The following is a 235212-nucleotide window of genomic DNA, read 5'->3' as shown; positions in this document are numbered from 1 at the left end:
CCATTTTAATGATATTTTACCTGCATCAAATAAGTTCACTTTTATTGATGTACACTAAAAGTCCCTGGCTGACATTGTTCCAGTCCACTGCTAACAGCTGATCAAAGCAGGTGTGGAATTGCTCGTGACAGCTGAGCACCAAGCGCTGAATTTTCATCAGTTTTCAAATCCAATTCCACACATCGTGACTCAGAATCACTGCTGTGAGAGTGGGAAATCGCTGCAAATACTCAACAGGACGGGCAACTTGTGAAAACTCTTTCAATTTTTGTTGTACAGACTTTTCTTAAAACTTCAAACTGGTCCATATGGCAATATAAAGCGTGTGTGTGTGTCTGTGGCTGTGGCTGTCATGGTTCTATCGAAACTGTGAGTCTTGATGTTATGAGGGCGATGCATTGTGAGTGTGTCAGTTGTAAATCTCCTTTTATTTTGATAATATATATCAGGTTCTAAATATATAAATATTGTGCACTTGAGTATTATGGGTGTATCAGTGTGCTCATTCTGAATAAATGTGTGTGTGTGTGTGCGTGTGTTACTTCTCAATGTATTTGTGTGTATCTGTGTTGTGTATACATTTTTCTATGTGTCAAAGCAAAGTAAGAGAGCAATAAATAAGCAGAAAGTACACATAAACTCACACAATGCCACAACACGGTTCAGAAACACGCACACAAACTCACACAGTCCGACAAAACGGTTCAGAAACCCGCAGACAAACTCACACAGTCCTAGAACACCGTTCAGAGACACATTAAACTCACAGCGTCCCACAACACGCTGCAAAGCCACACACAAACTCACACGGTCCCACAGCACGGTTCAGACACGCACACAAAATCTCACTCAGTCCCGCCGTTCATTTAAAATACCTGTCGAGCACCATAGTTCTTAAAACCAGAGACGTTCACCATCCTGACTGCACATATCCATTCCAGTGGCGAAAGGGGGAGCACTGGCTCCGGCCAGTTCTGATATAGCACGAGGCTTGTCAATCAAGTCATGCTCCACCCAGCCCAGATTGAGTCACCTACCAGGTCGCAGTTTACTGTGTGTCAGAACCTGCCCCTCAGGTGTGGAAGATTCCAAGCTTAGTCTGTCGGTTAAAAGGGCATGGGGGCAGATAGGCCTTTTGCCATGTGGCAGTATCCTCAATAAAAGCCTCTTTGCCTGGGAAACCGGGTCTAACGGTAGCTACCTGGAGACGAACCGTCAACATTGTGAGTGCAAAAGCAAACGAACGGTGGATGCTGGAAATCTGAAATGAAAAGAGAAAATGCAGGAAATGCGCAGCAACTCAGGCAGCACATCTGGAAAGACAAACAGTGTTAGACTTTCTGGTGGGTAGCCTTTCTTCACAACTGGATAAAGGTTAGAGATTGAACAGGTATAAAGCGAGTGCAGAGGCAGAGGGAAAGGCGAAGGGGCAAGGTCTGGGATAGGGTGGAACTGTGGCCTGGAGAGTTTGTCTGTCAGGGGAAAGATTTCCGCAGCAGAACAGTGTGACATTGTTAAATGAGCTCTGTTTTGTGCTTCGTACAATTGTTGAATTGCCCCAACCGTTTAGACATTGTCCCCTTGTGAAATGGTTCTCCGACTGACGGAAAAAGTGCTGGGGAGAAATTTTGATTTGTACCACCAGATGGCAGAGATAAACAGATACCATCCCGCAGCGTCGATCTGGAAAAGCTGATGACTGGCAGGATTTCCAGCTCACACGACCTGAGACTCGAATTCATTGAAACACTGGTTTGCAGTGTCTTGGGTGATTCGGCTGTGGTCGTCTCTGTGGCGCAATTGGCTAGCGCGTTCGGCTGTTAACCGAAAAGTTGGTGGTTTAAGCCCACCCAGCAACATCGGCCCTTATTGAACGTTTCACTAAGCGTCCTGGGCGTGCTTGTTCTACTCTCTGTGTTTGCATTGGTGTCTTCTTTTCCTGATTATTTAACAACGCTGCTATGATCCATTACCTGACTGTTTCCATGCATTCATGATAAGCAATTTTCAATGAAATGAGCAAAAACCATGCACAGACGTCGAACCCATGCTAAATATATTAAGGTCGGTCGGGCTTCGAAAAAAGCAATGCAAATTCATTCAATGGCTGCACAATCTGGGACTGTTCCACCGCTGGGATTAGGGAAAACAAGTTGAATGCGGTGGACCATTTTAATGATATTTTACCTGCATCAAATAAGTTCACTTTTATTGATGTACACTAAAAGTCCCTGGCTGACATTGTTCCAGTCCACTGCTAACAGCTGATCAAAGCAGGTGTGGAATTGCTCGTGACAGCTGAGCACCAAGCGCTGAATTTTCTTCAGTTTTCAAATCCAATTCCACACATCGTGACTCAGAATCACTGCTGTGAGAGTGGGAAATCGCTGCAAATACTCAACAGGACGGGCAACTTGTGAAAACTCTTTCAATTTTTGTTGTACAGACTTTTCTTAAAACTTCAAACTGGACCATTTGGCAATATAAAGCGTGTGTGTGTGTCTGTGGCTGTGGCTGTGATGGTTCTATCGAAACTGAGAGTCTTGATGTTATGAGGGCGATGCATTGTGAGTGTGTCAGTTGTAAATCTCCTTTTATTTTGATAATATATATCAGGTTCTAAATATATAAATATTGTGCACTTGAGTATTATGGGTGTATCAGTGTGCTCATTCTGAATAAATGTGTGTGTGTGCGTGTGTTACTTCTCAATGTATTTGTGTGTATCTGTGTTGTGTATACATTTTTCTATGTGTCAAAGCAAAGTAAGAGAGCAATAAATAAGCAGAAAGTACACATAAACTCACACAATGCCACACCACGGTTCAGAAACACGCACACAAACTCACACAGTCCGACAAAACGGTTCAGAAACCCGCAGACAAACTCACACAGTCCTAGAACACCGTTCAGAGACACATTAAACTCTCAGCGTCCCACAACACGCTGCAAAGCCACAAACAAACTCACACGGTCCCACAGCACGGTTCAGAGACATACACAAACTTACACAGTCCCACAACACGGTTCAGACACGCACACACAATCTCACTCAGTCCCGCCGTTCATTTAAAATACCTGTCGAGCACGATAGATCTTAAAACCAGAGACGTTCACCATCCTGACTGCACATATCCATTCCAGTAGCGAAAGGGGGAGCACTGGCTCCGGCCAGTTCTGATAGAGCACGAGGCTTGTCAATCAAGTCATGCTCCACCCAGCCCAGATTGAGTCACCTACCAGGTCGCAGTTTACTGTGTGTCAGAACCTGCCCCTCAGGTGTGGAAGATTCCAAGCTTAGTCTGTCGGTTAAAAGGGCATGGGGGCAGATTGGCCTTTTGCCATGTGGCAGTATCCTCAATAAAAGCCTCTTTGCCTGGGAAACCGGGTCTAACGGTAGCTACCTGGAGACGAACCGTCAACATTGTGAGTGCAAACGCAAACGAACGGTGGATGCTGGAAATCTGAAATGAAAAGAGAAAATGCAGGAAATGCGCAGCAACTCAGGCAGCACATCTGGAAAGACAAACAGTGTTAGACTTTCTGGTGGGTAGCCTTTCTTCACAACTGGATAAAGGTTAGAGATTGAACAGGCATAAAGCGAGTGCAGAGGCAGAGGGAAAGGCGAAGGGGCAAGGTCTGGGATCGGGTGGAACTGTGGCCTGGAGAGTTTGTCTGTCAGGGGAAAGATTTCCGCAGCAGAACAGTGTGACATTGTTAAATGAGCTCTGTTTTGTGCTTCGTACAATTGTTGAATTGCCGCAACCGTTTTGACATTGTCCCCTTGTGAAATGGTTCTCCGACTGACGGAAAAAGTGCTGGGGAGAAATTTTGATTTGTACCACCAGATGGCAGAGATAAACAGATACCATCCCGCAGCGTCGATCTGGAAAAGCTGATGACTGGCAGGATTCTCCAGCTCACACGACCTGAGACTCGAATTCATTGAAACCCTGGTTTGCAGTGTCTTGCATGATTTTGCTGTGGTCGTCTCTGTGGCGCAATTGGCTAGCGCGTTCGGCTGTTAACCGAAAGGTTGGTGGTTTAAGCCCACCCAGGGACGTCGGCCCTGATTGAGCGTTTCATTTAGCGCCCCTGGACGTGCTTGTTCTACTCTCTGTGTTTGCATTGGTGTCTTCTTTTCCTGATTATTTAACAACGCTGCTCTGATCCATTACCTGACTGTTTCCATGCATTCATGATAAGCAATTTTCAATGAAATGAGCAAAAACCATGCACAGACGTCGAACCCATGCTAAATATATTAAGGTCGGTCGGGCTTCGAAAAAAGCAATGCAAATTCATTCAATGGCTGCACAATCTGGGACTGTTCCACCGCTGGGATTAGGGAAAACAAGTTGAATGCGGTGGACCATTTTAATGATATTTTACCTGCATCAAAGAAGTTCACTTTTATTGATGTACACTAAAAGTCCCTGGCTGACATTGTTCCAGTCCACTGCTAACAGCTGATCAAAGCAGGTGTGGAATTGCTCGTGACAGCTGAGCACCAAGCGCTGAATTTTCTTCAGTTTTCAAATCCAATTCCACACATCGTGACTCAGAATCACTGCTGTGAGAGTGGGAAATCGCTGCAAATACTCAACAGGACGGGCAACTTGTGAAAACCCTTTCAATTTTTGTTGTACAGACTTTTCTTAAAACTTCAAACTGGTCCATATGGCAATATAAAGCGTGTGTGTGTGTCTGTGGCTGTGGCTGTCATGGTTCTATCGAAACTGTGAGTCTTGATGTTATGAGGGCGATGCATTGTGAGTGTGTCAGTTGTAAATCTCCTTTTATTTTGATAATATATATCAGGTTCTAAATATATAAATATTGTGCACTTGAGTATTATGGGTGTATCAGTGTGCTCATTCTGAATAAATGTGTGTGTGTGTGTGCGTGTGTTACTTCTCAATGTATTTGTGTGTATCTGTGTTGTGTATACATTTTTCTATGTGTCAAAGCAAAGTAAGAGAGCAATAAATAAGCAGAAAGTACACATAAACTCACACAATGCCACAACACGGTTCAGAAACACGCACACAAACTCACACAGTCCGACAAAACGGTTCAGAAACCCGCAGACAAACTCACACAGTCCTAGAACACCGTTCAGAGACACATTAAACTCACAGCGTCCCACAACACGCTGCAAAGCCACACACAAACTCACACGGTCCCACAGCACGGTTCAGAGACATACACAAACTTACACAGTCCCACAACACGGTTCAGACACGCACACAAAATCTCACTCAGTCCCGCCGTTCATTTAAGATACCTGTCGAGCACCATAGTTCTTAAAACCAGAGACGTTCACCATCCTGACTGCACATATCCATTTCAGTAGCGAAAGGGGAAGCACTGGCTCCGGCCAGTTCTGATATAGCACGAGGCTTGTCAATCAAGTCATGCTCCACCCAGCCCAGATTGAGTCACCTACCAGGTCGCAGTTTACTGTGTGTCAGAACCTGCCCCTCAGGTGTGGAAGATTCCAAGCTTAGTCTGTCGGTTAAAAGGGCATGGGGGCAGATTGGCCTTTTGCCATGTGGCAGTATCCTCAATAAAACCCTCTTTGCCTGGGAAACCGGGTCTAACGGTAGCTACCTGGAGACGAACCGTCAACATTGTGAGTGCAAAAGCAAACGAATGGTGGATGCTGGAAATCAGAAATGAAAAGAGAAAATGCAGGAAATGCGCAGCAACTCAGGCAGCACATCTGGAAAGACAAACAGTGTTAGACTTTCTGGTGGGTAGCCTTTCTTCACAACTGGATAAAGGTTAGAGATTGAACAGGCATAAAGCGAGTGCAGAGGCAGAGGGCAAGGCGAAGGGGCAGGGTCTGGGATAGGGTGGAACTGTGGCCTGGAAAGTTTGTCTGTCAGGGGATAGATTTCCGCAGCAGAACAGTGTGACATTGTTAAATGAGCTCTGTTTTGTGCTTCGTACAATTGTTGAATTGCCGCAACCGTTTTGACATTGTCCCCTTGTGAAATGGTTCTCCGACTGACGGAAAAAGTGCTGGGGAGAAATTTTGATTTGTACCACCAGATGGCAGAGATAAACAGATACCATCCCGCAGCGTCGATCTGGAAAAGCTGATGACTGGCAGGATTCTCCAGCTCACACGACCTGAGACTCGAATTCATTGAAACACTGGTTTGCAGTGTCTTGGGTGATTCGGCTGTGGTCGTCTCTGTGGCGCAATTGGCTAGCACGTTCGGTTGTTAACCGAAAAGTTGGTGGTTCACGCCCACCCAGCGACGTCGGCCCTCATTGAGCGTTTCAGTCAGCGTCCTGCGCGTGCTTGTTCTACTCTCTGTGTTAGCATTGGTGTCTCCTTTTCCTGATTATTTAACAACGCTGCTCTGATCCATTACCTGACTGTTTCCATGCATTCATGATAAGCAATTTTCAATGAAATGAGCAAAAACCATGCACAGACGTCGAACCCATGCTAAATATATTAAGGTCGGTCGGGCTTCGAAAAAAGCAATGCAAATTCATTCAATGGCTGCACAATCTGGGACTGTTCCACCGCTGGGATTAGGGAAAACAAGTTGAATGCGGTGGACCATTTTAATGATATTTTACCTGCATCAAATAAGTTCACTTTTATTGATGTACACTAAACGTCCCTGGCTGACATTGTTCCAGTCCACTGCTAACAGCTGATCAAAGCAGGTGTGGAATTGCTCGTGACAGCTGAGCACCAAGCGCTGAATTTTCTTCAGTTTTCAAATCCAATTCCACACATCGTGACTCAGAATCACTGCTGTGAGAGTGGGAAATCGCTGCAAATACTCAACAGGACGGGCAACTTGTGAAAACTCTTTCAATTTTTGTTGTACAGACTTTTCTTAAAACTTCAAACTGGACCATATGGCAATATAAAGCGTGTGTGTGTGTCTGTGGCTGTGGCTGTCATGGTTCTATCGAAACTGTGAGTCTTGATGTTATGAGGGCGATGCATTGTGAGTGTGTCAGTTGTAAATCTCCTTTTATTTTGATAATATATATCAGGTTCTAAATATATAAATATTGTGCACTTGAGTATTATGGGTGTATCAGTGTGCTCATTCTGAATAAATGTGTGTGCGTGTGTTACTTCTCAATGTATTTGTGTGTATCTGTGTTGTGTATACATTTTTCTATGTGTCAAAGCAAAGTAAGAGAGCAATAAATAAGCAGAAAGTACACATAAACTCACACAATGCCACAACACGGTTCAGAAACATGCACACAAACTCACACAGTCCGACAAAACGGTTCAGAAACCCGCAGACAAAATCACACAGTCCGAGAACACCGTTCAGAGACACATTAAACTCACAGCGTCCCACAACACGCTGCAAAGCCACACACAAACTCACACGGTCCCACAGCACGGTTCAGAGACATACACAAACTTACACAGTCCCACAACACGGTTCAGACACGCACACACAATCTCACTCAGTCCCGCCGTTCATTTAAAATACCTGTCGAGCACGATAGATCTTAAAACCAGAGACGTTCACCATCCTGACTGCACATATCCATTCCAGTAGCGAAAGGCGGAGCACTGGCTCCGGCCAGTTCTGATATAGCACGAGGCTTGTCAATCAAGTCATGCACCACACAGCCCAGATTGAATCACCTACCAGGTCGCAGTTTACTTTGTGTCAGAACCTGCCCCTCAGGTGTGGGAGATTCCAAGCTTAGTCTGTCGGTTAAAAGGGCATGGGGGCAGATTGGCCTTTTGCCATGTGGCAGTATCCTCAATAAAAGCCTCTTTGCCTGGGAAACCGGGTCTAACGGTAGCTACCTGGAGACGAACCGTCAACATTGTGAGTGCAAAAGCAAACGATTGGTGGATGCTGGAAATCTGAAATGAAAAGAGAAAATGCAGGAAATGCGCAGCAACTCAGGCAGCACATCTGGAAAGACAAACAGTGTTAGACTTTCTGGTGGGTAGCCTTTCTTCACAACTGGATAAAGGTTAGAGATTGAACAGGTATAAAGCGAGTGCAGAGGCAGAGGGAAAGGCGAAGGGGCAAGGTCTGGGATAGGGTGGAACTGTGGCCTGGAGAGTTTGTCTGTCAGGGGAAAGATTTCCGCAGCAGAACAGTGTGACATTGTTAAATGAGCTCTGTTTTGTGCTTCGTACAACTGTTGAATTGCCGCAACCGTTTTGACATTGTCCCCTTGTGAAATGGTTCTCCGACTGACGGAAAAAGTGCTGGGGAGAAATTTTGATTTGTACCACCAGATGGCAGAGATAAACAGATACCATCCCGCAGCGTCGATCTGGAAAAGCTGATGACTGGCAGGATTCTCCAGCTCACACGACCTGAGACTCGAATTCATTGAAACACTGGTTTGCAGTGTCTTGTGTGACTTTGCTGTGGTCGTCTCTGTGGCGCAATTGGCTAGCGTGTTCGGCTATTAACCGAAAAGTTTGTGGTTCAATCCCACCCAGGGACGTCGGCCCTTATTGAGCGTTTCATTTAGCGCCCCTGGACGTGCTTGTTCTACTCTCTGTGTTTGCATTGGTGTCTTCTTTTCCTGATTATTTAACAACGCTGCTCTGATCTATTACCTGACTGTTTCCATGCATTCATGATAAGCAATTTTCAATGAAATGAGCAAAAACCATGCACAGACGTCGAACCCATGCTAAATATATTAAGGTCGGTCGGGCTTCGAAAAAAGCAGTGCAAATTCATTCAATGGCTGCACAATCTGGGACTGTTCCACCGCTGGGATTAGGGAAAACAAGTTGAATGCGGTGGACCATTTTAATTATATTTTACCTGCATCAAATAAGTTCACTTTTATTGATGTACACTAAAAGTCCCTGGCTGACATTGTTCCAGTCCACTGCTAACAGCTGATCAAAGCAGGTGTGGTATTGCGCATGACAGCTGAGCACCAAGCGCTGAATTTTCTTCAGTTTTCAAATCCAATTCCACACATCGTGACTCAGAATCACTGCTGTGAGAGTGGGAAATCGCTGCAAATACTCAACAGGACGTGAAACTTGTGAAAACCTTTTCAATTTTTGTTGTACAGACTTTTCTTAAAACTTCAAACTGGACCATATGGCAATATAAAGCGTGTGTGTGTGTCTGTGGCTGTGGCTGTCATGGATCTATCGAAACTGTGAGTCTTGATGTTATGAGGGCGATGCATTGCGAGTGTGTCAGTTGTAAAACTCCTTTTATTTTGATAATATATATCAGGTTCTAAATATATAAATATTGAGCACTTGAGTATTATGGGTGTATCAGTGTGCTCATTCTGAATAAATGTGTGTGTGTGTGTGCGTGTGTTACTTCTCAATGTATTTGTGTGTATCTGTGTTGTGTATACATTTTTCTATGTGTCAAAGCAAAGTAAGAGAGCAATAAATAAGCAGAAAGTACACATAAACGCACACAATGCCACAACACGGTTCAGAAACACGCACACAAACTCACACAGTCCGACAAAACGGTTCAGAAACCCGCAGACAAACTCACACAGTCCTAGAACACCGTTCAGAGACACATTAAACTCACAGCGTCCCACAACACGCTGCAAAGCCACACACAAACTCACACGGTCCCACAGCACGGTTCAGAGACATACACAAACTTACACAGTCCCACAACACGGTTCAGACACGCACACACAATCTCACTCAGTCCCGCCGTTCATTTAAAATACCTGTCGAGCACGATAGATCTTAAAACCAGAGACGTTCACCATCCTGACTGCACATATCCATTCCAGTAGCGAAAGGGGGAGCACTGGCTCCGGCCAGTTCTGATATAGCACGAGGCTTGTCAATCAAGTCATGCTCCACCCAGCCAAGATTGAGTCACCTACCAGGTTGCAGTTTACTGTGTGTCAGAACCTGCCCCTCAGGTGAGGAAGATTCCAAGCTTAGTCTGTCGGTTAAAAGGGCATGGGGGCAGATTGGCCTTTTGCCATGTGGCAGTATCCTCAATAAACGCCTCTTTGCCTGGGAAACCGGGTCTAACGGTAGCTACCTGGAGACGAACAGTCAACATTGTGAGTGCAAGAGCAAACGAATGGCGGATGCTGGAAATCTGAAATGAAAAGAGAAAATGCAGGAAATGCGCAGCAACTCAGGCAGCACATCTGGAAAGACAAACAGTGTTAGACTTTCTGGTGGGTAGCCTTTCTTCACAACTGGATAAAGGTTAGAGATTGAACAGGTATAAAGCGAGTGCAGAGGCAGAGGGAAAGGCGAAGGGGCAAGGTCTGGGATAGGGTGGAACTGTGGCCTGGAGAGTTTGTCTGTCAGGGGAAAGATTTCCGCAGCAGAACAGTGTGACATTGTTAAATGAGCTCTGTTTTGTGCTTCGTACAATTGTTGAATTGCCGCAACCGTTTTGACATTGTCCCCTTGTGAAATGGTTCTCCGACTGACGGAAAAAGTGCTGGGGAGAAATTTTGATTTGTACCACCAGATGGCAGAGATAAACAGATACCATCCCGCAGCGTCGATCTGGAAAAGCTGACGACTGGCAGGATTCTCCAGCTCACACGACCTGAGACTCGAATTCATTGAAACACTGGTTTGCAGTGTCTTGCGTGAATTTGCTGTGGTCGTCTCTGTGGCGCAATTGGCAAGCGCGTTCGGCTATTAACCAAAAGATTGGTGGTTTAAGCCCACCCGGAGACGTCGGCCGTTACTGAGCGTTTCACTTAGCGCCTCTGGACGTGCTTGTTCTACTCTCTGTGTTTGCATTGATGTCTTCTTTTCCTGATTATTGAACAACGCTGCTCTGATCCATCACCTGACTGTTTCCATGCATTCATGATAAGCAATTTTCAATGAAATGAGCAAAAACCATGCACAGACGTCGAACCCATGCTAAATATATTAAGGTCGGTCGGGCTTCAAAAAAAGCAATGCAAATTCAGTCAATGGCTGCACAATCTGGGACTGTTCCACCGCTGGGATTAGGGAAAACAAGTTGAATGCGGTGGACCATTTTAATGATATTTTACCTGCATCAAATAAGTTCACTTTTATTGATGTACACTAAAAGTCCCTGGCTGACATTGTTCCAGTCCACTGCTAACAGCTGATCAAAGCAGGTGTGGAATTGCTCGTGACAGCTGAGCACCAAGCGCTGAATTTTCTTCAGTTTTCAATTCCAATTCCACACATCGTGACTCAGAATCACTGCTGTGAGAGTGGGAAATCGCTGCAAATACTCAACAGGACGGGCAACTTGTGAAAACTCTTTCAATTTTTGTTGTACAGACTTTTCTTAAACCTTCAAACTGGACCATATGGCAATATAAAGCGTGTGTGTGTGTCTGTGGCTGTGGCTGTCATGGTTCTATCGAAACTGTGAGTCTTGATGTTATGAGGGCGATGCATTGTGAGTGTGTCAGTTGTAAATCTCCTTTTATTTTGATGATATATATCAGGTTCTAAATATATAAATATTGTGCACTTGAGTATTTTGGGTGTATCAGTGTGCTCATTCTGAATAAATGTGTGTGTGTGTGTGCGTGTGTTACTTCTCAATGTATTTGTGTGTATCTGTGTTGTGTATACATTTTTCTATGTGTCAAAGCAAAGTAAGAGAGCAATAAATAAGCAGAAAGTACACATAAACTCACACAATGCCACAACACGGTTCAGAAACATGCACACAAACTCACACAGTCCGACAAAACAGTTCAGAAACCCGCAGACAAACTCACACAGTCCTAGAACACCGTTCAGAGACACATTAAACTCACAGCGTCCCACAACACGCTGCAAAGCCACACACAAACTCACACGGTCCCACAGCACGGTTCAGAGACATACACAAACTTACACAGTCCCACAACACGGTTCAGACACGTACACACAATCTCACTCAGTGCCGCCGTTCATTTAAAATACCTGTCGAGCTCGATAGATCTTAAAACCAGAGACGTTCACCATCCTGACTGCACATATCCATTCCAGTAGCGAAAGGAGGAGCACTGGCTCCGGCCAGTTCTGATATAGCACGAGGCTTGTCAATCAAGTCATGCTCCACCCAGCCCAGATTGAGTCACCTACCAGGTCGCAGTTTACTGTGTGTCAGAACCTGCCCCTCAGGTGTGGGAGATTCCAAGCTTAGTCTGTCGGTTAAAAGGGCATGGGGGCAGATTGGCCTTTTGACATGTGGCAGTATCCTCAATAAAAGCCTCTTTGCCTGGGAAACCGGGTCTAACGGTAGCTACCTGGAGACGAACCGTCAACATTGTGAGTGCAAAAGCAAACGAATGGTGGATGCTGGAAATCTGAAATGAAAAGAGAAAATGCAGGAAATGCGCAGCAACTCAGGCAGCACATCTGGAAAGACAAACAGTGTTAGACTTTCTGGTGGGTAGCCTTTCTTCACAACTGGATAAAGGTTAGAGATTGAACAGGTATAAAGCGAGTGCAGAGGCAGAGGGAAAGGCGAAGGGGCAAGGTGTGGGATAGGGTGGAACTGTGGCCTGGAGAGTTTGTCTGTCAGGGGAAAGATTTCCGCAGCAGAACAGTGTGACATTGTTAAATGAGCTCTGTTTTGTGCTTCGTACAATTGTTGAATTGCCGCAACCGTTTTGAAATTGTCCCCTTGTGAAATGGTTCTCCAACTGACGGAAAAAGTGCTGGGGAGAAATTTTGATTTGTCCCACCAGATGGCAGAGATAAACAGATACCATCCCACAGCGTCGATCTGGAAAAGCTGATGACTGGCAGGATTCTCCAGCTCACACGACCTGAGACTCGAATTCATTGAAACACTGGTTTGCAGTGTCTTGCGTGATTTTGCTGTGGTCGTCTCTGTGGCGCAATTGGCTAGCGCGTTCGGCTGTTAGCTGTCAAGTTGGTGGTTCAAGCCCACCCAAGGATGTCGGCGCTTATTGAGCGTTTCACTTAGCGCCCCTGGGCGTTTTTGTTCTACTCTCTGTTTGCATTGGTGTCTTCTTTTCCTGATTATTTAACAACGCTGCTCTGATCCATTACCTGACTGTTTCCATGCATTCATGATAAGCAATTTTCAATGAAATGAGCAAAAACCATGCACAGACGTCGAACCCATGCTAAATATATTAAGGTCGGTCGGGCTTCGAAAAAAGCAATGCAAATTCATTCAATGGCTGCACAATCTGGGACTGTTCCACCGCTGGGATTAGGGAAAACAAGTTGAATGCGGTGGACCATTTTAATGATATTTTACCTGCATCAAATAAGTTCACTTTTATTGATGTACACTAAATGTCCCTGGCTGACATTGTTCCAGTCCACTGCTAACAGCTGATCAAAGCAGGTGTGGTATTGCTCGTGACAGCTGAGCACCAAGCGCTGAATTTTCTTCAGTTTTCAAATCCAATTCCACACATCGTGGCTCAGAATCACTGCTGTGAGAGTGGGAAATCGCTGCAAATACTCAACAGGACGGGAAACTTGTGAAAACCTTTTCAATTTTTGTTGTACAGACTTTTCTTAAAACTTCAAACTGGACCATATGGCAATATAAAGCGTGTGTGTGTGTCTGTGGCTGTGGCTGTCATGGTTCTATCGAAACTGTGAGTCTGGATGTTATGAGGGCGATGCATTGTGAGTGTGTCAGTTGTAAAACTCCTTTTATTTTGGTAATATATATCAGGTTCTAAATATATAAATATTGAGCACTTGAGTATTATGGGTGTATCAGTGTGCTCATTCTGAATAAATGTGTGTGTGTGTGTGCGTGTGTTACTTCTCAATGTATTTGTGTGTATCTGTGTTGTGTATACATTTTTCTATGTGTCAAAGCAAAGTAAGAGAGCAATAAATAAGCAGAAAGTACACATAAACTCACACAATGCCACAACACGGTTCAGAAACACGCACACAAACTCACACAGTCCGACAAAACGGTTCAGAAACCCGCAGACAAACTCACACAGTCCTAGAACACTGTTCAGAGACACATTAAACTCACAGCGTCCCACAACACGCTGCAAAGCCACACACAAACTCACACGGTCCCACAGCACGGTTCAGAGACATACACAAACTTACACAGTCCCACAACACGGTTCAGACACGCACACACAATCTCACTAAGTCCCGCCGTTCATATAAAATACCTGTCGAGCACGATAGATCTTAAAACTAGAGACGTTCACCATCCTGACTGCACATATCCATTCCAGTAGCGAAAGGGGGAGCACTGGCTCCGGCCAGTTCTGATATAGCACGAGGCTTGTCAATCAAGTCATGCTCCACCCAGCCCAGATTGAGTCACCTACCAGGTCGCAGTTTACGGTGTGTCAGAACCTGCCCCTCAGGTGTGGAAGATTCCAAGCTTAGTCTGTCGGTTAAAAGGGCATGGGGGCAGATTGGCCTTTTGCCATGTGGCAGTATCCTCAATAAAAGCCTCTTTGCCTGGGAAACCGGGTCTAACGGTAGCTACCTGGAGACGAACAGTCAACATTGTGAGTGCAAAAGCAAACGAATGGCGGATGCTGGAAATCTGAAATGAAAAGAGAAAATGCAGGAAATGCGCAGCAACTCAGGCAGCATATCTGGAAAGACAAACAGTGTTAGACTTTCTGGTGGGTAGCCTTTCTTCACAACTGGATAAAGGTTAGAGATTGAACAGGTATAAAGCGAGTGCAGAGGCAGAGGGAAAGGCGAAGGGGCAAGGTCTGGGATAGGGTGGAACTGTGGCCTGGAGAGTTTGTCGGTCAGGGGAAAGATTTCCACAGCAGAACAGTGTGACATTGTTAAATGAGCTCTGTTTTGTGCTTCGTACAATTGTTGAATTGCCGCAACCGTTTTCACATTGTCCCCTTGTGAAATGGTTCTCCGACTGACGGAAAAAGTGCTGGGGAGAAATTTTGATTTGTACCACCAGATGGCAGAGATGAACAGATACCATCCCGCAGCGTCGATCTGGAAAAGCTGATGACTGGCAGGATTCCAGCTCACACGACCTGAGACTCGAATTCATTGAAACACTGGTTTGCAGTGTCTTGCGTGAATTTGCTGTGGTCGTCTCTGTTGCGCAATTGGCAAGCGCGTTCGGCTATTAACCGAAAGATTGGTGGTTTAAGCCCACCCGGAGACGTCGGCCGTTACTGAGCGTTTCACTTAGCGCCTCTGGACGTGCTTGTTCTACTCTCTGTGTTTGCATTGATGTCTTCTTTTCCTGATTATTGAACAACGCTGCTCTGATCCATCACCTGACTGTTTCCATGCATTCATGATAAGCAATTTTCAATGAAATGAGCAAAAACCATGCACAGACGTCGAACCCATGCTAAATATATTAAGGTCGGTCGGGTTTCAAAAAAAGCAATGCAAATTCAGTCAATGGCTGCACAATCTGGGACTGTTCCACCGCTGGGATTAGGGAAACAAGTTGAATGCGGTGGACCATTTTAATGATATTTTACCTGCATCAAATAAGTTCACTTTTATTGATGTACACTAAAAGTCCCTGGCTGACATTGTTCCAGTCCACTGCTAACAGCTGATCAAAGCAGGTGTGGAATTGCTCGTGACAGCTGAGCACCAAGCGCTGAATTTTCTTCAGTTTTCAAATCCAATTCCACACATCGTGAATCAGAATCACTGCTGTGAGAGTGGGAAATCGCTGCAAATACTCAACAGGACGGGCAACTTGTGAAAACTCTTTCAATTTTTGTTGTACAGACTTTTCTTAAATCTTCAAACTGGACCATATGGCAATATGAAGCGTGTGTGTGTGTCTGTGGCTGTGGCTGTCATGGTTCTATCGAAACTGTGAGTCTTGATGTTATGAGGGCGATGCATTGTGAGTGTGTCAGTTGTAAATCTCCTTTTATTTTGATAATATATATCAGGTTCTAAATATATAAATATTGTGCACTTGAGTATTATGGGTGTATCAGTGTGCTCATTCTGAATAAATGTGTGTGTGTGTGTGCGTGTGTTACTTCTCAATGTATTTGTGTGTATCTGTGTTGTGTATACATTTTTCTATGTGTCAAAGCAAAGTAAGAGAGCAATAAATAAGCAGTGAGTACACATAAACTCACACACTGCCACAACACGGTTCAGAGACACGCACACAAACTCACACAGTCCGACAAAACGGTTCAGAAACCCGCAGACCAACTCACACAGTCCCAGAACACCGTTCAGAGACACATTAAACTCACAGCGTCCCACAACACGCTGCAAAGCCACACACAAACTCACACGGTCCCACAGCACGGTTCAGAGACATACACAAACTTACACAGTCCCACAACACGGTTCAGACACGCACACACAATCTCACTCATTCCCGCCATTCATTTTAAATACCTGTCGAGCACGATAGATCTTAAAACAAGAGACGTTCACCATCCTGTCTGCACATATCCATTCCAGTAGCGAAAGGGGGAGCACTGGCTCCGGCCAGTTCTGATATCGCACGAGGCTTGTCAATCAAGTCATGCTCCACCCAGCCCAGATTGAGTCACCTACCAGGTCGCAGTTTCCTGTGTGTCAGAACCTGCCCCTCAGGTGTAGGAGATTCCAAGCTTAGTCTGTCGGTTAAAAGGGCATGGGGGCAGATTGGCCTTTTGCCATGTGGCAGTATCCTCAATAAAAGCCTCTTTGCCTGGGAAACCGGGTCTAACGGTAGCTACCTGGAGACGAACCGTCAACATTGTGAGTGCAAAAGCAAACGAATGGTGGATGCTGGAAATCTGAAATGAAAAGAGAAAATGCAGGAAATGCGCAGCAACTCAGGCAGCACATCTGGAAAGACAAACAGTGTTAGACTTTCTGGTGGGTAGCCTTTCTTCACAACTGGATAAAGGTTAGAGATTGAACAGGTATAAAGCGAGTGCAGAGGCAGAGGGAAAGGCGAAGGGGCAAGGTGTGGGATAGTGTGGAACTGTGGCCTGGAGAGTTTGTCTGTCAGGGGAAAGATTTCCGCAGCAGAACAGTGTGACATTGTTAAATGAGCTCTGTTTTGTGCTTCGTACAATTGTTGAATTGCCGCAACCGTTTTGACATTGTCCCCTTGTGAAATGGTTCTCCGACTGACGGAAAAAGTGCTGGGGAGAAATTTTGATTTGTACCACCAGATGGCAGAGATAAACAGATACCATCCCGCAGCGTCGATCTGGAAAAGCTGATGACTGGCAGGATTCTCCAGCTCACACGACCTGAGACTCGAATTCATTGAAACACTGATTTGCAGTGTCTTGCGTGATTTTGCTGTTGTCAAATCTGTGGCTGTCTCTGTGGCGCAATTGGCTAGCGTGTTTGGCTATTAACCGAAAGGTTGGTGGTTCAAGCCCACCCAGGGACGTCGGCCCTTATTGAGCGTTTCACTCAGCGCCCTTGGACGTTCTTGTTCTACTCTCAGTGTTTGCATTGGTGTCTTCTTTTCCTGATTATTTAACAACGCTGCTCTGATCCATTACCTGACTGTTTCCATGCATTCATGACAAGCAATTTTCAATGAAATGAGCAAAAACCATGCACAGACGTCGAACCCATGCTAAATATATTAAGGTCGGTCGGGCTTCGAAAAAAGCAATGCAAATTCATTCAATGGCTGCACAATCTGGGACTGTTCCACCGCTGGGATTAGGGAAAACAAGTTGAATGCGGTGGACCATTTTAATGATATTTTACCTGCATCAAATAAGTTCACTTTTATTGATGTACACTAAAAGTCCCTGGATGACATTGTTCCAGTCCACTGCTAACAGCTGATCAAAGCAGGTGTGGAATTGCTCGTGACAGCTGAGCACCAAGCGCTTAATTTTCTTCAGTTTTCAAATCCAATTCCACACATCGTGACTCAGAATCACTGCTCTGAGAGTGGGAAATCGCTGCAAATACTCAACAGGACGGGCAACTTGTGAAAACTCTTTCAATTTTTGTTGTACAGACTTTTCTTAAAACTTCAAACTGGACCATATGGCAATATAAAGTGTGTGTGTGTGTCTGTGGCTGTGGCTGTCATGGTTCTATCGAAACTGTGAGTCTTGATGTGATGAGGGCGATGCATTGTGAGTGTTTCAGTTGGAAATCTCCTTTTATTTTCATAATATATATCAGGTTCTAAATATATAAATATTGTGCACTTGAGTATTATGGGTGTATCAGTGTGCTCATTCTGAATAAATGTGTGTGTGTGTGTGCGTGTGTTACTTCTCACTGTATTTGTGTGTATCTGTGTTGTGTATACATTTTTCTATGTGTCAAAGCAAAGTAAGAGAGCAATAAATAAGCAGAAAGTACACATAAACTCACACAATGCCACAACACGGTTCAGAAACACGCACACAAACTCACACAGTCCGACAAAACGGTTCAGAAACCCGCAGATAAACTCACACAGTCCCAGAACACCGTTCAGAGACACATTAAACTCGCAGCGTCCCACAACACGCTGCAAAGCCACACACAAACTCACACGGTCCCACAACACGGTTCAGAGACATACACAAACTTACACAGTCCCACAACACGGTTCAGACACGGACACACAATCTCACTCAGTCCCGCCGTTCATTTAAAATACCTGTCGAGCACGATAGATCTTAAAACCAGAGACGTTCACCATCCTGACTGCACATATCCATTCCAGTAGCGAAAGGGGGAGCACTGGCTCCGGCCAGTTCTGATATAGCACGAGGCTTGTCAATCAAGTCATGCTCCACCCAGCCCAGATTGAATCACCTACCAGGTCGCAGTTTACTGTGTGTCAGAACCTGCCCCTCAGGTGTGGAAGATTCCAAGCTTAGTCTGTCGGTTAAAAGGGCATGGGTGCAGATTGGCCTTTTGCCATGTGGCAGTATCCTCAATAAAAGCCTCTTTGCCTGGGAAACCGGGTCTAACGGTAGCTACCTGGAGACGAACCGTCAACATTGTGAGTGCAAAAGCAAACGAACGGTGGATGCTGGAAATCTGAAATGAAAAGAGAAAATGCAGGAAATGCGCAGCAACTCAGGCAGCACATCTGGAAAGACAAACAGTGTTAGACTTTCTGGTGGGTAGCCTTTCTTCACAACTGGATAAAGGTTAGAGATTGAACAGGTATAAAGCGAGTGCAGAGGCAGAGGGAAAGGCGAAGGGGCAAGGTGTGGGATAGGGTGGAACTGTGGCCTGGAGAGTTTGTCTGTCAGGGGAAAGATTTCCGCAGCAGAACAGTGTGACATTGTTAAATGAGCTCTGTTTTGTGCTTCGTACAATTGTTGAATTGCCGCAACCGTTTTGACATTGTCCCCTTGTGAAATGGTTCTCCGACTGACGGAAAAAGTGCTGGGGAGAAATTTTGATTTGTACCACCAGATGGCAGAGATAAACAGATACCATCCCGCAGCGTCGATCTGGAAAAGCTGATGACTGGCAGGATTCTCCAGCTCACACGACCTGAGACTCGAATTCATTGAAACACTGGTTTGTAGTGTCTTGCGTGATTTCGCTGTGGTCGTCTCTGTGGCGCAATTGGCTAACGTGTTCGGCTGTTAACCGAAAGGTTGGTGGTTTAAGCCCACCCAGGGACTTCGGCCCTTATTGAGCGTTTCATTTAGCGCCCCTGGACGTGCTTGTTCTACTCTCTGTGTTTGCATTGGTGTCTTCTTTTCCTGATTATTTAACAACGCTGCTCTGATCCATTACCTGACTGTTTCCATGCATTCATGATAAGCAATTTTCAATGAAATGAGCAAACCCATGCACAGACGTCGAACCCATGCTAAATATATTAAGGTCGGTCGGGCTTCGAAAAAAGCAATGCAAATTCATTCAATGGCTGCACAATCTGGGACTGTTCCACCGCTGGGATTAGGGAAAACAAGTTGAATGCGGTGGACCATTTTAATGATATTTTACCTGCATCAAATAAGTTCACTTTTATTGCTGTACACTAAAAGTCCCTGGCTGACATTGTTCCAGTCCACTGCTAACAGCTGATCAAAGCAGGTGTGGAATTGCTCGTGACAGCTGAGCACCAAGCGCTGAATTTCCTTCAGTTTTCAAATCCAATTCCACACATCGTGACTCAGAATCACTGCTCTGAGAGTGGGAAATCGCTGCAAATACTCAACAGGACGGGCAACTTGTGAAAACTCTTTCAATTTTTGTTGTACAGACTTTTCTTAAAACTTCAAACTGGACCATATGGCAATATAAAGCGTGTGTGTGCGTCTGTGGCTGTGGCTGTCATGGTTCTATGGAAACTGTGAGTCTTGATGTGATGAGGGCGATGCATTGTGAGTGTTTCAGTTGGAAATCTCCTTTTATTTTGATAATATATATCAGGTTCTAAATATATAAATATTGTGCACTTGAGTATTATGGGTGTATCAGTGTGCTCATTCTGAATAAATGTGTGTGTGTGTGTGCGTGTGTTACTTCTCAATGTATTTGTGTGTATCTGTGTTGTGTATACATTTTTCTATGTGTTAAAGCAAAGTAAGAGAGCAATAAATAAGCAGAAAGTACACATAAACTCACACAATGCCACAACACGGTTCAGAAACACGCACACAAACTCACACAGTCCGACAAAACGGTTCAGAAACCCGCAGACAAACTCACACAGTCCTAGAACACCGTTCAGAGACACATTAAACTCACAGCGTCCCACAACACGCTGCAAAGCCACACACAAACTCACACGGTCCCACAGCACGGTTCGGAGACATACACAAACTTACACAGTCCCACAACACGGTTCAGACACGCACACACAATCTCACTCAGTCCCGCCGTTCATTTAAAATACCTGTCGAGCACGATAGATCTTAAAACCAGAGACGTTCACCATCCGGACTGCACATATCCATTCCAGTAGCGAAATGGGGAGCACTGGCTCCGGCCAGTTCTGATACGGCACGAGGCTTGTCAATCAAGTCATGCTCCACCCAGCCCAGATTGAGTCACCTACCAGGTCGCAGTTTACTGTGTGTCAGAACCTGCCCCTCAGGTGTGGGAGATTCCAAGCTTAGTCTGTCGGTTAAAAGGGCATGGGGGCCGATTGGCCTTCTCCATGTGGCAGTATCCTCAATAAAAGCCTCTTTGCCTGGGAAACCGGGTCTAACGGTAGCTACCTGGAGACGAACTGTCAACATTGTGAGTGCAAAAGCAAACGAATGGTGGATGCTGGAAATCTGAAATGAAAAGAGAAAATGCAGGAAATGCGCAGCAACTCAGGCAGCACATCTGGAAAGACAAACAGTGTTAGACTTTCTGGTGGGTAGCCTTTCTTCACAACTGGATAAAGGTTAGAGATTGAACAGGCATAAAGCGAGTGCAGAGGCAGAGGGCAAGGCGAAGGGGCAGGGTCTGGGATAGGGTGGGACTGTGGCCTGGAGAGTTTGTCTGTCAGGGGAAAGATTTCCGCAGCAGAACAGTGTGACATTGTTAAATGAGCTCTGTTTTGTGCTTCGTACAATTGTTGAATTGCCGCAACCGTTTTGACATTGTCCCCTTGTGAAATGGTTCTCCGACTGACGGAAAAAGTGCTGGGGAGAAATTTTGATTTGTACCACCAGATGGCAGAGATAAACAGATACCATCCCGCAGCGTCGATCTGGAAAAGCTGATGACTGGCAGGATTCTCCAGCTCACACGACCTGAGACTCGAATTCATTGAAACACTGGTTTGCAGTGTCTTGCGCGATTTTCCTGTGGTTGTCTCTGTGGCGCAATTGGCTAGCGCGTTCGGCTGTTAACCGAAAGGTTGGTGGTTCAAGCCCACCCAGGGACGTCGGCCCTTACTGAGCGTTTCAATTCGTGCCCTTGGACGTGCATGTTCTACTCACTGTGTTTGCATTGGTGTCTTCTTTTCCTGATTATTTAACAACGTTGCTCTGATCCACTACCTGACTCTTTCCATGCATTCATGATAAGCAATTTTCAATGAAATGAGCAAAAACCATGCACAGACGTCGAAACCATGCACAGACGGCGAACCCATGCTAAATATATTAAGGTTGGTCGGGCTTCGAAAAAAGCAATGCAAATTCATTCAATGGCTGCACAATCTGGGACTGTTCCACCGCTGGGATTAGGGAAAAAAAGTTGAATGCGGTGGACAATTTTAATGATATTTTACCTGCATCAAATAAGTTCACTTTTATTGATGTACACCAAATGTGCCTGGCTGACATTGTTCCAGTCCACTGCTGACAGCTGATCAAAGCAGGTGTGGAATTGCTCGTGACAGCTGAGCACCAAGCGCTGAATTTTCTTCAGTTTTCAAATCCAATTCCACACATCGTGACTCAGAATCACTGCTGTGAGAGTGGGAAATCGCTGCAAATGCTCAACAGGACGGGCAATTTGTGAAAACTCTTTCAATTTTTGTTGTACAGACTTTTCTTAAAACTTCAAACTGGACCATATGGCAATATAAAGCGTGTGTGTGTCTGTGGCTGTGGCTGTGATGGTTCTATCGAAACTGAGAGTCTTGATGTTATGAGGGCGATGCATTGTGAGTGTGTCAGTTGTAAATCTCCTTTTATTTTGATAATATATATCAGGTTCTAAATATATAAATATTGTGCACTTGAGTATTATGGGTGTATCAGTGTGCTCATTCTGAATAAATGTGTGTGTGTGTGTGCGTGTGTTACTTCTCAATGTATTTGTGTGTATCTGTGTTGTGTATACATTTTTCTATGTGTCAAAGCAAAGTAAGAGAGCAATAAATAAGCAGAAAGTACACATAAACTCACACAATGCCACAACACGGTTCAGAAACATGCACACAAACTCACACAGTCCGACAAAACGGTTCAGAAACCCGCAGACAAACTCACACAGTCCTCGAACACCGTTCAGAGACACATTAAACTCACACCGTCCCACAACACGCTGCAAAGCCACACACAAACTCACACGGTCCCACAGCACGGTTCAGAGACATACACAAACTGTCACAGTCCCACAACACGGTTCAGACACGCACACACAATCTCACTCAGTCCCGCCGTTCATTTAAAATACCTGTCGAGCACGATAGATCTTAAAACCAGAGACGTTCACCATCCTGACTGCACATATCCATTCCAGTAGCGAAAGGGGGAGCACTGGCTCCGGCCAGTTCTGATATAGCACGAGGCTTGTCAATCAAGTCATGCTCCACCCAGCCCAGATTGAGTCACCTACCAGGTCGCAGTTTACTGTGTGTCAGAACCTGCCCCTCAGGTGTGGGAGATTCCAAGCTTAGTCTGTCGGTTAAAACGGCATGGGGGCAGATTGGCCTTTTGCCACGTGGCATTATCCTCAATAAAAGCCTCTTTGCCTGGGAAACCGGGTCCAACGTTAGCTTCCTGGAGACGAACCGTCAACATTGTGAGTGCAAAAGCAAACGAATGGTGGATGCTGGAAATCTGAAATGAAAAGAGAAAATGCAGGAAATGCGCAGCAACTCAGGCAACACATCTGGAAAGACAAACAGTGTTAGACTTTCTGGTGGGTAGCCTTTCTTCACAACTGGATAAAGGTTAGAGATTGAACAGGTATAAAGCGAGTGCAGAGGCAGAGGGAAAGGCGAAGGGGCAAGGTCTGGGATAGGGTGGAACTGTGACCTGGAGAGTTTGTCTGTCAGGGGAAAGATTTCCGCAGCAGAACAGTGTGACATTGTTAAATGAGCTCTGTTTTGTGCTTCGTACAATTGTTGAATTGCCGCAACCGTTTTGACATTGTCCCCTTGTGAAATGGTTCTCCGACTGACGGAAAAAGTGCTGGGGAGAAATTTTGATTTGTACCACCAGATGGCAGAGATAAACAGATACCATCCCGCAGCGTCGATCTGGAAAAGCTGATGACTGGCAGGATTCTCCAGCTCACACGACCTGAGACTCGAATTCATTGAAACACTGGTTTGCAGTGTCTTGAATGATTTCGCTGTGGTCGTCTCTGTGGTGCAATTGGCTAGCGCGTTCGGCTGTTAACCGAAAGGTTGGTGGTTCAAGCCCACCCAGGGACGTCGGCCGTTATTGAGCAATTTACTTAGCGCCCCTGGACGTGCTTGTTCTACTCTCTGTGTTTGCATTGGTGTCTTCTTTCCCTGATTATTTAACAACGCTTCTCTGATCCATTACCTGACTGTTTCCATGCATTCATGATAAGCAATTTTCAATGAAATGAGCAAAAACCATGCACAGACGTCGAACCCATATATTAAGGACGGTCGGGCTTCGAAAAAAGCAATGCAAATTCATTCAATGGCTGCACAATCTGGGACTGTTCCACCGCTGGGATTAGGGAAAACAAGTTGAATGCGGTGGACCATTTTAATGATATTTTACCTGCATCAAATAAGTTCACTTTTATTGATGTACACTAAAAGTCCCTGGCTGACATTGTTCCAGTCCACTGCTGACAGCTGATCAAAGCAGGTGTGGAATTGCTCGTGACAGCTGAGCACCAAGCGCTGAATTTTCTTCAGTTTTCAAATCCAATTCCACACATCGTGACTCAGAATCACTGCTGTGAGAGTGGGAAATCGCTGCAAATACTCAACAGGACGGGCAACTTGTGAAAACTCTTTCAATTTTTGTTGTGCAGACTTTTCTTAAAACTTCAAACTGGACCATATGGCAATATAAAGCGTGTGTGTGTGTCTGTGGCTGTGGCTGTGATGGTTCTATCGAAACTGAGAGTCTTGATGTTTTGAGGGCGATGCATTGTGAGTGTGTCAGTTGTAAATCTCCTTTTATTTTGATAATATATATCAGGTTCTAAATATATAAATATTGTGCACTTGAGTATGATGGGTGTATCTTTGTGCTCATTCTGAATAAATGTGTGTGTGTGTGTGCGTGTGTTACTTCTCAATGTATTTGTGTGTATCTGTGTTGTGTATACATTTTTCTATGTGTCAAAGCAAAGTAAGAGAGCAATAAATAAGCAGAAAGTACACATAAACTCACACAATGCCACAACACGGTTCAGAAACAAGCACACAAACTCACACAGTCCGACAAAACGGTTCAGAAACCCGCAGACAAACTCACACAGTCCTAGAACACCGTTCAGAGACACATTAAACTCACACCGTCCCACAACACGCTGCAAAGCCACACACAAACTCACACGGTCCCACAGCACGGTTCAGAGACATACACAAACTTACACAGTCCCACAACACGGTTCAGACACGCACACACAATCTCACTCAGTCCCGCCGTTCATTTAAAATACCTGTCGAGCACGATAGATCTTAAAACCAGAGACGTTCACCATCCTGACTGCACATATCCATTCCAGTAGCGAAAGGAGGAGCACTGGCTCCGGCCAGTTCTGATATAGCACGAGGCTTGTCAATCAAGTCATGCTCCACCCAGCCCAGATTGAGTCACCTACCAGGTCGCAGTTTACTGTGCGTCAGAACCTGCCCCTCAGGTGTGGGAGATTCCAAGCTTAGTCTGTCGGTTAAAAGGGCATGGGGGCAGATTGGCCTTTTGCCATGTGGCAGTATCATCAATAAAAGCCTCTTTGCCTGGGAAACCGGGTCTAACGGTAGCTACCTGGAGACGAACCGTCAACATTGTGAGTGCAAAAGCAAACGAATGGTGGATGCTGGAAATCTGAAATGAAAAGAGAAAATGCAGGAAATGCGCAGCAACTCAGGCAGCACATCTGGAAAGACAAACAGTGTTAGACTTTCTGGTGGGTAGCCTTTCTTCACAACTGGATAAAGGTTAGAGATTGAACAGGTATAAAGCGAGTGCAGAGGCAGAGGGAAAGGCGAAGGGGCAAGGTGTGGGATAGGGTGGGACTGTGGCCTGGAGAGTTTGTCTGTCAGGGGAAAGATTTCCGCAGCAGAACAGTGTGACATTGTTAAATGAGCTCTGTTTTGTGCTTCGTACAATTGTTGAATTGCCGCAACCGTTTTGACATTGTCCCCTTGTGAAATGGTTCTCCGACTGACGGAAAAAGTGCTGGGGAGAAATTTTGATTTGTACCACCAGATGGCAGAGATAAACAGATACCATCCCGCAGCGTCGATCTGGAAAAGCTGATGACTGGCAGGATTCTCCAGCTCACACGACCTGAGACGCGAATTCATTGAAACACTGGTTTGCAGTGTCTTGGCCGATTTTGCTGTGGTTGTCTCTGTGGCGCAATTGGCTAGCGCATTTGGTTGTTAATCGAAAGGTTGGTGGTTCAAGCCCACCCAGAGACGTCGGCCCTTATTGCGCGTTTTCCTTAGCGCCCCTGGACGTGCTTGTTCTACTCTCTGTGTTTGCATTGGTGTCTTCTTTTCCTGATTATTTAACAACGCTGCTCTGATCCATTACCTGACTGTTTCCATGCATTCATGATAAGCAATTTTCAATGAAATGAGCAAAAACCATGCACAGACGTCGAACCCATATATGAAGGACGGTCGGGCTTCGAAAAAAGCAATGCAAATTCATTCAATGGCTGCACAATCTGGGACTGTTCCACCGCTGGGATTAGGGAAAACAAGTTGAATGCGGTGGACCATTTTAATGATATTTTACCTGCATCAAATAAGTTCACTTTTATTGATGTACACTAAAAGTCCCTGGCTGACATTGTTCCAGTCCACTGCTGACAGCTGATCAAAGCAGGTGTGGAATTGCTCGTGACAGCTGAGCACCAAGCGCTGAATTTTCTTCAGTTTTCAAATCCAATTCCACACATCGTGACTCAGAATCACTGCTGTGAGAGTGGGAAATCGCTGCAAATACTCAACAGGACGGGCAACTTGTGAAAACTCTTTCAATTTTTGTTGTGCAGACTTTTCTTAAAACTTCAAACTGGACCATATGGCAATATAAAGCGTGTGTGTGTGTCTGTGGCTGTGGCTGTGATGGTTCTATCGAAACTGAGAGTCTTGATGTTATGAGGGCGATGCATTGTGAGTGTGTCAGTTGTAAATCTCCTTTTATTTTGATAATATATATCAGGTTCTAAATACATAAATATTGTGCACTTGAGTATTATGGGTGTATCAGTGTGCTCATTCTGAATAAATGTGTGTGTGTGTGTGCGTGTGTTACTTCTCAATGTATTTGTGTGTATCTGTGTTGTGTATACATTTTTCTATGTGTCAAAGCAAAGTAAGAGAGCAATAAATAAGCAGAAAGTACACATAAACTCACACAATGCCACAACACGGTTCAGAAACAAGCACACAAACTCACACAGTCCGACAAAACGGTTCAGAAACCCGCAGACAAACTCAGACAGTCCTAGAACACCGTTCAGAGACACATTAAACTCACACCGTCCCACAACACGCTGCAAAGCCACACACAAACTCACACGGTCCCACAGCACGGTTCAGAGACATACACAAACTTACACAGTCCCGCAACACGGTTCAGACACGCACACACAATCTCACTCAGTCCCGCCGTTCATTTAAAATACCTGTCGAGCACGATAGATCTTAAAACCAGAGACGTTCACCATCCTGACTGCACATATCCATTCCAGTAGCGAAAGGAGGATCACTGGCTCCGGCCAGTTCTGATATAGCACGAGGCTTGTCAATCAAGTCATGCTCCACCCAGCCCAGATTGAGTCACCTACCAGGTCGCAGTTTACTGTGTGTCAGAACCTGCCCCTCAGGTGTGGGAGATTCCAAGCTTAGTCTGTCGGTTAAAAGGGCATGGGGGCAGATTGGCCTTTTGCCATGTGGCAGTATCATCAATAAAAGCCTCTTTGCCTGGGAAACCGGGTCGAACGGTAGCTACCTGGAGACGAACCGTCAACATTGTGAGTGCAAAGGCAAACGAATGGTGGATGCTGGAAATCTGAAATGAAAAGAGAAAATGCAGGAAATGCGCAGCAACTCAGGCAGCACATCTGGAAAGACAAACAGTGTTAGACTTTCTGGTGGGTAGCCTTTCTTCACAACTGGATAAAGGTTAGAGATTGAACAGGTATAAAGCGAGTGCAGAGGCAGAGGGAAAGGCGAAGGGGCAAGGTGTGGGATAGGGTGGAACTGTGGCCTGGAGAGTTTGTCTGTCAGGGGAAAGATTTCCGCAGCAGAACAGTGTGACATTGTTAAATGAGCTCTGTTTTGTGCTTCGTACAATTGTTGAATTGCCGCAACCGTTTTGACATTGTCCCCTTGTGAAATGGTTCTCCGACTGACGGAAAAAGTGCTGGGGAGAAATTTTGATTTGTACCACCAGATGGCAGAGATAAACAGATACCATCCCGCAGCGTCGATCTGGAAAAGCTGATGACTGGCAGGACTCTCCAGCTCACACGACCTGAGACGCGAATTCATTGAAACACTGGTTTGCAGTGTCTTGGGCGATTTTGCTGTTGTCGTGTCTGTGGCGCAATTGGCTAGCGCGTTCGGCTGTTAACCGAAAGGTTGGTGGTTCAAGCCCACCCAGAGACGTCGGCCATTATTGAGCGTTTTCCTTAGCGCCCCTGGACATGCTTGTTCTACTCTCTGTGTTTGCATTGGTGTCTTCTTTTCCTGATTATTTAACAACGCTGCTCTGATCCATTACCTGACTGTTTCCATGCATTCATGATAAGCAATTTTCAATGAAATGAGCAAAAACCATGCACAGACGTCGAACCCATATATTAAGGACGGTCGGGCTTCGAAAAAAGCAATGCAAATTCATTCAATGGCTGCACAATCTGGGACTGTTCCACCGCTGGGATTAGGGAAAACAAGTTGAATGCGGTGGACCATTTTAATGATATTTTACCTGCATCAAATAAGTTCACTTTTATTGATGTACACTAAAAGTCCCTGGCTGACATTGTTCAAGTCCACTGCTGACAGCTGATCAAAGCAGGTGTGGAATTGCTCGTGACAGCTGAGCACCAAGCGCTGAATTTTCTTCAGTTTTCAAATCCAATTCCACACATCGTGACTCAGAATCACTGCTGTGAGAGTGGGAACTCGCTGCAAATACTCAACAGGACGGGCAACTTGTGAAAACTCTTTCAATTTTTGTTGTACAGACTTTTCTTAAAACTTCAAACTGGACCATATGGCAATATAAAGCGTGTGTGTGTGTCTGTGGCTGTGGCTGTGATGGTTCTATCGAAACTGAGAGTCTTGATGTTATGAGGGCGATGCATTGTGAGTGTGTCAGTTGTAAATCTCCTTTTATTTTGATAATATATATCAGGTTCTAAATATATAAATATTGTGCACTTGAGTATTATGGCTGTATCAGTGTGCTCATTCTGAATAAATGTGTGTGTGTGTGTGCGTGTGTTACTTCTCAATGTATTTGTGTGTATCTGTGTTGTGTATACATTTTTCTATGTGTCAAAGCAAAGTAAGAGAGCAATAAATAAGCAGAAAGTACACATAAACTCACACAATGCCACAACACGGTTCAGAAACAAGCACACAAACTCACACAGTCCGACAAAACGGTTCAGAGACCCGCAGACAAACTCACACAGTCCTAGAACACCGTTCAGAGACACATTAAACTCACACCGTCCCACAACACGCTGCAAAGCCACACACAAACTCACACGGTCCCACAGCACGGTTCAGAGACATACACAAACTTACACAGTCCCACAACACGGTTCAGACACGCACACACAATCTCACTCAGTCCCGCCGTTCATTTAAAATACCTGTCGAGCACGATAGATCTTAAAACCAGAGACGTTCACCATCCTGACTGCACATATCCATTCCAGTCGCGAAAGGAGGAGCACTGGCTCCGGCCAGTTCTGATATAGCACGAGGCTTGTCAATCAAGTCATGCTCCACCCAGCCCAGATTGAGTCACCTACCAGGTCGCAGTTTACTGTGTGTCAGAACCTGCCCCTCAGGTGTGGGAGATTCCAAGCTTAGTCTGTCGGTTCAAAGGGCATGGGGGCAGATTGGCCTTTTGCCATGTGGCAGTATCCTCAATAAAAGCCTCTTTGCCTGGGAAACCGGGTCTAACGGTAGCGACCTGGAGACGAACCGTCAACATTGTGAGTGCAAAAGCAAACGAATGGTGGATGCTGGAAATCTGAAATGAAAAGAGAAGATGCAGGAAATGTGCAGCAACTCAGGCAGCACATCGGGAAAGAAAAACAGTGTGAGACTTTCTGGTGGGTAGCCTTTCTTCACAACTGGATAAAGGTTAGAGATTGAACAGGCATAAAGCGAGTGCAGAGGCAGAGGGAAAGGCGAAGGGGCAATGTGTGGGATAGGGTGGAACTGTGGCCTGGAGCGTTTGTCTGTCAGGGGAAAGATTTCCGCAGCAGAACAGTGTGACATTGTTAAATGAGCTCTGTTTTGTGCTTCGTACAATTGTTGAATTGCCGCAACCGTTTTGACATTGTCCCCTTGTGAAATGGTTCTCCGACTGACGGAAAAAGTGCTGGGGGGAAATTTTGATTTGTACCACCAGATGGCAGAGATAAACAGATACCATCCCGCAGCGTCGATCTGGAAAAGCTGATGACTGGCAGGATTCTCCAGCTCACACGACCTGAGACTCGAATTCATTGAAACACTGGTTTGCAGTGTCTTGCGTGAGTGTGCTGTGGTAGTCTCTGTGGTGCAATTGGCTAGCGCGTTCGGCTGTTAACCGAAAAGTTGGTGGTTCAAGCCCACCCAGGGACGTTGGCCCTTATTGGGCGTTTCACTTAGCGCCCTTGGACGTGCTTGTTCTGCTCTCTGTGTTTGCATTGGTGTCTTCTTTTCCTGATTATTTAACAACGCTGCTCTGATCCATTACCTGACTGTTTCCATGCATTCATGATAAGCAATTTTCAATGAAATGAGCAAAAACCATGCACAGACGTCGAACCCATATATTAAGGTCGGTCGGGCTTCGAAAAAAGCAATGCAAATTCATTCAATGGCTGCACAATCTGGGACTGTTCCACCGCTGGGATTAGGGAAAACAAGTTGAATGCGGTGGACCATTTTAATGATATTTTACCTGCATCAAATAAGTTCACTTTTATTGATGTACACTAAAAGTCCCTGGCTGACATTGTTCCAGTCCACTGCTGACAGCTGATCAAAGCAGGTGTGGAATTGCTCGTGACAGCTGAGCACCAAGCGCTGAACTTTCTTCAGTTTTCAAATCCAATTCCACACATCGTGACTCAGAATCACTGCTGTGAGAGTGGGAAATCGCTGCAAATACTCAACAGGACGGGAAACTTGTGAAAACTCTTTCAATTTTTGTTGTACAGACTTTTCTTAATACTTCAAACTGGACCATATGGCAATATAAAGCGTGTGTGTGTGTCTGTGGCTGTGGCTGTGATGGTTCTATCGAAACTGAGAGTCTTGATGTTATGAGGGCGATGCATTGTGAGTGTGTCAGTTGTAAATCTCCTTTTATTTTGATAATATATATCAGGTTCTAAATATATAAATATTGTGCACTTGAGTATTATGGGTGTATCAGTGTGCTCATTCTGAATAAATGTGTGTGTGTGTGCGTGTGTTACTTCTCAATGTATTTGTGTGTATCTGTGTTGTGTACACATTTTTCTATGTGTCAAAGCAAAGTAAGAGAGCAATAAATAAGCAGAAAGTACATATAAACTCACACAATTCCACAACACGGTTCAGAAACATGCACACAAACTCACACAGTCCGACAAAACGGTTCAGAAACCCGCAGACAAACTCACACAGTCCTAGAACACCGTTCAGAGACACATTAAACTCACAGCGTCCCACAACACGCTGCAAAGCCACACACAAACTCACACGGTCCCACAGCACGGTTCAGAGACATACACAAACTTACACAGTCCCACAACACGGTTCAGACACGCACACACAATCTCACTCAGTCCCGCCGTTCATTTAAAATACCTGTCGAGAACGATAGATCTTAAAACCAGAGACGTTCACCATCCTGACTGCACATATCCATTCCAGTAGCGAAAGGGGGAGCACTGGCTCCGGCCAGTTCTGATATAGCACGAGGCTTGTCAATCAAGTCATGCTCCACCCAGCCCAGATTGAGTCACCTACCAGGTCGCAGTTTACTGTGTGTCAGAACCTGCCCCTCAGGTGTGGGAGATTCCAAGCTTAGTCTGTCGGTTAAAAGGGCATGGGGGCAGATTGGCCTTTTGCCATGTGGCAGTATCCTCAAAAAAAGCCTCTTTGCCTGGGAAACCGGGTCTAACGGTAGCTACCTGGAGACGAACCGTCAACATTGTGAGTGCAAAAGCAAACGAATGGTGGATGCTGGAAATCTGAAATGAAAAGAGAAAATGCAGGAAATGCGCAGCAACTCAGGCAGCACATCTGGAAAGACAAACAGTGTTCGCATTTCTGGTGGGTAGCCTTTCTTCACAACTGGATAAAGGTTAGAGATTGAACAGGTATAAAGCGAGTGCAGAGGCAGAGGGAAAGGCGAAGGGGCAAGGTGTGGGATAGGGTGGAACTGTGGCCTGGAGAGTTTGTCTGTCAGGGGAAAGATTTCCGCAGCAGAACAGTGTGACATTGTTAAATGAGCTCTGTTTTGTGCTTCGTACAATTGTTGAATTGCCGCAACCGTTTTGACATTGTCCCCTTGTGAAATGGTTCTCCGACTGACGGAAAAAGTGCTGGGGAGAAATTTTGATTTGTACCACCAGATGGCAGAGATAAACAGATACCATCCCGCAGCGTCGATCTGGAAAAGCTGATGACTGGCAGGATTCTCCAGCTCACACGACCTGAGACTCGAATTCATTGAAACACTGGTTTGCAGTGTCTTGCGTGATTTTGCTGTGGTCGTCTCTGTGGCGCAATAGGCTAGCGCGTTCGGCTGTTAACCGAAAGGTTGGTGGTTCAAGCCCACCCAGTGACGTCGGCCCTTATTGAGCGTTTCACTAAGCGCCCCTGGACGTGCTTGTTCTACTCTCTGTGTTTGCATTGGTGTCTTCTTTTCCTGATTATTTAACAACGCTGCTCTGATCCATTACCTGACTGTTTCCATGCATTCATGATAAGCAATTTTCAATGAAATGAGCAAAAACCATGCACAGACGTCGAACCCATGCTAAATATATTAAGGTCGGTCGGGCTTCGAAAAAAGCAATGCAAATTCATTCAATGGCTGCACAATCTAGGACTGTTCCACCGCTGGGATTAGGGAAAACAAGTTGAATGCGGTGGACCATTGTAATGATATTTTACCTGCATCAAATAAGTTCACTTTTATTGATGTACACTAAAAGTCCCTGGCTGACATTGTTCCAGTCCACTGCTGACAGCTGATCAAAGCAGGTGTGGAATTGCTCGTGACAGCTGAGCACCAGGCACTGAATTGTCTTCAGTTTTCAAATCCAATTCCACACATCGTGACTCAGAATCACTGCTGTGAGGGTGGGAAATCGCTGCAAATACTCAACAGGACGGGCAACTTGTGAAAACTCTTTCAATTTTTGTTGTACAGACTTTTCTTAAAACTTCAAACTGGACCAGATGGCAATATAAAGCGTGTGTGTGTGTCTGTGGCTGTGGCTGTGATGGTTCTATCGAAACTGAGAGTCTTGATGTTATGAGGGCGATGCATTGTGAGTGTGTCAGTTGTAAATCTCCTTTTATTTTGATAATATATATCAGGTTCTAAATATATAAATATTGTGCACTTGAGTATTATGGGTGTATCAGTGTGCTCATTCTGAATAAATGTGTGTGTGTGTGTGCGTGTGTTACTTCTCAATGTATTTGCGTGTATCTGTGTTGTGTATACATTTTTCTATGTGTCAAAGCAAAGTAAGAGAGAAATAAATAAGCAGAAAGTACACATAAACTCACACAATGCCACAACACGGTTCAGAAACATGCACACAAACTCACACAGTCCGACAAAACGGTTCAGAAACCCGCAGACAAACTCACACAGTCCTAGAACACCGTTCAGAGACACATTAAACTCACAGCGTCCCACAACACGCTGCAAAGCCACACACAAACTCACACGGTCCCACAGCACGGTTCAGAGACATACACAAACTTACACAGTCCCACAACACGGTTCAGACACGCACACACAATCTCACTCAGTCCCGCCGTTCATTTAAAATACCTGTCGAGCACGATAGATCTTAAAACCAGAGACGTTCACCATCCTGACTGCACATATCCATTCCAGTTGCGAAAGGCGGAGCACTGGCTCCGGCCAGTTCTGATATTGCACGAGGCTTGTCAATCAAGTCATGCTCCACCCAGCCCAGATTGAGTCACCTACCAGGTCGCAGTTTACTGAGTGTCAGAACCTGCCCCTCAGGTGTGGGAGATTCCAAGCTTAGTCTGTCGGTTAAAAGGGCATGGGGGCAGATTGGCTTTTTGCCATGTGGCAGTATCCTCAATAAAAGCCTCTTTGCCTGGGAAACCGGGTCTAACGGTAGCGACCTGGAGACGAACCGTCAACATTGTGAGTGCAAAAGCAAACGAATGGTGGATGCTGGAGATCTGAAATGAAAAGAGAAGATGCAGGAAATGCGCAGCAACTCAGGCATCACATCTGGAAAGACAAACAGTGTTAGACTTTCTGGTGGGTAGCCTTTCTTCACAACTGGATAAAGGTTAGAGATTGAACAGGCATAAAGCGAGTGCAGAGGCAGAGGGAAAGGCGAAGGGGCAAGGTCTGGGATAGGGTGGAACTGTGGCCTGGAGAGTTTGTCTGTCAGGGGAAAGATTTCCGCAGCAGAACAGTGTGACATTGTTAAATGAGCTCTGTTTTGTGCTTCGTACAATTGTTGAATTGCCGCAACCGTTTTGACATTGTCCCCTTGTGAAATGGTTCTCCGACTGACGGAAAAAGTGCTGGGGAGAAACTTTGATTTGTACCACCAGATGGCAGAGATAAACAGATACCATCCCGCAGCGTCGATCTGGAAAAGCTGATGACTGGCAGGATTCTCCAGCTCACACGACCTGAGACTCGAATTCATTGAAACACTGGTTTGCAGTGTCTTGTGTGATTTTGCTGTGGTCGTCTCTGTGGCGCAATTGGCTAGCGCGTTCGGCTGTTAACCGAAAGGTTGGTGGTTCAAGCCCACCCAGGGACGTCGGCCATTATTGAGCATTTTACTTCGCGCACCTGGACGTGCTTGTTCTACTCTCTGTGTTTGCATTGGTGTCTTCTTTTCCTGATTATTTAACAACGCTGCTCTGATCCATTACCTGACTGTTTCCATGCATTCATGATAAGCAATTTTCAATGAAATGAGCAAAACCCATGCACAGACGTCGAACCCAGATATTCAGGACGGTCGGGCTTCGAAAAAAGCAATGCAAATTCATTCAATGGCTGCACAATCTGGGACTGTTCCACCGCTGGGATTAGGGAAAACAAGTTGAATGCGGTGGCCCATTTTAATGATATTTTACCTGCATCAAATAAGTTCACTTTTATTGATGTACACTAAATGTCCCTGGCTGACATTGTTCCAGTCCACTGCTAACAGCTGATCAAAGCAGGTGTGGAATTGCTCGTGACAGCTGAGCACCAAGCGCTGAATTTTCTTCAGTTTTCAAATCCAATTCCACACATCGTGACTCAGAATCACTGCTGTGAGGGTGGGAAATCGCTGCAAATACTCAACAGGACGGGCAAATTGTGAAAACTCTTTCAATTTTTGTTGTACAGACTTTTCTTAAAACTTCAAACTGGACCAGATGGCAATATAAAGCGTGTGTGTGTGTCTGTGGCTGTGGCTGTGATGGTTCTATCGAAACTGAGAGTCTTGATGTTATGAGGGCGATGCATTGTGAGTGTGTCAGTTGTAAATCTCCTTTTATTTTGATAATATATATCAGGTTCTAAATATATAAATATTGTGCACTTGAGTATTATGGGTGTATCAGTGTGCTCATTCTGAATAAATGTGTGTGTGTGTGTGCGTGTGTTACTTCTCAATGTATTTGTGTGTATCTGTGTTGTGTATGCATTTTTCTATGTGTCAAAGCAAAGTAAGAGAGAAATAAATAAGCAGAAAGTACACATAAACTCACACAATGCCACAACACGGTTCAGAAACATGCACACAAACTCACACAGTCCGACAAAACGGTTCAGAAACCCGCATACAAACTCACACAGTCCTAGAACACCGTTCAGAGACACATTAAACTCACAGCGTCCCACAACACGCTGCAAAGCCACACACAAACTCACACGGTCCCACACACGGTTCAGAGACATACACAAACTTACACAGTCCCACAACACGGTTCAGACAAGCACACACAATCTCACTCAGTCCCGCCGTTCATTTAAAATACCTGTCGAGCACGATAGATCTTAAAACCAGTGACGTTCACCATCCTGACTGCACATATCCATTCCAGTTGCGAAAGGCGGAGCACTGGCTCCGGCCAGTTCTGATATAGCACGAGGCTTGTCAATCAAGTCATGCTCCACCCAGCCCAGATTGAGTCACCTACCAGGTCGCAGTTTACTGTGTGTCAGAACCTGCCCCTCAGGTGTGGGAGATTCCAAGCTTAGTCTGTCGGTTAAAAGGGCATGGGGGCAGATTGGCTTTTTGCCATGTGGCAGTATCCGCAATAAAAGCCTCTTTGCCTGGGAAACCGGGTCTAACGGTAGCGACCTGGAGACGAACCGTCAACATTGTGAGTGCAAAAGCAAACGAATGGTGGATGCTGGAAATCTGAAATGAAAAGAGAAAATGCAGGAAATGCGCAGCAACTCAGGCAGCACATCTGGAAAGACAAGCAGTGTTCGACTTTCTGATGGGTAGCCTTTCTTCACAACTGGATAAAGGTTAGAGATTGAACAGGTATAAAGCGAGTGCAGAGGCAGAGGGAAAGGCGAAGGGGCAAGGTGTGGGATAGGGTGGAACTGTGGCCTGGAGAGTTTGTCTGTCAGGGGAAAGATTTCCGCAGCAGAACAGTGTGACATTGTTAAATGAGCTCTGTTTTGTGCTTCGTACAATTGTTGAATTGCCGCAACCGTTTTGACATTGTCCCCTTGTGAAATGGTTCTCCGACTGACGGAAAAAGTGCTGGGGAGAAATTTTGATTTGTACCACCAGATGGCAGAGATAAACAGATACCATCCCGCAGCGTCGATCTGGAAAAGCTGATGACTGGCAGGATTCTCCAGCTCACACGACCTGAGAATCTAATTCATTGAAACACTGGTTTGCAGTGTCTTGCGTGTTTTTGCTGTGGTCGTCTCTGTGGCGCAATAGGCTAGCGCGTTCGGTTGTTAACCGAAAGGTTGGTGGTTCAAGCCCACCCAGTGACGTCGGCCCTTATTGAGCGTTTCACTAAGCGCCCTTGGACGTGCTTGTTCTACTCTCTGTGTTTGCATTGGTGTCTTCTTTTCCTGATTATTTAACAACGCTGCTCTGATCCATTACCTGACTGTTTCCATGCATTCATGATAAGCAATTTTCAATGAAATGAGCAAAAACCATGCACAGACGTCGAACCCATGCTAAATATATTAAGGTCGGTCGGGCTTCGAAAAAAGCAATGCAAATTCATTCAATGGCTGCACAATCTGGGACTGTTCCACCGCTGGGATTAGGGAAAACAAGTTGAATGCGGTGGCCCATTTTAATGATATTTTACCTGCATCAAATAAGTTCACTTTTATTGATGTACACTAAAAGTCCCTGGCTGACATTGTTCCAGTCCACTGCTGACAGCTGATCAAAGCAGGTGTGGAATTGCTCGTGACAGCTGAGCACCAAGCGCTGAATTTTCTTCAGTTTTCAAATCCAATTCCACACATCGTGACTCAGAATCACTGCTGTGAGGGTGGGAAATCGCTGCAAATACTCAACAGGACGGGCAACTTGTGAAAACTCTTTCAGTTTTTGTTGTACAGACTTTTCTTAAAACTTCAAACTGGACCAGATGGCAATATAAAGCGTGTGTGTGTGTCTGTGGCTGTGGCTGTGATGGTTCTATCGAAACTGAGAGTCTTGATGTTATGAGGGCGATGCATTGTGAGTGTGTCAGTTGTAAATCTCCTTTTATTTTGATAATATATATCAGGTTCTAAATATATAAATATTGTGCACTTGAGTATTATGGGTGTATCAGTGTGCTCATTCTGAATAAATGTGTGTGTGTGTGTGCGTGTGTTACTTCTCAATGTATTTGTGTGTATCTGTGTTGTGTATGCATTTTTCTATGTGTCAAAGCAAAGTAAGAGAGAAATAAATAAGCAGAAAGTACACATAAACTCACACAATGCCACAACACGGTTCAGAAACATGCACACAAACTCACACAGTCCGACAAAACGGTTCAGAAACCCGCATACAAACTCACACAGTCCTAGAACACCGTTCAGAGACACATTAAACTCACAGCGTCCCACAACACGCTGCAAAGCCACACACAAACTCACACGGTCCCACACACGGTTCAGAGACATACACAAACTTACACAGTCCCACAACACGGTTCAGACAAGCACACACAATCTCACTCAGTCCCGCCGTTCATTTAAAATACCTGTCGAGCACGATAGATCTTAAAACCAGCGACGTTCACCATCCTGACTGCACATATCCATTCCAGTTGCGAAAGGCGGAGCACTGGCTCCGGCCAGTTCTGATATAGCACGAGGCTTGTCAATCAAGTCATGCTCCACCCAGCCCAGATTGAGTCACCTACCAGGTCGCAGTTTACTGTGTGTCAGAACCTGCCCCTCAGGTGTGGGAGATTCCAAGCTTAGTCTGTCGGTTAAAAATGCATGGGGGCAGATTGGCCTTTTGCCATGTGGCAGTATCCTCAATAAAAGCCTCTTTGCCTGGGAAACCGTGTCTAACGGTAGCTACCTGGAGACGAACCATCAACATTGTGAGTGCAAAAGCAAACGAATGGTGGATGCTGGAAATCTGAAATGAAAAGAGAAAATGCAGGAAATGCGCAGCAACTCAGGCAGCACATCTGGAAAGACAAACAGTGTTCGACTTTCTGGTGGGTAGCCTTTCTTCACAACTGGATAAAGGTTAGAGATTGAACAGGTATAAAGCGAGTGCAGAGGCAGAGGGAAAGGCGAAGGGGCAAGGTGTGGGATAGGGTGGAACTGTGGCCTGGAGAGTTTGTCTGTCAGGGGAAAGATTTCCGCAGCAGAACAGTGTGACATTGTTAAATGAGCTCTGTTTTGTGCTTCGTACAATTGTTGAATTGCCGCAACCGTTTTGACATTGTCCCCTTGTGAAATGGTTCTCCGACTGACGGAAAAAGTGCTGGGGAGAAATTTTGATTTGTACCACCAGATGGCAGAGATAAACAGATACCATCCCGCAGCGTCGATCTGGAAAAGCTGATGACTGGCAGGATTCTCCAGCTCACACGACCTGAGACTCGAATTCATTGAAACACTGGTTTGCAGTGTCTTGCGTGACTTTGCTGTGGTCGCTCCTGTGGCGCAATTGGCAAGCGCGTTCGGCTGTTAACCGAAAGGTTGGTGGTTGAAGCCCACCCATGGACGTCGGCCCTTATTGAGCGTTTCATTTAGCGCCCCTGGACGTCCTTGTTCCACTCTCTGTGTTTGCATTGGTGTCTTCTTTTCCTGATTATTTAACAACGCTGCTCTGATCCATTACCTGACTGTTTCCATGCATTCATGATAAGCAATTTTCAATGAAATGAGCAAAAACCATGCACAGACGTCGAACCCATATATTAAGGTCGGTCGGGCTTCGAAAAAAGCAATGCAAATTCATTCAATGGCTGCACAATCTGGGACTGTTCCACCGCTGGGATTAGGGAAAACAAGTTGAATGCGGTGGACCATTTTAATGATATTTTACCTGCATCAAATAAGTTCACTTTTATTGATGTACACTAAAAGTCCCTGGCTGACATTGTTCCAGTCCACTGCTGACAGCTGATCAAAGCAGGTGTGGAATTGCTCGTGACAGCTGAGCACCAAGAGCTGAATTTTCTTCAGTTTTCAAATCCAATTCCACACATCGTGACTCAGAATCACTGCTGTGAGAGTGGGAAATCGCTGCAAATACTCAACAGGACGGGCAACTTGTGAAAACTCTTTCAATTTTTGTTGTACAGACTTTTCTTAAAACTTCAAACTGGACCATATGGCAATATAAAGCGTGTGTGTGTGTCTGTGGCTGTGGCTGTGATAGTTCTATCGAAACTGAGAGTCTTGATGTTATGAGGGCGATGCATTGTGAGTGTGTCAGTTGTAAAACTCCTTTTATTTTGGTAATGTATATCAGGTTCTAAATATATAAATATTGTGCACTTGAGTATTATGGGTGTAGCAGTGTGCTCATTCTGAATAAATGTGTGTGTGTGTGTGCGTGTGTTACTTCTCAATGTATTTGTGTGTATCTGTGTTGTGTATACATTTTTCTATGTGTCAAAGCAAAGTAAGAGAGCAATAAATAAGCAGAAAGTACACATAAACTCACACAATGCCACAACACGGTTCAGAAACATGCACACAAACTCACACAGTCCGACAAAACGGTTCAGAAACCCGCAGACAAACTCACACAGTCCTAGAACACCATTCAGAGACACATTAAACTCACAGAGTCCCACAACACGCTGCAAAGCCAAACACAAACTCACACGGTCCCACAGCACGGTTCAGAGACATACACAAACTTACACAGTCCCACAACACGGTTCAGACACGCACACACAATCTCACTCAGTCCCGCCGTTCATTTAAAATACCTGTCGAGCACGATAGATCTTAAAACCAGAGACGTTCACCATCCTGACTGCACATATCCATTCCAGTAGCGAAAGGGAGAGCACTGGCTCCGGCCAGTTCTGACATAGCACGAGGCTTGTCAATCAAGTCATGCTCCACCCAGCCCAGATTGAGTTACCTACCAGGTCGCAGTTTACTGTGTGTCAGAACCTGCCCCTCAGGTGTGGGAGATTCCAAGCTTAGTCTGTCGGTTAAAAGGGCATGGGGGCAGATTGGCCTTTTGCCATGTGGCAGTATCCTCAATAAAAGCCTCTTTGCCTGGGAAACCGGGTCCAACGGTAGCTACCTGGAGACGAACCGTCAACATTGTGAGTGCAAAAGCAAACGAATGGTGGATGCTGGAAATCTGAAATGAAAAGAGAAAATGCAGGAAATGCGCAGCAACTCAGGCAGCACATCTGGAAAGACAAACAGTGTTCGACTTTCTGGTGGGTAGCCGTTCTTCACAACTGGATAAAGGTTAGAGATTGAACAGGTATAAAGCGAGTGCAGAGGCAGAGGGAAAGGCGAAGGGGCAAGGTGTGGGATAGGGTGGAACTGTGGCCTGGAGAGTTTGTCTGTCAGGGGAAAGATTTCCGCAGCAGAACAGTGTGACATTGTTAAATGAGCTCTGTTTTGTGCTTCGTACAATTGTTGAATTGCCGCAACCGTTTTGACATTGTCCCCTTGTGAAATGGTTCTCCGACTGACGGAAAAAGTGCTGGGGAGAAATTTTGATTTGTACCACCAGATGGCAGAGATAAACAGATACCATCCCGCAGCGTCGATCTGGAAAAGCTGATGACTGGCAGGATTCTCCAGCTCACACGACCTGAGACTCGAATTCATTGAAACACTGGTTTGCAGTGTCTTGCGTGACTTTGCTGTGGTCGCTCCTGTGGCGCAATTGGCAAGCGCGTTCGGCTGTTAACCGAAAGGTTGGTGGTTGAAGCCCACCCATGGACGTCGGCCCTTATTGAGCGTTTCATTTAGCGCCCCTGGACGTCCTTGTTCCACTCTCTGTGTTTGCATTGGTGTCTTCTTTTCCTGATTATTTAACAACGCTGCTCTGATCCATTACCTGACTGTTTCCATGCATTCATGATAAGCAATTTTCAATGAAATGAGCAAAAACCATGCACAGACGTCGAACCCATATATTAAGGTCGGTCGGGGTTCGAAAAAAGCAATGCAAATTCATTCAATGGCTGCACAATCTGGGACTGTTCCACCGCTGGGATTAGGGAAAACAAGTTGAATGTGGTGGACCATTTTAATGATATTTTACCTGCATCAAATAAGTTCACTTTTATTGATGTACACTAAAAGTCCCTGGCTGACATTGTTCCAGTCCACTGCTGACAGCTGATCAAAGCAGGTGTGGAATTGCTCGTGACAGCTGAGCACCAAGCGCTGAATTTTCTTCAGTTTTCAAATCCAATTCCACACATCGTGACTCAGAATCACTGCTGTGAGAGTGGGAAATCGCTGCAAATACTCAACAGGACGGGCAACTTGTGAAAACTCTTTCAATTTTTGTTGTACAGACTTTTCTTAAAACTTCAAACTGGACCATATGGCAATATAAAGCGTGTGTGTGTGTCTGTGGCTGTGGCTGTGATAGTTCTATCGAAACTGAGAGTCTTGATGTTATGAGGGCGATGCATTGTGAGTGTGTCAGTTGTAAAACTCCTTTTATTTTGGTAATGTATATCAGGTTCTAAATATATAAATATTGTGCACTTGAGTATTATGGGTGTAGCAGTGTGCTCATTCTGAATAAATGTGTGTGTGTGTGTGCGTGTGTTACTTCTCAATGTATTTGTGTGTATCTGTGTTGTGTATACATTTTTCTATGTGTCAAAGCAAAGTAAGAGAGCAATAAATAAGCAGAAAGTACACATAAACTCACACAATGCCACAACACGGTTCAGAAACATGCACACAAACTCACACAGTCCGACAAAACGGTTCAGAAACCCGCAGACAAACTCACACAGTCCTAGAACACCATTCAGAGACACATTAAACTCACAGAGTCCCACAACACGCTGCAAAGCCACACACAAACTCACACGGTCCCACAGCACGGTTCAGAGACATACACAAACTTACACAGTCCCACAACACGGTTCAGACACGCACACACAATCTCACTCAGTCCCGCCGTTCATTTAAAATACCTGTCGAGCACGATAGATCTTAAAACCAGAGACGTTCACCATCCTGACTGCACATATCCATTCCAGTAGCGAAAGGGAGAGCACTGGCTCCGGCCAGTTCTGACATAGCACGAGGCTTGTCAATCAAGTCATGCTCCACCCAGCCCAGATTGAGATACCTACCAGGTCGCAGTTTACTGTGTGTCAGAACCTGCCCCTCAGGTGTGGGAGATTCCAAGCTTAGTCTGTCGGTTAAAAGGGCATGGGGGCAGATTGGCCTTTTGCCATGTGGCAGTATCCTCAATAAAAGCCTCTTTGCCTGGGAAACCGGGTCCAACGGTAGCTACCTGGAGACGAACCGTCAACATTGTGAGTGCAAAAGCAAACGAATGGTGGATGCTGGAAATCTGAAATGAAAAGAGAAAATGCAGGAAATGCGCAGCAACTCAGGCAGCACATCTGGAAAGACAAACAGTGTTAGACTTTCTGGTGGGTAGCCTTTCTTCACAACTGGATAAAGGTTAGAGATTGAACAGGCATAAAGCGAGTGCAGAGGCAGAGGGAAAGGCGAAGGGGCAAGGTCTGGGATAGGGTGGAACTGTGGCCTGGAGAGTTTGTCTGTCAGGGGAAAGATTTCCGCAGCAGAACAGTGTGACATTGTTAAATGAGCTCTGTTTTGTGCTTCGAACAATTGTTGAATTGCCGCAACCGTTTTGACATTGTCCCCTTGTGAAATGGTTCTCCGAATGACGGAAAAAGTGCTGGGGAGAAATTTTGATTTGTACCACCAGATGGCAGAGATAAACAGATACCATCCCGCAGCGTCGATCTGGAAAAGCTGATGACTGGCAGGATTCTCCAGCTCACACGACCTGAGACTCGAATTCATTGAAACACTGTTTTGCAGTGTCTTGGGAGGTTATGCTGTGGTCGTCTCTGTGGCGCAATTGGCTAGCGCGTTCGGCTGTTAACCGAAAGGTTGGTGGTTCAAGCCCACCCAGGGACGTCGGCCATTATTGAGCATTTTACTTCGCGCCCCTGGACGTGCTTGTTCTGCTCTCTGTGTTTGCATTGGTGTCTTCTTTTCCTGATTATTTAACAACGCTGCTCTGATCCATTACCTGACTGTTTCCATGCATTCATGATAAGCAATTTTCAATGAAATGAGCAAAAACCATGCACAGACGTCGAACCCAGATATTAAGGTCTGTCGGGCTTCGAACAAAGCAATTCAAATTCATTCAATGGCTGCACAATCTGGGACTGTTCCACCGCTGGGAATAGGGAAAACAAGTTGAATGCGGTGGACCATTTTAATGATATTTTACCTGCATCAAATAAGTTCACTTTTATTGACGTACACTAAAAGTCCCTGGCTGACATTGTTCCAGTCCACTGCTGACAGCTGATCAAAGCAGGTGTGGAATTGCTCGTGACAGCTGAGCACCAAGCGCTGAATTTTCTTCAGTTTTCAAATCCAATTCCACACATCGTGACTCAGAATCACTGCTGTGAGAGTGGGAAATCGCTGCAAATACTCAACAGGACGGGCAACTTGTGAAAACTCTTTCAATTTTTGTTGTACAGACTTTTCTTAAACTTCAAACTGGACCATACGGCAATATAAAGCGTGTGTGTGTGTCTGTGGCTGTGGCTGTGATGGTTCTATCGAAACTGAGAGTCTTGATGTTATGAGGGCGATGCATTGTGAGTGTGTCAGTTGTAAATCTCCTTTTATTTTGATAATATATATCAGGTTCTAAATATATAAATATTGTGCACTTGAGTATTATGGGTGTATCAGTGTGCTCATTCTGAATAAATGTGTGTGTGTGTGTGCGTGTGTTACTTCTCAATGTATTTGTGTGTATCTGTGTTGTGTATACATTTTTCTATGTGTCAAAGCAAAGTAAGAGAGCAATAAATAAGCAGAAAGTACACATAAACTCACACAATGCCACAACACGGTTCAGAAACATGCACACAAACTCACACAGTCCGACAAAACGGTTCAGAAACCCGCAGACAAACTCACACAGTCCGAGAACACCGTTCAGAGACACATTAAACTCACACCGTCCCACAACACGCTGCAAAGCCACACACAAACTCACACGGTCCCACAGCACGGTTCAGAGACATACACAAACTTACACAGTCCCACAACACGGTTCAGACACGCACACACAATCTCACTCAGTCCCGCCGTTCATTTAAAATACCTGTCGAGCACGATAGATCTTAAAACCAGAGACGTTCACCATCCTGACTGCACATATCCATTCCAGTAGCGAAAGGAGGAGCACTGGCTCCGGCCAGTTCTGATATAGCACGAGGCTTGTCAATCAAGTCATGCTCCACCCAGCCCAGATTGAGTCACCTACCAGGTCGCAGTTTACTGTGTGTCAGAACCTGCCCCTCAGTGTGGGAGATTCCAAGCTTAGTCTGTCGGTTAAAAGGGCATGGGGGCAGATTGGCCTTTTGCCATGTGGCAGTATCATCAATAAAAGCCTCTTTGCCTGGGAAACCGGGTCTAACGGTAGCTACCTGGAGACGAACCGTCAACATTGTGAGTGCAAAAGCAAACGAATGGTGGATGCTGGAAATCTGAAATGAAAAGAGAAAATGCAGGAAATGCGCAGCAACTCAGGCAGCACATCTGGAAAGACAAACAGTGTTAGACTTTCTGGTGGGTAGCCTTTCTTCACAACTGGATAAAGGTTAGAGATTGAACAGGTATAAAGCGAGTGCAGAGGCAGAGGGAAAGGCGAAGGGGCAAGGTGTGGGATAGGGTGGAACTGTGGCCTGGAGAGTTTGTCTGTCAGGGGAAAGATTTCCGCAGCAGAACAGTGTGACATTGTTAAATGAGCTCTGTTTTGTGCTTCGTACAATTGTTGAATTGCCGCAACCGTTTTGACATTGTCCCCTTGTGAAATGGTTCTCCGACTGACGGAAAAAGTGCTGGGGAGAAATTTTGATTTGTACCACCAGATGGCAGAGATAAACAGATACCATCCCGCAGCGTCGATCTGGAAAAGCTGATGACTGGCAGGATTCTCCAGCTCACACGACCTCAGACTCGAATTCATTGAAACACTGGTTTGCAGTGTCTTGGGGGATTACGCTGTGGTCGTCTCTGTGGCGCAATTGGCTAGCGCGTTCGGCTGTTAACTGAAAGGTTGGTGGTTCAAGCCCACCCATGGACGTTGGCCGTTATTGAGCGTTTTACTTAGCGCCCCTGGACGTGCTTGTTCTACTCTCTGTGTTTGCATTGGTGTCTTCTTTTCCTGATTATTTAACAACGCTGCTCTGATCCATTACCTGACTGTTTCCATGCATTCATGATAAGCAATTTTCAATGAAATGAGCAAAAACCATGCACAGACGTCGAACCCATGCTAAATATATTAAGGTCGGTCGGGATTCGAAAAAAGCAATGCAAATTCATTCAATGGCTGCACAATCTGGGACTGTTCCACCGCTGGGATTAGGGAAAACAAGTTGAATGCGGTGGACCATTTTAATGATATTTTACCTGCATCAAATAAGTTCACTTTTATTGATGTACACTAAAAGTCCCTGGCTGACATTGTTCCAGTCCACTGCTAACAGCTGATCAAAGCAGGTGTGGAATTGCTCGTGACAGCTGAGCACCAAGCGCTGAATTTTCTTCAGTTTTCAAATCCAATTCCACACATCGTGACTCAGAATCACTGCTCTGAGAGTGGGAAATCGCTGCAAATACTCAACAGGACGGGCAACTTGTGAAAACTCTTTCAATTTTTGTTGTACAGACTTTTCTTAAAACTTCAAACTGGACCATATGGCAATATAAAGCGTGTGTGTGTGTCTGTGGCTGTGGCTGTCATGGTTCTATCGAAACTGTGAGTCTTGATGTTATGAGGGCGATGCATTGTGAGTGTGTCAGTTGTAAATCTCCTTTTATTTTGATAATATATATCAGGTTCTAAATATATAAATATTGTGCACTTGAGTATTATGGGTGTATCAGTGTGCTCATTCTGAGTAAATGTGTGTGTGTGTGTGTGTTACTTCTCAATGTATTTGTGTGTATCTGTGTTGTGTATACATTTTTCGATGTGTCAAAGCAAAGTAAGAGAGCAATAAATAAGCAGAATGTACACATAAACTCACACAATGCCACAACACGGTTCAGAAACACGTACACAAACTCACACAGTCCGACAAAACGTTTCAGAAACCCGCAGACAAACTCACACTGTCCGAGAACACCGTTCAGAGACACATTAAACTCACAGCGTCCCACAACACGCTGCAAAGCCACACACAAACTCACACGGTCCCACAGCACGGTTCAGAGACATACACAAACTTACACAGTCCCACAACACGGTTCAGACACGCACACACAATCTCACTCAGTCCCGCCGTTCATTTAAAATACCTGTCGAGCACGATAGATCTTAAAACCAGAGACGTTCACCATCCTGACTGCACATATCCATTCCAGTAGCGAAAGGGGGAGCACTGGCTCCAGCCAGTTCTGATATAGCACGAGGCTTGTCAATCAAGTCATGCTCCACCCAGCCCAGATTGAGTCACCTACCAGGTCACAGTTTACTGTGTGTCAGAACCTGCCCCTCAGGTGTGGGAGATTCCAAGCTTAGTCTGTCGGTTAAAAGGGCATGGGGGCAGATTGGCCTTTTGCCATGTGGCAGTATCCTCAATAAAAGAGTCTTTGCCTGGGAAACCGGGTCTAACGGTAGCTACCTGGAGACGAACCGTCAACATTGTGAGTGCAAAAGCAAACGAATGGTGGATGCTGGAAATCTGAAATGAAAAGAGAAAATGCAGGAAATGCGCAGCAACTCAGGCAGCACATCTGGAAAGACAAACAGTGTGAGACTTTCTGGTGGGTAGCCTTTCTTCACAACTGGATAAAGGTTAGAGATTGAACAGGTATAAAGCGAGTGCAGAGGCAGAGGGAAAGGCGAAGGGGCAAGGTCTGGGATAGGGTGGAACTGTGGCCTGGAGAGTTTGTCTGTCAGGGGAAAGATTTCCACAGCAGAACAGTGTGACATTGTTAAATGAGCTCTGTTTTGTGCTTCGTACAATTGTTGAATTGCCACAACCGTTTTGACATTGTCCCCTTGTGAAATGGTTCTCCGACTGATGGAAAAAGTGCTGGGGAGAAATTTTGATTTGTACCACCAGATGGCAGAGATAAACAGATACCATCCCGCAGCGTCGATCTGGAAAAGCTGATGACTGGCTGGATTCTCCAGCTCACACGACCTGAGACTCGAATTCATTGAAACACTGGTTTGCGGTGTCTTGGGTGATTTTGCTGTGGTCGTCTCTGTGGCGCAATTGGCTAGTGCGTACGGCTTTTAACCGAGAAGTTGGTGGTTCAATCTCACCCAGTGGACATCGGCCCTTCGTAAGCGTTTCAATTAGCGCCCCTGGACGCGCTTGTTCTACTCTCTGTGTTTGCATTGGTGTCTTCTTTTCCTGATTATTTAACAACGCTGCTCTGATCCATTACCTGACTGTTTCCATGCATTCATGATAAGCAATTTTCAATGAAATGAGCAAAAACCATGCACAGACGTCGAACCCATATATTAAGGTCGGTCGGGCTTCGAAAAAAGCAATGCAAATTCATTCAATGGCTGCACAATCTGGGACTGTTCCACCGCTGGGATTAGGGAAAACAAGTTGAATGCGGTGGACCATTTTAATGATATTTTACCTGCATCAAATAAGTTCACTTTTATTGATGTACACTAAAAGTCCCTGGCTGACATTGTTCCAGTCCACTGCTGACAGCTGATCAAAGCAGGTGTGGAATTGCTCGTGACAGCTGAGCACCAAGCGCTGAATTTTCTTCAGTTTTCAAATCCAATTCCACACATCGTGACTCAGAATCACTGCTGTGAGAGTGGGAAATCGCTGCAAATACTCAACAGGACGGGCAACTTGTGAAAACTCTTTCAATTTTTGTTGTACAGACTTTTCTCAAAACTTCAAACTGGACCATACGGCAATATAAAGCGTGTGTGTGTGTCTGTGGCTGTGGCTGTGATGGTTCTAACGAAACTGAGAGTCTTGATGTTATGAGGGCGATGCATTGTGAGTGTGTCAGTTGTAAATCTCCTTTTATTTTGATAATATATATCAGGTTCTAAATATATAAATATTGTGCACTTGAGTATTATGGGTGTATCAGTGTGCTCATTCTGAATAAATGTGTGTGTGTGTGCGTGTGTTACTTCTCAATGTATTTGTGTGTATCTGTGTTGTGTATACATTTTTCTATGTGTCAAAGCAAAGTAAGAGAGCAATAAATAAGCAGAAAGTACACATAAACTCACACAATGCCACAACACGGTTCAGAAACATGCACACAAACTCACACAGTCCGACAAAACGGTTCAGAAACCCGCAGACAAACTCACACAGTCCGAGAACACCGTTCAGAGACACATTAAACTCACACCGTCCCACAACACGCTGCAAAGCCACACACAAACTCACACGGTCCCACAGCACGGTTCAGAGACATAAACAAACTTACACAGTCCCACAACACGGTTGAGACACGCACACACAATCTCACTCAGTCCCGCCGTTCATTTAAAATACCTGTCGAGCACGATAGATCTTAAAACCAGAGACGTTCACCATCCTGACTGCACATATCCATTCCAGTAGTGAAAGGGGGAGCACTGGCTCCGGCCAGTTCTGATACAGCACGAGGCTTGTCAATCAAGTCATGCTCCACCCAGCCCAGATTGAGTCACCTACCAGGTCGCAGTTTACTGTGTGTCAGAACCTGCCCCTCAGGTGTGGGAGATTCCAAGCTTAGTCTGTCGGTTAAAAGGGCATGGGGGCAGATTGGCCTTTTGCCATGTGGCAGTATCCTCAATAAAAGCCTCTTTGCCTGGGAAACCGGGTCTAACGGTAGCTACCTGGAGACGAACCGTCAACATTGTGAGTGCAAAAGCAAACGAATGGTGGATGCTGGAAATCTGAAATGAAAAGAGAAAATGCAGGAAATGCGCTGCAACTCAGGCAGCACATCTGGAAAGACAAACAGTGTTAGACTTTCTGGTGGGTAGCCTTTCTTCACAACTGGATAAAGGTTAGAGATTCAACAGGCATAAAGCGAGTGCAGAGGCAGAGGGAAAGGCGAAGGGGCAAGGTGTGGGATAGGGTGGAACTGTGGCCTGGAGAGTTTGTCTGTCAGGGGAAAGATTTCCGCAGCAGAACAGTGTGACATTGTTAAATGAGCTCTGTTTTGTGCTTCGAACAATTGTTGAATTGCCACAACCGTTTTGACATTGTCCCCTTGTGAAATGGTTCTCCGACTGATGGAAAAAGTGCTGGGGAGAAATTTTGATTTGTACCACCAGATGGCAGAGATAAACAGATACCATCCCGCAGCGTCGATCTGGAAAAGCTGATGACTGGCAGGATTCTCCAGCTCACACGACCTCAGACTCGAATTCATTGAAACACTGGTTTGCAGTGTCTTGGGTGATTATGCTGTGGTCGTCTCTGTGGCGCAATTGGCTAGCGCGTTCGGCTGTTAATTGAAAGGTTGGCGGTTCAAGCCCACCCAGGGACGTTGGCCTTTATTGAGCGTTTTACTTAGCGCCCCTGGACGTGCTTGTTCTACTCTCTGTGTTTGCATTGGTGTCTTCTTTTCCTGATTATTTAACAACGCTGCTCTGATCCATTACCTGACTGTTTCCATGCATTCATGATAAGCAATTTTCAATGAAATGAGCAAAAACCATGCACAGACGTCGAACCCATGCTAAATATATTAAGGTCGGTCGGGCTTCGAAAAAAGCAATGCAAATTCATTCAATGGCTGCACAATCTGGGACTGTTCCACCGCTGGGATTAGGGAAAACAAGTTGAATGCGGTGGACCATTTTAATGATATTTTACCTGCATCAAATAAGTTCACTTTTATTGATGTACACTAAAAGTCCCTGGCTGACATTGTTCCAGTCCACTGCTAACAGCTGATCAAAGCAGGTGTGGAATTGCTCGTGACAGCTGAGCACCAAGCGCTGAATTTTCTTCAGTTTTCAAATCCAATTCCACACATCGTGACTCAGAATCACTGCTCTGAGAGTGGGAAATCGCTGCAAATACTCAACAGGACGGGCAACTTGTGAAAACTCTTTCAATTTTTGTTGTACAGACTTTTCTTAAAACTTCAAACTGGACCATATGGCAATATAAAGCGTGTGTGTGTGTCTGTGGCTGTGGCTGTCATGGTTCTATCGAAACTGTGAGTCTTGATGTTATGAGGGCGATGCATTGTGAGTGTGTCAGTTGTAAATCTCCTTTTATTTTGATAATATATATCAGGTTCTAAATATATAAATATTGTGCACTTGAGTATTATGGGTGTATCAGTGTGCTCATTCTGAGTAAATGTGTGTGTGTGTGTGTGTTACTTCTCAATGTATTTGTGTGTATCTGTGTTGTGTATACATTTTTCGATGTGTCAAAGCAAAGTAAGAGAGCAATAAATAAGCAGAATGTACACATAAACTCACACAATGCCACAACACGGTTCAGAAACACGTACACAAACTCACACAGTCCGACAAAACGTTTCAGAAACCCGCAGACAAACTCACACTGTCCGAGAACACCGTTCAGAGACACATTAAACTCACAGCGTCCCGCAACACGCTGCAAAGCCACACACAAACTCACACGGTCCCACAGCACGGTTCAGAGACATACACAAACTTACACAGTCCCACAACACGGTTCAGACACGCACACACAATCTCACTCAGTCCCGCCGTTCATTTAAAATACCTGTCGAGCACGATAGATCTTAAAACCAGAGACGTTCACCATCCTGACTGCACATATCCATTCCAGTAGCGAAAGGGGGAGCACTGGCTCCAGCCAGTTCTGATATAGCACGAGGCTTGTCAATCAAGTCATGCTCCACCCAGCCCAGATTGAGTCACCTACCAGGTCACAGTTTACTGTGTGTCAGAACCTGCCCCTCAGGTGTGGGAGATTCCAAGCTTAGTCTGTCGGTTAAAAGGGCATGGGGGCAGATTGGCCTTTTGCCATGTGGCAGTATCCTCAATAAAAGAGTCTTTGCCTGGGAAACCGGGTCTAACGGTAGCTACCTGGAGACGAACCGTCAACATTGTGAGTGCAAAAGCAAACGAATGGTGGATGCTGGAAATCTGAAATGAAAAGAGAAAATGCAGGAAATGCGCAGCAACTCAGGCAGCACATCTGGAAAGACAAACAGTGTGAGACTTTCTGGTGGGTAGCCTTTCTTCACAACTGGATAAAGGTTAGAGATTGAACAGGTATAAAGCGAGTGCAGAGGCAGAGGGAAAGGCGAAGGGGCAAGGTCTGGGATAGGGTGGAACTGTGGCCTGGAGAGTTTGTCTGTCAGGGGAAAGATTTCCACAGCAGAACAGTGTGACATTGTTAAATGAGCTCTGTTTTGTGCTTCGTACAATTGTTGAATTGCCACAACCGTTTTGACATTGTCCCCTTGTGAAATGGTTCTCCGACTGATGGAAAAAGTGCTGGGGAGAAATTTTGATTTGTACCACCAGATGGCAGAGATAAACAGATACCATCCCGCAGCGTCGATCTGGAAAAGCTGATGACTGGCTGGATTCTCCAGCTCACACGACCTGAGACTCGAATTCATTGAAACACTGGTTTGCGGTGTCTTGGGTGATTTTGCTGTGGTCGTCTCTGTGGCGCAATTGGCTAGTGCGTACGGCTTTTAACCGAGAAGTTGGTGGTTCAATCTCACCCAGTGGACATCGGCCCTTCGTAAGCGTTTCAATTAGCGCCCCTGGACGCGCTTGTTCTACTCTCTGTGTTTGCATTGGTGTCTTCTTTTCCTGATTATTTAACAACGCTGCTCTGATCCATTACCTGACTGTTTCCATGCATTCATGATAAGCAATTTTCAATGAAATGAGCAAAAACCATGCACAGACGTCGAACCCATATATTAAGGTCGGTCGGGCTTCGAAAAAAGCAATGCAAATTCATTCAATGGCTGCACAATCTGGGACTGTTCCACCGCTGGGATTAGGGAAAACAAGTTGAATGCGGTGGACCATTTTAATGATATTTTACCTGCATCAAATAAGTTCACTTTTATTGATGTACACTAAAAGTCCCTGGCTGACATTGTTCCAGTCCACTGCTGACAGCTGATCAAAGCAGGTGTGGAATTGCTCGTGACAGCTGAGCACCAAGCGCTGAATTTTCTTCAGTTTTCAAATCCAATTCCACACATCGTGACTCAGAATCACTGCTGTGAGAGTGGGAAATCGCTGCAAATACTCAACAGGACGGGCAACTTGTGAAAACTCTTTCAATTTTTGTTGTACAGACTTTTCTCAAAACTTCAAACTGGACCATACGGCAATATAAAGCGTGTGTGTGTGTCTGTGGCTGTGGCTGTGATGGTTCTAACGAAACTGAGAGTCTTGATGTTATGAGGGCGATGCATTGTGAGTGTGTCAGTTGTAAATCTCCTTTTATTTTGATAATATATATCAGGTTCTAAATATATAAATATTGTGCACTTGAGTATTATGGGTGTATCAGTGTGCTCATTCTGAATAAATGTGTGTGTGTGTGCGTGTGTTACTTCTCAATGTATTTGTGTGTATCTGTGTTGTGTATACATTTTTCTATGTGTCAAAGCAAAGTAAGAGAGCAATAAATAAGCAGAAAGTACACATAAACTCACACAATGCCACAACACGGTTCAGAAACATGCACACAAACTCACACAGTCCGACAAAACGGTTCAGAAACCCGCAGACAAACTCACACAGTCCGAGAACACCGTTCAGAGACACATTAAACTCACACCGTCCCACAACACGCTGCAAAGCCACACACAAACTCACACGGTCCCACAGCACGGTTCAGAGACATAAACAAACTTACACAGTCCCACAACACGGTTGAGACACGCACACACAATCTCACTCAGTCCCGCCGTTCATTTAAAATACCTGTCGAGCACGATAGATCTTAAAACCAGAGACGTTCACCATCCTGACTGCACATATCCATTCCAGTAGTGAAAGGGGGAGCACTGGCTCCGGCCAGTTCTGATACAGCACGAGGCTTGTCAATCAAGTCATGCTCCACCCAGCCCAGATTGAGTCACCTACCAGGTCGCAGTTTACTGTGTGTCAGAACCTGCCCCTCAGGTGTGGGAGATTCCAAGCTTAGTCTGTCGGTTAAAAGGGCATGGGGGCAGATTGGCCTTTTGCCATGTGGCAGTATCCTCAATAAAAGCCTCTTTGCCTGGGAAACCGGGTCTAACGGTAGCTACCTGGAGACGAACCGTCAACATTGTGAGTGCAAAAGCAAACGAATGGTGGATGCTGGAAATCTGAAATGAAAAGAGAAAATGCAGGAAATGCGCTGCAACTCAGGCAGCACATCTGGAAAGACAAACAGTGTTAGACTTTCTGGTGGGTAGCCTTTCTTCACAACTGGATAAAGGTTAGAGATTCAACAGGCATAAAGCGAGTGCAGAGGCAGAGGGAAAGGCGAAGGGGCAAGGTGTGGGATAGGGTGGAACTGTGGCCTGGAGAGTTTGTCTGTCAGGGGAAAGATTTCCGCAGCAGAACAGTGTGACATTGTTAAATGAGCTCTGTTTTGTGCTTCGAACAATTGTTGAATTGCCACAACCGTTTTGACATTGTCCCCTTGTGAAATGGTTCTCCGACTGATGGAAAAAGTGCTGGGGAGAAATTTTGATTTGTACCACCAGATGGCAGAGATAAACAGATACCATCCCGCAGCGTCGATCTGGAAAAGCTGATGACTGGCAGGATTCTCCAGCTCACACGACCTCAGACTCGAATTCATTGAAACACTGGTTTGCAGTGTCTTGGGTGATTATGCTGTGGTCGTCTCTGTGGCGCAATTGGCTAGCACGTTCGGCTGTTAATTGAAAGGTTGGCGGTTCAAGCCCACCCAGGGACGTTGGCCTTTATTGAGCGTTTTACTTAGCGCCCCTGGACGTGCTTGTTCTACTCTCTGTGTTTGCATTGGTGTCTTCTTTTCCTGATTATTTAACAACGCTGCTCTGATCCATTACCTGACTGTTTCCATGCATTCATGATAAGCAATTTTCAATGAAATGAGCAAAAACCATGCACAGACGTCGAACCCATGCTAAATATATTAAGGTCGGTCGGGCTTCGAAAAAAGCAATGCAAATTCATTCAATGGCTGCACAATCTGGGACTGTTCCACCGCTGGGATTAGGGAAAACAAGTTGAATGCGGTGGACCATTTTAATGATATTTTACCTGCATCAAATAAGTTCACTTTTATTGATGTACACTAAAAGTCCCTGGCTGACATTGTTCCAGTCCACTGCTAACAGCTGATCAAAGCAGGTGTGGAATTGCTCGTGACAGCTGAGCACCAAGCGCTGAATTTTCTTCAGTTTTCAAATCCAATTCCACACATCGTGACTCAGAATCACTGCTCTGAGAGTGGGAAATCGCTGCAAATACTCAACAGGACGGGCAACTTGTGAAAACTCTTTCAATTTTTGTTGTACAGACTTTTCTTAAAACTTCAAACTGGACCATATGGCAATATAAAGCGTGTGTGTGTGTCTGTGGCTGTGGCTGTCATGGTTCTATCGAAACTGTGAGTCTTGATGTTATGAGGGCGATGCATTGTGAGTGTGTCAGTTGTAAATCTCCTTTTATTTTGATAATATATATCAGGTTCTAAATATATAAATATTGTGCACTTGAGTATTATGGGTGTATCAGTGTGCTCATTCTGAGTAAATGTGTGTGTGTGTGTGTGTTACTTCTCAATGTATTTGTGTGTATCTGTGTTGTGTATACATTTTTCTATGTGTCAAAGCAAAGTAAGAGAGCAATAAATAAGCAGAAAGTACACATAAACTCACACAATGCCACAACACGGTTCAGAAACACGTACACAAACTCACACAGTCCGACAAAACGTTTCAGAAACCCGCAGACAAACTCACACTGTCCGAGAACACCGTTCAGAGACACATTAAACTCACAGCGTCCCACAACACGCTGCAAAGCCACACACAAACTCACACGGTCCCACAGCACGGTTCAGAGACATACACAAACTTACACAGTCCCACAACACGGTTCAGACACGCACACACAATCTCACTCAGTCCCGCCGTTCATTTAAAATACCTGTCGAGCACGATAGATCTTAAAACCAGAGACGTTCACCATCCTGACTGCACATATCCATTCCAGTAGCGAAAGGGGGAGCACTGGCTCCGGCCAGTTCTGATATAGCACGAGGCTTGTCAATCAAGTCATGCTCCACCCAGCCCAGATTGAGTCACCTACCAGGTCACAGTTTACTGTGTGTCAGAACCTGCCCCTCAGGTGTGGGAGATTCCAAGCTTAGTCTGTCGGTTAAAAGGGCATGGGGGCAGATTGGCCTTTTGCCATGTGGCAGTATCCTCAATAAAAGAGTCTTTGCCTGGGAAACCGGGTCTAACGGTAGCTACCTGGAGACGAACCGTCAACATTGTGAGTGCAAAAGCAAACGAATGGTGGATGCTGGAAATCTGAAATGAAAAGAGAAAATGCAGGAAATGCGCAGCAACTCAGGCAGCACATCTGGAAAGACAAACAGTGTGAGACTTTCTGGTGGGTAGCCTTTCTTCACAACTGGATAAAGGTTAGAGATTGAACAGGTATAAAGCGAGTGCAGAGGCAGAGGGAAAGGCGAAGGGGCAAGGTCTGGGATAGGGTGGAACTGTGGCCTGGAGAGTTTGTCTGTCAGGGGAAAGATTTCCACAGCAGAACAGTGTGACATTGTTAAATGAGCTCTGTTTTGTGCTTCGTACAATTGTTGAATTGCCACAACCGTTTTGACATTGTCCCCTTGTGAAATGGTTCTCCGACTGATGGAAAAAGTGCTGGGGAGAAACTTTGATTTGTACCACCAGATGGCAGAGATAAACAGATACCATCCCGCAGCGTCGATCTGGAAAAGCTGATGACTGGCTGGATTCTCCAGCTCACACGACCTGAGACTCGAATTCATTGAAACACTGGTTTGCGGTGTCTTGCATGATTTTGCTGTGGTCGTCTCTGTGGCGCAATTGGCTAGTGCGTTCGGCTTTTAACCGAAAGGTTGGTGGTTCAAGCCCACCCAGGGACGTCGGCCCTTATTGAGCGTTTTATGCAGCGCTCCTGGACGTGCTTGTTCTGCTCTCTGTGTTTGCATTGGTGTCTTCCTTTCCTGATTATTTAACAACGCTGCTCTGATCCATGACCTGACTGTTTCCATGCATTCATGATAAGCAATTCTCAATGAAATGAGCAAAAACCATGCACAGACGTCGAACCCATAGATTAAGGTCGGTCGGGCTTCGAAAAAAGCAATGCAAATTCATTCAATGGCTGCACAATCTGGGACTGTTCCACCGCTGGGATTAGGGAAAACAAGTTGAATGTGGTGGACCATTTTAATGATATTTTACCTGCATCAAATAAGTTCACTTTTATTGATGTACACTAAAAGTCCCTGGCTGACATTGTTCCAGTCCACTGCTGACAGCTGATCAAAGCAGGTGTGGAATTGCTCGTGACAGCTGAGCACCAAGCGCTGAATTTTCTTCAGTTTTCAAATCCAATTCCACACATCGTGACTCAGAATCACTGCTGTGAGAGTGGGAAATCGCTGCAAATACTCAACAGGACGGGCAACTTGTGAAAACTCTTTCAATTTTTGTTGTACAGACTTTTCTTAAAACTTCAAACTGGACCATATGGCAATATAAAGCGTGTGTGTGTGTCTGTGGCTGTGGCTGTGATGGTTCTATCGAAACTGAGAGTCTTGATGTTATGAGGGCGATGCATTGTGAGTGTGTCAGTTGTAAATCTCCTTTTATTTTGATAATATATATCAGGTTCTAAATATATAAATATTGTGCACTTGAGTATTATGGGTTTATCAGTGTGCTCATTCTGAATAAATGTGTGTGTGTGCGTGTGTTACTTCTCAATGTATTTGTGTGTATCTGTGTTGTGTATACATTTTTCTATGTGTCAAAGCAAAGTAAGAGAGCAATAAATAAGCAGAAAGTACACATAAACTCACACAATGCCACAACACGGTTCAGAAACAAGCACACAAACTCACACAGTCCGACAAAACGGTTCAGAAACCCGCAGACAAACTCACACAGTCCTAGAACACCGTTCAGAGACACATTAAACTCACACCGTCCCACAACACGCTGCAAAGCCACACACAAACTCACACGGTCCCACAGCACGGTTCAGAGACATACACAAACTTACACAGTCCCACAACACGGTTCAGACACGCACACACAATCTCACTCAGTCCCGCCGTTCATTTAAAATACCTGTCGAGCACGATAGATCTTAAAACCAGAGACGTTCACCATCCTGACTGCACATATCCATTCCAGTAGCGAAAGGAGGAGCAGTGGCTCCGGCCAGTTCTGATATGGCACGAGGCTTGTCAATCAAGTCATGCTCCACCCAGCCCAGATTGAGTCACCTACCAGGTCGCAGTTTACTGTGTGTCAGAACCTGCCCCTCAGGTGTGGGAGATTCCAAGCTTAGTCTGTCGGTGAAAAGGGCATGGGGGCAGATTGGCCTTTTGCCATGTGGCAGTATCGTCAAAAAAAGCCTCTTTGCCTGGGAAACCGGGTCTAACGGTAGCTACCTGGAGACGAACCGTCAACATTGTGAGTGCAAAAGCAAACGAATGGTGGATGCTGGAAATCTGAAATGAAAAGAGAAAATGCAGGAAATGCGCAGCAACTCAGGCAGCACATCTGGAAAGACAAACAGTGTGAGACTTTCTGGTGGGTAGCCTTTCTTCACAACTGGATAAAGGTTAGAGATTGAACAGGTATAAAGCGAGTGCAGAGGCAGAGGGAAAGGCGAAGGGGCAAGGTGTGGGATAGGGTGGAACTGTGGCCTGGAGAGTTTGTCTGTCAGGGGAAAGATTTCCGCAGCAGAACAGTGTGACATTGTTAAATGAGCTCTGTTTTGTGCTTCGTACAATTGTTGAATTGCCGCAACCGTTTTGACATTGTCCCCTTGTGAAATGGTTCTCCGACTGACGGAAAAAGTGCTGGGGAGAAATTTTGATTTGTACCACCAGATGGCAGAGATAAACAGATACCATCCCGCAGCGTCGATCTGGAAAAGCTGATGACTGGCAGGATTCTCCAGCTCACACGACCTCAGACTCGAATTCATTGAAACACTGGTTTGCAGTGTCTTGGGTGATTATGCTGTGGTCGTCTCTGTGGCGCAATTGGCCAGCGCGTTCGGCTGTTAATTGAAAGGTTGGCGGTTCAAGCCCACCCAGGGAGGTTGGCCTTTATTGAGCGTTTTACTTAGCGCCCCTGGACGTGCTTGTTCTACTCTCTGTGTTTGCATTGGTGTCTTCTTTTCCTGATTATTTAACAACGCTGCTCTGATCCATTACCTGACTGTTTCCATGCATTCATGATAAGCAATTTTCAATGAAATGAGCAAAAACCATGCACAGACGTCGAACCCATGCTAAATATATTAAGGTCGGTCGGGCTTCGAAAAAAGCAATGCAAATTCATTCAATGGCTGCACAATCTGGGACTGTTCCACCGCTGGGATTAGGGAAAACAAGTTGAATGCGGTGGACCATTTTAATGATATTTTACCTGCATCAAATAAGTTCACTTTTATTGATGTACACTAAAAGTCCCTGGCTGACATTGTTCCAGTCCACTGCTAACAGCTGATCAAAGCAGGTGTGGAATTGCTCGTGACAGCTGAGCACCAAGCGCTGAATTTTCTTCAGTTTTCAAATCCAATTCCACACATCGTGACTCAGAATCACTGCTCTGAGAGTGGGAAATCGCTGCAAATACTCAACAGGACGGGCAACTTGTGAAAACTCTTTCAATTTTTGTTGTACAGACTTTTCTTAAAACTTCAAACTGGACCATATGGCAATATAAAGCGTGTGTGTGTGTCTGTGGCTGTGGCTGTCATGGTTCTATCGAAACTGTGAGTCTTGATGTTATGAGGGCGATGCATTGTGAGTGTGTCAGTTGTAAATCTCCTTTTATTTTGATAATATATATCAGGTTCTAAATATATAAATATTGTGCACTTGAGTATTATGGGTGTATCAGTGTGCTCATTCTGAGTAAATGTGTGTGTGTGTGTGTGTTACTTCTCAATGTATTTGTGTGTATCTGTGTTGTGTATACATTTTTCTATGTGTCAAAGCAAAGTAAGAGAGCAATAAATAAGCAGAAAGTACACATAAACTCACACAATGCCACAACACGGTTCAGAAACACGTACACAAACTCACACAGTCCGACAAAACGTTTCAGAAACCCGCAGACAAACTCACACTGTCCGAGAACACCGTTCAGAGACACATTAAACTCACAGCGTCCCACAACACGCTGCAAAGCCACACACAAACTCACACGGTCCCACAGCACGGTTCAGAGACATACACAAACTTACACAGTCCCACAACACGGTTCAGACACGCACACACAATCTCACTCAGTCCCGCCGTTCATTTAAAATACCTGTCGAGCACGATAGATCTTAAAACCAGAGACGTTCACCATCCTGACTGCACATATCCATTCCAGTAGCGAAAGGGGGAGCACTGGCTCCGGCCGGTTCTGATATAGCACGAGGCTTGTCAATCAAGTCATGCTCCACCCAGCCCAGATTGAGTCACCTACCAGGTCACAGTTTACTGTGTGTCAGAACCTGCCCCTCAGGTGTGGGAGATTCCAAGCTTAGTCTGTCGGTTAAAAGGGCATGGGGGCAGATTGGCCTTTTGCCATGTGGCAGTATCCTCAATAAAAGAGTCTTTGCCTGGGAAACCGGGTCTAACGGTAGCTACCTGGAGACGAACCGTCAACATTGTGAGTGCAAAAGCAAACGAATGGTGGATGCTGGAAATCTGAAATGAAAAGAGAAAATGCAGGAAATGCGCAGCAACTCAGGCAGCACATCTGGAAAGACAAACAGTGTGAGACTTTCTGGTGGGTAGCCTTTCTTCACAACTGGATAAAGGTTAGAGATTGAACAGGTATAAAGCGAGTGCAGAGGCAGAGGGAAAGGCGAAGGGGCAAGGTCTGGGATAGGGTGGAACTGTGGCCTGGAGAGTTTGTCTGTCAGGGGAAAGATTTCCACAGCAGAACAGTGTGACATTGTTAAATGAGCTCTGTTTTGTGCTTCGTACAATTGTTGAATTGCCACAACCGTTTTGACATTGTCCCCTTGTGAAATGGTTCTCCGACTGATGGAAAAAGTGCTGGGGAGAAACTTTGATTTGTACCACCAGATGGCAGAGATAAACAGATACCATCCCGCAGCGTCGATCTGGAAAAGCTGATGACTGGCTGGATTCTCCAGCTCACACGACCTGAGACTCGAATTCATTGAAACACTGGTTTGCGGTGTCTTGCATGATTTTGCTGTGGTCGTCTCTGTGGCGCAATTGGCTAGTGCGTTCGGCTTTTAACCGAAAGGTTGGTGGTTCAAGCCCACCCAGGGACGTCGGCCCTTATTGAGCGTTTTACGCAGCGCTCCTGGACGTGCTTGTTCTGCTCTCTGTGTTTGCATTGGTGTCTTCCTTTCCTGATTATTTAACAACGCTGCTCTGATCCATGACCTGACTGTTTCCATGCATTCATGATAAGCAATTCTCAATGAAATGAGCAAAAACCATGCACAGACGTCGAACCCATATATTAAGGTCGGTCGGGCTTCAAAAAAAGCAATGCAAATTCATTCAATGGCTGCACAATCTGGGACTGTTCCACCGCTGGGATTAGGGAAAACAAGTTGAATGTGGTGGACCATTTTAATGATATTTTACCTGCATCAAATAAGTTCACTTTTATTGATGTACACTAAAAGTCCCTGGCTGACATTGTTCCAGTCCACTGCTGACAGCTGATCAAAGCAGGTGTGGAATTGCTCGTGACAGCTGAGCACCAAGCGCTGAACTTTCTTCAGTTTTCAAATCCAATTCCACACATCGTGACTCAGAATCACTGCTGTGAGAGTGGGAAATCGCTGCAAATACTCAACAGGACGGGCAACTTGTGAAAACTCTTTCAATTTTTGTTGTACAGACTTTTCTTAAAACTTCAAACTGGACCATATGGCAATATAAAGCGTGTGTGTGTGTCTGTGGCTGTGGCTGTGATGGTTCTATCGAAACTGAGAGTCTTGATGTTATGAGGCCGATGCATTGTGAGTGTGTCAGTTGTAAATCTCCTTTTATTTTGATAATATATATCAGGTTCTAAATATATAAATATTGTGCACTTGAGTATTATGGGTTTATCAGTGTGCTCATTCTGAATAAATGTGTGTGTGTGCGTGTGTTACTTCTCAATGTATTTGTGTGTATCTGTGTTGTGTATACATTTTTCTATGTGTCAAAGCAAAGTAAGAGAGCAATAAATAAGCAGAAAGTACACATAAACTCACACAATGCCACAACACGGTTCAGAAACAAGCACACAAACTCACACAGTCCGACAAAACGGTTCAGAAACCCGCAGACAAACTCACACAGTCCTAGAACACCGTTCAGAGACACATTAAACTCACACCGTCCCACAACACGCTGCAAAGCCACACACAAACTCACACGGTCCCACAGCACGGTTCAGAGACATACACAAACCTACACAGTCCCACAACACGGTTCAGACACGCACACACAATCTCACTCAGTCCCGCCGTTCATTTAAAATAACTGTCGAGCACGATAGATCTTAAAACCAGAGACGTTCACCATCCTGACTGCACATATCCATTCCTGTAGCGAAAGGGGGAGCACTGGCTCCGGCCAGTTCTGATATAGCACGAGGCTTGTCAATCAAGTCATGCTCCACCCAGCCCAGATTGAGTCACCTACCAGGTCACAGTTTACTGTGTGTCAGAACCTGCCCCTCAGGTGTGGGAGATTCCAAGCTTAGTCTGTCGGTTAAAAGGGCATGGGGGCAGATTGGCCTTTTGCCATGTGGCAGTATCCTCAATAAAAGAGTCTTTGCCTGGGAAACCGGGTCTAACGGTAGCTACCTGGAGACGAACCGTCAACATTGTGAGTGCAAAAGCAAACGAATGGTGGATGCTGGAAATCTGAAATGAAAAGAGAAAATGCAGGAAATGCGCAGCAACTCAGGCAGCACATCTGGAAAGACAAACAGTGTGAGACTTTCTGGTGGGTAGCCTTTCTTCACAACTGGATAAAGGTTAGAGATTGAACAGGTATAAAGCGAGTGCAGAGGCAGAGGGAAAGGCGAAGGGGCAAGGTCTGGGATAGGGTGGAACTGTGGCCTGGAGAGTTTGTCTGTCAGGGGAAAGATTTCCACAGCAGAACAGTGTGACATTGTTAAATGAGCTCTGTTTTGTGCTTCGTACAATTGTTGAATTGCCACAACCGTTTTGACATTGTCCCCTTGTGAAATGGTTCTCCGACTGATGGAAAAAGTGCTGGGGAGAAACTTTGATTTGTACCACCAGATGGCAGAGATAAACAGATACCATCCCGCAGCGTCGATCTGGAAAAGCTGATGACTGGCTGGATTCTCCAGCTCACACGACCTGAGACTCGAATTCATTGAAACACTGGTTTGCGGTGTCTTGCATGATTTTGCTGTGGTCGTCTCTGTGGCGCAATTGGCTAGTGCGTTCGGCTTTTAACCGAAAGGTTGGTGGTTCAAGCCCACCCAGGGATGTCGGCCCTTATTGAGCGTTTTACGCAGCGCTCCTGGACGTGCTTGTTCTGCTCTCTGTGTTTGCATTGGTGTCTTCCTTTCCTGATTATTTAACAACGCTGCTCTGATCCATGACCTGACTGTTTCCATGCATTCATGATAAGCAATTCTCAATGAAATGAGCAAAAACCATGCACAGACGTCGAACCCATATATTAAGGTCGGTCGGGCTTCGAAAAAAGCAATGCAAATTCATTCAATGGCTGCACAATCTGGGACTGTTCCACCGCTGGGATTAGGGAAAACAAGTTGAATGTGGTGGACCATTTTAATGATATTTTACCTGCATCAAATAAGTTCACTTTTATTGATGTACACTAAAAGTCCCTGGCTGACATTGTTCCAGTCCACTGCTGACAGCTGATCAAAGCAGGTGTGGAATTGCTCGTGACAGCTGAGCACCAAGCGCTGAATTTTCTTCAGTTTTCAAATCCAATTCCACACATCGTGACTCAGAATCACTGCTGTGAGAGTGGGAAATCGCTGCAAATACTCAACAGGACGGGCAACTTGTGAAAACTCTTTCAATTTTTGTTGTACAGACTTTTCTTAAAACTTCAAACTGGACCATATGGCAATATAAAGCGTGTGTGTGTGTCTGTGGCTGTGGCTGTGATGGTTCTATCGAAACTGAGAGTCTTGATGTTATGAGGGCGATGCATTGTGAGTGTGTCAGTTGTAAATCTCCTTTTATTTTGATAATATATATCAGGTTCTAAATATATAAATATTGTGCACTTGAGTATTATGGGTTTATCAGTGTGCTCATTCTGAATAAATGTGTGTGTGCGTGTGTTACTTCTCAATGTATTTGTGTGTATCTGTGTTGTGTATACATTTTTCTATGTGTCAAAGCAAAGTAAGAGAGCAATAAATAAGCAGAAAGTACACATAAACTCACACAATGCCACAACACGGTTCAGAAACAAGCACACAAACTCACACAGTCCGACAAAACGGTTCAGAAACCCGCAGACAAACTCACACAGTCCTAGAACACCGTTCAGAGACACATTAAACTCACACCGTCCCACAACACGCTGCAAAGCCACACACAAACTCACACGGTCCCACAGCACGGTTCAGAGACATACACAAACTTACACAGTCCCACAACACGGTTCAGACACGCACACACAATCTCACTCAGTCCCGCCGTTCATTTAAAATACCTGTCGAGCACGATAGATCTTAAAACCAGAGACGTTCACCATCCTGACTGCACATATCCATTCCAGTAGCGAAAGGAGGAGCAGTGGCTCCGGCCAGTTCTGATATGGCACGAGGCTTGTCAATCAAGTCATGCTCCACCCAGCCCAGATTGAGTCACCTACCAGGTCGCAGTTTACTGTGTGTCAGAACCTGCCCCTCAGGTGTGGGAGATTCCAAGCTTAGTCTGTCGGTGAAAAGGGCATGGGGGCAGATTGGCCTTTTGCCATGTGGCAGTATCGTCAAAAAAAGCCTCTTTGCCTGGGAAACCGGGTCTAACGGTAGCTACCTGGAGACGAACCGTCAACATTGTGAGTGCAAAAGCAAACGAATGGTGGATGCTGGAAATCTGAAATGAAAAGAGAAAATGCAGGAAATGCGCAGCAACTCAGGCAGCACATCTGGAAAGACAAACAGTGTGAGACTTTCTGGTGGGTAGCATTTCTTCACAACTGGATAAAGGTTAGAGATTGAACAGGTATAAAGCGAGTGCAGAGGCAGAGGGAAAGGCGAAGGGGCAAGGTGTGGGATAGGGTGGAACTGTGGCCTGGAGAGTTTGTCTGTCAGGGGAAAGATTTCCGCAGCAGAACAGTGTGACATTGTTAAATGAGCTCTGTTTTGTGCTTCGTACAATTGTTGAATTGCCGCAACCGTTTTGACATTGTCCCCTTGTGAAATGGTTCTCCGACTGACGGAAAAAGTGCTGGGGAGAAATTTTGATTTGTACCACCAGATGGCAGAGATAAACAGATACCATCCCGCAGCGTCGATCTGGAAAAGCTGATGACTGGCAGGATTCTCCAGCTCACACGACCTGAGACTCGAATTCATTGAAACACTGGTTTGCAGTGTCTTGCGTGATTTTGCTGTGGTCGTCTCTGTGGCGCAATTGGCTAGCGCGTTCGGCTGTTAACCGAAAGGTTGGTGGTTCAAGCCCACCCAGGGACGTCGGCCATTATTGAGCGTTTTACGCAGCGCTCCTGGACGTGCTTGTTCTGCTCTCTGTGTTTGCATTGGTGTCTTCGTTTCCTGATTATTGAACAACGCTGCTCTGATCCATTACCTGACTGTTTCCATGCATTCATGATAAGCAATTTTCAATGAAATGAGCAAAAACCATGCACAGACGTCGAACCCATATATTAAGGTCGGTCGGGCTTCGAAAAAAGCAATGCAAATTCATTCAATGGCTGCACAATCTGGGACTGTTCCACCGCTGGGATTAGGGAAAACAAGTTGAATGTGGTGGACCATTTTAATGATATTTTACCTGCATCAAATAAGTTCACTTTTATTGATGTACACTAAAAGTCCCTGGCTGACATTGTTCCAGTCCACTGCTGACAGCTGATCAAAGCAGGTGTGGAATTGCTCGTGACAGCTGAGCACCAAGCGCTGAATTTTCTTCAGTTTTCAAATCCAATTCCACACATCGTGACTCAGAATCACTGCTGTGAGAGTGGGAAATCGCTGCAAATACTCAACAGGACGGGCAACTTGTGAAAACTCTTTCAATTTTTGTTGTACAGACTTTTCTTAAAACTTCAAACTGGACCATATGGCAATATAAAGCGTGTGTGTGTGTCTGTGGCTGTGGCTGTGATGGTTCTATCGAAACTGAGAGTCTTGATGTTATGAGGGCGATGCATTGTGAGTGTGTCAGTTGTAAATCTCCTTTTATTTTGATAATATATATCAGGTTCTAAATATATAAATATTGTGCACTTGAGTATTATGGGTGTATCAGTGTGCTCATTCTGAATAAATGTGTGTGTGTGTGTGCGTGTGTTACTTCTCAATGTATTTGTGTGTATCTGTGTTGTGTATACATTTTTCTATGTGTCAAAGCAAAGTAAGAGAGCAATAAATAAGCAGAAAGTACACATAAACTCACACAATGCCACAACACGGTTCAGAAACAAGCACACAAACTCACACAGTCCGACAAAACGGTTCAGAAACCCGCAGACAAACTCACACAGTCCTAGAACACCGTTCACAGACACATTAAACTCACACCGTCCTACAACACGCTGCAAAGCCACACACAAACTCACATGGTCCCACAGCACGGTTCAGAGACATACACAAACTTACACAGTCCCACAACACGGTTCAGACAGGCACACACAATCTCAGTCAGTCCCGCCGTTCATTTAAAATACCTGTCGAGCACGATAGATCTTAAAACCAGAGACGTTCACCATCCTGACTGCACATATCCATTCCAGTAGCGAAAGGAGGAGCACTGGCTCCGGCCAGTTCTGATATAGCACGAGGCTTGTCAATCAAGTCATGCTCCACCCAGCCCAGATTGAGTCACCTACCAGGTCGCAGTTTACTGTGTGTCAGAACCTGCCCCTCAGGTGTGGGAGATTCCAAGCTTAGTCTGCCGGTGAAAAGGGCATGGGGGCAGATAGGCCTTTTGCCATGTGGCAGTATCCTCAAAAAAAGCCTCTTTGCCTGGGAAACCGGGTCTAACGGTAGCTACCTGGAGACGAACCGTCAACATTGTGAGTGCAAAAGCAAACGAATGGTGGATGCTGGAAATCTGAAATGAAAAGAGAAAATGCAGGAAATGCGCAGCAACTCAGGCAGCACATCTGGAAAGACAAACAGTGTGAGACTTTCTGGTGGGTAGCCTTTCTTCACAACTGGATAAAGGTTAGAGATTGAACAGGTATAAAGCGAGTGCAGAGGCAGAGGGAAAGGCGAAGGGGCAAGGTGTGGGATAGGGTGGAACTGTGGCCTGGAGAGTTTGTCTGTCAGGGGAAAGATTTCTGCAGCAGAACAGTGTGACATTGTTAAATGAGCTCTGTTTTGTGCTTCGTACAATTGTTGAATTGCCGCAACCATTTTGACATTGTCCCCTTGTGAAATGGTTCTCCGAATGACGGAAAAAGTGCTGGGGAGAAATTTTGATTTGTACCACCAGATGGCAGAGATAAACAGATACCATCCCGCAGCGTCGATCTGGAAAAGCTGATGACTGGCAGGATTCTCCAGCTCACACGACCTGAGACTCGAATTCATTGAAACACTGGTTTGCAGTGTCTTGCGTGATTTTGCTGTGGTCGTCTCTGTGGCGCAATTGGCTAGCGCGTTCGGCTGTTAACCGAAAAGTTGGTGGTTCAAGCCCACCCAGGGACGTCGGCCCTCATTGAGTGTTTTGCGCAGCGCCCCTGGACGTGCTTGTTCTGCTCTCTGTGTTTGCATTGGTGTCTTCCTTTCCTGATTATTTAACAACGCTGCTCTGATCCATTACCTGACTGTTTCCATGCATTCATGATAAGCAATTTTCAATGAAATGAGCAAAAACCATGCACAGACGTCGAACCCATATATTAAGGTCGGTCGGGCTTCGAAAAAAGCAATGCAAATTCATTCAATGGCTGCACAATCTGGGACTGTTCCACCGCTGGGATTAGGGAAAACAAGTTGAATGTGGTGGACCATTTTAATGATATTTTACCTGCATCAAATAAGTTCACTTTTATTGATGTACACTAAAAGTCCCTGGCTGACATTGTTCCAGTCCACTGCTGACAGCTGATCAAAGCAGGTGTGGAATTGCTCGTGACAGCTGAGCACCAAGCGCTGAATTTTCTTCAGTTTTCAAATCCAATTCCACACATCGTGACTCAGAATCACTGCTGTGAGAGTGGGAACTCGCTGCAAATACTCAACAGGACGGGCAACTTGTGAAAACTCTTTCAATTTTTGTTGTACAGACTTTTCTTAAAACTTCAAACTGGACCATATGGCAATATAAAGCGTGTGTGTGTGTCTGTGGCTGTGGCTGTGATGGTTCTATCGAAACTGAGAGTCTTGATGTTATGAGGGCGATGCATTGTGAGTGTGTCAGTTGTAAATCTCCTTTTATTTTGATAATATATATCAGGTTCTAAATATATAAATATTGTGCACTTGAGTATTATGGGTGTATCAGTGTGCTCATTCTGAATAAATGTGTGTGTGTGTGTGCGTGTGTTACTTCTCAATGTATTTGTGTGTATCTGTGTTGTGTATACATTTTTCTATGTGTCAAAGCAAAGTAAGAGAGCAATAAATAAGCAGAAAGTACACATAAACTCACACAATGCCACAACACGGTTCAGAAACAAGCACACAAACTCACACAGTCCGACAAAACGGTTCAGAAACCCGCGGACAAACTCACACAGTCCTAGAACACCGTTCAGAGACACATTAAACTCACACCGTCCCACAACACGCTGCAAAGCCACACACAAACTCACACGGTCCCACAGCACGGTTCAGAGACATACACAAACTTACACAGTCCCACAACACGGTTCAGACACGCACACACAATCTCACTCAGTCCCGCCGTTCATTTAAAATACCTGTCGAGCACGATAGATCTTAAAACCAGAGACGTTCACCATCCTGACTGCACATATCCATTCCAGTAGCGAAAGGAGGAGCACTGGCTCCGGCCAGTTCTGATATAGCACGAGGCTTGTCAATCAAGTCATGCTCCACCCAGCCCAGATTGAGTCACCTACCAGGTCGCAGTTTACTGTGTGTCAGAACCTGCCCCTCAGGTGTGGGAGATTCCAAGCTTAGTCTGCCGGTGAAAAGGGCATGGGGGCAGATAGGCCTTTTGCCATGTGGCAGTATCCTCAATAAAAGCCTCTTTGCCTGGGAAACCGGGTCTAACGGTAGCTACCTGGAGACGAACCGTCAACATTGTGAGTGCAAAAGCAAACGAATGGTGGATGCTGGAAATCTGAAATGAAAAGAGAAAATGCAGGAAATGCACAGCAACTCAGGCAGCACATCTGGAAAGACAAACAGTGTGAGACTTTCTGGTGGGTAGCCTTTCTTCACAACTGGATAAAGGTTAGAGATTGAACAGGTATAAAGCGAGTGCAGAGGCAGAGGGAAAGGCGAAGGGGCAAGGTGTGGGATAGGGTGGAACTGTGGCCTGGAGAGTTTGTCTGTCAGGGGAAAGATTTCCGCAGCAGAACAGTGTGACATTGTTAAATGAGCTCTGTTTTGTGCTTCGTACAATTGTTGAATTGCCGCAACCGTTTTGACATTGTCCCCTTGTGAAATGGTTCTCCGACTGACGGAAAAAGTGCTGGGGAGAAATTTTAATTTGTACCACCAGATGGCAGAGATAAACAGATACCATCCCGCAGCGTCGATCTGGAAAAGCTGATGACTGGCAGGATTCTCCAGCTCACACGACCTGAGACTCGAATTCATTGAAACACTGGTTTGCAGTGTCTTGCGTGATTTTGCTGTGGTCGTCTCTGCGGCGCAATTTGCTAACGCGTTCGGCTGTTAACCGAAAGGTTGGTGGTTCAAGCCCACCCAGGGACGACGGCCCTTATTGAGCGTTATACGCAGCGCTCCTGGACGTGCTTGTTCTGCTCTCTGTGTTTGCATTGGTGTCTTCCTTTCCTGATTATTTAACAACGCTGCTCTGATCCATTACCTGACTGTTTCCATGCATTCATGATAAGCAATTTTCAATGAAATGAGCAAAAACCATGCACAGACGTCGAACCCATATATTAAGGTCGGTCGGGCTTCGAAAAAAGCAATGCAAATTCATTCAATGGCTGCACAATCTGGGACTGTTCCACCGCTGGGATTAGGGAAAACAAGTTGAATGTGGTGGACCATTTTAATGATATTTTACATGCATCAAATAAGTTCACTTTTATTGATGTACACTAAAAGTCCCTGGCTGACATTGTTCCAGTCCACTGCTGACAGCTGATCAAAGCAGGTGTGGAATTGCTCGTGACAGCTGAGCACCAAGCGCTGAATTTCCTTCAGTTTTCAAATCCAATTCCACACATCGTGACTCAGAATCACTGCTGTGAGAGTGGGAAATCGCTGCAAATACTCAACAGGACGGGCAACTTGTGAAAACTCTTTCAATTTTTGTTGTACAGACTTTTCTTAAAACTTCAAACTGGACCATATGGCAATATAAAGCGTGTGTGTGTGTCTGTGGCTGTGGCTGTGATGGTTCTATCGAAACTGAGAGTCTTGATGTTATGAGGGCGATGCATTGTGAGTGTGTCAGTTGTAAATCTCCTTTTATTTTGATAATATATATCAGGTTCTAAATATATAAATATTGTGCACTTGAGTATTATGGGTGTATCAGTGTGCTCATTCTGAATAAATGTGTGTGTGTGTGTGTTACTTCTCAATGTATTTGTGTGTATCTGTGTTGTGTATACATTTTTCTATGTGTCAAAGCAAAGTAAGAGAGCAATAAATAAGCAGAAAGTACACATAAACTCACAGAATGCCACAACACGGTTCAGAAACAAGCACACAAACTCACACAGTCCGACAAAACGGTTCAGAAACCCGCAGACAAACTCACACAGTCCTAGAACACCGTTCAGAGACACATTAAACTCACAGCGTCCCACAACACGCTGCAAAGCCACACACAAACTCACACGGTCCCACAGCACGGTTCAGAGACATACACAAACTTACACAGTCCCACAACACGGTTCAGACACGCACACACAATCTCACTCAGTCCCGCCGTTCATTTAAAATACCTGTCGAGCACGATAGATCTTAAAACCAGAGACGTTCACCATCCTGACTGCACATATCCATTCCAGTAGCGAAAGGAGGAGCACTGGCTCCGGCCAGTTCTGATATAGCACGAGGCTTGTCAATCAAGTCATGCTCCACCCAGCCCAGATTGAGTCACCTACCAGGTCGCAGTTTACTGTGTGTCAGAACCTGCCCCTCAGGTGTGGGAGATTCCAAGCTTAGTCTGTCGGTTAAAAGGGCATGGGGGCAGATTGGCCTTTTGCCATGTGGCAGTATCCTCAAAAAAAGCCTCTTTGCCTGGGAAACCGGGTCTAACGGTAGCTACCTGGAGACGAACCGTCAACATTGTGAGTGCAAAAGCAAACGAATGGTGGATGCTGGAAATCTGAAATGAAAAGAGAAAATGCAGGAAATGCGCAGCAACTCAGGCAGCACATCTGGAAAGACAAACAGTGTTAGACTTTCTGGTGGGTAGCCTTTCTTCACAACTGGATAAAGGTTAGGGATTGAACAGGTATAAAGCGAGTGCAGAGGCAGAGGGAAAGGCGAAGGGGCAAGGTGTGGGATAGGGTGGAACTGTGGCCTGGAGAGTTTGTCTTTCAGGGGAAAGATTTCCGCAGCAGAACAGTGTGACATTGTTAAATGAGCTCTGTTTTGTGCTTCGCACAATTGTTGAATTGCCGCAACCGTTTTGACATTGTCCCCTTGTGAAATGGTTCTCCGACTGACGGAAAAAGTGCTGGGGAGAAATTTTGATTTGTACCACCAGATGGCAGAGATAAACAGATACCATCCCGCAGCGTCGATCTGGAAAAGCTGATGACTGGCAGGATTCTCCAGCTCACACGACCTGAGACTCGAATTCATTGAAACACTGGTTTGCAGTGTCTTGGCTGATTTGGCTGTGGTCTTCTCTGTGGCGCAATTGGCTAGCGCGTTCGGCTGTTAACCGAAAGGTTGGTAGTTCAAGCCCACCCAGGGACGTCGGCCAATATTGAGCATTTTACTTAGCGCCCCTGGACGTGCTTGTTCTACTCTCTGTGTTTGCATTGGTGTCTTCTTTTCCTGATTATTTAACAACGCTGCTCTGATCCATTACCTGACTGTTTCCATGCATTCATAATAAGCAATTTTCAATGAAATGAGCAAAAACCATGCACAGACGTCGAACCCATATATTAAGGACGGTCGGGCGTCGAAAAAAGCAATGCAAATTCATTCAATGGCTGCACAATCTGGGACTGTTCCACCGCTGGGATTAGGGAAGACAAGTTGAATGCGGTGGACCATTTTAATGATATTTTACCTGCATCAAATAAGTTCACTTTTATTGATGTACACTAAAAGTCCTTGGCTGACATTGTTCCAGTCCACTGCTGACAGCTGATCAAAGCAGGTGTGGAATTGCTCGTGACAGCTGAGCACCAAGCGCTGAATTTTCTTCAGTTTTCAAATCCAATTCCACACATCGTGACTCAGAATCACTGCTGTGAGAGTGGGAAATCGCTGCAAATACTCAACAGGACGGGCAACTTGTGAAAACTCTTTCAATTTTTGTTGTACAGACTTTTCTTAAAACTTCAAACTGGACCATATGGCAATATAAAGCGTGTGTGTGTGTCTGTGGCTGTGGCTGTGATGGTTCTATCGAAACTGAGAGTCTTGATGTTATGAGGGCGATGCATTGTGAGTGTGTCAGTTGTAAATCTCCTTTTATTTTGATAATATATATCAGGTTCTAAATATATAAATATTGTGCACTTGAGTATTATGGGTGTATCAGTGTGCTCATTCTGAATAAATGTGTGTGTGTATGTGCGTGTGTTACTTCTCAATGTATTTGTGTGTATCTGTGTTGTGTGTACATTTTTCTATGTGTCAAAGCAAAGCAAGAGAGCAATAAATAAGCAGAAAGTACACATAAACTCACACAATGCCACAACACGGTTCAGAAGCACGCACACAGTCCGACAAAACGGTTCCGAAACCCGCAGACAAACTCACACAGTCCTAGAACACCGTTCAGAGACACATTAAACTCACAGCGTCCCACAACACGCTGCAAAGCCACACACAAGCTCACACGGTCCCACAGCACGGTTCAGAGACATACACAAACTTACACAGTCCCACAACACGGTTCAGACACGCACACACAATCTCACTCAGTCCCGCCGTTCATTTAAAATACCTGTCGAGCACGATAGATCTTAAAACCAGAGACGTTCACCATCCTGACTGCACATATCCATTCCAGTAGCGAAAGGGGGAGCACTGGCTCCGGCCAGTTCTGATATCGCACGAGGCTTGTCAATCAAGTCATGCTCCACCCAGCCCAGATTGAGTCACCTACCAGGTCGCAGTTTACTGTGTGTCAGAACCTGCCCCTCAGGTGTGGGAGATTCCAAGCTTAGTCTGTCGGTTAAAAGGGCATGGGGGCAGATTGGCCTTTTACCATGTGGCAGTATCCTCAAAAAAAGCCTCTTTGCCTGGGAATCCGGGTCTAACGGTAGCTACCTGGAGACGACCCGTCAACATTGTGAGTGCAAAAGCAAACGAATGATGGATGCTGGAAATCTGAAATGAAAAGAGAAAATGCAGGAAATGCGCAGCAACTCAGGCAGCACATCTGGAAAGACAAACAGTGTTAGACTTGCTGGTGGGTAGCCTTTCTTCACAACTGGGTAAAGGTTAGAGATTGAACAGGTATAAAGCGAGTGCAGAGGCAGAGGGAAAGGCCAAGGGGCAAGGTCTGGGATAGGGTGGAACTGTGGCCTGGAGAGTTTGTCTGTCAGGGGAAAGATTTCCGCAGCAGAACAGTGTGACATTGTTAAATGAGCTCTGTTTTGTGCTTCGTACAATTGTTGAATTGCCGCAACCGTTTTGACATTGTCCCCTTGTGAAATGGTTCTCCGACTGACGGAAAAAGTGCTGGGGAGAAATTTTGATTTGTACCACCAGATGGCAGAGATAAACAGATACCATCCCGCAGCGTCGATCTGGAAAAGCTGATGACTGGCAGGATTCTCCAGCTCACACGACCTGAGACTCGAATTAATTGAAGCACTGGTTGGCAGTGTCTTGGGCAATTTTGTTGTGGTCGAGTCTGTGGCGCAATTGGCTAGCGCGTTCGGCTGTTAACCGAAAAGTTGGTGGTTCAAGCCCACCCAGGGACGTCGGTCATTATTGAGCGTTTTACTTAGCGCCCCTGGACGTGCTTGTTCCACTCTCTGTGTTTGCATTGGTGTCTTCTTTTCCTGATTATTTAACAACGCTGCTCTGATCCATTACCTGACTGTTTCCATGCATTGATGATAAGCAATTTTCAATGAAATGAGCAAAAACCATGCACAGACGTCGAACCCATGCTAAATATATTAAGGTCGGTCGGGCTTCGAAAAAAGCAATGCAAATTCATTCAATGGCTGCACAATCTGGGACTGTTCCACCGCTGGGATTAGGGAAAACAAGTTGAATGCGGTGGACCATTTTAATGATATTTTACCTGCATCAAATAAGTTCACTTTTATTGATGTACACTAAACGTCCCTGGCTGACATTGTTCCAGTCCACTGCTAACAGCTGATCAAAGCAGGTGTGGAATTGCTCGTGACAGCTGAGCACCAAGCGATGAATTTCCTTCAGTTTTCAAATCCAATTCCACACATCGTGACTCAGAATCACTGCTCTGAGAGTGGGAAATCGCTGCAAATACTCAACAGGACGGGCAACTTGTGAAAACTCTTTCAATTTTTGTTGTACAGACTTTTCTTAAAACTTCAAACTGGACCATATGGCAATATAAAGCGTGTGTGTGTGTCTGTGGCTGTGGCTGTCATGGTTCTATCGAAACTGTGAGTCTTGATGTTATGAGGGCGATGCATTGTGAGTGTGACAGTTGTAAATCTCCTTTTATTTTGATAATATATATCAGGTTCTAAATATATAAATATTGTGCACTTGAGTATTCTGGGTGTATCAGTGTGCTCACTCTGAATAAATGTGTGTGTGTGTGTGTGCGTGTGTTACTTCTCAATGTATTTGTGTGTATCTGTGTTGTGTATACATTTTTCTATGTGTCAAAGCAAAGTAAGAGAGCAATAAATAAGCAGAAAGTACACATAAACTCACACAATGCCACAACACGGTTCAGAAACACGCACACAAACTCACACAGTCCTAGAACACCGTTCAGAGACACATTAAACTCACAGCGTCCCACAACACGCTGCAAAGCCACACACAAACTCACACGGTCCCACAGCACGGTTCAGAGACATACACAAACTTACAGTCCCACAACACGGTTCAGACACGCACACACAATCTCACTCAGTCCCGCCGTTCATTTGAAATACCTGTCGAGCACGATAGATCTTAAAACCAGAGACGTTCACCATCCTGACTGCACATATCCATTCCAGTAGCGAAAGGGGGAGCACTGGCTCCGGCCAGTTCTGATATAGCACGAGGCTTGTCAATCAAGTCATGCTCCACCCAGCCCAGATTGAGTCACCTACCAGGTCGCAGTTTACTGTGTGTCAGAACCTGCCCCTCAGGTGTGGGAGATTCCAAGCTTAGTCTATCGGTTAAAAGGGCATGGGGGCAGATTGGCCTTTTGCCATGTGGCAGTATCCTCAATAAAAGCCTCTTTGCCTGGGAAACCGGGTCTAACGGTAGCTACCTGGAGACGAACCGTCAACATTGTGAGTGCAAAAGCAAACGAATGGTGGATGCTGGAAATCTGAAATGAAAAGGGAAAATGCAGGAAATGCGCAGCAACTCAGGCAGCACATCTGGAAAGACAAACAGTGTTAGACTTTCTGGTGGGCAGCCTTTTTTCACAACTGGATAAAGGTTAGAGATTGAACAGGTATAAAGCGACTGCAGAGGCAGAGGGAAAGGCGAAGGGGCAAGGTCTGGGATAGGGTGGAACTGTGGCCTGGAGAGTTTGTCTGTCAGGGGAATGATTTCCGCAGCAGAACAGTGTGACATTGTTAAATGAGCTCTGTTTTGTGCTTCGTACAATTGTTGAATTGCCGCAACCGTTTTGACATTGTCCCCTTGTGAAATGGTTCTCCGACTGACGGAAAAAGTGCTGGGGAGAAATTTTGATTTGTACCACCAGATGGCAGAGATAAACGGATACCATCCCGCAGCGTCGATCTGGAAAAGCTGATGACTGGCAGCATTCTCCAGCTCACACGACCTGAGACTCGAATTCATTGAAACACTGGTTTGCAGTGTCTTGGGTGATTTTGCTGTGGTCGTCTCTGTGTCGCAATTGGCTAGCGCGTTCGGCTGTTAACCGAAAAGTTGGTGGTTTAAGCCCACCCAGGGACGTCGGCCCTTATTGAGCATTTCACTTAGCGCCCCTGGACGTGCTTGTTCTAATCTCTGTGTTTGCATTGCAGTCTTCTTTTCCTGATTATTTAACAACGCTGCTCTGATCCATTACCTGACTGTTTCCATGCATTCATGATAAGCAATTTTCAATGAAATGAGCAAAAACCATGCACAGACGTCGAACCCATATATTAAGGTCGGTCGGGCTTCGAAAAAAGCAATGCAAATTCATTCAATGGCTGCACAATCTGGGACTGTTCCACCGCTGGGATTAGGGAAAACAAGTTGAATGCGGTGGACCATTTTAATGATATTTTACCTGCATCAAATAAGTTCACTTTTATTGATGGACACTAAAAGTCCCTGGCTGACATTGTTCCAGTCCACGGCTGACAGCTGATCAAAGCAGGTGTGGAATTGCTCGTGACAGCTGAGCACCAAGCGCTGAATTTTCTTCAGTTTTCAAATCCAATTCCACACATCGTGACTCAGAATCACTGCTCTGAGAGTGGGAAATCGCTGCAAATACTCAACAGGACGGGCAACTTGTGAAAGCTCTTTCAATTTTTGTTGTACAGACTTTTCTTAAAACTTCAAACTGGACCAGAATGCAATATAAAGCGTGTGTGTGTTTCTGTGGCTGTGGCTGTCATGGTTCTATCGAAACTGTGAGTCTTGATGTTATGAGGGCGATGCATTGTGAGTGTGTCAGTTGTAAATCTCCTTTTATTTTGATAATATATATCAGGTTCTAAATATATAAATATTGTGCACTTGAGTATTATGGGTGTATCAGTGTGCTCATTCTGAATAAATGTGTGTGTGTGTGCGTGTGTTACTTCTCAATGTATTTGTGTGTATCTGTGTTGTGTATACATTTTTCTATGTGTCAAAGCAAAGTAAGAGAGCAATAAATAAGCAGAAAGTACACATAAACTCACACAATGCCACAACACGGTTCAGAAACACGCACACAAACTCACACAGTCCGACAAAACGGTTCAGAAACCCGCAGACAAACTCACACAGTCCTAGAACACCGTTCAGAGACACATTAAACTCACACCGTCCCACAACACGCTGCAAAGCCACACACAAACTCACACGGTCCCACAGCACGGTTCAGAGACATACACAAACTTACACAGTCCCACAACACGGTTCAGACACGCACACACAATCTCACTCAGTCCCGCCGTTCATTTAAAATACCTGTCGAGCACGATAGATCTTAAAACCAGAGACGTTCACCATCCTGACTGCACATATCCATTCCAGTAGCGAAAGGGGGAGCACTGGCTCCGGCCAGTTCTGATATAGCACGAGGCTTGTCAATCAAGTCATGCTCCACCCAGCCCAGATTGAGTCACCTACCAGGTCGCAGTTTACTGTGTGTCAGAACCTGCCCCTCAGGTGTGGGAGATTCCAAGCTTAGTCTGTCGGTTAAAAGGGCATGGGGGCAGATTGGCCTTTTGCCATGTGGCAGTATCCTCAATAAAAGCCTCTTTGCCTGGGAAACCGGGTCTAACGGTAGCTACCTGGAGACGAACCGTCAACATTGTGAGTGCAAAAGCAAACGAATGGTGGATGCTGGAAATCTGAAATGAAACGAGAAAATGCAGGAAATGCACAGGAACTCAGACAGCACATCTGGAAAGACAAACAGTGTTAAACTTTCTGGTGTGTAGCCTTTCTTCACAACTGGATAAAGGTTAGAGATTGAACAGGGAAAAAGCGAGTGCAGAGGCAGAGGGAAAGGCCAAGGGGCAAGGTCTGGGATAGGGTGGAACTGTGGCCTGGAGAGTTTGTCTGTCAGGGGAAAGATTTCCGCAGCAGAACAGTGTGACATTGTTAAATGAGCTCTGTTTTGTGCTTCGTACAATTGTTGAATTGCCGCAACCGTTTTGACATTGTCCCCTTGTGAAATGGTTCTCCGACTGACGGAAAAAGTGCTGGGGAGAAATTTTGATTTGTACCACCAGATGGCAGAGATAAACAGATACCATCCCGCAGCGTCGATCTGGAAAAGCTGATGACTGGCAGGATTCTCCAGCTCACACGACCTGAGACTCGAATTCATTGAAACACTGGTTTGCAGTGTCTTGCGTGATTTTGCTGTGGTCGTCTCTGTGGCGCAATTGGGTAACGTGTTTGGCTGTTAATCGAAAGGTTGGTGGTTCAAGCCCACCCAGGGACGTCGGCCCTTATTGAGCGTTTCATTTAGCGCCCCTGGACGAGCTTGTTCTACTCTCTGTTTGCATTGGTGTCTTCTTTTCCTGATTATTTAAGAACGCTGCTCTGATCCATTACCTGACTGTTTCCATGCATTCATGATAAGCAATTTTCAATGAAATGAGCAAAAACCATGCACAGATGTCGAACCCATGCTAAATATATTAAGGTCGGTCGGGCTTCGAAAAAAGCAATGCAAATTAATTCAATGGCTGCACAATCTGGGACTGTTCCACTGCTGGGATTAGGGAAAACAAGTTGAATGCGGTGGACCATTTTAATGATATTTTACCTGCATCAAATAAGTTCACTTTTATTGATGTACACTAAACGTCCCTGGCTGACATTGTTCCAGTCCACTGCTCGCAGCTGATCAAAGCAGGTGCGGAATTGCTCGTGACAGCTGAGCACCAAGCGCTGAATTTTCTTCAGTTTTCAAATCCAATTCCACACATCGTGATTCAGAATCACTGCTGTGAGAGTGGGAAATCGCTGCAAATACTCAACAGGACGGGCAACTTGTGAATACTCTTTCAATTTTTGTTGTACAGACTTTTCCTAAAACTTCAATCTGGACCATATGGCAATATGAAGCGTGTGTGTGTGTCTGTGGCTGTGGCTGTCATGGTTCTATCGAAACTGTGAGTCTTGATGTTATGAGGGCGATGCATTGTGAGTGTGTCAGTTGTAAATCTCCTTTTATTTTGATAATATATATCAGGTTCTAAATATATAAATATTGTGCACTTGAGTATTATGGGTGTATCAGTGTGCTCATTCTGAATAAATGTGTGTGTGTGTGTGCGTGTGTTACTTCTCAATGTATTTGTGTGTATCTGTGTTGTGTATACATTTTTCTATGTGTCAAAGCAAAGTAAGAGAGCAATAAATAAACAGAGAGTACACATAAACTCACACACTGCCACAACACGGTTCAGAAACACGCACACAAACTCACACAGTCCGACAAAACGGTTCAGAAACCCGCAGACAAACTCACACAGTCCTCGAACACCGTTCAGAGACACATTAAACTCACAGCGTCCCATAACACGCTGCAAAGCCACACACAAACTCACACGGTCCCACAGCACGGTTCAGAGACATACACAAACTTACACAGTCCCACAACACGGTTCAGACACGCACACACAATCTCACTCAGTCCCGCCGTTCATTTAAAATACCTGTCGAGCACGATAGATCTTAAAACCAGAGACGTTCACCATCCTGTCTGCACATATCCATTCCAGTAGCGAAAGGGGGAGCACTGGCTCCGGCCAGTTCTGATATAGCACGAGGCTTGTCAATCAAGTCATGCTCCACCCAGCCCAGATTGAGTCACCTACCAGGTCGCAGTTTACTGTGTGTCAGAACCTGCCCCTCAGGTGTGGGAGATTCCAAGCTTAGTCTGTCGGTTAAAAGGGCATGGGGGCAGATTGGCCTTTTGCCATGTGGCAGTATCCTCAATAAAAGCCTCTTTGCCTGGGAAACCGGGTCTAACGGTAGCTACCTGGAGACGAACCGTCAACATTGCAAAAGCAAACGAATGGTGGATGCTGGAAATCTGAAATGAAAAGAGAAAATGCAGGAAATGCGCAGCAACTCAGGCAGCACATCTGGAAAGACAAACAGTGTTAGACTTTCTGGTGGGTAGCCTTTCTTCACAACTGGATAAAGGTTAGAGATTGAACAGGTATAAAGCGAGTGCAGAGGCAGAGGGCAAGGCGAAGGGGCAGGGACTGGGATAGGGTGGAACTGTGGCCTGGAGAGTTTGTCTGTCAGGGGAAAGATTTCCGCAGCAGAACAGTGTGACATTGTTAAATGAGCTCTGTTTTGTGCTTCGTACAATTGTTGAATTGCCGCAACCGTTTTGACATTGTCCCCTTGTGAAATGGTTCTCCAACTGACGGAAAAAGTGCTGGGGAGAAATTTTGATTTGTACCACCAGATGGCAGAGATAAACAGATACCATTCCGCAGCGTCGATCTGGAAAAGCTGATGACTGGCAGGATTCTCCAGCTCACACGACCTGAGACTCGAATTCATTGAAACACTGGTTTGCAGTGTCTTGCGTGATTTTGCTGTGGTCGACTCTGTGGCGCAATTGGCTAGCGCGTTTGGCTGTTAATCGAAAGGTTGGTGGTTTAAGCCCACCCAGGGACGTCGCCCCTTATTAAGCGTTTCATTATGCGCCCCTGGACGTGCGTGTTCTAATCTCTGTGTTTGCATTGTTGTCTTCTTTTCCTGATTATTTAACAACGCTGCTCTGATCCATTACCTGACTGTTTCCATGCATTCATGATAAGCAATTTTCAATGAAAAGAGAAAAAACCATGCACAGACGTCGAACCCATGCTAAATATATTAAGGTCGGTCGGGCTTCGAAAAAAGCAATGCAAATTCATTCAATGGCTGCACAATCTGGGACTGTTCCACCGCTGGGATTAGGGAAAACAAGTTGAATGCGGTGGACCATTTTAATGATATTTTACCTGCATCAAATAAGTTCACTTTTATTGATGTATACTAAAAGTCCCTGGCTGACATTGTTACAGTCCACTGCTAACAGCTGATCAAAGCAGGTGTGGAATTGCTCGTGACAGCTGAGCACCAAGCGCTGAATTTTCTTCAGTTTTCAAATCCAATTCCACACATCGTGACTCAGAATCACTGCTGTGAGAGTGGGAAATCGCTGCAAATACTCAAATGGACGGGCAACTTGTGAAAACTCTTTCAATTTTTGTTGTACAGACTTTTCTTAAAACTTCAAACTGGACCATATGGCAATATAAAGCGTGTGTGTGTGTCTGTGGCTGTGACTGTCATGGTTCTATCGAAACTGTGAGTCTTGATGTTCTGAGGGCGATGCATTGTGAGTGTGTCAGTTGTAAATCTCCTTTTATTTTGATAATATATATCAGGTTCTAAATATATAAATATTGTGCACTTGAGTATTATGGGTGTATCAGTGTGCTCATTCTGAATAAATGTGTGTGTGTGTGTGCGTGTGTTACTTCTCAATGTATTTGTGTGTATCTGTGTTGTGTATACATTTTTCTATGTGTCAAAGCAAAGTAAGAGAGCAATAAATAAGCAGAAAGTACACATAAACTCACACAATGCCACAACACGGTTCAGAAACACGCACACAAACTCACACAGTCCGACAAAACGGTTCAGAAACCCGCAGACAAACTCACACAGTCCTAGAACACCGTTCAGAGACACATTAAACTCACAGCGTCCCACAACACGCTGCAAAGCCACACACAAACTCACACGGTCCCACAGCACGGTTCAGAGACATACACAAACTTACACAGTCCCACAACACGGTTCAGACACGCACACACAATCTCACTCAGTCCCGCCGTTCATTTAAAATACCTGTCGAGCACGATAGATCTTAAAACCAGAGACGTTCACCATCCTGACTGCACATATCCATTCCAGTAGCGAAAGGGGGAGCACTGGCTCCGGCCAGTTCTGATATAGCACGAGGCTTGTCAATCAAGTCATGCTCCAACCAGCCCAGATTGAGTCATCTACCAGGTCGCAGTTTACTGTGTGTCAGAACCTGCCCCTCAGGTGTGGGAGATTCCAAGCTTAGTCTGTCGGTTAAAAGGGCATGGGGGCAGATTGGCCTTTTGCCATGTGGCAGTATCCTCAATAAAAGCCTCTTTGCCTGGGAAACCGGGTCTAACGGTAGCTACCTGGAGACGAACCGTCAACATTGTGAGTGCAAAAGCAAACGAATGGTGGATGCTGGAAACCTGAAATGAAAAGAGAAAATGCAGGAAATGCGCAGCAACTCAGGCAGCACATCTGGAAAGACAAATAGTGTCAGACTTTCTGGTGCGTAGCCTTTCTTCACAACTGGATAAAGGTTAGAGATTGAACAGTTATAAAGCGAGTGCAGAGGCAGAGGGAAAGGCGAAGGGGCAAGGTGTGGGATAGGGTGGAACTGTGGCCTGGAGAGTTTGTCTGTCAGGGGAAAGATTTCCGCAGCAGAACAGTGTGACATTGTTAAATGAGCTCTGTTTTGTGCTTCGTACAATTGTTGAATTGCCGCAACCGTTTTGACATTGTCCCCTTGTGAAATGGTTCTCCGACTGACGGAAAAAGTGCTGGGGAGAAATTTTGATTTGTACCACCAGATGGCAGAGATAAACAGATACCATCCCGCAGCGTCGATCTGGAAAAGCTGATGACTGGCAGGATTCTCCAGCTCACACGACCTGAGACTCGAATTCATTGAAACACTGGTTTGCAGTGTCTTGGGTGATTTTGCGGTGGTCGTCTCTGTGGCGCAATTGGCTAGCGCGTTCAGCTGTGAACCGGAAGGTTGGTGGTTCAAGCCCAACCAGGGACGTCGACCCTGATTGAGCGTTTCACTTCTCGCCCCTGGACGTGCTTGTTCTACTCTCTGTGTTTGCATTGGTGTCTTCTTTTCCTGATTATTTAACAACGCTGCTCTGATCCATTACCTGACTGTTTCCATGCATTCATGATAAGCAATTGTCAATGAAATGAGCAAAAACCATGCACAGACGTCGAACCCATGCTACATATATTAAAGTCGGTCGGGCTTCGAAAAAAGCAATGCAAATTCATTCAATGGCTGCACAATCTGGGACTGTTCCACCGCTGGGATTAGGGAAAACAAGTTGAATGCGGTGGACCATTTTAATGATATTTTACCTGCATCAAATAAGTTCACTTTTATTGATGTACACTAAAAGTCCCTGGCTGACATTGTTGCAGTCCACTGCTAACAGCTGATCAAAGCAGGTGTGGAATTACTCCTGACAGCTGAGCACCAAGCGCTGAATTTTCTTCAGTTTTCAAATCCAATTCCACACATCGTGACTCAGAATCACTGCTGTGAGAGTGGGAAATCGCTGCAAATACTCAACAGGACGGGCAACTTGTGAAAACTCTTTCAATTTTTGTTGTACAGACTTTTCTTAAAACTTCTAACTGGACCATATGGCAATATAAAGCGTGTGTGTGTGTCTGTGGCTGTGGCTGTCATGGTTCTATCGAAACTGTGAGTCTTGATGTTCTGAGGGCGATGCATTGTGAGTGTGTCAGTTGTAAATCTCCTTTTATTTTGATAATATATATCAGGTTCTAAATATATAAATATTGTGCACTTGAGTATTATGGGTGTATCAGTGTGCTCATTCTGAATAAATGTGTGTGTGTGTGTGCGTGTGTTACTTCTCAATGTATTTGTGTGTATCTGTGTTGTGTATACATTTTTCTATGTGTCAAAGCAAAGTAAGAGAGCAATAAATAAGCAGAAAGTACACATAAACTCACACAATGCCACAACACGGTTCAGAAACACGCACACAAACTCACACAGTCCGACAAAACGGTTCAGAAACCCGCAGACAAACTCACACAGTCCTAGAACACCGTTCAGAGACACATTAAACTCACAGCGTCCCACAACACGCTGCAAAGCCACACACAAACTCACACGGTCCCACAGCACGGTTCAGAGACATATACAAACTTACACAGTCCCACAACACGGTTCAGACACGCACACACAATCTCACTCAGTCCCGCCGTTCATTTAAAATACCTGTCGAGCACGATAGATCTTAAAACCAGAGACGTTCACCATCCTGACTGCACATATCCATTCCAGTAGCGAAAGGGGGAGCACTGGCTCCGGCCAGTTCTGATATAGCACGAGGCTTGTCAATCAAGTCATGCTCCACCCAGCCCAGATTGAGTCACCTACCAGGTCGCAGTTTACTGTGTGTCAGAACCTGCCCCTCAGGTGTGGGAGATTTCAAGCTTAGTCTGTCGGTTAAATGGGCATGGGGGCAGATTGGCCTTTTGCCATGTGGCAGTATCCTCAATAAAAGCCTCTTTGCCTGGGAAACCGGGTCTAACGGTAGCTACCTGGAGACGAACCGTCAACATTGTGAGTGCAAAAGCAAACGAATGGCGGATGCTGGAAATCTGAAATGGAAAGAGAAAATGCAGGAAATGCGCAGCAACTCAGGCAGCACATCTGGAAAGACAAACAGTGTTAGACTTTCTGGTGGGTAGCCTTTCTTCACAACTGGATAAAGGTTAGAGATTGAACAGGTATAAAGCGAGTGCAGAGGCAGAGGGAAAGGCGAAGGGGCAAGGTGTGGTTTAGGGTGGAACTGTGGCCTGGAGACTTTGTCTGTCAGGGGAAAGATTTCCGCAGCAGAACAGTGTGACATTGTTAAATGAGCTCTGTTTTGTGCTTCGTACAATTGTTGAATTGCCGCAACCGTTTTGACATTGTCCCCTTGTGAAATGGTTCTCCGACTGACGGAAAAAGTGCTGGGGAGAAATTTTGATTTGTACCACCAGATGGCAGAGATAAACAGATACCATCCCGCAGCGTCGATCTGGAAAAGCTGATGACTGGCAGGATTCTCCAGCTCACACGACCTGAGACTCGAATTCATTGAAACACTGGTTTGCAGTGTCTTGCGTAATTTTGCGGTGGTCGTCTCTGTGGCGCAATTGGCTAGCGCGTTCGGCTGTTAATCGAAAAGTTGGTGGTTCAAGACCACCCAGAAACGTCGGCCCTGATTGAGCGTTTCACTTAGCGCCCCTGGACGTGCTTGTTCTACTCTCTGTGTTTGCATTGGTGTCTTCTTTTCCTGATTATTTAACAACGCTGCTCTGATCCATTACCTGACTGTTTCCATGCATTCATGATAAGCAATTTTCAATGAAATGAGCAAAAACCATGCACAGACGTCGAACCCATGCTAAATATATTAAGGTCGGTCGGGCTTCGAAAAAAGCAATGCAAATTCATTCAATGGCTGCACAATCTGGGACTGTTCCACCGCTGGGATTAGGGAAAACAAGTTGAATGCGGTGGACCATTTTAATGATATTTTACCTGCATCAAATAAGTTCACTTTTATTGAAGTACACTAAAAGTCCCTGGCTGACATTGTTGCAGTCCACTGCTAACAGCTGATCAAAGCAGGTGTGGAATTACTCCTGACAGCTGAGCACCAAGCACTGAATTTTCTTCAGTTTTCTAATCCAATTCCACACATCGTGACTCAGAATCCCTGCTCTGAGAGTGGGAAATCGCTGCAAATACTCAACAGGACGGGCAACTTGTGAAAACTCTTTCAATTTTTGTTGTACAGACTTTTCTTAAAACTTCAAACTGGACCATATGGCAATATAAAGCGTGTGTGTGTGTCTGTGGCTGTGGCTGTCATGGTTCTATCGAAACTGTGAGTCTTGATGTTCTGAGGGCGATGCATTGTGAGTGTGTCAGTTGTAAATCTCCTTTTATTTTGATAATATATATCAGGTTCTAACTATATAAATATTGTGCACTTGAGTATTATGGGTGTATCAGTGTGCTCATTCTGAATATATGTGTGTGTGTGTGTGCGTGTGTTACTTCTCAATGTATTTGTGTGTATCTGTGTTGTGTATACATTTTTCTATGTGTCAAAGCAAAGTAAGAGAGCAATAAATAAGCAGAAAGTACACATAAACTCACACAATGCCACAACACGGTTCAGAAACACGCACACAAACTCACACAGTCCGACAAAACGGTTCAGAAACCCGCAGACAAACTCACACAGTCCGAGAACACCGTTGAGAGACACATTAAACTCACAGCGTCCCACAACACGCTGCAAAGCCACACACAAACTCACACGGTCCCACAGCACGGTTCAGAGACATACACAAATTTACACAGCCCCACAACACGGTTCAGACACGCACACACAATCTCACTCAGTCCCGCCGTTCATTTAAAATACCTGTCGAGCACGATAGATCTTAAAACCAGAGACGTTCACCATCCTGACTGCACATATCCATTCCAGTAGCGAAAGGGGGAGCACTGGCTCCGGCCAGTTCTGATATAGCACGAGGCTTGTCAATCAAGTCATGCTCCACCCAGCCCAGATTTGGTCACCTACCAGGTCGCAGTTTACTGTGTGTCAGAACCTGCCCCTCAGGTGTGGGAGATTCCAAGCTTAGTCTGTCGGTTAAAAGGGCATGGGGCAGATTGGCCTTTTGCCATGTGGCAGTATCCTCAATAAAAGCCTCTTTGCCTGGGAAACCGGGTCTAACGGTAGCTACCTGGAGACGAACCGTCAACATTGTGAGTGCAAAAGCAAACGAATGGTGGATGCTGGAAATCTGAAATGAAAAGAGAAAATGCAGGAAATGCGCAGCAACTCAGGCAGCACATCTGGAAAGACAAACAGTGTTAGACTTTCTGGTGGGTAGCCTTTCTTCACAACTGGATAAAGGTTAGAGATTGAACAGGTATAAAGCGAGTGCAGAGGCAGAGGGAAAGGAGAAGGGGCAAGGTGTGGGAGAGGGTGGAACTGCGGCCTGGAGACTTTGTCTGTCAGGGGAAAGATTTCCGCAGCAGAACAGTGTGACATTGTTAAATGAGCTCTGTTTTGTGCTTCGTACAATTGTTGAATTGCCGCAACCGTTTTGACATTGTCCCCTTGTGAAATGGTTCTCCGACTGACGGAAAAAGTGCTGGGGAGAAATTTTGATTTGTACCACCAGATGGCAGAGATAAACAGATACCATCCCGCAGCGTCGATCTGGAAAAGCTGATGACTGGCAGGATTCTCCAGCTCACACGACCTGAGACTCGAATTCATTGAAACACTGGTTTGCAGTGTCTTGCGTGATTTTGCTGTGGTCATCTCTGTGGCGCAATTGGCTAGCGCGTTCGGCTGTTAATCGAAAGGTTGGTTGTTCAAACCCACCCAGGAACGTCGGCCCTTACTGAGCGTTTCACTTAGCGCCCCTGGACGTGCTTGTTCTACTCTCTGTGTTTGCATTGGTGTCTTCTTTTCCTGATTATTTAACAACGCTGCTCTGATCCATTACCTGACTGTTTCCATGCATTCATGATAAGCAATTTTCAATGAAATGAGCAAAAACCATGCACAGACGTCGAACCCATGCTAAATATATTAAGGTCGGTCGGGCTTCGAAAAAAGCAATGCAAATTCATTCAATGGCTGCACAATCTGGGACTGTTCCACCGCTGGGATTAGGGAAAACAAGTTGAATGCGGTGGACCATTTTAATGATATTTTACCTGCATCAAATAAGTTCACTTTTATTGCTGTACACTAAAAGTCCCTGGCTGACATTGTTCCAGTCCACTGCTAACAGCTGATCAAAGCAGGTGTGGAATTGCTCGTGACAGCTGAGCACCAAGCGCTGAATTTTCTTCAGTTTTCAAATCCAATTCCACACATCGTGACTCAGAATCACTGCTCTGAGAGTGGGAAATCGCTGCAAATACTCAACAGGACGGGCAACTTGTGAAAACTCTTTCAATTTTTGTTGTACAGACTTTTCTTAAAACTTCAAACTGGACCATATGGCAATATAAAGCGTGTGTGTGTGTCTGTGGCTGTGGCTGTCATGGTTCTATCGAAACTGTGAGTCTTGATGTTCTGAGGGCGATGCATTGTGAGTGTGTCAGTTGTAAATCTCCTTTTATTTTGATAATATATATCAGGTTCTAAATATATAAATATTGTGCACTTGAGTATTATGGGTGTATCAGTGTGCTCATTCTGAATAAATGTGTGTGCGCGTGTTACTTCTCAATGTATTTGTGTGTATCTGTGTTGTGTATACATTTTTCTATGTGTCAAAGCAAAGTAAGAGAGCAATAAATAAGCAGAAAGTACACATAAACTCACACAATGCCACAACACGGTTCAGAAACACGCACACAAACTCACACAGTCCGACAAAACGGTTCAGAAACCCGCAGACAAACTCACACAGTCCTAGAACACCGTTCAGAGACACATTAAACTCACAGCGTCCCACAACACGCTGCAAAGCCACACACAAACTCACACGGTCCCACAGCACGGTTCAGAGACAGACACAAACTTACACAGCCCCACAACACGGTTCAGACACGCACACACAATCTCACTCAGTCCCGCCGTTCATTTAAAATACCTGTCGAGCACGATAGATCTTAAAACCAGAGACGTTCACCATCCTGACTGCACATATCCATTCCAGTAGCGAAAGGGGGAGCACTGGCTCCGGCCAGTTCTGATATAGCACGAGGCTTGTCAATCAAGTCATGCTCCACCCAGCCCAGATTGAGTCACCGACCAGGTCGCAGTTTACTGTGTGTCAGAACCTGCCCCTCAGGTGTGGGAGATTCCAAGCTTAGTCTGTCGGTTAAAAGGGCATGGGGGCAGATTGGCCTTTTGCCATGTGGCAGTATCCTCAATAAAAGCCTCTTTGCCTGGGAAACCGGGTCTAACGGTAGCTACCTGGAGACGAACCGTCAACATTGTGAGTGCAAAAGCAAACGAATGGTGGATGCTGGAAATCTGAAATGAAAAGAGAAAATGCAGGAAATGCGCAGCAACTCAGGCAGCACATCTGGAAAGACAAACAGTGTTAGACTTTCTGGTGGGTAGCCTTTCTTCACAACTGGATAAAGGTTAGAGATTGAACAGGCAGAAAGCGAGTGCAGAGGCAGAGGGAAAGGCGAAGGGGCAAGGTCTGGGATAGGGTGGAACTGTGGCCTGGAGAGTTTGTCTGTCAGGGGAAAGATTTCCGCAGCAGATCAGTGTGACATTGTTAAATGAGCTCTGTTTTGTGCTTCGTACAATTGTTGAATTGCCGCAACCGTTTTGACATTGTCCCCTTGTGAAATGGTTCTCCGACTGACGGAAAAAGTGCTGGGGAGAAATTTTGATTTGTACCACCAGATGGCAGAGATAAACAGATACCATCCCGCAGCGTCGATCTGGAAAAGCTGATGACTGGCAGGATTCTCCAGCTCACACGACCTGAGACTCGAATTCATTGAAACACTGGTTTGCAGTGTATTGCGTGATTTTGCTGTGGTTGTCTCTGTGGCGCAATTGGCTCGCGCGTTCGGCTGTTAGCCGAAAAGTTTGAGGTTCAAACCCATCCAGGGACGTCGGCCCGTATTGAGCGTCTCACTTAGCGCCCCTGAACGTGCTTGTTCTCCTCTCTGTGTTTGTACTGGTGTCTTCTTTTCCTGATTATTTAACAACGCTTCTCTGATCCATTACCTGACTGTTTCCATGCATTCATGATAAGCAATTTTCAATGAAATGAGCAAAAACCATGCACAGACGTCGAACCCATGCGAAATATATTAAGGTCGGTCGGGCTTCGAAAAAAGCAATGCAAATTCATTCAATGGCTGCACAATCTGGGACTGTTCCACCGCTGGGAATAGGGAAAACAAGTTGAATGCGGGGGACCATTTTAATGATATTTTACCTGCATCAAATAAGTTCACTTTTATTGATGTACACTAAAAGTCCCTGGCTGACATTGTTCCAGTCCACTGCTAACAGCTGATCAAAGCAGGTGTGGAATTGCTCGTGACAGCTGAGCACCAAGCGCTGAATTTTCTTCAGTTTTCAAATCCAATTCCACACATCGTGAATCAGAATCACTGCTGTGAGAGTGGGAAATCGCTGCAAATACTCAACAGGACGGGCAACTTGTGAAAACTCTGTCAATTTTTGTTGTACAGACTTTTCTCAAAACTTCAAACTGGACCATATGGCAATATAAAGCGTGTGTGTGTGTCTGTGTCTGTGGCTGTCATGGTTCTATCGAAACTGTGAGTCTTGATGTTATGAGGGCGATGTATTGTGAGTGTGTCAGTTGTAAATCTCCTTTTATTTTGATAATATATATCAGGTTCTAAATATATAAATATTGTGCACTTGAGTATTATGGGTGTATCAGTGTGCTCATTCTGAGTAAATGTGTGTGTGTGTGTGTGTTACTTCTCAATGTATTTGTGTGTATCTGTGTTGTGTATACATTTTTCTATGTGTCAAAGCAAAGTAAGAGAGCAATAAATAAGCAGAAAGTACACATAAACTCACACAATGCCACAACACGGTTCAGAAACACGCACACAAACTCACACAGTCCGACAAAACGGTTCAGAAACCCGCAGACAAACTCACACAGTCCTAGAACACCGTTCAGAGACACATTAAACTCACAGCGTCCCACAACACGCTGCAAAGCCACACACAAACTCACACGGTCCCACAGCACGGTTCAGAGACATACACAAACTTACACAGTCCCACAAAACGGTTCAGACACGCACACACAATCTCACTCAGTCCCGCCGTTCATTTAAATTACCTGTCGAGCACGATAGATCTTAAAACCAGAGACGTTCACGATCCTGACTGCACATATCCATTCCAGGAGCGAATGGGGGAGCACTGTTTCCGGCCAGTTCTGATATAGCACGAGGCTTGTCAATCAAGTCATGCTCCACCCAGCCAAGATTGAGTCACCTACCAGGTCGCAGTTTACTGTGTATCAGAACCTGCCCCTCAGGTGTGGGAGATTCCAAGCTTAGTCTGTCGGTTAAAAGGTCATGGGGGCAGATTGGCCTTTTGCCATGTGTCAGTATCCTCAATAAAAGCCTCTTTGCCTGGGAAACCGGGTCTAACGGTAGCTACCTGGAGACGAACCGTCAACATTGTGAGTGCAAAAGCAAACGAATGGTGGATGCTGGAAATCTGAAATGAAAAGAGAAAATGCAGGAAATGCGCAGCAACTCAGGCAGCACATCTGGAAAGACAAACAGTGTTAGACTTTCTGGTGGGTAGCCTTTCTTCACAACTGGATAAAGTTAAGAGATTGAACAGGTATAAAGCGAGTGCAGAGGCAGAGGGAAAGGCGAAGGGGCAAGGTGTGGGATAGGGTGGAACTGTGGCCTGGAGAGTTTGTCTGTCAGGGGAAAGATTTCCGCAGCAGAACAGTGTGACATTGTTAAATGAGCTCTGTTTTGTGCTTCGTACAATTGTTGAATTGCCGCAACCGTTTTGACATTGTCCCCTTGTGAAATGGTTCTCCGACTGACGGAAAATGTGCTGGGGAGAAATTTTGATTTGTACCACCAGATGGCAGAGATAAACAGATACCATCCCGCAGCGTCGATCTGGAAAAGCTGATGACTGGCAGGATTCTCCAGCTCACACGACCTGAGACTCGAATTCATTGAAACACTGGTTTGCAGTGTCTTGGATGATTTTGCTGTGGTCGTCTCTGTGGCGCAATTGGCTAGCACGTTCGGCTGTTAACCGAAAAGTTGGTGGTTCAAGCCCACCCAGGGACGTCGGTACTTATTGAGCGTTTCACTTAGCGCCCCTGGACGTGCTTGTTCTGCTCTCTGTGTTTGCATTGGTGTCGTCTTTTCCTGATTATTTAACAACGCTGCTCTGATCCATTACCTGACTGTTTCCATGCATTCATGATAAGCAATTTTCAATGAAATGAGCAAAAACCATGCACAGACGTCGGACCCATGCTAAATATATTGAGGTCGGTCGGGCTTCGAAAAAAGCAATGCAAATTCATTCAATGGCTGCACAATCTGGGACTGTTCCACTGCTGGGATTAGGGAAAACAAATTGAATGCGGTGGACCATTTTAATGATATTTTACCTGCATCAAATAAGTTCACTTTTATTGATGTACACTAAAAGTCCCTGGCTGACATTGTTGCAGTCCACTGCTAACAGCTGATCAAAGCAGGTGTGGAATTGCTCGTGACAGCTGAGCACCAAGCGCTGAATTTTCTTCAGTTTTCAAATCCAATTCCACACATCGTGACTCAGAATCACTGCTCTGAGAGTGGGAAATCGCTGCAAATACTCAACAGGACGGGCAACTTGTGAAAACTCTTTCAATTTTTGTTGTACAGACTTTTCTTAAAACTTCAAACTGGACCATATGGCAATATAAAGCGTGTGTGTGTGTCTGTGGCTGTGGCTGTCATGGTTCTATCGAAACTGTGAGTCTTGATGTTATGAGGGCGATGCATTGTGAGTGTGTCAGTTGTAAATCTCCTTTTATTTTGATAATATATATCAGGTTCTAAATATATAAATATTGTGCACTTGAGTATTATGGGTGTATCAGTGTGCTCATTCTGAATAAATGTGTGTGTGTGTGTGCGTGTGTTACTTCTCAATGTATTTGTGTGTATCTGTGTTGTGTATACATTTTTCTATGTGTCAAAGCAAAGTAAGAGAGCAATAAATAAGCAGAAAGTACACATAAACTCACACAATGCCACAACACGGTTCAGAAACACGCACACAAACTCACACAGTCCGACAAAACGGTTCAGAAACCCGCAGACAAACTCACACAGTCCTAGAACACCGTTCAGAGACACATTAAACTCACAGCGTCCCACAACACGCTGCAAAGCCACACACAAACTCACACGGTCCCACAGCACGGTTCAGAGACATACACAAACTTACACAGTCCCACAACACGGTTCAGACACGCACACAAAATCTCACTCAGTCCCGCTGTTCATTTAAAATACCTGTCGAGCACGATAGATCTTAAAACCAGAGACGTTCACCATCCTGACTGCACATATCCATTCCAGTAGCGAAAGGGGGAGCACTGGCTCCGGCCAGTTCTGATATAGCACGAGGCTTGTCAATCAAGTCATGCTCCACCCAGCCCAGATTGAGTCACCTACCAGGTCGCATTTTACTGTGTGTCAGAACCTGCCCCTCAGGTGTGGGAGATTCCAAGCTTAGTCTGTCGGTTAAAAGGGCATGGGGGCAGATTGGCCTTTTGCCATGTGGCAGTATCCTCAATAAAAGCCTCTTTGCCTGGGAAACCGGGTCTAACGGTAGCTACCTGGAGACGAACCGTCAACATTGTGAGTGCAAAAGCAAACGAATGGTGGATGCTGGAAATCTGAAATGAAAAGAGAAAATGCAGGAAATGCGCAGCAACTCAGGCAGCACATCTGGAAAGACAAACAGTGTTCGACTTTCTGGTGGGTAGCCTTTCTTCACAACTGGATAAAGGTTAGAGATTGAACAGGTATAAAGCGAGTGCAGAGGCAGAGGGAAAGGCGAAGGGGCAAGGTGTGGGATAGGGTGGAACTGTGGCCTGGAGAGTTTGTCTGTCAGGGGAAAGATTTCCGCAGCAGAACAGTGTGACATTGTTAAATGAGCTCTGTTTTGTGCTTCGTACAATTGTTGAATTGCCGCAACCGTTTTGACATTGTCCCCTTGTGAAATGGTTCTCCGACTGACGGAAAAAGTGCTGGGGAGAAATTTTGATTTGTACCACCAGATGGCAGAGATAAACAGATACCATCCCGCAGCGTCGATCTGGAAAAGCTGATGACTGGCAGGATTCTCCAGCTCACACGACCTGAGACTCGAATTCATTGAAACACTGCTTTGCAGTGTCTTGGGTGATTTTGCTGTGGTCATCTCTGTGGCGCAATTGGCTAGCGCGTTCGGCTGTTAACCAAAAGGTTGGTGGTTGAAGCCCACCCAGGGACGTCGGCTATTATTGAGCGTTTTACTTAGCGCCCCTGGACGTGCTTGTTCCACTCTCTGTGTTTGCATTGGTGTCTTCTTTTCCTGATTATTTAACAACGCTGCTCTGATCCATTACCTGACTGTTTCCATGCATTCATGATAAGCAATTTTCAATGAAATGAGCAAAAACCATGCACAGACGTCGAACCCATGCTAAATATATTAAGGTCGGTCGGGCTTCGAAAAAAGCAATGCAAATTCATTCAATGGCTGCACAATCTGGGACTGTTCCACCGCTGGGATTAGGGAAAACAAGTTGAATGCGGGGGACCATTTTAATGATATTTTACCTGCATCAAATAAGTTCACTTTTATTGATGTACACTAAAAGTCCCTGGCTGACATTGTTCCAGTCCACTGCTGACAGCTGATCAAAGCTGGTGTGGAATTGCTCGTGACAGCTGAGCACCAAGCGCTGAATTTTCTTCAGTTTTCAAATCCAATTCCACACATCGTGACTCAGAATCACTGCTGTGAGAGTGGGAGATCGCTGCAAATACTCAACAGGACGGGCAACTTGTGAAAACTCTTTCAATTTTTGTTGTACAGACTTTTCTTAAAACTTCAAACTGGACCATATGGCAATATAAAGCGTGTGTGTGTGTCTGTGGCTGTGGCTGTGATGGTTCTATCGAAACTGTGAGTCTTGATGTTATGAGGGCGATGCATTGTGAGTGTGTCAGTTGTAAATCTCCTTTTATTTTGATAATATATATCAGGTTCTAAATCTATAAATATTCTGCACTTGAGTATTATGGGTGTATCAGTGTGCTCATTCTGAATAAATGTGTGTGTGTGTGTGCGTGTGTTACTTCTCAATGTATTTGTGTGTATCTGTGTTGTGTATACATTTTTCTATGTGTCAAAGCAAAGGAAGAGAGCAATAAATAAGCAGAAAGTACACATAAACTCACACAATGCCACAACACGGTTCAGAAACATGCACACAAACTCACACAGTCCGACAAAACGGTTCAGAAACCCGCAGACAAACTCACACAGTCCTAGAACACCGTTCAGAGACACATTAAACTCACACCGTCCCACAACACGCTGCAAAGCCACACACAAACTCACACGGTCCCACAGCACGGTTCAGAGACATACACAAACTTACACAGTCCCACAACACGGTTCAGACACGCACACACAATCTCACTCAGTCCCGCCGTTCATTTAAAATACCTATCGAGCACGATAGATCTTAAAACCAGAGACGTTCACCATCCTGACTGCACATATCCATTCAAGTAGCGAAAGGGGGAGCACTGGTTCCGGCCAGTTCTGATATAGCACGAGGCTTGTCAATCAAGTCATGCTCCACCCAGCCCAGATTGAGTCACCTACCAGGTCGCAGTTTACTGTGTGTCAGAACCTGCCCCTCAGGTGTGGGAGATTCCAAGCTTAGTCTGTCGGTTAAAAGGGCATGGGGGCAGATTGGCCTTTTGCCATGTGGCAGTATCCTCAATAAAAGCCTCTTTGCCTGGGAAACCGGGTCTAACGGCAGCTACCTGGAGACGAACCGTCAACATTGTGAGTGCAAAAGCAAACGAATGGTGGATGCTGGAAATCTGAAATGAAAAGAGAAAATGCAGGAAATGCGCAGCAACTCAGGCAGCACATCTGGAAAGACAAACAGTGTTAGACTTTCTGGTGGGTAGCCTTTCTTCACAACTGGATAAAGGTTAGAGATTGAACAGGTATAAAGCGAGTGCAGAGGCAGAGGGAAAGGCGAAGGGGCAAGGTCTGGGACAGGGTGGAACTGTGGCCTGGAGAGTTTGTCTGTCAGGGGAAAGATTTCCGCAGCAGAACAGTGTGACATTGTTAAATGAGCTCTGTTTTGTGCTTCGTACAATTGTTGAATTGCTGCAACCGTTTTGACATTGTCCCCTTGTGAAATGGTTCTCCGACTGACGGAAAAAGTGCTGGGGAGAAATTTTGATTTGTACCACCAGATGGCAGAGATAAACAGATACCATCCCGCAGCGTCGATCTGGAAAAGCTGATGACTGGCAGGATTCTCCAGCTCACACGACCTGAGACTCGAATTCATTGAAACACTGGTTTGCAGTGTCTTGCGTGATTCTGCTGTGGTAGTCTCTGTGGCGCAATTGGCTAGCGCGTTCGGCTGTTAACCGAAAGGTTGGTGGTCAAACCCACCCAGGGACGTCGGCCCTTATTGAGCGTTTCACTTAGCGCCCCTGGACGTGCATGTTCTACTTTCTGTGTTTGCATTGGTGTCTGCTTTTCCTGATTATTTAACAACGCTGCTCTGATCCATTTCCTGACTGTTTCCATGCATTCATGATTCGCAATTTTCAATGAAATGAGCAAAAACTATGCACAGACGTCGAACCCATATATTAAGGTCGGTCGGGCTTCGAAAAAAGCAATGCAAATTCATTCAATGGCAGCACAATCTGGGACTGTTCCACCGCTGGGATTAGGGAAAACAAGTTGAATGCGGTGGACCATTTTAATGATATTTTACCTGCATCAAATAAGTTCACTTTTATTGATGTACACTAAAAGTCCCTGGCTGACATTGTTCCAGTCCACTGCTAACAGCTGATCAAAGCAGGTGTGGAATTGCTCGTGACAGCTGAGCACCAAGCGCTGAATTTTCTTCAGTTTTCAAATCCAATTCCACACATCGTGACTCAGAATCACTGCTGTGAGAGTGGGAAATCGCTGCAAATACTCAACAGGACGGGCAACTTGTGAAAACTCTTTCAATTTTTGTTGTACAGACTTTTCTTAAAACTTCAAACTGGACCATATGGCAATATAAAGCGTGTGTGTATGTCTGTGGCTGTGGCTGTGATGGTTCTATCGAAACTGAGAGTCTTGATGTTATGAGGGCGATGCATTGTGAGTGTGTCAGTTGTAAATCTCCTTTTATTTTGATAATATATATCAGGTTCTAAATATATAAATATTGTGCACTTGAGTATTATGGGTGTATCAGTGTGCTCATTCTGAATAAATGTGTGTGTGTGTGTGCGTGTCTTACTTCTCAATGTATTTGTGTGTATCTGTGTTGTGTATACATTTTTCTATGTGTCAAAGCAAAGTAAGAGAGCAATAAATAAGCAGAAAGTACACATAAACTCACACAATGCCACAACACGGTTCAGAAACATGCACACAAACTCACACAGTCCGACAAAACGGTTCAGAAACCCGCAGACAAACTCACACAGTCCTAGAACACCGTTCAGAGACACATTAAACTCACACCGTCCCACAACACGCTGCAAAGCCACACACAAACTCACACGGTCCCACAGCACGGTTCAGAGACATACACAAACTTACACAGTCCCACAACACGGTTCAGACACGCACACACAATCTCACTCAGTCCCGCCGTTCATTTAAAATACCTGTCGAGCACGATAGATCTTAAAACCAGAGACGTTCACCATCCTGACTGCACATATCCATTCCAGTAGCGAAAGGGGGAGCACTGGCTCCGGCCAGTTCTGAATTGCACGAGGCTTGTCAATCAAGACATGCTCCACCCAGCCCAGATTGAGTCACCTACCAGGTCGCAGTTTACTGTGTGTCAGAACCTGCCCCTCAGGTGTGGGAGATTCCAAGCTTAGTCTGTCGGTTAAAAGGGCATGGGGGCAGATTGGCCTTTTGCCATGTGGCAGTATCCTCAAAAAAAGCCTCTTTGCCTGGGAAACCGGGTCTAACGGTAGCTACCTGGAGACGAACCGTCAACATTGTGAGTGCAAAAGCAAACGAATGCTGGATGCTGGAAATCTGAAATGAAAAGAGAAAATGCAGGAAATGCGCAGCAACTCAGGCAGCACATCTGGAAAGACAAACAGTGTTAGACTTTCTGGTGGGTAGCCTTTCTTCACAACTGGATAAAGGTTAGAGATTGAACAGGTATAGAGCGAGTGCAGAGGCAGAGGGAAAGGCGAAGGGGCAAGGTCTGGGATAGGGTGGAACTGTGGCCTGGAGAGTTTGTCTGTCAGGGGAAAGATTTCCCCAACAGAACAGTGTGACATTGTTAAATGAGCTCTGTTTTGTGCTTCGTACAATTGTTGAATTGCCTCAACCGTTTTGACATTGTCCCCTTGTGAAATGGTTCTCCGACTGACGGAAAAAGTGCTGGGGAGAAATTTTGATTTGTACCACCAGATGGCAGAGATAAACAGATACCATCCCGCAGCGTCGATCTGGAAAAGCTGATGACTGGCAGGATTCTCCAGCTCACACGACCTGAGACTCGAATTCATTGAAACACTGGTTTGCAGTGCCTTGGGAGATTTTGCTGTGGTCGTCTCTGTGGCGCAATTGGCTCGCGCGTTCGGCTGTTAATCGAAAAGTTGGTGGTTCAAGCCCCCCCCAAGGACGTCGGCCGTTATTGAGCGTTTTACTTAGCGCCCCTGGACGTGCTTGTTCTACTCTCTGTGTTTGCATTGGTGTCTTCTTTTCTTGATTATTTAACAACGCTGCTCTGATCCATTACCTGACTGTTTCCATGCATTCATGATAAGCAATTTTCAATGAAATGAGCAAAAACCATGCACAGACGTCGAACCCATATATTAAGGACGGTCGGGCTTCGAAAAAAGCAATGCAAAGTCATTCAATGGCTGCACAATCTGGGACTGTTCCACCGCTGGGATTAGGGAAAACAAGTTGAATGCGGTGGACCATTTTAATGATATTTTACCTGCATCAAATAAGTTCACTTTTATTGATGTACACTAAAAGTCCCTGGCTGACATTGTTCCAGTCCACTGCTGACAGCTGATCAAAGCAGGTGTGGAATTGCTCGTGACAGCTGAGCACCAAGCGCTGAATTTTCTTCAGTTTTCAAATCCAATTCCACACATCGTGACTCAGAATCACTGCTGTGAGAGTGGGAAATCGCTGCAAATACTCAACAGGACGGGCAACTTGTGAAAACTCTTTCAATTTTTGCTGTACAGACTTTTCTTAAAACTTCAAACTGGACCATATGGCAATATAAAGCGTGTGTGTGTGTCTGTGGCTGTGGCTGTGATGGTTCTATCGAAACTGAGAGTCTTGATGTTATGAGGGCGATGCATTGTGAGTGTGTCAGTTGTAAATCTCCTTTTATTTTGATAATATATATCAGGTTCTAAATATATAAATATTGTGCACTTGAGTATTATGGGTGTATCAGTGTGCTCATTCTGAATAAATGTGTGTGTGTGTGTGCGTGTGTTACTTCTCAATGTATTTGTGTGTATCTGTGTTGTGTATACATTTTTCTATGTGTCAAAGCAAAGTAAGAGAGCAATAAATAAGCAGAAAGTACACATAAACTCACACAATGCCACAACACGGTTCAGAAACATGCACACAAACTCACACAGTCCGACAAAACGGTTCAGAAACCCGCAGACAAACTCACACAGTCCTAGAACACCGTTCAGAGACACATTAAACTCACACCGTCCCACAACACGCTGCAAAGCCACACACAAACTCACACGGTCCCACAGCACGGTTCAGAGACATACACAAACTTACACAGTCCCACAACACGGTTCAGACACACACACACAATCTCAGTCAGTCCCGCCGTTCATTTAAAATACCTGTCGAGCACGATAGATCTTAAAACCAGAGACATTCACCATCCTGACTGCACATATCCATTCCAGTAGCGAAAGGAGGAGCACTGGCTCCGGCCAGTTCTGATCTAGCACAAGGCTTGTCAATCAAGTCATGCTCCACCCAGCCCAGATTGAGTCACCTACCAGGTCGCAGTTTACTGTGTGTCAGAACCTGCCCCTCAGGTGTGGGAGATTCCAAGCTTAGTCTGTCGGTTAAAAGGGCATGGGGGCAGATTGGCCTTTTGCCATGTGGCAGTATCCTCAAAAAAAGCCTCTTTGCCTGGGAAACCGGGTCTAACGGTAGCTACCTGGAGACGAACCGTCAACATTGTGAGTGCAAAAGCAAACGAATGGTGGATGCTGGAAATCTGAAATGAAAAGAGAAAATGCAGGAAATGCGCAGCAACTCAGGCAGCACATCTGGAAAGACAAACAGTGTTAGACTTTCTGGTGGGTAGCCTTTCTTCACAACTGGATAAAGGTTAGAGATTGAACAGGTATAAAGCGAGTGCAGAGGCAGAGGGAAAGGCGAAGGGGCAAGGTCTGGGATAGGGTGGAACTGTGGCCTGGAGACTTTGTCTGTCAGGGGAAAGATTTCCGCAGCAGAACAGTGTGACATTGTTAAATGAGCTCTGTTTTGTGCTTCGTACAATTGTTGAATTGCCGCAACCGTTTTGACATTGTCCCCTTGTGAAATGGTTCTCCGACTGACGGAAAAAGTGCTGGGGAGAAATTTTGATTTGTACCACCAGATGGCAGAGATAAACAGATACCATCCCGCAGCGTCGATCTGGAAAAGCTGATGACTGGCAGGATTCTCCAGCTCACACGACCTGAGACTCGAATTCATTGAAACACTGGTTTGCAGTGTCTTGCGTGATTTTGCTGTGGGCGTCTCTGTGGCGCAATTGGCTAACGCATTCGGCTGTTAATTGAAAGGTTGGTGGTTCAAGCTCACCCAGGGACGTCGACCCTGATTGAGCGTTTCACTTAGCGCCCCTGGACGTGCTTGTTCTCCTCTCTGTGTTTGCATTGGTGTCTTTTTTTCCTGATTATTTAACAACGCTGCTCTGATCCATCACCTGACTGTTTCCATGCATTCATGATAAGCAATTTTCAATGAAATGAGCAAAAACCATGCACAGACGTCGAACCCATGCTAAATATATTAAGGTCGGTCGGGCTTCGAAAAAAGCAATGCAAATTCATTCAATGGCTACACAATCTGGGACTGTTCCACCGCTGGGATTAGGGAAAACAAGTTGAATGCGGTGGACCATTTTAATGATATTTTACCTGCATCAAATAAGTTCACTTTTATTGATGTACACTAAAAGTCCCTGGCTGACATTGTTCCAGTCCACTGCTGACAGCTGATCAAAGCAGGTGTGGAATTGCTCGTGACAGCTGAGCACCAAGCGCTGAACTTTCTTCAGTTTTCAAATCCAATTCCACACATCGTGACTCAGAATCACTGCTGTGAGAGTGGGAAATCGCTGCAAATACTCAACAGGACGGGCAACTTGTGAAAACTCTTTCAATTTTTGTTGTACAGACTTTTCTTAAAACTTCAAACTGGACCATATGGCAATATAAAGCGTGTGTGTGTGTCTGTGGCTGTGGCTGTCATGGTTCTATCGAAACTGTGAGTCTTGATGTTATGAGGGCGATGCATTGTGAGTGTGTCAGTTGTAAATCTCCTTTTATTTTGATAATATATATCAGGTTCTAAATATATAAATATGTGCACTTGAGTATTATGGGTGTATCAGTGTGCTCATTCTGAATAAATGTGTGTGTGTGTGTGTGCGTGTGTTACTTCTCAATGTATTTGTGTGTATCTGTGTTGTGTATACATTTTTCTATGTGTCAAAGCAAAGTAAGAGAGCAATAAATAAGCAGAAAGTACACATAAACTCACACAATGCCACAACACGGTTCAGAAACACGCACACAAACTCACACAGTCCGACAAAACGGTTCAGAAACCCGCAGACAAACTCACACAGTCCTAGAACACCGTTCAGAGACACATTAAACTCACAGCGTCCCACAACACGCTGCAAAGCCACACACAAACTCACAGGGTCCCACAGCACGGTTCATAGAAATACACAAAGTTACACAGTCCCACAACACGGTTCAGACACGCACACACAATCTCACTCAGTCCCGCCGTTCATTTAAAATACCTGTCGAGCACGATAGATCTTAAAACCAGAGACGTTCACCATCCTGACTGCACATATCCATTCCAGTAGCGAAAGGGGGAGCACTGGCTCCGGCCAGTTCTGATATAGCACGAGGCTTGTCAATCAAGTCATGCTCCACCCAGCCCAGATTGAGTCACCTACCAGGTCGCAGTTTACTGTGTGTCAGAACCTGCCCCTCAGGTGTGGGAGATTCCAAGCTTAGTCTGTCGGTTAAAAGGGCATGGGGGCAGATTGGCCTTTTGCCATGTGGCAGTATCCTCAATAAAAGCCTCTTTGCCTGGGAAACCGGGCCTAACGGTAGCTACCTTCAGACGAACCGTCAACATTGTGAGTGCAAAAGCAAACGAATGGTGGATGCTGGAAATCTGAAATGAAAAGAGAAAATGCAGGAAATGCGCAGCAACTCAGGCAGCACATCTGGAAAGACAAACAGTGTTAGACTTTCTGGTGGGTAGCCTTTCTTCACAACTGGATAAAGGTTAGAGATTGAACAGGCATAAAGCGAGTGCAGAGGCAGAGGGAAAGGCGAAGGGGCAGGGTCTGGGATAGGGTGGAACTGTGGCCTGGAGAGTTTGTCTGTCAGGGGAAAGATTTCCGCAGCAGAACAGTGTGACATTGTTAAATGAGCTCTGTTTTGTGCTTCGTACAATTGTTGAATTGCCGCAACCGTTTTGACATTGTCCCCTTGTGAAATGGTTCTCCGACTGACGGAAAAAGTGCTGGGGAGAAATTTTGATTTGTACCACCAGATGGCAGAGATAAACAGATACCATCCCGCAGCGTCGATCTGGAAAAGCTGATGACTGGCAGGATTCTCCAGCTCACACGACCTGAGACTCGAATTCATTGAAACACTGGTTTGCAGTGTCTTGTGCGATTTTGCTGTGGTCGTCTCTGTGGCGCAATTGGCTAGCGCGTTCGGCTGTTAACCGAAAGGTTGGTGGTTCAAGCCCACCCAGGGACGTCGGCCCTTACTGAGCGTTTCACTTAGCGCCCCTGGACGTGCTTGTTCTCTCTGTGTTTGCATTGGTGTCTTCTTTTCCTGATTATTTAACAACGCTGCTCTGATCCATTACCTGACTGTTTCCATGCATTCATGATAAGCAATTTTCAATGAAATGAGCAAAAACCATGCACAGACGTCGAACCCATGCTAAATATATTAAGGGCGGTCGGGCTTCGAAAAAAGCAATGCAAATTCATTCAATGGCTGCACAATCTGGGACTGTTCCACCGCTGGGATTAGGGAAAACAAGTTGAATGCGGTGGACCATTTTAATGATATTTTACCTGCATCAAATAAGTTCACTTTTATTGATGTACACTAAAAGTCCCTGGCTGACATTGTTCCAGTCCACTGCTAACAGCTGATCAAAGCAGGTGTGGAATTGCTCGTGACAGCTGAGCACCAAGCGCTGAATTTTCTTCAGTTTTCAAATCCAATTCCACACATCGTGACTCAGAATCACTGCTGTGAGAGTGGGAAATCGCTGCAAATACTCAACAGGACGGGCAACTTGTGAAAACTCTTTCAATTTTTGTTGTACAGACTTTTCTTAAAACTTCAAACTGGACCATATGGCAATATAAAGCGTGTGTGTGTGTCTGTGGCTGTGGCTGTCATGGTTCTATCGAAACTGTGAGTCTTGATGTTATGAGGGCGATGCATTGTGAGTGTGTCAGTTGTAAATCTCCTTTTATTTTGATAATATATATCAGGTTCTAAATATATAAATATTGTGCACTTGAGTATTATGGGTGTATCAGTGTGCTCATTCTGAATAAATGTGTGTGTGTGTGTGCGTGTGTTTCTTCAAAATGTATTTGTGTGTATCTGTGTTGTGCATACATTTTTCTATGTGTCAAAGCAAAGTAAGAGAGCAATAAATAAGCAGAAAGTACACATAAACTCACACAATGCCACAACACGGTTCAGAAACACGCACACAAACTCACACAGTCCGACAAAACGGTTCAGAAACCCGCAGACAAACTCACACAGTCCGAGAACACCGTTCAGAGACACATTAAACTCACAGCGTCCCACAACACGCTGCAAAGCCACACACAAACTCACACGGTCCCACAGCACGGTTCAGAGACATACACAAACTTACACAGTCCCACAACACGGTTCAGACACGCACACACAATCTGACTCAGTCCCGCCGTTCATTTAAAATACCTGTCGAGCACGATAGATCTTAAAACCAGAGACGTTCACCATCCTGACTGCACATATCCATTCCAGTAGCGAAGGGGGAGCACTGGCTCCGGCCAGTTCTGATATAGCACGAGGCTTGTCAATCAAGTCATGCTCCACCCAGCCCAGATTGAGTCACCTACCAGGTCGCAGTTTACTGTGTGTCAGAACCTGCCCCTCAGGTGTGGGAGATTCCAAGCTTAGTCTGTCGGTTAAAAGGGCATGGGGGCAGATTGGCCTTTTGCCATGTGGCAGTATCCTCAATAAAAGCCTCTTTGCCTGGGAAACCGGGCCTAACGGTAGCTACCTGGAGACGAACCGTCAACATTGTGCGTGCAAAAGCAAACGAATGGTGGATGCTGGAAATCTGAAATGAAAAGAGAAAATGCAGGAAATGCGCAGCAACTCAGGCAGCACATCTGGAAAGACAAACAGTGTTAGACTTTCTGGTGGGTAGCCTTTCTTCACAACTGGATAAAGGTTAGAGATTGAACAGGCATAAAGCGAGTGCAGAGGCAGAGGGAAAGGCGAAGGGGCAGGGTCTGGGATAGGGTGGAACTGTGGCCTGGAGAGTTTGTCTGTCAGGGGAAAGATTTCCGCAGCAGAACAGTGTGACATTGTTAAATGAGCTCTGTTTTGTGCTTCGTACAATTGTTGAATTGCCGCAACCGTTTTGACATTGTCCCCTTGTGAAATGGTTCTCCGACTGACGGAAAAAGTGCTGGGGAGAAATTTTGATTTGTACCACCAGATGGCAGAGATAAACAGATACCATCCCGCAGCGTCGATCTGGAAAAGCTGATGACTGGCAGGATTCTCCAGCTCACACGACCTGAGACTCGAATTCATTGAAACACTGGTTTGCAGTGTCTTGCGTGATTTTGCTGTGGTCGTCTCTGTGGCGCAATTGGCTAGCGCGTTCGGCTGTTAATCGAAAGGTTGGTGGTTTAAGCCCACCCAGGGACGTTGGCCCTTATTAAGCGTTTCACTGAGCGCCCCTGGACGTGCGTGTTCTACTCTCTGTGTTTGCATTGGTGTCTCCTTTTCCTGATTATTTAACAACGCTGCTCTGATCCATTACCTGACTGTTTCCATGCATTCATGATAAGCAATTTTCAATGAAATGAGCAAAAACCATGCACAGACGTCGAACCCATGCTAAATATATTAAGGTCGGTCGGGCTTCGAAAAAAGCAATGCAAATTCATTCAATGGCTGCACAATCTGGGACTGTTCCACCGCTGGGATTAGGGAAAACAAATTGAATGCGGTGGACCATTTTAATGATATTTTACCTGCATCAAATAAGTTCACTTTTATTGATGTACACTAAAAGTCCCTGGCTGACATTGTTCCAGTCCACTGCTAACAGCTGATCAAAGCAGGTGTGGAATTGCTCGTGACAGCTGAGCACCAAGCGCTGAATTTTCTTCAGTTTTCAAATCCAATTCCACACATCGTGACTCAGAATCACTGCTGTGAGAGTGGGAAATCGCTGCAAATACTCAACAGGACGGGCAACTTGTGAAAACTCTTTCAATTTCTGTTGTACAGACTTTTCTTAAAACTTCAAACTGGACCATATGGCAATATAAAGCGTGTGTGTGTGTCTGTGGCTGTGATGGTTCTATCGAAACTGAGAGTCTTGATGTTATGAGGGCGATGCATTGTGAGTGTGTCAGTTGTAAATCTCCTTTTACTTTGATAATATATATCAGGTTCTAAATATATAAATATTGTGCACTTGAGTATTATGGGTGTATCAGTGTGCTCATTCTGAACAAATGTGTGTGTGTGTGCGTGTGTTACTTCTCAATGTATTTGTGTGTATCTGTGTTGTGTATACATTTTTCTATGTGTCAAAGCAAAGTAAGAGAGCAATAAATAAGCAGAAAGTACACATAAACTCACACAATGCCACAACACGGTTCAGAAACATGCACACAAACTCACACAGTCCGACAAAACGGTTCAGAAACCCGCAGACAAACTCACACAGTCCGAGAACACCGTTCAGAGACACATTAAACTCACAGCGTCCCACAACACGCTGCAAAGCCACACACAAACTCACACGGTCCCACAGCACGGTTCAGAGACATACACAAACTTACACAGTCCCACAACACGGTTCAGACACGCACACACAATCTCACTCAGTCCCGCCGTTCATTTAAAATACCTGTCGAGCACGATAGATCTTAAAACCAGAGACGTTCACCATCCTGACTGCACATATCCATTCCAGTAGCGAAAGGAGGAGCACTGGCTCCGGCCAGTTCTGATGGAGCACGAGGCTTGTCAATCAAGTCATGCTCCACCCAGCCCAGATTGAGTCACCTACCAAGTCGCAGTTTACTGTTTGTCAGAACCTGCCCCTCAGCTGTGGGAGATTCCAAGCTTAGTCTGTCGGTTAAAAGGGCATGGGGGCAGATTGGCCTTTTGCCATGTGGCAGTATCCTCAATAAAAGCCTCTTTGCCTGGGAAACCGGGTCTAACGGTAGCGACCTGGAGACGAACCGTCAACGTTGTGAGTGCAAAAGCAAACGAATGGTGGATGCTGGAAATCTGAAATGGAAAGAGAAAATGCAGGAAATGCGCAGCAACTCAGGCAGCACATCTGGAAAGACAAACAGTGTTAGACTTTCTGGTGGGTAGCCTTTCTTCACAACTGGATAAAGGTTAGAGATTGAACAGGTATAAAGCGAGTGCAGAGGCAGAGGGAAAGGCGAAGGGGCAAGGTGTGGGATAGGGTGGAACTGTGGCCTGGAGAGTTTGTCTGTCAGGGGAAAGATTTCCGCAGCAGAACAGTGTGACATTGTTAAATGAGCTCTGTTTTGTGCTTCGTACAATTGTTGAATTGCCGCAACCGTTTTGACATTGTCCCCTTGTGAAATGGTTCTCCGACTGACATAAAAAGTGCTGGGGAGAAATTTTGATTTGTACCACCAGATGGCAGAGATAAACAGATACCATCCCGCAGCGTCGATCTGGAAAAGCTGATGACTGGCAGGATTCTCCAGCTCACACGACCTGAGACTCGAATTCATTGAAACACTGGTTTGCAGTGTCTTGCGTGGCTTTGCTGCGGTTGTATCTGTGGCGCAATTGGCTAGCGTGATCGGCTCTTAACCGAAAGGTTGGTGGTTCAAGCCCACCCAGGGACGTCGGCCATTATTGAGCGTTTTACTTAGCGCCCCTGGACGTGCTTGTTCTACTCTCTGTGTTTGCATTGGTGTCTTCTTTTCCTGATTATTTAACAACGCTGCTCTGATCCATTACCTGAGTGTTTCCATGCATTCATGATAAGCAATTTTCAATGAAATGAGCAAAAACCATGCACAGACGTCGAACCCATATATTAAGGTCGGTCGGGCTTCGAAAAAAGCAATGCAAATTCATTCAATGGCTGCACAATCTGGGACTGTTCCACCGCTGGGATTAGGGAAAACAAGTTGAATGCGGTGGACCATTTTAATGATATTTTACCTGCATCAAATAAGTTCACTTTTATTGATGTACACTAAAAGTCCCTGGCTGACATTGTTGCAGTCCACTGCTAACAGCTGATCAAAGCAGGTGTGGAATTACTCGTGACAGCTGAGCACCAAGCACTGAATTTTCTTCAGTTTTCAAATCCAATTCCACACATCGTGACTCAGAATCACTGCTCTGAGAGTGGGAAATCGCTGCAAATACTCAACAGGAAGGGCAACTTGTGAAAACTTTCAATTTTTGTTGTACAGACTTTTCTTAAAACTTCAAACTGGACCATATGGCAATATAAAGCGTGTGTGTGTGTCTGTGGCTGTCATGGTTCTATCGAAACTGTGAGTCTTGATGTTCTGAGGGCGATGCATTGTGAGTGTGTCAGTTGTAAATCTCCTTTTATTTTGATAATATATATCAGGTTCTAACTATATAAATGTTGTGCACTTGAGTATTATGGGTGTATCAGTGTGCTCATTCTGAATAAATGTGTGTGTGTGTGTGCGTGTGTTACTTCTCAATGTATTTGTGTGTATCTGTGTTGTGTATACATTTTTCTATGTGTCAAAGCAAAGTAAGAGAGCAATAAATAAGCAGAAAGTACACATAAACTCACACAATGCCACAACACGGTTCCGAAACACGCACACAAACTCACACAGTCCGACAAAACGGTTCAGAAACCCGCAGACAAACTCACACAGTCCTAGAACACCGTTCAGAGACACATTAAACTCACAGCGTCCCACAACACGCTGCAAAGCCACACACAAACTCACACGGTCCCACAGCACGGTTCAGAGACATACACAAACTTACACAGCCCCACAACATGGTTCAGACACGCACACACAATCTCACTCAGTCCCGCCGTTCATTTTAAATACCTGTCGAGCACGATAGATCTTAAAACCAGAGACGTTCACCATCCTGACTGCACATATCCATTCCAGTCGCGAAAGGGGGAGCACTGGCTCCGGCCAGTTCTGATTTAGCACGAGGCTTGTCAATCAAGTCATGCTCCACCCAGCCCAGATTGAGTCACCTACCAGGTCGCAGTTTACTGTGTGTCAGAACCTGCCCCTCAGGTGTGGGAGATTCCAAGCTTAGTCTGTCGGTTAAAAGGGCATGGGGGCAGATTGGCCTTTTGCCATGTGGCAGTATCCTCAATAAAAGCCTCTTTGCCTGGGAAACCGGGTCTAACGGTAGCTACCTGGAGACGAACCGTCAACATTGTGAGTGCAAAAGCAAACGAATGGTGGATGCTGGAAATCTGAAATGAAAAGAGAAAATGCAGGAAATGCGCAGCAACTCAGGCAGCACATCTGGAAAGACAAACAGTGTTAGACTTTCTGGTGGGTAGCCTTTCTTCACAACTGGATAAAGGTTAGGGATTGAACAGGTATAAAGCGAGTGCAGAGGCAGAGGGAAAGGCGAAGGGGCAAGGTGTGGGATAGGGTGGAACTGTGGCCTGGAGAGTTTATCTGTCAGGGGAAAGATTTCCACAGCAGAACAGTGTGACATTGTTAAATGAGCTCTGTTTTGTGCTTCGTACAATTGTTGAATTGCCGCAACCGTTTTGACATTGTCCCCTTGTGAAATGGTTCTCCGACTGACGGAAAAAGTGCTGGGGAGAAATTTTGATTTGTACCACCAGATGGCAGAGATAAACAGATACCATCCCGCAGCGTCGATCTGGAAAAGCTGATGACTGGCAGGATTCTCCAGCTCACACGACCTGAGACTCGAATTCATTGAAACACTGGTTTGCAGTGTCTTGCGTGATTTTGCTGTGGTCGTCTCTGTGGCGCAATTGGCTAGCGCGTTCGGCTGTTAACCGAAAGGTTGGTGGTTCAAGCCCACCCAGGGACGTCGGTCCTTATTGAGCGTTTCATTTAGCGCCCCTGGACGTGCTTGTTCTACTCTCTGTGTTTGCATTGGTGTCTTCTTTTCCTGATTATTTAACAACGCTGCTCTGATCCATTACCTGACTGTTTCCATGCATTCATGATAAGCAATTTTCAATGAAATGAGCAAAAACCATGCACAGACGTCGAACCCATGCTAAATATATTAAGGTCGGTCGGGCTTCGAAAAAAGCAATGCAAATTCATTCAATGGCTGCACAATCTGGGACTGTTCCACCGCTGGGATTCGGGAAAACAAGTTGAATGCGGTGGACCATTTTAATGATATTTTACCTGCATCAAATAAGTTCACTTTTATTGATGTACACTAAAAGTCCCTGGCTGACATTGTTCCAGTCCACTGCTAACAGCTGATCAAAGCAGGTGTGGAATTGCTCGTGACAGCTGAGCACCAAGCGCTGAATTGTCTTCAGTTTTCAAATCCAATTCCACACATCGTGACTCAGAATCACTGCTGTGAGAGTGGGAAATCGCTGCAAATACTCAACAGGACGGGCAACTTGTGAAATCTCTTTCAATTTTTGTTGTACAGACTTTTCTTAAAACTTCAAACTGGACCATATGGCAATATAAAGCGTGTGTGTGTGTCTGTGGCTGTGGCTGTCATGGTTCTATCGAAACTGTGAGTCTTGATGTTATGAGGGCGATGCATTGTGAGTGTGTCAGTTGTAAATCTCCTTTTATTTTGATAATATATATCAGGTTCTAAATATATAAATATTGTGCACTTGAGTATTATGGGTGTATCAGTGTGCTCATTCTGAATAAATGTGTGTGTGTGTGTGCGTGTGTTACTTCTCAATGTATTTGTGTGTATCTGTGTTGTGTATACATTTTTCTATGTGTCAAAGCAAAGTAAGAGAGCAATAAATAAGCAGAAAGTACACATAAACTCACACAATGCCACAACACGGTTCAGAAACACGCACACAAACTCACACAGTCCGACAAAACGGTTCAGAAACCCGCAGACAAACTCACACAGTCCTAGAACACCGTTCAGAGACACGTTAAACTCACAGCGTCCCACAACACGCTGCAAAGCCACACACAAACTCACACGGTCCCACAGCACGGTTCAGAGACATACACAAACTTACACAGTCCCACAACACGGTTCAGACACGCACACACAATCTCACTCAGTCCCGCCGTTCATTTAAAATACCTGTCGAGCACGATAGATCTTAAAACCAGAGACGTTCACCATCCTGACTGCACATATCCATTCCAGTAGCGAAAGGGGGAGCACTGGCTCCGGCCAGTTCTGATATAGCACGAGGCTTGTCAATCAAGTCATGCTCCACCCAGCCCAGATTGAGTCACCTACCAGGTCGCAGTTTACTGTGTGTCGGAACCTGCCCCTCAGGTGTGGAAGATTCCAAGCTTAGTCTGTCGGTTAAAAGGGCATGGGGGCAGATTGGCCTTTTGCCATGTGGCAGTATCCTCAATAAAAGCCTCTTTGCCTGGGAAACCGGGTCTAACGGTAGCTACCTGGAGACGAACCGTCAACATTGTGAGTGCAAAAGCAAACGAATGGTGGATGCTGGAAATCTGAAATGAAAAGAGAAAATGCAGGAAATGCGCAGCAACTCAGGCAGCACATCTGGAAAGACAAACAGTGTTCGACTTTCTGGTGGGTAGCCTTTCTTCACAACTGGATAAAGGTTAGAGATTGAACAGGCATAAAGCGAGTGCAGAGGCAGAGGGCAAGGCGAAGGGGCAGGGTCTGGGAGAGGGTGGAACTGTGGCCTGGAGAGTTTGTCTGTCAGGGGAAAGATTTCCGCAGCAGAACAGTGTGACATTGTTAAATGAGCTCTGTTTTGTGCTTCGGACAATTGTTGAATTGCCGCAACCGTTTTGACATTGTCCCCTTGTGAAATGGTTCTCCGACTGACGGAAAAAGTGCTGGGGAGAAATTTTGATTTGTACCACCAGATGGCAGAGATAAACAGATGCCATCCCGCAGCGTCGATCTGGAAAAGCTGATAACTGGCAGGATTCTCCAGCTCACACGACCTGAGACTCGAATTCATTGAAACACTGGTTTGCAGTGTCTTGGACAATTCGGTCGTGGTCGTCTCTGTGGCGCAATTGGCTAGCGCGTTCGGCTGTTATTCGATAGATTGATGGTTCAAGCCCACCCAACGACGTCGGCCCTTATTGAGCGTTTCACTAGGCGCCACTGGGCGTGCTTGTTCTACTCTCTGTGTTTGCATTGGTGTCTTCTTTTCCTGATTATTTAACAACGCTGCTCTGATCCATTACCTGACTGTTTCCATGCATTCATGATGAGCAATTTTCAACGAAATGAGCAAAAACCATGCACAGACGTCGAACCCATGCTAAATATATTAAGGTCCGTCGGGCTTCGAAAAAAGCAATGCAAATTCGTTCAATGGCTGCACAATGTGGGACTGTTCCACCGCTGGGATTAGGGAAAACAAGTTGAATGCGGTGGACCATTTTAATGATATTTTACCTGCATCAAATAAGTTCACTTTTATTGATGTACACTAAAAGTCCCTGGCTGACATTGGTCCAGTCCACTGCTAACAGCTGATCAAAGCAGGTGTGGAATTGCTCGTGACAGCTGAGCACCAAGCGCTGAATTTTCTTCAGTTTTCAAATCCAATTCCACACATCGTGACTCAGAATCACTGCTGTGAGAGTGGGAAATCGCTGCAAATACTCAACAGGACGGGCAACTTGTGAAAACCCTTTCAATTTTTGTTGTACAGACTTTTCTTAAAACTTCAAACTGGACCATATGGCAATATAAAGCGTGTGTGTGTGTATGTGGCTGTAGCTGTCATGGTTCTATCGAAACTGTGAGTCTTGATGTTCTGAGGGCGATGCATTGTGAGTGTGTCAGTTGTAAATCTCCTTTTATTTTGATAATATATATCAGGTTCTAAATATATAAATATTGTGCACTTGAGTATTATGGGTGTATCAGTGTGCTCATTCTGAATAAATGTGTGTGTGTGTGTGCGTGTGTTACTTCTCAATGTATTTGTGTGTATCTGTGTTGTGTATACATTTTTCTATGTGTCAAAGCAAAGTAAGAGAGCAATAAATAAGCAGAAAGTACACAGAAACTCACACAATGCCACAACACGGTTCAGAAACACGCACACAAACTCACACAGTCCGACAAAACGGTTCAGAAACCCGCAGACAAACTCACACAGTCCCAGAACACCGTTCAGAGACACATTAAACTCACAGCGTCCCACAACACGCTGCAAAGCCACACACAAACTCACACGGTCCCACAGCACGGTTCAGAGAAATAAACAAACTTACACAGTCCCACAACACGGTTCAGACACGCACACACAATCTTACTCAGTCCCGCCCTTCATTTAAAATACCTGTCGAGCACGATAGATCTTAAAACCAGAGACGTTCACCATCCTGACTGCACATATCCAAACCAGGAGCGAAAGGGGGCGCACTGGCTCCGGCCAGTTCTGATATAGCACGAGGCTTGTCAATCAAGTCATGCTCCACCCAGCCCAGATTGAGTCACCGACCAGGTCGCAGTTTACTGTGTGTCAGAACCTGCCCCTGAGGTGTGGAAGATTCCAAGCTTAGTCTGTCGGTTAAAAGGGCATGGGGGCAGATTGGCCTTTTGCCATGTGGCAGTATCATCAATAAAAGCCTCTTTGCCTGGGAAACCGGGTCTAACGGTAGCTACCTGGAGACGAACAGTCAACATTGTGAGTGCAAAAGCAAACGAATGGCGGATGCTGGAAATCTGAAATGAAAAGAGAAAATGCAGGAAATGCGCAGCAACTCAGGCAGCACATCTGGAAAGACAAACAGTGTTAGACATTCTGGTGGGTAGCCTTTCTTCACAACTGGATAAAGGTTAGAGATTGAACAGGTATAAAGCGAGTGCAGAGGCAGAGGGAAAGGCGAAGGGGCAAGGTCTGGGATAGGGTGGAACTGTGGCCTGGAGAGTTTGTCTGTCAGGGGAAAGATTTCCGCAGCAGAACAGTGTGACATTGTTAAATGAGCTCTGTTTTGTGCTTCGTACAATTGTTGAATCGCCGCAACCGTTTTGACATTGTCCCCTTGTGAAATGGTTCTCCGACTGACGGAAAAAGTGCTGGGGAGAAATTTTGATTTGTACCACCAGATGGCAGAGATAAACAGATACCATCCCGCAGCGTCGATCTGGAAAAGCTGATGACTGGCAGGATTCTCCAGCTCACACGACCTGAGACTCGAATTCATTGAAACACTGGTTTGCAGTGTCTTGCGTGATTTTGCTGTGGTCGTCTCTGTGGCGCAATTGGCTAGCGCGTTCGGCTGTTAATTGAAAGGTTGGTGGTTTGAGCCCACCCAGGAACATCGGCACTTGTAGAGCGTTTCACTTAGCGCCCCTGGACGTGCTTGTTCTACTCTCTGTGTTTGCATTGGTGTCTTCTGTTCCTGATTATTTTACAACGCTGCTCTTATCCATTACATGACTGTTTCCATGCATTCATGACAAGCAATTTTCAATGAAATGAGCAAAAACCATGCACAGACGTCGAACCCATGCTAAATATATTAAGGTCGGTCGGGCTTCGAAAAAAGCAATGCAAATTCATTCAATGGCTGCACAATCTGGGACTGTTCACCGCTGGGATTAGGGAAAACAAGTTGAATGCGGTGGACCATTTTAATGATATTTTACCTGCATCAAATAAGTTCACTTTTATTGATGTACATTAAAAGTCCCTGGCAGACATTGTTCCAGTCCACTGCTAACAGCTGATCAAAGCAGGTGTGGAATTGCTCGTGACAGCTGAGCACCAAGCGCTGAATTTTCTTCAGTTTTCAAATCCAATTCCACACATCGTGACTCAGAATCACTGCTGTGAGAGTGGGAAATCGCTGCAAATACTCAACAGGACGGGCAACTTGTGAAAACTCTTTCAATTTTTGTTGTACAGACTTTTCTTCAAACTTCAAACTGGACCATATGGCAATATAAAGCGTGTGTGTGTGTCTGTGGATGTGGCTGTGATGGTTCTATCGAAACTGAGAGTCTTGATGTTATGAGGGCGATGCATTGTGAGTGTGTCAGTTGTAAATCTCCTTTTATTTTGATAATATATATCAGGTTCTAAATATATAAATATTGTGCACTTGAGTATTATGGGTGTATCAGTGTGCTCATTCTGAATAAATGTGTGTTTGTGTGTGCGTGTGTTACTTCTCAATGTATTTGTGTGTAAATGTGTAGTGTATACATTTTTCTATGTGTCAAAGCAAAGTAAGAGAGCAATAAATAAGCAGAAAGTACGCATAAACTCACACAATGCCACAACACGGTTCAGAAACAAGCACACAAACTCACACAGTCCGACAAAACGGTTCAGAAACCCGCAGACAAACTCACACAGTCCTAGAACACCGTTCAGAGACACATGAAACTCACAGCGTCCCACAACACGCTGCAAAGCCACACACAAACTCACACGGTCCCACAGCACGGTTCAGAGACATACACAAACTTACACAGTCCCACAACACGGTTCAGACACGCACACACAATCTCACTCAGTCCCGCCGTTCATTTAAAATACCTGTCGAGCACGATAGATCTTAAAACCAGAGACGTTCACCATCCTGACTGCACATATCCATTCCAGTAGCGAAAGGGGGAGCACTGGCTCCGGCCAGTTCTGATATAGCACGAGGCTTGTCAATCAAGTCATGCTCCACCCAGCCCAGATTGAGTCACCTACCAGGTCGCAGTTTACTGTGTGTCAGAACCTGCCCCTCAGGTGTGGGAGATTCCAAACTTAGTCTGTCGGTTAAAAGGGCATGGGGGCAGATTGGCCTTTTGCCATGTGGCAGTATCCTCAATAAAAGCCTCTTTGCCTGGGAAACCGGGTCTAACGGTAGCTACCTGGAGACGAACCGTCAACATTGTGAGTGCAAAAGCAAACGAATGGTGGATGCTGGAAATCTGAAATGAAAAGAGAAAATGCAGGAAATGCGCAGCAACTCAGGCAGCACATCTGGAAAGACAAACAGTGTTCGACTTTCTGGTGGGTAACCTTCACAACTGGATAAAGGTTAGAGATTGAACAGGTATAAAGCGAGTGCAGAGGCAGAGGGAAAGGCGAAGGGGCAAAGTCTGGGATAGGGTGGAACTGTGGCCTGGAGAGTTTGTCTGTCAGGGGAAAGATTTCCGCAGCAGAACAGTGTGACATTGTTAAATGAGCTCTGTTTTGTGCTTCGTACAATTGTTTAATTGCCGCAACCGTTTTGACATTGTCCCCTTGTGAAATGGTTCTCCGACTGACGGAAAAAGTGCTGGGGAGAAATTATGATTTGTACCACCAGGTGGCAGAGATAAACAGATACCATCCCGCAGCGTCGATCTGGAAAAGCTGATGACTGGCAGGATTCTCCAGCTCACACGACCTGAGACTCGAATTCATTGAAACACTGGTTTGCAGTGTCTTGCGTGATTTTGCCGTGGTCGTCTCTGTGGCGCAATTGGCTAGCGCGTTCGGCTGCTAACCGAAAGGTTGGTGGTTCAAGCCCACCCCGGGACGTCGCCCCTTATTGAGCATTTCACTTAGCGCCGCTGGACGTGCTTGTTCTACTCTCTGTGTTTGCATTGGTGTCTTCTTTTCCTGATTATTTAACAACGCTGCTCTGATCCATTACCTGACTGTTTCCATGCATTCATGATAAGCAATTTTCAATGAAATGAGCAAAAACCATGCACAGACGTCGAACCCATATATTAAGGTCGGTCGGGCTTCGAAAACAGCAATGCAAATTCATTCAATGGCTGCACAATCTGGGACTGTTCCACCGCTGGGATTAGGGAAAACAAGTTGAATGCGGTGGACCATTTTAATGATATTTTACCTGCATCAAATAAGTTCACTTTTATTGATGTACACTAAAAGTCCCTGGCTGACATTGTTCCAGTCCACTGCTAACAGCTGATCAAAGCAGGTGTGGAATTGCTCGTGCCAGCTGAGCACCAAGCGCTGAATTTCCTTCAGTTTTCAAATCCAATTCCACACATCGTGACTCAGAATCATTGCTGTGAGAGTGGGAAATCGCTGCAAATACTCAACAGGACGGGCAACTTGTGAAAACTCTTTCAATTTTTGTTGTACAGACTTTTCTTAAAACTTCAAACTGGACCATATGGCAATATAAAGCGTGTGTGTGTGTCTGTGCCTGTGGCTGTCATGGTTCTATCGAAACTGTGAGTCTTGATGTTATGAGGGCGATGCATTGTGAGTGTGTCAGTTGTAAATCTCCTTTTATTTTGATAATATACATCAGGTTCTAAATATATAAATATTGTGCACTTGAGTATTATGGGTGTATCAGTGTGCTCATTCTGAATAAATGTGTGTGTGTGTGTGCGTGTGTTACTTCTCAATGTATTTGTGTGTATCTGTGTTGTGTATACATTTTTCTATGTGTCAAAGCAAAGTAAGAGAGCAATAAATAAGCAGAAAGTACACAAAACTCACACAATGCCACAACACGGTTCAGAAACACGCACACAAACTCACACAGTCCGACAAAACGGTTCAGAAACCCGCAGACAAACTCACACAGTCCTAGAACACCGTTCAGAGACACATTAAACTCACAGCGTCCCACAACACGCTGCAAAGCCACACACAAACTCACACGGTCCCACAGCACGGTTCAGAGACATACACAAACTTACACAGTCCCACAACACGGTTCAGACACGCACACAGAATCTCACTCAGTCCCGCCGTTCATTTAAAATACCTGTCGAGCACGATAGATCTTAAAACCAGAGACGTTCACCATCCTGACTGCACATATCCATTCAAGTAGCGAAAGGAGGAGCACTGGCTCCGGCCAGTTCTGATAGAGCACGAGGCTTGTCAATCAAGTCATGCTCCACCCAGCCCAGATTGAGTCACCTACCAGGTCGCAGTTTACTGTGTGTCAGAACCTGCCCCTCAGGTGTGGGAGATTCCAAGCTTAGTCTGTCGGTTAAAAGGGCATGGGGGCAGATTGGCCTTTTGCCATGTGGCAGTATCCTCAATAAAATCCTCTTTGCCTGGGAAACCGGGTCTAACGGTAGCTACCTGGAGACGAACCGTCAACATTGTGAGTGCAAAAGCAAACGAATGGTGGATGCTGGAAATCTGAAATGAAAAGAGAAAATGCAGGAAATGCGCAGCAACTCAGGCAGCACATCTGGAAAGACAAACAGTGTTAGACTTTCTGGTGGGTAGCCTTTCTTCACAACTGGATAAAGGTTAGAGATTGAACAGGTATAAAGCGAGTGCAGAGGCAGAGGGAAAGGCGAAGGGGCAAGGTCTGGGATCGGGTGGAACTGTGGCCTGGAGAGTTTGTCTGTCAGGGGAAAGATTTCCGCAGCAGAACAGTGTGACATTGTTAAATGAGCTCTGTTTTGTGCTTCGTACAATTGTTGAATTGCCGCAACCGTTTTGACATTGTCCCCTTGTGAAATGGTTCTCCGACTGACGGAAAAAGTGCTGGGGAGAAATTTTGATTTGTACCACCAGATGGCAGAGATAAACAGATACCATCCCGCAGCGTCGATCTGGAAAAGCTGATGACTGGCAGGATTCTCCAGCTCACACGACCTGAGACTCGAATTCATTGAAACACTGGTTTGCAGTATCTTGGGTGACTTTGCTGTGGTCGTCTCTGTGGCGCAATTGGCTAGCGCGTTCGGCTGTTAATCGAAAGGTTGGTGGTTCAAACCCACCCAGGGACGTCGACCTTGATTGAGCGTTTCACTTAGCGCCCTTGGACGTGCTTGTTCTACTCTCTGTGTTTGCATTGGTGTCTTCTTTTCCTGATTATTTAACAACGCTGCTCTGATCCATTACCTGACTGTTTCCATGCATTCATGATAAGCAATTTTAAATGAAATGAGCAAAAACCATGCACAGACATCGAAACCATATATTAAGGTCGGTCGGGCTTCGAAAAAAGCAATGCAAATTCATTCAATGGCTGCACAATCTGGGACTGTTCCACCGCTGGGATTAGGGAAAACAAGTTGAATGCGGTGGACCATTTTAATGATATTTTACCTGCATCAAATAAGTTCACTTTTATTGATGTACACTAAAAGTCCCTGGCTGACATTGTTCCAGTCCACTGCTGACAGCTGATCAAAGCAGGTGTGGAATTGCTCGTGACAGCTGAGCACCAAGCGCTGAATTTTCTTCAGTTTTCAAATCCAATTCCACACATCGTGACTCAGAATCACTGCTGTGAGAGTGGGAAATCGCTGCAAATACTCAACAGGACGGGCAACTTGTGAAAACTCTTTCAATTTTTGTTGTACAGACTTTTCTTGAAACTTCAAACTGGACCATATGGCAATAGAAAGCGTGTGTGTGTGTCTGTGGCTGTGGCTGTCATGGTTCTATCGAAACTGAGAATATTGATGTTGTGAGGGCGATGCATTGTGAGTGTGTCAGTTGTAAATCTCCTTTTATTTTGATAATATATATCAGGTTCTAAATATATAAATATTGTGCACTTGAGTATTATGGGTGTATCAGTGTGCTCATTCTGAATAAATGTGTGTGTGTGTGCGTGTGTTACTTCTCAATGTATTTGTGTGTATCTGTGTTGTGTATACATTTTTCTATGTGTCAAAGCAAAGTAAGAGAGCAATAAATAAGCAGAAAGTACACATAAACTCACACAATGCCACAACACGGTTCAGAAACAAGCACACAAACTCACACAGTCCGACAAAACGGTTCAGAAACCCGCAGACAAACTCACACAGTCCTAGAACACCGTTCAGAGACACATTAAACTCACAGCGTCCCACAACACGCTGCAAAGCCACACACAAATCACACGGTCCCACAGCACGGTTCAGAGACATACACAAACTTACACAGTCCCACAACACGGTTCAGACACGCACACACAATCTCACTCAGTCCCGCCGTTCATTTAAAATACCTGTCGAGCACGATAGATCTTAAAACCAGAGACGTTCACCATCCTGACTGCACATATCCATTCCAGTAGCGAAAGGAGGAGCACTGGCTCCGGCCAGTTCTGATATAGCACGAGGCTTGTCAATCAAGTCATGCTCCACCCAGCCCAGATTGAGTCACCTACCAGGTCGCAGTTTACTGTGTGTCAGAACCTGCCCCTCAGGTGTGGGAGATTCCAAGCTTAGTCTGTCGGTTAAAAGGGCATGGGGGCAGATTGGCCTTTTGCCATGTGGCAGTATCCTCAAAAAAAGCCTCTTTGCCTGGGAAACCGGGTCTAACGGTAGGTACCTGGAGACGAACCGCCAACATTGTGAGTGCAAAAGCAAACGAATGGTGGATGCTGGAAATCTGAAATGAAAAGAGAAAATGCAGGAAATGCGCAGCAACTCAGGCAGCACATCTGGAAAGACAAACAGTGTTAGACTTTCTGGTGGGTAGCCTTTCTTCACAACTGGATAAAGGTTAGAGATTGAACAGATATAAAGCGAGTGCAGAGGCAGAGGGAAAGGCGAAGGGGCAAGGTGTGGGACAGGGTGGAACTGTGGCCTGGAGAGTTTGTCTGTCAGGGGAAAGATTTCCGCAGCAGAACAGTGTGACATTGTTAAATGAGCTCTGTTTTGTGCTTCGTACAATTGTTGAATTGCCGCAACCGTTTTGACATTGTCCCCTTGTGAAATGGTTCTCCGACTGACGGAAAAAGTGCTGGGGAGATATTTTGATTTTTACCACCAGATGGCAGAGATAAACAGATACCATCCCGCAGCGACGATCTGGAAAAGCTGATGACTGGCAGGATTCTCCAGCTCACACGACCTGAGACTCGAATTCATTGAAACACTGGTTTGCAGTGTCTTGGGTGATTTTGCTGTGGTCGTCTCTGTGGCGCAATTGGCTAGCGCGTTCGGCTGTTAACCGAAAGGTTGGTGGTTCAAGCCCACCCCGGAACGTCGACCCTTATTGAGCGTTTCACTTAGCGCCCTTGGACGTGCTTGTTCTGCTCTCTATGTTTGCATTGGTGTCTTCTTTTCCTGATTATTTAACAACGCTGCTCTGATCCATTACCTGACTGTTTCCATGCATTCATGAGAAGCAATTTTAAATGATATGAGCAAAAACCATGCACAGACGTCGAACCCATATATTAAGGACGGTCGGGCTACGAAAAAAGCAATGCAAATTCATTCAATGGCTGCACAATCTGGGACTGTTCCACCGCTGGGATTAGGGAAAACAAGTTGAATGCGGTGGACCATTTTAATGATATTTTACCTGCATCAAATAAGTTCACTTTTATTGATGTACACTAAAAGTCCCTGGCTGACATTGTTCCAGTCCACTGCTGACAGCTGATCAAAGCAGGTGTGGAATTGCTCGTGACAGCTGAGCACCAAGCGCTGAATTTTCTTCAGTTTTCAAATCCAATTCCACACATCGTGACTCAGAATCACTGCTGTGAGAGTGGGAAATCGCTGCAAATACTCAACAGGACGGGCAACTTGTGAAAACTCTTTCAATTTTTGTTGTACAGACTTTTCTTGAAACTTCAAACTGGACCATATGGCAATATAAAGCGTGTGTGTGTGTCTGTGTCTGTGGCTGTGATGGTTCTATCGAAACTGAGAGTCTTGATGTTATGAGGGCGATGCATTGTGAGTGTGTCAGTTGTAAATCTCCTTTTATTTTGATAATATATATCAGGTTCTAAATATATAAATATTGTGCACTTGAGTATTATGGGTGCATCAGTGTGCTCATTCTGAATAAATGTGTGTGTGTGTGTGCGTGTGTTACTTCTCAATGTATTTGTGTGTATCTGTGTTGTGTATACATTTTTCTATGTGTCAAAGCAAAGTAAGAGAGCAATAAATAAGCAGAAAGTACACATAAACTCACACAATGCCACAACACGGTTCAGAAACATGCACACAAACTCACACAGTCCGACAAAACGGTTCAGAAACCCGCAGACAAACTCACACAGTCCTAAAACACCGTTCAGAGACACATTAAACTCACACCGTCCCACAACACGCTGCAAAGCCACACACAAACTCACACGGTCCCACAGCACGGTTCAGAGACATACACAAACTTACACAGTCCCACAACACGGTTCAGACACGCACACACAATCTCACTCAGTCCCGCCGTTCATTTAAAATACCTGTCGAGCACGATAGATCTTAAAACCAGAGACGTTCACCATCCTGACTGCACATATCCATTCCAGTAGCGAAAGGGGGAGCACTGGCTCCGGCCAGTTCTGATATAGCACGAGGCTTGTCAATCAAGTCATGCTCCACCCAGCCCAGATTGAGTCACCTACCAGGTCGCAGTTTACTGTGTGTCAGAACCTGCCCCTCAGGTGTGGGAGATTCCAAGCTTAGTCTGTCGGTTAAAAGGGCATGGGGGCAGATTGGCCTTTTGCCATGTGGCAGTATCCTCAATAAAAGCCTCTTTGCCTGGGAAACCGGGTCTAACGGTAGCTACCTGGAGACGAACCGTCAACATTGTGAGTGCAAAAGCAAACGAATGGTGGATGCTGGAAATCTGAAATGAAAAGAGAAAATGCAGGAAATGCGCAGCAACTCAGGCAGCACATCTGGAAAGACAAACAGTGTTAGACTTTCTGGTGGGTAGCCTTTCTTCACAACTGGATAAAGGTTAGAGATTGAACAGGTATAAAGCGAGTGCAGAGGCAGAGGGAAAGGCGAAGGGGCAAGTCTGGGATAGGGTGGAACTGTGGCCTGGAGAGTTTGTCTGTCAGGGGAAAGATTTCCGCAGCAGAACAGTGTGACATTGTTAAATGAGCTCTGTTTTGTGCTTCGTACAATTGTTGAATTGCCGCAACCATTTTGACATTGTCCCCTTGTGAAATGGTTCTCCGACTGACGGAAAAAGTGCTGGGGAGAAATTTTGATCTGTACCACCAGATGGCAGAGATAAACAGATACCACCCCGCAGCGTCGATCTGGAAAAGCTGATGACTGGCAGGATTCTCCAGCTCACACGACCTGAGACTCGAATTCATTGAAACACTGGTTTGCAGTGTCTTGGGTGATTTGGCTGTGGTCGTCTCTGTGGCGCAATTCGCTAGCCCTTTCGGCTGTTAACCAAAAGGTTGGTGGTTCAAGCCCACCCAGGGACGACGGCCCTTATTGAGCGTTTCACTTATCGCCCCTGGACGTGCTTGTTCTTCTCTCTGTGTTTGCATTTGTGTTTTCTTTTCCTGATTATTTAACAACGCTGCTCTGATCCATTACCTGACTGTTTCCATGCATTCATGATAAGCAATTTTCAATGAAATGAGCAAAAAACATGCACAGACGTCGAACCCATGCTAGATATATTAAGGTCGGTCGGGCTTCGAAAAAAGCAATGCAAATTCATTCAATGGCTGCACAATCTGGGACTGTTCCACCGCTGGGATTAGGGAAAACAAGTTGAATGCGGTGGTCCATTTTAATGATATTTTACCTGCATCAAATAAGTTCACTTTTATTGATGTACACTAAAAGTCCCTGGCTGACATTGTTCCAGTCCACTGCTAACAGCTGATCAAAGCAGGTGTGGAATTGCTCGTGACAGCTGAGCACCAAGCGCTGAATTTTCTTCAGTTTTCAAATCAAATTCCACACATCGTGACTCAGAATCACTGCTGTGAGAGTGGTAAATCGCTGCAAATACTCAACAGGACGGGCAACTTGTGAAAACTCTTTCAATTTTTGTTGTACAGACTTTTCTTAAAACTTCAAACTGGACCATATGGCAATATAAAGCGTGTGTGTCTGTCTGTGGCTGTGGCTGTGATGGTTCTATCGAAACTGAGAGTCTTGATGTTATGAGGGCGATGCATTGTGAGTGTGTCAGTTGTAAATCTCCTTTTATTTTGATAATATATATCAGGTTCTAAATATATAAATATTGTGCACTTGAGTATTATGGGTGTATCAGTGTGCTCATTCTGAATAAATGTGTGTGTGTGTGCGTGTGTTACTTCTCAATGTATTTGTGTGTATCTGTGTTGTGTATACATTTTTCTATGTGTCAAAGCAAAGTAAGAGAGCAATAAATAAGCAGAAAGTACACATAAACTCACACAATTCCACAACACGGTTCAGAAACATGCACACAAACTCACACAGTCCGACAAAATGGTTCAGAAACCCGCAGACAAACTCACACAGTCCGAGAACACCGTTCAGAGACACATTAAACTCACAGCGTCCCACAACACGCTGCAAAGCCACACACAAACTCACACGGTCCCACAGCACGGTTCAGAGACATACACAAACTTACACAGTCCCACAACACGGTTCAGACACGCACACACAATCTCACTCAGTCCCGCCGTTCATTTAAAATACCTGTCGAGCACGATAGATCTTAAAACCAGAGACGTTCACCATCCTGACTGCACATATCCATTCCAGTAGCGAAAGGGGGAGCACTGGCTCCGGCCAGTTCTGATATAGCACGAGGCTTGTCAATGAAGTCATGCTCCAACCAGCCCAGATTGAGTCATCTACCAGGTCGCAGTTTACTGTGTGTCAGAACCTGCCCCTCAGGTGTGGGAGATTCCAAGCTTAGTCTGTCGGTTAAAAGGGCATGGGGGCAGATTGGCCTTTTGCCATGTGGCAGTATCCTCAATAAAAGCCTCTTTGCCTGGGAAACCGGGTCTAACGGTAGCTACCTGGAGACGAACCGTCAACATTGTGAGTGCAAAAGCAAACGAATGGTGGATGCTGGAAATCTGAAATGAAAAGAGAAAATGCAGGAAATGCGCAGCAACTCAGGCAGCAGATCTGGAAAGACAAACAGTGTTAGACTTTCTGGTGGGTAGCCTTTCTTCACAACTGGATAAATGTTAGAGATTGAACAGGCATAAAGCGAGTGCAGAGGCAGAGGGCAAGGCGAAGGGGCAGGGTCTGGGATAGGGTGGAACTGTGGCCTGGAGAGTTTGTCTGTCAGGGGAAAGATTTCCGCAGCAGAACAGTGTGACATTGTTAAATGAGCTCTGTTTTGTGCTTCGTACAATTGTTGAATTGCCGCAACCGTTTTGACATTGTCCCCTTGTGAAATGGTTCTCCGACTGACGGAAAAAGTGCTGGGGAGAAATTTTGATTTGTACCACCAGATGGCAGAGATAAACAGATACCATCCCGCAGCGTCGATCTGGAAAAGCTGATGACTGGCAGGATTCTCCAGCTCACACGACCTGAGACTCGAATTCATTGAAACACTGGTTTGCAGTGTCTTGCGCGAATTTGCTGCGGTCGTCTCTGTGGCGCAATTCGCTAGCGCGTTCGGCTGTTAACCAAAAGGTTGGTGGTTCAAGCCCACCCAGGAACGACGGCCCTTATTGAGCGTTTCACTTAGCGCCCCTGGACGCGCTTGTTCTTCTCTCTGTGTTTGCATTGGTGTCTTCTTTTCCTGATTATTTAACAACGCTGCTCTGATCCATTACCTGACTGTTTCCATGCATTCATGATAAGCAATTTTCAATGAAATGAGCAAAAACCATGCACAGACGTCGAACCCATGCTAAATATATTAAGGTCGGTCGGGCTTCGAAAAAAGCAATGCAAATTCATTCAATGGCTGCACAATCTGGGACTGTTCCACCGCTGGGATTAGGGAAAACAAGTTGAATGCGGTGGACCGTTTTAATGATATTTTACCTGCATCAAATAAGTTCACTTTTATTGATGTACACTAAAAGTCCCTGGCTGACATTGTTCCAGTCCACTGCTAACAGCTGATCAAAGCAGGTGTGGAATTGCTCGTGACAGCTGAGCACCAAGCGCTGAATTTTCTTCAGTTTTCAAATCCAATTCCACACATCGTGACTCAGAATCACTGCTGTGAGAGTGGGAAATCGCTGCAAATACTCAACAGGACGGGCAACTTGTGAAAACTCTTTCAATTTTTGTTGTACAGACTTTTCTTAAAACTTCAAACTGGACCATATGGCAATATAAAGCGTGTGTGTGTGTCTGTGGCTGTCATGGTTCTATCGAAACTGTGAGTCTTGATGTTATGAGGGCGATGCATTGTGAGTGTGTCAGTTGTAAATCTCCTTTTATTTTGATAATATATATCAGGTTCTAAATATATAAATATTGTGCACTTGAGTATTATGGGTGTATCAGTGTGCTCATTCTGAATAACTGTGTGTGTGTGTGTGCGTGTGTTACTTCTCAATGTATTTGTGTGTATCTGTGTTGTGAATACATTTTTCTATGTGTCAAAGCAAAGTAAGAGAGCAATAAATAAGCAGAAAGTACACATAAACTCACACAATGCCACAACACGGTTCAGAAACACGCACACAAACTCACACAGTCCGACAAAACGGTTCAGAAACCCGCAGACAAACTCACACAGTCCTAGAACACCGTTCAGAGACACATTAAACTCACAGCGTCCCACAACACGCTGCAAAGCCACACACAAACTCACACGGTCCCACAGCACGGTTCAGAGACATACACAAACTTACACAGTCCCACAACACGGTTCAGACACGCACACACAATCTCACTCAGTCCCGCCGTTCATTTAAAATACCTGTCGAGCACGATAGATCTTAAAACCAGAGACGTTCACCATCCTGACTGCACATATCCATTCCAGTAGCGAAAGGGGGAGCACTGGCTCCGGCCAGTTCTGATATAGCACGAGGCTTGTCAATCAAGTCATGCTCCACCCAGCCCAGATTGAGTCACCTACCAGGTCGCAGTTTACTGTGTGTCAGAACCTGCCCCTCAGGTGTGGGAGATTCCAAGCTGAGTCTATCGGTTAAAAGGGCATGGGGTCAGATTGGCCTTTTGCCATGTGGCAGTATCCTCAAAAAAAGCCTCTTTGCCTGGGAAACCGGGTCTAACGGTAGCTACCTGGAGACGAACCGTCAACATTGTGAGTGCAAAAGCAAACGAATGGTGGATGCTGGAAATCTGAAATGAAAAGAGAAAATGCAGGAAATGCGCAGCAACTCAGGCAGCACATCTGGAAAGACAAACAGTGTTAGACTTTCTGGTGGGTAGCCTTTCTTCACAACTGGATAAAGGTTAGAGATTGAACAGGTATAAAGCGAGTGCAGAGGCAGAGGGCAAGGCGAAGGGGCAGGGACTGGGATAGGGTGGAACTGTGGCCTGGAGAGTTTGTCTGTCAGGGGAAAGATTTCCGCAGCAGAACAGTGTGACATTGTTAAATGAGCTCTGTTTTGTGCTTCGTACAATTGTTGAATTGCCGCAACCGTTTTGACATTGTCCCCTTGTGAAATGGTTCTCCGACTGACGGAAAAAGTGCTGGGGAGAAATTTTGATTTGTACCACCAGATGGCAGAGATAAACAGATACCATTCCGCAGCGTCGATCTGGAAAAGCTGATGACTGGCAGGATTCTCCAGCTCACACGACCTGAGACTCGAATTCATTGAAACACTGGTTTGCAGTGTCTTGCGTGATTTTGCTGTGGTCGTCTCTGTGGCGCAATTGGCTAGCGCGTTTGGCTGTTAATCGAAAGGTTGGTGGTTTAAGCCCACCCAGGGACGTCGCCCCTTATTAAGCGTTTCATTATGCGCCCCTGGACGTGCGTGTTCTAATCTCTGTGTTTGCATTGTTGTCTTCTTTTCCTGATTATTTAACAACGCTGCTCTGATCCATTACCTGACTGTTTCCATGCATTCATGATAAGCAATTTTCAATGAAATGAGCAAAAACCATGCACAGACGTCGAACCCATGCTAAATATATTAAGGTCGGTCGGGCTTCGAAAAAAGCAATGCAAATTCATTCAATGGCTGCACAATCTGGGACTTTTCCACCGCTGGGATTAGGGAAAACAAGTTGAATGCGGTGGACCATTTTAATGATATTTTACCTGCATCAAATAAGTTCACTTTTATTGATGTATACTAAAAGTCCCTGGCTGACATTGTTACAGTCCACTGCTAACAGCTGATCAAAGCAGGTGTGGAATTGCTCGTGACAGCTGAGCACCAAGCGCTGAATTTTCTTCAGTTTTCAAATCCAATTCCACACATCGTGACTCAGAATCACTGCTGTGAGAGTGGGAAATCGCTGCAAATACTCAACAGGACGGGCAACTTGTGAAAACTCTTTCAATTTTTGTTGTACAGACTTTTCTTAAAACTTCAAACTGGACCATATGGCAATATAAAGCGTGTGTGTGTGTCTGTGGCTGAGACTGTCATGGTTCTATCGAAACTGTGAGTCTTGATGTTATGAGGGCGATGCATTGTGAGTGTGTCAGTTGTAAATCTCCTTTTATTTTGATAATATATATCAGGTTCTAAATATATAAATATTGTGCACTTGAGTATTATGGGTGTATCAGTGTGCTCATTCTGAATAAATGTGTGTGTGTGTGTGCGTGTGTTACTTCTCAATGTATTTGTGTGTATCTGTGTTGTGTATACATTTTTCTATGTGTCAAAGCAAAGTAAGAGAGCAATAAATAAGCAGAAAGTACACATAAACTCACACAATGCCACAACACGGTTCAGAAACACGCACACAAACTCACACAGTCCGACAAAACGGTTCAGAAACCCGCAGACAAACTCACACAGTCCTAGAACACCGTTCAGAGACACATTAAACTCACAGCGTCCCACAACACGCTGCAAAGCCACACACAAACTCACACGGTCCCACAGCACGGTTCAGAGACATACACAAACTTACACAGTCCCACAACACGGTTCAGACACGCACACACAATCTCACTCAGTCCCGCCGTTCATTTAAAATACCTGTCGAGCACGATAGATCTTAAAACCAGAGACATTCACCATCCTGACTGCACATATCCATTCCAGTAGCGAAAGGGGGAGCACTGGCTCCGGCCAGTTCTGATATAGCACGAGGCTTGTCAATCAAGTCATGCTCCAACCAGCCCAGATTGAGTCATCTACCAGGTCGCAGTTTACTGTGTGTCAGAACCTGCCCCTCAGGTGTGGGAGATTCCAAGCTTAGTCTGTCGGTTAAAAGGGCATGGGGGCAGATTGGCCTTTTGCCATGTGGCAGTATCCTCAATAAAAGCCTCTTTGCCTGGGAAACCGGGTCTAACGGTAGCTACCTGGAGACGAACCGTCAACATTGTGAGTGCAAAAGCAAACGAATGGTGGATGCTGGAAACCTGAAATGAAAAGAGAAAATGCAGGAAATGCGCAGCAACTCAGGCAGCACATCTGGAAAGACAAATAGTGTCAGACTTTCTGGTGCGTAGCCTTTCTTCACAACTGGATAAAGGTTAGAGATTGAACAGTTATAAAGCGAGTGCAGAGGCAGAGGGAAAGGCGAAGGGGCAAGGTGTGGGATAGGGTGGAACTGTGGCCTGGAGAGTTTGTCTGTCAGGGGAAAGATTTCCGCAGCAGAACAGTGTGACATTGTTAAATGAGCTCTGTTTTGTGCTTCGTACAATTGTTGAATTGCCGCAACCGTTTTGACATTGTCCCCTTGTGAAATGGTTCTCCGACTGACGGAAAAAGTGCTGGGGAGAAATTTTGATTTGTACCACCAGATGGCAGAGATAAACAGATACCATCCCGCAGCGTCGATCTGGAAAAGCTGATGACTGGCAGGATTCTCCAGCTCACACGACCTGAGACTCGAATTCATTGAAACACTGGTTTGCAGTGTCTTGGGTGATTTTGCGGTGGTCGTCTCTGTGGCGCAATTGGCTAGCGCGTTCAGCTGTGAACCAGAAGGTTGGTGGTTCAAGCCCACCCAGGGACGTCGTCCCTGATTGAGCGTTTCACTTCGCGCCCCTGGACGTGCTTGTTCTACTCTCTGTGTTTGCATTGGTGTCTTCTTTTCCTGATTATTTAACAACGCTGCTCTGATCCATTACCTGACTGTTTCCATGCATTCATGATAAGCAATTGTCAATGAAATGAGCAAAAACCATGCACAGACGTCGAACCCATGCTAAATATATTAAAGTCGGTCGGGCTTCGAAAAAAGCAATGCAAATTCATTCAATGGCTGCACAATCTGGGACTGTTCCACCGCTGGGATTAGGGAAAACAAGTTGAATGCGGTGGACCATTTTAATGATATTTTACCTGCATCAAATAAGTTCACTTTTATTGATGTACACTAAAAGTCCCTGGCTGACATTGTTGCAGTCCACTGCTAACAGCTGATCAAAGCAGGTGTGGAATTACTCGTGACAGCTGAGCACCAAGCGCTGAATTTTCTTCAGTTTTCAAATCCAATTCCACACATCGTGACTCAGAATCACTGCTGTGAGAGTGGGAAATCGCTGCAAATACTCAACAGGACGGGCAACTTGTGAAAACTCTTTCAATTTTTGTTGTACAGACTTTTCTTAAAACTTCTAACTGGACCATATGGCAATATAAAGCGTGTGTGTGTGTCTGTGGCTGTGGCTGTCATGGTTCTATCGAAACTGTGAGTCTTGATGTTCTGAGGGCGATGCATTGTGAGTGTGTCAGTTGTAAATCTCCTTTTATTTTGATAATATATATCAGGTTCTAAATATATAAATATTGTGCACTTGAGTATTATGGGTGTATCAGTGTGCTCATTCTGAATAAATGTGTGTGTGTGTGTGCGTGTGTTACTTCTCAATGTATTTGTGTGTATCTGTGTTGTGTATACATTTTTCTATGTGTCAAAGCAAAGTAAGAGAGCAATAAATAAGCAGAAAGTACACATAAACTCACACAATGCCACAACACGGTTCAGAAACACGCACACAAACTCACACAGTCCGACAAAACGGTTCAGAAACCCGCAGACAAACTCACACAGTCCTAGAAAACCGTTCAGAGACACATTAAACTCACAGCGTCCCACAACACGCTGCAAAGCCACACACAAACTCACACGGTCCCACAGCACGGTTCAGAGACATACACAAACTTACACAGTCCCACAACACGGTTCAGACACGCACACACAATCTCACTCAGTCCCGCCGTTCATTTAAAATACCTGTCGAGCACGATAGATCTTAAAACCAGAGACGTTCACCATCCTGACTGCACATATCCATTCCAGTAGCGAAAGGGGGAGCACTGGCTCCGGCCAGTTCTGATATAGCACGAGGCTTGTCAATCAAGTCATGCTCCACCCAGCCCAGATTGAGTCACCTACCAGGTCGCAGTTTACTGTGTGTCAGAACCTGCCCCTCAGGTGTGGGAGATTTCAAGCTTAGTCTGTCGGTTAAAAGGGCATGGGGGCAGATTGGCCTTTTGCCATGTGGCAGTATCCTCAATAAAAGCCTCTTTGCCTGGGAAACCGGGTCTAACGGTAGCTACCTGGAGACGAACCGTCAACATTGTGAGTGCAAAAGCAAACGAATGGTGGATGCTGGAAATCTGAAATGGAAAGAGAAAATGCAGGAAATGCGCAGCAACTCAGGCAGCACATCTGGAAAGACAAACAGTGTTAGACTTTCTGGTGGGTAGCCTTTCTTCACAACTGGATAAAGGTTAGAGATTGAACAGGTATAAAGCGAGTGCAGAGGCAGAGGGAAAGGCGAAGGGGCAAGGTCTGGGATAGGGTGGAACTGTGGCCTGGAGACTTTGTCTGTCAGGGGAAAGATTTCCGCAGCAGAACAGTGTGATACTGTTAAATGAGCTCTGTTTTGTGCTTCGTACAATTGTTGAATTGCCGCAACCGTTTTGACATTGTCCCCTTGTGAAATGGTTCTCCGACTGACGGAAAAAGTGCTGGGGAGAAATTTTGATTTGTACCACCAGATGGCAGAGATAAACAGATACCATCCCGCAGCGTCGATCTGGAAAAGCTGATGACTGGCAGGATTCTCCAGCTCACACGACCTGAGACTCGAATTCATTGAAACACTGGTTTGCAGTGTCTTGCGTAATTTTGCGGTGGTCGTCTCTGTGGCGCAATTGGCTAGCGCGTTTGGCTGTTAATCGAAAAGTTGGTGGTTCAAGACCACCCAGAAACGTCGGCCCTGATTGAGCGTTTCACTCAGCGCCCCTGGACGTGCTTGTTCTACTCTCTGTGTTTGCATTGGTGTCTTCTTTTCCTGATTATTTAACAACGCTGCTCTGATCCATTACCTGACTGTTTCCATGCATTCATGATAAGCAATTTTCAATGAAATGAGCAAAAACCATGCACAGACTTCGAACCCATGCTAAATATATTAAGGTCGGTCGGGCTTCGAAAAAAGCAATGCAAATTCATTCAATGGCTGCACAATCTGGGACTGTTCCACCGCTGGGATTAGGGTAAACAAGTTGAATGCGGTGGACCATTTTAATGATATTTTACCTGCATCAAATAAGTTCACTTTTATTGAAGTACACTAAAAGTCCCTGGCTGACATTGTTCCAGTCCACTGCTAACATCTGATCAAAGCAGGTGTGGAATTACTCCTGACAGCTGAGCACCAAGCACTGAATTTTCTTCAGTTTTCAAATCCAATTCCACACGTCGTGACTCAGAATCACTGCTCTGAGAGTGGGAAATCGCTGCAAATACTCAACAGGACGGGCAACTTGTGAAAACTTTCAATTTTTGTTGTACAGACTTTTCTTAAAACTTCAAACTGGACCATATGGCAATATAAAGCGTGTGTGTGTGTCTGTGGCTGTGGCTGTCATGGTTCTATCGAAACTGTGAGTCTTGATGTTCTGAGGGCGATGCATTGTGAGTGTGTCAGTTGTAAATCTCCTTTTATTTTGATAATATATATCAGGTTCTAACTATATAAATATTGTGCACTTGAGTATTATGGGTGTATCAGTGTGCTCATTCTGAATAAATGTGTGTGTGTGTGTGCGTGTGTTACTTCTCAATGTATTTGTGTGTATCTGTGTTGTGTATACATTTTTCTATGTGTCAAAGCAAAGTAAGAGAGCAATAAATAAGCAGAAAGTACACATAAACTCACACAATGCCACAACACGGTTCAGAAACACGCACACAAACTCACACAGTCCGACAAAACGGTTCAGAAACCCGCAGACAAACTCACACAGTCCGAGAACACCGTTGAGAGACACATTAAACTCACAGCGTCCCACAACACGCTGCAAAGCCACACACAAACTCACACGGTCCCACAGCACGGTTCAGAGACATACACAAACTTACACAGCCCCACAACACGGTTCAGACACGCACACACAATCTCACTCAGTCCCGCCGTTCATTTAAAATACCTGTCGAGCACGATAGATCTTAAAACCAGAGACGTTCACCATCCTGACTGCACATATCCATTCCAGTAGCGAAAGGGGGAGCACTGGCTCCGGCCAGTTCTGATATAGCACGAGGCTTGTCAATCAAGTCATGCTCCACCCAGCCCAGATTGAGTCACCTACCAGGTCGCAGTTTACTGTGTGTCAGAACCTGCCCCTCAGGTGTGGGAGATTCCAAGCTTAGTCTGTCGGTTAAAAGGGCATGGGGGCAGATTGGCCTTTTGCCATGTGGCGGTATCCTCAATAAAAGCCTCTTTGCCTGGGAAACCGGGTCTAACGGTAGCTACCTGGAGACGAACCGTCAACATTGTGAGTTCAAAAGCAAACGAATGGTGGATGCTGGAAATCTGAAATGAAAAGAGAAAATGCAGGAAATGCGCAGCAACTCAGGCAGCACATCTGGAAAGACAAACAGTGTTAGACTTTCTGGAGGGTAGCCTTTCTTCACAACTGGATAAAGGTTAGAGATTGAACAGGTATAAAGCGAGTGCAGAGGCAGAGGGAAAGGAGAAGGGGCAAGGTGTGGGATAGGGTGGAACTGTGGCCTGGAGACTTTGTCTGTCAGGGGAAAGATTTCCGCAGCAGAACAGTGTGATATTGTTAAATGAGCTCTGTTTTGTGCTTCGTACAATTGTTGAATTGCCGCAACCGTTTTGACATTGTCCCCTTGTGAAATGGTTCTCCGACTGACGGAAAAAGTGCTGGGGAGAAATTTTGATTTGTACCACCAGATGGCAGAGATAAACAGATACCATCCCGCAGCGTCGATCTGGAAAAGCTGATGACTGGCAGGATTCTCCAGCTCACACGACCTGAGACTCGAATTCATTGAAACACTGGTTTGCAGTGTCTTGCGTAATTTTGCGGTGGTCGTCTCTGTGGCGCAATTGGCTAGCGCGTTCGGCTGTTAATCGAAAAGTTGGTGGTTCAAGACCACCCAGAAACGTCGGCCCTGATTGAGCGTTTCGCTCAGCGCCCCTGGACGTGCTTGTTCTACTCTCTGTGTTTGCATTGGTGTCTTCTTTTCCTGATTATTTAACAACGCTGCTCTGATCCATTACCTGACTGTTTCCATGCATTCATGATAAGCAATTTTCAATGAAATGAGCAAAAACCATGCACAGACTTCGAACCCATGCTAAATATATTAAGGTCGGTCGGGCTTCGAAAAAAGCAATGCAAATTCATTCAATGGCTGCACAATCTGGGACTGTTCCACCGCTGGGATTAGGGTAAACAAGTTGAATGCGGTGGACCATTTTAATGATATTTTACCTGCATCAAATAAGTTCACTTTTATTGAAGTACACTAAAAGTCCCTGGCTGACATTGTTCCAGTCCACTGCTAACATCTGATCAAAGCAGGTGTGGAATTACTCCTGACAGCTGAGCACCAAGCACTGAATTTTCTTCAGTTTTCAAATCCAATTCCACACATCGTGACTCAGAATCACTGCTCTGAGAGTGGGAAATCGCTGCAAATACTCAACAGGACGGGCAACTTGTGAAAACTTTCAATTTTTGTTGTACAGACTTTTCTTAAAACTTCAAACTGGACCATATGGCAATATAAAGCGTGTGTGTGTGTCTGTGGCTGTGGCTGTCATGGTTCTATCGAAACTGTGAGTCTTGATGTTCTGAGGGCGATGCATTGTGAGTGTGTCAGTTGTAAATCTCCTTTTATTTTGATAATATATATCAGGTTCTAACTATATAAATATTGTGCACTTGAGTATTATGGGTGTATCAGTGTGCTCATTCTGAATAAATGTGTGTGTGTGTGTGCGTGTGTTACTTCTCAATGTATTTGTGTGTATCTGTGTTGTGTATACATTTTTCTATGTGTCAAAGCAAAGTAAGAGAGCAATAAATAAGCAGAAAGTACACATAAACTCACACAATGCCACAACACGGTTCAGAAACACGCACACAAACTCACACAGTCCGACAAAACGGTTCAGAAACCCGCAGACAAACTCACACAGTCCGAGAACACCGTTGAGAGACACATTAAACTCACAGCGTCCCACAACACGCTGCAAAGCCACACACAAACTCACACGGTCCCACAGCACGGTTCGGAGACATACACAAACTTACACAGCCCCACAACACGGTTCAGACACGCACACACAATCTCACTCAGTCCCGCCGTTCATTTAAAATACCTGTCGAGCACGATAGATCTTAAAACCAGAGACGTTCACCATCCTGACTGCACATATCCATTCCAGTAGCGAAAGGGGGAGCACTGGCTCCGGCCAGTTCTGATATAGCACGAGGCTTGTCAATCAAGTCATGCTCCACCCAGCCCAGATTGAGTCACCTACCAGGTCGCAGTTTACTGAGTGTCAGAACCTGCCCCTCAGGTGTGGGAGATTCCAAGCTTAGTCTGTCGGTTAAAAGGGCATGGGGGCAGATTGGCCTTTTGCCATGTGGCAGTATCCTCAATAAAAGCCTCTTTGCCTGGGAAACCGGGTCTAACGGTAGCTACCTGGAGATGAACCGTCAACATTGTGAGTTCAAAAGCAAACAAATGGTGGATGCTGGAAATCTGAAATGAAAAGAGAAAATGCAGGAAATGCGCAGCAACTCAGGCAGCACATCTGGAAAGACAAACAGTGTTAGACTTTCTGGTGGGTAGCCTTTCTTCACAACTGGATAAAGGTTAGAGATTGAACAGGTATAAAGCGAGTGCAGAGGCAGAGGGAAAGGAGAAGGGGCAAGGTGTGGGAGAGGGTGGAACTGCGGCCTGGAGACTTTGTCTGTCAGGGGAAAGATTTCCGCAGCAGAACAGTGTGACATTGTTAAATGAGCTCTGTTTTGTGCTTCGTACAATTGTTGAATTGCCGCAACCGTTTTGACATTGTCCCCTTGTGAAATGGTTCTCCGACTGACGGAAAAAGTGCTGGGGAGAAATTTTGATTTGTACCACCAGATGGCAGAGATAAACAGATACCATCCCGCAGCGTCGATCTGGAAAAGCTGATGACTGGCAGGATTCTCCAGCTCACACGACCTGAGACTCGAATTCATTGAAACACTGGTTTGCAGTGTCTTGCGTGATTTTGCTGTGGTCATCTCTGTGGCGCAATTGGCTGGCGCGTTCGGCTGTTAACCGAAAAGTTGGTTGTTCAAATCCACCCAGGGACGTCGGCCCTTACTGAGCGTTTCACTTAGCGCCCCTGGACGTGCTTGTTCTACTCTCTGTGTTTGCATTGGTGTCTTCTTTTCCTGATTATTTCACAACGCTGCTCTGATCCATTACCTGACTGTTTCCATGCATTCATGATAAGCAATTTTCAATGAAATGAGCAAAAACCATGCACAGATGTCGAACCCATGCGAAATATATTAAGGTCGGTCGGGCTTCGAAAAAAGCAATGCAAATTCATTCAATGGCTGCACAATCTGGGACTGTTCCACCGCTGGGATTAGGGAAAACAAGTTGAATGCGGGGGACCATTTTAATGATATTTTACCTGCATCAAATAAGTTCACTTTTATTGATGTACACTAAAAGTCCCTGGCTGACATTATTCCAGTCCACTGCTAACAGCTGATCAAAGCAGGTGTGGAATTGCTCGTGACAGCTGAGCACCAAGCGCTGAATTTTCTTCAGTTTTCAAATCCAATTCCACACATCGTGAATCAGAATCACTGCTGTGAGAGTGGGAAATCGCTGCAAATACTCAACAGGACGGGCAACTTGTGAAAACTCTTTCCATTTTTGTTGTACAGACTTTTCTTAAAACTTCAAACTGGACCATATGGCAATATAAAGCGTGTGTGTGTGTCTGTGTCTGTGGCTGTCATGGTTCTATCGAAACTGTGAGTCTTGATGTTATGAGGGCGATGCATTGTGAGTGTGTCAGTTGTAAATCTCCTTTTATTTTGATAATATATATCAGGTTCTAAATATATAAATATTGTGCACTTGAGTATTATGGGTGTATCAGTGTGCTCATTCTGAATAAATGTGTGTGTGTGTGCGCGTGTGTGACTTCTCAATGTATTTGTGTGTATCTGTGTTGTGTATACATTTTTCAATGTGTCAAAGCAAAGTAAGAGAGCAATAAATAAGCAGAAAGTACACATAAACTCACACAATGCCACAACACGGTTCAGAAACATGCACACAAACTCACACAGTCCGACAAAACGGTTCAGAAACCCGCAGACAAACTCACACAGTCCTCGAACACCGTTCAGAGACACATTAAACTCACAGCGTCCCACAACACGCTGCAAAGCCACACACAAACTCACACGGTCCCACAGCACGGTTCAGAGACATACACAAACTTACACAGTCCCACAAAACGGTTCAGACACGCACACACAATCTCACTCAGTCCCGCCGTTCATTTAAATTACCTGTCGAGCACGATAGATCTTAAAACCAGAGACGTTCACCATCCTGACTGCACATATCCATTCCAGCAGCGAATGGGGGAGCACTGTTTCCGGCCAGTTCTGATATAGCACGAGGCTTGTCAATCAAGTCATGCTCCACCCAGCCCAGATTGAGTCACCTACCAGGTCGCAGTTTACTGTGTGTCAGAACCTGCCCCTCAGGTGTGGGAGATTCCAAGCTTAGTCTGTCGGTTAAAAGGGCATGGGGGCAGATTGGCCTTTTGCCATGTGTCAGTATCCTCAATAAAAGTCTCTTTGCCTGGGAAACCGGGTCTAACGGTAGCTACCTGGAGACGAACCGTCAACATTGTGAGTGCAAAAGCAAACGAATGGTGGATGCTGGAAATCTGAAATGAAAAGAGAAAATGCAGGAAATGCGCAGCAACTCAGGCAGCACATCTGGAAAGACAAACAGTGTTAGACTTTCTGGTGGGTAGCCTTTCTTCACAACTGGATAAAGTTAAGAGATTGAACAGGTATAAAGCGAGTGCAGAGGCAGAGGGAAAGGCGAAGGGGCAAGGTGTGGGATAGGGTGGAACTGTGGCCTGGAGAGTTTGTCTGTCAGGGGAAAGATTTCCGCAGCAGAACAGTGTGACATTGTTAAATGAGCTCTGTTTTGTGCTTCGTACAATTGTTGAATTGCCGCAACCGTTTTGACATTGTCCCCTTGTGAAATGGTTCTCCGACTGACGGAAAATGTGCTGGGGAGAAATTTTGATTTGTACCACCAGATGGCAGAGATAAACAGATACCATCCCGCAGCGTCGATCTGGAAAAGCTGATGACTGGCAGGATTCTCCAGCTCACACGACCTGAGACTCGAATTCATTGAAACACTGGTTTGCAGTGTCTTGGGTGATTTTTCTGTGGTCGTCTCTGTGGCGCAATTGGCTAGCGCGTTCTGCTGTTAACCGAAAAGTTGGTGGTTCAAGCCCACCCAGGGACGTCGGTCATTATTGAGCGTTTCACTTAGCGCCCCTGGACGTGCTTGTTCTGCTCTCTGTGTTTGCATTGGTGTCTTCTTTTCCTGATTATGAAACAACGCTGCTCTGATCCATTACCTGACTGTTTCCATGCATTCATGATAAGCAATTTTCAATGAAATGAGCAAAAACCATGCACAGACGTCGAACCCATGCTAAATATATTAAGGTCGGTCGGGCTTCGAAAAAAGCAATGCAAATTCATTCAATGGCTGCACAATCTGGGACTGTTCCACCGCTGGGATTAGGGAAAACAAGTTGAATGCGGTGGACCATTTTAATGATATTTTACCTGCATCAAATAAGTTCACTTTTATTGATGTACACTAAAAGTCCCTGGCTGACATTGTTCCAGTCCACTGCTAACAGCTGATCAAAGCAGGTGTGGAATTGCTCGTGACAGCTGAGCACCAAGCGCTGAATTTTCTTCAGTTTTCAAATCCAATTCCACACATCGTGACTCAGAATCACTGCTGTGAGAGTGGGAAATCGCTGCAAATACTCAACAGGACGGGCAACTTGTGAAAACTCTTTCAATTTTTGTTGTACAGACTTTTCTTAAAACTTCAAACTGGACCATATGGCAATATAAAGCGTGTGTGTGTGTCTGTGGCTGTGGCTGTCATGGTTCTATCGAAACTGTGAGTCTTGATGTTATGAGGGCGATGCATTGTGAGTGTGTCAGTTGTAAATCTCCTTTTATTTTGATAATATATATCAGGTTCTAAATATAAAAATATTGTGCACTTGAGTATTATGGGTGTATCAGTGTGCTCATTCTGAATAACTGTGTGTGTGTGTGCGTGTGTTACTTCTCAATGTATTTGTGTGTATCTGTGTTGTGTATACATTTTTCTATGTGTCAAAGCAAAGTAAGAGAGCAATAAATAAGCAGAAAGTACACATAAACTCACACAATGCCACAACACGGTTCAGAAACACGCACACAAACTCACACAGTCCGACAAAACGGTTCAGAAACCCGCAGACAAACTCACACAGTCCTAGAACACCGTTCAGAGACACATTAAACTCACAGCGTCCCACAACACGCTGCAAAGCCACACACAAACTCACACGGTCCCACAGCACGGTTCAGAGACATACACAAACTTACACAGTCCCACAACACGGTTCAGACACGCACACACAATCTCACTCAGTCCCGCCGTTCATTTAAAATACCTGTCGAGCACGATAGATCTTAAAACCAGAGACGTTCACCATCCTGACTGCACATATCCATTCCAGTAGCGAAAGGGGGAGCACTGGCTCCGGCCAGTTCTGATATAGCACGAGGCTTGTCAATCAAGTCATGCTCCACCCAGCCCAGATTGAGTCACCTACCAGGTCGCATTTTACTGTGTGTCAGAACCTGCCCCTCAGGTGTGGGAGATTCCAAGCTTAGTCTATCGGTTAAAAGGGCATGGGGGCAGATTGGCCTTTTGCCATGTGGCAGTATCCTCAATAAAAGCCTCTTTGCCTGGGAAACCGGGTCTAATGGTAGCTACCTGGAGACGAACCGTCAACATTGTGAGTGCAAAAGCAAACGAATGGTGGATGCTGGAAATCTGAAATGAAAAGAGAAAATGCAGGAAATGCGCAGCAACTCAGGCAGCACATCTGGAAAGACAAACAGTGTTAGACTTTCTGGTGGGTAGCCTTTCTTCACAACTGGATAAAGGTTAGAGATTGAACAGGCATAAAGCGAGTGCAGAGGCAGAGGGCAAGGCGAAGGGGCAGGGACTGGGATAGGGTGGAACTGTGGCCTGGAGAGTTTGTCTGTCAGGGGAAAGATTTCCGCAGCAGAACAGTGTGACATTGTTAAATGAGCTCTGTTTTGTGCTTCGTACAATTGTTGAATTGCCGCAACCGTTTTGACATTGTCCCCTTGTGAAATGGTTCTCCGACTGACGGAAAAAGTGCTGGGGAGAAATTTTGATTTGTACCACCAGATGGCAGAGATAAACAGATACCATCCCGCAGCGTCGATCTGGAAAAGCTGATGACTGGCAGGATTCTCCAGCTCACACGACCTGAGACTCGAATTCATTGAAACACTGGTTTGCAGTGTCTTGCGTGATTTTGCTGTGGTCGTCTCTGTGGCGCAATTGGCTAGCGCGTTTGGCTGTTAATCGAAAGGTTGGTGGTTTAAGCCCACCCAGGGACGTCGCCCCTTATTAAGCGTTTCATTTAGCGCCCCTGGACGTGCGTGTTCTACTCTCTGTGTTTGCATTGGTGTCTTCTTTTCCTGATTATTTAACAACGCTGCTCTGATCCATTACCTGACTGTTTCCATGCATTCATGATAAGCAATTTTCAATGAAATGAGCAAAAACCATGCACAGACGTCGAACCCATGCTAAATATATTAAGGTCGGTCGGGCTTCGAAAAAAGCAATGCAAATTCATTCAATGGCTGCACAATCTGGGACTGTTCCACCGCTGGGATTAGGGAAAACAAGTTGAATGCGGTGGACCATTTTAATGATATTTTACCTGCATCAAATAAGTTCACTTTTATTGATGTATACTAAAAGTCCCTGGCTGACATTGTTACAGTCCACTGCTAACAGCTGATCAAAGCAGGTGTGGAATTGCTCGTGACAGCTGAGCACCAAGCGCTGAATTTTCTTCAGTTTTCAAATCCAATTCCACACATCGTGACTCAGAATCACTGCTGTGAGAGTGGGAAATCGCTGCAAATACTCAAATGGACGGGCAACTTGTGAAAACTCTTTCAATTTTTGTTGTACAGACTTTTCTTAAAACTTCAAACTGGACCATATGGCAATATAAAGCGTGTGTGTGTGTCTGTGGCTGTGACTGTCATGGTTCTATCGAAACTGTGAGTCTTGATGTTATGAGGGCGATGCATTGTGAGTGTGTCAGTTGTAAATCTCCTTTTATTTTGATAATATATATCAGGTTCTAAATATATAAATATTGTGCACTTGAGTATTATGGGTGTATCAGTGTGCTCATTCTGAATAAATGTGTGTGTGTGTGTGCGTGTGCGTGTGTTACTTCTCAATGTATTTGTGTGTATCTGTGTTGTGTATACATTTTTCTATGTGTCAAAGCAAAGTAAGAGAGCAATAAATAAGCAGAAAGTACACATAAACTCACACAATGCCACAACACGGTTCAGAAACACGCACACAAACTCACACAGTCCGACAAAACGGTTCAGAAACCCGCAGACAAACTCACACAGTCCTAGAACACCATTCAGAGACACATTAAACTCACAGCGTCCCACAACACGCTGCAAAGCCACACACAAACTCACACGGTCCCACAGCACGGTTCAGAGACATACACAAACTTACACAGTCCCACAACACGGTTCAGACACGCACACACAATCTCACTCAGTCCCGCCGTTCATTTAAAATACCTGTCGAGCACGATAGATCTTAAAACCAGAGACGTTCACCATCCTGACTGCACATATCCATTCCAGTAGCGAAAGGGGGAGCACTGGCTCCGGCCAGTTCTGATATCGCACGAGGCTTGTCAATCAAGTCATGCTCCAACCAGCCCAGATTGAGTCATCTACCAGGTCGCAGTTTACTGTGTGTCAGAACCTGCCCCTCAGGTGTGGGAGATTCCAAGCTTAGTCTGTCGGTTAAAAGGGCATGGGGGCAGATTGGCCTTTTGCCATGTGGCAGTATCCTCAATAAAAGCCTCTTTGCCTGGGAAACCGGGTCTAACGGTAGCTACCTGGAGACGAACCGTCATCATTGTGAGTGCAAAAGCAAACGAATGGTGGATGCTGGAAATCTGAAATGAAAAGAGAAAATGCAGGAAATGCGCAGCAACTCAGGCAGCACATCTGGAAAGACAAACAGTGTTAGACATTCTGGTGGGTAGCCTTTCTTCACAACTGGATAAAGGTTAGAGATTGAACAGGTATAACGCGAGTGCAGAGGCAGAGGGAAAGGCGAAGGGGCAAGGTCTGGGATCGGGTGGAACTGTGGCCTGGAGAGTTTGTCTGTCAGGGGAAAGATTTCCGCAGCAGAACAGTGTGACATTGTTAAATGAGCTCTGTTTTGTGCTTCGTACAATTGTTGAATTGCCGCAACCGTTTTGACATTGTCCCCTTGTGAAATGGTTCTCCGACTGACGGAAAAAGTGCTGGGGAGAAATTTTGATTTGTACCACCAGATGGCAGAGATAAACAGATACCATCCCGCAGCGTCGATCTGGAAAAGCTGATGACTGGCAGGATTCTCCAGCTCACACGACCTGAGACTCGAATTCATTGAAACACTGGTTTGCAGTGTCTTGCGTGATTTGGCTGTGGTCGTCTCTGTGGCGCAATTGGCTAGCGTGTTCGGCTGTTAATCGAAAGGTTGGTGATTCAAGCCCACCCAGGAACGTCGGCCCTAGTTGAGCGTTTCTCTAAGCGCCCCTGGACGTGCTTGTTCTACTATCTGTGTTTGCATTGGTGTCTTCTTTTCCTGGTTATTTAACAACGCTGCTCTGATCCATTACCTGACTGTTTCCATGCATTCATGATAAGCAATTTTCAATGAAATGAGCAAAAACCATGCACAGACGTCGAACCCATGCTAAATATATTAAGGTCGGTCGGGCTTCGAAAAAAGCAATGCAAATTCATTCAATGGCTGCACAATCTGGGACTGTTCCACCGCTGGGATTAGGGAAAACAAGTTGAATGCGGTGGACCATTTTAATGATATTTTACCTGCATCAAATAAGTTCACTTTTATTGATGTACACTAAAAGTCCCTGGCTGACATTGTTCCAGTCCACTGCTAACAGCTGATCAAAGCAGGTGTGGAATTGCTCGTGACAGCTGAGCACCAAGCGCTGAATTTCCTTCAGTTTTCAAATCCAATTCCACACATCGTGACTCAGAATCACTGCTCTGAGAGTGGGAAATCGCTGCAAATACTCAACAGGACGGGCAACTTGTGAAAACCCTTTCAATTTTTGTTGTACAGACTTTTCTTAAAACTTCAAACTGGACCATATGGCAATATAAAGCGTGTGTGTGTGTCTGTGGCTGTCATGGTTCTATCGAAACTGTGAGTCTTGATGTTATGAGGGCGATGCATTGTGAGTGTGTCAGTTGTAAATCTCCTTTTATTTTGATAATATATATCAGGTTCTAAATATATAAATATTGTGCACTTGAGTATTATGGGTGTATCAGTGTGCTCATTCTGAATAAATGTGTGTGTGTGTGTGTGTGCGTGTGTTACTTCTCAATGTATTTGTGTGTATCTGTGTTGTGTATACATTTTTCTATGTGTCAAAGCAAAGTAAGAGAGCAATAAATAAGCAGAAAGTACACATAAACTCACACAATGCCACAACACGGTTCAGAAACACGCACACAAACTCACACAGTCCGACAAAACGGTTCAGAAACCCGCAGACAAACTCACACAGTCCTAGAACACCGTTCAGAGACACATTAAACTCACAGCGTCCCACAACACGCTGCAAAGCCACACACAAACTCACACGGTCCCACAGCACGGTTCAGAGACATACACAAACTTACACAGTCCCACAACACGGTTCAGACACGCACACACAATCTCACTCAGTCCCGCCGTTCATTTAAAATACCTGTCGAGCACGATAGATCTTAAAACCAGAGACGTTCACCATCCTGACTGCACATATCCATTCCAGTAGCGAAAGGGGGAGCACTGGCTCCGGCCAGTTCTGATATAGCACGAGGCTTGTCAATCAAGTCATGCTCCACCCAGCCCAGATTGAGTCACCTGCCAGGTCGCAGTTTACTGTGTGTCAGAACCTGCCCCTCAGGTGTGGGAGCTTCCAAGCTTAGTCTATCGGTTAAAAGGGCATGGGGGCAGATTGGCCTTTTGCCATGTGGCAGTATCCTCAATAAAAGCCTCTTTGCCTGGGAAACCGGGTCTAACGGTAGCTACCTGGAGACGAACCGTCAACATTGTGAGTGCAAAAGCAAACGAATGGTGGATGCTGGAAATCTGAAATGAAAAGAGAAAATGCAGGAAATGCGCAGCAACTCAGGCAGCACATCTGGAAAGACAAACAGTGTTAGACTTTCTGGTGGGTAGCCTTTCTTCACAACTGGATAAAGGTTAGAGATTGAACAAGCATAAAGCGAGTGCAGAGGCAGAGGGCAAGGCGAAGGGGCAGGGTCTGGGATAGGGTGGAACGGTGGCCTGGAGAGTTTGTCTGTCAGGGGAAAGATTTCCGCAGCAGAACAGTGTGACATTGTTAAATGAGCTCTGTTTTGTGCTTCGTACAATTGTTGAATTGCCGCAACCGTTTTGACATTGTCCCCTTGTGAAATGGTTCTCCGACTGACGGAAAAAGTGCTGGGGAGAAATTTTGATTTGTACCACCAGATGGCAGAGATAAACAGATACCATCCCGCAGCGTCGATCTGGAAAAGCTGATGACTGGCAGGATTCTCCAGCTCACACGACCTGAGACTCGAATTCATTGAAACACTGGTTTGCAGTGTCTTGCGTGATTTTGCTGTGGTCGTCTCTGTGGCGCAATTGGCTCGCGCGTTCGGCTGTTAATCGAAAGGTTGGTGGTTTAAGCCCACCCAGGGACGTCGGCCCTTATTAAGCATTTCACTGCGCGCCCCTGGACGTGCGTGTTCTACTCTCTGTGTTTGCATTGGTGTCTTCTTTTCCTGATTATTTAACAACGCTGCTCTGATCCATTACCTGACTGTTTCCATGCATTCATGATAAGCAATTTTCAATGAAATGAGCAAAAACCATGCACAGACGTCGAACCCATGCTAAATATATTAAGGTCGGTCGGGCTTCCAAAAAAGCAATGCAAATTCATTCAATGGCTGCACAATCTGGGACTGTTCCACCGCTGGGATTAGGGAAAACAAGTTGAATGCGGTGGACCATTTTAATGATATTTTACCTGCATCAAATAAGTTCACTTTTATTGATGTACACTAAAAGTCCCTGGCTGACATTGTTCCAGTCCACTGCTAACAGCTGATCAAAGCAGGTGTGGAATTGCTCGTGACAGCTGAGCACCAAGCGCTGAATTTTCTTCAGTTTTCAAATCCAATTCCACACATCGTGACTCAGAATCACTGCTGTGAGAGTGGGAAATCGCTGCAAATACTCAACAGGACGGGCAACTTGTGAAAACTCTTTCAATTTTTGTTGTACAGACTTTTCTTCAAACTTCAAACTGGACCATATGGCAATATAAAGCGTGTGTGTGTGTCTGTGGCTGTGGCTGTCATGGTTCTATCGAAACTGTGAGTCTTGATGTTATGAGGGCGATGCATTGTGAGTGTGTCAGTTGTAAATCTCCTTTTATTTTGATAATATATATCAGGTTCTAAATATATAAATATTGTGCACTTGAGTATTATGGGTGATTCAGTGTGCTCATTCTGAATAACTGTGTGTGTGTGTGTGCGTGTGTTACTTCTCAATGTATTTGTGTGTATCTGTGTTGTGTACACATTTTTCTATGTGTCAAAGCAAAGTAAGAGAGCAATAAATAAGCAGAAAGTACACATAAACTCACACAATGCCACAACACGGTTCAGAAACACGCATACAAACTCACACAGTCCGACAAAACGGTTCAGAAACCCGCAGACAAACTCACACAGTCCTAGAACACCGTTCAGAGACACATTAAACTCACAGCGTCCCACAACACGCTGCAAAGCCACACACAAACTCACACGGTCCCACAGCACGGTTCAGAGACATACACAAACTTACACAGTCCCACAAGACGGTTCAGACACGCACACACAATCTCACTCTACCCGCCGTTCATTTAAAATACCTGTCGAGCACGATAGATCTTAAAACCAGAGACGTTCACCATCCTGACTGCACATATCCATTCCAGTAGCGAAGGGGGAGCACTGGCTCCGGCCAGTTCTGATATAGCACGAGGCTTGTCAATCAAGTCATGCTCCACCCAGCCCAGATTGAGTCACCTACCAGGTCGCAGTTTACTGTGTGTCAGAACCTGCCCTTCAGGTGTCGGAGATTCCAAGCTTAGTCTATCGGTTAAAAGGGCATGGGGGCAGATTGGCCTTTTGCCATGTGGCAGTATCCTCAATAAAAGCCTCTTTGCCTGGGAAACCGGGTCTAACGGTAGCTACCTGGAGACGAACCGTCAACATTGTGAGTGCAAAAGCAAACGAATGGTGGATGCTGGAAATCTGAAATGAAAAGAGAAAATGCAGGAAATGCGCAGCAACTCAGGCAGCACATCTGGAAAGACAAACAGTGTTAGACTTTCTGGTGGGTAGCCTTTCTTCACAACTGGATAAAGGTTAGAGATTGAACAGGTATAAAGCGAGTGCAGAGGCAAAGGGAAAGGCGAAGGGGCAAGGTGTGGGATAGGGTGGAACTGTGGCCTGGAGAGTTTGTCTGTCAGGGCAAAGATTTCCGCAGCAGAACAGTGTGACATTGTTAAATGAGCTCTGTTTTGTGCTTCGTACAATTGTTGAATTGCCGCAACCGTTTTGACATTGTCCCCTTGTGAAATGGTTCTCCGACTGACGGAAAAAGTGCTGGGGAGAAATTTTGATTTGTACCACCAGATGGCAGAGATAAACAGATACCATCCCGCAGCGTCGATCTGGAAAAGCTGATGACTGGCAGGATTCTCCAGCTCACACGACCTGAGACTCGAATTCATTGAAACACTGGTTTGCAGTGTCTTGCGTGATTTTGCTGTGGTCGTCTCTGTGGCGCAATTGGCTAGCGCGTTAGGCTGTTAATCGAAAGGTTGGTGGTTCAAGCCCACCCAGGGACGTCGGCCCTTATTAAGCGTTTCACTGCGCGCTCCTGGACGTGCGTGTTCTACTCTCTGTGTTTGCATTGGTGTCTTCTTTTCCTGATTATTTAACAACGCTGCTCTGATCCATTACCTGACTGTTTCCATGCATTCATGATAAGCAATTTTCAATGAAATGAGCAAAAACCATGCACAGACGTCGAACCCATGCTAAATATATTAAGGTCGGTCGGGCTTCGAAAAAAGCAATGCAAATTCATTCAATGGCTGCACAATCTGGGACTGTTCCACCGCTGGGATTACGGAAAACAAGTTGAATGCGGTGGACCATTTTAATGATATTTTACCTGCATCAAATAAGTTCACTTTTATTGATGTACACTAAAAGTCCCTGGCTGACATTGTTCCAGTCCACTGCTAACAGCTGATCAAAGCAGGTGTGGAATTGCTCGTGACAGCTGAGCACCAAGCGCTGAATTTTCTTCAGTTTTCAAATCCAATTCCACACATCGTGACTCAGAATCACTGCTGTGAGAGTGGGAAATCGCTGCAAATACTCAACAGGACGGGCAACTTGTGAAAACTCTTTCAATTTTTGTTGTACAGACTTTTCTTAAAACTTCAAACTGGACCATATGGCAATATAAAGCGTTTGTGTGTGTCTGTGGCTGTGGCTGTGATGGTTCTATCGAAACTGAGAGTCTTGATGTTATGAGGGCGATGCATTGTGAGTGTGTCAGTTGTAAATCTCCTTTTATTTTGATAATATATATCAGGTTCTAAATATATAAATATTGTGCACTTGAGTATTATGGGTGATTCAGTGTGCTCATTCTGAATAACTGTGTGTGTGTGTGTGCGTGTGTTACTTCTCAATGTATTTGTGTGTATCTGTGTTGTGTACACATTTTTCTATGTGTCAAAGCAAAGTAAGAGAGCAATAAATAAGCAGAAAGTACACATAAACTCACACAATGCCACAACACGGTTCAGAAACACGCACACAAACTCACACAGTCCGACAAAACGGTTCAGAAACCCGCAGACAAACTCACACAGTCCTAGAACACCGTTCAGAGACACATTAAACTCACAGCGTCCCACAACACGCTGCAAAGCCACACACAAACTCACACGGTCCCACAGCACGGTTCAGAGACATACACAAACTTACACAGTCCCACAAGACGGTTCAGACATGCACACACAATCTCACTCAGTCCCGCCGTTCATTTAAAATACCTGTCGAGCACGATAGATCTTAAAACCAGAGACGTTCACCATCCTGACTGCACATATCCATTCCAGTAGCGAAGGGGGAGCACTGGCTCCGGCCAGTTCTGATATAGCACGAGGCTTGTCAATCAAGTCATGCTCCACCCAGCCCAGATTGAGTCACCTACCAGGTCGCAGTTTACTGTGTGTCAGAACCTGCCCTTCAGGTGTCGGAGATTCCAAGCTTAGTCTATCGGTTAAAAGGGCATGGGGGCAGATTGGCCTTTTGCCATGTGGCAGTATCCTCAATAAAAGCCTCTTTGCCTGGGAAACCGGGTCTAACGGTAGCTACCTGGAGACGAACCGTCAACATTGTGAGTGCAAAAGCAAACGAATGGTGGATGCTGGAAATCTGAAATGAAAAGAGAAAATGCAGGAAATGCGCAGCAACTCAGGCAGCACATCTGGAAAGACAAACAGTGTTAGACTTTCTGGTGGGTAGCCTTTCTTCACAACTGGATAAAGGTTAGAGATTGAACAGGTATAAAGCGAGTGCAGAGGCAAAGGGAAAGGCGAAGGGGCAAGGTGTGGGATAGGGTGGAACTGTGGCCTGGAGAGTTGGTCTGTCAGGGGAAAGATTTCCGCAGCAGAACAGTGTGACATTGTTAAATGAGCTCTGTTTTGTGCTTCGTACAATTGTTGAATTGCCGCAACCGTTTTGACATTGTCCCCTTGTGAAATGGTTCTCCGACTGACGGAAAAAGTGCTGGGGAGAAATTTTGATTTGTACCACCAGATGGCAGAGATAAACAGATACCATCCCGCAGCGTCGATCTGGAAAAGCTGATGACTGGCAGGATTCTCCAGCTCACACGACCTGAGACTCGAATTCATTGAAACACTGGTTTGCAGTGTCTTGCGTGATTTTGCTGTGGTCGTCTCTGTGGCGCAATTGGCCAGCGCGTTCGGCTGTTAATCGAAAGGTTGGTGGTTTAAGCCCACCCAGAAACGGCGGCCCTTATTGAGCGTTTCATTTGGCGCCCCTGGACGTGCGTGTTCTACTCTCTGTGTTTGCATTGGTGTCTTCTTTTCCTGATTATTTAACAACGCTGCTCTGATCCATTACCTGACTGTTTCCATGCATTCATGATAAGCAATTTTCAATGAAATGAGCAAAAACCATGCACAGACGTCGAACCCATGCTAAATATATTAAGGTCGGTCGGGCTTCCAAAAAAGCAATGCAAATTCATTCAATGGCTGCACAATCTGGGACTGTTCCACCGCTGGGATTAGGGAAAACAAGTTGAATGCGGTGGACCATTTTAATGATATTTTACCTGCATCAAATAAGTTCACTTTTATTGATGTATACTAAAAGTCCCTGGATGACATTGTTCCAGTCCACTGCTAACAGCTGATCAATGCAGGTGTGGTATTGCTCGTGACAGCTGAGCACCAAGCGCTGAATTTTCTTCAGTTTTCAAATCCAATTCCACACATCGTGACTCAGAATCACTGCTGTGAGAGTGGGAAATCGCTGCAAATACTCAACAGGACGGGCAACTTGTGAAAACTCTTTCAATTTTTGTTGTACAGACTTTTCTTAAAACTTCAAACTGGACCATATGGCAATATAAAGCGTGTGTGTGTGTCTGTGGCTGTGGCTGTCATGGTTCTATCGAAACTGTGAGTCTTGATGTTATGAGGGCGATGCATTGTGAGTGTGTCAGTTGTAAATCTCCTTTTATTTTGATAATATATATCAGGTTCTAAATATATAAATATTGTGCACTTGAGTATTATGGGTGTATCAGTGTGCTCATTCTGAATAAATGTGTATGTGTGTGTGCGTGTGTTACTTCTCAATGTATTTGTGTGTATCTGTGTTGTGTATACATTTTTCTATGTGTCAAAGCAAAGTAAGAGAGCAATAAATAAGCAGAAAGTACACATAAACTCACACAATGCCACAACACGGTTCAGAAACACGCACACAAACTCACACAGTCCGACAAAACGGTTCAGAAACCCGCAGACAAACTCACACAGTCCAAGAACTGCGTTCAGAGACACATTAAACTCACAGCGTCCCACAACACGCTGCAAAGCCACACACAAACTCACACGGTCCCACAGCACGGTTCAGAGACATATACAAGCTTACACAGTCCCACAACACGGTTCAGACACGCACACACAATCTCACTCAGTCCCGCCGGTCATTTAAAATACCTGTCGAGCACGATAGATCTTAAAACCAGAGACGTTCACCATCCTGACTGCACATATCCATTCCAGTAGCGAAAGGGGGAGCACTGGCTCCGGCCAGTTCTGATACAGCACGAGGCTTGTCAATCAAGTCATGCTCCACCCAGCCCAGATTGAGTCACCTGCCAGGTAGCAGTTTACTGTGTGTCAGAACCTGCCCCTCAGCTGTGGGAGATTCCAAGCTTAGTCTGTCGGTTAAAAGGGCATGGGGGCAGATTGGCCTTTTGCCATGTGGCAGTATCCTCAATAAAAGCCTCTTTGCCTGGGAAACCGGGTCTAACGGTAGCTACCTGGTGACGAACCGTCAATATTGTGAGTGCAAAAGCAAACGAATGGTGGATGCTGGAAATCTGAAATGAAAAGAGAAAATGCAGGAAATGCGCAGCAACTCAGGCAGCACATCTGGAAAGACAAACAGTGTTAGACTTTCTGGTGGGTAGCCTTTCTTCACAACTGGATAAAGGTTAGAGATTGAACAGGGATAAAGCGAGTGCAGAGGCAGAGGGAAAGGCGAAGGGGCAAGGTCTGGGAGAGGGTGGAACTGTGGCCTGGAGAATTTGTCTGTCAGGGGAAAGATTTCCGCAGCAGAACAGTGTGTCATTGTTAAATGAGCTCTGTTTTGTGCTTCGTACAATTGTTGAATTGCCGCAACCGTTTTGACATTGTCCCCTTGTGAAATGGTTCTCCGACTGACGGAAAAAGTGCTGGGGAGAAATTTTGATTTGTACCACCAGATGGCAGAGATAAACAGATACCATCCCGCAGCGTCGATCTGGAAAAGCTGATGACTGGCAGGATTCTCCACTTCACACGACCTGAGACTCGAATTCATTGAAACACTGGTTTGCAGTGTCTTGCGTGAATTTGCTGTGGTCGTCTCTGTGGCGCAATTGGCTAGCGCGTTCGATTGTTAACCGAAAGGTTGGTTATTCAAGCCCACCCAGGGACTTGGGCCCTGATTGAGCGTTTCACTTAGCGCCCCTGGACGTGCTTGTTCTACTCTCTGTGTTTGCATTGGTGTCTTCTTTTCCTGATTATTTAACAACGCTGCTCTGATCCATTACCTGACTGTTTCCATGCATTCATGATAAGCAATTTTAAATGAAATGAGCAAAAACCATGCACAGACGTCGAATCGGTGCTAAATATATTAAGGTCGGTCGGGCTTCGAAAAAAGCAATGCAAATTCATTCAATGGCTGCACAATCTGGGACTGTTCCACCGCTGGGATTAGGGAAAACAAGTTGAATGCGGTGGACCATTTTAATGATATTTTACCTGCATCAAATAAGTTCACTTTTATTGATGTACACTAAAAGTCCCTGGCTGACATTGTTCCAGTCCACTGCTAACAGCTGATCAAAGCAGGTGTGGAATTGCTCGTGACAGCTGAGCACCAAGCGCTGAATTTTCTTCAGTTTTCAAATCCAATTCCACACATCGTGACTCAGAATCACTGCTGTGAGAGTGGGAAATCGCTGCAAATACTCAACAGGACGGGCAACTTGTGAAAACTCTTTCAATTTCTGTTGTAAAGACTTTTCTTAAAACTTCAAACTGGACCATATGGCAATATAAAGCGTGTGTGTGTGTCTGTGGCTGTGATGGTTCTATCGAAACTGAGAGTCTTGATGTTATGAGGGCGATGCATTGTGAGTGTGTCAGTTGTAAATCTCCTTTTATTTTGATAATATATATCAGGTTCTAAATATATAAATATTGTGCACTTGAGTATTATGGGTGTATCAGTGTGCTCATTCTGAATAAATGTGTGTGTGTGTGTGCGTGTGTTACTTCTCAATGTATTTGTGTGTATCTGTGTTGTGTATACATTTTTCTATGTGTCAAAGCAAAGTAAGAGAGCAATAAATAAGCAGAAAGTACACATAAACTCACACAATGCCACAACACGGTTCAGAAACATGCACACAGCTCACACAGTCCGACAAAATGGTTCAGAAACCCGCAGACAAACTCACACAGTCCTAGAACACCGTTCAGAGACACATTAAACTCACACCGTCCCACAACACGCTGCAAAGCCACACACAAACTCACACGGTCCCACAGCATGGTTCAGAGACATACACAAACTTACACAGTCCCACAACACGGTTCAGACACGCACACACAATCTCACTCAGTCCCGCCGTTCATTTAAAATACCTGTCGAGCACGATAGATCTTAAAACCAGAGACGTTCACCATCCTGACTGCACATATCCATTCCAGTAGCGAAAGGGGGAGCACTGGCTCCGGCCAGTTCTGATATAGCACGAGGCTTGTCAATCAAGTCATGCTCCACCCAGCCCAGATTGAGTCACCTACCAGGTCGCAGTTTACTGTGTGTCAGTACCTGCCCCTCAGGTGTGGGAGATTCCAAGCTTAGTCTGTCGGTTAAAAGGGCATGGGGGCAGATTGGCCTTTTGCCATGTGGCAGTATCCTCAATAAAAGACTCTTTGCCTGGGAAACCGGGTCTAACGGTAGCTACCTGGAGACGAACCGTCAACATTGTGAGTGCAAAAGCAAACGAATGGTGGATGCTGGAAATCTGAAATGAAAAGAGAAAATGCAGGAAATGCGCAGCAACTCAGGCAGCACATCTGGAAAGACAAACAGTGTTAGACTTTCTGGTGGGTAGCCTTTCTTCACAACTGGATAAAGGTTAGAGATTGAACAGGTATAAAGCGAGTGCAGAGGCAGAGGGAAAGGCGAAGGGGCAAGGTCTGGGTTAGGGTGGAACTGTGGCCTGGAGAGTTTGTCTGTCAGGGGAAAGATTTCCGCAGCAGAACAGTGTGACATTGTTAAATGAGCTCTGTTTTGTGCTTCGTACAATTGTTGAATTGCCGCAACCGTTTTGACATTGTCCCCTTGTGAAATGGTTCTCCGACTGACGGAAAAAGTGCTGGGGAGAAATTTTGATTTGTACCACCAGATGGCAGAGATAAACAGATACCATCCCGCAGCGTCGACCTGGAAAAGCTGATGACTGGAGGATTCTCCAGCTCACACGACCTGAGACTCGAATTCATTGAAACACTGGTTTGCAGTGTCTTGCGTGATTTTGCCGTGGTCGTCTCTGTGGCGCAATTGGCTAGCGCGTTCGGCTGTTGACCGAAAAGTTGGTGGTTCAAGCCCACCCAGGGACGACGGCCTTTATTGAGCGTTTCACTTAGCGCCCCTGGAAATGCTTGTTCCACTCTCTGTGTTTGCATTGGTGTCTTCTTTTCCTGATTATTTAACAACGCTGCTCTGATCCATTACCTGACTGTTTCCATGCATTCATGATAAGCAATTTTCAATGAAATGAGCAAAAACCATGCACAGACGTCGAACCCATATATTAAGGTCGGTCGGGCTACGAAAAAAGCAATGCAAAGTCATTCAATGGCTGCACAATCTGGGACTGTTCCACCGCTGGGATTAGGGAAAACAAGTTGAATGCGGTGGACCATTTTAATGATATTTTACCTGCATCAAATAAGTTCACTTTTATTGATGTACACTAAAAGTCCCTGGCTGACATTGTTCCAGTCCACTGCTGACAGCTGATCAAAGCAGGTGTGGAATTGCTCATGACAGCTGAGCACCAAGCGCTGAATTTTCTTCAGTTTTCAAATCCAATTCCACACATCGTGACTCAGAATCACTGCTGTGAGAGTGGGAAATCGCTGCAAATACTCAACAGGACGGGCAACTTGTGAAAACTCTTTCAATTTTTGTTGTACAGACTTTTCTTAAAACTTCAAACTGGACCATATGGCAATATAAAGCGTGTGTGTGTGTGTGTGTCTGTGGCTGTGGCTGTGATGGTTCTATCGAAACTGAGAGTCTTGATGTTATGAGGGCGATGCATTGTGAGTGTGACAGTTGTAAATCTCCTTTTATTTTGATAATATATATCAGGTTCTAAATATATAAATATTGTGCACTTGAGTATTATGGGTGTATCAGTGTGCTCATTCTGAATAAATGTGTGTGTGTGTGTGCGTGTGTTACTTCTCAATGTATTTGTGTGTATCTGTGTTGTGTATACATTTTTCTATGTGTCAAAGCAAAGTAAGAGAGCAATAAATAAGCAGAAAGTACACATAAACTCACACAATGCCACAACACGGTTCAGAAACATGCACACAAACTCACACAGTCCGACAAAACGGTTCAGAAACCCGCAGACAAACTCACACAGTCCTAGAACACCGTTCAGAGACACATTAAACTCACACCGTCCCACAACACGCTGCAAAGCCACACACAAACTCACACGGTCCCACAGCATGGTTCAGAGACATACACAAACTTACACAGTCCCACAACACGGTTCAGACACGCACACACAATCTCACTCAGTCCCGCCGTTCATTTAAAATACCTGTCGAGCACGATAGATCTTAAAACCAGAGACGTTCACCATCCTGACTGCACATATCCATTCCAGTAGCGAAAGGGGGAGCACTGGCTCCGGCCAGTTCTGATATAGCACGAGGCTTGTCAATCAAGTCATGCTCCACCCAGCCCAGATTGAGTCACCTACCAGGTCGCAGTTTACTGTGTGTCAGTACCTGCCCCTCAGGTGTGGGAGATTCCAAGCTTAGTCTGTCGGTTAAAAGGGCATGGGGGCAGATTGGCCTTTTGCCATGTGGCAGTATCCTCAATAAAAGACTCTTTGCCTGGGAAACCGGGTCTAACGGTAGCTACCTGGAGACGAACCGTCAACATTGTGAGTGCAAAAGCAAACGAATGGTGGATGCTGGAAATCTGAAATGAAAAGAGAAAATGCAGGAAATGCGCAGCAACTCAGGCAGCACATCTGGAAAGACAAACAGTGTTAGACTTTCTGGTGGGTAGCCTTTCTTCACAACTGGATAAAGGTTAGAGATTGAACAGGTATAAAGCGAGTGCAGAGGCAGAGGGAAAGGCGAAGGGGCAAGGTCTGGGTTAGGGTGGAACTGTGGCCTGGAGAGTTTGTCTGTCAGGGGAAAGATTTCCGCGGCAGAACAGTGTGACATTGTTAAATGAGCTCTGTTTTGTGCTTCGTACAATTGTTGAATTGCCGCAACCGTTTTGACATTGTCCCCTTGTGAAATGGTTCTCCGACTGACGGAAAAAGTGCTGGGGAGAAATTTTGATTTGTACCACCAGATGGCAGAGATAAACAGATACCATCCCGCAGCGTCGATCTGGAACAGCTGATGACTGGCAGGATTCTCCAGCTCACACGACCTGAGACTCGAATTCATCGAAACACTGGTTTGCAGTGTCTTGAGTAATTTTGCTGTGGTCGTCTCTGTGGCGCAATTGGCTAGCGCGTTCGGCTGTTAACCGAAACGTTGGTGGTTCAAGCCCACCCAGGAACGTCGGCCCTTATTGAGCGTTTCACTTAGCGCCCCTGGAAATGCTTGTTGCACTCTCTGTGTTTGCATTGGTGTCTTCTTTTCCTGATTATTTAACAACGCTGCTCTGATCCATTACCTGACTGTTTCCATGCATTCATGATAAGCAATTTTCAATGAAATGAGCAAAAACCATGCACAGACGTCGAACCCATATATTAAGGTCGGTCGGGCTACGAAAAAAGCAATGCAAAGTCATTCAATGGCTGCACAATCTGGGACTGTTCCACCGCTGGGATTAGGGAAAACAAGTTGAATGCGGTGGACCATTTTAATGATATTTTACCTGCATCAAATAAGTTCACTTTTATTGATGTACACTAAAAGTCCCTGGCTGACATTGTTCCAGTCCACTGCTGACAGCTGATCAAAGCAGGTGTGGAATTGCTCATGACAGCTGAGCACCAAGCGCTGAATTTTCTTCAGTTTTCAAATCCAATTCCACACATCGTGACTCAGAATCACTGCTGTGAGAGTGGGAAATCGCTGCAAATACTCAACAGGACGGGCAACTTGTGAAAACTCTTTCAATTTTTGTTGTACAGACTTTTCTTAAAACTTCAAACTGGACCATATGGCAATATAAAGCGTGTGTGTGTGTGTGTGTCTGTGGCTGTGGCTGTGATGGTTCTATCGAAACTGAGAGTCTTGATGTTATGAGGGCGATGCATTGTGAGTGTGTCAGTTGTAAATCTCCTTTTATTTTGATAATATATATCAGGTTCTAAATATATAAATATTGTGCACTTGAGTATTATGGGTGTATCAGTGTGCTCATTCTGAATAAATGTGTGTGTGTGTGTGCGTGTGTTACTTCTCAATGTATTTGTGTGTATCTGTGTTGTGTATACATTTTTCTATGTGTCAAAGCAAAGTAAGAGAGCAATAAATAAGCAGAAAGTACACATAAACTCACACAATGCCACAACACGGTTCAGAAACATGCACACAAACTCACACAGTCCGACAAAACGGTTCAGAAACCCGCAGACAAACTCACACAGTCCTAGAACACCGTTCAGAGACACATTAAACTCACACCGTCCCACAACACGCTGCAAAGCCACACACAAACTCACACGGTCCCACAGCACGGTTCAGAGACATACACAAACTTACATAGTCCCACAACACGGTTCAGACACGCACACACAATCTCACTCAGTCCCGCCGTTCATTTAAAATACCTGTCGAGCACGATAGATCTTAAAACCAGAGACGTTCACCATCCTGACTGCACATATCCATTCCAGTAGCGAAAGGGGGAGCACTGGCTCCGGCCAGTTCTGATATAGCACGAGGCTTGTCAATCAAGTCATGCTCCACCCAGCCCAGATTGAGTCACCTACCAGGTCGCAGTTTACTGTGTGTCAGTACCTGCCCCTCAGGTGTGGGAGATTCCAAGCTTAGTCTGTCGGTTAAAAGGGCATGGGGGCAGATTGGCCTTTTGCCATGTGGCAGTATCCTCAAAAAAAGCCTCTTTGCCTGGGAAACCGGGTCTAACGGTAGCTACCTGGAGACGAACCGTCAACATTGTGAGTGCAAAAGCAAACGAATGGTGGATGCTGGAAATCTGAAATGAAAAGAGAAAATGCAGGAAATGCGCAGCAACTCAGGCAGCACATCTGGAAAGACAAACAGTGTTAGACTTTCTGGTGGGTAGCCTTTCTTCACAACTGGATAAAGGTTAGAGATTGAACAGGCATAAAGCGAGTGCAGAGGCAGAGGGAAAGGCGAAGGGGCAAGGTGTGGGATAGGGTTGAACTGTGGCCTGGAGAGTTAGTCTGTCAGGGAAAAGATTTCCGCAGCAGAACAGTGTGACATTGTTAAATGAGCTCTGTTTTGTGCTTCGTACAATTGTTGAATTGCCGCAACCGTTTTGACATTGTCCCCTTGTGAAATGGTTCTCCGACTGACGGAAAAAGTGCTGGGGAGAAATTTTGATTTGTACCACCAGATGGCAGAGATAAACAGATACCATCCCGCAGCGTCGACCTGGAAAAGCTGATGACTGGAGGATTGTCCAGCTCACACGACCTGAGACTCGAATTCATTGAAACACTGGTTTGCAGTGTCTTGGGCGATTTTGTTGTGGTCGTCTCTGTGGCGCAATTGGCTAGCGCATTCGGCTGTTAGTCGAAGGGTTTGTGTTTCAAGCCCACCCAGGGACGTCGGCCATTATTGAGCGTTTTACTTAGCGCCCCTGGACGTGCTTGTTCTACTCTCTGTGTTTGCATTGGTGTCTTCTTTTCCTGATTATTTAACAACGCTGCTCTGATCCATTACCTGACTGTTTCCATGCATTCATGATAAGCAATTTTCAATGAAATGAGCAAAAACCATGCACAGACGTCGAACCCATATATTAAGGACGGTCGGGCTTCGACAAAAGCAATGCAAATTCATTCAATGGCTGCACAATCTGGGACTGTTCCACCGCTGGGATTAGGGAAAACAAGTTGAATGCGGTGGACCATTTTAATGATATTTTACCTGCATCAAATAAGTTCACTTTTATTGATGTACACTAAAAGTCCCTGGCTGACATTGTTCCAGTCCACTGCTGACAGCTGATCAAAGCAGGTGTGGAATTGCTCGTGACAGCTGAGCACCAAGCGCTGAATTTTCTTCACTTTTCACATCCAATTCCACACATCGTGTCTCAGAATCACTGCTGTGAGAGTGGGAAATCGCTGCAAATACTCAACAGGACGGGCAACCTGTGAAAACTCTTTCAATTTTTGGTGTACAGACTTTTCTTAAAACTTCAAACTGGACCATATGGCAATATAAAGCGTGTGTGTGTGTCTGTGGCTGTGGCTGTGATGGTTCTATCGAAACTGAGAGTCTTGATGTTATGAGGGCGATGCATTGTGAGTGTGTCAGTTGTAAATCTCCTTTTATTTTGAAAATATATATCAGGTTCTAAATATATAAATATTGTGCACTTGAGTATTATGGGTGTATCAGTGTGCTCATTCTGAATAAATGTGTGTGTGTGTGTGCGTGTCTTACTTCTCAATGTATTTGTGTGTATCTGTGTTGTGTATACATTTTACTATGTGTCAAAGCAAAGTAAGAGAGCAATACATAAGCAGAAAGTACACATAAACTCACACAATGCCACAACACGGTTCAGAAACAAGCACACAAACTCACACAGTCCGACAAAACGGTTCAGAAACCCGCAGACAAACTCACACAGTCCTAGAACACCGTTCAGAGACACATTAAACTCACACCGTCCCACAACACGCTGCAAAGCCACACACAAACTCACACGGTCCCACAGCACGGTTCAGAGACATACACAAACTTACACAGTCCCACAACACGGTTCAGACACGCACACACAATCTCACTCAGTCCCGCCGTTCATTTAAAATACCTGTCGAGCACGTTAGATCTTAAAACCAGAGACGTTCATCATCCTGATTGCACATATCCATTCCAGTAGCGAAAGGGGGAGCACTGGCACCGGCCAGTTCTGATATAGCACGAGGCTTGTCAATCAAGTCATGCTCCACCCAGCCCAGATTGAGTCACCTACCAGGTCGCAGTTTACTGTGTGTCAGAACCTGCCCCTCAGGTGTGGGAGATTCCAAGCTTAGTCTGTCGGTTAAAAGGGCATGGGGGCAGATTGGCCTTTTGCCATGTGGCAGTATCCTCAATAAAAGCCTCTTTGCCTGGGAAACCGGGTCTAACGGTAGCTACCTGGAGACGAACCGTCAACATTGTGAGTGCAAAAGCAAACGAATGGTGGATGCTGGAAATCTGAAATGAAAAGAGAAAATGCAGGAAATGCGCAGCAACTCAGGCAGCACATCTGGAAAGACAAACAGTGTTAGACTTTCTGGTGGGTAGCCTTTCTTCACAACTGGATAAAGGTTAGAGATTGAACAGGTATAAAGCGAGTGCAGAGGCAGAGGGAAAGGCGAAGGGGCAAGGTGTGGGATAGGGTGGATCTGTGGCCTGGAGAGTTTGTCTGTCAGGGGAAAGATTTCCGCAGCAGAACAGTGTGACATTGTTAAATGAGCTCTGTTTTGTGCTTCGTACAATTGTTGAATTGCCGCAACCGTTTTGACATTGTCCCCTTGTGAAATGGTTCTCCGACTGACGGAAAAAGTGCTGGGGAGAAATTTTGATTTGTACCACCAGATGGCAGAGATAAACAGATACCATCCCGCAGCGTCGATCTGGAAAAGCTGATGACTGGAGGATTCTCCAGCTCACACGACCCGAGACTCGAATTCATGGAAACACTGGTTTGCAGTGTCTTGGATGATCTTGTTGTGGTCGTCTCTGTGGCGCAATTGGTTAGCGCATTCGGTTGTTAACCGAAGGGTTGGTGTTTCAAGCCCACCCATTGACGTCGGCCATTATTGAGCGTTTTACTTAGCGCCCCTGGACGTGCTTGTTCTACTCTCTGTGTTTGCATTGGTGTCTTCTTTTCCTGATTATTTAACAACGCTGCTCTGATCCATTACCTGACTGTTTCCATGCATTCATGATAAGCAATTTTCAATGAAATTAGCAAAAACCATGCACAGACGTCGAACCCATATATTAAGGACGGTCGGGCTACGAAAAAAGCAATGCAAATTCATTCAATGGCTGCACAATCTGGGACTGTTCCACCGCTGGGATTAGGGAAAACAAGTTGAATGCGGTGGACCATTTTAATGATATTTTACCTGCATCAAATAAGTTCACTTTTATTGATGTACACTAAAAGTCCCTGGCTGACATTGTTCCAGTCCACTGCTGACAGCTGATCAAAGCAGGTGTGGAATTGCTCGTGACAGCTGAGCACCAAGCGCTGAATTTTCTTCAGTTTTCAAATCCAATTCCACACATCGTGACTCAGAATCACTGCTGTGAGAGTGGGAAATCGCTGCAAATACTCAACAGGACGGGCATCTTGTGAAAACTCTTTCAATTTTTGTTGTACAGACTTTTCTTCAAACTTCAAACTGGACCATATGGCAATATAAAGCGTGTGTGTGTGTCTGTGGCTGTGGCTGTGATGGTTCTATCGAAACTGAGAGTCTTGATGTTATGAGGGCGATGCATTGTGAGTGTGTCAGTTGTAAATCTCCTTTTATTTTGATAATATATATCAGGTTCTAAATATATAACTATTGTGCACTTGAGTATTATGGGTGTATCAGTGTGCTCATTCTGAATAAATGTGTGTGTGTGTGTGCGTGTGTTACTTCTCAATGTATTTGTGTGTATCTGTGTTGTGTATACATTTTTCTATGTGTCAAAGCAAAGTAAGAGAGCAATAAATAAGCAGAAAGTACACATAAACTCACACAATGCCACAACACGGTTCAGAAACATGCACACAAACTCACACAGTCCGACAAAACGGTTCAGAAACCCGCAGACAAACTCACACAGTCCTAGAACACCGTTCAGAGACACATTAAACTCACACCGTCCCACAACACGCTGCAAAGCCACACACAAACTCACACGGTCCCACAGCACGGTTCAGAGTCATACACAAACTTACACAGTCCCACAACACGGTTCAGACACGCACACACAATCTGACTCAGTCCCGCCGTTCATTTAAAATACCTGTCGAGCACGATAGATCTTAAAACCAGAGACGTTCACCATCCTGACTGCACATATCCATTCCAGTAGCGAAAGGGGGAGCACTGGCTCCGGCCAGTTCTGATAAAGCACGAGGCTTGTCAATCAAGTCATGCTCCACCCAGCCCAGATTGAGTCACCGACCAGGTCGCAGTTTACTGTGTGTCAGAACCTGCCCCTCAGGTGTGGGAGATTCCAAGCTTAGTCTGTCGGTTAAAAGTGCATGGGGGCAGATTGGCCTTTTGCCATGTGGCAGTATCCTCAATAAAAGCCTCTTTGCCTGGGAAGCCGGGTCTAACGGTAGCTACCTGGAGACGAACCGTCAACATTGTGAGTGCAAAAGCAAACGAATGGTGGATGCTGGAAATCTGAAATGAAAAGAGAAAATGCAGGAAATGCGCAGCAACTCAGGCAGCACATCTGGAAAGACAAACAGTGTTAGACTTTCTGGTGGGTAGCCTTTCTTCACAACTGGATAAAGGTTAGAGATTGAACAGGTATAAAGCGAGTGCAGAGGCAGAGGGAAATGCGAAGGGGCAAGGTCTGGGATAGGGTGGAACTGTGGCCTGGAGAGTTTGTCTGTCAGGGGAAAGATTTCCGCAGCAGAACAGTGTGACATTGTTAAATGAGCTCTGTTTTGTGCTTCGTACAATTGTTGAATTGCCGCAACCGTTTTGACATTGTCCCCTTGTGAAATGGTTCTCCGACTGACGGAAAAAGTGCTGGGGAGAAATTTTGATTTGTACCACCAGATGGCAGAGATAAACAGATACCATCCCGCAGCGTCGATCTGGAAAAGCTGATGACTGGCAGGATTGTCCAGCTCACACGACCTGAGACTCGAATTCATTGAAACACTGGTTTGCAGTGTCTTGGGTGACTTTGCTGTGGTCGTCTCTGTGGCGCAATTGGCTAGCGCGTTTGGTTGTTAACCGAAAGGCTGGTGGTTCAAACCCACCCAGGGACGTCGACCCTTATTGAGTGTTTCACTTAGCGCCCCTGGACGTGCTTGTTCTACTCTCTGTGTTTGCATTGGTGTCTTCTTTTCCTGATTATTTAACAACGCTGCTCTGATCCATTACCTGACTGTTTCCATGCATTCATGAAAAGCAATTTTCAATGAAATGAGCAAAAACCATGCACAGACATCGAACCCATATATTAAGGTCGGTCGGGCTTCGAAAAAAGCAATTCAAATTCATTCAATGGCTGCACAATCTGGGACTGTTCCACCGCTGGGATTAGGGAAAACAAGTTGAATGCGGTGGACCATTTTAATGATATTTTACCTGCATCAAATAAGTTCACTTTTATTGATGTACACTAAAAGTCCCTGGCTGACATTGTTCCAGTCCACTGCTGACAGCTGATCAAAGCAGGTGTGGAATTGCTCGTGACAGCTGAGCACCAAGCGCTGAATTTTCTTCAGTTTTCAAATCCAATTCCACACATCGTGACTCAGAATCACTGCTGTGAGAGTGGGAAATCGCTGCAAATACTCAACAGGACGGGCAACTTGTGAAAACTCTTTCAATTTTTGTTGTACAGACTTTTCTTGAAACTTCAAACTGGACCATATGGCAATAGAAAGCGTGTGTGTGTGTCTGTGGCTGTGGCTGTGATGGTTCTATCGAAACTGAGAATATTGATGTTGTGAGGGCGATGCATTGTGAGTGTGTCAGTTGTAAATCTCCTTTTATTTTGATAATATATATCAGGTTCTAAATATATAAATATTGTGCACTTGAGTATTATGGGTGTATCAGTGTGCTCATTCTGAATAAATGTGTGTGTGTGTGTGCGTGTGTTACTTCTCAATGTATTTGTGTGTATCTGTGTTGTGTATACATTTTTCTATGTGTCAAAGCAAAGTAAGAGAGCAATAAATAAGCAGAAAGTACACATAAACTCACACAATGCCACAACACGGTTCAGAAACATGCACACAAACTCACACAGTCCGACAAAACGGTTCAGAAACCCGCAGACAAACTCACACAGTCCTAGAACACCGTTCAGAGACACATTAAACTCACACCGTCCCACAACACGCTGCAAAGCCACACACAAACTCACACGGTCCCACAGCACGGTTCAGAGTCATACACAAACTTACACAGTCCCACAACACGGTTCAGACACGCACACACAATCTGACTCAGTCCCGCCGTTCATTTAAAATACCTGTCGAGCACGATAGATCTTAAAACCAGAGACGTTCACCATCCTGACTGCACATATCCATTCCAGTAGCGAAAGGAGGAGCACTGGCTCCGGCCAGTTCTGATATAGCACGAGGCTTGTCAATCAAGTCATGCTCCACCCAGCCCAGATTGAGTCACCTACCAGGTCGCAGTTTACTGTGTGTCAGAACCTGCCCCTCAGGTGTGGGAGATTCCAAGCTTAGTCTGTCGGTTAAAAGGGCATGGGGCCAGATTGGCCTTTTGCCATGTGGCAGTATCCTCAAAAAAAGCCTCTTTGCCTGGGAAACCGGGTCTAACGGTAGCTACCTGGAGACGAACCGTCAACATTGTGAGTGCAAAAGCAAACGAATGGTGGATGCTGGAAATCTGAAATGAAAAGAGAAAATGCAGGAAATGCGCAGCAACTCAGGCAGCACATCTGGAAAGACAAACAGTGTTAGACTTTCTGGTGGGTAGCCTTTCTTCACAACTGGATAAAGGTTAGGGATTGAACAGGTATAAAGCGAGTGCAGAGGCAGAGGGAAAGGCGAAGGGGCAAGGTGTGGGATAGGGTGGAACTGTGGCCTGGAGAGTTTGTCTGTCAGGGGAAAGATTTCCGCAGCAGAACAGTGTGACATTGTTAAATGAGCTCTGTTTTGTGCTTCGTACAATTGTTGAATTGCCGCAACCGTTTTGACATTGTCCCCTTGTGAAATGGTTCTCCGACTGACGGAAAAAGTGCTGGGGAGAAATTTTGATTTGTACCACCAGATGGCAGAGATAAACAGATACCATCCCGCAGCGTCGATCTGGAAAAGCTGATGACTGGCAGGATTCTCCAGCTCACACGACCTGAGACTCGAATTCATTGAAACACTGGTTTGCAGTGTCTTGGGTGATTTTGCTGTGGTCGTCTCTGTGGCGCAATTGGCTAGCGCGTTCGGCTGTTAACCGAAAGGTTGGTGGTTCTAGCCCACCCCGGAACGTCGACCTTTATTGAGCGTTTCACTTAGCGCCCTTGGATGTGCTTGTTCTACTCTCTGTGTTTGCATTGGTGTCTTCTTTTCCTGATTATTTAACAACGCTGCTCTGATCCATTACCTGACTGTTTCCATGCATTCATGATAAGCAATTTTAAATGATGTGAGCAAAAACCATGCACAGACGTCGAACCCATATATTAAGGTCGGTCGGGCTTCGAAAAAAGCAATGCAAATTCATTCAATGGCTGCACAATCTGGGACTGTTCCACCGCTGGGATTAGGGAAAACAAGTTGAATGCGGTGGACCATTTTAATGATATTTTACCTGCATCAAATAAGTTCACTTTTATTGATGTACACTAAAAGTCCCTGGCTGACATTGTTCCAGTCCACTGCTGACAGCTGATCAAAGCAGGTGTGGAATTGCTCGTGACAGCTGAGCACCAAGCGCTGAATTTTCTTCAGTTTTCAAATCCAATTCCACACATCGTGACTCAGAATCACTGCTGTGAGAGTGGGAAATCGCTGCAAATACTCAACAGGACGGGCAACTTGTGAAAACTCTTTCAATTTTTGTTGTACAGACTTTTCTTGAAACTTCAAACTGGACCATATGGCAATATAAAGCGTGTGTGTGTGTCTGTGGCTGTGGCTGTGATGGTTCTATCGAAACTGAGAGTCTTGATGTTATGAGGGCGATGCATTGTGAGTGTGTCAGTTGTAAATCTCATTTTATTTTGATAATATATATCAGGTTCTAAATATATAAATATTGTGCACTTGAGTATTATGGGTGTATCAGTGTGCTCATTCTGAATAAATGTGTGTGTGTGTGTGTGCGTGTGTTACTTCTCAATGTATTTGTGTGTATCTGTGTTGTGTATACATTTTTCTATGTGTCAAAGCAAAGTAAGAGAGCAATAAATAAGCAGAAAGTACACATAAACTCACACAATGCCACAACACGGTTCAGAAACAAGCACACAAACTCACACAGTCCGACAAAACGGTTCAGAAACCCGCAGACAAACTCACACAGTCCTAGAACACCGTTCAGAGACACATTAAACTCACACCGTCCCACAACACGCTGCAAAGCCACACACAAATCACACGGTCCCACAGCACGGTTCAGAGACATACACAAACTTACACAGTCCCACAACACGGTTCAGACACGCACACACAATCTGACTCAGTCCCGCCGTTCATTTAAAATACCTGTCGAGCACGATAGATCTTAAAACCAGAGACGTTCACCATCCTGACTGCACATATCCATTCCAGTAGCGAAAGGAGGAGCACTGGCTCCGGCCAGTTCTGATTTTGCACGAGGCTTGTCAATCAAGTCATGCTCCACCCAGCCCAGATTGAGTCACCTACCAGGCCGCAGTTTACTGTGTGTCAGAACCTGCCCCTCAGGTGTGGGAGATTCCAAGCTTAGTCTGTCGGTTAAAAGGGCATGGGGCCAGATTGGCCTTTTGCCATGTGGCAGTATCCTCAAAAAAAGCCTCTTTGCCTGGGAAACCGGGTCTAACGGTAGCGACCTGGAGACGAACCGTCAACATTGTGAGTGCAAAAGCAAACGAATGGTGGATGCTGGAAATCTGAAATGAAAAGAGAAAATGCAGGAAATGCGCAGCAACTCAGGCAGCACATCTGGAAAGACAAACAGTGTTAGACTTTCTGGTGGGTAGCCTTTCTTCACAACTGGATAAAGGTTAGAGATTGAACAGGCATAAAGCGAGTGCAGAGGCAGAGGGAAAGGCGAAGGGGCAAGGTGTGGGACAGGGTGGAACTGTGGCCTGGAGAGTTTGTCTGTCAGGGGAAAGATTTCCGCAGCAGAACAGTGTGACATTGTTAAATGAGCTCTGTTTTGTGCTTCGTACAATTGTTGAATTGCCGCAACCGTTTTGACATTGTCCCCTTGTGAAATGGTTCTCCGACTGACGGAAAAAGTGCTGGGGAGAAATTTTGATTTGTACCACCAGATGGCAGAGATAAACAGATACCATCCCGCAGTGTCGATCTGGAAAAGCTGATGACTGGCAGGATTCTCCAGCTCACACGACCTGAGACTCGAATTCATTGAAACACTGGTTTGCAGTGTCTTGCGTGATTTTGCTGTGGTCGTCTCTGTGGCGCAATTGGCTAGCGCGTTCGGCTGTTAACTGAAAGGTTGGTGGTTTAAACCCACCCAGGGACGTCGGCCCTTATTGAGCGTTTTACTTAGCGCCCCTGGACGTGCTTGTTCTACTCTCTGTGTTTGCATTGGTGTCTTCTTTTCCTGATTATTTAACAACGCTGCTCTGATCCATTACCTGACTGTTTCCATGCATTCATGATAAGCAATTTTCAATGAAATGAGCAAAGACCATGCACAGACTTCGAACCCATATATTAAGGTCGGTCGGGATTCGAAAAAAGCAATGCAAATTCATTCAATGGCTGCACAATCTGGGACTGTTCCACCGCTGGGATTAGGGAAAACAAGTTGAATGCGGTGGACCATTTTAATGATATTTTACCTGCATCAAATAAGTTCACTTTTATTGATGTACACTAAAAGTCCCTGGCTGACATTGTTCCAGTCCACTGCTGACAGCTGATCAAAGCAGGTGTGGAATTGCTCGTGACAGCTGAGCACCATGCGCTGAATTTTCTTCAGTTTTCAAATCCAATTCCACACATCGTGACTCAGAATCACTGCTGTGAGAGTGGGAAATCGCTGCAAATACTCAACAGGACGGGCAACTTGTGAAAACTCTTTCAATTTTTGTTGTACAGACTTTTCTTAAAACTTCAAACTGGACCATATGGCAATATAAAGCGTGTGTGTGTGTCTGTGTCTGTGGCTGTGATGGTTCTATCGAAACTGAGAGTCTTGATGTTATGAGGGCGATGCATTGTGAGTGTGTCAGTTGTAAATCTCCTTTTATTTTGATAATATATATCAGGTTCTAAATATATAAATATTGTGCACTTGAGTATTATGGGTGCATCAGTGTGCTCATTCTGAATAAATGTGCGTGTGTTACTTCTCAATGTATTTGTGTGTATCTGTGTTGTGTATACATTTTTCTCTGTGTCAAAGCAAAGTAAGAGAGCAATAAATAAGCAGAAAGTACACATAAACTCACACAATGCGACAACACGGTTCAGAAACATGCACACAAACTCACACAGTCCGACAAAACGGTTCAGAAACCCGCAGACAAACTCACACAGTCCTAAAACACCGTTCAGAGACACATTAAACTCACAGCGTCCCACAACACGCTGCAAAGCCACACACAAACTCACACGGTCCCACAGCACGGTTCAGAGACATACACAAACTTACACAGTCCCACAACACGGTTCAGACACGCACACACAATCTCACTCAGTCCCGCCGTTCATTTAAAATACCTGTCGAGCACGATAGATCTTAAAACCAGAGACGTTCACCATCCTGACTGCACATATCCATTCCAGTAGCGAAAGGGGGAGCACTGGCTCCGGCCAGTTCTGATATAGCACGAGGCTTGTCAATCAAGTCATGCTCCACCCAGCCCAGATTGAGTCACCTACCAGGTCGCAGTTTACTGTGTGTCAGAACCTGCCCCTCAGGTGTGGGAGATTCCAAGCTTAGTCTGTCGGTTAAAAGGGCATGGGGGCAGATTGGCCTTTTGCCATGTGGCAGTATCCTCAATAAAAGCCTCTTTGCCTGGGAAACCGGGTCTAACGGTAGCTACCTGGAGACGAACCGTCAACATTGTGAGTGCAAAAGCAAACGAATGGTGGATGCTGGAAATCTGAAATGAAAAGAGAAAATGCAGGAAATGCGCAGCAACTCAGGCAGCACATCTGGAAAGACAAACAGTGTTAGACTTTCTGGTGGTTAGCCTTTCTTCACAACTGGATAAAGGTTAGAGATTGAACAGGTATAAAGCGAGTGCAGAGGCAGAGGGAAAGGCGAAGGGGCAAGGTCTGGGATAGGGTGGAACTGTGGCCTGGAGAGTTTGTCTGTCAGGGGAAAGATTTCCGCAGCAGAACAGTGTGACATTGTTAAATGAGCTCTGTTTTGTGCTTCGTACAATTATTGAATTGCCGCAACCGTTTTGACATTGTCCCCTTGTGAAATGGTTCTCCGACTGACGGAAAAAGTGCTGGGGAGAAATTTTGATTTGTACCACCAGATGGCAGAGATAAACAGATACCACCCCGCAGCGTCGATCTGGAAAAGCTGATGACTGGCAGGATTCTCCAGCTCACACGACCTGAGACTCGAATTCATTGAAACACTGGTTTGCAGTGTCTTGGGTGATTTGGCTGTGGTCATCTCTGTGGCGCAATTGGCTAGCGCGTTCGGTTGTTAACCGAAAGGTTTGTGGTTCAAACCCACCCAGGGACGTCGGCCATTATTGAGTGTTTTACTTAGCGCCCCTGGACGTGCTTGTTCTACTCTCTGTGTTTGCATTGGTGTCTTCTTTTCCTGATTATTTAACAACGCTGCTCTGATACATTTCCTGACTGTTTCCATGCATTCATGATAAGCAATTTTCAATGAAATGAGCAAAAACCATGCACAGACGTCGAACCCATATATTAAGGACGGTCGGGCTTCGAAAAAAGCAATGCAAATTCATTCAATGGCTGCACAATCTGGGACTGTTCCACCGCTGGGATTAGGGAAAACAAGTTGAATGCGGTGGACCATTTTAATGATATTTTACCTGCATCAAATAAGTTCACTTTTATTGATGTACACTAAAAGTCCCTGGCTGACATTGTTACAGTCCACTGCTGACAGCTGATCAAAGCAGGTGTGGAATTGCTCGTGACAGCTGAGCACCAAGCGCTGAATTTTCTTCAGTTTTCAAATCCAATTCCACACATCGTGACTCAGAATCACTGCTGTGAGAGTGGGAAATCGCTGCAAATACTCAACAGGACGGGCAACTTGTGAAAACTCTTTCAATTTTTGTTGTACAAACTTTTCTTAAAACTTCAAACTGGACCATATGGCAATATAAAGCGTGTGTGTGTGTCTGTGGCTGTGGCTGTGATGGTTCCATCGAAACTGAGAGTCTTGATGTTATGAGGGCGATGCATTGTGAGTGTGTCAGTTGTAAATCTCCTTTTATTTTGATAATATATATCAGGTTCTAAATATATAAATATTGTGCACTTGAGTATTATGGGTGTATCAGTGTGCTCATTCTGAATAAATGTGTGTTTGTGTGTGCGTGTGTTACTTCTCAATGTATTTGTGTGTATCTGTGTTGTGTATACATTTTTCTATGTGTCAAAGCAAAGTAAGAGAGCAATAAATAAGCAGAAAGTACACATAAACTCACACAATGCCACAACACGGTTCAGAAACACGCACACAAACTCACACAGTCCGACAAAACGGTTCAGAAACCCGCAGACAAACTCACACAGTCCTAGAACACCGTTCAGAGACACATTAAACTCACAGCGTCCCACAACACGCTGCAAAGCCACACACAAACTCACACGGTCCCACAGCACGGTTCAGAGACATACACAAACTTACACAGTCCCACAACACGGTTCAGACACGCACACACAATCTCACTCAGTCCCGCCGTTCATTTAAAATACCTGTCGAGCACGATAGATCTTAAAACCAGAGACGTTCACCATCCTGACTGCACATATCCATTCCAGGAGTGAAAGGGGGAGCACTGGCTCCGGCCAGTTCTGATATAGCACGAGGCTTGTCAATCAAGTCATGCTCCACCCAGCCCAGATTGAGTCACCTACCAGGTCGCAGTTTACTGTGTGTCAGAACCTGCCCCTCAGGTGTGGGAGATTCCAAGCTTAGTCTGTCGGTTAAAAGGGCATGGGGGCAGATTGGCCTTTTGCCATGTGGCAGTATCCTCAAAAAAAGCCTCTTTGCCTGGGAAACCGGGTCTAACGGTAGCTACCTGGAGACGAACCGTCAACATTGTGAGTGCAAAAGCAAACGAATGGTGGATGCTGGAAATCTGAAATGAAAAGAGAAAATGCAGGAAATGCGCAGCAACTCAGGCAGCACATCTGGAAAGACAAACAGTGTTAGACTTTCTGGTGGGTAGCCTTTCTTCACAACTGGATAAAGGTTAGAGATTGAACAGGTATAAAGCGAGTGCAGAGGCAGAGGGAAAGGCGGAGGGGCAAGGTCTGGGATAGGGTGGAACTGTGGCCTGGAGAGTTTGTCTGTCAGGGGAAAGATTTCCGCAGCAGAACAGTGTGACATTGTTAAATGAGCTCTGTTTTGTGCTTCGTACAATTGTTGAATTGCCGCAACCGTTTTGACATTGTCCCCTTGTGAAATGGTTCTCCGACTGACGGAAAAAGTGCTGGGGAGAAATTTTGATTTGTACCACCAGATGGCAGAGATAAACAGATACCATCCCGCAGCGTCGATCTGGAAAAGCTGATGACTGGCAGGATTGTCCAGCTCACACGACCTGAGACTCGAATTCATTGAAACACTGGTTTGCAGTGTCTTGCATGATTTTGCTGTGGGCGTCTCTGTGGCGCAATTGGCTAACGCGTTCGGCTGTTAATTGAAAGGTTGGTGGTTCAAGCTCACCCAGGGACGTCGGCCCTGTTTGAACGTTTCACTTAGCGCTCCTGGACGTGCTTGTTCGACTCTCTGTGTTTGCATTGGTGTCTTCTTTTCCTGATTATTTAACAACGCTGCTCTGATCCATCACCTGACTGTTTCCATGCATTCATGATAAGCAATTTTCAATGAAATGAGCAAAAACCATGCACAGAAGTCGAACCCATATATTAAGGTCGGTCGGGCATCGAAAAAAGCAATGCAAATTCATTCAATGGCTGCACAATCTGGGACTGTTCCACCGCTGGGATTAGGGAAAACAAGTTGAATGCGGTGGTCCATTTTAATGATATTTTACCTGCATCAAATAAGTTCACTTTTATTGATGTACACTAAAAGTCCCTGGCTGACATTGTTCCAGTCCACTGCTAACAGCTGATCAAAGCAGGTGTGGAATTGCTCGTGACAGCTGAGCACCAAGCGCTGAATTTTCTTCAGTTTTCAAATCCAATTCCACACATCGTGACTCAGAATCACTGCTGTGAGAGTGGGAAATCGCTGCAAATACTCAACAGGACGGGCAACTTGTGAAAACTCTTTCAATGTTTGTTGTACAGACTTTTCTTAAAACTTCAAACTGGACCATATGGCAATATAAAGCGTGTGTGTCTGTCTGTGGCTGTGGCTGTGATGGTTCTATCGAAACTGAGAGTCTTGATGTTATGAGGGCGATGCATTGTGAGTGTGTCAGTTGTAAATCTCCTTTTATTTTGATAATATATATCAGGTTCTAAATATATAAATATTGTGCACTTGAGTATTATGGGTGTATCAGTGTGCTCATTCTGAATAAATGTGTGTGTGTGTGCGTGTGTTACTTCTCAATGTATTTGTGTGTATCTGTGTTGTGTATACATTTTTCTATGTGTCAAAGCAAAGTAAGAGAGCAATAAATAAGCAGAAAGTACACATAAACTCACACAATGCCACAACACGGTTCAGAAACATGCACACAAACTCACACAGTCCGACAAAACGGTTCAGAAACCCGCAGACAAACTCACACAGTCCTAGAACACCGTTCAGAGACACATTAAACTCACAGCGTCCCACAACACGCTGCAAAGCCACACACAAACTCACACGGTCCCACAGCACGGTTCAGAGACATACACAAACTTACACAGTCCCACAACACGGTTCAGACACGCACACACAATCTCACTCAGTCCCGCCGTTCATTTAAAATACCTGTCGAGCACGATAGATCTTAAAACCAGAGACGTTCACCATCCTGACTGCACATATCCATTCCAGTAGCGAAAGGGGGAGCACTGGCTCCGGCCAGTTCTGATATAGCACGAGGCTTGTCAATCAAGTCATGCTCCACCCAGCCCAGATTGAGTCACCTACCAGGTCGCAGTTTACTGTGTGTCAGAACCTGCCCCTCAGGTGTGGGGGATTGCAAGCTTAGTCTATCGGTTAAAAGGGCATGGGGGCAGATTGGCCTTTTGCCATGTGGCAGTATCCTCAATAAAAGCCTCTTTGCCTGGGAAACCGGGTCTAACGGTAGCTACCTGGAGACGAACCGTCAACATTGTGAGTGCAAAAGCAAACGAATGGTGGATGCTGGAAATCTGAAATGGAAAGAGAAAATGCAGGAAATGCGCAGCAACTCCGGCAGCACATCTGGAAAGACAAACAGTGTTAGACTTTCTGGTGGGTAGCCTTTCTTCACAACTGGATAAAGGTTAGAGATTGAACATGCATAAAGCGAGTGCAGAGGCAGAGGGCAAGGCGAAGGGGCAGGGTCTGGGAGAGGGTGGAACTGTGGCCTGGAGAGTTTGTCTGTCAGGGGAAAGATTTCCGCAGCAGAACAGTGTGACATTGTTAAATGAGCTCTGTTTTGTGCTTCGTACAATTGTTGAATTGCCGCAACCGTTTTGACATTGTCCCCTTGTGAAATGGTTCTCCGACTGACGGAAAAAGTGCTGGGGAGAAATTTTGATTTGTACCACCAGATGGCAGAGATAAACAGATACCATCCCGCAGTGTCGATCTGGAAAAGCTGATGACTGGCAGGATTCTCCAGCTCACACGACCTGAGACTCGAATTCATTGAAACACTGGTTTGCAGTGTCTTGCGTGATTTTGCTGTGGTCGTCTCTGTGGCGCAATTGGCTAGCGCGTTCGGCTGTTAACCGAAAGGTTGGTGGTTTAAACCCACCCAGGGACGTCGGCCCTTATTGAGCGTTTTACTTAGCGCCCCTGGACGTGCTTGTTCTACTCTCTGTGTTTGCATTGGTGTCTTCTTTTCCTGATTATTTAACAACGCTGCTCTGATCCATTACCTGACTGTTTCCATGCATTCATGATAAGCAATTTTCAATGAAATGAGCAAAGACCATGCACAGACTTCGAACCCATATATTAAGGTCGGTCGGGATTCGAAAAAAGCAATGCAAATTCATTCAATGGCTGCACAATCTGGGACTGTTCCACCGCTGGGATTAGGGAAAACAAGTTGAATGCGGTGGACCATTTTAATGATATTTTACCTGCATCAAATAAGTTCACTTTTATTGATGTACACTAAAAGTCCCTGGCTGACATTGTTCCAGTCCACTGCTGACAGCTGATCAAAGCAGGTGTGGAATTGCTCGTGACAGCTGAGCACCATGCGCTGAATTTTCTTCAGTTTTCAAATCCAATTCCACACATCGTGACTCAGAATCACTGCTGTGAGAGTGGGAAATCGCTGCAAATACTCAACAGGACGGGCAACTTGTGAAAACTCTTTCAATTTTTGTTGTACAGACTTTTCTTAAAACTTCAAACTGGACCATATGGCAATATAAAGCGTGTGTGTGTGTCTGTGTCTGTGGCTGTGATGGTTCTATCGAAACTGAGAGTCTTGATGTTATGAGGGCGATGCATTGTGAGTGTGTCAGTTGTAAATCTCCTTTTATTTTGATAATATATATCAGGTTCTAAATATATAAATATTGTGCACTTGAGTATTATGGGTGCATCAGTGTGCTCATTGTGAATAAATGTGCGTGTGTTACTTCTCAATGTATTTGTGTGTATCTGTGTTGTGTATACATTTTTCTCTGTGTCAAAGCAAAGTAAGAGAGCAATAAATAAGCAGAAAGTACACATAAACTCACACAATGCCACAACACGGTTCAGAAACATGCACACAAACTCACACAGTCCGACAAAACGGTTCAGAAACCCGCAGACAAACTCACACAGTCCTAAAACACCGTTCAGAGACACATTAAACTCACACCGTCCCACAACACGCTGCAAAGCCACACACAAACTCACACGGTCCCACAGCACGGTTCAGAGACATACACAAACTTACACAGTCCCACAACACGGTTCAGACACGCACACACAATCTCACTCAGTCCCGCCGTTCATTTAAAATACCTGTCGAGCACGATAGATCTTAAAACCAGAGACGTTCACCATCCTGACTGCACATATCCATTCCAGTAGCGAAAGGGGGAGCACTGGCTCCGGCCAGTTCTGATATAGCACGAGGCTTGTCAATCAAGTCATGCTCCACCCAGCCCAGATTGAGTCACCTACCAGGTCGCAGTTTACTGTGTGTCAGAAACTGCCCCTCAGGTGTGGGAGATTCCAAGCTTAGTCTGTCGGTTAAAAGGGCATGGGGGCAGATTGGCCTTTTGCCATGTGGCAGTATCCTCAATAAAAGCCTCTTTGCCTGGGAAACCGGGTCTAACGGTAGCTACCTGGAGACGAACCGTCAACATTGTGAGTGCAAAAGCAAACGAATGGTGGATGCTGGAAATCTGAAATGAAAAGAGAAAATGCAGGAAATGCGCAGCAACTCAGGCAGCACATCTGGAAAGACAAACAGTGTTAGACTTTCTGGTGGTTAGCCTTTCTTCACAACTGGATAAAGGTTAGAGATTGAACAGGTATAAAGCGAGTGCAGAGGCAGAGGGAAAGGCGAAGGGGCAAGGTCTGGGATAGGGTGGAACTGTGGCCTGGAGAGTTTGTCTGTCAGGGGAAAGATTTCCGCAGCAGAACAGTGTGACATTGTTAAATGAGCTCTGTTTTGTGCTTCGTACAATTGTTGAATTGCCACAACCGTTTTGACATTGTCCCCTTGTGAAATGGTTCTCCGACTGACGGAAAAAGTGCTGGGGAGAAATTTTGATTTGTACCACCAGATGGCAGAGATAAACAGATACCACCCCGCAGCGTCGATCTGGAAAAGCTGATGACTGGCAGGATTCTCCAGCTCACACGACCTGAGACTCGAATTCATTGAAACACTGGTTTGCAGTGTCTTGGGTGATTTGGCTGTGGTCATCTCTGTGGCGCAATTGGCTAGCGCATTCGGCTGTTAACCGAAAAGTTTGTGGTTCAAACCCACCCAGGGACGTCGGCCATTATTGAGTGTTTTACTTAGCGCCCCTGGACGTGCTTGTTCTACTCTCTGTGTTTGCATTGGTGTCTTCTTTTCCTGATTATTTAACAACGCTGCTCTGATACATTACCTGACTGTTTCCATGCATTCATGATAAGCAATTTTCAATGAAATGAGCAAAAACCATGCACAGACGTCGAACCCATATATTAAGGACGGTCGGGCTTCGAAAAAAGCAATGCAAATTCATTCAATGGCTGCACAATCTGGGACTGTTCCACCGCTGGGATTAGGGAAAACAAGTTGAATGCGGTGGACCATTTTAATGATATTTTACCTGCATCAAATAAGTTCACTTTTATTGATGTACACTAAAAGTCCCTGGCTGACATTGTTACAGTCCACTGCTGACAGCTGATCAAAGCAGGTGTGGAATTGCTCGTGACAGCTGAGCACCAAGCGCTGAATTTTCTTCAGTTTTCAAATCCAATTCCACACATCGTGACTCAGAATCACTGCTGTGAGAGTGGGAAATCGCTGCAAATACTCAACAGGACGGGCAACTTGTGAAAACTCTTTCAATTTTTGTTGTACAAACTTTTCTTAAAACTTCAAACTGGACCATATGGCAATATAAAGCGTGTGTGTGTGTCTGTGGCTGTGGCTGTGATGGTTCCATCGAAACTGAGAGTCTTGATGTTATGAGGGCGATGCATTGTGAGTGTGTCAGTTGTAAATCTCCTTTTATTTTGATAATATATATCAGGTTCTAAATATATAAATATTGTGCACTTGAGTATTATGGGTGTATCAGTGTGCTCATTCTGAATAAATGTGTGTTTGTGTGTGCGTGTGTTACTTCTCAATGTATTTGTGTGTATCTGTGTTGTGTATACATTTTTCTATGTGTCAAAGCAAAGTAAGAGAGCAATAAATAAGCAGAAAGTACACATAAACTCACACAATGCCACAACACGGTTCAGAAACACGCACACAAACTCACACAGTCCGACAAAACGGTTCAGAAACCCGCAGACAAACTCACACAGTCCTAGAACACCGTTCAGAGACACATTAAACTCACAGCGTCCCACAACACGCTGCAAAGCCACACACAAACTCACACGGTCCCACAGCACGGTTCAGAGACATACACAAACTTACACAGTCCCACAACACGGTTCAGACACGCACACACAATCTCACTCAGTCCCGCCGTTCATTTAAAATACCTGTCGAGCACGATAGATCTTAAAACCAGAGACGTTCACCATCCTGACTGCACATATCCATTCCAGGAGCGAAAGGGGGAGCACTGGCTCCGGCCAGTTCTGATATAGCACGAGGCTTGTCAATCAAGTCATGCTCCACCCAGCCCAGATTGAGTCACCTACCAGGTCGCAGTTTACTGTGTGTCAGAACCTGCCCCTCAGGTGTGGGAGATTCCAAGCTTAGTCTGTCGGTTAAAAGGGCATGGGGGCAGATTGGCCTTTTGCCATGTGGCAGTATCCTCAAAAAAAGCCTCTTTGCCTGGGAAACCGGGTCTAACGGTAGCTACCTGGAGACGAACCGTCAACATTGTGAGTGCAAAAGCAAACGAATGGTGGATGCTGGAAATCTGAAATGAAAAGAGAAAATGCAGGAAATGCGCAGCAACTCAGGCAGCACATCTGGAAAGACAAACAGTGTTAGACTTTCTGGTGGGTAGCCTTTCTTCACAACTGGATAAAGGTTAGAGATTGAACAGGTATAAAGCGAGTGCAGAGGCAGAGGGAAAGGCGGAGGGGCAAGGTCTGGGATAGGGTGGAACTGTGGCCTGGAGAGTTTGTCTGTCAGGGGAAAGATTTCCGCAGCAGAACAGTGTGACATTGTTAAATGAGCTCTGTTTTGTGCTTCGTACAATTGTTGAATTGCCGCAACCGTTTTGACATTGTCCCCTTGTGAAATGGTTCTCCGACTGACGGAAAAAGTGCTGGGGAGAAATTTTGATTTGTACCACCAGATGGCAGAGATAAACAGATACCATCCCGCAGCGTCGATCTGGAAAAGCTGATGACTGGCAGGATTGTCCAGCTCACACGACCTGAGACTCGAATTCATTGAAACACTGGTTTGCAGTGTCTTGCATGATTTTGCTGTGGGCGTCTCTGTGGCGCAATTGGCTAACGCGTTCGGCTGTTAATTGAAAGGTTGGTGGTTCAAGCTCACCCAGGGACGTCGGCCCTGTTTGAACGTTTCACTTAGCGCTCCTGGACGTGCTTGTTCGACTCTCTGTGTTTGCATTGGTGTCTTCTTTTCCTGATTATTTAACAACGCTGCTCTGATCCATCACCTGACTGTTTCCATGCATTCATGATAAGCAATTTTCAATGAAATGAGCAAAAACCATGCACAGAAGTCGAACCCATATATTAAGGTCGGTCGGGCATCGAAAAAAGCAATGCAAATTCATTCAATGGCTGCACAATCTGGGACTGTTCCACCGCTGGGATTAGGGAAAACAAGTTGAATGCGGTGGTCCATTTTAATGATATTTTACCTGCATCAAATAAGTTCACTTTTATTGATGTACACTAAAAGTCCCTGGCTGACATTGTTCCAGTCCACTGCTAACAGCTGATCAAAGCAGGTGTGGAATTGCTCGTGACAGCTGAGCACCAAGCGCTGAATTTTCTTCAGTTTTCAAATCCAATTCCACACATCGTGACTCAGAATCACTGCTGTGAGAGTGGGAAATCGCTGCAAATACTCAACAGGACGGGCAACTTGTGAAAACTCTTTCAATGTTTGTTGTACAGACTTTTCTTAAAACTTCAAACTGGACCATATGGCAATATAAAGCGTGTGTGTCTGTCTGTGGCTGTGGCTGTGATGGTTCTATCGAAACTGAGAGTCTTGATGTTATGAGGGCGATGCATTGTGAGTGTGTCAGTTGTAAATCTCCTTTTATTTTGATAATATATATCAGGTTCTAAATATATAAATATTGTGCACTTGAGTATTATGGGTGTATCAGTGTGCTCATTCTGAATAAATGTGTGTGTGTGTGCGTGTGTTACTTCTCAATGTATTTGTGTGTATCTGTGTTGTGTATACATTTTTCTATGTGTCAAAGCAAAGTAAGAGAGCAATAAATAAGCAGAAAGTACACATAAACTCACACAATGCCACAACACGGTTCAGAAACATGCACACAAACTCACACAGTCCGACAAAACGGTTCAGAAACCCGCAGACAAACTCACACAGTCCTAGAACACCGTTCAGAGACACATTAAACTCACAGCGTCCCACAACACGCTGCAAAGCCACACACAAACTCACACGGTCCCACAGCACGGTTCAGAGACATACACAAACTTACACAGTCCCACAACACGGTTCAGACACGCACACACAATCTCACTCAGTCCCGCCGTTCATTTAAAATACCTGTCGAGCACGATAGATCTTAAAACCAGAGACGTTCACCATCCTGACTGCACATATCCATTCCAGTAGCGAAAGGGGGAGCACTGGCTCCGGCCAGTTCTGATATAGCACGAGGCTTGTCAATCAAGTCATGCTCCACCCAGCCCAGATTGAGTCACCTACCAGGTCGCAGTTTACTGTGTGTCAGAACCTGCCCCTCAGGTGTGGGGGATTGCAAGCTTAGTCTATCGGTTAAAAGGGCATGGGGGCAGATTGGCCTTTTGCCATGTGGCAGTATCCTCAATAAAAGCCTCTTTGCCTGGGAAACCGGGTCTAACGGTAGCTACCTGGAGACGAACCGTCAACATTGTGAGTGCAAAAGCAAACGAATGGTGGATGCTGGAAATCTGAAATGGAAAGAGAAAATGCAGGAAATGCGCAGCAACTCCGGCAGCACATCTGGAAAGACAAACAGTGTTAGACTTTCTGGTGGGTAGCCTTTCTTCACAACTGGATAAAGGTTAGAGATTGAACATGCATAAAGCGAGTGCAGAGGCAGAGGGCAAGGCGAAGGGGCAGGGTCTGGGAGAGGGTGGAACTGTGGCCTGGAGAGTTTGTCTGTCAGGGGAAAGATTTCCGCAGCAGAACAGTGTGACATTGTTAAATGAGCTCTGTTTTGTGCTTCGTACAATTGTTGAATTGCCGCAACCGTTTTGACATTGTCCCCTTGTGAAATGGTTCTCCGACTGACGGAAAAAGTGCTGGGGAGAAATTTTGATTTGTACCACCAGATGGCAGAGATAAACAGATACCATCCCGCAGTGTCGATCTGGAAAAGCTGATGACTGGCAGGATTCTCCAGCTCACACGACCTGAGACTCGAATTCATTGAAACACTGGTTTGCAGTGTCTTGCGTGATTTTGCTGTGGTCGTCTCTGTGGCGCAATTGGCTAGCGCGTTCGGCTGTTAACCGAAAGGTTGGTGGTTTAAACCCACCCAGGGACGTCGGCCCTTATTGAGCGTTTTACTTAGCGCCCCTGGACGTGCTTGTTCTACTCTCTGTGTTTGCATTGGTGTCTTCTTTTCCTGATTATTTAACAACGCTGCTCTGATCCATTACCTGACTGTTTCCATGCATTCATGATAAGCAATTTTCAATGAAATGAGCAAAGACCATGCACAGACTTCGAACCCATATATTAAGGTCGGTCGGGATTCGAAAAAAGCAATGCAAATTCATTCAATGGCTGCACAATCTGGGACTGTTCCACCGCTGGGATTAGGGAAAACAAGTTGAATGCGGTGGACCATTTTAATGATATTTTACCTGCATCAAATAAGTTCACTTTTATTGATGTACACTAAAAGTCCCTGGCTGACATTGTTCCAGTCCACTGCTGACAGCTGATCAAAGCAGGTGTGGAATTGCTCGTGACAGCTGAGCACCATGCGCTGAATTTTCTTCAGTTTTCAAATCCAATTCCACACATCGTGACTCAGAATCACTGCTGTGAGAGTGGGAAATCGCTGCAAATACTCAACAGGACGGGCAACTTGTGAAAACTCTTTCAATTTTTGTTGTACAGACTTTTCTTAAAACTTCAAACTGGACCATATGGCAATATAAAGCGTGTGTGTGTGTCTGTGTCTGTGGCTGTGATGGTTCTATCGAAACTGAGAGTCTTGATGTTATGAGGGCGATGCATTGTGAGTGTGTCAGTTGTAAATCTCCTTTTATTTTGATAATATATATCAGGTTCTAAATATATAAATATTGTGCACTTGAGTATTATGGGTGCATCAGTGTGCTCATTCTGAATAAATGTGCGTGTGTTACTTCTCAATGTATTTGTGTGTATCTGTGTTGTGTATACATTTTTCTCTGTGTCAAAGCAAAGTAAGAGAGCAATAAATAAGCAGAAAGTACACATAAACTCACACAATGCCACAACACGGTTCAGAAACATGCACACAAACTCACACAGTCCGACAAAACGGTTCAGAAACCCGCAGACAAACTCACACAGTCCTAAAACACCGTTCAGAGACACATTAAACTCACACCGTCCCACAACACGCTGCAAAGCCACACACAAACTCACACGGTCCCACAGCACGGTTCAGAGACATACACAAACTTACACAGTCCCACAACACGGTTCAGACACGCACACACAATCTCACTCAGTCCCGCCGTTCATTTAAAATACCTGTCGAGCACGATAGATCTTAAAACCAGAGACGTTCACCATCCTGACTGCACATATCCATTCCAGTAGCGAAAGGGGGAGCACTGGCTCCGGCCAGTTCTGATATAGCACGAGGCTTGTCAATCAAGTCATGCTCCACCCAGCCCAGATTGAGTCACCTACCAGGTCGCAGTTTACTGTGTGTCAGAAACTGCCCCTCAGGTGTGGGAGATTCCAAGCTTAGTCTGTCGGTTAAAAGGGCATGGGGGCAGATTGGCCTTTTGCCATGTGGCAGTATCCTCAATAAAAGCCTCTTTGCCTGGGAAACCGGGTCTAACGGTAGCTACCTGGAGACGAACCGTCAACATTGTGAGTGCAAAAGCAAACGAATGGTGGATGCTGGAAATCTGAAATGAAAAGAGAAAATGCAGGAAATGCGCAGCAACTCAGGCAGCACATCTGGAAAGACAAACAGTGTTAGACTTTCTGGTGGTTAGCCTTTCTTCACAACTGGATAAAGGTTAGAGATTGAACAGGTATAAAGCGAGTGCAGAGGCAGAGGGAAAGGCGAAGGGGCAAGGTCTGGGATAGGGTGGAACTGTGGCCTGGAGAGTTTGTCTGTCAGGGGAAAGATTTCCGCAGCAGAACAGTGTGACATTGTTAAATGAGCTCTGTTTTGTGCTTCGTACAATTGTTGAATTGCCACAACCGTTTTGACATTGTCCCCTTGTGAAATGGTTCTCCGACTGACGGAAAAAGTGCTGGGGAGAAATTTTGATTTGTACCACCAGATGGCAGAGATAAACAGATACCACCCCGCAGCGTCGATCTGGAAAAGCTGATGACTGGCAGGATTCTCCAGCTCACACGACCTGAGACTCGAATTCATTGAAACACTGGTTTGCAGTGTCTTGGGTGATTTGGCTGTGGTCATCTCTGTGGCGCAATTGGCTAGCGCATTCGGCTGTTAACCGAAAAGTTTGTGGTTCAAACCCACCCAGGGACGTCGGCCATTATTGAGTGTTTTACTTAGCGCCCCTGGACGTGCTTGTTCTACTCTCTGTGTTTGCATTGGTGTCTTCTTTTCCTGATTATTTAACAACGCTGCTCTGATACATTACCTGACTGTTTCCATGCATTCATGATAAGCAATTTTCAATGAAATGAGCAAAAACCATGCACAGACGTCGAACCCATATATTAAGGACGGTCGGGCTTCGAAAAAAGCAATGCAAATTCATTCAATGGCTGCACAATCTGGGACTGTTCCACCGCTGGGATTAGGGAAAACAAGTTGAATGCGGTGGACCATTTTAATGATATTTTACCTGCATCAAATAAGTTCACTTTTATTGATGTACACTAAAAGTCCCTGGCTGACATTGTTACAGTCCACTGCTGACAGCTGATCAAAGCAGGTGTGGAATTGCTCGTGACAGCTGAGCACCAAGCGCTGAATTTTCTTCAGTTTTCAAATCCAATTCCACACATCGTGACTCAGAATCACTGCTGTGAGAGTGGGAAATCGCTGCAAATACTCAACAGGACGGGCAACTTGTGAAAACTCTTTCAATTTTTGTTGTACAAACTTTTCTTAAAACTTCAAACTGGACCATATGGCAATATAAAGCGTGTGTGTGTGTCTGTGGCTGTGGCTGTGATGGTTCCATCGAAACTGAGAGTCTTGATGTTATGAGGGCGATGCATTGTGAGTGTGTCAGTTGTAAATCTCCTTTTATTTTGATAATATATATCAGGTTCTAAATATATAAATATTGTGCACTTGAGTATTATGGGTGTATCAGTGTGCTCATTCTGAATAAATGTGTGTTTGTGTGTGCGTGTGTTACTTCTCAATGTATTTGTGTGTATCTGTGTTGTGTATACATTTTTCTATGTGTCAAAGCAAAGTAAGAGAGCAATAAATAAGCAGAAAGTACACATAAACTCACACAATGCCACAACACGGTTCAGAAACACGCACACAAACTCACACAGTCCGACAAAACGGTTCAGAAACCCGCAGACAAACTCACACAGTCCTAGAACACCGTTCAGAGACACATTAAACTCACAGCGTCCCACAACACGCTGCAAAGCCACACACAAACTCACACGGTCCCACAGCACGGTTCAGAGACATACACAAACTTACACAGTCCCACAACACGGTTCAGACACGCACACACAATCTCACTCAGTCCCGCCGTTCATTTAAAATACCTGTCGAGCACGATAGATCTTAAAACCAGAGACGTTCACCATCCTGACTGCACATATCCATTCCAGGAGCGAAAGGGGGAGCACTGGCTCCGGCCAGTTCTGATATAGCACGAGGCTTGTCAATCAAGTCATGCTCCACCCAGCCCAGATTGAGTCACCTACCAGGTCGCAGTTTACTGTGTGTCAGAACCTGCCCCTCAGGTGTGGGAGATTCCAAGCTTAGTCTGTCGGTTAAAAGGGCATGGGGGCAGATTGGCCTTTTGCCATGTGGCAGTATCCTCAAAAAAAGCCTCTTTGCCTGGGAAACCGGGTCTAACGGTAGCTACCTGGAGACGAACCGTCAACATTGTGAGTGCAAAAGCAAACGAATGGTGGATGCTGGAAATCTGAAATGAAAAGAGAAAATGCAGGAAATGCGCAGCAACTCAGGCAGCACATCTGGAAAGACAAACAGTGTTAGACTTTCTGGTGGGTAGCCTTTCTTCACAACTGGATAAAGGTTAGAGATTGAACAGGTATAAAGCGAGTGCAGAGGCAGAGGGAAAGGCGGAGGGGCAAGGTCTGGGATAGGGTGGAACTGTGGCCTGGAGAGTTTGTCTGTCAGGGGAAAGATTTCCGCAGCAGAACAGTGTGACATTGTTAAATGAGCTCTGTTTTGTGCTTCGTACAATTGTTGAATTGCCGCAACCGTTTTGACATTGTCCCCTTGTGAAATGGTTCTCCGACTGACGGAAAAAGTGCTGGGGAGAAATTTTGATTTGTACCACCAGATGGCAGAGATAAACAGATACCATCCCGCAGCGTCGATCTGGAAAAGCTGATGACTGGCAGGATTGTCCAGCTCACACGACCTGAGACTCGAATTCATTGAAACACTGGTTTGCAGTGTCTTGCATGATTTTGCTGTGGGCGTCTCTGTGGCGCAATTGGCTAACGCGTTCGGCTGTTAATTGAAAGGTTGGTGGTTCAAGCTCACCCAGGGACGTCGGCCCTGTTTGAACGTTTCACTTAGCGCTCCTGGACGTGCTTGTTCGACTCTCTGTGTTTGCATTGGTGTCTTCTTTTCCTGATTATTTAACAACGCTGCTCTGATCCATCACCTGACTGTTTCCATGCATTCATGATAAGCAATTTTCAATGAAATGAGCAAAAACCATGCACAGAAGTCGAACCCATATATTAAGGTCGGTCGGGCATCGAAAAAAGCAATGCAAATTCATTCAATGGCTGCACAATCTGGGACTGTTCCACCGCTGGGATTAGGGAAAACAAGTTGAATGCGGTGGTCCATTTTAATGATATTTTACCTGCATCAAATAAGTTCACTTTTATTGATGTACACTAAAAGTCCCTGGCTGACATTGTTCCAGTCCACTGCTAACAGCTGATCAAAGCAGGTGTGGAATTGCTCGTGACAGCTGAGCACCAAGCGCTGAATTTTCTTCAGTTTTCAAATCCAATTCCACACATCGTGACTCAGAATCACTGCTGTGAGAGTGGGAAATCGCTGCAAATACTCAACAGGACGGGCAACTTGTGAAAACTCTTTCAATGTTTGTTGTACAGACTTTTCTTAAAACTTCAAACTGGACCATATGGCAATATAAAGCGTGTGTGTCTGTCTGTGGCTGTGGCTGTGATGGTTCTATCGAAACTGAGAGTCTTGATGTTATGAGGGCGATGCATTGTGAGTGTGTCAGTTGTAAATCTCCTTTTATTTTGATAATATATATCAGGTTCTAAATATATAAATATTGTGCACTTGAGTATTATGGGTGTATCAGTGTGCTCATTCTGAATAAATGTGTGTGTGTGTGCGTGTGTTACTTCTCAATGTATTTGTGTGTATCTGTGTTGTGTATACATTTTTCTATGTGTCAAAGCAAAGTAAGAGAGCAATAAATAAGCAGAAAGTACACATAAACTCACACAATGCCACAACACGGTTCAGAAACATGCACACAAACTCACACAGTCCGACAAAACGGTTCAGAAACCCGCAGACAAACTCACACAGTCCTAGAACACCGTTCAGAGACACATTAAACTCACAGCGTCCCACAACACGCTGCAAAGCCGCACACAAACTCACACGGTCCCACAGCACGGTTCAGAGACATACACAAACTTACACAGTCCCACAACACGGTTCAGACACGCACACACAATCTCACTCAGTCCCGCCGTTCATTTAAAATACCTGTCGAGCACGATAGATCTTAAAACCAGAGACGTTCACCATCCTGACTGCACATATCCATTCCAGTAGCGAAAGGGGGAGCACTGGCTCCGGCCAGTTCTGATATAGCACGAGGCTTGTCAATCAAGTCATGCTCCACCCAGCCCAGATTGAGTCACCTACCAGGTCGCAGTTTACTGTGTGTCAGAACCTGCCCCTCAGGTGTGGGAGATTGCAAGCTTAGTCTATCGGTTAAAAGGGCATGGGGGCAGATTGGCCTTTTGCCATGTGGCAGTATCCTCAATAAAAGCCTCTTTGCCTGGGAAACCGGGTCTAACGGTAGCTACCTGGAGACGAACCGTCAACATTGTGAGTGCAAAAGCAAACGAATGGTGGATGCTGGAAATCTGAAATGGAAAGAGAAAATGCAGGAAATGCGCAGCAACTCCGGCAGCACATCTGGAAAGACAAACAGTGTTAGACTTTCTGGTGGGTAGCCTTTCTTCACAACTGGATAAAGGTTAGAGATTGAACAGGCATAAAGCGAGTGCAGAGGCAGAGGGCAAGGCGAAGGGGCAGGGTCTGGGAGAGGGTGGAACTGTGGCCTGGAGAGTTTGTCTGTCAGGGGAAAGATTTCCGCAGCAGAACAGTGTGACATTGTTAAATGAGCTCTGTTTTGTGCTTCGTACAATTGTTGAATTGCCGCAACCGTTTTGACATTGTCCCCTTGTGAAATGGTTCTCCGACTGACGGAAAAAGTGCTGGGGAGAAATTTTGATTTGTACCACCAGATGGCAGAGATAAACAGATACCATTCCGCAGCGTCGATCTGGAAAAGCTGATGACTGGCAGGATTCTCCAGCTCACACGACCTGAGACTCGAATTTATTGAAACACTGGTTTGCAGTGTCTTGCGTGATTTTGCTGTGGTCGTCTCTGTGGCGCAATTGGCTAGCGCGTTTGGCTGTTAATCGTAAGGTTGGTGGTTTAAGCCCACCCAGGGAATTCGCCCCTTATTAAGCGTTTCATTATGCGCCCCTGGACGTGCGTGTTCTAATCTCTGTGTTTGCATTGTTGTCTTCTTTTCCTGATTATTTAACAACGCTGCTCTGATCCATTACCTGACTGTTTCCATGCATTCATGATAAGCAATTTTCAATGAAATGAGCAAAAACCATGCACAGACGTCGAACCCATGCTAAATATATTAAGGTCGGTCGGGCTTCGAAAAAAGCAATGCAAATTCATTCAATGGCTGCACAATCTGGGACTGTTCCACCGCTGGGATTAGGGAAAACAAGTTGAATGCGGTGGACCATTTTAATGATATTTTACCTGCATCAAATAAGTTCACTTTTATTGATGTATACTAAAAGTCCCTGGCTGACATTGTTACAGTCCACTGCTAACAGCTGATCAAAGCAGGTGTGGAATTGCTCGTGACAGCTGAGCACCAAGCGCTGAATTTTCTTCAGTTTTCAAATCCAATTCCACACATCGTGACTCAGAATCACTGCTGTGAGAGTGGGAAATCGCTGCAAATACTCAACAGGACGGGCAACTTGTGAAAACTCTTTCAATTTTTGTTGTACAGACTTTTCTTAAAACTTCAAACTGGACCATATGGCAATATAAAGCGTGTGTGTCTGTCTGTGGCTGTGACTGTCATGGTTCTATCGAAACTGTGAGTCTTGATGTTATGAGGGCGATGCATTGTGAGTGTGTCAGTTGTAAATCTCCTTTTATTTTGATAATATATATCAGGTTCTAAATATATAAATATTGTGCACTTGAGTATTATGGGTGTATCAGTGTGCTCATTCTGAATAAATGTGTGTGTGTGTGTGCGTGTGTTACTTCTCAATGTATTTGTGTGTATCTGTGTTGTGTATACATTTTTCTATGTGTCAAAGCAAAGTAAGAGAGCAATAAATAAGCAGAAAGTACACATAAACTCACACAATGCCACAACACGGTTCAGAAACAAGCACACAAACTCACACAGTCCGACAAAACGGTTCAGAAACCCGCAGACAAACTCACACAGTCCTAGAACACCGTTGAGAGACACATTAAACTCACAGCGTCCCACAACACGCTGCAAAGCCACACACAAACTCACACGGTCCCACAGCACGGTTCAGAGACATACACAAACTTACACAGTCCCACAACACGGTTCAGACACGCACACACAATCTCACTCAGTCCCGCCGTTCATTTAAAATACCTGTCGAGCACGATAGATCTTAAAACCAGAGACGTTCACCATCCTGACTGCACATATCCATTCCAGTAGCGAAAGGGGGAGCACTGGCTCCGGCCAGTTCTGAGAGAGCACGAGGCTTGTCAATCAAGTCATGCTCCACCCAGCCCAGATTGAGTCACCTACCAGGTCGCAGTTTACTGTGTGTCAGTACCTGCCCCTCAGGTGTGGGAGATTCCAAGTTTAGTCTGTCGGTTAAAAGGGCATGGGGGCAGATTGGCCTTTTGCCATGTGGCAGTATCCTCAATAAAAGACTCTTTGCCTGGGAAACCGGGTCTAACGGTAGCTACCTGGAGACGAACCGTCAACATTGTGAGTGCAAAAGCAAACGAATGGTGGATGCTGGAAATCTGAAATGAAAAGAGAAAATGCAGGAAATGCGCAGCAACTCAGGCAGCACATCTGGAAAGACAAACAGTGTTAGACTTTCTGGTGGGTAGCCTTTCTTCACAACTGGATAAAGGTTAGAGATTGAACAGTTATAAAGCGAGTGCAGAGGCAGAGGGAAAGGCGAAGGGGCAAGGTGTGGGATAGGGTGGAACTGTGGCCTGGAGAGTTTGTCTGTCAGGGGAAAGATTTCCGCAGCAGAACAGTGTGACATTGTTAAATGAGCTCTGTTTTGTGCTTCGTACAATTGTTGAATTGCCGCAACCGTTTTGACATTGTCCCCTTGTGAAATGGTTCTCCGACTGACGGAAAAAGTGCTGGGGAGAAATTTTGATTTGTACCACCAGATGGCAGAGATAAACAGATACCATCCCGCAGCGTCGATCTGGAAAAGCTGATGACTGGCAGGATTCTCCAGCTCACACGACCTGAGACTCGAATTCATTGAAACACTGGTTTGCAGTGTCTTGCGTAATTTTGCGGTGGTCGTCTCTGTGGCGCAATTGGCTAGCGCGTTCGGCTGTTAATCGAAAAGTTGGTGGTTCAAGCCCACCCAGAAACGTCGGCCCTGATTGAGCGTTTCACTTAGCGCCCCTGGACGTGCTTGTTCTACTCTCTGTGTTTGCATTGGTGTCTTCTTTTCCTGATTATTTAACAACGCTGCTCTGATCCATTACCTGACTGTTTCCATGCATTCATGATAAGCAATTTTCAATGAAATGAGCAAAAACCATGCACAGACGTCGAACCCATGCTAAATATATTAAGGTCGGTCGGGCTTCGAAAAAAGCAATGCAAATTCATTCAATGGCTGCACAATCTGGGACTGTTCCACCGCTGGGATTAGGGTAAACAAGTTGAATGCGGTGGACCATTTTAATGATATTTTACCTGCATCAAATAAGTTCACTTTTATTGAAGTACACTAAAAGTCCCTGGCTGACATTGTTGCAGTCCACTGCTAACAGCTGATCAAAGCAGGTGTGGAATTACTCCTGACAGCTGAGCACCAAGCACTGAATTTTCTTCAGTTTTCAAATCCAATTCCACACATCGTGACTCAGAATCACTGCTCTGAGAGTGGGAAATCGCTGCAAATACTCAACAGGACGGGCAACTTGTGAAAACTTTCAATTTTTGTTGTACAGACTTTTCTTAAAACTTCAAACTGGACCATATGGCAATATAAAGCGTGTGTGTGTGTCTGTGGCTGTGGCTGTGATGGTTCTATCGAAACTGTGAGTCTTGATGTTATGAGGGCGATGCATTGTGAGTGTGTCAGTTGTAAATCTCCTTTTATTTTGATAATATATATCAGGTTCTAACTATATAAATATTGTGCACTTGAGTATTATGGGTGTATCAGTGTGCTCATTCTGAATAAATGTGTGTGTGTGTGTGCGTGTGTTACTTCTCAATGTATTTGTGTGTATCTGTGTTGTGTATACATTTTTCTATGTGTCAAAGCAAAGTAAGAGAGCAATAAATAAGCAGAAAGTACACATAAACTCACACAATGCCACAACACGGTTCAGAAACACGCACACAAACTCACACAGTCCGACAAAACGGTTCAGAAACCCGCAGACAAACTCACACAGTCCGAGAACACCGTTGAGAGACACATTAAACTCACAGCGTCCCACAACACGCTGCAAAGCCACACACAAACTCACACGGTCCCACAGCACGGTTCAGAGACATACACAAATTTACACAGCCCCACAACACGGTTCAGACACGCACACACAATCTCACTCAGTCCCACCGTTCATTTAAAATACCTGTCGAGCACGATAGATCTTAAAACCAGAGACGTTCACCATCCTGACTGCACATATCCATTCCAGTAGCGAAAGGGGGAGCACTGGCTCCGGCCAGTTCTGATATAGCACGAGGCTTGTCAATCAAGTCATGCTCCACCCAGCCCAGATTGAGTCACCTACCAGGTCGCAGTTTACTGTGTGTCAGAACCGGCCCCTCAGGTGTGGGAGATTCCAAGCTTAGTCTGTCGGTTAAAAGGGCATGGGGGCAGATTGGCCTTTTGCCATGTGGCAGTATCCTCAATAAAAGCCTCTTTGCCTGGGAAACCGGGTCTAACGGTAGCTACCTGGAGACGAACCGTCAACATTGTGAGTGCAGAAGCAAACGAATGGTGGATGCTGGAAATCTGAAATGAAAAGAGAAAATGCAGGAAATGCGCAGCAACTCAGGCAGCACATCTGGAAAGACAAACAGTGTTAGACTTTCTGGTGGGTAGCCTTTCTTCACAACTGGATAAAGGTTAGAGATTGTACAGGTATAAAGCGAGTGCAGAGGCAGAGGGAAAGGAGAAGGGGCAAGGTGTGGGAGAGGGTGGAACTGTGGCCTGGAGACTTTGTCTGTCAGGGGAAAGATTTCCGCAGCAGAACAGTGTGACATTGTTAAATGAGCTCTGTTTTGTGCTTCGTACAATTGTTGAATTGCCGCAACCATTTTGACATTGTCCCCTTGTGAAATGGTTCTCCGACTGATGGAAAAAGTGCTGGGGAGAAATTCTGATTTGTACCACCAGATGGCAGAGATAAACAGATACCATCCCGCAGCGTCGATCTGGAAAAGCTGATGACTGGCAGGATTCTCCAGCTCACACGACCTGAGACTCGAATTCATTGAAACACTGGTTTGCAGTGTCTTGCGGGATTTTGCTGTGGTCATCTCTGTGGCGCAATTCGCTAGCGCGTTCGGCTGTTAACCGAAAGGTTGGTTGTTTAAGCCCACCCAGGGACGTCGGCCCTTACTGAGCGTTTCACTTAGCGCCCCTGGACGTGCTTGTTCTACTCTCTGTGTTTGCATTGGTGTCTTCTTTTCCTGATTATTTAACAACGCTGCTCTGATCCATTACCTGACTGTTTCCATGCATTCATGATAAGCAATTTTCAATGAAATGAGCAAAAACCATGCACAGACGTCGAACCCATGCTAAATATATTAAGGTCGGTCGGGCTTCGAAAAAAGCAATGCAAATTCATTCAATGGCTGCACAATCTGGGACTGTTCCACCGCTGGGATTAGGGATAACAAGTTGAATGCGGTGGACCATTTTAATGATATTTTACCTGCATCAAATAAGTTCACTTTTATTGATGTACACTAAAAGTCCCTGGCTGACATTGTTCCAGTCCACTGCTAACAGCTGATCAAAGCAGGTGTGGAATTGCTCGTGACAGCTGAGCACCAAGCGCTGAATTTTCTTCAGTTTTCAAATCCAATTCCACACATCGTGAATCAGAATCACTGCTGTGAGAGTGGGAAATCGCTGCAAATACTCAACAGGACGGGCAACTTGTGAAAACTCTTTCCATTTTTGTTGTACAGACTTTTCTTAAAACTTCAAACTGGACCATATGGCAATATAAAGCGTGTGTGTGTGTCTGTGTCTGTGGCTGTCATGGTTCTATCGAAACTGTGAGTCTTGATGTTATGAGGGCGATGCATTGTGAGTGTGTCAGTTGTAAATCTCCTTTTATTTTGATAATATATATCAGGTTCTAAATATATAAATATTGTGCACTTGAGTATTATGGGTGTATCAGTGTGCTCATTCTGAATAAATGTGTGTGTGTGTGTGCGTGTCTTACTTCTCAATGTATTTGTGTGTATCTGTGTTGTGTATACATTTTTCTATGTGTCAAAGCAAAGTAAGAGAGCAATAAATAAGCAGAAAGTACACATAAACTCACACAATGCCACAACGCGGTTCAGAAACACGCACACAAACTCACACAGTCCGACAAAACGGTTCAGAAACCCGCAGACAAACTCACACATTCCTAGAACACCGTTCAGAAACACATTAAACTCACAGCGTCCCACAACACGCTGCAAAGCCACACACAAACTCACACGGTCCCACAGCACGGTTCAGAGACATACACAAACTTACACAGTCCCACAACACGGTTCAGACACGCACACACAATCTCACTCAGTCCCGCCGTTCATTTAAAATACCTGTCGAGCACGATAGATCTTAAAACCAGAGACGTTCACCATCCTGACTGCACATATCCATTCCAGTAGCGAAAGGGGGAGCACTGGCTCCGGCCAGTTCTGATATAGCACGAGGCTTGTCAATCAAGTCATGCTCCACCCAGCCCAGATTGAGTCACCTACCAGGTCGCAGTTTACTGTGTGTCAGAACCTGCCCCTCAGGTGTGGGAGATTCCAAGCTTAGTCTGTCGGTTAAAAGGGCATGGGGGCAGATTGGCCTTTTGCCATGTGGCAGTATCCTCAATAAAAGCCTCTTTGCCTGGGAAACCGGGTCTAACGGTAGCTACCTGGAGACGAACCGTCAACATTGTGAGTGCAAAAGCAAACGAATGGTGGATGCTGGAAATCTGAAATGAAAAGAGAAAATGCAGGAAATGCGCAGCAACTCAGGCAGCACATCTGGAAAGACAAACAGTGTTAGACTTTCTGGTGGCTAGCCTTTCTTCACAACTGGATAAAGGTTAGAGATTGAACAGGCATAAAGCGAGTGCAGAGGCAGAGGGCAAGGCGAAGGGGCAGGGTCTGGGAGAGGGTGGAACTGTGGCCTGGAGAGTTTGTCTGTCAGGGGAAAGATTTCCGCAGCAGAACAGTGTGACATTGTTAAATGAGCTCTGTTTTGTGCTTCGGACAATTGTTGAATTGCCGCAACCGTTTTGACATTGTCCCCTTGTGAAATGGTTCTCCGACTGACGGAAAAAGTGCTGGGGAGAAATTTTGATTTGTACCACCAGATGGCAGAGATAAACAGATACCATCCCGCAGCGTCGATCTGGAAAAGCTGATGACTGGCAGGATTCTCCAGCTCACACGACCTGAGACTCGAATTCATTGAAACACTGGTTTGCAGTGTCTTGCGTGGTTTTGCTGTTGTTGTCTCTGTGGCGCAATTGGCTAGCGCGTTCGGCTGTTGTTTGAAAGGTTGATGGTTCAAGCCCACCCAGGGACGTCGGCCCTAATTGAGCGTTTCACTTAGCGCTCCTGGACGTGCTTGTTCTACTCTCTGTCTTTGCATTGGTGTCTTCTTTTCCTGATTATTTAACAACGCTGCTCTGATCCATTACCTGACTGTTTCCATGCATTCATGATAAGCAATTTTCAATGAAATGAGCAAAAACCATGCACAGACGTCGAACCCATGCTAAATATATTAAGGTCGGTCGGGCTTCGAAAAAAGCAATGCAAATTCATTCAATGGCTGCACAATCTGGGACTGTTCCACCGCTGGGATTAGGGAAAACAAGTTGAATGCGGTGGACCATTTTAATGATATTTTACCTGCATCAAATAAGTTCACTTTTATTGATGTACACTAAAAGTCCCTGGCTGACATTGTTCCAGTCCACTGCTAACAGCTGATCAAAGCAGGTGTGGAATTGCTCGTGACAGCTGAGCTCCAAGCGCTGAATTTTCTTCAGTTTTCAAATCCAATTCCACACATCGTGACTCAGAATCACTGCTGTGAGAGTGGGAAATCGCTGCAAATACTCAACAGGACGGGCAACTTGTGAAATCTCTTTCAATTTTTGTTGTACAGACTTTTCTTAAAACTTCAAACTGGACCATATGGCAATATAAAGCGTGTGTGTGTGGCTGTGGCTGTGGCTGTCATGGTTCTATCGAAACTGTGAGTCTTGATGTTATGAGGGCGATGCATTGTGAGTGTGTCAGTTGGAAATTTCCTTTTATTTTGATAATATATATCAGGTTCTAAATATATAAATATTGTGCACTTGAGTATTATGGGTGTATCAGTGTGCTCATTCTGAATAAATGTGTGTGTGTGTGTGCGTGTGTTACTTCTCAATGTATTTGTGTGTATCTGTGTTGTGTATACATTTTTCTATGTGTCAAAGCAAAGTAAGAGAGCAATAAATAAGCAGAAAGTACACATAAACTCACACAATGCCATAACACGGTTCAGAAACACGCACACAAACTCACACAGTCCGACAAAACGGTTCAGAAACCCGCAGACAAACTCACACAGTCCGAGAACACCGTTCAGAGACACATTAAACTCACAGCGTCCCACAACACGCTGCAAAGCCACACACAAACTCACACGGTCCCACAGCACGGTTCAGAGACATAAACAAACTTACTCAGTCCCACAACACGGTTCAGACACGCACACACAATCTCACTCAGTCCCGCCGTTCATTTAAAATACCTGTCGAGCACGATAGATCTTAAAACCAGAGACGTTCACCATCCTGAGTGCACATATCCATTCCAGTAGCGAAAGGGGGAGCACTGGCTCCGGCCAGTTCTAATATAGCACGAGGCTTGTCAATCAAGTCATGCTCCACCCAGCCCAGATTGAGTCACCGACCAGGTCGCAGTTTACTGTGTGTCAGAACCTGCCCCTCAGGTGTGGAAGATTCCAAGCCTCGTCTGTCGGTTAAAAGGGCATGGGGGCAGATTGGCCTTTTGCCATGTGGCAGTATCCTCAATAAAAGCCTCTTTGCCTGGGAAACCGGGTCTAACGGTAGCTACCTGGAGACGAACAGTCAACATTGTGAGTGCAAAAGCAAACGAATGGCGGATGCTGGAAATCTGAAATGAAAAGAGAAAATGCAGGAAATGCGCAGCAACTCAGGCAGCACATCTGGAAAGACAAACAGTGTTAGACTTTCTGGTGGGTAGCCTTTCTTCACAACTGGATAAAGGTTAGAGATTGAACAGGTATAAAGCGAGTGCAGAGGCAGAGGGAAAGGCGAAGGGGCAAGGTCTGGGATAGGGTGGAACTGTGGCCTGGAGAGTTTGTCTGTCAGGGGAAAGATTTCCGCAGCAGAACAGTGTGACATTGTTAAATGAGCTCTGTTTTGTGCTTCGTACAATTGTTGAATCGCCGCAACCGTTTTGACATTCTCCCCTTGTGAAATGGTTCTCCGACTGACGGAAAAAGTGCTGGGGAGAAATTTTGATTTGTACCACCAGATGGCAGAGATAAACAGATACCATCCCGCAGCGTCGATCTGGAAAAGCTGATGACTGGCAGGATTCTCCAGCTCACACGACCTGAGACTCGAATTCATTGAAACACTGGTTTGCAGTGTCTTGCGTGATTTTGCTGTGGTTGTCTCTGTGGCGCAATTGGCTAGCGCGTTCGGCTGTTAATTGAAAGGTTGGTGGTTTGAGCCCACCCAGGAACGTCGGCCCTTGTGGAGCGTTTCACTTAGCGCCTCTGGACGTGCTTGTTCTACTCTCTGTGTTTGCATTGGTGTCTTCTTTTCCTGATTATTTTACAACGCTGCTCTTATCCATGACCTGACTGTTGCCATGCATTCATGATAAGCAATGTTCAATGAAATGAGCAAAAACCATGCACAGACGTCGAACCCATGCTAAATATATTAAGGTCGGTCGGGCTTCGAAAAAAGCAATGCAAATTCATTCAATGGCTGCACAATCTGGGACTGTTCCACCGCTGGGATTAGGGAAAACAAGTTGAATGCGGTGGACCATTTTAATGATATTTTACCTGCATCAAATAAGTTCACTTTTATTGATGTACACTAAAAGTCCCTGGCTGACATTGTTCCAGTCCACTGCTAACAGCTGATCAAAGCAGGTGTGGAATTGCTCGTGACAGCTGAGCTCCAAGCGCTGAATTTTCTTCAGTTTTCAAATCCAATTCCACACATCGTGACTCAGAATCACTGCTGTGAGAGTGGGAAATCGCTGCAAATACTCAACAGGACGGGCAACTTGTGAAATCTCTTTCAATTTTTGTTGTACAGACTTTTCTTAAAACTTCAAACTGGACCATATGGCAATATAAAGCGTGTGTGTGTGGCTGTGGCTGTGGCTGTCATGGTTCTATCGAAACTGTGAGTCTTGATGTTATGAGGGCGATGCATTGTGAGTGTGTCAGTTGTAAATCTCCTTTTATTTTGATAATATATATCAGGTTCTAAATATATAAATATTGTGCACTTGAGTATTATGGGTGTATCAGTGTGCTCATTCTGAATAAATGTGTGTGTGTGTGTGCGTGTGTTACTTCTCAATGTATTTGTGTGTATCTGTGTTGTGTATACATTTTTCTATGTGTCAAAGCAAAGTAAGAGAGCAATAAATAAGCAGAAAGTACACATAAACTCACACAATGCCATAACACGGTTCAGAAACACGCACACAAACTCACACAGTCCGACAAAACGGTTCAGAAACCCGCAGACAAACTCACACAGTCCGAGAACACCGTTCAGAGACACATTAAACTCACAGCGTCCCACAACACGCTGCAAAGCCACACACAAACTCACACGGTCCCACAGCACGGTTCAGAGACATAAACAAACTTACTCAGTCCCACAACACGGTTCAGACACGCACACACAATCTCACTCAGTCCCGCCGTTCATTTAAAATACCTGTCGAGCACGATAGATCTTAAAACCAGAGACGTTCACCATCCTGAGTGCACATATCCATTCCAGTAGCGAAAGGGGGAGCACTGGCTCCGGCCAGTTCTAATATAGCACGAGGCTTGTCAATCAAGTCATGCTCCACCCAGCCCAGATTGAGTCACCGACCAGGTCGCAGTTTACTGTGTGTCAGAACCTGCCCCTCAGGTGTGGAAGATTCCAAGCCTCGTCTGTCGGTTAAAAGGGCATGGGGGCAGATTGGCCTTTTGCCATGTGGCAGTATCCTCAATAAAAGCCTCTTTGCCTGGGAAACCGGGTCTAACGGTAGCTACCTGGTGACGAACAGTCAACATTGTGAGTGCAAAAGCAAACGAATGGCGGATGCTGGAAATCTGAAATGAAAAGAGAAAATGCAGGAAATGCGCAGCAACTCAGGCAGCACATCTGGAAAGACAAACAGTGTTAGACTTTCTGGTGGGTAGCCTTTCTTCACAACTGGATAAAGGTTAGAGATTGAACAGGTATAAAGCGAGTGCAGAGGCAGAGGGAAAGGCGAAGGGGCAAGGTCTGGGATAGGGTGGAACTGTGGCCTGGAGAGTTTGTCTGTCAGGGGAAAGATTTCCGCAGCAGAACAGTGTGACATTGTTAAATGAGCTCTGTTTTGTGCTTCGTACAATTGTTGAATCGCCGCAACCGTTTTGACATTCTCCCCTTGTGAAATGGTTCTCCGACTGACGGAAAAAGTGCTGGGGAGAAATTTTGATTTGTACCACCAGATGGCAGAGATAAACAGATACCATCCCGCAGCGTCGATCTGGAAAAGCTGATGACTGGCAGGATTCTCCAGCTCACACGACCTGAGACTCGAATTCATTGAAACACTGGTTTGCAGTGTCTTGCGTGATTTTGCTGTGGTTGTCTCTGTGGCGCAATTGGCTAGCGCGTTCGGCTGTTAATTGAAAGGTTGGTGGTTTGAGCCCACCCAGGAACGTCGGCCCTTGTGGAGCGTTTCACTTAGCGCCTCTGGACGTGCTTGTTCTACTCTCTGTGTTTGCATTGGTGTCTTCTTTTCCTGATTATTTTACAACGCTGCTCTTATCCATGACCTGACTGTTGCCATGCATTCATGATAAGCAATTTTCAATGAAATGAGCAAAAACCATGCACAGACGTCGAACCCATGCTAAATATATTAAGGTCGGTCGGGCTTCGAAAAAAGCAATGCAAATTCATTCAATGGCTGCACAATCTGGGACTGTTCCACCGCTGGGATTAGGGAAAACAAGTTGAATGTGGTGGACCATTTTAATGATATTTTACCTGCATCAAATAAGTTCACTTTTATTGATGTACACTAAAAGTCCCTGGCTGACATTGTTCCAGTCCACTGCTAACAGCTGATCAAAGCAGGTGTGGAATTGCTCGTGACAGCTGAGCTCCAAGCGCTGAATTTTCTTCAGTTTTCAAATCCAATTCCACACATCGTGACTCAGAATCACTGCTGTGAGAGTGGGAAATCGCTGCAAATACTCAACAGGACGGGCAACTTGTGAAATCTCTTTCAATTTTTGTTGTACAGACTTTTCTTAAAACTTCAAACTGGACCATATGGCAATATAAAGCGTGTGTGTGTGGCTGTGGCTGTGGCTGTCATGGTTCTATCGAAACTGTGAGTCTTGATGTTATGAGGGCGATGCATTGTGAGTGTGTCAGTTGTAAATCTCCTTTTATTTTGATAATATATATCAGGTTCTAAATATATAAATATTGTGCACTTGAGTATTATGGGTGTATCAGTGTGCTCATTCTGAATAAATGTGTGTGTGTGTGTGCGTGTGTTACTTCTCAATGTATTTGTGTGTATCTGTGTTGTGTATACATTTTTCTATGTGTCAAAGCAAAGTAAGAGAGCAATAAATAAGCAGAAAGTACACATAAACTCACACAATGCCATAACACGGTTCAGAAACACGCACACAAACTCACACAGTCCGACAAAACGGTTCAGAAACCCGCAGACAAACTCACACAGTCCGAGAACACCGTTCAGAGACACATTAAACTCACAGCGTCCCACAACACGCTGCAAAGCCACACACAAACTCACACGGTCCCACAGCACGGTTCAGAGACATAAACAAACTTACTCAGTCCCACAACACGGTTCAGACACGCACACACAATCTCACTCAGTCCCGCCGTTCATTTAAAATACCTGTCGAGCACGATAGATCTTAAAACCAGAGACGTTCACCATCCTGAGTGCACATATCCATTCCAGTAGCGAAAGGGGGAGCACTGGCTCCGGCCAGTTCTAATATAGCACGAGGCTTGTCAATCAAGTCATGCTCCACCCAGCCCAGATTGAGTCACCGACCAGGTCGCAGTTTACTGTGTGTCAGAACCTGCCCCTCAGGTGTGGAAGATTCCAAGCCTCGTCTGTCGGTTAAAAGGGCATGGGGGCAGATTGGCCTTTTGCCATGTGGCAGTATCCTCAATAAAAGCCTCTTTGCCTGGGAAACCGGGTCTAACGGTAGCTACCTGGAGACGAACAGTCAACATTGTGAGTGCAAAAGCAAACGAATGGCGGATGCTGGAAATCTGAAATGAAAAGAGAAAATGCAGGAAATGCGCAGCAACTCAGGCAGCACATCTGGAAAGACAAACAGTGTTAGACTTTCTGGTGGGTAGCCTTTCTTCACAACTGGATAAAGGTTAGAGATTGAACAGGTATAAAGCGAGTGCAGAGGCAGAGGGAAAGGCGAAGGGGCAAGGTCTGGGATAGGGTGGAACTGTGGCCTGGAGAGTTTGTCTGTCAGGGGAAAGATTTCCGCAGCAGAACAGTGTGACATTGTTAAATGAGCTCTGTTTTGTGCTTCGTACAATTGTTGAATCGCCGCAACCGTTTTGACATTCTCCCCAAGTGAAATGGTTCTCCGACTGACGGAAAAAGTGCTGGGGAGAAATTTTGATTTGTACCACCAGATGGCAGAGATAAACAGATACCATCCCGCAGCGTCGATCTGGAAAAGCTGATGACTGGCAGGATTCTCCAGCTCACACGACCTGAGACTCGAATTCATTGAAACACTGGTTTGCAGTGTCTTGCGTGATTTTGCTGTGGTTGTCTCTGTGGCGCAATTGGCTAGCGCGTTCGGCTGTTAATTGAAAGGTTGGTGGTTTGAGCCCACCCAGGAACGTCGGCCCTTGTGGAGCGTTTCACTTAGCGCCTCTGGACGTGCTTGTTCTACTCTCTGTGTTTGCATTGGTGTCTTCTTTTCCTGATTATTTTACAACGCTGCTCTTATCCATGACCTGACTGTTTCCATGCATTCATGATAAGCAATTTTCAATGAAATGAGCAAAAACCATGCACAGACGTCGAACCCATGCTAAATATATTAAGGTCGGTCGGGCTTCGAAAAAAGCAATGCAAATTCATTCAATGGCTGCACAATCTGGGACTGTTCCACCGCTGGGATTAGGGAAAACAAGTTGAATGCAGTGGACCATTTTAATGATATTTTACCTGCATCAAATAAGTTCACTTTTATTGATGTACACTAAAAGTCCCTGGCTGACATTGTTCCAGTCCACTGCTAACAGCTGATCAAAGCAGGTGTGGAATTGCTCGTGACAGCTGAGCACCAAGCGCTGAATTTTCTTCAGTTTTCAAATCCAATTCCACACATCGTGAATCGGAATCACTGCTGTGAGAGTGGGAAATCGCTGCAAATACTCAACAGGACGGGCAACTTGTGAAAACTCTTTCCATTTTTGTTGTACAGACTTTTCTTAAAACTTCAAACTGGACCAATTGGCAATATAAAGCGTGTGTGTGTGTCTGTGTCAGTGGCTGTCATGGTTCTATCGAAACTGTGAGTCTTGATGTTATGAGGGCGATGCATTGTGAGTGTGTCAGTTGTAAATCTCCTTTTATTTTGATAATATATATCAGGTTCTAAATATATAAATATTGTGCACTTGAGTATTATGGGTGTATCAGTGTGCTCATTCTGAATAAATGTGTGTGTGTGTGCGCGTGTGTGACTTCTCAATGTATTTGTGTGTATCTGTGTTGTGTATACATTTTTCAATGTGTCAAAGCAAAGTAAGAGAGCAATAAATAAGCAGAAAGTACACATAAACTCACACAATGCCACAACACGGTTCAGAAACACGCACACAAACTCACACAGTCCGACAAAACGGTTCAGAAACCCGCAGACAAACTCACACAGTCCTCGAACACCGTTCAGAGACACATTAAACACACAGCGTCCCACAACACGCTGCAAAGCCACACACAAACTCACACGGTCCCACAGCACGGTTCAGAGACATACACAAACTTACACAGTCCCACAAAACGGTTCAGACACGCACACACAATCTCACTCAGTCCCGCCGTTCATTTAAATTACCTGTCGAGCACGATAGATCTTAAAACCAGAGACGTTCACCATCCTGACTGCACATATCCATTCCAGGAGCGAAAGGGGGAGCACTGTTTCCGGCCAGTTCTGATATAGCACGAGGCTTGTCAATCAAGTCATGCTCCACCCAGCCAAGATTGAGTCACCTACCAGGTCGCAGTTTACTGTGTGTCAGAACCTGCCCCTCAGGTGTGGGAGATTCCAAGCTTAGTCTGTCGGTTAAAAGGGCATGGGGGCAGATTGGCCTTTTGCCATGTGTCAGTATCCTCAATAAAAGCCTCTTTGCCTGGGAAACCGGGTCTAACGGTAGCTACCTGGAGACGAACCGTCAACATTGTGAGTGCAAAAGCAAACGAATGGTGGATGCTGGAAATCTGAAATGAAAAGAGAAAATGCAGGAAATGCGCAGCAACTCAGGCAGCACATCTGGAAAGACAAACAGTGTTAGACTTTCTGGTGGGTAGCCTTTCTTCACAACTGGATAAAGTTAAGATATTGAACAGGTATAAAGCGAGTGCAGAGGCAGAGGGAAAGGCGAAGGGGCAAGGTGTGGGATAGGGTGGAACTGTGGCCTGGAGAGTTTGTCTGTCAGGGGAAAGATTTCCGCAGCAGAACAGTGTGACATTGTTAAATGAGCTCTGTTTTGTGCGTCGTACAATTGTTGAATTGCCGCAACCGTTTTGACATTGTCCCCTTGTGAAATGGTTCTCCGACTGACGGAAAAAGTGCTGGGGAGAAATTTTGATTTGTACCACCAGATGGCAGAGATAAACAGATACCATCCCGCAGCGTCGATCTGGAAAAGCTGATGACTGGCAGGATTCTCCAGCTCACACGACCTGAGACTCGATTTCATTGAAACACTGGTTTGCAGTGTCTTGCACAATTTTGCGGTGGTCGTCTCTGTGGCGCAATTGGCTCGCGCGTTCGGCTGTTAACCGAAAAGTTGGTGGTGCAAGCCCACCCAGGGACGTCGGCCCTTATTGAGCGTTTCACTTAGCGCCCCTGGACGTGCTTGTTCTACTCTCTGTGTTTGCATTGGTGTCTTCTTTTCCTGATTATTTAACAACGCTGCTCTGATCCATTAACTGACTGTTTCCATGCATTCATGATAAGCAATTTTCAATGAAATGAGCAAAAACCATGCACAGACGTCGAACCCATGCGAAATATATTAAGGTCGGTCGGGCTTCGAAAAAAGCAATGCAAATTCATTCAATGGCTGCACAATCTGGGACTGTTCCACCGCTGGGATTAGGGAAAACTAGTTGAATGCGGTGGACCATTTTAATGATATTTTACCTGAATCAAATAAGTTCACTTTTATTGATGTACACTAAAAGTCCCTGGCTGACATTGTTGTAGTCCACTGCTAACAGCTGATCAAAGCAGGTGTGGAATTGCTCGTGACAGCTGAGGACCAAGCGCTGAATTTTCTTCAGTGTTCAAATCCAATTCCACACATCGTGACTCAGAATCACTGCTGTGAGAGTGGGAAATCGCTGCAAATACTCAACAGGACGGGCAACTTGTGAAAACTCTTTCCATTTTTGTTGTACAGACTTTTCTTAAAACTTCAAACTGGACCATATGGCAATATAAAGCGTGTGTGTGTGTCTGTGTCTGTGGCTGTCATGGTTCTATCGAAACTGTGAGTCTTGATGTTATGAGGGCGATGCATTGTGAGTGTGTCAGTTGTAAATCTCCTTTTATTTTGATAATATATATCAGGTTCTAAATATATAAATATTGTGCACTTGAGTATTATGGGTGTATCAGTGTGCTCATTCTGAATAAATGTGTGTGTGTGTGCGCGTGTGTGACTTCTCAATGTATTTGTGTGTATCTGTGTTGTGTATACATTTTTCAATGTGTCAAAGCAAAGTAAGAGAGCAATAAATAAGCAGAAAGTACACATAAACTCACACAATGCCACAACACGGTTCAGAAACACGCACACAAACTCACACAGTCCGACAAAACGGTTCAGAAACCCGCAGGCAAACTCACACAGTCCTCGAACACCGTTCAGAGACACATTAAACTCACAGCGTCCCACAACACGCTGCAAAGCCACACACAAACTCACACGGTCCCACAGCACGGTTCAGAGACATACACAAACTTACACAGTCCCACAAAACGGTTCAGACACGCACACACAATCTCACTCAGTCCCGCCGTTCATTTAAATTACCTGTCGAGCACGATAGATCTTAAAACCAGAGACGTTCACCATCCTGACTGCACATATCCATTCCAGGAGCGAAAGGGGGAGCACTGTTTCCGGCCAGTTCTGATATAGCACGAGGCTTGTCAATCAAGTCATGCTCCACCCAGCCAAGATTGAGTCACCTACCAGGTCGCAGTTTACTGTGTGTCAGAACCTGCCCCTCAGGTGTGGGAGATTCCAAGCTTAGTCTGTCGGTTAAAAGGGCATGGGGGCAGATTGGCCTTTTGCCATGTGCCAGTATCCTCAATAAAAGCCTCTTTGCCTGGGAAACCGGGTCTAACGGTAGCTACCTGGAGACGAACTGTCAACATTGTGAGTGCAAAAGCAAACGAATGGTGGATGCTGGAAATCTGAAATGAAAAGAGAAAATGCAGGAAATGCGCAGCAACTCAGGCAGCACATCTGGAAAGACAAACAGTGTTAGACTTTCTGGTGGGTAGCCTTTCTTCACAACTGGATAAAGTTAAGAGATTGAACAGATATAAAGCGAGTGCAGAGGCAGAGGGAAAGGCGAAGGGGCAAGGTGTGGGATAGGGTGGAACTGTGGCCTGGAGAGTTTGTCTGTCAGGGGAAAGATTTCCGCAGCAGAACAGTGTGACATTGTTAAATGAGCTCTGTTTTGTGCTTCGTACAATTGTTGAATTGCCGCAACCGTTTTGACATTGTCCCCTTGTGAAATGGTTCTCCGACTGACGGAAAAAGTGCTGGGGAGAAATTTTGATTTGTACCACCAGATGGCAGAGATAAACAGATACCATCCCGCAGCGTCGATCTGGAAAAGCTGATGACTGGCAGGATTCTCCAGCTCACACGACCTGAGACTCGATTTCATTGAAACACTGGTTTGCAGTGTCTTGCACAATTTTGCGGTGGTCGTCTCTGTGGCGCAATTGGCTCGCGCGTTCGGCTGTTAACCGAAAAGTTGGTGGTGCAAGCCCACCCAGGGACGTCGGCCCTTATTGAGCGTTTCACTTCGCGCCCCTGGACGTGCTTGTTCTACTCTCTGTGTTTGCATTGGTGTCTTCTTTTCCTGATTATTTAACAACGCTGCTCTGATCCATTACCTGACTGTTTCCATGCATTCATGATAAGCAATTTTCAATGAAATGAGCAAAAACCATGCACAGACGTCGAACCCATATATTAAGGACGGTCGGGCTTCGAAAAAAGCAATGCAAATTCATTCAATGGCTGCACAATCTGGGACTGTTCCACCGCTGGGATTAGGGAAAACAAGTTGAATGCGGTGGACCATTTTAATGATATTTTACCTGCATCAAATAAGTTCACTTTTATTGATGTACACTAAAAGTCCCTGGCTGACATTGTTGCAGTCCACTGCTAACAGCTGATCAAAGCAGGTGTGGAATTACTCGTGACAGCTGAGCACCAAGCGCTGAATTTTCTTCAGTTTTCAAATCCAATTCCACACATCGTGACTCAGAATCACTGCTGTGAGAGTGGGAAATCGCTGCAAATACTCAACAGGACGGGCAACCTGTGAAAACCCTTCCAATTTTTGCTGTAAAGACTTTTCTTAAAACTTCAAACTGGACCATATGGCAATATAAAGCGTGTGTGTGTGTCTGTGGCTGTGGCTGTCATGGTTCTATCGAAACTGAGAGTCTTGATGTTATGAGGGCGATGCATTGTGAGTGTGTCAGTTGTAAATCTCCTTTTATTTTGATAATATATATCAGGTTCTAAATATATAAATATTGTGCACTTGAGTATTATGGGTGTATCAGTGTGCTCATTCTGAATAAATGTGTGTGTGTGTGTGCGTGTGTTACTTCTCAATGTATTTGTGTGTATCTGTGTTGTGTATACATTTTTCTATGTGTCAAAGCAAAGTAAGAGAGCAATAAATAAGCAGAAAGTACACATAAACTCACACAATGCCACAACACGGTTCAGAAACATGCACACAAACTCACACAGTCCGACAAAACGGTTCAGAAACCCGCAGACAAACTCACACAGTCCTAGAACACCGTTCAGAGACACATTAAACTGACAACGTCCCACAACACGCTGCAAAGCCACACACAAACTCACACGGTCCCACAGCACGGTTCAGAGACATACACAAACTTACACAGTCCCACAACACGGTTCAGACACGCACACACAATCTCACTCAGTCCCGCCGTTCATTTAAAATACCTATCGAGCACGATAGATCTTAAAACCAGAGACGTTCACCATCCTGACTGCACATATCCATTCCAGTAGCGAAAGGGGGAGCACTGGCTCCGGCCAGTTCTGATATAGCACGAGGCTTGTCAATCAAGTCATGCTCCACCCAGCCCAGATTGAGTCACCTACCAGGTCGCAGTTTACTGTGTGTCAGAACCTGCCCCTCAGGTGTGGGAGATTCCAAGCTTAGTCTGTCGGTTAAAAGGGCATGGGGGCAGATTGGCCTTTTGCCATGTGGCAGTATCCTCAATAAAAGCCTCTTTGCCTGGGAAACCGGGTCTAACGGCAGCTACCTGGAGACGAACCGTCAAAATTGTGAGTGCAAAAGCAAACGAATGGTGGATGCTGGAAATCTGAAATGAAAAGAGAAAATGCAGGAAATGCGCAGCAACTCAGGCAGCACATCTGGAAAGACAAACAGTGTTAGACTTTCTGGTGGGTAGCCTTTCTTCACAACTGGATAAAGGTTAGAGATTGAACAGGTATAAAGCGAGTGCAGAGGCAGAGGGAAAGGCGAAGGGGCAAGGTCTGGGACAGGGTGGAACTGTGGCCTGGAGAGTTTGTCTGTCAGGGGAAAGATTTCCGCAGCAGAACAGTGTGACATTGTTAAATGAGCTCTGTTTTGTGCTTCGTACAATTGTTGAATTGCCGCAACCGTTTTGACATTGTCCCCTTGTGAAATGGTTCTCCGACTGACGGAAAAAGTGCTGGGGAGAAATTTTGATTTGTACCACCAGATGGCAGAGATAAACAGATACCATCCCGCAGCGTCGATCTGGAAAAGCTGATGACTGGAGGATTCTCCAGCTCACACGACCTGAGACTCGAAATCATTGAAACACTGGTTTGCAGTGTCTTGCATGATTCTGCTGTGGTAGTCTCTGTGGCGCAATTGGCTAGCGCGTTCGGCTGTTAACCGAAAGGTTGGTGGTTCAAACCCACCCAGGAACGTCGGCCCTTATTGAGCGTTTCACTTAGCGCCCCTGGACGTGCTTGTTCTACTTTCTGTGTTTGCATTGGTGTCTGCTTTTCCTGATTATTTAACAACGCTGCTCTGATCCATTTCCTGACTGTTTCCATGCATTCATGATTCGCAATTTTCAATGAAATGAGCAAAAACTATGCACAGACGTCGAACCCATATATTAAGGTCGGTCGGGCTTCGAAAAAAGCAATGCAAATTCATTCAATGGCTGCACAATCTGGGACTGTTCCACCGCTGGGATTAGGGAAAACAAGTTGAATGCGGTGGACCATTTTAATGATATTTTACCTGCATCAAATAAGTTCACTTTTATTGATGTACACTAAAAGTCCCTGGCTGACATTGTTCCAGTCCACTGCTAACAGCTGATCAAAGCAGGTGTGGAATTGCTCGTGACAGCTGAGCACCAAGCGCTGAATTTTCTTCAGTTTTCAAATCCAATTCCACACATCGTGACTCAGAATCACTGCTGTGAGAGTGGGAAATCGCTGCAAATACTCAACAGGACGGGCAACTTGTGAAAACTCTTTCAATTTTTGTTGTCCAGACTTTTCTTAAAACTTCAAACTGGACCATATGGCAATATAAAGCGTGTGTGTGTGTCTGTGGCTGTGGCTGTGATGGTTCTATCGAAACTGAGAGTCTTGATGTTATGAGGGCGATGCATTGTGAGTGTGTCAGTTGTAAATCTCCTTTTATTTTGATAATATATATCAGGTTCTAAATATATAAATATTGTGCACTTGAGTATTATGGGTGTATCAGTGTGCTCATTCTGAATAAATGTGTGTGTGTGTGTGCGTGTCTTACTTCACAATGTATTTGTGTGTATCTGTGTTGTGTATACATTTTTCTATGTGTCAAAGCAAAGTAAGAGAGCAATAAATAAGCAGAAAGTACACATAAACTCACACAATGCCACAACACGGTTCAGAAACATGCACACAAACTCACACAGTCCGACAAAACGGTTCAGAAACCCGCAGACAAACTCACACAGTCCTAGAACACCGTTCACAGACACATTAAACTCACACCGTCCCACAACACGCTGCAAAGCCACACACAAACTCACACGGTCCCACAGCACGGTTCAGAGTCATACACAAACTTACACAGTCCCACAACACGGTTCAGACACGCACACACAATCTCACTCAGTCCCGCCGTTCATTTAAAATACCTGTCGAGCACGATAGATCTTAAAACCAGAGACGTTCGCCATCCTGACTGCACATATCCATTCCAGTAGCGAAAGGGGGAGCACTGGCTCCGGCCAGTTCTGATAAAGCACGAGGCTTGTCAATCAAGTCATGCTCCACCCAGCCCAGATTGAGTCACCGACCAGGTCGCAGTTTACTGTGTGTCAGAACCTGCCCCTCAGGTGTGGGAGATTCCAAGCTTAGTCTGCCGGTGAAAAGGGCATGGGGGCAGATAGGCCTTTTGCCATGTGGCAGTATCCTCAAAAAAAGCCTCTTTGCCTGGGAAACCGGGTCTAACGGTAGCTACCTGGAGACGAACCGTCAACATTGTGAGTGCAAAAGCAAACGAATGGTGGATGCTGGAAATCTGAAATGAAAAGAGAAAATGCAGGAAATGCGCAGCAACTCAGGCAGCACATCTGGAAAGACAAACAGTGTGAGACTTTCTGGTGGGTAGCCTTTCTTCACAACTGGATAAAGGTTAGAGATTGAACAGGTATAAAGCGAGTGCAGAGGCAGAGGGAAAGGCGAAGGGGCAAGGTGTGGGATAGGGTGGAACTGTGGCCTGGAGAGTTTGTCTGTCAGGGGAAAGATTTCCGCAGCAGAACAGTGTGACATTGTTAAATGAGCTCTGTTTTGTGCTTCGTACAATTGTTGAATTGCCGCAACCGTTTTGACATTGTCCCCTTGTGAAATGGTTCTCCGACTGACGGAAAAAGTGCTGGGGAGAAATTTTGATTTGTACCACCAGATGGCAGAGATAAACAGATACCATCCCGCAGCGTCGATCTGGAAAAGCTGATGACTGGCAGGATTCTCCAGCTCACACGACCTGAGACTCGAATTCATTGAAACACTGGTTTGCAGTGTCTTGCGTGATTTTGCTGTGGGCGTCTCTGTGGCGCAATTGGCTAACGCGTTCGGCTGTTAATTGAAAGGTTGGTGGTTCAAGCTCACCCAGGGACGTCGGACCTGATTGAGCGTTTCACTTAGCGCCCCTGGACGTGCTTGTTCGACTCTCTGTGTTTGCATTGGTGTCTTCTTTTCCTGATTATTTAACAACGCTGCTCTGATCCATCACCTGACTGTTTCCATGCATTCATGATAAGCAATTTTCAATGAAATGAGCAAAAACCATGCACAGACGTCGAACCCATATATTAAGGTCGGTCGGGATTCGAAAAAAGCAATGCAAATTCATTCAATGGCTGCACAATCTGGGACTGTTCCACCGCTGGGATTAGGGAAAACAAGTTGAATGCGGTGGACCATTTTAATGATATTTTACCTGCATCAAATAAGTTCACTTTTATTGATGTGCACTAAAAGTCCCTGGCTGACATTGTTCCAGTCCACTGCTAACAGCTGATCAAAGCAGGTGTGGAATTGCTCGTGACAGCTGAGCACCAAGCGCTGAATTTTCTTCAGTTGTCAAATCCAATTCCACACATCGTGACTCAGAATCACTGCTGTGAGAGTGGGAAATCGCTGCAAATACTCAACAGGATGGGCAACTTGTGAAAACTCTTTCAATTTTTGTTGTACAGACTTTTCTTAAAACTTCAAACTGGACCATATGGCAATATAAAGCGTGTGTGTCTGTCTGTGGCTGTGGCTGTGATGGTTCTATCGAAACTGAGAGTCTTGATGTTATGAGGGCGATGCATTGTGAGTGTGTCAGTTGTAAATCTCCTTTTATTTTGATAATATATATCAGGTTCTAAATATATAAATATTGTGCACTTGAGTATTATGGGTGTATCAGTGTGCTCATTCTGAATAAATGTGTGTGTGTGTGCGTGTGTTACTTCTCAATGTATTTGTGTGTATCTGTGTTGTGTATACATTTTTCTATGTGTCAAAGCAAAGTAAGAGAGCAATAAATAAGCAGAAAGTACACATAAACTCACACAATGCCACAACACGGTTCAGAAACATGCACACAAACTCACACAGTCCGACAAAACGGTTGAGAAACCCGCAGACAAACTCACACAGTCCGAGAACACCGTTCAGAGACACATTAAACTCACAGCGTCCCACAACACGCTGCAAAGCCACACACAAACTCACACGGTCCCACAGCACGGTTCAGAGACATACACAAACTTACACAGTCCCACAACACGGTTCAGACACGCACACACAATCTCACTCAGTCCCGCCGTTCATTTAAAATACCTGTCGAGCACGATAGATCTTAAAACCAGAGACGTTCACCATCCTGACTGCACATATCCATTCCAGTAGCGAAAGGGGGAGCACTGGCTCCGGCCAGTTCTGATATAGCACGAGGCTTGTCAATCAAGTCATGCTCCAACCAGCCCAGATTGAGTCATCTACCAGGTCGCAGTTTACTGTGTGTCAGAACCTGCCCCTCAGGTGTGGGAGATTCCAAGCTTAGTCTGTCGGTTAAAAGGGCATGGGGGCAGATTGGCCTTTTGCCATGTGGCAGTATCCTCAATAAAAGCCTCTTTGCCTGGGAAACCGGGTCTAACGGTAGCTACCTGGAGACGAACCGTCAACATTGTGAGTGCAAAAGCAAACGAATGGTGGATGCTGGAAATCTGAAATGAAAAGAGAAAATGCAGGAAATGCGCAGCAACTCAGGCAGCACATCTGGAAAGACAAACAGTGTTAGACTTTCTGGTGGGTAGCCTTTCTTCACAACTGGATAAATGTTAGAGATTGAACAGGCATAAAGCGAGTGCAGAGGCAGAGGGCAAGGCGAAGGGGCAGGGTCTGGGATAGGGTGGAACTGTGGCCTGGAGAGTTTGTCTGTCAGGGGAAAGATTTCCGCAGCAGAACAGTGTGACATTGTTAAATGAGCTCTGTTTTGTGCTTCGTACAATTGTTGAATTGCCGCAACCGTTTTGACATTGTCCCCTTGTGAAATGGTTCTCCGACTGACGGAAAAAGTGCTGGGGAGAAATTTTGATTTGTACCACCAGATGGCAGAGATAAACAGATACCATCCCGCAGCGTCGATCTGGAAAAGCTGATGACTGGCAGGATTCTCCAGCTCACACGACCTGAGACTCGAATTCATTGAAACACTGGTTTGCAGTGTCTTGCGCGAATTTGCTGCGGTCGTCTCTGTGGCGCAATTCGCTAGCGCGTTCGGCTGTTAACCAAAAAGTTGGTGGTTCAAGCCCACCCAGGGACGACGGCCCTGATTGAGCGTTTCACTTAGCGCCCCTGGACGTGCTTGTTCTTTTCTCTGTGTTTGCATTGGTGTCTTCTTTTCCTGATTATTTAACAACGCTGCTCTGATCCATTACCTGACTGTTTCCATGCATTCATGATAAGCAATTTTCAATGAAATGAGCAAAAACCATGCACAGACGTCGAACCCATGCTAGATATATTAAGGTCGGTCGGGCTTCGAAAAAAGCAATGCAAATTCATTCAATGGCTGCACAATCTGGGACTGTTCCACCGCTGGGATTAGGGAAAACAAGTTGAATGCGGTGGTCCATTTTAATGATATTTTACCTGCATCAAATAAGTTCACTTTTATTGATGTACACTAAAAGTCCCTGGCTGACATTGTTCCAGTCCACTGCTAACAGCTGATCAAAGCAGGTGTGGAATTGCTCGTGACAGCTGAGCACCAAGCGCTGAATTTTCTTCAGTTTTCAAATCCAATTCCACACATCGTGACTCAGAATCACTGCTGTGAGAGTGGGAAATCGCTGCAAATACTCAACAGGACGGGCAACTTGTGAAAACTCTTTCAATTTTTGTTGTACAGACTTTTCTTAAAACTTCAAACTGGACCATATGGCAATATAAAGCGTGTGTGTCTGTCTGTGGCTGTGGCTGTGATGGTTCTATCGAAACTGAGAGTCTTGATGTTATGAGGGCGATGCATTGTGAGTGTGTCAGTTGTAAATCTCCTTTTATTTTGATAATATATATCAGGTTCTAAATATATAAATATTGTGCACTTGAGTATTATGGGTGTATCAGTGTGCTCATTCTGAATAAATGTGTGTGTGTGTGTGCGTGTGTTACTTCTCAATGTATTTGTGTGTATCTGTGTTGTGTATACATTTTTCTATGTGTCAAAGCAAAGTAAGAGAGCAATAAAAAAGCAGAAAGTACACATAAACTCACACAATGCCACAACACGGTTCAGAAACACGCACACAAACTCACACAGTCCGACAAAACGGTTCAGAAACCCGCAGACAAACTCACACAGTCCGAGAACACCGTTGAGAGACACATTAAACTCACAGCGTCCCACAACACGCTGCAAAGCCACACACAAACTCACACGGTCCCACAGCACGGTTCAGAGACATACACAAACTTACACAGCCCCACAACACGGTTCAGAGACGCACACACAATCTCACTAAGTCCCGCAGTTCATTTAAAATTCCTGTCGAGCACGATAGATCTTAAAACCAGAGACGTTCACCATCCTGACTGCACATATCCATTCCAGTAGCGAAAGGGGGAGCACTGGCTCCGGCCAGTTCTGATATAGCACGAGGCTTGTCAATCAAGTCATGCTCCACCCAGCCCAGAGTGAGTCACCTACCAGGTCGCAGTTTACTGTGTGTCAGAACCTGCCCCTCAGGTGTGGGAGATTCCAAGCTTAGTCTGTCGGTTAAAAGGGCATGGGGGCAGATTGGCCTTTTGCCATGTGGCAGTATCCTCAATAAAAGCCTCTTTGCCTGGGAAACCGGGTCTAACGGTAGCTACCTGGAGACGAACCGTCAACATTGTGAGTGCAAAAGCAAACGAATGGTGGATGCTGGAAATCTGAAATGAAAAGAGAAAATGCAGGAAATGCGCAGCAACTCAGGCAGCACATCTGGAAAGACAAACAGTGTTAGACTTTCTGGTGGGTAGCCTTTCTTCACAACTGGATAAAGGTTAGAGATTGAACAGGTATAAAGCGAGTGCAGAGGCAGAGGGAAAGGAGAAGGGGCAAGGTGTGGGAGAGGGTGGAACTGCGGCCTGGAGACTTTGTCTGTCAGGGGAAAGATTTCCGCAGCAGAACAGTGTGACATTGTTAAATGAGCTCTGTTTTGTGCTTCGTACAATTGTTGAATTGCCGCAACCGTTTTGACATTGTCCCCTTGTGAAATGGTTCTCCGACTGACGGAAAAAGTGCTGGGGAGAAATTTTGATTTGTACCACCAGATGGCAGAGATAAACAGATACCATCCCGCAGCGTCGATCTGGAAAAGCTGATGACTGGCAGGATTCTCCAGCTCACACGACCTGAGACTCGAATTCATTGAAACACTGCTTTGCAGTGTCTTGCGTGATTTTGCTGTGGTCATCTCTGTGGCGCAATTGGCTAGCGTGTTCGGCTGTTAACCGAAAGGTTGGTTGTTCAAGCCCACCCAGGGACGTCGGCCCTTACTGAGCGTTTCACTTAGCGCCCCTGGACGTGCTTGTTCTACTCTCTGTGTTTGCATTGGTGTCTTCTTTTCCTGATTATTTAACAACGCTGCTCTGATCCATTACCTGACTGTTTCCATGCATTCATGATAAGCAATTTTCAATGAAATGAGCAAAAACCATGCACAGACGTCGAACCCATGCGAAATATATTAAGGTCGGTCGGGCTTCGAAAAAAGCAATGCAAATTCATTCAATGGCTGCACAATCTGGGACTGTTCCACCGCTGGGATTAGGGAAAACAAGTTGAATGCGGGGGACCATTTTAGTGATATTTTACCTGCATCAAATAAGTTCACTTTTATTGATGTACACTAAAAGTCCCTGGCTGACATTGTTCCAGTCCACTGCTAACAGCTGATCAAAGCAGGTGTGGAATTGCTCGTGACAGCTGAGCACCAAGCGCTGAATTTTCTTCAGTTTTCAAATCCAATTCCACACATCGTGAATCAGAATCACTGCTGTGAGAGTGGGAAATCGCTGCAAATACTCAACAGGACGGGCAACTTGTGAAAACTCTTTCCACTTTTGTTGTACCGACTTTTCTTAAAACTTCAAACTGGACCATATGGCAATATAAAGCGTGTGTGTGTGTCTGTGGCTGTGGCTGTCATGGTTCTATCGAAACTGTGAGTCTTGATGTTATGAGGGCGATGCATTGTGAGTGTGTCAGTTGTAAATCTCCTTTTATTTTGATAATATATATCAGGTTCTAAATATATAAATATTGTGCACTTGAGTATTATGGGTGTATCAGTGTGCTCATTCTGAATAAATGTGTGTGTGTGTGCGCGTGTGTGACTTCTCAATGTATTTGTGTGTATCTGTGTTGTGTATACATTTTTCAATGTGTCAAAGCAAAGTAAGAGAGCAATAAATAAGCAGAAAGTACACATAAACTCACACAATGCCACAACACGGTTCAGAAACACGCACACAAACTCACACAGTCCGACAAAACGGTTCAGAAACCCGCAGACAAACTCACACAGTCCTCGAACACCGTTCAGAGACACATTAAACTCACAGCGTCCCACAACACGCTGCAAAGCCACACACAAACTCACACGGTCCCACAGCACGGTTCAGAGACATACACAAACTTACACAGTCCCACAAAACGGTTCAGACACGCACACACAATCTCACTCAGTCCCGCCGTTCATTTAAATTACCTGTCGAGATCGATAGATCTTAAAACCAGAGACGTTCACCATCCTGACTGCACATATCCATTCCAGGAGCGAATGGGGGAGCACTGTTTCCGGCCAGTTCTGATATAGCACGAGGCTTGTCAATCAAGTCATGCTCCACCCAGCCAAGATTGAGTCACCTACCAGGTCGCAGTTTACTGTGTGTCAGAACCTGCCCCTCAGGTGTGGGAGATTCCAAGCTTAGTCTGTCGGTTAAAAGGGCATGGGGGCAGATTGGCCTTTTGCCATGTGTCAGTATCCTCAATAAAAGCCTCTTTGCCTGGGAAACCGGGTCTAACGGTAGCTACCTGGAGACGAACCGTCAACATTGTGAGTGCAAAAGCAAACGAATGGTGGATGCTGGAAATCTGAAATGAAAAGAGAAAATGCAGGAAATGCGCAGCAACTCAGGCAGCACATCTGGAAAGACAAACAGTGTTAGACTTTCTGGTGGGTAGCCTTTCTTCACAACTGGATAAAGTTAAGAGATTGAACAGGTATAAAGCGAGTGCAGAGGCAGAGGGAAAGGCGAAGGGGCAAGGTGTGGGATAGGGTGGAACTGTGGCCTGGAGAGTTTGTCTGTCAGGGGAAAGATTTCCGCAGCAGAACAGTGTGACATTGTTAAATGAGCTCTGTTTTGTGCTTCGTACAATTGTTGAATTGCCGCAACCGTTTTGACATTGTCCCCTTGTGAAATGGTTCTCCGACTGACGGAAAATGTGCTGGGGAGAAATTTTGATTTGTACCACCAGATGGCAGAGATAAACAGATACCATCCCGCAGCGTCGATCTGGAAAAGCTGATGACTGGCAGGATTCTCCAGCTCACACGACCTGAGACTCGAATTCATTGAAACACTGGTTTGCAGTGTCTTGGGTGATTTTTCTGTGGTCGTCTCTGTGGTGCAATTGGCTAGCGCGTTCGGCTGTTAACCGAAAAGTTGGTGGTTCAAACCAACCCAGGGACGTCGGTCCTTATTGAGCGTTTCACTTAGCGCCCCTGGACGTGCTTGTTCTGCTCTCTGTGTTTGCATTGGTGTCTTCTTTTCCTGATTATGAAACAACGCTGCTCTGATCCATTACCTGACTGTTTCCATGCATTCATGATAAGCAATTTTCAATGAAATGAGCAAAAACCATGCACAGACGTCGGAACCATGCTAAATATATTGAGGTCGGTCAGGCTTCGAAAAAAGCAATGCAAATTCATTCAATGGCTGCACAATCTGGGACTGTTCCACCGCTGGGATTAGGGAAAACAAATTGAATGCGGTGGACCATTTTAATGATATTTTACCTGCAACAAATAAGTTCACTTTTATTGATGTACACTAAACGTCCCTGGCTGACATTGTTCCAGTCCACTGCTAACAGCTGATCAAAGCAGGTGTGGAATTGCTCGTGACAGCTGAGCACCAAGCGCTGAATTTTCTTCAGTTTTCAAATCCAATTCCACACATCGTGACTCAGAATCACTGCTGTGAGGGTGGGATATCGCTGCAAATACTCAACAGGACGGGCAACTTGTGAAAACTCTTTCAATTTTTGTTGTACAGACTTTTCTTAAAACTTCAAACTGGACCATATGGCAATATAAAGCGTGTGTGTGTGTCTGTGCCTGTGGCTGTCATGGTTCTATCGAAACTGTGAGTCTTGATGTGATGAGGGCGATGCATTGTGAGTGTGTCAGTTGTAAATCTCCTTTTATTTTGATAATATATATCAGGTTCTAAATATATAAATATTGTGCACTTGAGTATTATGGGTTTATCAGTGTGCTCATTCTGAATAAATGTGTGTGTGTGTGCGTGTGTTACTTCTCAATGTATTTGTGTGTATCTGTGTTGTGTATACATTTTTCTATGTGTCAAAGCAAAGTAAGAGAGCAATAAATAAGCAGAAAGTACACATAAACTCACACAATGCCACAACACGGTTCAGAAACACGCACACAAACTCACACAATCCGACAAAACGGTTCAGAAACCCGCAGACAAACTCACACAGTCCTAGAACACCGTTGAGAGACACATTAAACTCACAGCGTCCCACAACACGCTGCAAAGCCACACACAAACTCACACGGTCCCACAGCACGGTTCAGAGACATACACAAACTTACACAGTCCCACAACACGGTTCAGACACGCACACACAATCTCACTCAGTCCCGCTGTTCATTTAAAATACCTGTCGAGCACGATAGATCTTAAAACCAGAGACGTTCACCATCCTGACTGCACATATCCATTCCAGTAGCGAAAGGGGGAGCACTGGCTCCGGCCAGTTCTGATATAGCACGAGGCTTGTCAATCAAGTCATGCTCCACCCAGCCCAGATTGAGTCACCTACCAGGTCGCAGTTTACTGTGTGTCAGAACCAGCCCCTCAGGTGTGGGAGATTCCAAGCTTAGTCTGTCGGTTAAAAGGGCATGGGGGCAGATTGGCCTTTTGCCATGTGGCAGTATCCTCAAAAAAAGCCTCTTTGCCTGGGAAACCGGGTCTAACGGTAGCTACCTGGAGACGAACCGTCAACATTGTGAGTGCAAAAGCAAACGAATGCTGGATGCTGGAAATCTGAAATGAAAAGAGAAAATGCAGGAAATGCGCAGCAACTCAGGCAGCACATCTGGAAAGACAAACAGTGTACGACTTTCTGGTGGGTAGCCTTTCTTCACAACTGGATAAAGGTTAGAGATTGAACAGGTATAAAGCGAGTGCAGAGGCAGAGGGAAAGGCGAAGGGGCAAGGTCTGGGATAGGGTGGAACTGTGGCCTGGAGAGTTTGTCTGTCAGGGGAAAGATTTCCGCAGCAGAACAGTGTGACATTGTTAAATGAGCTCTGTTTTGTGCTTCGTACAATTGTTGAATTGCCGCAACCGTTTTGACATTGTCCCCTTGTGAAATGGTTCTCCGACTGACGGAAAAAGTGCTGGGGAGAAATTTTGATTTGTACCACCAGATGGCAGAGATAAACAGATACCATCCCGCAGCGTCGATCTGGAAAAGCTGATGACTGGCAGGATTCTCCAGCTCACACGACCTGAGACTCGAATTCATTGAAACACTGCTTTGCAGTGTCTTGGGTGATTTTGCTGTGGTCGTCTCTGTGGCGCAATTGGCTAGCGCGTTGGGCTGTTAACCGAAAGGTTGGTAGTTCAAGCCCACCCAGGGACGTCGGCTATAATTGAGCATTTTACTTAGCGCCCCTGGACGTGCTTGTTCCACTCTCTGTGTTTGCATTGGTGTCTTCTTCTCCTGATTATTTAACAACGCTGCTCTGATCCATTACCTGACTGTTTCCATGCATTCATGATAAGCAATTTTCAATGAAATGAGCAAAAACCATGCACAGACGTCGAACCCATGCTAAATATATTAAGGTCGGTCGGGCTTCGAAAAAAGCAATGCAAATTCATTCAATGGCTGCACAATCTGGGACTGTTCCACCGCTGGGATTAGGGAAAACAAGTTGAATGCGGGGGACCATTTTAATGATATTTTACCTGCATCAAATAAGTTCACTTTTATTGATGTACACTAAAAGTCCCTGGCTGACATTGTTCCAGTCCACTGCTGACAGCTGATCAAAGCAGGTGTGGAATTGCTCGTGACAGCTGAGCACCAAGCGCTGAATTTTCTTCAGTTTTCAAATCCAATTCCACACATCGTGACTCAGAATCACTGCTGTGAGAGTGGGAAATCGCTGCAAATACTCAACAGGACGGGCAACTTGTGAAAACTCTTTCAATTTTTGTTGTACAGACTTTTCTTAAAACTTCAAACTGGACCATATGGCAATATAAAGCGTGTGTGTGTGTCTGTGGCTGTGGCTGTGATGGTTCTATCGAAACTGTGAGTCTTGATGTTATGAGGGCGATGCATTGTGAGTGTGTCAGTTGTAAATCTCCTTTTATTTTGATAATATATATCAGGTTCTAAATATATAAATATTGTGCACTTGAGTATTATGGGTGTATCAGTGTGCTCATTCTGAATAAATGTGTGTGTGTGTGTGCGTGTGTTACTTCTCAATGTATTTGTGTGTATCTGTGTTGTGTATACATTTTTCTATGTGTCAAAGCAAAGTAAGAGAGCAATAAATAAGCAGAAAGTACACATAAACTCACACAATGCCACAACACGGTTCAGAAACACGCACACAAACTCACACAGTCCTAGAACACCGTTCAGAGACACATTAAACTCACAGCGTCCCACAACACGCTGCAAAGCCACACACAAACTCACACGGTCCCACAGCACGGTTCAGAGACATACACAAACTTACACAGTCCCACAACACGGTTCAGACACGCACACAGAATCTCACTCAGTCCCGCCGTTCATTTAAAATACCTGTCGAGCACGATAGATCTTAAAACCAGAGACGTTCACCATCCTGACTGCACATATCCATTCCAGTAGCGAAAGGGGGAGCACTGGCTCCGGCCAGTTCTGATATAGCACGAGGCTTGTCAATCAGGTCATGCTCCACCCAGCCCAGATTGAGTCACCGACCAGGTCGCAGTTTACTGTGTGTCAGAACCTGCCCCTCAGGTGTGGGAGATTCCAAGCTTAGTCTGTCGGTTAAAAGGGCATGGGGGCAGATTGGCCTTTTGCCATGTGGCAGTATCCTCAATAAAAGCCTCTTTGCCTGGGAAACCGGGTCTAACGGTAGCTACCTGGAGACGAACCGTCAACATTGTGAGTGCAAAAGCAAACGAATGGTGGATGCTGGAAATCTGAAATGAAAAGAGAAAATGCAGGAAATGCGCAGCAACTCAGGCAGCACATCTGGAAAGACAAACAGTGTTAGACTTTCTGGTGGGTAGCCTTTCTTCACAACTGGATAAAGGTTAGAGATTGAACAGGTTGTAAAGCGAGTGCAGAGGCAGAGGGAAAGGCGAAGGGGCAAGGTGTGGGATAGGGTGGAACTGTGGCCTGGAGAGTTTGTCTGTCAGGGGAAAGATTTCCGCAGCAGAACAGTGTGACATTGTTAAATGAGCTCTGTTTTGTGCTTCGTACAATTGTTGAATTGCCGCAACCGTTTTGACATTGTCCCCTTGTGAAATGGTTCTCCGACTGACGGAAAAAGTGCTGGGGAGAAATTTTTATTTGTACCACCAGATGGCAGAGATAAACAGATACCATCCCGCAGCGTCGATCTGGAAAAGCTGATGACTGGAGGATTCTCCAGCTCACACGACCTGAGACTCGAATTCATTGAAACAGTGGTTTGCAGTGTCTTGCGTGGTTTTGCTGCGGTCGTCTCTGTGGCGCAATTGGCTAGCGCGTTTGGCTGTTAACTGAAAGGTTGGTGGTTCAAGCTCACCCAGGGACGTCCACCATTATTCAGTGTTTTACTTAGCGCCCCTGGACGTGCTTGTTCAACTCTCTGTGTTTGCATTGGTGTCTTCTTTTCCTGATTATTTAACAACGCTGCTCTGATCCATTACCTGACTGTTTCCATGCATTCATGATAAGCAATTTTCAATGAAATGAGCAAAAACCATGCACAGACGTCGAACCCATATATTAAGGACGGTCGGGCTTCGACAAAAGCAATGCAAATTCAATCAATGGCTGCACAATCTGGGACTGTTCCACCGCTGGGATTAGGGAAAACAAGTTGAATGCGGTGGACCATTTTAATGATATTTTACCTGCATCAAATAAGTTCACTTTTATTGATGTACACTAAAAGTCCCTGGCTGACATTGTTCCAGTCCACTGCTAACAGCTGATCAAAGCAGGTGTGGAATTGCTCGTGACAGCTGAGCACCAAGCGCTGAATTTTCTTCAGTTTTCAAATCCAATTCCACACATCGTGACTCAGAATCACTGCTGTGAGAGTGGGAAATCGCTGCAAATACTCAACAGGACGGGCAACTTGTGAAAACTCTTTCAATTTTTGTTGTCCAGACTTTTCTTAAAACTTCAAACTGGACCATATGGCAATATAAAGCGTGTGTGTGTGTCTGTGGCTGTGGCTGTGATGGTTCTATCGAAACTGAGAGTCTTGATGTTATGAGGGCGATGCATTGTGAGTGTGTCAGTTGTAAATCTCCTTTTATTTTGATAATATATATCAGGTTCTAAATATATAAATATTGTGCACTTGAGTATTATGGGTGTATCAGTGTGCTCATTCTGAATAAATGTGTGTGTGTGTGTGCGTGTCTTACTTCTCAATGTATTTGTGTGTATCTGTGTTGTGTATACATTTTTCTATGTGTCAAAGCAAAGTAAGAGAGCAATAAATAAGCAGAAAGTACACATAAACTCACACAATGCCACAACACGGTTCAGAAACATGCACACAAACTCACACAGTCCGACAAAACGGTTCAGAAACCCGCAGACAAACTCACACAGTCCTAGAACACCGTTCAGAGACACATTAAACTCACACCGTCCCACAACATGCTGCAAAGCCACACACAAACTCACACGGTCCCACAGCACGGTTCAGAGACATACACAAACTTACACAGTCCCACAACACGGTTCAGACACGCACACACAATCTCACTCAGTCCCGCCGTTCATTTAAAATACCTGTCGAGCACGATAGATCTTAAAACCAGAGACGTTCACCATCCTGACTGCACATATCCATTCCAGTAGCGAAAGGGGGAGCACTGGCTCCGGCCAGTTCTGATATAGCACGAGGCTTGTCAATCAAGTCATGCTCCACCCAGCCCAGATTGAGTCACCTACCAGGTCGCAGTTTACTGTGTGTCAGAACCTGCCCCTCAGGTGTGGGAGATTCCAAGCTTAGTCTGTCGGTTAAAAGGGCATGGGGGCAGATTGGCCTTTTGCCATGTGGCAGTATCCTCAAAAAAAGCCTCTTTGCCTGGGAAACCGGGTCTAACGGTAGCTACCTGGAGACGAACCGTCAACATTGTGAGTGCAAAAGCAAACGAATGCTGGATGCTGGAAATCTGAAATGAAAAGAGAAAATGCAGGAAAAGCGCAGCAACTCAGGCAGCACATCTGGAAAGATAAACGGTGTTAGACGTTCCGGTGGGTAGCCTTTCTTCACAACTGGATAAAGGTTAGAGATTGAACAGGTATAAAGCGAGTGCAGAGGCAGAGGGAAAGGCGAAGGGGCAAGGTCTGGGATAGGGTGGAACTGTGGCCTGGAGAGTTTGTCTGTCAGGGGAAAGATTTCCGCAGCAGAACAGTGTGACATTGTTAAATGAGCTCTGTTTTGTGCTTCGTACAATTGTTGAATTGCCGCAACCGTTTTGACATTGTCCCCTTGTGAAATGGTTCTCCGACTGACGGAAAAAGTGCTGGGGAGAAATTTTGATTTGTACCACCAGATGGCAGAGATAAACAGATACCATCCCGCAGCGTCGATCTGGAAAAGCTGATGACTGGCAGGATTCTCCAGCTCACACGACCTGAGACTCGAATTCATTGAAACACTGGTTTACAGTGTCTTGCATGATTTTGCTGTGGTTGTTTCTGTGGCGCAATTGGCTAGCGCGTTCGGCTGTTAACCGAAAGGTTGGTGGTTCAAGCCCACCCAGGGACGTCGGCCATTATTGAGCGTTTTACTTAGCGCCCCTGGACGTGCTTGTTCTACTCTCTGTGTTTGCATTGGTGTCTTCTTTTCCTGATTATTTAACAACGCTGCTCTGATCCATTACCTGACTGTTTCCATGCATTCATGATAAGCAATTTTCAATGAAATGAGCAAAAACCATGCACAGACGTCGAACCCATATATTAAGGACGGTCGGGCTTCGAAAAAAGCAATGCAAATTCATTCAATGGCTGCACAATCTGGGACTGTTCCACCGCTGGGATTAGGGAAAACAAGTTGAATGCGGGGGACCATTTTAATGATATTTTACCTGCATCAAATAAGTTCACTTTTATTGATGTACACTAAAAGTCCCTGGCTGACATTGTTCCAGTCCACTGCTGACAGCTGATCAAAGCAGGTGTGGAATTGCTCGTGACCGCTGAGCACCAAGCGCTGAATTTTCTTCAGTTTTCAAATCCAATTCCACACATCGTGACTCAGAATCACTGCTGTGAGAGTGGGAAATCGCTGCAAATACTCAACAGGACGGGCAACTTGTGAAAACTCTTTCAATTTTTGTTGTCCAGACTTTTCTTAAAACTTCAAACTGGACCATATGGCAATATAAAGCGTGTGTGTGTGTCTGTGGCTGTGGCTGTGATGGTTCTATCGAAACTGAGAGTCTTGATGTTATGAGGGCGATGCATTGTGAGTGTGTCAGTTGTAAATCTCCTTTTATTTTGATAATATATATCAGGTTCTAAATATATAAATATTGTGCACTTGAGTATTATGGGTGTATCAGTGTGCTCATTCTGAATAAATGTGTGTGTGTGTGTGCGTGTGTTCCTTCTCAATGTATTTGTGTGTATCTGTGTTGTGTATACATTTTTCTATGTGTCAAAGCAAAGTAAGAGAGCAATAAATAAGCAGAAAGTACACATAAACTCACACAATGCCACAACACGGTTCAGAAACATGCACACAAACTCACACAGTCCGACAAAATGGTTCAGAAACCCGCAGACAAACTCACACAGTCCAAGAACACCGTTCAGAGACACATTAAACTCACAGCGTCCCACAACACGCTGCAAAGCCACACACAAACTCACACGGTCCCACAGCACGGTTCAGAGACATACACAAACTTACACAGTCCCACAACACGGTTCAGACACGCACACACAATCTCACTCAGTCCCGCCGTTCATTTAAAATACCTGTCGAGCACGATAGATCTTAAAACCAGAGACGTTCACCATCCTGACTGCACATATCCATTCCAGTAGCGAAAGGGGGAGCACTGGCTCCGGCCAGTTCTGATATAGCACGAGGCTTGTCAATCAAGTCATGCTCCACCCAGCCCAGATTGAGTCACCTACCAGGTCGCAGTTTACTGTGTGTCAGTACCTGCCCCTCAGGTGTGGGAGATTCCAAGCTTAGTCTTTCGTTTAAAAGGGCATGGGGGCAGATTGGCCTTTTGCCATGTGGCAGTATCCTCAATAAAAGCCTCTTTGCCTGGGAAACCGGGTCTAACGGTAGCTACCTGGAGACGAACTGTCAACATTGTGAGTGCAAAAGCAAACGAATGGTGGATGCTGGAAATCTGAAATGAAAAGAGAAAATGCAGGAAATGCGCAGCAACTCAGGCAGCACATCTGGAAAGACAAACAGTGTTAGACTTTCTGGTGGGTAGCCTTTCTTCACAACTGGATAAAGGTTAGAGATTGAACAGGTATAAAGCGAGTGCAGAGGCAGAGGGAAAGGCGAAGGGGCAAGGTGTGGGATAGGGTGGAACTGTGGCCTGGAGAGTTTGTCTGTCAGGGGAAAGATTTCCGCAGCAGAACAGTGTGACATTGTTAAATGAGCTCTGTTTTGTGCTTCGTACAATTGTTGAATTGCCGCAACCGTTTTGACATTGTCCCCTTGTGAAATGGTTCTCCGACTGACGGAAAAAGTGCTGGGGAGAAATTTTTATTTGTACCACCAGATGGCAGAGATAAACAGATACCATCCCGCAGCGTCGATCTGGAAAAGCTGATGACTGGAGGATTCTCCAGCTCACACGACCTGAGACTCGAATTCATTGAAACACTGGTTTGCAGTGTCTTGCGTGATTTTGCTGTGGTCGTCTCTGTGGCGCAATTGGCTAGCGCGTTCGGCTGTTAACTGAAAGGTTGGTGGTTCAAACCCACCCAGGGACGTCGGCCATTATTCAGTGTTTTAATTAGCGCCCCTGCACGTGCTTGTTCAACTCTCTGTGTTTGCATTGGTGTCTTCTTTTCCTGATTATTTAACAACGCTGCTCTGATCCATTACCTGACTGTTTCCATGCATTCATGATAAGCAATTTTCAATGAAATGAGCAAAAACCATGCACAGACGTCGAACCCATATATTAAGGACGGTCGGGCTTCGAAAAAAGCAATGCAAATTCATTCAATGGCTGCACAATCTGGGACTGTTCCACCGCTGGGATTAGGGAAAACAAGTTGAATGCGGTGGACCATTTTAATGATATTTTACCTGCATCAAATAAGTTCACTTTTATTGATGTACACTAAAAGTCCCTGGCTGACATTGTTGCAGTCCACTGCTAACAGCTGATCAAAGCAGGTGTGGAATTACTCGTGACAGCTGAGCACCAAGCGCTGAATTTTCTTCAGTTTTCAAATCCAATTCCACACATCGTGACTCAGAATCACTGCTGTGAGAGTGGGAAATCGCTGCAAATACTCAACAGGACGGGCAACCTGTGAAAACCCTTCCAATTTTTGTTGTACAGACTTTTCTTAAAACTTCAAACTGGACCATATGGCAATATAAAGCGTGTGTGTGTGTCTGTGGCTGTGGCTGTCATGGTTCTATCGAAACTGAGAGTCTTGATGTTATGAGGGCGATGCATTGTGAGTGTGTCAGTTGTAAATCTCCTTTTATTTTGATAATATATATCAGGTTCTAAATATATAAATATTGTGCACTTGAGTATTATGGGTGTATCAGTGTGCTCATTCTGAATAAATGTGTGTGTGTGCGTGCGTGTGTTACTTCTCAATGTATTTGTGTGTATCTGTGTTGTGTATACATTTTTCTATGTGTCAAAGCAAAGTAAGAGAGCAATAAATAAGCAGAAAGTACACATAAACTCACACAATGCCACAACACGGTTCAGAAACATGCACACAAACTCACACAGTCCGACAAAACGGTTCAGAAACCCGCAGACAAACTCACACAGTCCTAGAACACCGTTCAGAGACACATTAAACTCACAACGTCCCACAACACGCTGCAAAGCCACACACAAACTCACACGGTCCCACAGCACGGTTCAGAGACATACACAAACTTACACAGTCCCACAACACGGTTCAGACACGCACACACAATCTCACTCAGTCCCGCCGTTCATTTAAAATACCTATCGAGCACGATAGATCTTAAAACCAGAGACGTTCACCATCCTGACTGCACATATCCATTCCAGTAGCGAAAGGGGGAGCACTGGCTCCGGCCAGTTCTGATATAGCACGAGGCTTGTCAATCAAGTCATGCTCCACCCAGCCCAGATTGAGTCACCTACCAGGTCGCAGTTTACTGTGTGTCAGAACCTGCCCCTCAGGTGTGGGAGATTCCAAGCTTAGTCTGTCGGTTAAAAGGGCATGGGGGCAGATTGGCCTTTTGCCATGTGGCAGTATCCTCAATAAAAGCCTCTTTGCCTGGGAAACCGGGTCTAACGGTAGCTACCTGGAGACGAACCGTCAACATTGTGAGTGCAAAAGCAAACGAATGGTGGATGCTGGAAATCTGAAATGAAAAGAGAAAATGCAGGAAATGCGCAGCAACTCAGGCAGCACATCTGGAAAGACAAACAGTGTTAGACTTTCTGGTGGGTAGCCTTTCTTCACAACTGGATAAAGGTTAGAGATTGAACAGGTATAAAGCGAGTGCAGAGGCAGAGGGAAAGGCGAAGGGGCAAGGTCTGGGACAGGGTGGAACTGTGGCCCGGAGAGTTTGTCTGTCAGGGGAAAGATTTCCGCAGCAGAACAGTGTGACATTGTTAAATGAGCTCTGTTTTGTGCTTCGTACAATTGTTGAATTGCCGCAACCGTTTTGACATTGTCCCCTTGTGAAATGGTTCTCCGACTGACGGAAAAAGTGCTGGGGAGAAATTTTGATTTGTACCACCAGATGGCAGAGATAAACAGATACCATCCCGCAGCGTCGATCTGGAAAAGCTGATGACTGGAGGATTCTCCAGCTCACACGACCTGAGACTCGAATTCATTGAAACACTGGTTTGCAGTGTCTTGCGTGATTTTGCTGCGGTAGTCTCTGTGGCGCAATTGGCTAGCGCGTTCGGCTGTTAACCGAAAGGTTGGTGGTTCAAACCCACCCAGGGACGTCGGCCCTTATTGAGCGTTTCACTTAGCGCCCCTGGACGTGCTTGTTCTACTTTCTGTGTTTGCATTGGTGTCTGCTTTTCCTGATTATTTAACAACGCTGCTCTGATCCATTTCCTGACTGTTTCCATGCATTCATGATTCGCAATTTTCAATGAAATGAGCAAAAACTATGCACAGACGTCGATCCCATATATTAAGGTCGGTCGGGCTTCGAAAAAAGCAATGCAAATTCATTCAATGGCTGCACAATCTGGGACTGTTCCACCGCTGGGATTAGGGAAAACAAGTTGAATGCGGGGGACCATTTTAATGATATTTTACCTGCATCAAATAAGTTCACTTTTATTGATGTACACTAAAAGTCCCTGGCTGACATTGTTCCAGTCCACTGCTAACAGCTGATCAAAGCAGGTGTGGAATTGCTCGTGACAGCTGAGCACCAAGCGCTGAATTTTCTTCAGTTTTCAAATCCAATTCCACACTTCGTGACTCAGAATCACTGCTGTGAGAGTGGGAAATCGCTGCAAATACTCAACAGGACGGGCAACTTGTGAAAACTCTTTCAATTTTTGTTGTCCAGACTTTTCTTAAAACTTCAAACTGGACCATATGGCAATATAAAGCGTGTGTGTGTGTCTGTGGCTGTGGCTGTGATGGTTCTATCGATACTGAGAGTCTTGATGTTATGAGGGCGATGCATTGTGAGTGTGTCAGTTGTAAATCTCCTTTTATTTTGATAATATATATCAGGTTCTAAATATATAAATATTGTGCACTTGAGTATTATGGGTGTATCAGTGTGCTCATTCTGAATAAATGTGTGTGTGTGTGTGCGTGTCTTACTTCTCAATGTATTTTTGTGTATCTGTGTTGTGTATACATTTTTCTATGTGTCAAAGCAAAGTAAGAGCGCAATAAATAAGCAGAAAGTACACATAAACTCACACAATGCCACAACACGGTTCAGAAACATGCACACAAACTCACACAGTCCGACAAAACGGTTCAGAAACCCGCAGACAAACTCACACAGTCCTAGAACACCGTTCAGAGACATATTAAACTCACACCGTCCCACAACACGCTGCAAAGCCACACACAAACTCACACGGTCCCACAGCACGGTTCAGAGACATACACAAACTTACACAGTCCCACAACACGGTTCAGATACGCACACACAATCTCACTCAGTCCCGCCGTTCATTTAAAATACCTGTCGAGCACGATAGATCTTAAAACCAGAGACGTTCACCATCCTGACTGCACATATCCATTCCAGTAGCGAAAGGGGGAGCACTGGCTCCGGCCAGTTCTGATATAGCACGAGGCTTGTCAATCAAGACATGCTCCACCCAGCCCAGATTGAGTCACCTACCAGGTCGCAGTTTACTGTGTGTCAGAACCTGCCCCTCAGGTGTGGGAGATTCCAAGCTTAGTCTGTCGGTTAAAAGGGCATGGGGGCAGATTGGCCTTTTGCCATGTGGCAGTATCCTCAAAAAAAGCCTCTTTGCCTGGGAAACCGGGTCTAACGGTAGCTACCTGGAGACGAACCGTCAACATTGTGAGTGCAAAAGCAAACGAATGCTGGATGCTGGAAATCTGAAATGAAAAGAGAAAATGCAGGAAATGCGCAGCAACTCAGGCAGCACATCTGGAAAGACAAACAGTGTTAGACTTTCTGGTGGGTAGCCTTTCTTCACAACTGGATAAAGGTTAGAGATTGAACAGGTATAAAGCGAGTGCAGAGGCAGAGGGAAAGGCGAAGGGGCAAGGTCTGGGATAGGGTGGAACTGTGGCCTGGAGAGTTTGTCTGTCAGGGGAAAGATTTCCCCAACAGAACAGTGTGACATTGTTAAATGAGCTCTGTTTTGTGCTTCGTACAATTGTTGAATTGCCGCAACCGTTTTGACATTGTCCCCTTGTGAAATGGTTCTCCGACTGACGGAAAATGTGCTGGGGAGAAATTTTGATTTGTACCACCAGATGGCAGAGATAAACAGATACCATCCCGCAGAGTCGATCTGGAAAAGCTGATGACTGGCAGGATTCTCCAGCTCACACGACCTGAGACTCGAATTCATTGCAACACTGGTTTGCAGTGTCTTGGGTGATTTTGCTGTGGTCGTCTCTGTGGCGCAATTGGCTAGCGCATTCGGCTGTTAACCGAAGGGTTGGTATTTCAAGCCCACCCTGGGTCGTCGGCCATTATTGAGCGTTTTACTTAGCGCCCCTGGACGTGCTTGTTCTACTCTCTGTGTTTGCATTGGTGTCTTCTTTTCCTGATTATTTAACAACGCTGCTCTGATCCATTACCTGACTGTTTCCATGCATTCATGATAAGCAATTTTCAATGAAATGAGCAAAAACCATGCACAGACGTCGAACCCATATATTAAGGACGGTCGGGCTACGAAAAAAGCAATGCAAATTCATTCAATGGCTGCACAATCTGGGACTGTTCCACCGCTGGGATTAGGGAAAACAAGTTGAATGCGGTGGACCATTTTAATGATATTTTACCTGCATCAAATAAGTTCACTTTTATTGATGTACACTAAAAGTCCCTGGCTGACATTGTTCCAGTCCACTGCTGACAGCTGATCAAAGCAGGTGTGGAATTGCTCGTGACAGCTGAGCACCAAGCGCTGAATTTTCTTCAGTTTTCAAATCCAATTCCACACATCGTGACTCAGAATCACTGCTGTGAGAGTGGGAAATCGCTGCAAATACTCAACAGGACGGGCAACTTGTGAAAACTCTTTCAATTTTTGTTGTACAGACTTTTCTTGAAACTTCAAACTGGACCATATGGCAATATAAAGCGTGTGTGTGTGTCTGTGGCTGTGGCTGTGATGGTTCTATCGAAACTGAGAGTCTTGATGTTATGAGGGCGATGCATTGTGAGTGTGTCAGTTGTAAATCTCCTTTTATTTTGATAATATATATCAGGTTCTAAATATATAAATATTGTGCACTTGAGTATTATGGGTGTATCAGTGTGCTCATTCTGAATAAATGTGTGTTTGTGTGTGCGTGTGTTACTTCTCAATGTATTTGTGTGTATCTGTGTTGTGTATACATTTTTCTATGTGTCAAAGCAAAGTAAGAGAGCAATAAATAAGCAGAAAGTACACATAAACTTACACAATGCCACAACACGGTTCAGAAACAAGCACACAAACTCACACAGTCCGACAAAACGGTTCAGAAACCCGCAGACAAACTCACACAGTCCTAGAACACCGTTCAGAGACACATTAAACTCACACCGTCCCACAACACGCTGCAAAGCCACACACAAATCACACGGTCCCACAGCACGGTTCAGAGACATACACAAACTTACACAGTCCCACAACACGGTTCAGACACGCACACACAATCTGACTCAGTCCCGCCGTTCATTTAAAATACCTGTCGAGCACGATAGATCTTAAAACCAGAGACGTTCACCATCCTGACTGCACATATCCATTCCAGTAGCGAAAGGGGGAGCACTGGCTCCGGCCAGTTCTGATACAGCACGAGGCTTGTCAATCAAGTCATGCTCCACCCAGCCCAGATTGAGGCACCGACCAGGTCGCAGTTTACTGTGTGTCAGAACCTGCCCCTCAGGTGTGGGAGATTCCAAGCTTAGTCTGTCAGTTAAAAGGGCATGGGGCCAGATTGGCCTTTTGCCATGTGGCAGTATCCTCAAAAAAAGCCTCTTTGCCTGGGAAACCGGGTCTAACGGTAGCTACCTGGAGACGAACCGTCAACATTGTGAGTGCAAAAGCAAACGAATGGTGGATGCTGGAAATCTGAAATGAAAAGAGAAAATGCAGGAAATGCGCAGCAACTCAGGCAGCACATCTGGAAAGACAAACAGTGTTAGACTTTCTGGTGGGTAGCCTTTCTTCACAACTGGATAAAGGTTAGAGATTGAACAGGTATAAAGCGAGTGCAGAGGCAGAGGGAAAGGCGAAGGGGCAAGGTCTGGGATAGGGTTGAACTGTGGCCTGGAGAGTTTGTCTGTCAGGGGAAAGATTTCCGCAGCAGAACAGAGTGACATTGTTAAATGAGCTCTGTTTTGTGCTTCGTACAATTGTTGAATTGCCGCAACCGTTTTGACATTGTCCCCTTGTGAAATGGTTCTCCGACTGACGGAAAAAGTGCTGGGGAGAAATTTTGATTTGTACCACCAGATGGCAGAGATAAACAGATACCATCCCGCAGTGTCGATCTGGAAAAGCTGATGACTGGCAGGATTCTCCAGCTCACACGACCTGAGACTCGAATTCATTGAAACACTGGTTTGCAGTGTCTTGCGTAATTTTGCTGTGGTTGTATCTGTGGCGCAATTGGCTAGCGCGTTTGGCTTTTAACCGAAAGGTTGGTGGTTCAAGACCACCCAGGGACGTCGGCCATTATTGAGCGTTTTACTTAGCGCCCCTGGACGTGCTTGTTCTACTCTCTGTGTTTGCATTGGTGTCTTCTTTTCCTGATTATTTAACAACGCTGCTCTGATCCATTACCTGACTGTTTCCATGCATTCATGATAAGCAATTTTCAATGAAATGAGCAAAAACCATGCACAGACGTCGAACCCAGATATTAAGGTCGGTCGGGCTTCGAAAAAAGCAATGCAAATTCATTCAATGGCTGCACAATCTGGGACTGTTCCACCGCTGGGATTAGGGAAAACAAGTGAATGCGGTGGACCATTTTAATGATATTTTACCTGCATCAAATAAGTTCACTTATATTGATGTACACTAAAAGTCCCTGGCTGACATTGTTGCAGTCCACTGCTAACAGCTGATCAAAGCAGGTGTGGAATTACTCGTGACAGCTGAGCACCAAGCACTGAATTTTCTTCAGTTTTCAAATCCAATTCCACACATCGTGACTCAGAATCACTGCTCTGAGAGTGGGAAATCGCTGCAAATACTCAACAGGACGGGCAACTTGTGAAAACTTTCAATTTTTGTTGTACAGACTTTTCTTAAAACTTCAAACTGGACCATATGGCAATATAAAGCGTGTGTGTGTGTCTGTGGCTGTCATGGTTCTATCGAAACTGTGAGTCTTGATGTTCTGAGGGCGATGCATTGTGAGTGTGTCAGTTGTAAATCTCCTTTTATTTTGATAATATATATCAGGTTCTAACTATATAAATGTTGTGCACTTGAGTATTATGGGTGTATCAGTGTGCTCATTCTGAATAAATGTGTGTGTGTGTGTGCGTGTGTTACTTCTCAATGTATTTGTGTGTATCTGTGTTGTGTATACATTTTTCTATGTGTCAAAGCAAAGTAAGAGAGCAATAAATAAGCAGAAAGTACACATAAACTCACACAATGCCACAACACGGTTCCGAAACACGCACACAAACTCACACAGTCCGACAAAACGGTTCAGAAACCCGCAGACAAACTCACACAGTCCTAGAACACCGTTCAGAGACACATTAAACTCACAGCGTCCCACAACACGCTGCAAAGCCACACACAAACTCACACGGTCCCACAGCACGGTTCAGAGACATACACAAACTTACACAGCCCCACAACACGGTTCAGACACGCACACACAATCTCACTCAGTCCCGCCGTTCATTTTAAATACCTGTCGAGCACGATAGATCTTAAAACCAGAGACGTTCACCATCCTGACTGCACATATCCATTCCAGTCGCGAAAGGGGGAGCACTGGCTCCGGCCAGTTCTGATTTAGCACGAGGCTTGTCAATCAAGTCATGCTCCACCCAGCCCAGATTGAGTCACCTACCAGGTCGCAGTTTACTGTGTGTCAGAACCTGCCCCTCAGGTGTGGGAGATTCCAAGCTTAGTCTGTCGGTTAAAAGGGCATGGGGGCAGATTGGCCTTTTGCCATGTGGCAGTATCCTCAATAAAAGCCTCTTTGCCTGGGAAACCGGGTCTAACGGTAGCTACCTGGAGACGAACCGTCAACATTGTGAGTGCAAAAGCAAACGAATGGTGGATGCTGGAAATCTGAAATGAAAAGAGAAAATGCAGGAAATGCGCAGCAACTCAGGCAGCACATCTGGAAAGACAAACAGTGTTAGACTTTCTGGTGGGTAGCCTTTCTTCACAACTGGATAAAGGTTAGGGATTGAACAGGTATAAAGCGAGTGCAGAGGCAGAGGGAAAGGCGAAGGGGCAAGGTGTGGGATAGGGTGGAACTGTGGCCTGGAGAGTTTGTCTGTCAGGGGAAAGATTTCCGCAGCAGAACAGTGTGACATTGTTAAATGAGCTCTGTTTTGTGCTTCGTACAATTGTTGAATTGCCGCAACCGTTTTGACATTGTCCCCTTGTGAAATGGTTCTCCGACTGACGGAAAAAGTGCTGGGGAGAAATTTTGATTTGTACCACCAGATGGCAGAGATAAACAGATACCATCCCGCAGCGTCGATCTGGAAAAGCTGATGACTGGCAGGATTCTCCAGCTCACACGACCTGAGACTCGAATTCATTGAAACACTGGTTTGCAGTGTCTTGCGTGATTTTGCTGTGGTTGTCTCTGTGGCGCAATTGGCTAGCGCGTTCGGCTGTTAATCGAAAGGTTGGTGGCTCAAGCCCACCCAGGGACGTCGGCCCTTATTGAGCGTTTCATTTAGCGCCCCTGGACGTGCTTGTTCTACTCTCTGTGTTTGCATTGGTGTCTTCTTTTCCTGATTATTTAACAACGCTGCTCTGATCCATTACCTGACTGTTTCCATGCATTCATGATAAGCAATTTTCAATGAAATGAGCAAAAACCATGCACAGACGTCGAACCCATGCTAAATATATTAAGGTCGGTCGGGCTTCGAAAAAAGCAATGCAAATTCATTCAATGGCTGCACAATCTGGGACTGTTCCACCGCTGGGATTAGGGAAAACAAGTTGAATGCGGTGGACCATTTTAATGATATTTTACCTGCATCAAATAAGTTCACTTTTATTGATGTGCACTAAAAGTCCCTGGCTGACATTGTTCCAGTCCACTGCTAACAGCTGATCAAAGCAGGTGTGGAATTGCTCGTGACAGCTGAGCACCAAGCGCTGAATTTTCTTCAGTTTTCAAATCCAATTCCACACATCGTGACTCAGAATCACTGCTGTGAGAGTGGGAAATCGCTGCAAATACTCAACAGGACGGGCAACTTGTGAAAACTCTTTCAATTTTTGTTGTACAAACTTTTCTTAAAACTTCAAACTGGACCATATGGCAATATAAAGCGTGTGTGTGTGTCTGTGGCTGTGGCTGTGATGGTTCCATCGAAACTGAGAGTCTTGATGTTATGAGGGCGATGCATTGTGAGTGTGTCAGTTGTAAATCTCCTTTTATTTTGATAATATATATCAGGTTCTAAATATATAAATATTGTGCACTTGAGTATTATGGGTGTATCAGTGTGCTCATTCTGAATAAATGTGTGTGTGTGTGTGCGTGTGTTACTTCTCAATGTATTTGTGTGTATCTGTGTTGTGTATACATTTTTCTATGTGTCAAAGCAAAGTAAGAGAGCAATAAATAAGCAGAAAGTACACATAAACTCACACAATGCCACAACACGGTTCAGAAACACGCACACAAACTCACACAGTCCGACAAAACGGTTCAGAAACCCGCAGACAAACTCACACAGTCCTAGAACACCGTTCAGAGACACATTAAACTCACAGCGTCCCACAACACGCTGCAAAGCCACACACAAACTCACACGGTCCCACAGCACGGTTCAGAGACATACACAAACTTACACAGTCCCACAACACGGTTCAGACACGCACACACAATCTCACTCAGTCCCGCCGTTCATTTAAAATACCTGTCGAGCACGATAGATCTTAAAACCAGAGACGTTCACCATCCTGACTGCACATATCCATTCCAGTAGCGAAAGGGGGAGCACTGGCTCCAGCCAGTTCTGATATAGCACGAGGCTTGTCAATCAAGTCATGCTCCACCCTGCCCAGATTGAGACACCTACCAGGTCGCAGTTTACTGTGTGTCAGAACCTGCCCCTCAGGTGTGGAAGATTCCAAGCTTAGTATGTCGGTTAAAAGGGCATGGGGGCAGATTGGCCTTTTGCCATGTGGCAGTATCCTCAATAAAAGCCTCTTTGCCTGGGAAACCGGGTCTAACGGTAGCTACCTGGAGACGAACCGTCAACATTGTGAGTGCAAAAGCAAACGAATGGTGGATGCTGGAAATCTGAAATGAAAAGAGAAAATGCAGGAAATGCGCAGCAACTCAGGCAGCACATCTGGAAAGACAAACAGTGTTAGACTTTCTGGTGGGTAGCCTTTCTTCACAACTGGATAAAGGTTAGAGATTGAACAGGCATAAAGCGAGTGCAGAGGCAGAGGGCAAGGCGAAGGGGCAGGGTCTGGGAGAGGGTGGAACTGTGGCCTGGAGAGTTTGTCTGTCAGGGGAAAGATTTCCGCAGCAGAACAGTGTGACATTGTTAAATGAGCTCTGTTTTGTGCTTCGGACAATTGTTGAATTGCCGCAACCGTTTTGACATTGTCCCCTTGTGAAATGGTTCTCCGACTGACGGAAAAAGTGCTGGGGAGAAATTTTGATTTGTACCACCAGATGG

The 235212-nt window shown here is 45.3% G+C and overlaps 73 non-coding genes across 73 annotated transcripts; all 73 read left to right on the top strand.

Moving 5' to 3' along the window:
• Positions 1-3989: 3989 nt before the first annotated feature.
• Positions 3990-4063, top strand: trnan-guu (transfer RNA asparagine (anticodon GUU)). The gene has a single exon. It is a non-coding gene; the product is annotated as a tRNA-Asn (tRNA).
• Positions 4064-8398: 4335 nt separating this feature from the next.
• trnan-auu (transfer RNA asparagine (anticodon AUU)) lies at positions 8399-8472 on the top strand. Its single transcript has one exon. It is a non-coding gene; the product is annotated as a tRNA-Asn (tRNA).
• Positions 8473-10607: 2135 nt separating this feature from the next.
• Positions 10608-10681, top strand: trnan-auu (transfer RNA asparagine (anticodon AUU)). Its single transcript has one exon. It is a non-coding gene; the product is annotated as a tRNA-Asn (tRNA).
• A 4340-nt stretch (positions 10682-15021) lies between these two features.
• trnan-auu (transfer RNA asparagine (anticodon AUU)) lies at positions 15022-15095 on the top strand. The gene has a single exon. It is a non-coding gene; the product is annotated as a tRNA-Asn (tRNA).
• Positions 15096-17241: 2146 nt separating this feature from the next.
• Positions 17242-17315, top strand: trnan-auu (transfer RNA asparagine (anticodon AUU)). Its single transcript has one exon. It is a non-coding gene; the product is annotated as a tRNA-Asn (tRNA).
• A 2135-nt stretch (positions 17316-19450) lies between these two features.
• Positions 19451-19524, top strand: trnan-guu (transfer RNA asparagine (anticodon GUU)). The gene has a single exon. It is a non-coding gene; the product is annotated as a tRNA-Asn (tRNA).
• A 2133-nt stretch (positions 19525-21657) lies between these two features.
• trnan-guu (transfer RNA asparagine (anticodon GUU)) lies at positions 21658-21731 on the top strand. The gene has a single exon. It is a non-coding gene; the product is annotated as a tRNA-Asn (tRNA).
• A 2152-nt stretch (positions 21732-23883) lies between these two features.
• trnan-guu (transfer RNA asparagine (anticodon GUU)) lies at positions 23884-23957 on the top strand. The gene has a single exon. It is a non-coding gene; the product is annotated as a tRNA-Asn (tRNA).
• Positions 23958-26085: 2128 nt separating this feature from the next.
• trnan-guu (transfer RNA asparagine (anticodon GUU)) lies at positions 26086-26159 on the top strand. Its single transcript has one exon. It is a non-coding gene; the product is annotated as a tRNA-Asn (tRNA).
• A 2128-nt stretch (positions 26160-28287) lies between these two features.
• trnan-guu (transfer RNA asparagine (anticodon GUU)) lies at positions 28288-28361 on the top strand. The gene has a single exon. It is a non-coding gene; the product is annotated as a tRNA-Asn (tRNA).
• Positions 28362-30489: 2128 nt separating this feature from the next.
• On the top strand, positions 30490-30563 carry trnan-guu (transfer RNA asparagine (anticodon GUU)). Its single transcript has one exon. It is a non-coding gene; the product is annotated as a tRNA-Asn (tRNA).
• A 2126-nt stretch (positions 30564-32689) lies between these two features.
• trnan-guu (transfer RNA asparagine (anticodon GUU)) lies at positions 32690-32763 on the top strand. The gene has a single exon. It is a non-coding gene; the product is annotated as a tRNA-Asn (tRNA).
• Positions 32764-34898: 2135 nt separating this feature from the next.
• Positions 34899-34972, top strand: trnan-guu (transfer RNA asparagine (anticodon GUU)). The gene has a single exon. It is a non-coding gene; the product is annotated as a tRNA-Asn (tRNA).
• A 2127-nt stretch (positions 34973-37099) lies between these two features.
• On the top strand, positions 37100-37173 carry trnan-guu (transfer RNA asparagine (anticodon GUU)). The gene has a single exon. It is a non-coding gene; the product is annotated as a tRNA-Asn (tRNA).
• Positions 37174-43711: 6538 nt separating this feature from the next.
• On the top strand, positions 43712-43785 carry trnan-guu (transfer RNA asparagine (anticodon GUU)). Its single transcript has one exon. It is a non-coding gene; the product is annotated as a tRNA-Asn (tRNA).
• A 2126-nt stretch (positions 43786-45911) lies between these two features.
• trnan-guu (transfer RNA asparagine (anticodon GUU)) lies at positions 45912-45985 on the top strand. Its single transcript has one exon. It is a non-coding gene; the product is annotated as a tRNA-Asn (tRNA).
• Positions 45986-50317: 4332 nt separating this feature from the next.
• On the top strand, positions 50318-50391 carry trnan-guu (transfer RNA asparagine (anticodon GUU)). Its single transcript has one exon. It is a non-coding gene; the product is annotated as a tRNA-Asn (tRNA).
• A 6537-nt stretch (positions 50392-56928) lies between these two features.
• Positions 56929-57002, top strand: trnak-uuu (transfer RNA lysine (anticodon UUU)). The gene has a single exon. It is a non-coding gene; the product is annotated as a tRNA-Lys (tRNA).
• Positions 57003-61331: 4329 nt separating this feature from the next.
• trnak-uuu (transfer RNA lysine (anticodon UUU)) lies at positions 61332-61405 on the top strand. Its single transcript has one exon. It is a non-coding gene; the product is annotated as a tRNA-Lys (tRNA).
• A 2124-nt stretch (positions 61406-63529) lies between these two features.
• Positions 63530-63603, top strand: trnak-uuu (transfer RNA lysine (anticodon UUU)). The gene has a single exon. It is a non-coding gene; the product is annotated as a tRNA-Lys (tRNA).
• A 2122-nt stretch (positions 63604-65725) lies between these two features.
• Positions 65726-65799, top strand: trnan-guu (transfer RNA asparagine (anticodon GUU)). The gene has a single exon. It is a non-coding gene; the product is annotated as a tRNA-Asn (tRNA).
• Positions 65800-67927: 2128 nt separating this feature from the next.
• Positions 67928-68001, top strand: trnan-guu (transfer RNA asparagine (anticodon GUU)). The gene has a single exon. It is a non-coding gene; the product is annotated as a tRNA-Asn (tRNA).
• Positions 68002-70129: 2128 nt separating this feature from the next.
• trnan-guu (transfer RNA asparagine (anticodon GUU)) lies at positions 70130-70203 on the top strand. The gene has a single exon. It is a non-coding gene; the product is annotated as a tRNA-Asn (tRNA).
• Positions 70204-72322: 2119 nt separating this feature from the next.
• Positions 72323-72399, top strand: trnan-guu (transfer RNA asparagine (anticodon GUU)). The gene has a single exon. It is a non-coding gene; the product is annotated as a tRNA-Asn (tRNA).
• Positions 72400-74514: 2115 nt separating this feature from the next.
• trnan-guu (transfer RNA asparagine (anticodon GUU)) lies at positions 74515-74591 on the top strand. The gene has a single exon. It is a non-coding gene; the product is annotated as a tRNA-Asn (tRNA).
• A 2093-nt stretch (positions 74592-76684) lies between these two features.
• Positions 76685-76758, top strand: trnan-guu (transfer RNA asparagine (anticodon GUU)). The gene has a single exon. It is a non-coding gene; the product is annotated as a tRNA-Asn (tRNA).
• Positions 76759-78884: 2126 nt separating this feature from the next.
• On the top strand, positions 78885-78958 carry trnan-guu (transfer RNA asparagine (anticodon GUU)). The gene has a single exon. It is a non-coding gene; the product is annotated as a tRNA-Asn (tRNA).
• A 4336-nt stretch (positions 78959-83294) lies between these two features.
• On the top strand, positions 83295-83368 carry trnah-gug (transfer RNA histidin (anticodon GUG)). The gene has a single exon. It is a non-coding gene; the product is annotated as a tRNA-His (tRNA).
• Positions 83369-85503: 2135 nt separating this feature from the next.
• Positions 85504-85577, top strand: trnan-guu (transfer RNA asparagine (anticodon GUU)). Its single transcript has one exon. It is a non-coding gene; the product is annotated as a tRNA-Asn (tRNA).
• Positions 85578-92117: 6540 nt separating this feature from the next.
• trnan-guu (transfer RNA asparagine (anticodon GUU)) lies at positions 92118-92191 on the top strand. The gene has a single exon. It is a non-coding gene; the product is annotated as a tRNA-Asn (tRNA).
• Positions 92192-96535: 4344 nt separating this feature from the next.
• Positions 96536-96608, top strand: trnan-guu (transfer RNA asparagine (anticodon GUU)). The gene has a single exon. It is a non-coding gene; the product is annotated as a tRNA-Asn (tRNA).
• Positions 96609-103148: 6540 nt separating this feature from the next.
• On the top strand, positions 103149-103222 carry trnan-guu (transfer RNA asparagine (anticodon GUU)). Its single transcript has one exon. It is a non-coding gene; the product is annotated as a tRNA-Asn (tRNA).
• Positions 103223-105353: 2131 nt separating this feature from the next.
• Positions 105354-105427, top strand: trnan-guu (transfer RNA asparagine (anticodon GUU)). Its single transcript has one exon. It is a non-coding gene; the product is annotated as a tRNA-Asn (tRNA).
• A 4321-nt stretch (positions 105428-109748) lies between these two features.
• Positions 109749-109822, top strand: trnan-guu (transfer RNA asparagine (anticodon GUU)). The gene has a single exon. It is a non-coding gene; the product is annotated as a tRNA-Asn (tRNA).
• Positions 109823-114166: 4344 nt separating this feature from the next.
• trnan-guu (transfer RNA asparagine (anticodon GUU)) lies at positions 114167-114240 on the top strand. The gene has a single exon. It is a non-coding gene; the product is annotated as a tRNA-Asn (tRNA).
• Positions 114241-116370: 2130 nt separating this feature from the next.
• trnas-gcu (transfer RNA serine (anticodon GCU)) lies at positions 116371-116444 on the top strand. Its single transcript has one exon. It is a non-coding gene; the product is annotated as a tRNA-Ser (tRNA).
• A 2127-nt stretch (positions 116445-118571) lies between these two features.
• On the top strand, positions 118572-118645 carry trnan-guu (transfer RNA asparagine (anticodon GUU)). The gene has a single exon. It is a non-coding gene; the product is annotated as a tRNA-Asn (tRNA).
• Positions 118646-120770: 2125 nt separating this feature from the next.
• On the top strand, positions 120771-120844 carry trnan-guu (transfer RNA asparagine (anticodon GUU)). Its single transcript has one exon. It is a non-coding gene; the product is annotated as a tRNA-Asn (tRNA).
• A 6537-nt stretch (positions 120845-127381) lies between these two features.
• On the top strand, positions 127382-127455 carry trnan-guu (transfer RNA asparagine (anticodon GUU)). Its single transcript has one exon. It is a non-coding gene; the product is annotated as a tRNA-Asn (tRNA).
• A 2135-nt stretch (positions 127456-129590) lies between these two features.
• Positions 129591-129664, top strand: trnah-gug (transfer RNA histidin (anticodon GUG)). Its single transcript has one exon. It is a non-coding gene; the product is annotated as a tRNA-His (tRNA).
• Positions 129665-134006: 4342 nt separating this feature from the next.
• Positions 134007-134080, top strand: trnan-guu (transfer RNA asparagine (anticodon GUU)). The gene has a single exon. It is a non-coding gene; the product is annotated as a tRNA-Asn (tRNA).
• Positions 134081-138422: 4342 nt separating this feature from the next.
• Positions 138423-138496, top strand: trnan-guu (transfer RNA asparagine (anticodon GUU)). The gene has a single exon. It is a non-coding gene; the product is annotated as a tRNA-Asn (tRNA).
• Positions 138497-140629: 2133 nt separating this feature from the next.
• Positions 140630-140703, top strand: trnan-guu (transfer RNA asparagine (anticodon GUU)). Its single transcript has one exon. It is a non-coding gene; the product is annotated as a tRNA-Asn (tRNA).
• A 4348-nt stretch (positions 140704-145051) lies between these two features.
• Positions 145052-145125, top strand: trnan-guu (transfer RNA asparagine (anticodon GUU)). Its single transcript has one exon. It is a non-coding gene; the product is annotated as a tRNA-Asn (tRNA).
• Positions 145126-147258: 2133 nt separating this feature from the next.
• Positions 147259-147332, top strand: trnan-guu (transfer RNA asparagine (anticodon GUU)). The gene has a single exon. It is a non-coding gene; the product is annotated as a tRNA-Asn (tRNA).
• A 2134-nt stretch (positions 147333-149466) lies between these two features.
• On the top strand, positions 149467-149540 carry trnan-guu (transfer RNA asparagine (anticodon GUU)). Its single transcript has one exon. It is a non-coding gene; the product is annotated as a tRNA-Asn (tRNA).
• Positions 149541-153876: 4336 nt separating this feature from the next.
• Positions 153877-153950, top strand: trnan-guu (transfer RNA asparagine (anticodon GUU)). The gene has a single exon. It is a non-coding gene; the product is annotated as a tRNA-Asn (tRNA).
• Positions 153951-156084: 2134 nt separating this feature from the next.
• trnan-guu (transfer RNA asparagine (anticodon GUU)) lies at positions 156085-156158 on the top strand. Its single transcript has one exon. It is a non-coding gene; the product is annotated as a tRNA-Asn (tRNA).
• Positions 156159-162694: 6536 nt separating this feature from the next.
• On the top strand, positions 162695-162768 carry trnan-guu (transfer RNA asparagine (anticodon GUU)). The gene has a single exon. It is a non-coding gene; the product is annotated as a tRNA-Asn (tRNA).
• A 4331-nt stretch (positions 162769-167099) lies between these two features.
• On the top strand, positions 167100-167173 carry trnan-guu (transfer RNA asparagine (anticodon GUU)). The gene has a single exon. It is a non-coding gene; the product is annotated as a tRNA-Asn (tRNA).
• Positions 167174-169289: 2116 nt separating this feature from the next.
• trnan-guu (transfer RNA asparagine (anticodon GUU)) lies at positions 169290-169363 on the top strand. Its single transcript has one exon. It is a non-coding gene; the product is annotated as a tRNA-Asn (tRNA).
• Positions 169364-171491: 2128 nt separating this feature from the next.
• Positions 171492-171565, top strand: trnan-guu (transfer RNA asparagine (anticodon GUU)). The gene has a single exon. It is a non-coding gene; the product is annotated as a tRNA-Asn (tRNA).
• A 2126-nt stretch (positions 171566-173691) lies between these two features.
• trnan-guu (transfer RNA asparagine (anticodon GUU)) lies at positions 173692-173765 on the top strand. The gene has a single exon. It is a non-coding gene; the product is annotated as a tRNA-Asn (tRNA).
• Positions 173766-178083: 4318 nt separating this feature from the next.
• trnan-guu (transfer RNA asparagine (anticodon GUU)) lies at positions 178084-178157 on the top strand. Its single transcript has one exon. It is a non-coding gene; the product is annotated as a tRNA-Asn (tRNA).
• A 2126-nt stretch (positions 178158-180283) lies between these two features.
• trnan-guu (transfer RNA asparagine (anticodon GUU)) lies at positions 180284-180357 on the top strand. The gene has a single exon. It is a non-coding gene; the product is annotated as a tRNA-Asn (tRNA).
• A 4318-nt stretch (positions 180358-184675) lies between these two features.
• On the top strand, positions 184676-184749 carry trnan-guu (transfer RNA asparagine (anticodon GUU)). Its single transcript has one exon. It is a non-coding gene; the product is annotated as a tRNA-Asn (tRNA).
• A 4335-nt stretch (positions 184750-189084) lies between these two features.
• On the top strand, positions 189085-189158 carry trnan-guu (transfer RNA asparagine (anticodon GUU)). The gene has a single exon. It is a non-coding gene; the product is annotated as a tRNA-Asn (tRNA).
• A 4342-nt stretch (positions 189159-193500) lies between these two features.
• Positions 193501-193574, top strand: trnan-guu (transfer RNA asparagine (anticodon GUU)). Its single transcript has one exon. It is a non-coding gene; the product is annotated as a tRNA-Asn (tRNA).
• Positions 193575-195709: 2135 nt separating this feature from the next.
• trnan-guu (transfer RNA asparagine (anticodon GUU)) lies at positions 195710-195783 on the top strand. Its single transcript has one exon. It is a non-coding gene; the product is annotated as a tRNA-Asn (tRNA).
• A 2135-nt stretch (positions 195784-197918) lies between these two features.
• trnan-guu (transfer RNA asparagine (anticodon GUU)) lies at positions 197919-197992 on the top strand. Its single transcript has one exon. It is a non-coding gene; the product is annotated as a tRNA-Asn (tRNA).
• Positions 197993-200127: 2135 nt separating this feature from the next.
• On the top strand, positions 200128-200201 carry trnan-guu (transfer RNA asparagine (anticodon GUU)). Its single transcript has one exon. It is a non-coding gene; the product is annotated as a tRNA-Asn (tRNA).
• A 6545-nt stretch (positions 200202-206746) lies between these two features.
• trnan-guu (transfer RNA asparagine (anticodon GUU)) lies at positions 206747-206820 on the top strand. Its single transcript has one exon. It is a non-coding gene; the product is annotated as a tRNA-Asn (tRNA).
• Positions 206821-208948: 2128 nt separating this feature from the next.
• trnan-guu (transfer RNA asparagine (anticodon GUU)) lies at positions 208949-209022 on the top strand. Its single transcript has one exon. It is a non-coding gene; the product is annotated as a tRNA-Asn (tRNA).
• A 2126-nt stretch (positions 209023-211148) lies between these two features.
• trnan-guu (transfer RNA asparagine (anticodon GUU)) lies at positions 211149-211222 on the top strand. Its single transcript has one exon. It is a non-coding gene; the product is annotated as a tRNA-Asn (tRNA).
• A 2135-nt stretch (positions 211223-213357) lies between these two features.
• Positions 213358-213431, top strand: trnan-guu (transfer RNA asparagine (anticodon GUU)). The gene has a single exon. It is a non-coding gene; the product is annotated as a tRNA-Asn (tRNA).
• A 2135-nt stretch (positions 213432-215566) lies between these two features.
• trnan-guu (transfer RNA asparagine (anticodon GUU)) lies at positions 215567-215640 on the top strand. Its single transcript has one exon. It is a non-coding gene; the product is annotated as a tRNA-Asn (tRNA).
• Positions 215641-217773: 2133 nt separating this feature from the next.
• Positions 217774-217847, top strand: trnan-guu (transfer RNA asparagine (anticodon GUU)). Its single transcript has one exon. It is a non-coding gene; the product is annotated as a tRNA-Asn (tRNA).
• A 2093-nt stretch (positions 217848-219940) lies between these two features.
• On the top strand, positions 219941-220014 carry trnan-guu (transfer RNA asparagine (anticodon GUU)). Its single transcript has one exon. It is a non-coding gene; the product is annotated as a tRNA-Asn (tRNA).
• Positions 220015-222142: 2128 nt separating this feature from the next.
• On the top strand, positions 222143-222216 carry trnan-guu (transfer RNA asparagine (anticodon GUU)). The gene has a single exon. It is a non-coding gene; the product is annotated as a tRNA-Asn (tRNA).
• Positions 222217-224343: 2127 nt separating this feature from the next.
• Positions 224344-224417, top strand: trnan-guu (transfer RNA asparagine (anticodon GUU)). Its single transcript has one exon. It is a non-coding gene; the product is annotated as a tRNA-Asn (tRNA).
• Positions 224418-226544: 2127 nt separating this feature from the next.
• trnan-guu (transfer RNA asparagine (anticodon GUU)) lies at positions 226545-226618 on the top strand. Its single transcript has one exon. It is a non-coding gene; the product is annotated as a tRNA-Asn (tRNA).
• Positions 226619-230947: 4329 nt separating this feature from the next.
• On the top strand, positions 230948-231021 carry trnak-uuu (transfer RNA lysine (anticodon UUU)). The gene has a single exon. It is a non-coding gene; the product is annotated as a tRNA-Lys (tRNA).
• Positions 231022-233140: 2119 nt separating this feature from the next.
• Positions 233141-233214, top strand: trnan-guu (transfer RNA asparagine (anticodon GUU)). The gene has a single exon. It is a non-coding gene; the product is annotated as a tRNA-Asn (tRNA).
• Positions 233215-235212: the final 1998 nt, after the last annotated feature.

The sequence above is a fragment of the Heterodontus francisci genome, chromosome 22 (assembly GCF_036365525.1).
Source record: "Heterodontus francisci isolate sHetFra1 chromosome 22, sHetFra1.hap1, whole genome shotgun sequence".
Classification (NCBI taxonomy): domain Eukaryota; kingdom Metazoa; phylum Chordata; class Chondrichthyes; order Heterodontiformes; family Heterodontidae; genus Heterodontus; species Heterodontus francisci.
Note: the sequence above shows the minus strand (reverse complement) of the source record. Positions and strands in the feature narration are given on the sequence as shown.